We start from the raw sequence: 288,358 nt of genomic DNA on the forward strand, positions 1-288,358 counted from the left end.
ATTTTATGAATATTTCAATGTTGCTCACTATTCGTATGAATTCGCTTTTAAATGCGACTTTACGATTATTCAGAAAAGATGATGAACTTATGTTCTATTGTAATAGTATAAGGCATCCCTCTATAAATAATTAAATAGTGTTTTGACTTTTGACAGTGTCAAGAGATTCGTCTGAGTCAGAGTATATTTTTATTCTGTGGCAGCAAGATTATCATTATCTGTGGCCTAGGCATTCTGTTTAGTGCATTAGTGTGCTAGTGTGCATAAGTGTGTAGTGAAGTGGATCGTTCAATTTGGTGATTTTTGTAAATTTTTCCTAAAAGAGTTGGTACATAATGCTAGTGTAACCCAAGTTTAAAATAATTATTTTACAAGTATTGAGTGAAAATGTTATCTTCAAGCTAAAGTGAACTTCTGTAGTGGTGTGCGTCGTATCCTGTGTCTGATATTGATGTGTTTACGGTTTGTTCCATAAATTAATACGGTCACGTCTTCTCGTTAATATTTTAAACCCGTGTAATATTTTCTCTAGGTTGTCCACTCTACACACTCTAGGCTTACGGTAAAAGAAAAGAATATTTGAATTAAGTACTAATCCGGCCACAATTGACTATACTTCCAATAGTTTGGTTACAACAACACATTCAACAAGTTACTGTTATAATTTATAACACTAGAACGTTCGCGTGAAGTTCTATGCGTAATTAAACACTGTTTCAATTATTATTAAGTACTTATCTATTTTGCACATTCATATATTATATTATATCAAGTTAGGATTGCATAGGTTTACCAAATAGCTAGATTTTTGCAATTTTTGACATTGACTGGTTAATTTATGACTAAACTAATGTCTAAAGGCTAAGGCATTCCATTCAATCTAATATTAAATAATAACTAAGTACCTACCATTATACTTGCTCATCGTAATGAACTAAGTACTTATAATGAATTATCAAAACCATGTATGAGTATATAGGTACTTACTATAAAATATAGATGTAAAACAGCCTGTATGTTAATTTCTTCTCAGCCTAACAACTGAACTGATAGAGTTTAAATTCAGGATAATAGAAGATGTACCTATGTACCATTTTTTTTAATCTATATATTTAAACCCCAAATGGATCATAAAATAATGCTGTTTTTCATTAATTAGTGCGATTGAATCCCTTGCAGGGTAAGAATAATAGCCATTGTGCCTTGCCTATGCCCTGCCCTGTGTAAGAAATAATTAGTGTTATGTGGGTTATGCCCCTTTATTTTATTCCATGCTAATTGAAAAATTTGAAAATAATTTGTTTAGAAACAGTATTATTAATCTATTAATGCAATTAATTTCACAATAAAGTTGCTGATGCTGAACAAGCCATTATCAGGTTTCTCTTTCAATTAAAAAAATAATGTGTACAGTATGCGGTAGAAAGTAATGTACATCAGCCTTTAGAAGGAGATCGCAGGTTTGTAGAGCATTATCTCTGTCGTTGAGAGAGAAACATCATATATGTATGAGTGACAGAGACAACGCTCTACAAAGCTGAAATGTCACTCTAAAGGCAGATGTACTATCTGTACCTCAAAAAGACAAATGGAACCCTTATAGGATCACTTTGTTGTCTGTCGGTCTGTCAAGAAAGCTACAGGGTACTTCCCGTTGACTTACTTACTTACAATCAAACTTACTTCATATATAACTTATGATGAGGCTAATTCTGCTGTACACAATCTTTAAACAAAATTACAGTGATTCTCTTAACAAAATTACAGTGATTCTCTAAACAAAATTAAAGTGATAGAGCCTAAAACCTATCTCACCAAATTAATATTTTACGCTATTATTAACTAGTAATTACCTATTACGTTTTTACTATCTCGTTTTCTTGTCAGCCTGTTTGTTTGTTTGTCTGTTAGGAATAAATCTTGTAATTGTTTGTAAACTTACTTTGCGGTGAGCTAGAAACTAACTAAGAAAAACTTAAACTTTTATACATTCATTGACACTGGATGACAATTAACATTAACTTACCTTCTTGTCTGTTTGTTAATTTTTCTTGTAGGTCTATTTGTCGAAAAAAAGTATGCAATCGATTTTAAACTAATTTACCTATGAGCTAGAGCCTTGAAATTAGTAGAAGTTACTATTAATTTGCTTTCTTGGCTCTGTGTATGTTTGTTTGTTCATCTTTTCAGTACAAATTTTGTAATTGATTTTAAACTACTTAATTTTTCAAGGAGCTAGAGGCTTGAAAATGGTTTGAACATTTTTATATGGAACCTGGCATACCTACAAGTCCACCAATTACAAAAACCTTGTTGTGTCAGTGACAGAGTCACAGCAATCACACACTCATCTGATCCGAAAAAAAATTGAAAGAAACAAGGTGTAAGTTCTAATGAAGGTCGTCGTTTGTTATTTACTTCAAAAACTAGCTTATGCCAGCGACTTCGTCCGCGTGGACTACACAAATTTTAAACCACTATATATACATATAGATAATATATATAGATTAGTGTTAATTGCAAAATTTCGCGATTCTAACTTCAAAACTGACAGACTTTCATACAAACTTCAAACCCCTATTTTACCCCTTTAGGGGTTGAATTTTGCAAAATCTTTTCTTAGCGGACGCCTACGTCAAATACAAATACAAATTTCTTTATTGCGAATCTGGGTAAACGTCATAATAGCTATCTGCATGCGGAATTTCAGCACGATCCGTCCAATAGTTTGAGCTCTGCGTTGATAGATCAGTCAGTCAGTCAGTCAGTCAGTCAGTCACCTTTTCCTTTTATATATATATAGATAGATACATGACAAATACGCAAGAGTGAATGTATATGTATACATAGCAAAATCTTAGTAACAATAATTAAAAACTCAGCACTTGATATAGCTCTACACTGAATTCTTATCATTAGTCAGCTGATTAGAGTTACAACATTTTAGATGATAAGCTATGTTTGTTTTTCGCGCCAGTTAACTGTAGTCCAGTTGGAAGAAAACTGTGAACCATTTAGAAGTACAAACTGGATTTTCATTTTTCAAAATCTCTCTCGATCTCGATCGAACTCTTTGATTTTCCGGGATAAAAAGTAGCCTATGTGTTAATCCAGGGTATAATCTATCTCCATTCCAAATTTCATCCAAATCCGTTCAGCCGTTTTTGTGTGATTGAGTAACAAATATCCAAACATGCACACTTTCACATTTGTAATATTAGTAGGATAAGATACCTACTCGACTTTTATTTCGCTACGGTTTTCAGCCGCTGGCTTCGCTCGCCACCTCCACTATTCACTCCACACGGCCTCATAGGTTCGCTTCGTGAGCAATTCTGGCTTTGCTCTTTAGTCTTAACAAAAACAATTAAGAGCCTAGGGGAAAGATAGACAAGACTGATAGATTTCGTTCTATGCTACATTTGCTAATATATTTGCATCCTTATTAAGTAATGATGAATCATCATCATCATGACCGCCGGCTCACTACAGAGCTCTCTGAGTGAGAATGGTTTTGGCCATAGTCTACCACGCTGGCGAAGTGTGGATTGGCAGACTTCACACACCTTTGAGAACCTGTGCTCTGTAGTGAGCTGGCAATGGGTTGATCATGATGATGATGATGATGAGATTATATAATTATTTAGTCACACATGTTCACTCTAACTGGTTATATTAGCAAAAAATTAATATGTTTACTGGTATCAGGCTGGGAAATCCAATATCTCTTAACGTTTTTACAGCAATTCTATAACATGTAAGAACAAACTCATCGAGTAGAATAGAATAGAATTTATAATACCTATGTTAATCAAGTAAACTTTTACAAGTGCTTTTGAATCGCCAACTAGTTTAATTTTTTGAATGAAGGCATAATATTTGTATCCGATAAATAACTAGGTTATCTGAGTCACCTAAAGTTTGCATAATAATATGACATCGGTCGCACTCTTTTACTGAACAGTTGTATCTAACTAACTGCAAAACATCGATTAAGTATGCTATAAAATCACTTCTTCGAATTTTTTCCAAAAGGTACCTTATAGTATTAGTATTTTCAATTTTCGAAGTAAGATAATTATATCAAGTGGGGTATCATATGAAAAGTCTTCACCTGTACATTCTAAAACAGATTTTAATTTATTTTTATGCATCATAGTTTTTGAATTATCGTGGAAAATGTCGAAAAATACGACTGTATTACGGAACCCTCGTTGCGCGAGCCTGACTCGCACTTGGCCGGTTTTTTTTAAATACTTTAAAATTTTCTCTCCGTAAGAACCATCCTCGTACTTCAAGGAATATTATAAAAAAATAATTAGCGAAATCGATTCAGCTGTTCTCGAGATATGCGATCAGCAACACATTCAGCGATTTATTTTTATATATAGAGATAATACAATCACTTCATCACTGCCAATAACTTCTTATTAACAGATCGTAAGAAGTGCTGTAGAGAAGCAATCCGCATGTGATCATTATTGAATTGATAGTTATGTCGGCGTATTGGGCTCTCTTAAATCTATTTACGAACAGCGCAACTATTTATGGAGAGTGCTGATGTCATCGATGTTTTGGCAGTATGTTTCTATATGCCAGTACATAATGCTGCATGTTTCCTACTGATTTGCGTGAATTTTTTGGGCCGTTTTTATTCAGCGCCGCCGCCGCCTCGTATTTTACATTTCTTTATCATTTACGATTATGGACACCGCCGTTATCTATTTGTATAATTAAGTAGTATATATATAACTTATAATACTTATATATTACTAGCTGATGCCCGCGACTTCGTCCGCGTGGAATTAGGTTTTTTAAAAATCCCGTGGGAACTCTTTAATTTTCCGGAATAAAACGTAGCCTATGTCACTCTCCAGGTCTTTATCTATACCCATGCAAGAAATCACGTCAATCCGTTATACCGTTGCAACGTGATTGAAGGACAAACCAACAAACCAATAAACCAACAAACAAACACACTTTCACATTTATAATAAGGGTACTGATATCTCAATATATTTTAGTCTTGGACAAAGTAAATGTTTATACCTACCTAACTTTATCGTTTGCAAATACTACAGTTTAATTGACCATTATTATTCTAACCTAGATTTTTACAATAAGTAACTAAGCACTTAAATGAGGTCAGATTAATTATGGAAAAATGATAACTTCCATTTTGTTTAGTAAGAAAAAATCGCCCGAGTCTAGTCAGATTGACACAGAAATAAGGAGGGAAAAATTGAACTACATTAATTCTTGTAAGCTGTGGTAGCCTCGTGGTTAGGACGTCCGCCTTCTAATCGGAGGTCGGGGGTTCAATCCCGGGCACGCACCGCTAACTTTTTGGAGTTATGTGCGTTTTAAGTAATTAAATATCACTTGCCTTAACGGTGAAGGAAAACATCGCGAGGAAATCTGCATTTTTGAGAGTTCTCCTTAATGTTCTCAAAAGGTGTGTGAAGTCTACCAATCCGCACATGGCCAGCGTGGTAGACTATGGCTAAACCCTTCTCACTCTGAGAGGAGACCCGTGCTCTGTAGTGAGCCGGCGATGGGTTGATCATGATGATGATGATGATGAAATTCTTATACTTTGGTTCATAATTACTTTCGTTCGTTCATATCTAAGTAAATAAGTAATTAGGTAATTAGATTTACTTACTTAAATACTTGTAGTGTTTCATGTGTAGATTTGCGTTGCTTACAGATTTTCATCCGTAATCATTTGCGTAGGTCAGAAGTCACATTACGATGTACATAGGTAGATATATTATAATGTATTTGCGTGATAATACTTGAAATTGTTAAAACAAGATAGAGTTCCAGTGTTCTGCACATTAGATGCTTTTTATCGTATGTAAACGTGAGTATACTGGTCCTACAAATAGTTGAGTGCGTACACTGATTACGTTTTTCGAAAAGGCACTGTCCCCGTGATATCGCCGTGAAGTTCTGAAGTTCGTTGAAGACTAAGGTTTAATATTTTCAAGATAATTTTCTTTTATCCCACCTTGATCCCACAACCATTTGTGTCCGTAAACTAAGTTAATCAGTCACAGACGCGACGCCGCAAATATTATTGCAGCGCAACTTTTGGACCTTAAAGAGTGTCTCAAAAATCAAGTGATTGTTTTTTGGCATTTTGTAAGGGACAAAATATAAAAAATCTGATCAGATATTTTATAGTTATTCTAGAGTCTAGACTATTACTAAGTACTCTAGGGCTCATGGATTAAATAATATTTCTGTATCCAATCTTTAATTATTTCAAGCTTAATGTTGAACAGTGCTAGTGTGGAAAATTTGAAAAATAACTATTTATTTTGTCAGGGAACCTTAAAGAGATTGCAAGTAACACCTGCCGTAAACAACTTGACCTACACTTAGCCCACACTGCTCAAATGCTGTGCGCTCTACAGAATATGTTTATTAGTTACAGTCGCTAGTGATGTCATGAACTTTTTTTTTAATCTGATATTTTGTAAGGGGCTTTTACAGATAGTCTGTAAGCCCCATCGTTACAAACCAAATTAAAATCAAACTACGTAAATAAATCTAAAACTATATCAATCTTACATCTTGATTTTGAGCCTCAATAGCTCAACGGGTAAAGGAGTGGACTGAAAACTGAAAGGTCGACGGTTCAAACCCCGCCCGTTGCACTATTGTCGTACCTACTCCTAGCACAAGCTTGACGCTTAGTTGGAGAGGAAAGGGGAATATTAGTCACTTAACATGGCTAATATTCTTTTTTTTTAAAAAAATCTTTACTCTGTACTCTGTATATTACTAAATCGTTATTTGCCACATAATAAGCTGTGGATCGGTGGACTGCGTTTCTATTTTGTGCATCGATAATGCTGTCCTTGAGCATTTAGCAGTACGTGTACATTCATTAATCTTGAGTGCACTTGGTACGCCAGAATTAATCGTTCATCATCATCATGATCAACCCATCACCGGCTCACTACAGAGCACAGGTCTCCTCTCAGAGTGAGAAGGGTTTTGGCCATAGTCTACTACGCTGGCCAAGCGCGGATTGGCAGACTTCACACACCTTTGATAACATTATGGAGAACTGTCAGGCATGCAGGTTTCCTCACGATGTTTTCCTTCACCGTTAAAGCAAATGATATTTTAATTACTTAAAAAACGCACATAACTCCGAAAAGATAGAGGTGCGTGCCCGGAATCGAACCCCCGACCTCCGATTGGAAGGCGGACGTCCTAACCACTAGGCTGCCACAGCTTTCTCGTTAATCGTTATTAGAAACGTATTAACTCAGATGTTTGAAGAAGCAGTAAGTAAGTATATTTTTACTTAATTATACGTCAAATGACGTCAAAATGAAGTCATTCCGATGTTAATGAGACATGGTTCCAGCGCAATAGCAATGTGCGGGACTTAGTTCATAGAGCTATGTGCCCTGCTCATTGACACTTTAGCTTTGCGACTCGTTGAAAGGTTTCGATGACTCTGGATCTTATACAGATTTCCTCATTTCTGATCGAATGACGTATCTTGAGATAGCCATGCATTGTTTTCGTTAACTTTGCCTCAATCGTAATTTTAGGCCTACCCGTGTGAAAAAAGTACTGATTGACTATTGTAAGGTCTTTCGGAATTCACAGAAAAAATATTTTTTACGACCGTAGCGCTAGAAGACTCATCGGTGACGAAGCGCTAGTCAAGTTTGGAATATCGGCGCAAAGTTGCCTGTCTATCAGTACCTATTCTACAGGATATATTTCGGAGAGTGTGCCGAAGAACTAGACATCCTAAAATCGCCAAGCGCGCCTTGACTTCAACAATTTGACTTCTCAGTAAACCTGTAGCTCGATTTTATAAAACCTGCATCAATCATTATTACAATCGCAATTGTTGTGATTGGCTGAATATATGCTTTGCTTGTTGCAACAATGCAATATAGCCAATAGTGAGAGAGCGTCAACGAATCAGAGGTGATTGCGATCGTGACATTGTAGCTGTCATTCTACCGCAATCGAGCGAATGACACAACTCGTTTACTATTGCTATTTTAAACAGGTACGCTCTTTTCAATGCTAACTGCTAGGTACCTGGGTAATGTCAGCATTGCCCATTCTTCTGGTTTGACCCGTAGCATTTTGGCATTACACGTGACCTGATTTCATTTATTGAGCTATGCAACGTTTGGCTTGTCGAGTATTTAAACAGGACTTTATAATAATGGTGGACTATCATTAGTTCCGTCGGCTTTATCTCATGAATGCAGTCAATATATAATCTATATTCGTACTTTGCAAGTAATGTTGATTGTGATCAGGGTTGGCACTTAAAAACTTTACAAGTATAAAGTATAATTAACATGCGGTACTTTGGGAAGTGATAGGTAAATTTTGAAATGGGTATTTATTTAACTATCTATTTACGTAAGTGAAATATTTTCATTTTTACATAATACTTAATGATCTCAACCGTTTCTCACTCATCCTTCATCGCCTTTTTAACTTGTAAATTATACGAGTACATACTTAACTTACTACTTTAATTTAAGAAAAAATGACTTTGTTTATTTTCAATAAATTCGATTGATTTAAGTTTATCGCTAGTTCTGTTTTGTCCGGTTTTTTTTTTTGATTGCGCCAACCCTAGCATTTAAAATGTGTCATGAGGTCATGTTCTGTTATGTGATGTCATTTCCAAGTAAGATATAAAATAAATTTCAACTCCTACTATGTCAAAATTATTAATAACTAGCTGATGCCCTAGTGAATTTAAATTTATGAAAATCCCGTTAGAAATTTTGATTTTCCAAGACAAAAAAATAGCCTATCCGTAGTAGCTCGTCCCCGGGATGCAGTAGGTACTTACCAAATTACGTAAAAACGTTTAAACGCATGATTCTTTTAAAATCCCATTGGATCACCACGATTTAGGATTGCAAAGCATCAGGATGAAGTTGCGGGAATCATTTACTTACAGAAATAGTTGGCATCCTTTTTGCCCACGGGTATGGGTTACTTCATCCCGGAAAATCAAAGAAATCCCACGGGATTTTAAAAAAACATTTGCAGGCGACCGTAGTTCCGGGTATCATCTAGTAATAAATATAATCTATGAATAATAATATAATATGTATATTGATAAAAACATATTAGATTGTTATTAAGCAATCATATATTCTCGTAAGTTCTCCATAATTGATTAAGTGCAACAAAATAAGCGGGAGTATATAAGTTGTAAGTAAATAATCTAGGCGCGTTGATGCTATTCGTTACAAAACGATTATAATTACACGGGCTACCTAGTATAGAGATTCGTGACCGAAAAATTTATTATGGTATGTGATTTTTAGCATTGTGAAATGTATTGTGAAAAATATTCGTGGTTCAATTACATTATCATGTCATATATCCGGTGACGGAACTTGTTACGAAATCACTTAAACTGTTCGTTAATTGAAGATTTACCATGTGACTGTATGTGATATAGACAAACGTGTAAAAGTAGTGTGTCGTTATTAAGTTCGCTTCTGTTCAATGGATTCCAAAAGAAAAGGGAAGAAAGCCAACCGTAAAAATGAGAAGGAGAAAAAAGTGGAAATCGATAAACTTGAGATCACTGACGTAATATCTAGCAAAGAGAGTCAAACTGTAGAAGAAAATGCAGATAATATAGGTGACTCCGCGAGTTCCACAGATAGTGAAGAATTAGTTAATGCATTAAATTACAACACTATTACTTCTTTAGCCGCCTTAAAAGATATAATTCAAGGAGAAAATAATGATACACCCGAAACTGATAGTTTTTTTCAACATTATTTTATGAATCATTGCAATAATTTGTCAAGTCGTAATTCTGCATCACCGTTTCCATTTACTGAAAGACGTAGGTTATCACAATGTCGAGAGGAAGATGAAGACGATGAAAAGAGAGACGGTCATCGTCGGCATTCTCCGGGTTCTTATAAGGCCGATTCTGAAAACGTAAATTCAGATTTAGACGATGACTTGAAAAAAACCAAAGATCAGAACTTGAAAATTGATAGCGAGGAACGTAATAAAGAATCAAATACAGATGTTAAAGAAGCGAATGCTACTGAATCAAACGACATTTCAGAACGCACAGTGATGGGAGCAAAGCACAAATTCTTAGTTACAAAAACTGCACAAATGACAGCTCCAGTTGCACGTGCTTTAAGAAATCAATTTTATAATGCTCATACAGTACATTTTGGAACCAAAGGAGCAGAAGAACAGAGACCCAATGTAAGAACTATTTTCACGGGGCAGAATCTCCATCACGATAAAAATTATTTTGATAGTAGTTTAATAGAAATCAGATCTACTGTGGACGGAGTTCCAACTAGCGAGGAAGACATTTGGATTAAAAGAACTGATGAAAAACAGGTAAGAAGAAATTATAAATCTTTACTAATATTATAAATGCGAAAGTGTGTCTGTCTGTCTGTCTGCTAGCTTTTCACGGCCCATCCGTTCAAGCGATTTTGATGAAATTTGGTACAGAGATAGCTTGCATCCCGGGGAAGGATATAGGCTACTTGTTATCTCAGAAAATCAAAGAGTTCCTACGGATTCTTAAAAACCTAAGTCCACGCGGATGAAGTTGCAAGTATAATCTAGTAAGTAAGTAACTTTTAAATTTACTTAATTTTGCAAAAGTTACCTGTTAGTTTAAATACAATACTAAAGTAATTTTCATGATAAAATGAATTTTTGATTTGATTCACTTCAATAATAAGACGAGGTTCTTGATAAGACGCATTTTTAACCGAATTCCAAGAAAGAGGTGGTTCTCAATTCGGCTGTTTTTTATATAGTATATTACATATTTATTTGGCAGTGTGACCCCATAGCTCCGTCATATCCGAACGGCATCAAGTCTTTTTTTCATTTGGAAAAACGTACCGTCATGTTGATCGCATTAGATTACGTATAGATGAAGATATGATCAATATCTTCGGAGATGGAGGACGGACATCATCAACGGATAAAAGTAAATTGCTCGCGATCAGTGTAGTAGTTTAGTGACCAATAGACGGTTTAGACGGCATGCAGTACATAACAAAAATACAATACTAGCTTGTTATTTTTTTAAATCGGATTTTCGGATTTTTTAAAATACTTTTTACACGTATCTAACTTTAAAATATGACATTTCTTTCTTACAGGTGTCTAAGCAAGATAATACCAAGAAAAGTAACGATAAAAATGTAAAAAAGGTAGCAAAGGAAACTTTAGAAGATAAGAAGGTTGTGGCAAAACGTGAGCGTTCAGGGACTTGGGGTTCATTACCCGCACGGAAAGAAAAAGAAACTCTAAAAAAGACCGTTAAAGAAAAAGAAGTTCGCAGAAGCAGCGATGGTAGACGACAAAAGAGAGGTACGTATCATGCCAGGACTTTTTTATTTTCTGATCTACATCAATGAGCGTTGACGGCTGAAATATAAACTGCGTTCACTGCGTACATATTGAATACCAATACATTTTAAATATTAATATTACAGTAATAATTGTGATAGTTATTTATTTGAACGTTGGCAAAAATATGTACACACCATTCACACGTATATCTTTAATAAAAAAAATATAGCCTATGTCACTCTGAAATAATTTAGCTTTCTAATAGTCAAAGAATTTTTGAAATCGGTCCAGTAGATTTTGAGTTTATTTGTTACAAACATACAAAAATACAAATGTTACCTCTTTATAACATTTGTGTAGATGTAATTTAGTGTAGATATGTTAATTCGGACTCTGATTGGTTTTGGCGAGTAGGTAGTTTAAAACATTGTTTACGTTTCGCTCTATGGTAACAACTGAGCAGTGGACAGTAACGCTTTTTTCTTTATAATGGATGTCTAGGGCGACGTGATATCGGTCTCGCTAGAAAACTGATGATGCATTATGTACGTAGTTACTATAATATTTTTAACTCTCTAGATACAATTTATTTGACGTAGACACGAGAAAGAATAATAATAATAAATAATATATTAAGAGATTTATTTTCTGAATATAATTTGTTAGGTATGTATCTGTTTCCTTGGTTGACCTAATGAGGTGAGGAGTCGCTTCTTGTAGAAACGCGTAAGTAGTCCGCAATGCACGGCACTTATTAGGTACTTTCGTACTCCGAAAAAACAATGAGACGGTGTAATACTAGTGACAGACCTAATATTAAAACATCCAAAGCGCCGGGCATAGCGTTAGCTTACGCGTTTTAGGGTTCCGTAGTAAACAAGGAACCCTTATAGTTTCGGCATTTTTTGTGCTACATTCAGTGCCACAAAATCCATAGTCGGTTTTACTGGGCCCTGCGTTATTAATACTAACTAATTCTTTTTTCCCTAGAACAACGCCTGGATGCAGCTATCACTCGCAGCTGGCAGTCAGTCGGGGAGCGTAAGCGACGTGGCTCGGCCGACGATGGCCAAGGACACCCTATGTACCAACAAACCATACACGGTAACATTTTTTTAAAATCACAATCACTTGACGACGATAATGCAAAAATATAGTTTAAGTTTTAGCGCGCTTGCCTAGTAGAAGCCTATTCACCCTTGCTTTGAAACTACTATACGCGACAGGTGGGAGTGAAAAGTGTGTCTGTCTATCTGTCTGTCTGTCTGTCTGTCTGTTTGTCTGTCTGTCTGTCTGTCTGTCTGTCTGTCTGTCTGTCTGTCTGCTAGCTTTTCACGGCCCAACAGTTTAACCGATTTTGATGAAATTTCGTACAGAGCTTACATCCCCGGGAAGGACATAGGCTAATATTTAAAATATGATGCAGATGTAGCTTACATCCCGGAAATTGGCATAGGGAACTTTTTATCCCGGAAAATCAAAGAGTTTCCACGGGGTTTTTAAAAACCTAAATCCACGCTGACGGAGTCGCGGGCATCATCTAGTAGCTTTATATTTAACTAGCTTATGCTCGCGACTTCGTCCGCGTGGACTACACTCATTTCAAACCCCTTTTTTACCCCCTTAGGGTTTGAATTTTAAGAAATCCTTAGCGGATGCCTACGGTATAATAGCTATCTGCATGCCAAATTTTAGCCCGATCCGTGCAGTAGTTTGAGCTGTGCGTTGATAGATCAGTCAGTCAGTCACCTTTTCCTTTTATATATTTAAGGTAAACCGAGAAACCTTGACTTAGGCAGAATAACTTTGATATATATCATCGGTATACTTGCCAGGTACATCCGGGGTGAGTCGCAGACCGGCACTGTTCGATATCTTCAAGTCACGTTCTCGTGGAGAAGGCAAAAAGCAGCCTTCTATTATGCAACAAGTCAAAGCTGCTGTTCAGGTAATTTTATATCTATATCATAATATGCTACAAATTTTAAATGTCCTTAAAAAGTCTAAATCAGAACTCGATACTTATATGTTTATGGAGCTCAAAAAATCCAATTCAGGTTCCTAAAATATTGATATTCCTGTGTCGTTTTAACTAAACTTAAGTAACGATTAAGCGACTCTGAGTACGGCGGTTAATCTGCCGGAAGAACGTGTTATTATTGTAACAGCTAAATTCAGTTTACTTGGTGCAATTGGAAAACATTTCGCTCGCCAATAAACCTGCGTACGTAGCTATAGCAGTAACGCCATACCACGAATTGGAGCCAAGAAAACACCGTCAAACAATAACAAACGAATGTAACGAATTAAAGTTTTACTAAATTTTATGTATCAGTACCCTTATTATCAATGCGAAAGTGTGTTTGTTTGTTGGTTTATTGGTTTGTTGGTTTGTCCTTCAATCACGTCGCAACGGAGCAACGGATTGACTTGATTTTTTGCATGGGTATAGATAAAGACCTGGAGAGTGACATAGGCTACTTTTTATCCCGGAAAATCGAAAGAGTTTCCACGGGATTTTTATAAACCTAATTCCACACGGACGAAGTCGTGGGCATCAGCTAGTTTATTATAAAGACCAGGACAAACTAATTCTTTGACCAAGGCAGCTGCCAGCTCTCGGGTCCCCGGTTAAATAAATAAATAAATAAAAATCTTTTTTATTCGTATAAACTTTTACAAGTACTTACGAATAGTCGGATGCATCTACCACTGGTTCGGAATGCCTTTCCTACCGAGAAGAACCAGCAAGAAACTCGGCGGTTGCTCTTTTCAAATATTTGATATAGGTACAAGATTATGCCATGTATAAAATAGTATTTGCAGTCTTGTGCGTTACCGGAACGAGTTGACTCGATAACCCTTTTCGAAATTTCTTGAAAAAGAGCTCGAGCCCCCGGCCCAAGGTCTCCACACCAAAAAGCACTAATAAGACGCTCCCATCGAGTTTTTCATATTTGCATCTTTAAATAAATGATAAATAACATAAAATTTAAATGTACCCGCCATTGATACATCAAAATTTTGTTTCAAATGATAAAGGGTAGGTAGGTACATATATTTTTTCTATGAAAGTACAGTATAATTTATCGTCGTGGTGTCATTAACTGCATAGATAAGTTACAAAAATTTCTTAACAAGGTCATGATGTCTAAATTTTGTTTCTCGTTTTTGAAAAAAGGCCCGGTATGTGCCCAAAAATGTAATTGTGTTTTTGTGTGGTTGTGTCTAGTTTAGGTACAGGTTATATTAATTTGATCGTTTGTTTCTATTACGAAAGTTTAGTTTATTGCGGATTCATTTCATAATTTATCTATAAAAGAAGCATTAAATGTTTAGGAAGTGTAAGCAAAATTGTTCATTATATTGAGTTCTTATCTATCTTAATCACTAAGCAAAACTTTTGAATCACCTTCTTTTTGTCAGTTGTTGTATGAGCGTATTTCCCTTAACCGTGGACTTTCTCTGCCATTATTTGTAGAACGTTTGGAAGATTTGCAGTCTCCGTGTGTGACTGTAATTTCATCGGTTTCCTTAAACTAAGTTCTTATTTAGATATGTCGATATAAGAAGTGTCGGGCTCCGTCTTTACGTCAGAGTGTTGTAAAGTGATCAGAAAAAAAGCCGCCATGGATCGTGCAAAATCGCAAAGATTTTTTTTATAAATGTTGAACTAAAAGATGCCCTTGACTTCGTCCGCGTAGATTTAGGTTTTGAATATCAAGGGGGAATTCTTTGATTTTGTTAGATAAAAAGTAGCCTGCATCTCCGGGATGCAACCTATTTCTGAACCAAATAGATGATGCCCGCCGCTTTGACATGTGGATTTAATAATCCCGAGAGAACTCTTTAATTTTCCGGGCCAAAAAGTAGCCTATGTCTATCCCCCGAATGACGACTCGTCTTGAAAAGCTAGTAGACAGATACACTTTCGCATTATTAGTATGAAAATATGGATGTTATTGAACCTAGTCTTACTTAAAATGAAGTAAGTAGTGAATATATCGATAGCTATCATGATTATGGTTATTTTTCCACAGAATATAACGAAATCGAGCCCACCAATCAGAGAATCGACTAAATCTGAATCGGATAACGGCGATGTAGGCGCCAGTTCGAGCGTTGGGTCACTGACCAACACGAAGGATGGTTCAGCTCACGTTGTTACCGATGCTGTATACCAGGTAAAAAATTTAACTGTCCCTTTTACCCTTTATAGGAAGATCAACTAAAACAAATAGCACCAAAACGGATCGGACATTACCCAGACATAGTAAAACAAATTAAGACAATTCTGTCACGACCTTTACTTAAGAGTGCTATCCATGGTCGCTCCAAGTCGAGCGTGAGAACATGCTATTGCAGTCACGGACTTCACATACTCAAGAACGTTTTGCTTTGAAGAGCTTTTCGACCTCATCCCACCCTCCTTTGTCTACAACCGCACCTTGCGCCACCGTAAGCAATTTCATCCTCACCACCTGGGTGTCTGGCACACTTCGACCGTCCGTTGCGCCAAATCCTTCTTTCCTTGCACATGCAAACTGTGGAACCAACTCCCATCGGCGGTGTTCCCGCTAGACTACAGCATGGGGTTATTCAAGGGGCGAACCAAGAATTTCCTGAAAGACCGGCAACGCATCGGCAGTTCCTCTGGTGCTGCAAATGTTCATGGGCAGCGGTAATCACTTAACATCAGATGACCCGCTTTCTCGTTTGCTCGCTATCTCTATTTAAAAAAAACGAGATACGTTATGTGAGAACGACGCGAATCAACGTTTCGTATTATGTTATTTCAATGGAGCAACAGATCAACGTGATTTTTTGCATGGATATAGTTAAAGAGATTAGCTACATTTTATCATGGAAAATCAAAGAATTCCTATGGGATTTAAAACCTAATTCCTTGTGGACAGAGTCGCAGGCACAGCTTGAATTGGTATTCGTATTAAATATTAATATTGACGTGATGCTGCAACCAAGCCAATCTGAGGACTTTACAACTCTTCAGACTTCAGCAAGTATAGTACTATGTTTGGGCACATTGATTTGGTCACGATGGGTTGGCTTATAGATCTAGGTCTGATGAAGCAGGAAGGTGGTCACTGGTCACTCAACCCAATTAAAAGCCCAGTAAGCTTGTTCCCGTTGGATTGGTCTCAACAAGTAGTGAATTATGACAAATTCTTTAATACCTGATGGATAAAAGGTATCAGCTATATCAAAAGTTCCATAAATCAGGGATGATTTAAATTTTTTGGACCCCATAATATTACAAATTTAAGTATGTAGTTAACAAAGATAATATGTGATCTTCTAAAACTGACTGTTATTTTTCACCAGGGTAAATTGCAAACATCAGTCGGAGAATCCGATAAGGAGGATGCACCAGCTCACTATAGGGTATGTATGATGTATAGTACGCGACAGGTTGAAATGGCAATCGGAGAGGGAACGTCCCGCACACCCGTACAGTCCCCGCGCAAGCGCGATGCGGGCAAGCGCGGGTGACGTGGGTGTGCTGGCGTCCCCTCGCCTCATACCCCGATTACTATGTCAACCTGTCGCGGCTTGCTAGGTGATATCCGCGTAACGTGTTACGTGTGGATTTAGATTTTTAAAAATACCTTGCGAACTCTTTGATTTTTCCCGGATAAAAGTGGGCTTTGTCCGTTCCCAGGATGCAAGAAGCTCTGTACGAATTATATGATGCGTGCAAATTCGTCCACGTGAATATAAGTCTTATATAAATTCCGCTGGAACTCTTTGATTTCAGAGATCAAAAGTAGCCTATACCCTTCCCCGGGATGCAATCTCTGCATCTCTGACTGTTACACTCTTGCAACCCAGACCTTTATTGACGAGATGTCTAAGTCAAGCTGATATAACGCGAAAAATTAACTCCTCACGCGCCTTTTTAATTTTTTGTCAAAAGTACGATTTTAGTTGTTATTTTAAAGGAGAACCGTAATTTTGACATGACAGTTGACCCATAGAGTTAAAATGGCGCGTAAGGAGTTACTTTGTACGGACTATAGGTACCTATAATTATTATTATTTTGTTTATTATTTTGTCATCATCATCATCATCATGATCAACCCATCACCGGCTCACTACAGAGAACGGGTCTCCTCTCAGAGTGAGAAGGGTTTTGGCCATAGTCTACCACGCTGGCCATGTGCGGATTGGTAGACTTCACACACCTTTGAGAACATTATGGAGAACTCTCAGGCATGCAGGTTTCCTCACGATGTTTTCTTTCACCGTTAAAGCAAGTGATATTTAATTAATTAAAACGCACATACCTCCGAAAAGTTAGAGGTTCGTGCCTGGGTCGAACCTCCGATTAGAAGGCGGACGTCCTAACCACTAGGCTATCACAGCTTTTGCTGCTGTGAAAAGCTGTGATACCTATAATACGTGTATCTTTTCTCGTGCAGTACTACCACACGGTGTCAGCGACAACATCACGTCGCCCTAGTGCAATGGCCAAAGTTATGGACATTTTCCGCGGTCGTTCGTCCATCCCGGGACACACGGCGTCAGCTGAAACTCCCGAAAGGCGACACACGGTGAGTCATTATTTTCCATCATTACGATGCTTTTCTACTGAAGCGGAGCGGAGACGTGTTCGATATAAAATATAAGGTTATAGTAAGATGTCATATATTATACTAGCTTATGCTCGCGACTTCGTCCGCGTGGACGACACAAATTTCAAACCCCTATTTCACCCCTTTAGGGATTGAATTTTCAAAAATCCTTTCTTCGCGGATGCCTACGTCATAATAGCTATCAGTCAGTCAGTCAGTCACCTTTTCCTTTTATATATAATTAGTCGAGAAAACTTTTGTCCCCCTTCCGCTCCGCTCCACTTTTAATTATTCAGATACAAGATGGCCCTTGACTGCAATCTCACCTGGTGGTAAGTGATGATGCAGTCTAAGATGGAAGCGGGCGAGCGGTTGGACTTCAGTAGAAATGCACCCTTAATGTAAAAAGTGTAGGATGGTTTAGTCAATCTTTCGTTTTAGGTGAGAGTAGTACGATTATACTCGAACACATCCTCTCTTCTATCAACCAGCAGTCTTTTGCGTGAGACGAACTGTACAAGACTATTATAATTTGTAACTCTTATGATATTGTAATCAAAAAGTGTACGTGAAAAATTAATGCCCTCCCAGGATTTTCGATAGTTCGTGAAACGTTAAAAATAATATTTTTCCCTATCGTTAGGTGACTGATCGGGATATAGATAGTGAGAAGCGGCAGGATCATGTTAAATTTACCCGACAAATCAAACCATTTAAATATCTACCTACATCAAAACAAAAAAATTATGTTATGTTAATATTATTATTAACTAGCTGATGCCCGCGACTTCGTCCGCGTGGAATTAGGTTTTTAAAAATCCCGTGGGAACTCTTTGATTTTCCGGGATAAAAAGTAGCCTATGTCACTCCCCAGGTCTTTATCTATACCCATGCAAAAAATCACGTCAATCCGTTGCACCGTTGTGACGTGATTGAAGGACAAACCAACAAACAAACACACTTTCGCATTTATAATAAGGGTACCTACTGATGTTTTGGTATGCATAGCAATTACCTCTATGTACTACGCATTCAATCAAAATTTTATTCGCTAAAATATATAGAAGGCACGCGACAGGTTGAGATGGTGGCAATCGGGGTAGGGACGCCCCGCACATCCGCACAACTCCCGCACTAACCCGGCGCGGAATAGCGCGGATGACGTGCGGGTGTGCTGGGTGTCCTCCCGCCTCATACCCCGAGTGGCACCTTGACCTGACGCGAACTATAGCATATATTATATGAGTTTGTATGGTGGTGGTTGGTGAGATGTTATATCTGTTGGGTTGGGGCGGTTTTTATTCGGAATGACCCACCTAGTGCGTAGTAATAGTACAGAGAGGGTGTTGATGCAATAACTGTCTAGCAATGAGTTTTATTAGGAAGTCTTACTAGAGACTTTATCAGGTTTTTAAAGCCTTGACTAGGTGGCGTTAGTTTTATAATGTTTGATCGGGTATGTAGATGGCGTTGCTGGGTATTTTTTTGGATAACGTATAAAACTATAGTACGCGACAGGTCGAGGTGGCAATCGGGGTATGAGGCGGGGGGACGCCTCGCACACCCGCACGTCACTCGCGCTGCCCCTAACAAACAATTTTTGTTACACCTAATCCAAACTACAGAAACTTTTGCAACTCTGATAACAATGACACGGAACCCTCTAGTCGGTATGATAATGGAGGTAGGTGGAGGCCTCAATGGTTGTCAGTCGATTGAACTTGGGCTCGTTTTACTAGAGGTTTTTGGTAACTTAGTGCTCTACTCATAAAAGCTACTCAAATTTTTTTAATTTTTAAAAGGAGTCTATAACATTCATTTATTACTTATCTCATGTGTTCCAAGAGCTGTAAAGATATTTTGATCTTTGATAAATTATTTATCCAAGATTTTGATCTATCCTTTTTTGACATTGTTACTTGACGATATGGGTTTCGCGATAGGCACTTTTAATTATATTCAGTTAGGATTTTCAAAAGTACGGTTCTTATTTACAATAAGGACTAAATCGTACACGAAAAGTAATAATGGCGCGTGAGTAGTTAAATTTTAGGCCTTATATAATAAAGTATAAGACTTAGCTTCTTGGGAAGATTATGAATTACAATTATTATTATACCTAAGCACGTTATGCAATAAGACTTCTATTAATAAATTACTCTTAGTAAATGAAGGTTAATTTATACGGAAAATAACATGATATTCTTAACAGTGTATTGTGAGACGAAATAAACTGAACAATAACACTTCAATGCCTGCGCAGTATTGTAACTTGTTTCGTAAATGCACTACGTCTGAGGGATTTCGGTTCTTATAATTGAGCGTCAAAGTGAGATTTTGCTCTGGCCGAAGAGAGCCCTTGAGCAATTTTGAGGAGGTGCTTGATAAAAACTGAAGATTTGTAAGACGGTGCTTCAGTATGCTAAATAAGACCTGTGTATGCTAAATAAGACCTGCCAAACTAAAGTGGTGGGTTCGTAAAGTAATGCGATTTTTAAAATTTCAAATGATTTGTTATTAACAATGATAATACCATAAAGTATATTCTTACAGTGGAAAAGAATTCAGTAAGCTTAAAGATAAAGTTGTATAGGTACCGAAAAGTTCTTGAAATTGTGTTTTTAGGGTTCCGTACCTCATAAGGAAAAAAAGGAACCCATGTAGAATCACTTCGTTGTCTGTCTGTCTGTCTTGTGTGTCTGTCCGTCTGTCGTGTTAACAGATTTTTATTTATTTTTATGGACAATAGTTTTTGATTTATTGTGCAAAATGTCGAAAAAAATACCCGAGTACGGAACCGTCGGCGCGCGAGTCTGGGTCGCACTTGGCCCTTTAAAAAAAAATCATTGGGCCTGTTTCGTGCTATGAACGAGGTTTTTAGATAAAATACCAGGAGACGCGAAATAGCAGGCAATTCCACCAAAAATTATAAAATTGTTTGTCCCCCATGGACTAGCTGACAGGCCCAGTTTGCGATGTCGTATCAACTTGGTACGTAATAATAACACCGAAAACGTTGTAATAAACTTCTAGTTAAAAGATTTTCTTTTCTTTAACCCGGATGTTTTCGAACATTAAATACAAACTAGAACTCACTTCCAAGCAAAACATCCTAAAGCTGTGCTAAAATTGTGTTCGAATTTCCTGATTTGATTGATTGTTTTGATCGATATAATTACAGTAAAATTTCAACAGCTTTTATTCAGTCTTTTACTCCGTCTGTAATTTTTATTTTCTGCAACTACACCGTTTTATTCGCCAGCTCCTCAAATGTTGTCAAAGACAGCCCCAAAATTTCTTAGGGCCCTCAGACTCTTAGGTTCCGCATCGGAACGAAACCTCGGATAGCGTGTGCGCTCCCGCATTGCATAACAAACGATCGTCTCGTGACAACGACGTTATCTCTCAGTACTGAAAGAGATGTCTTCGCGTTTCAACCGCATCACTTGTATGAAAATGTGCGAAATACGTCGACATTCGTAGTAGAGTTGTACGCTGATCTTAAAGAGTGCGAATGGGGCGCGATGGCAAATTACTTCAGATGGAAGAAGGGGAAACGGGATGAGGATGTGTTTTACTCAGAAAAGCCTCGTAGCCGCTCTCTGGACCCGCGCTCTTTGGAACTAAGTGGCGTCAAACTTGTTGCCCAATATCATCAACAACAGCAGGTAGGTACTCTAATTCATTTCACAAAAATCGACAAAATGAATTTATTCGTGTCTTTTAGTTAAAAGATTTTAGTTTACAGTTTAGTTTTACAAAAAGTAACCTTTAAACGTTTTAACGCTAAAAAGTAACCTGTTCTTTGTGTTCAAAAGTTAAAGTTTTTATCGCGCTTATGTATTCGTGGCTAATTCAAATTTTAGATGTGTTTATCATAATTATTTCTAATTTATTCATAAAATATACTAAAACGCTTTATAAAATATATTAAAGGTACTAATTAATCAGTGTAACATCATTGCATTTTTATGTGTAACGCACCAATAAAATACTCAGGTTTCTATTTTTTGAAATACAATAATTCGTAGTCGTAGTAATAGTATAATATACAAATACATAGTACAGAATTAATATCCATTTGTCTCTTTATTAGCTTATAACTTCTTTATGCTTCAATGCGGTTAATATTTTTTTATTAAATCGTAATTAAATTACATAATTAGTTTCTTCATGCTCATAAGCGCTGGACGGCAATGCTGTTTAGGTATATGTTGAACTGTGCCCTTTTTGTGATGATATGATTGAATATTTTGAAATCAGTTCTATTAAAGTTAAATATTAAAATACTTATAGAAGAAAATACAATATATTTTAAAAGTATAACCAAGTTGTGAAGATTTGTGCCATCAATATTAACGAATCTAAACAAATAAAAATTTCCGAAAGTCCTAATTTCCGAATTTCATTTTTCCGAAATATCAAAGTTTAAACTGTGGGTAGACTTTGTTTCGTAAGAGAAAATTTAGTTATGTACCTACTCAATGGGTTAACAAAACCATTTGTTTTTTCACTAATAAATCCTTTCAATAAATACTTCGATGAAGAATAAATTTATAATGGATGAATAATTACTATAATAAATTTATATTTGTTTTATTCATAGGGGAAAGATGAAATATATTAAGCCAAAAACGAATCAGTAAAGATGGTTAGGCTTCATTAATTACCCTTTTGTTTCAAAAACAATATTTTTATTTTGTTGTCAAGCGTGAATTTTCTGTGCAAAATTTTAAAGCATAACTATTGTGCAAGTGGATATGTAAGTATATCTACCTATGCACAATATTATTTATAGCAAACAAAATACCATTATACTAACCTAGGAAATTTTCTACCGATTTTATAATACAATTATATCTTTATTTACATTATATCGCTCTAACATAGCTTTAAAATAATATTATATTCAACGATTTTTTATTATTAATAAAGTAACATTAATCCAGCTAAACTTATAATGTGTTAACATAGATGTGTAGATTTGTTTAATGTTTTGTCTAGGGTTCCCAGTTTTAAATTATTGTTTTAATTGGAGTAGGTATTTTGTATATCAATTATCAAGCTGCACATTGACTCAGTTGTCAAATTCAAAATTGATAGTAAGTAGTTAAACCATAAAAAGCTTATTAACTAGCTCATTCGCCGCAGCTTCGCTCAAGTAATTTTTTTTAAAGTCGGTGAGTGGGTGGAATTTACGAAAATCCTGAAACACCTGCTTCTTCTAATTTTCATAGATATATCTTGAAAAATTACGGACTTAGGTACATATACAAACTTTCGTCCCCTATTTAATCCCCTTTGAGGTGGATTTTTCAAAAATCCTTTCTTAATAAGTGCCTACCTAAAAGAAACCTACTGTCATAATTTCAAGTTTTTAACCCCAACGGTTTAGTTTGTGCGTTGGCCATCGGTCAGTCAGTTAGAACAAATCTTTTTATTTATAAAGTTTTAGTTTTATACCATAGATCTGGGACTGTAGTAATAAAATGACGTGATTTTTTTGTAGAGGTAGTTTATGGGGCTAGAGTTCATTATTAAAGAGAATAATTTTAAAAAATCATGTTTTTTATTTATTTTAAAATAATTAATTATTAGCGTCACGCTGCACGGAAAGCGATTAATGACGTCACATGGCGTACACGTCAATTTTTTTTTAAACATGATTCAAGATTTATAAATCTAAAGAAACACTTCGATTTAGAAATTATTTCACGCGAACGGCAACCCTAATTATATCTGAATAGGTAAATAATCTAAGATTGACGGTAACCGCTTATCTATTTTATCAATGATCGTGATGGATGAGTACATTTACGCTAAACATTATTGTCGATATCTTATCATCATGACGAAATAGGGATACGTATAATATTATATTATCTCCTCGTTACTTAGAAGCTAAACAAGTCTAGTAGACTTGTTCTAGCAATAATCGTGATACAAGTAAAAAAATGAAACCAGGCTGAGCTCATTTGGTGACCGCATTACGTGATCTGAGGGAAAGAAAGAGAGAGATAAGAGTTTACGCAATAGAAAAAGAAGCGTTTGTAAAATTATTTAATGCCGCAGAAATACAAATATCGTCTTTGTGAAGGGAGATTTCTTTACCTGAAAGTACTATCAGATTCGGCTCATTTGGTCACGTGATCCAAGAAATATACCGATATACCAAGACGAGTAAAACTAAAGGACGGGGCACTACGTACCTTTTCTCGATTACATTATTTATTAAACTACTACTTAACAACTATCTTAATGTTACATATAACAAACAACCCACATTGCTATTTTTGTGAACTCACTCAGAGAGTAATAAAAATATCTATTTTGACATGAACATACATGATGGCTAAATTGATGTTGTTGACGGTACCTACCATAGGGGTGATTATGGATTTTCTTTACTTCAGAAAGTCTGAACTGCATATTGTTTCAGTTTTACGTTTTGTTTTCGTTTGCGTTACTCGTTTTCGTTATTCAACAACTTTTTTGTAGCCGAGGTTAAGGGGCTACCGCGAAATTGGCTATGGTTAGGAGTTGAGGGTTTGTGAATGACTACTCTCGACTCTTCGTAGAATAAGACTGCTTTATAATAATAAAGTAAGTTATAATAATAATGTCAGTATACTACCAGTTTAGCTACTGCTCCGCTACTCAAACCGCTACGGCTAGAAACTTGCGATTTTGTATATACGAATACGTAGTAGGTTTTTTTTAATCTAAAAGAATTTTCGGAAATCAAAACTGAAGCAAGCCGGCGGGTCAGCTAGATAACAATAAAACTAACAAAATCCATAATTGTTTTTCATTCACAAACAAACATCTTTATTGACATAATAATACTATGATGATAACAGGAATTGTAGCTACGTGCTATGAAAACTGTTGTTACATTTAAAGCCAAAACGAGTTTGTATTTAGTACTCACTAGGGCTACCACCGCATTCACTAAATTTTTGGACAGGTATAACTTTCACTATAGTTTTTATTTCAAATAAGATCATCCGCAATAACCTTAGTTCGACCAACCTCTAAAATTTTCGTGAAAATTGTTCAAAAATAATATTAAAATACTTATACCGCTAGTCTATGTTATGTTATAAGCCTCCATTTTTCTGGTAAATGCAATGTTATCGGCCTTACTTGCAATAGAGTGATAATTTATTAAAAATATTGAATTGCTTCATAGATGTAACTCTTAAAATTCCTCGTCAGTTTAAACTATATATCCAATTTTTTTCATTACAATCACTGGCTCATATTTTATACGCGAAAGGGTATTAAATTGTTACATTCACGCCGCAACGGAGCAACGGAATGATGTGATATTTTACATTTGTATAGTTAAAGACCTGAAGAGTGTCGTATGCTAGTTTTTATCCCGAAAAATAAAACAGTTCCCACAGATTTTTTTAAACCTAAATTGAAAAAAAGTCGCGAGCATTAGTACAAGTTGATTAGTAGAGTAGTAGATTACACAAAGTTGTACTTTATTTACATGAAAATTCAGTATTTGTTGCTATTACCTCAATGATCTAATTTTTCTGGTGAAGTGACAACCCTACCTGCGTAGTTAAGACTTCAGTCCTCTTGTTTTCCAAGTGCAACATTGCAATGTGCAGCCATTGTAAGACAATGGTAGCCATAGTGCTTATTTGTCGTAAGTCTATACACATATTAATAGGTTAAGTATACTTGAAGCGAGGCCTTCGTCGAAGATTAGCATACTCTCACGTTTGTTTTTAGTTCAATATCTTGATCAGATAAAACTTCACATCCTTGTATGAGACCAAAAAATAATTTCTTTAAAAATCATTACAATTACCTACATTACGAGTTTTATAACAATGTGGGTCCTACTTGGCCTGCAGTAAATGAAAATTTATTTATTTATTTAAATCCATAGTCATACTTCCTTACTAATATTTTAAAAGCGAAAGCGTGTCAGTCTGTCATTCTGTTACGTTTTAATGGCTCAATCGCTGAACCGATCTTTACAAATTGTGGCACAGAGATATCTTGGAGATGAACATGGGATTTTTTCTTTAAAAAAATTAAGTTCTCACGGGATTTTTAAAAACCTAAATCCATGCGGATAAAGTTCCGGGCATTAGTTTTATAAAATAATAAAATCTCTAAATATATAAAACTTGATGATGACCCCGACTTCGTCCGCGTGAATTTAGATTTTTTTTAACCGTGGTAACTCTTTGATTTTTTGAGATAAGAAATGTCTATGTCGTTATCCGGGATGTAAGTCTGTACCAATTTTTTTTAAATAGATATAGCGAGAAAACGCGCAGGCGGGTCACCTGATGTTAAGTGATTACCGCCGCCCATGAACATTTGCAGCACCAGAGGAACCGCCGATTCGTTGCCGGGCTTTTAGGAATTTGTTGTTGAAAATTTCATCAAAATCGATTAAACTGGCCGTCAAAGCTAACAGACAGACAGACAGACATACTTTCGCAAATAACAGTTAAATACTAATTATTGGCTTAATTTAATTTAATTTAAAATAACTTTATTGTTAATAGATTTACAGAGTGTAAGAATACAGGATACACTTAAAAAACAAAGGCTTAGTAGGGAAACAAAGTGTAGAGCCAATAAGAAGTAATGTTTGCAAGACCGCACTACTTCACCGTCAAATTGTGAGGATCAACAAGACTACCAATATTGATTTTGACTACGTACTTCAAATAATTATTGTCTAGCTAGATATTGGTTTCTCGTTCATCGTCGGCGGTCGGACCACTGCCAGGTTCCTTTTTAACTCCCGACCCAAAAAGAGGGGTGTTATAAGTTTGACGTGTGTATCTGTCTGTGGCATCGTAGCTCCTTAACGAATGAACCGATTTTGATTTAATTTTTTTGTTTGGTTCAGCCGTCTAAAAATTATCAGCTCTTTTTTACCCGACTACGGGGTAAGTGTTTGGTTTTACGGTTGGTAAACCTGTCACATCCGTCCCACCACCTTCCTGCTCCTATATCAGAACTTCATCACGATTTGCATATCAACGACTCGTCGAATGTCGTTTTCTACGCGTATTTCAATTGTATGACGTATTTTCACCAGCTGAGAAAAGAGCTGGTAATCCTCAAACGGCTGAACAGATTTTCAGCAAGCATAGCTAAGAACCATCTCGATTAAATAGGCTTTCAAAAACCGTATTCATATCGACCTATCCGTTGGAGTGCTGCGATGCCACAGACAAACAAAGCAGTCAAACTTTTAACTACCCCTCTGTAATTGGCGTTGGGGGACAAATATATATTCACGAATTTTGTTGAAGATTTAATAGACGAGTACGAAAATATATGTTTCAAGTATAGAGTAGACGAAGTACTTGCGGGATTATTTTCCGAGGGTTCTTCGTTTGTTATTTTTTTATTAAAAGTTTCATAAGGCGATTAGCGTGATAGATTTTTATGAATATTTGATAAGTTACTTTTTTTATGGATGGATCTGGGAACCCACTGCATTATTTTCCCAAGACAAGTCTTGGCCTTATGTGATTAATATGAAAAAGAGTCACGACCCTCAGCAACGAGAAATCAGTACCCTTATTATAAATGTAAAAGTGTGTTTGTTTGTTGACTTGTTGGTTTTTTGGTTTGTCCTTCAATCACGTCGCAACGGTGCAACGGATTGACGTGATTTTTTACACAGGTATTGATAAAGACCTGAAAAGTGACATAGGTCACTTTTTATCCCGGAAAATCAAAGAGTTCCCACGTGATTTTAAAAACCTGATTCCGCGCGGACGAAGTCGCGGGCATCAGCTAGTACGACTATAAAGAAGACTTATTTTGTAGCAAGCAAATATTTAAATTACTAACGTAGTATGTAGGTGTATGTTTCGTCTACTTTATATTTCAGATTTCTAATACTACACAATTAGGTATGTGCTGCTATATCTCTAAGTACATAATACCATCCATCTGTTTACAGTCATTGTAAAATAAAAGGTACTGACTTTGTAATGTGTGTGTAATGCTTTATTGGCGATACCATCTCTGAAGATGTGAACTGAACGTGCCTATTGGGGGCATCTTTTGTCATTGTTTATCTTTGCTGTCTTTTGTTCGAAATATTGTGGCGTATAAAAACCGGCAAATGTATTATATACACCCAGGGTGCCCAGGGTTCCGTACTTTATTATAATAATAATTTAGTTCGTTAAACTATTTGACCTCATCAAAACACCTTTATTACCTGTTATCGCCCAAAGCCACCATGATCCAAACAAACGTTCCTCACAGTGTTGGGTACAATACGCAGTTAAACTTTCAGCTTTTATAAAATGACGAAGGTCTGGCGTGTGCTGGCACTTAGTCCATAATAGTTGAATACGTAAAAAAATAACAACTTTGACAGCTCCCCATTTCATTATTTTTGAAGATAAAAAAGAATGAAAATGTACCTACTTGAACTCTATCTATGGGATTGAATATTTGATATTGAGTCAACAAACACTTTGCTACACCAAATATCCAAATTTCAAGTCTGTAACTCATTCCGTCTACGAGCTAGATACGTAGGGATTTACAGACCGACAGACAGACACATAAAAGAGTAATATTAATAGGTTATCTTTTTGCCCTTACTGGGACTGGTTTACAAATTATAGATTTTTCACGTAGGTACTATAACAAAGACCCACTAAAAAGTATTTGGAAAAACACTAGCGGGATTTAAAAAAAAACCTAAATCCAGGCACAATTCGCGGAAATCAGCTATTATTCCCATAGACATTTTCATTTTCATCCTCACATAAAAGTCTGTTAACTGTGCTAAAATTGTTTGACAAAAGAGCACCAGCTGGTGCGATTTCATTTCCCTTTGGATTAAACTTCATCGTTTATCGTAAGGCTCTTCACACAGCATGAAATTCCGATCCCAATTTGAAAAAAATCAGATCTAGCAAACACGTATCGAATCATGTCGTCGATTTTACACTGAGCGGCGTATGTTTCGATCAGAGACTATTCGGTTTCTACTCGGTGGTTTCGATGCTTTGCTTTCGTATTCTTTAGCCACCATAGTCACAGATTTGTATCGAACACAGTGCGCAAGCGCACTCCGAAAACAATGTGTCCGAACTGGAGTGATTCTTGGTTTAGGAAATTAATATTAACGAAATCTTAGATTCGGGTTGGTTACAGTGCGTAAAGAGCCTTAAGCTATTGAGCTCGTATGTATTTGGGTCATTGTGATATATATTGTTGCCAACTGTATTAAGGTTCTTATCAATGTTTAAGCCTCTTTAGTGGACGATACCATCTACGCGTTATATTAAGTACACTATGCATTATGATAAGTTCGAAAGTTAATGAATATAATCATTAATTAATGTGCCTAAATGAGAGTAGACAATACATGTTATGACTTAAAAAATGAAAATATACTATAATATCTTACACAAAATATTCAAATATATAATAAAGGAAATAAGTGGGAGCAAAAATTACAATAGATGACTCATTAGGCGGTCTTATAGAATCGGTCTTTTCCAAGCAAGCTAGAAATGGAAATTGAAAATAGAAATATCGATGCAGATTGTATTCTATAAATAAATAATAGAATAAAGGAATGAATAAGATATGAAAGTGACAATATATATAGGTAAAAGGAAAAGGTGACTGACTGACTGACTGACTGATCTTTCAATGCACAGCTCAAACAACTGGACTGGATAGGACTGAAAGACATGCAGATTGCTATTATGTCGTAGGCATCCGCTAAGAAAGTATTTTTGAAAATTCAATCCCTTAGGGGTTGAATTTTGAACTATGAATGAACTAGGGGGGGGGAGATGAAATGAATGGGCGGACGAAGTAGCGAGCATAAGGCTAGTATACTATTAATAAAAAGACTGATAGACAACTGTAACGTATGTACCTACATCTTAAACATCGAGACGTAGAGATTTGAAGAGTAGTTTATAGAGGAGTGAAAATGCACACTAAGAAAGAATTGAGAAATTTCGCACCTTAAATTGTTCCGAATCCGACAAATGTTCTAAAAAAGGCGAGGGAGGAGCCGGGAGTGAAAGTTTCAACAAAAAGGTTGATTTTGGCTAAGTTGTCGTATCCCCCCATGTACCTTTTATAAAAACATCATCATTATCAACCCATCGCTGGCTCACTACAGAGCACGGGTCTCCTCTCAGAGTGAGAAGGGTTTTGGCCATAGTCTACCACGCTGGCCAAGTGCGGATTGGCAGACCGCAGATAAAAATGGCAGATAAAAACATAGTGCAAGATAGCATGTGATTCGGAATATACTATTTCGACATGACGTCATTCTTAATAACATTTTTTATATTATTTATTAACACCTTAGCCGTATACTAACTACCAATGACGTAATATTACACTGTTATTCATAAAATTAACCTTCGTTGCTGATATTTACGTTTTGTTATAAAACATCGAAATAACGTCTAGTTATTCCAATGCTCAAGTACATACTCCAAAAGTATTTTACTGTGTATTGTTATTGTTATTCATTTAGTATGTCTTGAATAAATTGAATTCTCAGCCTAACTAATTGATATAGCCAACAGAATTTTCTTAGTGTAGGGAGGTGCTCATAAAATAATGAAGAATTCGGATCGGAGCCGAAAAATACGGATATAAAAATATCTACGTCATATCCTAATATAAATGAGAAAGTGTGTTTGTTTGTTGGTTTGATGGTTTGTTTGTTTGTTGGTTGTGGTTGGTCCTTCAATCACGGCGCAACGGAGCAACGAATTGACGTGATTTTGTGCATGGGTATAGTTGAATTTTTATCTCGGAAAATTACAGAGTTCCCACTGGATTTTTAAAACCTAATTCCACGCGAACGTAGTCGCTGGCATCAGCTAGTGGCATAATAAATATAAATAGATGATAATTTAACCTATAATTATCAAATTTGTCATTTTTGGAATATCATACTTCTTTTTAAGAAGTAATGATATTATTAAAAAAAAAAAACGAATCATTCTCGAAGTTATCCGTGGACTCCTCAGCTCGGATTTTGCGTGGATGTCCCTATGGATGTTTTCTTATTACATCGATAAGAAAACAATGCAAATACATACTTTAAAATTTAGATCAGAATCAGTACCAATATCACATGAATTCCGCAGAATGCATGATACACTATTCTATGCTGAAACATGATTACAACAACAATATACGTTGCGATGTAAATTCAAGAATAATATTAATTATTTTTGTCAATACTGTTTGTAAAATTGATACACAATAATTGCTTGAGGTGTAATAAACATTTCACGAACAATTATCACGACACGTAGTACCTAGGTGTTAATGGATCTTTGTTGTTTTACTTTAAATGTGGTGTTTTTCACACTAGGTCTAAAATTGTTCTATTCGGAATACTTCAAAGTATCACCTATTTCGCTAGCGTTGTGGTACCTTGTAGTAGGGGAGCCCAAGAGGCTAAATAGAGATTTACTCGAGCGTCGTGGTGACCTATTGGGTTGTGAAGATTAGGTGCTAAAAAGAAAAAAAGGTTATATGATGTAACCCCTTTCACTAGTGGGAAAAGCGCGTACAGGTTTTTAAAAATGTAAAAAAATATATACTCGCAAAGAAATACTCAAGCGCTTTAGATATTGATAGTATCTATACGCCCCATATTTATCTGCCGGTTTGCACGGTGGGGGTGGTCGTACGAAGGTGTAGAAGGAGGCGCTCCAACTTAGGCTGCATTATCACTTCCCACCGTCTAATTGCAACCAAGCGCGAGTCTATAAATTAAAAAAAAGAAAAGTAAAAGAAAATAGACTCAAAATATTTATCGAGTTCATCAAATATTGAGAAGGGATGTTAAGTGAATCCTCAAGTAGCTCCTATTCAAAAAACTGACGATTTGGACGCAACAAAGTCATAGCTGATTTTTGAAACTTTGTCACGCTCAAATTGTCAGATCAATAAAATGCACACTTTTCTGCATCTAATTAACTTACCTTGTCTAAATCTGACGCGCTCGAGTAAAACCCAAAATCCCCTCTTGGACTTCCCTACCATTGCATACTACAACAATATTAATAATGTATATTGTATACATCTAAATAGCTGTCGATTATAATCTACATATATTTTTTTACAATAACCTTGACTGGCCGTTTACAGTTTCCATACGTTAATTTTTACGTTTTGATTTATTTGCTGTACATCTGCCATCACATCCACATTAAATTTCATAAGATTTTTATAGGTATAGTGGGCGATATTAATTATTGTAGGCTATGTAACAAGCTTTTCTAATTTTCTAGCTATTCGTATCATCATCATCACCATGATCAACCCATCACCGGCTCACTACAGAGCACGGGTCTCCTCGCATAGTGGGAAGGGTTTTGGCCATAGTCTACCACGCTGGCCATGTGCGGTTTGGTAGACTTCACACACCTTTGAGAACATTATGGAGAACTCTCAGGCATGCAGGTTTCCTCACGATGTTTTCCTTCACCGTTGAAGCAAGTGACATTTAATTATTAAAAACGCACATAGCTCCGAAAAGTTAGAGGTGCGTGCCCGGGATCGAACCCCCGACCACCGATCAGAAGGCGGACGTTCTACCGACTAGGCTATCACAGCTGTTCGTATAGGTACATTGTATTGTACTGCACCTGTGTTTCAATTGACTCTTGACTTCTAAGAAGAAGAGAAAGACAAGTCAATACCAATTTTTCGTTCTATGCGAATTATTGTAAACTTGAATGTCTATTTTGACCGGACTATATTTTAATTTATATCTCGTCGTGTGTAGTGAGCTTTATATTAAGCAGTGTCAGATATATTTTATTCAATTACTTTTGTTTCAATCAGTAGTTTCACAATCACATTTTATCTCATGATCGTGCACTTTCATCTGCTTTTTGTTTTCTTTTTGTTATTTATTTTTTGTTTATTTTATTGCAGAAAGCGCAAGCCCAGCATCATCACCATACTTCCGGTAAGTCCAAATTAGTTTTTAAACTTATATAAATAAATAGGTTATGTCAACTGTTTCATAATCATAACTAAAATTTCCAAATATTCTATTATTTTGAAAACATACATATTATAGGTTAATTATAATCTTGTACATACCTCCTCATTAACACACAATTTACTTTTCCATAACCGCTGAAAAGCTATAAAGCTATCACTATAATATTCTGTTCTGTATCTAGGACAATAGGTATTTTTAGGATAATTGCCGTTTTCAAAGTTCCGTACCCGGAGATGCCAATGGGCCGCAATCCCTATTACTAAGCCTCCGCTGTCCGTCCGCCCGTCCATCTTTGTGTCAAGGGACTGTATCTCGTGAACCGAATAGGTACAATATTACGCGGCAGAAAGAAATTTACATCGACATTTAGAAGGAGATAGCAGATTTGTTAAGCGTTGTCATTGAGACCGACAAAACGTCATATAGGTATGAGTGACAGAGACAACGCTCTACAAAGCCGAAATGTCATTCTAAAAGCTGGTGTACAATACTTTCTGCCGCGTATTGTAAAGAGTTGAAGTTTTCACAGAATGTGTACTTCTATTGCCGCTATAACAACAATTATAAAATTTTCAATTTAATAAAATTTAAAAAAAAATTAAAATGTTTTAATTCTTGTACAATGGTATGGAAACATACCTTTCCCAAGCTTTCTTATCGTTTAAATAATTCTTTACATTGTTATAGAATTATTCAATAAGTTTATGTTTTACGAGAGCTTTGAATTGAGCATCTCTAATATTATGCAGAGGCGGATTAAATGTCGAGAGCGCCCTAGGCAAGCACCTCGTAGGCGCCCCTCTAACAGCCATATTAAAAATTTTACTTACTACATAATTTCAAAAGAATGAGGAATCGTATCGTTGCATAACTGGTTGTTGGTGATTATACTATTTATATGAACGAGTGAAGTCACGTAATGACACTTCGCTATATTAAAAAAGAGGTAGTTTCGGTCACTCCAAGATAATATTACTTAGTAGGGATAATTAGGTAGGCCAGGTAATGGAACTCTACAGGATCGCGCGTGCCCCTAGGCACGCGCCTAGTTTGCATTAGGGATAATCCGCCTCTGCTAATATGTCTTCTGGGAGAGTGAAATTTATTGCTATAAGAAATAGCATCAATAATAGGAAAATAGTAAGGATAACATCCTTGTTATTACTTAGTGATTTTTGCACGCCGTATCAGAGTCACTAAGTAAGCTTGTCTATAAATTTATCGCTAACATGATTAATGTGTGTTTTCTTTAAAATACCTAAGTACCTGTTTACTGTTTTTAAACTGACTGGCTAATAGGGTACGAAGTTCAAGCAACAATGACATAATGTTCCTGTTGAGTTCTTATGCGCACTTTCCATCTCCCTCATCTATGTCTTCACTATCTTGTCACTATGTACCTATGTTGAAACTTATTTATTAAAACCATAGATATATATGTAAAGCTGTGATAGCCTAGTGGATAGGACGACTCCCTTCTAATCGGAGGTCGGGGGTTCGATCCCGGGCACGCACCTCCAACTTTTCGGAGTTATGTGCATTTTAATTAATCAAATATCCCTTGCTTTAACGGTGAAGGAAAACATCGTGAGGAAACCTGCATGCCTGAGAGTTCTCCATAATGTTCTCAAAGGTATGTGAAGTCTACAAATCTGCACATGGCCAGCGTGGTAGACTATGGCCAAAACCCTTCTCACTCTGAGAAGAGAGCCGGCGATGGGTTGATCAGGATGATGATGATATACCTACAGATATGCAACTAGCGTGGCCCCCTCAGTCCCTCTCGCTCAAGCAGAGTTACTTGTGAAATTTCTAAATAATTTATAATACACATCAAAAATTGCGAACCGTCCGAAATTGAGGACTGTCAAACCTCGTCCCTTGGTGCCAGTCTGAGCCTATTGTTTTAAACGAGTCACTACAATTATTTTGAGTCTTCCGTCCTTTTAAAGCAATATTAAAAAGGAAAAGACGCAAATACTCTTAATCTAGTTTGAAGAGAAACAAGAGAATCGACGCCAATGACTTTCACATATAATTAAGTACTTTTTGTTTAAAATTAAATGAATAAAATTCTCACATTATTGCTAAAAATCAGTTTCACTTAAGTCCCCTTATACTTACATGTTACCTATGATTTGAAAATCAAAACCATGTATAACGCCAACTTTGTATTGCAGCTTAGACTGTATTATCACATTCCATGTTCTGAAAGGAATAGTAATCTCCTTTTGTCCTATAGTGATGTATTGTTTTGTTGTATATACAGATAGCTGGCCAATGTTGGTTACAGCAGTTTCTATCGGAACTCTTTGTTTCTCGAATGCATTGACGTATTATAGTCGAATGCCACAAACTCGCTTCATAATATCTCCTAATATTACAAAATCCTTACGCGACTTCTCTACGCGACTGAAAGTTGCCTCGCACCTCTCGGCGTGCCCCTCGTTCCCACCTCTTTGCTTATTTATTTTACTCTAAGTTAGTATACCCACGGTCGCCGTGAGAGCGTGTCGTGTGGCGCATAGTAACGTAACAACACGTGAATAATAACGATAAAAATGATGTATAAGTGTTTATCAACAATGCAGCTGTGTACTGTGTTAAGTTTAATCTTAAGTTCCCTTTTGGATTATCATTCAGTGATGCGCTGTTCAATCGAATCTCGATCTCCTGTGGTGTGTTTACGTTTTGGCAGAGCACATGTGCGTTTAGTGATATTTGGCGCAATGCCGCAGTAAATAAATGACGCCGTGCACACCTTTAATGATAATTAAATATAATTCATAAGGAAATTATTACAGAAATAAATAATAATAATACGTTTAGGTGCACTCTAACACAAACAGCTTATTTTGTTGCTAATTAATCAGTGATAATAACAGCTATTAAGAACCTATGAAACCAGTTGTTATTAATTTTAATATATTTTATTCTCATATAAAGTTTTTTGAACCATTAAATTAATGGATGACTAGTATCATTTTGGCACTTATCGTGGTAGAAATCAAAAAATATATGTATTTATCAACAAAAATCCAAATAGGTTACAGATAGGTACTATTTTTTCCCACTTATATAAGGCACGGCACAGCCACAATAAAATATATGAAGCTTAATTTAAAATGACAAATGGTTACTAATAATTAAAAGAAATCAGTAATACAATATACCTAATGATACATAATAATATAAAATAATAAATCATTTACTTAAATGTCACTGATAAGTAATTATTGCAATAATAATAATATGTACAATAATTACGAAAAAATACAACTTATTGGTGATAGATTTCTATTAAGTAGGTAGGTAGGTAGGTACGCCGTCGAAAAAGGCTTTAAAAGTCATTATCTTTCTGCTTTAATTTAAATATCAATTAATTACTAGTTAAGTAACTATTTACCGGTAATATACACAATGATTGCTTTTAAATTTATTCATATTAATTACGTACAATACTTATAGACTGTGCTTCAAGCATTTTTTTTGGTATTTGACACCGACGCGATGTCAAAACGTTGAAGCATTTGGCAGTATTAAAGGTATCAAAATGTATTACAAATACCTACTTATACATATAATTTCAAAGTTAAGTCCGTTAACAATAATTACACCAAAAGAGAGCCCCACTGTAAGATTTTTTTTAAAATTTCTATGTGGAATGATGCGTTAACCTTACTATTTTATTTAACACTTTGATTGTAATTGTACGCTGACCTCTGTTCGCATCGGCTGTCGTCGATTAGTCCGAGAAGCTTTAATATAATCCACCGTTAAAACCTGTTTGTTACCTAATGCTTATCAGTCAATCATTCATTTAACAATTTTGTTCTGAACGCCCTTGATGCAAATCAATTGGCCTCGTAGATGATCAGCCTGAAGGGAACGGAACTTTCGATAAAGTTGTTGTCATATTATCTATTTAATAGGTTCAGTGTATTATCATAGATCCATAGTAATATTATTCTAACGACGGAAAATGGACGTAGCTAGTTATTTTAGAACTATTTTACGTACTCGGAAGAATTTGATTTTAAACGGGACAGTCACCTTGCAGATACTAGCTTTTTACACACACATAATTTTTATTTAACCAATTAATATTTAAAACTTGCGTCACCGTCTTCCATTTCCTAAACCTTTCTTAGAACTGTATCAAATGTGTATGAGATCTCCCTCACCTATCAAATTAATGATACTTTAAATTAATAAAATCATCACATAGTGAAAAGTTAATTTGTGTACTTCGATGAAACATACCTACATAAAACCTACATATTATCATACCTAATTATGCACAGGGGTTGTATTATTGAAAATCTCCTCTGCACAGTAGTTGGGTGAGATCGCTTCAAGGCGATAAGGCTGCCATTTGCACTTTATTTGAAGTAGCTCTATATTTTAATTAAAAAGTAGCCTACGTTACTCCCCGGTTAATCCTCTACTTGTTTGTGAAAATTCCGTCAAAATAGGTTCAGCCGTTCCGTAGATTAGCCCGCTCAAACAGATAGACAGACAGACAGACAGACAACATTTTTAAAAACGTTTGATTCAGTTATGGTACAGTTCAAATAACCATATGAGCTTAATATGAGGTAGTTATTTCGAAATTACAGACAGACACTTCAATTTTATTTATTAGTATAGATAATAGATATAGATAGGTATGGACGTGAATTTTTTTATGTTTATCCGTAATTTTGTTCCTTGGTGTACCAACTGTACTGTAATAGTACATTATAGTACATTTCTGTCTAGGCCGGATATAAAGCAATTGCTGGCAGAGTAATATTGGAATAACGACGCGAAGCCGAGGACTTCACAAGGAAATTTATAAGGACGAGGCGCCAACCGACTTTTTTTTCGCGCTAATTCGACTTCGAACAGACTTATTCTATTTTTAAAGTTTTGAAGACCTCATTGCTTTGTGAAGATTTTCTGGCGTGCGGACAGTAAAGAGCTGATTACGGTTTAATTTTTTCAGTAATGAAGCTATATCCGAGCAAGTGGGAATTGTTTCTCTTTATTCTCCTTTTATGAAGTCCATTCATCAAACGCTATCGTGTCGTGTCGTAGCCGCTAAACATAGTTTTGATCGTAAAACTTTACAGGTAGAACTTACTTCCAGTAAGAGAATAGAATAGAATGTTTTTTTATTCATGTAAACTTTTTACAAGTGTTTATGAATAGTCAGGTAGTTTTAATTTACCACTGGTTCGGAACGCCGTTCCCACCGAGAAGAACCAGCAAGAAACTCGGCGGTTGCTCTTTTTAATTTTTCAATTTACAATGTTATTATACCGTACTATACAAGCCATTGCAGCCCCGTGCATTGCTGGAGCGAGTCAAATTCAAGCTTTTTTATCGTTTACATAGTCTGCGACTGTATAATATGCTTTTTTTAGGAGCATACTTTTAACACATTTTTTAAACTTGTGTAAAGGCAAGTCTAAAATTTGAGGCCTTTTGTGCATAATAATGACACACGTCCTTTATGTCGCGATTGTATTTTACCTGCGAAAGTCATTTTACTTGTCGAGTCTCGACATAATCCTGTAAAGTAGCCCTACTTAGGTACTTATACAAAACTAGCTTATGCTCGCGACTATGTCCGCGTGAACTACACAATTTTTCAACCCTTATTTTACCCCTTACGGATTGATTTATCTAAAATCCTTTCTTAGCGGATGTCTACTGTCATAATAGCTATCTGCATACCAAACAGCATGATCCGTCGAGTAGTTTGAGCTGTTCAGCCAGCAAGTCAGCTTTTCCTGTCATATAGATAGATAAAATACAACCAAAATTTTTTTTTTGCATTTTTCTTATTTAGACATTAGTTAACTTGCATTTGTTAATTTCGCGGTCCGGGATAGATAAACTATCCAAAGATACTTATGCTTTGTTCAAATAGTTCGAGTAGGTATCGTAAAGAGTAACTAACATAACATAAAAATACACTTTTCTGAATTATTATAGGTGTCTAATTTAAATTCGAATTTTTAGGCCTTGTAACTATAAAAATATTACTTAAATGTCTTTAACTAATTCTTCAAGAAAAAATATAGAACGTTGTAAAAGATTTCCAACTATAGAGATTTTTACACTTCTTCTGCCAGTGTGATATTGTATTAAGACTATACATATATAATACTAGATAATACGACCGCGACTTGGTGCGCGTGGATTGAGGTTTTATAAAATCCCGTGGGAACTTTTTGATTTCCGGGATAAAAAGTAGCTTATGTCCTTCCTTCCCCGGGATGTAAGCTAACTCTGTGCCAAATTTCATCAAAATTGGTGAAAAGCTAGCAGGCAGACAGACAGACATACTGTCGCGTTTATAATATTAGTATGGATAGTATGGATGTAATTAAGGCCGTTTGCCTATTTAGGACTAGATAACCATAAAGACTGCTATTGCAATGTCAGACTACTTAAAGACTGAAGGACGACATGTCCATTTCCTACTTTTGATTTATTTATATTATGTTCACACATCTAACTTAAATTTATAGTATTTAGAAATTATACAAACATGCCAATGAATATTAATGTAAAAAAAATACAGGTACAGGTGCTTAAGAGTGCCGGCACTGGTATATTTTTTGTCCCATTTAGGTAAAAATGCATGCGACTTTTGGATTGTTTACCTGTCGGAATTTGAAATATTACCTACCACAGGATTAAATATATACCAACCTATATTCTCTGTTTTGTGATTTGGATATCAAAATTGAAATATCAGTAAATAATATTTTCTTGACACGAGCTAAGATGCTAAAGAGTTTGCGGAGAATTTAGAAAGAGATAAACATTGTTTTTGTTAACACAAGCAAACGATTTAACAGCGAGAATTCACTTTCCGTGAGAAAATGATTGTAAGGGCAAAGAATAACCTTCCATCAAACCCTGTTAAATATCAGCGCTATTGATCTTGATTGTAAGTCCTAGTTAAATTAAAACAAACGATTGTAAGTGCGAAAATTTAAAAATCTCTTTTAGTGAAAAATCACTGTGAAAAATAAAAGTAATTTCATCTCATGAAAATTATTTAAAAGTAGCAATAGTGCCCATCTGTAATGAAAATACTAAGCGGCGGCTTTTGTTTGTTGAAAGTAAATGTAACTTAATGATGAATAGGTACAAAGTACGAACTGATGAGATGAACGTTTAAATAATAGTATGACCCTAATTCAACGTACTAACGTGTCAAAAATTATATCATTTTGCCACTGAGCTTTATTTTGGTTCATCTGTTTTGAAGGTGACCCCTTACGCGCATGCGTGTTATCTAATAAAATAATGTACCCGCATTCATCTCAAGGTCGACCATCTTTTCCCTCTTTGTCGCGTGAATGCATTCCGTAAATAGGATACGCTGACCTTCAAGACCAAAGATTTCAGAAAAGGAACTGGTTTTGATTTAACGACGAGCCTATACCCTTATAAGGAAATGGCGAGCGTGGACTCGGCATAACGGTTACATAATAATCATCTTAGTTTTTTCTATTTTATTGCGCCAGAACGACTTCCAAAACGTTTATAATGCCAATGTTGTGACCCTGAAATGCTGTTTACCTCGTAGAGGCGTTACGTTAAACTATTGGTCATTGCACTTGAACAATTTAAAATTAAGTATTTTAAATTATTATCACAAACATAGATATTTTATAACAGAAACGAGATACGTTTTTGAACAGCGCAATATGTAAAGAGACGATTATGTCAACGAAACTGAAAGTGCTGTGTTGAGTGCGGAAGTGTTCAATCAAAATGCATGGGATAACGAATTTTTTTCATAAGCACCACTCGCGTGAATCTACTCCTAGTTTAGATAAGGACGATGGTTCGGAGAGCTGGAGTTCCGCCCTTAGTTCATCTGACTCCCGTTCATCTCAGAATGACAATCCTCCGTCAAGGGCAATTCCTATCAATCGACGCTCCTCATGCACGCATCGTAGTAGTCTTCGAGCGAGTCCTATGGAATTTGCGTCTAGTCCTAGAGATAAATATCCTAATTTTTCTAGTTATTTTCGGGACGTTATGGAAGGACATAGACCTCAATCGCCCCACAGTTACCATTCCCAAAACGTCGATAGTAGAACAATGCGTTTGGAGGAAGAGAGATATCAAAGTTGTGTTAATGCTTATCGGACACCCAATCCGGATTACCGTCACTTCGTATCACCTCTTTACAATGAAGTCATGGATGACATACAAGAGAACGAGTACAGTAAATGTGAAAAATATGGGGAAATAAGTAGCTCAAAGTTGTCGCATACACCGATCAAAAGTCGGTTTGATAACAAAAGTTTTGCGCAGAAATTAACGGAAAACATTGGTCATAAAGAACATAGCCATTCGACTGAGAGGAGGAGTTCTGGGTCGAGTGTGAGCGGTCAACGACACAAACATTCTATACAGGACTTAATACGGACGTTTAGTAAAAAAGTGGGACACTGGCGGCACGAATCGGGTGAAGGTCGCCGGGGGTCGTGCGCTGCAGCTCCTGTCAGTAGCCCCGCGCAGAAGGAAGAGTTCCGCTCACGGTCAAAGTCGCTAGACGCTGGTAAAGCACACAAATTATCCAAAAGAGCGATCTTGGAAGATTGCGGAGCAACATATCAAATTTTTGAATCGATTCTTCAAGAAGGTAACTCATTATATATTTATTTGTTATTATTCATTAACTTTGTGATGTGGCAATTCTCTATGGTCAGTTTAAACCTAAGATTATAGTCCGTACAAAATGACTTCTCACGCTCTATTTTAACTCTATGGGTTAACTGTCATGTCAAAAGTACGGTTCACCTGAAATAATGACTAAAATCGTACTTTTGACATGAAATTTGACGCCTAAAGTTAAATGGCGCGTTAGACATCATTTTTTACGAATTATAACTCAATTTGGATAGTAACATACAATTTATGAAGTAGCACTCAGATTTACAGTACTGACAGCCGCACTCATAGTCGCTTAATCTTTACTTAAGGCATTCCTTATCCATACTAATTAATGCCTTAAGTAACGATTAAGCGACTCTGAGTGCGGCAGTAAGGCATGGATGGAACTGAAAGTTAAATTAGACATACTTTGAATTACGAAGTATATTTTTAAATATTTTTTATTACCATATCAATAGGTACCTACTTATAATATAACACACAATTTTTTCAAATGGTTTCTATAGCTATCTATTTGGTCTTCAGATTTATTATTAAAGTGGGAAGGGAAACGATATCGCTACAAAGAGTCGCTGCCCCAAAGTTAAATAGAATAAGCGGTGTTCCTCAACACCATTTCCTATTTTATCCTCTAGGTCATATTTGTTTACGCATAAGTACTCACTAGGCAAGCGAGAAGTTGGCTAACAAGAGCAGAAATAGAAGTTTATTATTTTACTAACCAATGATATGCCTGCTAGTTACTAAATATATAAAACATTTTATTAAAATTTGCCTTTCAAAAAAAAAACAAACAAAAAATAGGACTGACTTGCACTTGACTGGTTTTTTCTTATCAATGTAATAAGAAAGTACATACAGACAAACTTAAAATTTTCAACCCTCGTGACTTTTGGTACCAGTCTTGAACGATTACTGATCGTTCAAGACTGGTAGAGTAAATTTGCAGTGTAGCACTAGAATTTAGACTCTTTAATTTAGAATTCATTTTTCGTCCTCTTACTGCAATATTGAAAAAAAAGGTGCAGATGTTCTATATTTTGTTTTGAAAAAGACATCATGACTCGACCACTTGTCGACATTTAATTTGAATTTAGAATTAACAGTCAGCCATATATTGAAGACTGATATACTAGCTTAAATATAAGCATTAAACTAAATGAATATCACTACCCATACTATATATTTCTTTGTTTGAAAGGTGTCTTGATCGGGAATGTCCTCTGGTCCTTACCTATGATCCAAGAAAGTGTGTTCAGCCGTTTGAAGATTATCAGCTCTTTCTAGTTTTCTTATTAAATCGGTTATTACTATTCCACCAATACATACCTATTGGTATCCAGTCAAATTCTAATAACGACAAATTCTTGGAAGGTGACGCACTGGCATGGTAGTGCGTAATGTCTATATATTACACAAACCACCATTTCAAGATAAAAAGTTATTTTATAAGTAAGTATGTATTGGCCCTTTTTAGTTTAATAAAGTCTTTATCCAAGCGCTCGTTGCGTCGGGAGACCGCTAAAGATAACATAAACTATTATTTCTACAACAGATGACTTTCATAGCTGTTTCTGTTACCTTTAGCAGTCCCCTGACGCGACGAGCGCTTGGATAAAAAGTACCATTTATATTAGACGTTCATAGCTGTTTCTGTTACCTTTAGCCACAGATTAGAGAAGTAATTCTTTTATCTATGCCTTTAGCGATCCCTGGACGCGACGAGCGCTTGGATAAAAAGTACTATTTATATTGGACTTTCATAGCTGTTACCTTATTCCCCTGACGTGACGAGCGCTTGGATAAAAGGTACTAAGTAGGAATATTAAACTAAAAGGGCCAAGACCTACTTATTATTATTTTACTTTTAAGATGTTTTTATGTCGGGGGGTTTTTTAAATTTTTAATTTAATTTTTGCATTAAGTATTTTAATTTAAGTCGGCGAGTAAACTGATTGATTGTTTTTTTAATCTATTGTACGATGACGATAGAGTTTGTTCCATTTCCACGGCATTTTCCCCTTTCTGACTGCCTCGACAATTTGATTTCCTATACGGTGACTGATTACGGAAATCAATCTGCAACTATTATTTTTTTACCCGACTACGGAAAAGCCAAAAGGAATTATGATTTTGGCAGTCTATGTATATATGGATGTATGTATGTATGTAGGTTTGTATTTATGTGTGTTCCACTGTAGCGGCTAAACTACTGAGCCGATTTTCATGAATGAGGTTCGTTGTTATGGTCCGGGTGACATCCAAAGAAGTGGGGGTCTTTACATTTTTTTTGCGATTGTATCGAGTGGGATGTCAAATGAGAGAGGAGAAAATACTAAGTTCATAAATAAAAGTATAGTTTACTATTAAAATATACCAAGTAACAGAAACCCTATTTTACTATAATATTTCAGCGTTTATTAAGACGATCGTAGTCGGGTTTTAGTTTTAGTTCAACTATAAGCTGGTACTATTTTTTATCAGAAACGTTAAAGTTTTAATGAATTCTGTGAAACAATCAACTAGTCAGCGTGGTGATGACAAACGGGTACGAAAGACGAACGTCACTATATTATAATACACTTTATTGAATTTGTAATTAAGACAGCTCGGAGGAAGAATAGCCGTAGAATTTGTAACTACCTCATCATCATCATCATCAACCGATGGACGTCCACTGCTGGACATAGGTCTCTTGTAGGGACTTCCACACGCCACGGTCTTGCGCCGTCTGAATCCAGCGGCTCCCTGCGACTCGTCTGATGTCGTCCGTCCACCTAGTGGGGGGTCTTCCAACGCTGCGTTTTCCGGTGCGAGGTCGCCATTCCAAGACCTTGAGACCCCAACGTCTATCGGTTTTACGAACTATGTGCCGTGCTCATTGCCACTTCAGCTTCGCAACCCGTTGAGCTATGTCGGTTACTCTAGTTCTCCTACGGATCTCCTCATTTCTTTTTAATCACGTAGAGAAACTCCAAGCATAGCTGTAACTACCTATCCCGATAAAAATAAATTACGAGTAAGTTGTAAAAAATCTAGTAGTCTAAAAAAAATATACCTACCAAAAAAAGAGCCGGTAGTTTTATTTACAAAGTAAAATTGAAATTATAGACCACCTGTGTCTACTTAATAAGTATTCCGAATTGCGTATATGATAAACTTTTCTAATATTTTTAGTAAATAAATGATTTGATTTTTCCACGAAATCCCACGGATACGTACGAAGCGATTTGCCTCCTCATTTCTAATTCGAACCGCTAAGATTTGGAACACCCTTTCAACATCAGTTTTCCCCTCCAATTATAATACGGGTACCTACAAGACAAGAGTGAATAAGCATCTTCTAGGCAAGCGCGCTCCATCTTAGGCTGCATCATCACTTGCCACCAGGTCTTATTGCAGCTAAGCGCTAGTCTATAAATTTAAAAAAAAAAAAAAAAAAGTAAATTGTTTGATGATAGTATAAACGAAACATTTGGTTTTAACAATATTCATTAAATCCATTAATATGCGGGGTCAATTTACACGTTTGACGGAGAAGGTCAAATAAACGCATAGGTACAGATCGGTTTGGCTTCGTAAAGATTTTATTATTTTATGTATGGATCTATTTTATTTGATTGTACTTAAATTAAATATATAAAAGGCTTAACCAATTAATTAAAGCTTTATATTATACTAGCTGATCCCCGCGGCTTCGCCTGCGTGTATATAATATAGCCTATGTCACTCAGGAATAATGTAGCTTTCGATTAGTGAAAGAATTTTCAAAGTCGGTTCAGTAGTTCCAGAAATTACCCCCTACAAACAAACTTAACGACATTACCTCTTTATAATATTAGTATAGACTAACAACTACTAACTTCTCCCCGCGACTTCTGCCGCGTGGACTATACGAATTTCAAACCCCTATTCAGGGTACCAGCTGAAAATCAGCGCTGTATATTCTTGTGCAACAAGGCATACAGCATAATGCTGAGCTGGGACCCTTTTTCGGGTTGTGCCACACATGACATTTTGTTCCGGCGGTTCTTTTGCTTGAAGCGCGTTGGGCTAATGCCCAGGTGGAAGAAGTGCCGGAATAACCAGTTTTAAGATGTGATGTGTGGCACAGTTTGCGACTTTTCTTTTTTTTTTCTTTCTATTTACCCCTAAGGGGTTGTATTTTCAAAAACCCTTTCTATTCGGATGTCTACGTCATAATAGCTTATGTCCATGCCGAATTTCAGCTCGATCGGTCAGTCAGTCGGTCAGCTTTTCCTTTTATAATATATTATGTAGATAACAGAGTCTACATAATATTATACTCTATAGTTACTCGTAGTCTATAGTGTAATTTCCATAGCCTAGATAGCTCAACGGTTATAGGAGCGGACTGAAAACCGAAAGGTATTCGGTTCAAACCCCACCCATTGCACTATTGTCGTAACTACTCCTAGCACAAGCTTTACGCTTAATTGGAGGGGGAAAGGGGAATATTAGTCAGCAATTTGGCTAATATTCTTTTTTTAAAACGCAAAAAAAATGGTTTTACAAATTGAATATCCATCTCACGTCCCTCACAACGAATTGATTGGTCTTGCAGTTTCAAATCAATGCCGTATCAATGTACGGCCATTGCATGAATGTAATCATGGAATTGCTGCTGAATAGTGAAAACGCTGGCGGTTGCATTCAGTAACTTCGCTGTCGTCGTTTAATGTTTGGAAGTCTACCAAATTCATATTAACGTACCTTTATATTAACGTACATTTATGTGTAGGTATTAGTTGTAGAGCCATATTAGCCTTCTTAAGAGGTCGCCCGGGCGTTCGGTTTCGGTTCAGTTGTGTGCGTTTTAAGCAATCAAATATCACTTACTTTAACGGTGAAAAAAAACATCGTTAAACATGCATGCCTGAGAGTTCTCCATTATGTTCTCAAAGGAGTGTGAAGTCTGCCAAACCGCGCTTGGTCATCGTGGCGGACTGTGGCATAAACCTTTCTCATTATGAGAGGTAACCCGTGCTCAGTAGTGGGCTGACGATGGGTTAATCATGATGATGGCGTACTTGTGTATTTGCGAATTATATCTCGATTAAAGTCTTGAATTTAACTTACATGATCAATTTACCTAAAATACGGTATTTTACAACAAGTGAGAAAAAATCTAAAAATGTATAAACAAGATGCTTGATGAACAGAATGCTTATTGCTAATAGGTACTAACCTATTAGCAATAAGCAATCGAAAAATGTTAATTTCTGTTTATAAAATTATACAATAAATTTTATAATTCATTTTATAGATTACATTTTTTATCTGTTCTACAAAATATTCTAAATGCACGAAGCTGATGACGCTATGATGAATTCCGACTGTGACGTCACATGGATTAAAATTGTGATGTATTTCACTAAGAAAACACAGTTGCTTACCGTGTGATTTCATAACAGCTCATGAACCTAAAAAAATGGCGGGTAGCGTTTTCGCAGCGAAATTTGTAATGAAAAATTTAAATGCATTTTTATTGCACTTATCGATTGAATACAATTTTTGTAATTTTTTGGTAGTTTATTATCACTTTAGGATCAAAAACGTCATTTTTCAAAAAAGGGTAAAATACGCGATTGTACATATTTCTTTCTAATCTTATCTTATCTTATAATAACTATGTCTGTGTTGGTCGCGAAGCCAGAACACAGACATAATACCTTAATATGTCGAAAAGTTGATTAGTTAAAAGACACTAACCCAATTAAGACTTAATTGAATTATCCATGTGAACTGTACAGCTGACACCATAGAAAATAATCTAAGGTCTAATTTCTCATGTGCGAGTGAGTTATTAACATAGTGAAATTTAAATTAAAAGTTAACTCTCTCCACTCTCCGGTTTAATCTTGACTTTCTATGAGTACCCATTTTGTACACGTAGTTAATGACTATCAACCCCTCCTTGTTACGCCAACAGCGACGAGCAACTCTTTTAGAATGAGCTCTTTTGTGGCTTGCCATGCTAAAAACTAAACTAAAGTATAAACAGGCCGAGATCGCAATCGGGGTATGAGCCGGGGGACGCCCCGTACCCCGCACACTCGCACGTCACCCGCGCTCGCCCGCACAGGGTTAGCGCGGGGGGCCGTGCGGATGTGCGGGGCGTTCGCTACCCGATTGCCATCTCGACCTATTGTGCAATATAGTATGCACTATAGGTATGAGTGTGTTGTTGTACATTTGAGATATATAAAGCTATATTTGAGATAGAGCCCGGAAAAAATAGGGTCTAACAGCTAATTTTAATTTCATTTTTGGTTTATGGTCATTGATGGATATGTAATTTGTGAAATTAAAGGAACTATATTTATTTTTCGATGATGCCTGCAATCGATAAAAATTTCGAAAAACAAGAAAAATCTTAGAACCATAACTTGGTTACCAGGGATTTTCAGAGATTATCTAGTTGACTTAACGCAGTTTGTTCCAAACACTTCCAAATGACCCCTAGGTATAGATAATGCTACAAATTACAAGTCACTCTGCAACATTGTGTACAAGAATCATTCGCTTTATATGTCTTAGGTGATAAAACGCTTGAACCGGCATCACTTTAAGTTTCAACTTGTTTTATCCATAATAGTATATACCTTTACATTTTATGATCCTTATATCGATGTTTGTGGCATGGTGTTTACTGTCTAGCATAATGGAGAGCTGCACCTTGCTTTATTCTACTACTACTAATATTATAAAGGCGAAAGTCTGTCTACCATTTCCCGACCCACCATTTCAACTGATATTGATAAAATTAGATAGGTACAGTTACTTTGCATCCCGAAGACCAACACTGATGGTTTCCTCTTTGTCTCACAAAATTAACGTTCCTACGGGATTAAAAAAATATATAAATCCACGTGGATCACGTTGCATGCATTATCTATTTGGCATAGAGATAGCATGGGTTCTGGTGACAGACTCCTTGTAATATCAAAGAGTTCGCATGGGATAAACCTACAGTACTTATATTAAACTTAGTTTATGGGCTTATTCCACCTTCCTGAATCCTACGTCCTAAATGGTCCTAGTTACCGTCAAACTAGCCAACTTTGCTATTCAATGACACTTTGCCCAAAAAACAATTAAGGTAGCTCAGTTCGGTGCTTTCTCCATACAAACGTAGGAGGGAAAATACAACAATATTCGATATTGTACGCACAAAACTAAGAATTATATCGATTTATCTCGTCATTATCTAGGTTTATTGATATATAAAATATTGAAAAAAATATTGATTTAAAAGTTACGAGGCTCAAAAGATTCCTATTTTAACACTAAATTATTGACAACTTTGGGCGTAAATAAATAAGATTAGGGATATGAAAATTCTAAAAGAATTTATCATTAGACGTTGTTTATTTATTCATTAGTTGAAATAACTTTACGTTGCCAACATAAATTCGGCAGTTTTTTCTCAAAAATACTTTTCCTAAACCCTTTTCGCGCGCTTGATTTCAGTGAGAATCATCGTGCCTCTCAACTTTCTCATACAATGTCAAGTGAAAAGCAAACATGTTACCCACGTGCGCTGCCAATTTCGGTCGAGCGTCCTGCGTCACCTTAATAAGCAAATTCGCTCTGTATTTTTTTTTTGTATCAATGAATGGCAAAGTTGGCTAGTTTGACGCTAACTATACCATTTAGGTCGTTGGATTTAGGAAGGTGAAATAAACCCTTTAGGGAATATTGGAAACAGTATTACCAATTTTTTTGACCATGAGTACAGGTTATTATTGTCTTTGTCAACAGGTGCACATTTGCGCCGTGCAGCATCGCAAGAGGCCGAGAAACGTCGCTCTTCGCTCGGCAACGTGCCCACCGCGCGCCATCGCGCATCCGACGCCTTTCTCGATCCCCATCATGCGGCCATGTTGTTTCGAGACTCGAGAGGGGTGAGTAGTTGACTGCGTAACCTTGAATTATTGCAGTGACATCCTGTTCCCTACGTGTCGCCCACAGAAATATAAATAAGGGAATAGAAATTGTGTTGGGGGCAGCGTGTCACCTATTTTTTATTAGCAACATTACTGAACGGATTTTGAAATTGAGAATTAAGGTAAGTTATACCCTATGCTTTTATGCAGGAAAATCAAAGAGTTCCCGTGGGATTAAAAAAACCTATAGGTATCCACGCTGACAAAATCGCGTGTCATCTAGTAATTTATATCTAATAGCTACTGGGTTTGACAATCTATCTTATTGTATGGCACAGTTTTTTTTTTTTTTAAATTACCAACATAAAGAATGTTTAACAAGTTAAAAGTTAAGTATTAAATAATGTAGGTATTATCTAAAATGGGGAAGCTGGTTTCATTTGCGCTGGCATCGTTTTGTATAAATCGAAGCTATTTTTTTAATTTGTCTGTAGTCTGTACAGATAAAGACAAACAAGGTGCTTAGATAAATTGACCAGAAACCGCAATGCAAATGACGTAATATTATATAGTAGTAGTAGTAGTAGTAGTAGGTAGTATTATCTCTCAAAGGTGTGTGAAGTCTACCAATCCGCACATGACCAGTGTGGTAGACTATGGCCAAAACCCTTCACACTCTGAGAGGAGACCTGTGTTCTGTAGTGAGCCGGCGATGGGTTGATCATGATAATGATGAGTAGTATTATAGTTAGTCCATACAGTGTATAGTACGCGATAGGTTGAGATGGCAATCGGGGTGGAGACGCTCCGCACACCCGCACAGCTTCCGTGCTAACCCGGCGCGAGTGTGCGGCGTGTCCCCCCACCTCATTCCCCGATTGCGATCTCGCCCTGTCGTGAACTATACCTATACAATGTACATTGTACTAACATTCATATATTATAATAAATTCAATATGTAGTGCATTGAACGCGTCTACAATTTACCTTGTATGTAGTTAGCGGTAAGTCATAAAATTCAAGAACGGTCAGTTATGCGATCTTATCTTATGATTAAGTTCACTTGTAAGATTATCGTCTATTTTAATGACTTTGACCTTGGAACCTCATAGAACCTTAAACACGGTGTCTTATTGTTTGTTGCAGTTGCCGGTGGCTGATCCGTTTTTGGAAAAAGTCAGCCTATCTGACTTGGGTAAGTTTCTTCTGCCTGTTTATTTTGTTTGTTTTGTGTGGAACTTTTTAGTGTTATATAGATTTATCTCTCTTAAGGGTGGTAAAATAGGGCATGTAAGTTTATATGGGTAGATTTTAAAGAAAATAAAATAAGAAACGATCTTTCAAAAATACACTTCTTAGGGGGTGAAATGGGGGTTGGAAGATTGTATGAAAATCGTAGTTAGGTACATACCTAAAAAGGTGTAGGTATGGATTTTGGCCATATTGCTATTCTGGTTTTTATCTTTTTTTATAGTGATATATTTCAAAGGTTCGTGTTTTTTCAAGTTATTCCAAACTAGTGGGAGTCTACGCTATAGAGGAAACCCCAATAAAATTAATGAATAAACTCAACTTTAATAAGGAACGCTATGAAACCGCTTTTGAAATTCAGTCAAACAGAAAATAGGTGGTATTAATATTAAATGCACCTGAGTAAAATTAACTAAAGTTTAAAAGTTTAAGTTTTCTAGACACACGTGACGGACAGACGGACAGACAGAGAGACAGACAGACATACAGATAGACAACGAAGTGATTGTATGAGGGTTCCTTTTTCCTTTTGAGGTACCGAACCCGAAAAAAAGAATTAACGAATTTGGTGCAGTCATTCGGAAGTTTTGCGCGTACTGTAATACATTTCGCGGATTCATTTTTATTATGTTGATACTATCGCAATAAATATTCATTTTCAACGTTCAATGCAGGCGTCGACGATTTTAATGCAAAACGTTCGCTTTTCATCTAGTGTCAATTGTCTCTTTGCGCTGATTTATATACCAGCCATCTGGCCTCGTTTCGGTTAAATAGACGGTACGTCTTTTGAATTCGCAGTCGCATTGCATACGATACATACTTATTATAAATTAATATCTCCCGCCGCGCTGAGTTCGTGTTTGTTCGGGATAATTTCAGAAACAATTTTCATACGCTTTTCACCAGTAGAAGGGAGATATATCTAAGAAAATTTTAGGCTGACCAAAAATTTTGCAAAAATAAGCTACTGCTTTGATGATCGGATAAAATGGTCCTACCTGAGAGCTTCCGTTGCGTCCGCGTAAGTAATGTACAGTGGAATAGTTCCTCTCAAGCTACCCGTGCGTAGCCGGGGCGGGTTGCTTGTTAATAATATAAATTCTAACGGCGCGCCGTCTATGATGTGCAGGATACCACTGCTTAATATACTTATAATTACAATGATAATATACTTATAATTACTTTGTTGTATTCAGTATAATATTTTATGTAAAAAATCGGATTGTGTCTATACATCCCGAGTTATGTTCTCAAGCAGAGACCTTGATCTCTTGAACTAGTTTCTGAAGTGGGTTCGAATCTAACATAGGCACCTATCTACCGAGTACCGACCTACTCGTTTTCATTTTCTATTGTTTAATATTTTTTACGTTAAAAATATTCTTAAGTAGTATAGGTGTTTGTGAGACATTATATTTTATACACAACTCATGTATAATCTTCAATTCTTATTAGGAACGCATTTTTTACCCGACTACGGCAAAGCCAAAAGGAAGGATCTATGTATGTAGGTATGTAAGTTTGTAAAAAAAAAAATTTGCCAACGAATCGAGTGGGGTGTCAAATGAAAGAGGAGTAAATTTTGCGTTCATAAAAATAAAATTTGTATACAAACTTTTAAAAAAAAACTTATTTTTTTAAATACATTAAAATATACCATGCGACGGAAAAACAATTTTACTATAATATTTTTATTTTATTTATATATAGGGTTTATTAAGACGATCGTAGTCTGGTTTTAGTTTTCAACTTTATCCTGTCTGTCGTTGAGGTTATGTAATTAATACAGTAAACGACATAATAATAATTATGTATATTGTAGGCACATTTAAATCAATTGCTCGCTACAAACATGACTATTGATAACTTTGTTTTTGTTTGTTGTTATGGTTAACATTGCAATAACCTTCTTGTTTTTATGTTAATAAGATGTATTAGGTCATTGAAAAAACTAGGTATTAGCGTAGGGCGTTCAATGAAAATCAATAAATAGAATATACCTGTGTAAGAGTAATCTCTGTCTGTGTTTCGCACTTATACAAAACTAGCTTATTGCCGCGACTTAGTCTGCTTGCCTATAGTTTTTTCGAGAAATCCTGTATGATACGTTTGTTTCTTCGGGATGAAAAGTATCAATATTCCATAATCTAAATATATAAAAGGAAAAGGTGACTGATTAATCTATCAACGCACAGCTTAAACTACTGGACGGATCGAATTAGCTCGTTAATCGATAGCTATTACGACCGCTAAAAAAGGATTGTTGAAAATTCAACCCCTAGGGGGATGATTTTGGGGTTAGAAATTTGAAAATTTTGTTCACGCGGAAGAAGTCGCGAGCATAAGCTAGCAATAATAATAATCTGTGCCAAATATCAAAGTCGATTCAACAGTTGAGCCTACAAAAGGTATATGTAATAGACAGAAAATCTAGACTAAAAACTCGTGCTCGTAAGAATTTCAAAAAGAAAATGAAAGTATATTAAAATAAACAAAATACTACGATCGGGCAATAGTTATCATTATCAGTATTAAACAAATATCATATTATGTTAAACTAATTCTCCTATACGTTTTCCACTTTCCTAAAACAAACCTCTACTATCAAATTGATAACAGACCTACTTTAGTAAAGGTCGTGCCAAATCCAATCATGAATACGTTTCACGTTAAATATATATTAATATGTAACTAGATAATTCCCGCGACTACCACGCCGCGATTTACATTTTTCTAAATCCCGCGGGATATTTTTGATTTTCCGAGATAAAAAGTAGCCTATGTGTTAATCTAGGGTATAATCTATCTCCGTTCCAAATTTCATCCAAATCCGTTCAGCCGTTTTTGCGTGATTGAGTAACAAACATCCAAACATCCACACTTACAGATTTATAACATTAGTAGGATGTAATTTCAATTGTTTCAATTTTTTCAATGTAAAAATTAGGATGTAAGAAACACGAGATAATGCGTAGACAAAATTTTCTCGCGGGGCGCAGGCCCTCAGGTCTTTAACTATATCCATGTAAAAAATTGGATCGATCCGTTACACCAACGAACACACTTTCGCATTTATAATATTTGGAAGAAAAAATACAAACTAATCGCGAATATAAATTCCCATAAGTTCTTATTTATACTGCTGAACTGAGCAATACACTTTTCACATTATTTACGAGTATCAAAAGAACACAAAAACAACAAACAAATTCTTGGTCTTTTTTAGAAAGTTGTCCTTCTACAAAAAAAAAATATTTTATTGATGTTTTATTATTTCTGGTTTTTCTAGTCATTTTATATCGAAGTATTATCAACAGGTTATAATTTCAAGAAAACGAGAAATAACACTACTTCATGTTTGCCAATATTAAAATAGTTGATTCATACCATGCTGCATTCAGCACGTTAAAAATGGCTTTTTGAAATGTTTTTGCAATAAAACTAGCTTTACTTTTAAATAACCCATATTTCGCTAGTTGTTTTCGAAATAAACACATATATGCGTTGTTGTGAACGGGACGGCCTTTTTATTATCTGTTGTAAAATGTTTTGTTGACAGTTTGATTGTGTCTAATGTTTACGACGACTGCGATACGAGGATACGATAAACTCGATTTATCATTCATTCCGCTAGTGATGTGTTTGATAATATTTATACAGCGAACTATCGTTAAGCACCAGTAAATCGTTCATCTTGATTGACAAATATATTTTTGAGATATAAACTTCTGCAATTTTGCTAGTTTTTCACCGATCATGCGCTTATAATCTATACTTCCATACTAATATTATAAATAAGAAAATGTGTTCGTCTGTCTGTCTGCTAGTTTTCACCTCCCATCCGTTTGACCGAGTTTGTCAAAATTTGTTACACAGAATCAAAACAGTTTTCAGACAAATCTATAGATATCCATGTAGACACTGATATAGGCTACCTTGTTTTCGGAAAATCAAACAGTTTCCTTGGGATTTTTAAAAAACCTAAATCCACGCGGACGAAGTGTAGGACATCATCTAGTATTTTATATTTGAATTAAAGATTTGACAATATATCCGTTGTGAATGTTAAGATGTTTTTTTAATATACGTATTACAGTGAGCTTCATAAAACATGTAATCAGTGCAATAGGTATGTTCCAATAAGGTAATAAAATCCTCTGCTGATTAAAAACAATTTTGCAAATCGGTCCAGAAACCTGGAAAAAATCGATGTACATACATAAAAAAAAGTCGAAAAAAATAAAACGGGCCGAATTGAAAATCACCTCCTTTTTGGAAGTCTGTTAAAATTGAATGATAATGTAATAAAAATTGATTGTTAAAAGTTAGACATTTCACAATTCTTTTGGGAACCCTGAAGTAAGTTTGAAAGACTTGTATTGTAAAAACTGCCATACCCCTTTCAGGCCCGCTTCCATCTTAGACTGCATCGTCACTTACCACCAGGTGAGATTGCAGGGAAGGGCTAACTTGTATCTGAATTTAAAAAAATCTCAGGGTCCCCGCTCTTCCTCCTCCGTCTCAAATATAAATATTATTAACAAACAATGGTACTGATTCTGAGCGCACCTAAATTTTAGAGTATTCGCATCCTCTTCTTACTAATGTGCTATGAAAATGATAGACACAGTTTGACAGTTTTAAATTCCATTTAGAGCTGTCAAACCTCGTGAATTTAGCTGCCAGTCGCGAGCCTATTGTTTAAATTTATAGCGTTAACTTAAGTTAAGGTGTCTTTAAATGTAAAATTCATGTTCTATCCTTTTTTAGCAATATTAAAAAGAAAAAGATGCAGATACTCTAAATTTAATTTAGAGTAAGACAATAGAATCGGCGCCATTATCTGCTTAACGAACAAATCAACTCTCGAAGCAGGTTTTAATAAGAATCGCTGACGGCATTCACATCACTAAATAAATTCGCCCATTGTTGGTCACGTTAGTGGCCATAGTCTGTTGTACGCGATGGATTGTTTAATAAGTGCAGCGTGATTTTTCTAAAATGCTACATCCACTAGAAAAACAGCTAACATATCCCAAAGGTGCGATGTTAATTTAATTTTCAATTTACAGTGGTTCTAAAGTGATTCTGACATTGAGTTTGTTTGTGTTTGTGGTGTGCAGATTAATTGAATGACATTGAATTAGTTGTTTCGATATGCAGGCGTCAGACGTTCAGTTGTTACATAACAAAATCGTTTTATCGTTTAAACTATCGTGAGTGATATCACTGCCCATATTATATGTGTTTGTTTATTGGATTGTCCTTCAATCACGTCGCAACTGAGCAACGGATCGACGTGATTTTTTGCGTGGGTATAGTTAAAGACCTGGAGACTGGAGAGTGACATAGGCTTAGATAGACATACTTTATGTCCCGGAAAATTAAAGAGTTCCCGCAGGATTTTGAAAACCTAAATACACGCAGACAAAATCGCGGGCATCAGCTAGTTCATTATAAATATGTGTCGGCTAAACTCACATGTTTATCATACTAGGTATGCCCGACTAATTTTGAACCTGTCTGTGGTCCTTATATTCATTGAGCCTTTGCTCGCGACGCCTACCTGGGCGTCGCGTCACGAACAGAGGCCCATTGGAAAGAACCCCCGGATGAGTTCGAAACTAGTCGGGCATACTCTGATAAACACGGAAGTTTAGCAGATATTTATAATAGTAGGTACCATTGATGTTATTCTAGGGTAGGTACATTACAGACTACTGTCTAGGCCGGATATAAAGCAATTTACGGTCAATTGACTGTCTAGGCCGGAGGTAAAGCAATATAATAATAGAAGAAGACAAGGCGAAGCCGAGGACTGTCGAAGTGATTTTAATTTAAATTGACTCGGAAAACTAAATAATGCTGTTAATTCCTATTTCTCTCTCTAAGTACCTAGGTAGTTTTCTCCTATTTGCGAGGAAACAAACAAAATCATTAAAAAAAACACTTATATTGCAGTTTGTACAATTCGATAACAATAACGATTGGACACTTTTACCTAGTAAAATTATTAAGTATCAAACAACTTAAATTTTTTTTTAAATAATTTTTTAGTGTTTTACCTACACTTCAAGGAAATTACAAAATAATTTTAAATACATATCAAAATATTGAATATAAATAATATATCAAATTATAAAAGATATATATATATATATATATATATATATATATATATATATATATATATCTTATTATTTTTGATATGTATTTAAAAATATTTAGTAACTTAAAAATTGTATTAAACTTTTAACTAATTTTCACTTGCGCTAATTCGACCGCGGGCAGTCTTGTTCTATTTTTAAACTTTTGAAAATAAAGCTCATTTAGCCTTTGTAACCTCTTTGCTTCTAATAATAAATATCACGTGTACATAAAAACACCTAATTTATGTAAAAAGCCTCGTTACCCGTATGAAACTGTCCAGCAATTTCTAATCATCCTGTTGGAACTGCTGGCGTGCGGACACAAAGGAGTCGATTGACGTTTGCAATTTCCGAGCAAGTGGGAGAAAAAATATTTTTCAGAAAGTGTTCATGCACCCAAGCCAACAAGGGGCCGGAGAACCGTAATAGGGTGTTGGATTTTTAGTTACTCGTAGTCGGTAAAAGCCAGCTGTAATTTGTGTAAACTGACATGGCGTGATAGCCTATTGGTTAAGACGTCCGCTTCCTATTTGGGAGGTCAAGGGTTCTATCCCGGGAACGCACTTTTTGGACTTATGTGCGTTTTAAGCAATTAAATATTACTTGTAACGGTAAAGGAAAACATCTTGAGGAAACCTGCATGCCTGAGAGTTCTCCATAATGTTCTCAAAGGTGTGTGAAGTCTGCCAATCCCCACTTGGCCTTCTCACACTGAAGCCTTCTCATTCCGTAGAGAGGCCAGTGCTCAGTAGTGGGCCGGCGATGGGTTGATCATGATGATGATGAATTGTGTAAAATGCTGTTAAATTATCTTCTGTATTAATAAAGCAATTAAGCTTTTGTACGTATACACATACGTTCTGGAAAAGTTTACAATTTGAAAATTAGAAGTAGATGATGTTTAAGTTTAGGATAAAAAACAAAGTTATGACTGTCTTGATTTTTTACATAACTGGACTGTTTGCAGCGGTTGTTTGAAGCTGTATTCTATATTCTATCTAGTCTGTTTACATACATATGTCGTCAGATTTCAAAATATAAACTATTAGAAGATATAAATTATACGGTCCACCTATTGCTTCGCGAAAGCGGAACCAACAGATCATTACGCTTACTTCGTAAAATTAGTTCAATTAGCTGTAAGGGATGATAATAATAATTTATTAGCATATATGCATATACTTTCATCACTATTATAGATAAGTTACTGACACAGTTCGTGATATAATTGGATCAGGTGCAGACTAAATTTAGCGTTCTGAAATATACGCATAAGAGTAGAGGAGTATCTGGTACGAATTACGATGTAGTCGCGTCTCCCCGGTACGGTGGGGTGGGCGTGGGCCGGCCGACGCGGATCGCCACACGGTAGCAGTGCGCGCGCGCCGATGCGGGCACGGCGAGCGGCCATCGCGCCCAGGTCGAGTCAGTGGCGACTGTCCACGAAGTGGAACGAGCTCACACGCGGTTGTGTATAATTAGCAGTGAGCCGAGGGAGGCGCGGCGGGCCGCACCGAGTGGCGGCGGCGGGCGATGCGCCGCCCGTGCCCTGCGCATGCTGCGCCTACACTACTTCTCCGACAATCCTGCTCTCGTCGTCGAGGACGACGAAGAAGAGTCCGTCTACTCTATCGAACTCATCAAAGAGTTCGAGGCAGTCGGCCGAGCGTGGAAAGCTTTCCTCGCCGATTGGTTAATAAAAGGTGTCGGCTTGTTTACATCTCCCACGCTGCCTCTACGTTCCGTTTTATCGCACGGTTCGACGCTTTTCCCCCAGCTGCGTTGTTTTAAACTTTTCTAATGTTAATTGTTGTGTTACAGAATAATGTATTCAGTGTGAAGTTACTAGAGTGGAGCCAATTTTTAGTCCTATTTTGACATTTCATGTCATAACTCATAACAAGCGGATTGTACGGAAAACCACAACATTATTGAATTCAACACTTCTTTGTCAAAGGAATCTTTAATATTTTATAGAAAGTTATAAGATACGTAGAGAACCTACAGGTTAAGGATTGATTTAACCGACAATTCTCACCCACAAATCTCTTTCTAAAGGTCGATACAAAATATTTTCTGCCGCGTTATTGTACATATTACAATAATATAATTATTATTACTATAAGCTAGAGGACAAATTTTAATATTTATCTAAATTCATTCGTTCAAGTAGGTACAATTTACTAATTGCCTGGCAACATAAGCGATGTCTACAGTTGGAATCAAATAAAGATGTGAACTCACCTTAATTTGGTATTTTATGATGATACAAACGTGTTTGTTGTTTGCATTTCCTTGTCTGCAAGTTCGTCTATTAGTAGCCAACTATAATTTTAGACTTCAAGTGTGTAACACCTACATATTTTGATCTTACGCTCTACGAGGCTCTCTGTGACGTCATGTCCTTACATTCAATGCGAGTAGTATTGAACATAAATAAATAAACAACAGACGCTTGCGCATCAATTAGCATCGGCATAGGATAACTAATTTGAATCATTTACGTAATCAAGGTAGTTCAGTGCTGTTCTTTTCAAATAATAATTATTATTATTATTGATAGCCCGTTTTAACTTTAAAGTAGGAAAAGACAGAAGTATGTCTACATAAATCCGTCTCGTTTTAATTTTAAGTCTAAGCAAAATATTAATTCATGGCATTAAGCAGTCTCGCGTAGGGACCTTATTGGAATGTAAGGGTGCTTGCTAATAAAGAAACAGATTTTCGGTACCGACCGGTGGAAAAATTTAAGATGTCTGCCTGTTCATACTATAAGACATCAACGGTAATACAATGCCATAGCAATGTCACGTATGTTTCTAGTTCACATCGGCTTGCGAAGTTACACCAGGCTTCAAAGTATTCAAATTCTGTGGGCGCAGTTTTTCACAGATTGTTAATAAACGAAACGTGCTTTTAAGAACACTTAGGAAAACAGGATAAAGGGAAGCTTGAATACATTTTCCAATTACCTCTTTCAGTATAATAATTATATTGAAAAGATTGCATTCCGACGATATTTTGACAAAGACTTTTTGACGTCCGTCAGCTTATTAGTGTAATCATTTATCGAAGGTTACTCAAAACTACGCAGTAAGTAGAGAATTAGTACTTACAAATACTAATACAAGGACACCCTTTCATACCATGTTCATTAACAAGCCAATACCTTATTTTTAAAGGAACAGTTGCATAAGATATTGGTGGCTCTGTTGAACCGCTAGATCTGAATCCGCCTATGCTACAGAGGTACTTTTCCAAAGACCAGTAACCCTGCAGTCTGCACCACCAGAATTAAGGCGTTGAAATACAGACTTCAATGACAAAGTCAATACTTGGTAGTCAGAAGCCAAAATATCAACTCACAATCGACAGATTCTTAGTCCGATCTAGATCCTTAGACATACGAGTCCAGGACATAGTTGCTAAATATGGGTTTCATAAGAAAGCAGAGTCACTTAGTGGGCGACGTAGAGAGCTTCGCACACAGAGAGAGGAGTTTCAACTACGTGATCAAATCAGAACAGTAGCCGACATAGTTCAAGAGATTGCGAAACTGAAGTGCAATGGTCAGGATGCATAGTTCAAAGAACCGATAATCGGGATCGAGTGAAAGACGACAACGACGAGATCGAGACGATAGTACTTGCAGGTTAGGGTGGGCAGGACAACATTGGAATTAATGACATCATCCCAAAGTTTATATTATTTTATATTATCATGGGATTAAAATTTGTGTGCATTCGCGTTTCTTAAGAATCGGGTTCAGTAAAAGAAATAAAATTCATTCACAAGATTTGAGACACGTAAAGGCTATTTAGTATAATATTAAATGTCTTTTGGTGGCAAATAGGGTTGACTGGCTACTTAACACCTGCCGAATAAATTAATTTACGATTTACGCAGATCACCTAGCCTGTTTCCGGTTTCAAAGTTGGCAGAATGCAAAGGAAACACTTGTGTAGGTAAACACCTGAGGCCGGAGTGTAACGTTTTAACCTAATAGACGACACGTGCCGTAATTATCTCATTTAATTAATTAATCTTTAATTTAATCTTCTTCTTTTCTATTTCTTCTTCTTAAATATATAAAAGGATTGACTAACTGACAGATCTATCAACGCACAGCTCAAACTACTGGACGGATCGGGCTGAAATCTGGCATGCAGATAGCTATTATGATGTAGGCATCCGCTAAGACAGGATATTCAAAGTTCAACCCCTGAGGTGGTGAAATAGGGGTTTGAAATTTGTGTAGTCCACGCGGATGAAGTCGCGAAAGCTAGTTTATACATATAGAAACACTTGTTCTGACTTTCTGATCCATCAAATCCATCAACGCGCAGTCTAAAGTCTAAACTACTAGGTTGAGATGAGAGACTTGAAGTTTTGACAATAGGTTCCTTTTATGACGCAGGCGCTCACTCAGAAGGATTTTGGGAAATTCCACCCTTAAGGGGTTATATCCATGAAATTTTGTATTTGGTTTTTCAGTTATAAAAAAAGAAATGGTATTATTCAGGATTTTTCTAAATTTCACATAGAAAAATTCCACCCGAGCGAAGCCGGGGTGGGTCAGTTAGTTTAATATGGACAAGCTGACACATGGCTAATATCTTGATTTGATGAATGACAAATTAACATAACGAGGGTGTCACGTTTTATCATGAAAACTTCAGCCATGACTAACTTAGGTTTATATATGCTTTGCTTTTGTTATATGCTTTAAACGAGCAATCCTTGCATAATAAATAGGTATATATTGTAATCGGTTTGTTGAAAACGGCTCTAATACTCTCTGAAATATTGTATATAGATATTGTTTTACTTTCTACGTTTATCTAAATGGGTTATCCCTGGGTCATCCATGAATTCAGGGATAACACCAATCACGTCGAATGATGCCCCTGCCCCTGGTATTTTTCTTTAATAAAGGGAATAGGTATTGACTATTGAGGTAATATACCTAAACTAAAACTTGTATCATATTAATAGTTGACAATGAAATTGCGCATTGCTTTGGTTTGTAGCTTTGGAATTCTTAATACCCAAGCGGCATCGTGCATTGTTGGTATCGGGTGAAATTTGCTTCCTACAAAAGCGGTTTATCGTGAATAGTGAATAGGTACTGTTCTATCCACCTATATCTTGAATCTTATCGTAGTTTTGCATTAGTCAAATGGAATCCTCGTTAAAACTCCTAATTTCAACAGCATCGTTTAATCATCGAAGATTATAATTATTGAATATATTAATACATTTTTGTTATTGTTCTATTAGTTTTTATGTATTGGTCTCTTTTCCTCCAAGATTAGCTGAATTAATACACTTTATTACTGAACAAAAATGTGTTTACTATATGATACCAGTTATCATTTATCAGCAAACTGAGGAGAAATATCTACGCATCGATATATATGTATATTGAGAACGATAATGATAAGAAAATGACAGGCTCTGCATGGGGTCTGACAACTTTTTTATGTAGAGGTTGCGACTTTCAATATTTTTTGATGGGCTTATATTTCTTTTCTGTTTGAAATATTGTAAGAGTAGTATATTTTAGAGTATATTAGGTATTATCATTCGAATTACTAAAGGAATGGTCATTCCGCCATTGTCAGTTTGACTCACTCTCAGAGGTCAGAGGTTAATAACATTCAAGCGATTACTCACATCACATTAAGGTGCATAATATGTCGCAGCGTAATCGTCAAAGCAGTAATATTGTAATCACAGGATTGCTGTATAAAGTACACAGGGTATGTAATACGCATAGTCGAGTCGGTTTGCTCGGATCGGCATTTATTTTTATCGAACAACAAAACCGACCCGGTATATTGTCCGTTCAAAATGACTTTTCACTCGCCATTTTAACTCTATGGGTCAACTGTCATGTTTAAAGTAGGTACGGTTCACCCATTGATGTTGGAATCCTAGGGGTTCACCTTTAAAATAAGGACTAAAATCGTACTATTGACATGGAATTTGACACATAAAGTAAAATGGCGCGTAAAAAGTCACTTTTTAGGGTTCCGTACCTCAAAAGAAAAAACGGAACCCTTATAGGATCACTTTGTTGTCTGTCTGTCTGTCAAGAAACCTACAGGGTACTTCCCGTTGACCTAGAATAATGAAATTTGGCAGGTAGGTAGATCTTATAGCTGACATTTGGGGAAAAATCTGAAAACCGTGAATTTAGGGTTAGATCACACAAAAAAAATTAAATTGTGGTCATGAACTAATAATTAGTATTTTCAATATTTGAAGTAAGATAACTAGGTATATCAAGTAGGGCATCATATGAAAGGGCTTTACCTGTGCATTCTAAAACAGATTTTTTTTTATTTTTATGTATCATAGTTTTTGTATTATCGTGCAAAATGTCGAAAAAATACGACTGTAGTACGGAGCCCTCAATGCGCGAGCCTGACTCGCACTTGGCCGGTTTTTACCATTATACGTATGTTCTTTAACTTTCTTTCGGCTCGCCCGGTCGGCATATCCACCTGAGTTTATTGAAAGCCGAACCAAGTCTTTACAGGTATATGCGGGCAGGCGAAAACGGTTTTTTTTTTTTAATTTTGTTTATTTTACAGTAATCAACAGCGTAAATACATAATTATTATTTAAATTTAAATCTAGGTATAACAGTACAGTTAGTATAAGATTTCATAGTTTTAAAAATACCAAAGTCGAAATCGACTGTTTCCATACATCTACAGGCAGCGACACAGCGGAAATATTGCGAACTAAAGATGATCGAGTGTTTGCGAGTATAGCTTTCAACTTTACGATACCAATTACCACATAACTACGTCACCATCGAGAATGGTTTGCGTTTACCTACACCAATACCAATATCGAGTAATTTGGCAGTACGAGTCCTAAGTTTGACGTCCTAAAACTAGTAAATGACGTCATTTTCGCTTATGGATACGAGTCGATAGTCGAATTGTAACTCACCAAAAAATACTCGGTGAGAGAAGCGTGAAAGCTTATTGATAATTAAACAAAATGATGAAATTTAATAAGTGAAGTGCCTTAATTTGCCCACGGAGGCAAGGAGAATGTTTGGGAAGGTAGTCAAAGCTAACCGTCGTGATTGTGTAACTTAAATTTGGTTCAGCGGCGTAATTTGTGATGTGCGCAGTGTATCGGTCAAAGAAACAGGTTCTCACATAGCCCAAACCCTCCAGCAAGTTGAAGTGACAGTGAACAATCCATGCATGTCGTACTGGGTTGAGCATCCGTCAAAGAAACAGGTTCTCACATAGCCCAAACCCCCCCGTAAGTTGAAGTGGCAGTGAACAATCCTTGCCTGTCGTACTGGGTTGAGCATCCGTCAAAGAAACAGGTTCTCACATAGTCGAAACCCCCCAGCAAGTTGAAGTGGCAGTGAACAATCCATGCCTGTCGTACTGGGTTGAGCATCCGTCAAAGAAACAGGTTCTCACATAGTCGAAACCCCCCAACAAGTTGAAGTGGCAGTGAACAATCCATGCCTGTCGTACTGGGTTGAGCATCCGTCAAAGAAACAGGTTCTCAAATAGTCGAAACCCCCCAACAAGTTGAAGTGGCAGTGAACAATCCATGCCTGTCGTACTGGGTTGAGCATCCGTCAAAGAAACAGGTTCTCAAATAGTCGAAACCCCCCAACAAGTTGAAGTGGCAGTGAACAATCCATGCCTGTCGTACTGGGTTGAGCATCCGTCAAAGAAACAGGTTCTCACATAGTCGAAACCCCCCAACAAGTTGAAGTGGCAGTGAACAATCCATGCCTGTCGTACTTGGTTGAGCATCCGTCAAAGAAACAGGTTCTCACATAGTCGAAACCCCCCAGCAAGTTGAAGTGGCAGTGAACAATCCATGCCTGTCGTACTTGGTTGAGCATCCGTCAAAGAAACAGGTTCTCACATAGTCGAAACCACCCAGCAAGTTGAAGTGGCAGTGAACAATCCATGCCTGCGTTCCTACTGAGTTGAGATTTGGTACCACAGCATACCTACAAGTACCTAGTGGGGTACCGACCGATGGACCGTTCATATTATAGAGTAGGTACCTAACGTGAAGTGGCTGAATGAGGATGCCTCAAGACTGGATGTAGAAGACAGACATCCACAGGCTAAAATGATAGATAATGATAATAGTGCATCTCGGATGAATCATTTTGTGCAGCGATGACTGGATGTAGAAGACAGACATCCACAGGCTAAAATGATAGATAATGATAATAGTGCATCTCGGATGAATCATTTTGTGCAGCGATGACTGGATGTAGAAGACAGACATCCACAGGCTAAAATGATAGATAATGATAATAGTGCATCTCGGATGAATCATTTTGTGCAGCGATGACTGGATGTAGAAGACAGACATCCACAGGCTAAAATGATAGATAATGATAATAGTGCATCTCGGATGAATCATTTTGTGCAGCGATGATTGGATGTAGAAGACAGACATCCACAGGCTAAAATGATAGATAATGATAATAGTGCATCTCGGATGAATCATTTTGTGCAGCGATAGCCATCCATACATATAGCTCGCAGAATGCATTTACTTGTAGCGTTGTAAGATCGATCACAAAGAGTATGTCACACCTTGATCATTGAGGCAAAGGTAAGATATGCACAATTTATTACCTACCTATACCTAGGTACCTAATACCTACATAATATTATTCTAAGCCCTATGGGTAGGTACATCAAACGTGTGGCTCAAATTTCCTACTAAGTAGGTGCCTACTTACATTAATTTATGATTCAATTATACATATAAGTTGGTACCTACATCTGATAAAATCAACCCATTTTTTCACCAGAATAGAAACCTAGGTAGGTACCTACCTACCAGGTATATTAAGAAACATACATACAATAACAGAAAATACCTACCTACTACCTACCATTACTTGCATCCATTCACAAACAAGAAAGTAGGTACTTAATTTATCTATATATAAAAAAGGAAAAGCTGACTGACTGATCTATCTAATTGAAATTTGTGTAGTCCTCGCGGACAAAATCGCGGGCACAATCTAGTATAGAAGGGTATAAGTTAGTAAAATTTTGTATGAAATGGACCTACCTACCAAATTTAGCTAGCTTATTATATTAAGTATTTTTCTAAAATAAATTATTATTTTCAGGTTGCAGATCATCTATGGTACCTAACCTATACTTACCAGATTATGTTGCCTATCTTCCAGCTACCTAAGCTAGGGCCACTAGAACCTAACTTAATTCAAGAGTCAAGACTGCAACTAACCTGGGGGTCATCAGACTTGTAGAATACCTATATAATTTGAACTGTTTATGATGTACCTACTTAAATACACCTTATGAATTTTACAGCTGATGTAAAATACTTATACGCATACCTACCTACTTATAGTATCTAATTTAAATTTAAACAAAAGAATTTAATTTGTTTTATTTCATCCTAAAAAAAGTAAGTTTTCAGATGATACTAATAATAGTTAAAAAGTATTCTGGAATTTGCCTGCCTGGATATTTCCGGGAATCTATGATCAAAACTAAATTAAAATGACAGGTTTATGTGTATTGCTGTTCCTTTCATAAGCTCCCTGCACTGCAGAAAAGGATAGCAATACATTTAGACCTCGTCTAACAGAATTAGCCACACTGTCCCCAACTGTTTGTGCACCAAGTCTCATCAAAATCGGTTCAACACTTCAAAGATTAGCTCACAATTTTTTTAATTATGAGCTTATTGAGAACGTAACAGGCAATTTTCAATTTTGTTTATTTGTATGAACATTTTGAAACGTGCAGCCTTGATGGGGGTAGCTGAGGTAAAAGGGAGGGGAGGGAAATCATTCCCTTGGAAGGAGTGATTTTCCGCCGGGGATGTATACTTTTTTAAATGATTTTTAATTTTGATAAAATTGTCATTGACTTAAAACAGCCTCGGTAGGGGGCGGCGGGGTAAGTCAACCCCTTCACTCCTTCAGCCAGAGACTCACTCACGTTTTGTATGGATGAATCCAGAGACTCCGGAACGTCCCTATCTCCTCTTCTTTTCTCCATCAAGGCGGCAAGTCTCAAAAGCTAGCCCGTTGTATGTAGGTATGAATTAAAATGCCTATAAAAGAATCTTATGGCATGACTAGCTATAAAAACACTATGTTCATAATAGAAAAGCAGAGACAAAAAACATTTTATTTACTATTAAATTTTTATATTGTTATAAAACTGTAGTTTGTTGCGCAGTGTTACTGCACTTAGATGACTTATGAGGATTCTGTAGAGTGTAGTCTTGATGCAGCAAAATCAACTTGCATTCTTCTAACAAAGTGGATTAGGCAGGTGGTGTGGTCATTCACAGGCTGTTAACATAACGTAACTAACTGGTCCACAGTTATCACTGAAAAAATAGAAATTGTTGATCTTTAATTTTTTAAATTGCTAATTAGACAAGAACTATTCTTCTTATTTTACTATCTATCTTAATGAGGTCTAAGTTTTATTTATAATATTAATTAATAAGTAGATGATGCCCGTGACTTTATCCGCGCTGATTTAAAGGGTAAAAGTAGCCTATCTCCTTCTCCAGCATGTAACAAAGCTCCACACTAAATAATTTATACTCGCAACTTCATTTATCTTGTGGGAACTGTTCGATTTTCAGAGCCTAGTTTATTTAAAAATAGGCTATATCCATCCCCAGGATGAAAGATCTTTGTACCTTTTGTCAAAATTGGTTGAACGGATGAGCTGTAAAAAGCCAGCAGATAGATAGACAGATAACCTTTATACATACACTAAAATACAGCTCAAACTCAAGGTCCCGAACTTAATTACATGTCTTAAACAAAGAAAACTGAATTGATTATTAAAGAGTTGCCTTTCTGTAATAGATTACCTAGATGTTTTATTGCAACTTTAACTTCAGTGTACCACAAGATTATGTCTAAAATGTGTTGTCATTTATCAAGCGGTCAGTAGTCAAAACTGTTCTAACAAATATAATTATTAATGATGGCTCAGCCCTTTTTGAACTCATTTAATGCTAGGTACCTAGTAGACAGTAATTATTTAAGTAGGTAGGTACATATGAAGTTATGTTATGATTTAACTATACTCTTCAAACCTGGCCACTTGTCTATGTGTCCAAATTCAGATCAAGAGATTTGTATTACCTAGTAATTAGTACATTATGTGAGCGTGATCCGAAGAGAGAGAGTAAACTTACTTAAGGTCGTCAGTCCAGCGGGTTGGAGGTCGTCCCACACTGCGCTTGCTGATACGCGGTCTCCACTTCAGAACACGTCTGCCCCATCGGTTCTGCGGCAGACGTGGCCTGCCCACTGCCAGTACAGATTTCTAATTCGTTGGGCTATGTCAGTCACTCTGGTCATCCAACGGATTTCGTTGTTACGGATTTTGTCCCTCAGAGTTACCCAACATAGCCCGCTAAGCGACTTTGAACTTGTGGACAAGGCCAACTGTCAGTGTCCACGTTTCAGCACCATACGTCATCACAGGTAGGACACATTCATTAAAGACTTTCGTCTTTAGGCTTTGGGGTATCGACGAATTGAAGACTTGACGCAATTTTCCAAATGCTGCCCAGCCCAGCTTATTTTTCTGTCAGCTTCCTTGTCGAAGTTGTTTCTACAAAGTTGTATTACGTACAATAATATATACCTAATAATCAGTAAAACTTCAGTTTTCTAGTTAAAACTAAAGCGATTGTTCCGTTTGTTTCAGTCTCAACTCTCAGTTTCAGTTATGATAAAAGGTTATGTTGGTTTCGTTGGTTTGTTTTGATTTATTTTTTTACTGACAATGACAGAGTAACAGACTAGAAAGCGGTAACTTTTTTTTTAATCTGATGAAAATTTGGCTCTGGACACAAGTTTCTTGAGGTTTTTAGTGATCTTAGACAAATTACCATAGACACACACACCATAGACTAAGTGGTGGACTGTCACTTGTTTGTCATTGTCACGCTGTCAATCTGTCATTGTCAATCTGTCAAAAACGTCAATAAACGAAATAATAAATGCCAAACTCAACAAAATGGCAGCGTATATCTGTCCCCCTTTTTTTGCGAACGTGTAAGAGAGACAAATTGTGGCGAGAGTTGGACCATCACGTTTACTATTTCTTTTACTCGATGAGTCCAATACTGACTGTTATGGCCAACTCATACTGCCGGACAATACGTAAACATTGACCGTGAGGAGTAAACGAAACGATAAACGATAAATGCATTGTTCAATCTTGTACTAACTGTACAGAAGGCCAAAAGAGATTACTTAAAATTATAATTAAAACTATTTTAACAGAATAGATTAAGAATAAATGTAGGTATATACAATAATAATATTACAACAGTGTGTGTATGCTTGTGTGTGTGTATATTTTTGTCGAACATTCATCTACATAACATATCCGATTCTATTGCCTGGCTGCGCCGAGCTAACGTGTATGGCAACATTCACTATTGACACTATAGTTGTCCAGCGTTGCTATCATCGTCCTTGTATATGTTACGGACTAAACTCGATTTTATAGAAGAAACTAGCCTATGCTCGCGACTTCGTCCGCGTGGACTACAAAATTTCAAAACCCTATTTCACCCCCTTAGGAGTTGAATTTTCAAAAATCCTTTCTTAGCGGATGCCTACGTCATAATAGCTATCTGCATGCCAAATTTCAGCCCGATCCGTCCAGTAGTTTGAGCTGTGTGTTGATAGATCAGTCAGTCAGTCAGTCAGTCAGTCATTCAGTCAGTCAGTCAGTCAGTCAGTCATTCAGTCAGTCAGTCAGTCAGTCAGTCACCTTTTCCTTATATATATATAAGAAGATCAATCTTGGCTAGGCCACAGTATTTGGTCCTAACATCAGCGCAATGCACACCAGTAGAGCCGTGGTCCGTGACCCAGCGTTTTTCTCAATAACAACTCAAACTTAACATTATTTACTTTAGTGAAATGGCGGTGGTGCGCAGCAAACCCAGTGGCAACTAAGAGCCTCTCGCTGCTTCCGATTTTTTATTCAGCATACCAATTTCAACAGTATTTCGACGTAGATAAAACTGAGTATGTAGTTAGCAAAAAGGCTCAACTCTGCTTCACTCGTCTCGGTTGAAGCGGGCCCATGTCGGAAAACCATTAAGTTTAAATTACGCTACAATTCATTTCTGACTAAATTTTAACAAAAACTAGCTGATGGACGTGACTTCGTCCGCGTGGATTAGTTATTGAAATTCCCGGGGGAACTCTTCGATTTTCCGGAATAAAAAGTAGCCTATGTCACTCAGGAAAATAAATTGAAAGGCAAACTAACCAACAAACACATTTTTGCATTTATGATATGGGTAGTTTTGTTAAATGATGCGTAAGATTAATTTAGTCCAGGACGGTCGTTAAAATTCTAAATTAATTTGGTCAATCACTAACACGCGACAGGTGACAGGCTTAGTCTATAACACTATCTTCTATCGGATATTATATTTGGGAGTGTGTTCAGGCACTCCACAATCTTGTTCCGCCTTCACCGTTCTACCACACAACAGCAAGAAAACGTTGACATCTTTACGAATACCTACAATAGAAATATTTTTATTCAACTAACTTTTACAAGTACTTTTGAATCGTTAGATGCATCTACCACCGCTGCACCGGCCCGGAATGCCTTTGTGCTCGACATACAATCTACTCGCAATAAACGTTTCTGCTACGAACCGCTACGGTTTGAAACGCCCGCCCTTCCGGCGTCCGAGCTTTCTCCCACACAAGACAAGAGTGAATAGATATCTTCTAGGCAAGCGCGCTCCAACTTCTACCTCATCATTGCTTTCCTTAACACATGATTATCTTTAAGCGCAAGTCTGTCCTGTAATAAAAAACCGGTCAATTGCGAGTCAAACTCGCATACGAAGGGGAACCTTACAAGAAATAAAACTTTGTTTGTGATGTAACATCAAATTCAGGGTTTTCTGATTTTTCCCTTTATGCTACCTGCCAAATTTCGTGATTGAAGGAACGTACTATATAAGTTTTGATTCTCTTGATGGATCTTGAAATACAGACAGGTAGACAGACATACAGGATAGGGTCAGATTTTTTCTCAGGAGATACAGAACCCTAACAAACGATGATGTCTAAATCGGAAATAATGTGAAAATAATAATATTGTAGGTGTAAGTATCTACCTACGTAGTAGCATCCAGTGGCGAAATTTCAATCGGGCTTTTATGTCCCTCTACAATTGTACATTCAACTTAAATAGAGCAGCAAAGCAATCAGTTCCTCTCAAAGGATTATGAGAAGTTTAAAATATCTAAAGTCAACATGTAGGTTCAGAATTCTGATAGGCGAATTGCGTTTACTCTTATAGTTTTGCATTTCACGAGGACGAATGACTCATGCTTGTGTTTAAGTCGTATCAGTTTAAGTAAGGTACACTAAATGTGTGCATTTGCGAACGCTTGCTCGCGACTGATTGGTCCGACATGCACGCACATTTACGCAATGCCCGTGTAAACGACGTTACCACAAGTAAAGTTCACTCGCCTTCGTGAATTTCACTTACTATCTTAGTTGCATATATACATCACGTTTCGCCTTCACAAGATGATTTAATATCATGACAAACCGTTTCACGTCTTTCGATTATTTCGTCCGTAAATCAAACATGCTCGCGGCGTTGTGGGTATATTGGGAATAGATTAGCTGCTCTATATCTAAGGTGTTTTTAAGGAACATTTATTTAGATTCAATAGGTAAGTCCCATGCCCGGCATGCATTGTAATGTGACCCTTCTTTTACTGAGAGGAAACCGGCGGGATGATTACGTATCTCGCGACAGGCGTAAATCTCGTGATCACTATGCTGTCAAACGTGCGGCTAGAGAGAGACAGCAATAGCCGCCACAAAGCAAAATAAGATGAAGAAGAAGAGAGACAGCAAATGAACTGTCGCATTGCTACTGCTGTCGCGTTGCTGTTGGTACTGCAACGTTTCACGTAATCACCCCGCCGTACTCTAAGTGAGCCGGCAATGGGTTGATTATAAAATGATATGATGATGATGAAATGTCCTCAAGCCGTGTATTAACTTAGTTGCAATTGAACTACATGCGGTAAATGCAAGTTACTATTAAATAAGTACTAGGTCACGGTTACGACCACGGAGTTAGGAATTACTGTCAATAAAAGCAAATTGAGTTTGAGACCATTTTATCTTTGACTTGATTCTTACGCGCTTCTCCATACAAATATATTGCGCATATTGTTCTATATTATTCTAGATCTAAAACTAAGCCTGATATCGATTTATGTTTTCATTATCTATGCTTTTAAATAATAAACTTAGTAAAATCATAATTGTTTTGATAGTTGTGACCCTTGAAATGTGTTTATTTTAAGCCAAATTTTTTGCGGCAACTTCGTGCGTAAATAAACCATGCTAGTGTCAAAATAAATAAAATAAAAAATAAAGTAACTACTAAATTGGCAAAACTATTGATTTTGAAGGAAACTTTACTTAACAATTTCAAATGTCTTTCGTTTATTATAAAAATATCGTAATACCAATCGTTGATTCTCGTTGTTCACACATCACGCATGCTCTTGTCTAGGTACGTTCCGTAAATGTTGATTGCAATAACATTTTTTTAAAGAATTTTAGCCTTGTTAATTATGAATAATATTCCCCTTTCCCCTCCAACTAAGCGAAAAGCTTGTGCTAGGAGTAGGTACTAGATAGTGCAACGGGCGGGGTTTGAACCGGCAACCTTTCGAAATTCAGTCCGCTTCTTAACCGTTGAGCTATTGAAGCTCAAATGACATGCTCTCACACTCAACTTGGAGTGACATGAAGAGCTCTCTTAATCTGCCTTGCAGATTCTGCTGACCGAACTCATGATCAATCATTTCAAGCCTACGCGATGTAAGTTTTTTATTGATAACTAGATGATGCTCGCAACTTCGTCCGCGTGGATTCAGGTTTTCGAAAATCCCGTGGGAACTCTTTGATTTTCCGGGATAGCCTATATCCTTCCCCGGGATGTAAGCTAACACTGTACCAATTTCATCAAAATTGGTTAAACTGTTGGGCCGTGAAAAGTTAGCAGACAGACATACTGACATACTTTCGTATTTATAATATTAGTATGGATTTTAAATAAAAAATTCGTATTTCCGTTTTTCCAGAGGAAGATGAGTCGCAGATATTCGTGAAGTTTTTCAAATTTCACAAATGCTACGATCTGATCCCAACGTCTGCCAAGCTGGTGGTGTTCGACACGCAGCTACTGGTGAAGAAGGCCTTCTTCGCCCTCGTTTACAATGGTAAGTCTATATTGAGCCTATCGTCCATAGAGTCTTCAAATCGAATCACAGTATTTCGTCTCTCATGTTCTCCTAAACGCGAGTAGATCAGCTTCTTTGCTAATTCTACTCGCTTTCATAGACACAGTTTTACTCTATTGGCCTGCGCAGACGAAGGACTATTGTCCACTGAGGACAAAAGTCTTTCATCTTTTACTATGGTGCTACGCCGTATCGTGTGCGTTACCTATGCGATGCAGTTCATAATGATCCATTTTTGTCCTCTGCGGATAATAGTCCCTCGTCTGCGTAGGCCGTAAATGGACGTCGAGAAACGAATTACTTGCGATTTAATTTGAGTTTTCATTAGATTTATAGATAGATCTATCATTAGTAGTTTATATATTATGCTACCTTATAACTTTTTGGTGTTTTTAAGTAGGTAGTGCATATTCTATGTTCATGTTTTTTAAAAAACGATACAAAAAGCTATTCCGGCTTCGTTGATAACAGCTTGTTCGGCATCCCGTCCCAACCTAGTCCGGCATCACACCTCCACCTACTCACCCTTTTGCCGCTTACCTACACTCCATTAATTACTTCAACCCGTGGCATTGCATTACTTACTAGAAATTTGTTTTATTCCTGCTAAAGTATCTTATATTAATTTATGTTTTACTATGTTGCAAAGCTTGTTATTGTGAATGTTACTATTTTGGTAGAAAGGCACATTTCTCGCTAGCTCTCTCCATTTGCGTAGTTGTGTTTGTTCATTGTACAACCTTATAAGGGTTCGAGATATAATCCAACAGATCGAACCAGTATAAGACGTGTTCAGATTTTATTTCGGTACAAATTTTGTCGTGAACACCTCACCACCGCACCTCTAACTTTTCAAAGTGATGTGGTTTAAGTATCACTTGATTTAATAATGAACGAAAAGATCGCGAGGAAACCTGCATGCCTGAGAGTTCTCCATAATGTTTTCAAAGGTGTGTGAAATCTGCCAAACCGCACTTGGCCAGCGTGGGATACTATGGCCATACCCTTCTCATTCTGAAAGGAGACTCGTGCTCAGTAGTATGTTGGCGATGGGTCCATAATGGTGATGATGTTGTCGTGAAACGCAAATGGACAAATAAATGAGTATTGTGACGTTGTAAATTTTGAACTACTAATTAGCGTTTCGCTTTTAATTAAAATCTATTTTGTTCAAAGTATGTTGGTACCACCTAGCATCAAGGTGCAGAACTACGCGTGGGTCGATGTTCAGAGTTCATTCGAGCCACAATAGATGGCGTTTGCTTCGTTGTCAATTGTCGTAAAAATAAAACAAAATAATTAAATAAAACCATAATATCATTTGTTTATTGTTAAGTCATTAACAAAACGGTTCTTATAATATATCCTTAGGTTCCGCAAATATTCAAAAATGAATTGGCTTCATGATCAAACTAAATGAGAGCGGCCACACTCGGGTTGCGTCTGGCAACACCGATTGCTGAGATTTAGAATTTTCCTGGAGTCAACATGTGAAGACGAATTTTTTTCGTTCCAGGAAAATCTCACTTCTTTTCGCCCATGGCTTCGCCTGGAAAAATACAATAGTCATAAATTTTAGTCATCCTAACGTATTTTCAATGTTTCATCAGTTATGGTGAGTGAAAAATCAAGTAATGTGGATTCGACAAAATGGCGGTTTGGTTAGAGAAAATCCTAATCTCATGATTTCTTTCAGTTCCAGTTATTTTAACTTCCCAAATAAATGAGGATAATGGGTTGTGGGTGGACTTCTGAAAACCATTGGTGGCCAGGAGTTCAATAGGTGAGTTGTGTTTGATCGGGAAAATTCCACGTGTCGAAATTTTCACACAGCACAAATTATAATCTTGTTTTTCTTTGTTACAGGGTTTACGTTTACGTTTACGTTTACGTTTACGTTTACGTTTTACGTTTAGCTTCAGTTTTCCGTTTTAGTTTTCCGTTTGCGTTTTCGGTTTTCGTATTTATTTCTTTTGCACATTCACGTTGACAACTTAATTGCTATGGATAAGACTTGGTGAAAATCTTTGTAATGAAACATTTCGGTTGTGAAGAATCAAATAAATTGAGTTTTGGATCTTGGCCGATGCCGTCCAGCTACCTTGCAGTCTTCGCACCTACAAGTAAGCAAATGTTTGTATCCTGCAACAGTTTAGTGAACCTTCTTAGTGTATGTGTACAGTAAGAACCCTGTCTTTACTACTGAGCTTTTATTTTGAAACAATTTTATGAATTTTACTGTGTCATTGTCTATTCCATGCCAATGGCATCTTAAATTTAAAACATAGATTTTATGTACTATCTACCTAAGGCATTCTAATGTATCTAAATTAAGTCTTGGCATTAAGCTAGAATAACTAAGCATTATTAGCCATCACTATGTATTAAGCGACCCCGGTAAAAGTTACATTAAAAACAATTTTGCCTAACATCTAGCAAATTTCATTTATAACACCTCATATACATTACAAGGGAGTCGACGGCTAGCTTCTATTCTTTACTAGGTAGATAGATCAAGTAAAGTAAATTATTATTTTCCTCTAATCTTTGTAAGGTGGTAGATTATTCCGTATCCGGGTATATTTCTATTCCGCCCGATTTACCACCCTTACAGTATGAAACCTCGGATTACAGTTTTAAAAGTATTTACAGTTTTTTACATCGTGATTTCAATCAAAATACTGTACAGTAGCGTCCTTAAATAGATATAACGCTTTGGCAAAAAAGATTGAAATGGGTCAAGTTTGACGTCATTACATGTCTGATGAAGAAAGAAACTTATTTAGGCATTGTGTCAGCGCTTATTATACGACTGCAGATGACGGGGTCCTGGGTTTGATTCCCGGGTTGAGCCTAAAATAATTAGGTATTTGAATTGCCTATCAGAAAACTGCCCAGTACAGTACTAGCCCGGATTAAGGAAGTTGGCGGTGTATCACCTCTCTGCCTCGGAGAGTACGTAAAGCCGTCAATCCTGCATTTGATATTTCTCCGGTTGTGTTTAATTTCTACCCTATCAAGCTATGAAGGTGAGGGAATAGAGATTACACCTGGTGTTTAAGAACGCAGTTGTGCACTATAGTATCTCCCGCGCAGTTGGCCTATCTAACTAATCTATAGTGATTGGCCGCCGTGGCCAAATTTCAGTCGAGGGGACATTATTATATTATGATGACTAGCTGATGCTCGCGACTTCGTCCGCGTGGAATTAGGTTTTTTAAAAATCCCTTGGAAACTCTTTGATTTTCCGGGATGACCCCTATGTAACTCTCCAGGTCTTTATCTATACTCATGCAAAAAATCACATCAATCCGTTGCACCGTTGCGACGTGATTGAAGGACAAACCAACAAACAAACACTTTCGCATTTATAATAAGGGTACTGATTCTGCTATAAGACTTAAGAGTATTCCATATCATATTGAACCATGGCATAATAATAAAAATATACCTACTTCTCTAGATAGGACTGTATTGAATCATCATCGCCGACCCGAAGTCTCACAGATTGTGAAATTAGGTCAGTAGCCGTGACCTTTTGTGTCGTTAACAAAGGGATTTTTATGGTTTCGCTCAATCTTTTTATTCGAGACGACTATCAACTTGTTTCGGTACTTGTTGACTAACACAGCGTAAAACATCATTTACGGACGGAAGTGCAGTGCGTAATCGCCGTAAGAATCATCATTATCAAATAGAATACGTAACGAACCTTTCTATAGCGGATATTGAGTGGTTAACAAAAACTGTAGGTTTGAGAGGAGTAGGCTGCCGAAACACAAATAACCTGTATGTCCTAAATACAGGGAATTGGATGAAATGATCATAATATAGAACTGATCACCCTGGCATGGCTGGCGTTCGCTTTATAACTACGCACAGTGAATTAGTAATTCAGTATGCATAGTTCGCGACAGGTCGAAATGGCGATCGGGGAATGAGGTGGGGGGACGCCCCGCATACCCGCACCCGCACTATGACGCACCGGGTTAGCGCGAGGGCTGTACGGGTGTGCGGGGCGTACCGACTCCAATTGTCATCTCGACCTGTCGCGTAATATAGAAGTGGATCGTAAAATCTGGCGTAAAGTCTCACTGTATGTATTTATACTATGAAAGTAGGTAGCCGTAACTTATCCAATGGTCGTCGTCCATGAAGTTTTGATTGATTCAATTTCCGCTTCTTCTATTCACTGGATGAATGAACGGGCAGTGGCATTTAAGTGAAGAAGATACGATGAAATCCTTTGTATTATAGTTAACGGTTCCCAATGACATTGTACCATAGATATGTTACGTTCTTATCACATGACGTATAAAATTCGTGCTCGGCGATGACTAAGACAGAAGGTAAAGTAAAGGCACGAGTAGAACAGTACTACAAATGTGATCTAAGTTCGTAATTTTAAGGCTTTAGGTATCTGTTTCATTTTACATATACATACATAACATTTAATATCTCTGCCGATAGGTACCCAATTTCATTTTGTATCTACATAGTAAAATAGTTTATGCTCTGCGAATTTTTCATACAATAATGGTCTTGTATGTGCTTTACCCTATCTGCAATAAATACATTGGCTGTGGCGAAATCTATTCGACATAAATGTAAAGCTTTGATGGCTCAGCGAAGTACATAATATATTTGCAAGTAACATCAAAGACTAGTGATACTTTATGGTTTATGTCACAGCTCTCAATTGCCACCATGGTATGCAGCCTCCGTAAGAAACAATACACCCGTTGCCGTGGAATTGAAGGTGTTTGTCATTCCATAATATGTATGATCCACAATAATATTTAAATGCGAAAGTGTGTCTGCCTGTATGTCTGCTACCTTTCACGGCCCATTCGTTTGATCAAATCTGACGAAATTTGATACAGAGATATTTAAGTATAGCTTACATCAGAACACAATATAGGCTACTTTTTATCTCGGAAAATTCAAGAGTGCCCACGGGATTTATATTAACCTAAATCCACGTAGACAAAATCGTGAGCTTTCGTCTATTTGATACAGAAATAGCTTGCTTCCCGGAAACGGATATAGACTATAGAAAAATCTAAGAGTTATCAAGGGTTCTTTAAAAAACCTCAATCTACGTGCATGAAATCACGGGCATCATCTAGTTATCTTTAAACAGGTTTTGGTTACCATTATTCTTTTAAAGATAAATTTAGAAATATAAAAGCTCTCTTGCTTATTAAGATTATTAATGACGGAACTCTATATCTACAGCGTTAGATAAATTCCAGTAAGATTGGTGTTACGTACGTCACTACAAAGTTTTCTTCAAAAATCTAATAGGTTCTTGTATTTTTTTCAATGCTATTTACTGACACTTTTATTAAATTTAAACGTTAATTGTTTCCCAAATTGCATTCTCCACTGCTGTGTTTTGTGGTATATTGTTTCTCATGGATGTGCTCATTTTGTATTGTAGCGATTACATTTTAATTATTAATTATTTTGTTTTTGCACTGTTGCCCTTAAGAGGATCGTTTAGTTGTAAATTTTCAAACAAAAAGCGATAACGTTTTTCTCCCCGTAAATGTAGTCCAATTTTCATAATTATTAGAAATGTTGTAGATATAATGAAGAACTATGCTTGTACGTTTTTATTTTAAAGAAATATCACTTATGTTAATAGTTACTAGCGTCTGAATATCCATATTTTTGACCTAAAAACTTTCTTGAGTATTTTAACTTTTTTAATTTAAATAAACTAAAATACTAAAAAAGAAAACGTGCCCAAATTGTCTAATTTTGTAAACGTTTGGGGGGTAAAAACGTTATCACCCGAAACAATATTTCAAGAATAAAATGTAGTTAAATGCCTACTGGACTTGCAACGGTAGCGAAGTGGCGTGAAACAGATACAATTTTTGAAAATACCTACTCGTGTCGCGCTTTGTCACTAGACGATAGTCGCTTGCGGTTAGTCATGTACGATATTGATTCATTTTCACAATGTACCACATTCAATATGATGCGAGCTGGATATTTTTCATAATTTTAAAATAAACTCGATATTGTTGAGCCTGTTCCCTATTTACTCATTCGTTATATTTGGCTTAAGTCTTGTATGTGTGTGTATTTTTTCACAGTCGAGATTGTCAATAGATCGTGTGGATAACCGTTCCTATGTTTTTAATATGTTCGTGTAGGTGTATTTGCGTTAAATGATTTCAGAATTTGTTTGCAATCTGTTTTTTATCTCTTTATCAGTTTTAAGATATCTTGTGAAATGTGTAGAAACTGCGTTTCAAAAAATACATGGCGACGTGGAAATCGTTAATAAGATAAACTCGACATTTGGATTAGGCCTGGCATATCATATTATGACGAGTAAAGGCGGAAACAAATTATAGGACGCGGCTGACGGACGCGGCTGACAGTCTTGAATTATAGGTATCTGGATAATACATGGTACACTTAATTGCACACACACAAATTGTTGGACGTAAGTCGCAGACGTAACCTTGAGCGCTCGGATATCTCGCAAGCCGTATTTCAAATGACTACACAAATGTCAATCGCGGCTGCTAGTCGCGGCTTATGGACGCGTCCCATAGTTTGTTTCATGCTTAATTTTCTTGGTTACACAATTTGCCATATTTCTGTCTAATCAACATTATGTATTTCTTTGTTTGCCCCTTATGCGTTCCTATGTCATTTATCCGATTGCGAAGAAACTTTGTTATAAAAAGTATCAAATTAAAACATTAAAATAATAATAATAAATAATATGTCAGAGGCGCTTGGTATTGAGGTAAAGACAATGATACAGGCAGTGGAGGCACGTTTCTTCGGTCGCCTTAAAAAAGTTCTTAATAGTCTTTTATCTGGTGGCAACAAGGTGCGTGCCTTTAATGGTTGGGTCATGCCTTTGCTCATATACACCTTTGGTATTCTAAAATGGACTCAAACTGAACTGGATGCCTTGGATCGAAAGATTCGAAAATTGCTGACTGCATACCGTATGCATCATCCACGTTCATCTATTATGAGGTTATATATCTCACGCAAGTGTGGAGGACGTGGTTTTTTAAATGCCAAGAACCTTCATAATCGTGAAATATGCAATCTCAGAGATTATTTTCTCAAAGTAAACGTGGGAATACATAGGGATGTAGTCGCAGTTGATAAGGGTCTTACTCCGCTTTCCTTAGGCAAAAATAACTGGCGTAAGCCCATAGTACTTAGTACTTCGGATCGCATGGCGGTATGGGGGAGTAAGGAGTTGCATGGAAGATTCTACAAGGCCTTAACTAGACCGGATGTAGATTCCACAGCCTCAGTATCCTGGTTGCAGTTCGGTGACCTATTTGGGGAAACCGAAGGTTTTATCTGTGCAATTATGGACGAAGTTATCAAGACTAATAACTACCGGAAACATATAATGAAGGATGGTACTGTTGACATTTGTCGAGCGTGCCATCTTCCTGGGGAATCCCTCAGACATATTATATCCGGTTGTTCTTATCTTGCTAACGGCGAATACTTGCACAGGCATAATCAAGTAGCCAGGATAGTCCATCAACAACTTGCTCTTCAGTATGGCCTTGTAGATACTGAGGTGCCGTACTATAGGTATGACCCAATGTCAGTTCTTGAAAATAGCAGTGCCCTGCTCTACTGGGATCGGTCGGTTATCACAGACAGGTATATTGTAGCCAATAGACCTGATATAGTGCTAGTTGACCGTTCAGCGCGTCGAGCAATAATTGTTGATGTTACTATTCCTCATGATGATAACCTAGTGAAAGCAGAAAAGGAAAAGTATCAAAATACTTGGACCTGGCTCACGAGATTACCGCCATGTGGAGTGTTGACTCAACGATTATTGTACCGATAGTTGTATCAGTCCATGGTCTTATTGCGAATAGTTTCGACCAACATCTTAAGAAACTATCGCTTAATTATTGGATCAAGGGTAAGATACAGAAGGCAGTGGTTCTTGAGACGGCACGCATTGTGAGGAGGTTCCTCACTCTGGAGCCCTGACCATTGGCAGCTTGGATCCTAGCCCGCTGCTAATGGGATCCATTTTATCATATTTTTAATTATTGTTTTTTTTGTTGTTCCAGTTACTTTAATTTTTGTTGTTCTTGTTATTTTAATTTCTGTTGTTTCTGTTATTCTATCGTTTGTTGTTTCTGTTACTTTATATTCTGTTGTTTATTTTATTTTATTTAATTTTTTATTGTTCCTGTTATTTGATTTTCTGTTACTTTACTTTAATTTTTTTTGTTGCTGCTGTTATTTTATTGATTGTTTTTTTTTTTTAAATATGATAAAAATGAATAAAATAAATAAATGAGAGAAAAAAAAAAAAAAAAAAAATTCAAACCGATGGACGATACACACGGGGGTTCGATCCCGGGCACGCGCTTCTAACTTTTTGGAGCTATGTGCGTTTTAAGTAATTAACGTGAGGAAACCTACATACTTGAGAGTTCTCCATAATGTTCTTGGAGGTGTGTTAAGTCTGCCAATCCACACTTGGCCAGCTGCAGCGTGGTAGACTATGGCCAAAATCCTTCTCACTCTAAGAGGAGACCCGTGCTCTGTAGTGAGCCGGCAATGGGTTGATCTTGGTGATGATGAACGATACATTATCGAGGTCAATCTCGTTCTACTGTGCGTCTAAAACGTTTTTGCATATTACATAATAAAAATATTAAAGGTAAACAAATACATTAGGTTTGTTGCAAACAAAACAATAGCATAACAAATAGCACACGGTACTTTTAATGTATGCCTAAAGTTACCGTATCAAATTACGAATGTAAGTCAATTTTGCTAACCCGGTGATAAATTTTCGCAAAAACCTACTCATAGTGTCAAATAGCTCTTTAATGAGAATAATATGCAACAAAGTTACAGTTTATATGCAAGTAGTTGTTTAAATTTTGTTAGTAACATAAATGACAAGTAAATTCCAATAACCTCTCTGGTTCATTTAACTATATTACAGTAATACACATTGCATATCTCGGATGGATTTATTGTTTATAACTTTGGAGCAGAATTTAAGTCTATACTTTTGTATAGAATAGAATAGAATAATGTTTATTCGAGGTACATATATAGGTGGTACATGGTGTAGGCAATAGCGTTTTATCGCAGCTGATCGAGTCTTAGATTAGTTAGACTCTGAGTGTTAGCTAGTAGACTAGACTAGACTGTTAGTTAGTTAAAATCTGACAGAAAAGGGGTCGCTTTGACTTTACTAAGTTTACAGCATAACTAAATATTCTTTAGAAAAAGATAAGAAGAGGCGGTTTTGTAGAGCATTGTCTCTGTCGTTGAGACCGACAAAACGTCACATAGGTATGAGTGTAAGAGACTCTACAACAAAATCTCATTGTAAAGGTATTTGACATGTACATTATAAGGCTTTAATGTACATTATTTTCTGCCGCGTACTGTAATCTATAGTACACGGCAGAGATGACAATCGGGGTATGAGGCGGGGGGACGCCCAACACACCCGCACGTCACCCGCGCTACCCCACATTGGGTTAGCGCGGGGGCTGTGCGGGTGTGCGGGGCGTCCTCGTCCCAATTGCCATCTCGACCTGTCGCATACTATAGTCATTCATTAGTTATTGAAGACATTGTCCAACTGTTACAATACAATTTTATAATAGTTGAACTGAAACTGAACCAGTGTTATTCCATTCTCCCCAGGAGTACGTGCTGCGCCGTTGTGGGACTCGCAGAGGCAGATGTTTGTTGGCATGCTCACTATCACGGATTTCATCAAGATCCTGCAGATGTACTACACCAGTGCCAACGTCACAATGGACGAGCTAGAAGAACACCGCCTGGAGACATGGCGACGTGAGTTTCAACATATCTTCTAAATGATTATTATTTACTGTCTGGTGGGAGACTTTGGAAGGCTCTGACTTACAATACTGATAAAGCCGACTGCCAAGCGATTTAAGGTAAAGGTTCTTTGGTGAGAATGTACGCAATGCATACACGCAAGAGACGTGACGCAGTGCAGATCAAAGATATCGGCACATTATATTCAAAATAATCCAACTTTTGCGATTGTTCGTTGCGTGTATTTGATGCGTCCTACGCACCAAGAAATTTTTTAACGATCCGATATAATAAACGTTAAAACCGTTTTGAGCTGTGGTTTTTTAAATGCAAGATAGGCTTGCGCTTGACGACAATCATAGCTGATGGCAATTTATGACGAGCCTTACACTGTAGAGCGAATATTTAGAAGATGTTGCGACAAAAACGTTTCATGCGTCAACCACATAAGGATGTCAAAATTGTCAACATTCACCCGAGTTATCTATTAATGTTTGCTTCTATTAAATAAAAATTTTCCTTGTTATGCTATAAATTTAGAGGATAATATTGGTCACAACAAAGTTTGTAATTGAACGGGCATGGACCGTAACACACTTTTAACTATGATATATCTAATGATCAAACATAAACGTGGTTTTGAAGAATGTTTGAAGAATGAAGTGTCATTTTTATATAACATCAGCAACTGATGGCCAACATTTGCACTAGTGTTCTTTTTTGTCGCAGTTATCGTAAAACAACACTTTTAGCACAGAGCGCCACAAATCAGAAGTGCAGTTTAGGCCATAGTTTGCCACGCTGGCCCGATGCGAATTGGCAGGCTTCGCACACCTTTGATAACATGGAGAACTCTCAGGCATGCAGGTTTCCTCTCGATGTGTTCCTTCACCGTTAAAGTGATATTTAATTGTTAACGCACATAACTCCAAAATAATATAGTTGCGTGTCCGGGATCGAACCCCTGACCTCCCGAAAAGAAGGCGGGCGTCTTAACCACTAGGCTATCACCGCTTTTTGAATTTTAGTACCGCATGCATACTCCAATCATCTCCATACTAGTATTATCATTTTCACTGACTCTGTAAACCTGACTGAAAAATATTGCGCTGGGACAGCTTTTATGGACAATTACTTCGAGACGATCATAAGCCGCAAATACCGCGTTTTACGGAAGTTTCTTAAGCGTCTTAGCTGCAGCAGAAGACGTCTAAAAGTTGAGACGATCATTTAGATTAAAAATGAAGAAAATATAAGAAAGTAATTTTGTCTTTACCTCTCTTGCCTCTTTGCCTAGTGATTAAGACATCGGGATTCGGGAGGTGGGGGGTTCGAACCCGGCCACCTCTAACACTTAGGAGTTCTGTGCGATTTAAGCAATTAAACATCGGTGGCGAAGGAAAATATCGTGAGGAAACCTGCACGCCTGAGAGTTCTCCATAATGTTTTCAAAGTTGTGTGAAGTCTGTATGGCTTAAACCCTTCTCAGAAGAAGAGACCCGTGCTCAGTAGTGGGCAGGTGATGGTTTGATTAGCGGTAGTTTATGGGGCTAGAATTCATAATCATTATTAAAGAGAATAATTTAAAAAAAAAAAGATTTTTATTTATTTTTAACATGAACGTCACGCTGTACGAAAGAATAATGACGTCACAATCTGTAAACTACAATACTTTTTATTTTTTCGACATAAAAATAGAGTAATTTATGCGGGATTTTTTATGTTAAAAATAAAATAAAAATTGTCGTTTACGCCATGTGACGTCATTAATCGCTGTCTGTACAGCGTGACGTGAATAATCAATTATTTTAAAAATGAATGAAAACTTTAAATTATTCTCTTTAATAATGAATTCTATCCCCATAAACTACCGCTATTCAAAAAACCACAACATTTTATTCCTACAGTCCAAGACCCTATTGTACACTAAAAATATCACATCTATTCCCCTGTCACATTATCATGGTTAAATCTGATCAGATACACGCGTGAAACCTGGGTGGTCTAAGTGATATACTCGAGATTTCACACACTAAAGCAGATGTAGAGAATTCCTGTGATTGTGAAATGATATTCCAAACAATCGGATCTAATATCTAGCGGATTCGTTTGAGCAATTGGATTATGGTGTAAAATTGCATTGAAACCAACTGAGAAGTTAGTTTTAAATGAATGCACAATAAACTCAGTATGAGTCATTGACTTATATATTACTTCGTATAGACAGGGCCATTGAACAAACAAAATGGCACCGACTTAGTGGTGCTTTAGCACCAATGCAACTTCAGTGACGTTTGGATTTTAAACGGGTCATTCATTAGTATCTAAGAGATGATTTATTTGGTTCCAAAACCGTGAAAAATTTTGTTCGCTTGACCATATCTTGTAATTTAGATCGATGGTATTAGTGTTTTTTTTTGCATTTTACTCTTGAGGAACTATACATATCTGTATTACGCGAAAAGTTTAACTCCTCACGCGCCATTTTAACTTTTTGTGTCAAATTTCATGTCGAAAGTACGGTTTTAGTCATTATTTTAAAGGTGAACCGTACTTTTGACATGACAGTTTACCCATAGAGTTAAAATGACGCGTGAGAAGTCATTTTTAGGGACCATATATAATTGTAACCAAAGCGTGTCTGTTTGTTTATAACCTCTTTATGTCTTTAGTACTGAAAATATTTCAATGAAACTTGGTACAAAACTCGAACACTACCTGGAAAAGAAGACATGATAATATCGAATTGAATTGACTATGGTATGTGAACTACTGTTGCAGTAACATTAGATGTATTAGTGGTTCACATAATAATTTATGAGTAACTAGCTGATGCCCGCGACTTCGTACGCGTGGATTTAGGTTTTTAAAAATCCTGTGGGAACTCTTAAATTTTCCGGGATAAAAAGTAGCCTATGTCCTTCCCCGGGTTGCAAGCTACCTCTTCGGTTGAGCCGTGAAAAGCTAGTAGACAGACAGACAGACACACTTTCACATTTATAATATTAGTATGGATTTATAAGCAGTGATAGTCTAGAGGTTAAGACGTTGGCCTCCCATGCGGGGGTACTGGGTTCGATCCCGGACACACGCCCCTAACATTTCGGAGCTATGCACGTCTTAAGCAATTAAATATTACTAGCTGCTTTAACACTGAAGAATCTTGCATGCCTGATAATGTTGTCAAATGTGTGTGAAGTCTGCTAATCCGCACTTAGCCAGTGTGGTGGACTATGGCCAACTCCTTCTCATTCTGAGAGAAGATTCGTTCTCAGTAGTAAGCAGGCAATGGGGCAATGATGATGATAATGAATTTATTACCTGTCGTTTCTTTTAGATCATCATTATCACCATTGCTGGCTCACTACAAAGCACGGGTCTCCTCTCAGAGTGAGAACGGTTTTGGCCATAGTCTACCACGCTGGCCATGTGCGGATTGGTAGACTTCACGCACCTTTGAGAACATTATGGAGAACTCTCAGGCATGCAGGTTTTCTCATGATGTTTTTCTTCACCGTAAAGCAAGTGATTACTTAAAACGCACATAACAAAGTTAGAGGTGCGTGCCCGGGATCGAACTGCCGACCTCAGATTAGAAGGCGGACGTTCTAACCACTAGGCTACCACAGCTTATTTTAGCTTCGTTTAGGCGGATTTCTGAAAATCCTTTCTTAGTGGAACTTATACAGATAACTTGTATTTAAAATTTCAAGTTTCAAGACCCAGCGGTTTGAGCTGAACTTTGATGTGAGTCAGTCAGTTTCTCTTTTTACTTATACTAAGTATACTTCTTTACAGAGGTGTTGAAAGGCTCAGTAATGCCGCTCGTGTCGATAGGCCCCGATGCATCGCTCTTCGACGCCATAAAGATGCTCATAACAAACCGCATCCATAGGCTGCCTGTCATCGACCATGAGACCGGCAATGTGCTGTATATACTCACGCACAAAAGGATACTACGCTTCCTGTTCCTTTACGTAAGTTTATCACTACGGACTACCCTTCTGTTTCCTTTAACTAAAAAACCGTTCGTGAAAAAAAGTAAGAATACGATATTTGACAACTAGTCAAATCAGTGACTTTTTATCAAACGTCAAAACGCGCGCTTAGTATGTGAGATTCTATGAAGTACCGGTGTGTGACGTCACAATCATTTGACGTGCTTTTTTAGTTTAATCGATAATTTTTAAATGGTTATTACACTTAAAACCAACAAAGGACGTGGATTTTACGTATTTTGGAAGACCCTCTATTTAATAATCACTGAGAAATAATTTATTTTTAGATAGAATATATTTTTAGATATAATAGAAATAGAAATTTTGATGTAGTCAAATACCCAATTTTCAAGAAATAATGTTTCTAGAAAAAGGTGTACGAAGCACCAATGCATTGTTGGACCAAACTAAAAACCTTGGTCCCACAATGCATTATTTTTTTAGAAACATTCGTTTTTGAAAATCCGCACGTTTTTCCCCCCGGGCTTTATATTCTCCAATGAAATAATGTCTATTTTGTTCAAAACCTGTACCTACATGTTTTTAATGTTTTTCACAGATAAACGAATTGCCAAAGCCGTCGTACTTGCAAAAGAAGCTGCGTGATTTACGCATTGGCACTCTGAATGACATAGAAACGGCTACTGAAGACACGTCAATCATTGAAGCCCTGCGGAAGTTTGTTAACAGACGCGTTTCAGCCCTTCCGCTCATTGACACTGAAGGCCGCCTGAAGGATATATACGCCAAATTTGATGTTATCGTAAGTATTCTTCCACATGCCTAATTGCCTCACACTTATGCCTTATTGCCTCACACTTAAGGTATGATTCCGAACCACGCTGCACACAGCAGCGCTGCCGCAACAGTGCTGTCACCAGCTGTCACAGCGCTGTCGCGGCACTACGCGTGCAGCGTGGTTCGGAATCATACCTTTATAAGACCACAGCGCTTACCACTGCGCCAGGGATGTCGTCAAATCCTATCATATTTGTTTCATTTCATATTACAGAATTTGGCAGCTGAAAAGACTTATAACAACCTTGATGTGTCATTGAAGAAAGCGAATGAGCACCGCAACGAGTGGTTCGAGGGCGTGCAAAAGTGCAAACTCGACGAGACGCTCTACGAAGTCATGGAAAGAATCGTGCGCGCTGAGGTACATAAATTCTTATGCTATTCCTTTAAAGACAGGCTAAAATATGGCAGGTGACTATGTTTTCAATTTACAATAAAGAAAGATTTAGTTTTTGTACAATACTATTATTGTAAATTAAAACCACTAATATTAGTTTAGTTTTTACATCTATCGGCACTTCGAGCACTTTATTAACATTGGCAAATCGGTAACACGACTTAGAAGTTTTAAGCCATCCCAAAATCGCCCATTGCGAGTCACTTTAACAAAAACCGGCTAAGTGCGAATCAGACTCGCGCACTGAGTATTTTATCGATATTTTTTACCATAAATCAAAAACTACTCACTAGATCTCGTTCAAACCAATTTTCGGTGGATGTTTGCATGGTGTACATCATATATTTTTTTTAGTTTTATCATTCTCTTATTTTAGAAATAACAGGGGGGGGGGGGGACGCACATTTTACCACTTTGGAAGTGTCTCTCGCGCAAACTATTTGTTTAGAAAAAAATGATATTAGAAACCTCAATATCATTTTTGAAGACCTATCCATATATGCCCAAGTAATGTTAGATAAAAGAGTATGGGTTTGATGAAAAAAAAAATTTGAGTTTCAGTTCTAAGTATGGGGAACCCCAAAATTTATTGTTTTTTTCTATTTTTGTATAAAAATCTTAATGCGGTTCACAGAATACATCTACTTACTAAGTTTCAACAGTATAGCTCTTATAGTTTCGGAAAAAAGTGGCTGTAACATACGGACGGACAGACAGACAGACATGACGAATCTATAAGAGTTCCATTTTTAGCCATTTGGATACGGAACCCTAAAAACTAGGCATGCTTCTTTTCAATATCGAAGGCTTATTAAATGCTTTTGTATTTTAGGTGCATCGTCTGGTAGTAGTGGACGAGGAGGACAAAGTGATAGGCATAATATCGCTGTCAGATTTGTTGATGTACCTTGTGTTGCGCCCCACTGGTGACTGCGAGGGCGCCAGTCTGCGCAACGAGCATGGACCTATAGAGGAAAAAGACGAAACCCCATCTCGAGACGACTCAGAGGACACAGGATCAAAGGCGGACCTCAATGTACACGGCGCAGAATCAAAAGACGAAATTGAGTGCCAAGAACTGAGTGTGGTTGAGTGAACTTAGAATCTAGTGTTAGTTTTAATTATTCTTTGTGCGAGCGTGGCTCTTTTCACAGATGGTTGTGATTATATAACTGTAGCGCGATAGATTTTGCTCGCGTTTGTTTTTGAAGTTTCATATTGGGGCGGGATCGCTATTAGGATCTAAAAGACTGTCTGTATCTCGACTGACAGCCAATTATGAAATAGGGATGTTGCCAACTAATACCATCAGCAAATGTATTAGTATTTGTATGAAATAATTTAATGCGACGGGTTGAAATGGCAATCGAGGTATAAGGCGGGGGGACGCTCCGCATACCCGCACGTCACTTGCGCTACCCCGCAGCGGGTTAGCGCGGGGGCTGTGTGGGTATGTGGGGCGTTCCCTCCCCGATTGCAATCTCGACCTGTCGCGAACTATAACTTCATTAACATTTAAATTCCTTATCTGTTTAATTAATAATTTAAAATGTAACACTTTTTTAAATTATTATCTTAATTTTTTTGGGACTTCTAACGACGTAGCCTAAATATTTACAATCTTAATAACTTACGGTATTAATTTAAATTAGTCAGTCAGTAATTCAGATGGTAAATAATTAGGCTGTTGATCCTATCTATAATCTGTCGATAACCGAGCAACGTTGTTACTTGTCCAAAATTGTGGTCTTTTAATTAACAACCTTGATAGATTAGGATAGATTATCTATCGATGGATTACGGATATATTGATTACTTATTAATTTCCGCCTTTAATGGATAGAAAATGAACAGGGAACGTGGGAATTACGTTTTACGTAATTTTGAAGACCCTCTATATAATCCCTAAAAAAAATTTTTTTTTCACATAATTTTTTTTTTCATCTCTATTGCAGATTGCATGTGGTTCATTTTCTGCTAAGCTGTCCGCTCTAAAACTGCATTCTGATTGCATACTAACTCGCAGTCGATTGGCAGTTGCGATACAGTTATGTGAGCTGCAATAAAAATTGTGAATTGAAGTCCGAATACAGACCGTCTGTGACCTTACTCTATTTACACCCCGAGTCTTTGAAAAGGGTTCTTTGTAAAAAACACTTTTTAGTATAATTTCCATAATTTCCGAACATCATTTTTAAGTAGGAAAAACTGACGCGTTTCGCGCAAGAGCGATAGTAAGCGGGTAATCCGTAAATAAAAGTGATTTTATACATAGGGTGTTTTATTTGTATGGTACAGAATGGGGAACTGTCAGACCAAAAATATCTTTTTTCTATTGACAACTACATAGGTATAGTTCAGTTTGGTCAAGCGTGAACATTCCATAAAAAACACATTTTTTTATAATATAAATCAACTTGTTTCATGTAAGGATTAACACTGGAATTCATATAGTCAAGATAGGGGCTACTACTCGACTATTCAAACGAGGTGTCATATTCTACTTTTTTACTTTTTACTTCGAGTCTGACTATGAATGCTGATGTTAATTATTATATCGTCACAAAAATCTGAACCGAGAAGTTTTTTCTCATACCTACATGTTTTCCTTAGATTTCCCCATACTGTCTTAAAAATAAAACACTGTATTTTTGTAATTCTGTTTCGACCCGCTTCGGCGATCGCGGCATTTTAACACTATCTCCATTTAATATTGTACTATTTATTTGCGTACTTTGGTCCGTATAATTGTTATTATTGTTAATTATTTTCTTAAAGCTTGTTTTTGTTAAGGTTGGTCTTATTAATGAAGACTCAAAGATGTCAACAGGCCTTAACATACATAATTAACACATGACACATAATCCAAAGCACTTGTAGTAATTAACACAGGTCCCGGAAAAAAATATTCCAGGAAAAATGGTTAGAGTGGGTTTATTTCATACCGGACCCGGTTTCAAAGAATTGTTGTATGATAATATTGTTTGAACTCGGCACGGCCCGGTCATGGTATAAAATAAATCAGGCCTTACTCGACCTTATATATATATAGGCTTTGTTGAGATCAGAGGTTTTAGATAACTTGTATATTTCGAGAAGTATGTCTCCATGTTTTAACTTTTTATATAGACTGTGTTTAGTTTAAGTCTGTTTTCTTTATATCATTTAATATTACGTAATACATAAAATTCGAATACGATTGATGTACCTATATTTTAATGATGCCTTTTTAGAGTAGTATCATTCAAGTAGGTACAGTAGGGGTAGGTACACACGATCTATCGTGACTTTAAAATCTTCAATTTTTTTTTAATTATCTTAAAACTGAATTTTAAGATGTAATACGGCTTCCTTATGTCTGAAATAGCAAAAATATTGGTCTTGGATTTATCGAAGTCATCAAGTTTTAAAAAAAATGTCAGTAAAACTTTTAGTTAACTTTTTAATGTTTATATTAAATTTTATTAATGACCAAAATTCGGATTCATTATTAGATATTTTACTAAAACACGACTTATATTCATTTGTGATTATAATTTTTATAGGTTGAATTTTTTAACTCTTTTTTGGATGTAGTTTTAAACGTATTATTTTAATTTTTGTTGATTATTCTTTTTATAAGCTTTTTAAACGGTAATATGGAAATGCCGATATATGTTTGATAATAATAAAATTACTATGAGCATAATATACCTACATCATATTACATTAGGATGTCATTTATATGATTTATGAATATATTTGTACCTATTGAGCAACATCTTGAAGTGTATGTCTGTAATTTCGAAATAACTATCTCATATTAAGCTCATATGGTTATTTGAACTATACCATAACTGAATCACTCGTTTTTAACATTTTTGTCTGTCTGTCTGCCTGTTTGAACGGGCTAATCTTCGGAACGGCTGACTACCAATACTGATAGGATTTTGAACCTGCCTGTTATATATTGACGTTGAAGGTACCTACGAAGTAAAGACTTTAGAAGCCGATACAGAATCTTACCAGTAGGCACAAGAAATATCACTCTCCAGATATATAACCAGAGGTAGTTATTTTGAAATGACAGACAGGCGCTTCAATTTTATTTATTTTTATATCGTTTTGTACGATGTCATCTAGAAGAAACTCCATTTTGTTATAAAATATATTTTTACCTATTTACGTGACGCCTTCATTTGTTTTGTCGGAAATAAGAACTTTATTCAAAGCTAAAAAATTAAGTTCCGACTAAAATCGACTTTAAATATCATTAAAAAGTTTGAAAAAAAGTTATATTTTTAGACATTTTTTGAAATCAAGCGGGCATAACACCTATGTTACGATGACATCGATACAATACAAACGATGGGATTAAAGAGCGCCCGAAGTCGGTTTTTCAAATAATACTGGTATTTTCAATTTTTTATATAACGAATCACTATGCGTTTCATCTGAGAGCACTGACATAATATTTGAAATTAATGTCGCACTAGATGTTAAATTCGAGATTTGTTTATGTAATTCTTAAATAATTTGATGGACAATAGTTTGTTGAAAATTAAAAAAAAAAACATTTAAATTTAAATCAAGCGAAAATTCAGTTGCTGATGGTACTAATTTTATAGGATTACACGTTGAGAACTACCTCGCCAGTGTTTTTCTCTATTGGAATGCATAGACAATATGTAATATGTGTTATATTTGTTTACATATTTCTATATTCCGTACCCTAATCTACTCCTCACTGTAAAGCTTATTTCACACTACGGGATGTAAATTACATTATAGTCCGGTCAAAATAGTCATTCAAGGTTACAATAATACACATGAGGCTTAAAATTGGTACGAATGATGGGAACACGGAATATAAATGAATGGTGGAAAAGTCCCAATCGATTTAATTGATGTTCTCAACATTCGTACCAATTTTTAGCCCTCTGCGAACTATTGTAACTTTGAATGTCTATTTAGACCAGACTATAATATAATTTATATCTCGTGTGTAATAACCTCAAGTTGAAACTTCGCAGATCGCAAGTACTATAACATGCGCTAAAGTATTATAAAATGTGTTATTAATTTATATATAGTTTAGCGATTAGCAATAACTTGTCTATTATATTAATTGTATTAATAAAGTAACATCTTAGTGTTAAAGTAGTAATTCGCTCGTAATAGCATCTATAATGTTCAAGTCACTTTTTTATGTTATTTTAAAATTACTTTGGAAACATTTGGTGTTTTTTGCTACGAAAAAACTATAAAACGCACATCTTTCATTGATCGTAAAGAATTACAAAAATAAAACTTGATTCCGTAAATGTTTGTTTCCTTGAATTTTCCCCTACCCGGTTGTCGCTTGCCGGCCCAGCGGGTTGATTCGCTAGCTCAGTGACCAACTGCACTGAATGATCTTCTTAATTTGCTTTATAGATTTTAGAAGCGAACACTGGATGATAGCTACCGAGCTCATTTGACGTTTATTTTCAATCCATTGCAGGTTTCCTACGAAAAATTATTTTAATAACACTCTGTGAAGCAGTAATGTAGCACCTAACTATGTCAAATCGATTGATGGGTATTATTCAATGTTGATCACTGAGTTAGCTAATCACTCCGCTGCCGCTGGTCTTCTAAATATATTAAAGGATAAAGGGCTGGATAAGGTATAAAGAGTGACTGACTGACTGATCTGTCAACGCACAGCTCAAACTTATGGACGGATGGGGCTGAAATTTGGCATGCGGCTAGTAGACAACCGCTAAGAAAGGATTTTTTGTAAAAACCCCTAAGGGCGGGTAAAATAGGGATTTGAAATTTGTGTAGTCCACGCGTACTAAGTCGCGGGTATAAGCTACTTATAATAATAGCACAGTTTAACGAAATACTACCAGTTGTTCGACGCCTTTGAAGTCGAGCGATGCCGCCGCTCGTGTAGGTATATACGTGTTCCTACGCAAATATGCAAGGGTTGTCACAAAATTGGGATTAAAATCGCGGGGAAATCGGTGAAATTTTTGACCCTTGTTCTGTTTAGAATTCGCATAGCATCCGTAGACAGAACAGTAATGCACCATTTTATGATAGAACTTACTAAACGACACTTAAAATATTTAAAACCACGCTCACGTAAACCCTCGTCCATCAAACGCGCATACTACGCGAATCTGCGCGCAGCGGGCCGCGCCGCCCGTGCTACGCAACCCACCCCACCGTTGCTCTGTACAAGTACATTCGTGATTGGACTGTATATTTCAAGGCTGTGATAATATGTAGGTAGATAGCTATCAGTATAGGTACACTGTGTTTGAAAAATATTAAAATTCGGTTTATTACTCTAAGGCCGCGATTACCTGTAAGTTTTATTTTACTCATTAGGTACTAATTAACAACTTTACTAAGGTAAAGGTATTTCCTTGTTAATGTTATTTACATTAGTAAAGTCGTAAGTTAATGATGTAAGGTACTTACGTGATTAAATTAACAGGTATATTCGCTGCCACTAGGATCATTTTGGCCTTATATGGAATTTGACTAAAACAATAGGTATAGGACGGATTCCTACTATCAAAAAAAGACTTCTGAATATTAGAGTTTTGGTGGCGTTTTTAGACCCAAACTGACCTTTCTGCATCGCCCTTAAGGTGCGTTTCCACTGAAGCGGAGCGGAGTAGAGACATGTTCAATCGAATAGGTATCATGTTATATATAAATGTGATGACGTGATAGTTTTAGCAATACTTAATCTTATTGATCCGAAACATGTGTTTTTTCAGCTTCACTAAGTTTCAGTGGAAACGCACCCTTCGAGTCTGCCACTGCATCGATAAGGCGTATTATTCCGATTTACGCAGCGCTCCGCGCGATGCTTGTAGACGTAATAAACTTATACTTGTGTACTTACGTAGTAGGTAGGTACAATTAATTTGGCCACATAAAATTTATTTTTGAGAGGTTAAAATAAAACTCCGTATCATTTATTAAACATTCTATTACAGTTTATTAAACTTACAGTATAGATATATATATCACAAAAAATAGTTCCGAATCATAGCAGCTATATACCTATATTATTTTCCACAAACGAATATTTCTCTTTGGTCCAAAATCTTTGTGGCGCTATAGCCACATTATTTTTAACATCAGGTCCAAATATATTATTATAATACGATACTGAAACTTTTTTTAAATAGGTATTTAGATTAGGTACTTATATACATAAAACTTAGGTATAGTCCGTACAAAATGACTCCTCACGCGCCATTTTAACTCTATGGGTCAACTGTCATGTCAAAAGTACGGTTCACCTTCAAAATAAGGCTACAATCGTACTTTTAACATGAAATTTGTAACAAAAAGTTAAAAAGGTGCGTGAGGAGATAAATTTTACACATTATAAACAGCTGTTTAAATGAAGTGACAAGTACCTAGTCATCATTTCATTCGGTCAAGTTATTATTTTTTAAATTTCATTATTAAATTTTAAATTAAATCTGTTTATTCCTCCTCCCTGCCTGGCATCTGTTAGTTATAAGAACAAAAATTGATATTTCTAAAAACCTATTAAAAAGATAGAATTGTTTTATAACTAAACAACCATTTGCGTCCATCAACCATCTTTAGAATTTTTTTATTTCTATACTTAATACCTAGGAGTCAAAAAGTAAAAATGTTCAATTTATTAGATACGCATCGCAGTAACAACGCTGCATTCTGGTGACGAGACTAGATAAAATTAATAAAGTCCACTTGTGGAAAAATTGCCAGACGCGAGCAAATTATTACAAAAAATATTTTACGCACATGATTAATGTTTTTATGAAAATGATCTTTATAATCGCATTCATTTAATTTCTATAAATTTTATTTTCTAATACATACCTACAAAAATCTTACAAACATCCTATCGTTAATACGAAACCACACTCCTATAATAAAGAATTGGCAAGAAGGCAAGAATTCGAGTCATTTGAGATATATTTACTAAGTACTAAGTAGGCATATTTAAGCCTGCAGACTCCGGTGTACTGGAGTACCTATCTACTCGTAAGTAATGCATGGTAATTGTGTATATAGAAATGAAGGTCGGTACATGTTGTTACCGCCTTTTGAGGTTCGTTCTATTTATCCAAAGTTTAAAAAAGTTCGGTAGTAATTTTTGCCAACTCTTTATATTTTAAGATCAGCTGCAGTGATTCGGAACATAAGAACAGTGACAGCGTAACGAGACAGCTGGATGGCTGCTTTGGGAACAATAGGATAGCATGCACAGTTAGTTAATTATGCTAACACGAAGGATTATATTTATCTAACGCTAAAGAAGAGACTTTCCTGTAACATTTAGGTATCGATACTATCTGATGATAAATGACGTTGAGCCGTTGAATCGAGATATTATAACTTAGAAAGTAAACGTAGTCGTTAGAATTAATATACGTAACTACGCGGTGTTGTATAGAAACTTGATACGGCAGAGCTGTAAGATGGGCTGTCGAAATATCGTACCAGACTAGACCTGAGTCAACTTAGAAATTATGAATTTTCAAATTGACCCTACCAGTAATCGGTCCCGTAAATGGTGAAAAAAATCCTTAAGTATCGGGTAAGTAGGTATATTAGTTCGGTCCTGAACCAATATATTATTTTAATTCCAATTTTATTAATTCCGATAATATAACCCGAGCAGTCTCAGTTAAGCTAAAGCTAGTTATTAACAGTATAATAAGTAAAGCCTTCGTCTCCTTTTTGCGGTTTATTTGAACAGATCAGAACGGAATAGATAGACGAAAATAGATTGCTCAAGACAGGGTTTATTATTTTCTCCTTAATCGTGGTGAAATATTGAATAATGTCACCCACTTTGCTTTTTATTGGCCTACGCACCACTTTAACCGCCTGTCATCCTACTGGGCTCATAATGGGGATCATACTAAGCTAGTTAAACAATTGCTTGAACAATTACCTTTCTTTAAATGTTACAGAATAGCCTCTTTTCTTACAACCTTTATAGAATACATGGAGGCCACGGAAAATAATTTTATTGCACTGAATTGGACACATTATACTATTACGCTGGAAAAGTTATGCCATTGAGAATTACAGATACTATTCGAAGCGCCCCACTGTGCGTACCGGGAATTAAAATTGACACTGTGTTAAATGGTTTTCGTGTTGACGATATGTTGACAGGTGTCTCATCACTAACATTTAGTTCCGAGTACGCTCACATGACGCTCACTGTTGCTATCAGCACCATAATGACGAAAATCAATATGATACAAAAACGGCAACCACAAGTCCAGCGTGCTTGTGTTAGTAGACGTCAGTGTTTTGTTGTAATATCGAAACGGAACTGAAGTCGCAATAAATCGGGATATCCGCTATCTAGAAACCAGAAAAAAAATTGGCATGATTTATTAAATTAATTTTTAAAGAAACAAATGTGCCTTTTTCTGAAAAATATTTGTTTTTTTATCATTTTGACGATTAAGTCAACAAAACTTCTCCGAAAGATTTGTAACTAATTTGATAGCATTTTTGACCTCTTCTACAATAGGGATCGTGATAATTTTTCGACCACCCTGAACATAATTATACTGTGTGCGCTGCGATAAAAAATGTTATTAAGTAGGTAGGTATATGCTATAATTATAAATTATATTATAAATCTACAATACACATACATAAAATATATATATTGTCAATAAGTGTTTATAAAACTATCCGTGGCCATAGCGTAGAATCGTAGCGTAGAAATAGTACCTACCTATTTTATCTCTTACACATCGATTTCAATAACATACCCTTATAATAGGTAATACATAGATAACAAACAGGATTAAAATAATATCTTCATGATACCTTAATGCGAAATAACAATAAATAATAATTGTGACTTTGTTTCTTATGACACTAAATGCATATTGGTTTGACAAAATAAGTAAACGATTGAGCATGTTGAACTCTTAACTACAGACTACAATAAAATAATATCACGGGCAGAGATCAAGTAGTAATGAGTAATATGTTTATTATAGACATGTAGGTAATTTGGAATTTTAATTTGGCACGTTTAAGCAAGGCAAAATGGAGTCTGTTACATGAAATAGGCTTCATTAGGTACCTTCTTAATGTTAATAACTAGTTGGTAGTATGTTATGTCAATAAAATTACTTTGATAAATGTTCTGATATGTTTATTTCAGAAATATTCTTGCTTTTCTTTATGTAGGCCTTTAGATACGGTACATATCGTAAATAGTGTCAAAGGTGAATGCTTTGCAATGTAGTCAGGTTGACCTTAATTGCATGCATTCTCGTTAATTTAGGTAAGTGCGGATAGGTATATAGTATATTCCACTATTATGTTGTGACTAGGTACTGTGTGATCCTTACCCGGTACTTATATCCACTATGGACGAATACACTGGTTTTTTGTGAAATATAAAACCCAAAAAGTTAGCTTAAGCTTAAGTTAGCTTTAGCTTAAATTAGCTTAAGTTTGTTACTATATAGTGAAATTTGTATACCTATCTGATTTCTTTTGAGAATAAATTGTTTAACCACAAAAAGTGGTTCTACCTATGTCCATTATATACTTTGAAACCAGCCTACCGATGTGCCCCAAAACTATTTCATTAGAAAGGCAATAATGAGAAGAAGTATGTTTTTAGCACTCGCCGGGTATTCGTACAAATTAAAAAGAGACGCGATTGCACTCGAAGACCATGTTGTGCCCATGTTAATAAGAATTATTTTTACTTCCTAAATCCATACCTAAAAAGAGTCATGACGGTCTTCAGTAATTTTATAAGAAATTAGAGAGATGTTTTTTTGACTCCTTTCTGCATTACTGAAACGTGTCTAGATGGTTACAGATTATTAATGTATTAATATTATAATGGTCAAGGGTCATTCATATTTCCTATGATTAATTTCATAATAGCTTCACTTATGATTAGGTATACGTATGTAATTCGTATGCTGTTATTTTCTTTACCAGGGCATGTTGCAAAGGCATAGGTAATAACAGGGGTGAATCATCCTAATAATCTATTAATAATCTGCACCTTTCTGTACTGTGGAAATGCACAACATCTAACATCAATTATAACATTATTACGTGGTTACGTGAATGCAACATTTAGTTATACATATCTATTACGATTATATGCTTCGATCTATCGTCTAACAAAATAAAATGCGATAAATATGAATCGCAATCAGTGCAGTGACTGTCGCCATGCACCTAATACAGACCGCTGGGTGTTATATTTTATAAATTCGAGATTCCATTTTCTTCGAATACGTTACATTGTTTCATAAGTCCCAACTACAATCTCGCAGAACTTAAAAAGGTATCATACCTAGACAGTTTTATTACTTCATATCAATTTAAAAATTTACGCACGTCACAAGTTATAACCAATCCCATATATCTAATAAACATTCCTCCTGTATACCTATTCCTAATTTTAAGGCCTTTACCCAATTCATTGTTTCCAATTTTTTTTCCAAATTGAAGGAATTTCTATTCCTTATTAATTTTGTAACGAAACATTTCTACCGATTAGTTATTACAATTGTATTTCATTAACCATCATTATTTTAGCTCTTTTCGAAAAGCCATTAGATGCCCTACAAGATATATATTCAAAATAACAACAACGTTTGTGAATAAGTTCTAGGTAGGTAATTATGATCAAACATATTTTTGTAGAATAATGTCTGGTATATTTTTAGTAAGTAAATTTTGTAAAGTGTTCAAAGTAAGTATATTTTCATTCATATTCTAATTTCTAACTAACAAACAAATGGCTCTTTATCATGATTATAAAGATTATAGGATATTTTTAATTTTTTTTTTCTAATTTAATATTATCATTGAGCCTTTAACCTGCAAATGCATGATTACTTAGATTTCGTAGCGCCTAGAGCTGCGTACATACCTAATTATAGTGGCGGATTATGATTTTCACAGGCCCGAGGCATAATCTGTTCCTTTCCAGCCCATAATCTGAGCTGATCATAATCTGTTACAATTGGAAATTGCAGATTTTTTTGATTGCTAGTGATTTAATTATAAGAAAAGTACTGTAAAGAAATAAAACAATATTCTCAGATACAAAAAATAGTTGTTTCCATTTAATCACATTCTTTGATTAAGAAAGTTAAGTAGTTTTTTTGCAAAAACTGTGCTGGTACTCGTAGTACTCGAACAGGAAATCATCAATCAGATACTCAATACACTTACTAGATTCCAAAATGAAAAGAAAATAATAATATAATTATGAAATAAAAGCGTGAGTGAAGCCAGTGCAAAAATTTTCCTTTAATTTACTTAAAACAATCTTCAAGTACTCAATTTTTTTACGGGCCTTCAACTTGAATTAAAGGCCTCTCGATTCAAACTATTAGCTCTTAGGGACGTACCTAACAAACATTTCAGCCTAAATTGGGGATTTCACGATAAACAGGATAATACTTTATTATGATTTGGAATCCATGGTGGCATGGACTTGCGGCGACATCATGTACATTGATACGTCAACTACCATATAAATTACTATAAATTACAGATTCTAACGGTCGCTGTCGACTAAGTCGCTGGGCGACTAGTCGACCGTGCGTAATAGCTCTTCGAATAATAGCCCTGAAGCTAGTGCCTCTTGCGCCTAAGAATTAATCCGCCACTGCCTAAGAAACATTAAAAAATATATATAACCCTTTGCATGCAACAACATTTCAGCTGACAAAATACCTACTACTTACGTAGTAATATCGACAGAGTGAAACAAAGCGATTTAAAAAAATCGGTATTATTGGGTGCCTATATCAAATGTCACTAACTAATAATAACTTTCGCTTCGTGACAAGTAAGTATGAAGTAACGTCGTCTCGTCAGTAAAAGCATTACATTATAAGGTTAAGAATAGTTTAAGTATTACATAAAATATCACATTTCAGAGAAAGTCTCCTAAACGAATTAAAATAATCGTTTTTAGGTATAATAAAGATTTGAACTATCAACGTTTAAATATTGTATGAAAAGAAATAGGTAAAAAAAACATTTACCGTGCTTAAAATTCTCAAAATTAAAAATTCATATGATATGTTTCTGGCTTAAAATTTTGAATTGTTTTAACTACTCAACCCCTATTTTATTTTTAATAGATATTTTATTTGTAAATAAAGTATTCTATTTAATTCTTTTGTTGATATAGGATAACAATCATCAAAGTAGAACAAGCATCAAGTAAAGTTAATAAATTCGGGACATTACATTACTGTGAAAGATGTACTCCACGTCACTACAGTAAATACAATCTATTTTTTCTTTAGTAATTTCTAAATACTTCAATGTATAAATAAAGCTTGAATGTGTATATGTATAAATAAAAATATTAGTAATTTCTTTTATTTAAAGAGTAGTCTTAAATATCATAGATAACAAACAATACTGTCAATCCTAAAATAAAGTAGTTTTCAGATGATTTGGCAGGTAGAAACCGAATTATATTTCTCATTAAGTTGAGACGCTTACCTACTCAAATCCAATATTATGATATTATGTACCAGTCTTGAGATCAGATTTTAAAATAGTCAGTATAAGTAGTAATAAATCTTTTATGGAAGTAATTAAATTTTTAATAATATTTAATTAATTTTTTATCAGTAGCAAATTTCGATACCAAATATTTTAGAGAAATTTTAACGTTCAGACCTTTATCACACCTTTTAGAAAAGATCAGTTCGCCGATTGCCGTATCGCTTTAAACCAACTTTAAACCATTTGGCTTTAAATTAATAGATTAACACAATGAGATGGAATAAGATAGACGGAACGTGTCGTCGAAAGGTGGTTGAGAAACCTTGTTTATTTTTGTGCGTGTAATCTAGAACTCCTAGGTATACTTATTTCTTTGCGATAAAGAACTAAACACGAGAATTTGCAAGTGACGTATTTAAAATTACCGTTCATGGACGCACGCTGGAAGAGCTGTGCGATACAAAATGCGTTATTAACCGACTTCAAAAAAAGGAGGAGGTTCTCAATTCGTCGGAATCTTTCTTATTGTAGCGATTCGAAGCGCCCCACCGAGCGTGTTTACTAGAAATAAAAATTTACACTTTGTGTCAAATGGTCTTCGTGTGGGTACTATGTTGACAGACCTCTCATCAGTCATTACTAACATTTAATTATTCCGAGTACGCTTACATGACGCTCACTTAAGTTGCTCCAAAAACAGGTCAGTAATTGCAGATCCAGCTTGCTTGACTTATTAGAAGTCAGTATTGCCTTGGTACTCTTACTTAAATTTGTATTTTTTCCATTACCTCTCACATGTTCCGTCGATCTTTTTCTACATAATAAGACATTTTTATTCATAAAATATGTATGGGTATCTAATATTAAACGTATGTTTAATGAATAATTATGAAAAAAATACCTAATAATAAATGGGTACGATACGAAATTAAATATATGTTAATAAAATTAATACCTACTGCTACTAAATGCTTTTGGCCTTAAAATCATACAATATTTTAATGTGCGCTTATTTTCGCAAGTAAATAATTAATATCTACCCGTAAATAAATAATTGTAAGTTTAAGAGTGGCCGGTTTGATTTAGTCCCAGTTGTCGTATGTAGCGTCCGGATATGCCCATGGCGGTCGGCTTGAGGTGTGGGAGGTCGTCATGTTAGTACGCTCGTTGTATCTATAAATATTTATATATAAATTTTGTATTGAGCACCTATAAGCTAGCTACGCTTCCTCTACGTCCGCGCACCAACCGTGCTTGCACGCTAATCTTGAACGTTTTTATCAATACGAACATAAGGGATGATTTATGCTAGATCGAGCTGGGCCCGACGACGATCCACGGATTGCAATTTTGCATGAAGAAACGTAATACGGACGAGGCTCGGATGACTCGGACACAGCGCGGTCTAATGTGACCTCATACAAATTCCTAATCTGGTGCCACGGAAGCGGCATGGCTCGGGCCCGGCACGGTCTAGCATAAATCAATCATCGTTATTGCGTTCGAAATGAGACTCTGCATGTCAATTGTCAAACCCTTCTCACGCTGAGAGGAGACCCGTGCTCTGTAGTGAGCCGGTGATGGGTTGATCATGATGATGATGTCAATTGTAATTTGAAAATAATTCTAGTTTGCAGGGAAAATATTTAGCAAATTAAAATTTATTTAACTAAAGTCTTAGGTCCCAACTCTAATGTTGCACAAAATCTATTGAAAATAGATAAAAAATATACTAAAGTCATTCCTATTCTTAGTTTAAACGTATTATAATATCCACTATTGGAGCAGCTGACGCGAAGTCTCTTGGCATTCTAAAAAAGAAGTGGATACGCAGCTTAAAAGCATCAAATAAAACTTCCATTAAATTTATTTAGACGATGAAAATAGCAATTATTGATAAGTGGTACAACATACCGGGTTTCCACCTGCTTATAACCTGAGATGTGGCTGGTTGACTGCACTGGTTCCAAGTCAGCTACATGCCATGCGAGAAGAGGGTCCGAGAATCTGTAAGAACAATGCAGAAATCCAAAGTTACTTATTTACATATTTTATGTCTAAAAATCAGTGCTTGGCTCATAAACATTAAAAAAGTTTTTTAAATACAGTTGCTCAAAAAGTGGCGTATTGCAGGGACGTATAGCGTTCGGGGTGTGGGCTATTACATACTCGTGCTTTTTTTTTTTACCTTTCCGAACTCGTGCGTTCTCTTTCCCAACTGTCAAAATAATGTCTATTAAAAAGAAAAACCAACCATGAAGTTTTTACTAAAAAAAATCATAGAAGTTTTTATGATTCATGCAAATACGTAGATATATTTCTTAAAAGAAGCTACTAATTTGTTTTAATATCAGATTTAATGATTTGATTGAATGAGTTTGGTTAGGTTTCATTTCATTTCATCTCATTAAATTTCATTTTCATTTCATATCAATAAAAAACTTCTACTGAAGACTTGGCTGTATGGGCATATAGTTCCCTTTGCCTACCAGAATGGGCGAAGAAAAAAAAACTCTGCTTATATTCTACGGTTGGCGCCATTTTTCAGAAATTTTCTTTGCGAGTTTAGTTGTTTGTTGCACAAAATGAGTAATTTCGACCTAGTTTTTTTGAATTAACACCACAGGAACCGAGTATAAGTACACAAAATGCTTCGGAGAACATTTTGCCGGAAAAGTCAAAAAGTCGCTACATATCTACATACGACGAATTTATTGCGTGGAGAGAAGAGAAAAAAGCAAATAGTTTTTCAGAAAATGTTAAGTTAGTTGAGTTTATTATGTTTTTATTATTTTATTAAATTGCTTCATTTTTCGCAACTGTATTAATAATAGTCGTTCAGTACACGTGCGGAACCGTAATTGCAACTTGTTCCGACTGTCAACCCTCGCCTTCGGCTGCGCTTCGGGCTCGGGTAGACATTTGTCGGAACTCTTTGCAATGACAGCCTTTCCAAACTTGTAATGAAATATACTATTATTATGCGTATAATATGACTTTTCATGCGCCATTTTAACTTTATGTGTCAATTGTCATGTCAAAAGTAGGTACGATTTTAGTTTTACCCTTGAGTGGAACCCTCGTAGCTTTAGTTTTAAGTTTGCGTAATAATTATCACCACTATATCTTACAAATCCAACAACTGACCATCGAAAAGAGTAATTTATTACCTATTTTGGATAAATCATTTGACTTTGACTTTGACTAGTTTAAAGGTTAACCGTACTTTTGACATGGCTGTTAATCCATAGCATTAAAGCTGCACATAAAATGTCGTTTTCTACGGACTATATTTCACTTCAATAGCCTCAATCAAAAAAAACCGGCCAAGTGCGACTCGCGCACGTATTACAGTCATATGTATTTGCCATTTTTTACGATAAATCAAAAAATATTATGCATAAAAATAAATAAAAAATGTTCCCACTTGGTATATTAATCTTAAAACGCCACACTATTTCATACAAGCTTTTATACAGAATAGGTATGTTTGAACAACAACAACAAGCTTTAAGTTGCTTTAAAGCAACTAGCTAGCTTAAGCTAGCTTTAAGTTTTATTGTGTAACATTTGTAATAAAATAAAAAGTTGCTGATTTGATTAGTTAACAATATCACTACCTATTGGCATCGCGGTTTGAGTTTGGGCCCTTCGGACTTACGTATCATGGTTGCCATACAGTCCAGTGCCATCGCCTTCGAAGATGTTGCGGTCTCCAGTAGTCAGGGGCTTGTTGGACGCAGGTGGGATGGTGGTGCGGTCCAAGGGGTTTGGTGGTGGTGGAGTAGGAGCCCGAGGCATCGGCGGGTTCGTTTCCAAAGTCGAATTCTTAATTCCGTACTTGAAGTACATTATCAGACCTAAAACGCAATGACGACTCCTTTTATTTATTTTTCTAAAAACGTACCCTGGGCGAAAACCTAGTCAAAACCAGTAGGTAATTATATAAATAAATACTAAACTTTTAGTATAATTATTATTCGTTATTAATACATTAAAATATTTGTCATTATTATTAAAAATTAATTGTTTCACGGTTACAAAAAAGTTTAGTAATTCCTGGTGGTGTCTTTTTCCTCAGCAGTTATCTTATGTGTGTATTCATAAAAAAACATTTCAAGCGGGCTTAAAAATTTACGAAAACATTTTGTACTCGTATTTATGACTAAAACTAACTTAAAAATATTGTAAATAACACGCAATTTATGCTAACAACAAGTTACATACTCTTTATAATAATTTAAGCTATTGTAGATAAATAACATAAGGTGAAATTGTAAGAAAATTTTTCGCACCCCTGGAAGAAACACCCTTTGCAATACAGATTTTCCTAGTGCAGAGGGTAGGGACTCATAATTATTAACGTGTCCCTAACGAAATTAAATATATCTACTATAAATTATTATTATTATAAATAAAATATTAATTCGCCAAAACATTACGTAAGTACACAGACGATTAAAAACAGTTATTACCAACAATCATCCAGACGGTGAATCGAACAAGAGTCAGAATAGATAGATTAAGAATGAGGTAAATGTTGACTAGAATAGCGATGGCTGGAACAAAGGGCAGACCGGGCGCCGCGTATACCAGGTGGGCGCTGAAATTGAAAAGATAACGTTCTGGCAATGGATATTGCTATGCTGCGTTTCCACTATTTTCGCGCAGCAACTATGTGACATCTGAATCGGAGAACATCAATGTGTTGAAATTTAGGTTCGATCCCGGGCACGCATCTCTAACTTTTCGGAGTTATGTGCGTTTTAAGTAATTAAATATCACTTGCTTTAACGGTGAAGGAAAACATCGTGAGGAAACCTGCATGCCTGAGAGTTCTCCATAATGTTCTCAAAGGTGTGTGAAGCCTACCAATCCGCACATGGCCAGCGTGCGAGCGAGGAGACCAGGACTCTGTAGTGAGCCGGTGATGGGTTGATCATGATGATGATGACGACATAAATAAATAACTTATGTAAAGTGTATTGGGTACTTAACCTATTTTAAAATAGTTTTGTACCAAAATGATAAAAGGGAATCCTTATGTTGCGACATCATCTGTCTTCCCGTAAGTTACAGCTGCGCATTTTAAATCGCAGCATTATTTTATTTATAACATCATCTCATCTTGAGACCTTTAACGCTTATTTTTGTACCTTATTCATTTATTTCATTGCTGAAAACAAGATTGGATTTCAATTTCAGTGTTCTCTTTGATAAAAAAATATAATTTATGTTATTTAAAAGTAACATCTTCGAGCATTGCTATTATTTTGCTGAGATAATTTTCCTTATTTATCAAAAGGTAAGTAAATATTTTTCCGATCTGGTACAGTATCATAATCATTGCGGGGGACTGGGGAATAATACTTTACGGTCTCGTAATTACATAAAGTAAAATGGACTAAGGGCCAGTGCGTGCCACACCTTCGTTATTTTATAAACGCTGAATTTCTCCTTTTGAAATGCGAAACCCTAAAAACGGATCTTTAAAAACCTAAATACGCAAAGTACGCAAACGTAAGAAAACGCAGGAAAAACCTTGTATACCTATAAAATTATGATTCATCATCATCATCATCATCATCAACTAATAGACGTCCACTGCTGGACATAGGTCTCTTGTAGGGACTTCCACACGCCACGGTCTTGCGCCGCCTGAATCCAGCGGCTCCCTGCGACTCGTCTGATGTCGTCCGTCCACCTAGTGGGGGGTCCAACGCTGCGTCTTCCAGTGCGAGGTCGCCATTCCAGCACCTTGGGACCCCAACGTCTATGGGTTGTACGAATTAAATATAATAATATTATGATTACGATCAGGTAATTGGCTATTTTACTACTTTTGATAAGATAAAAATAATGACGTATGCTGAAAAAATATTAAAATCCAACAAAGATTTACAAAGTTACAGGCATTTTAATTTTGGAGTGGGAGGGTCTTCTATTCCTGTCTCGCAAAACGAAAATTTGTATGAAACCGCACGAAGCTCCTATGGCATTAGTCACAACGACGTCATAATTCTATATCGCTATCTCTGTCTAATTAGAAATATTTAAATGCTTATAACTTTTTTGTTATTATTTGATCGATTTAATTAGTTTTTTTCAGTTTTCGTCATTATTTTTATCCTAGTTTATAATAAAGTAATTAAAAAAAATGAGTCAAATGCCCAATTTAGTAAAATAATTACCGATTTTGTGGTTTTCGGGAGATGGCAAGTAGAATGATGAATATGGCCAGGATCAGAAGTATCATGAGGACAGCAGTGAAAGTAGACTCGCTTGGACTTCCATAGGCAGCCAACATGTCGAAAATGATCACCAAAACGTACATCAGACCAACGGCTTTGATGACGTAAAAACCTGAAAATACCACTAATGGTTCATATACCTATACCTACTTATTCTACCGCAATATGCAGAAGACAGTAAGATTACAGATTATGCAGAATATCTGAGTCCGATAATTTGTAAATAAAAAAAACGGGCTGAATTGAGAACCACCTCCTTTTTAGTCGGTTAAATTTTTTTTAAGAATATTAGCCACGTTAAATGACTAGTAATCCCCTTTCCTCTCCAACTAAGCGTCAGGCTTGTGCTAGGAGCAGGTACGACAATAGTGTAACGGGCGGGGTTTGAACCGTCGACCTTTCGGTTTTCAGTCCACTCCTTTACCGGTTGAGCTATTGAGGCTCTAAAATGTAACCTATGTCACCCGGACCATAAGAACACCTCATTCATTAAAATCGGCCCTGTAGTTTAGCCGTTACAGTGGAACACACATAGATACAAACATACATACATACACACATCTAATTAAATAATAAATAAATAATAATAATAAATAATAGACAGCCAAAATCATAACCCTTCCTTTTGGCTTTACCGTAGTCGGGTAAAAACCGGTCAAGGGCGAGTGGTACTCAAACACGAAAGATTCCATTCCATTGTACAAAATATAAGACTATGTACTTTTTTTTTTTTTTTAATTCATCATCTTGGTTTATTTTTTATTATTTGTTGTTATAGCGGCAATAGAAATACACAGTCTGTAAACATTTCATCTCTATCTATTAAGTACTGTTCACGAGATACAACCCACTTACAGACAGACGGATGGACAAGCGGACGGACAGCGGAGGCTTAGTAATATGGTCCAGTGGCACCTTTCTATACGGAACCCTAAAAAAACGCGTGGTGCGTTGCGTCGCACGTTGTCCTACTACGCCATATACCTAACAAGCAAACACTTCTGCATAAACGCTCTCATACTTGACCATATTATGTTTGAGCAACGCGACGCACCACCCGACGCGCAACGCGCCGCGACGCCAGAAAAGAGCTCTTCGAGATGGTACAGGATACATTAATGTATTGAATAACTAGACATAGAACAGTACGCTTAGTATAAAATTTTACGTCTCGCCAACGTTGATAGTATTTGAGAGTCGAAACACAATAACGACTAAGTAAAATGGATCGTAAGATCCTTGAATTGAAGTCAAAAATTCAGTACCACTGATTTTAATTTCGCAACTTTTCAGCTTGGAGCGCTGAAGACCTTTAAAACAAGGCAGTTTAAGATGCAGTTTACTATAACGCTAAAGTATTTTGACACTCGAACACTATCAATGTTTGTGACACATAAAGTCTCGTACTAATCATATAGATAACATTGATTGAAACGTACCAGAATCTTCAGTAGCCGGCCCGCAGTCTACCCACGGCAGCAGACCAGGGCAAAGATACGACATCGCGTGCAGTTGACGGTAGATAGAGTTGAAGAGCCGGGCGCATCGGGAGGGGTTCACTGAACAACCTCCTGGTACTGCTCCTTTACCGGATACAAGTTTTAGAATTCTACTTACACAATAGGGCCTTGGACAGTAGTAATAAAATGGCGTAACTTTTTGTATAGCGGTAGTTTATGGGGTTAGAATTCATGATTAATAAAGAAAATAATTTTAAAAAATCTTAGGTTTTTTCATTTTTAAAATAATTAATTTATTAACGTCACGCCGCGCTGTACGGAAAGCGATTAATGATGTCACATGGCGTAATCGACAAATATTTTTTAATTTTTTCAACACAAAAAATATTTTCCCGCAGAAATTACTCTATTTTTATTTAAAAAAATTGGAAAATATTGTCGTTTACGGATTGTGACGTCATTATTTACCTTCCATACAGCGTGAAGTTCATGTTAAAAACAAATAAAATTCATGATTTTTTGAAAATATTCCTTTTAATAATGAATTCTAGCTAGCCCCAAAACTACCACTATACAAAAAATCACTCCATTTTATTACTACATTTCAAGATCCTATTGCTACTTACCCTAAGTTTCTGAACAAAACAGTGTGATTGTATGAAATAAAATTTTACAGGAGGGGCAAAAAACTAAATGGGGCTGACGAAAATTTACTGTAGATAATTAATTGTACCGTTTTGATTGAAATCACGAACTTAATTTTACAATAGTTTTAAGTCGTTTTGTTTGAAAATGAGTTTATGTTTGAGTACAAAATATGGTGGAAATCATGAACATCGGACTCATATTCAGTACAGTTTAAGACCAATTTGTTTGAAAATGAATTCAGATAGGTATGCATTTTTGTTATGAGAGCAAAGAACAGCGGATTAGAAAAAAAAAGTGTTTTGATCAATATTTTCCTTTTTTAAAGGTTAATTTGGTATTTGGGACTCTGACAAGTATGCTTTCAGTATTTTACTGCTAACATGTGATACCTATGACTTAACACTGAAAGTTTGTTTCCCTTGTTTGTTGTTGTTTGTTTCTGTTTCGGAGTTGAAACCTTCAACTAGAGAGAGTTTATAATTACACTCGAGTGTCTGAAATACTAGAAACACATGAGACTATGTCGTTGCCATGTATGCAACGAGTGCAGCTATATCCAATATCTCAAGATTAGTTCTATGAACAACTTGCATCAATTCCCAAGAACAGAGTTCTTGCATCCGTGTTTCTATTTAGAGAGAGAGCCAACTCGTACCAGACCTTCGTTATTTTATAAAAGCTGAAATTTTTTCTGCGTATTATATACTTAATACTTACATAACACAGAAAGGAACGATTATGAAGTTTAGATCATAGTGACTTTTGGAGATAACAGGAGGTGCAAAAAATCATACGTCAAAGTATAAAGTCTGATATGAAGTCTGTTGAGGACAATAGAGAAACTTTCAGCTTTTATTAAATAACGAAGGTCTGGCTCGCGCTGGTTTTTAAAGTTAAGTTTTTGGTAAGTTTTAAACAAAACAATCATCACAACAATTATTTTCTTTTATTACAATTATCTTGCACAAATGACTTACCGTAAAACTCGTTCTCGGTGTTAGAGTTAACCAAAAAGGCGTCGTCTCGTCCGTAGTCCTCGCTATCATCACCGGGGAGAGTGTCATCAGAGTCAGGGGAACTGTGAACATACTTATTCGCTTAGCAATACGCAAGCATCAAGGGTCAGAGCAACTTTGAAATGGTCGGCCGGCCTTTCGCCAAAGCAAAATTCGCAATTCGCAACGCCGCCGTTCAATTACCTGCGGGTGACACGGCGTATCATAACCCGCTGTTGACTAGATGTCATCATGTGGGTTTGCCCGACCCCCTGAAACAATACAGAGACATTTCTTTTAGATTTTGACAGGTCAATATCGTTTACATACATTATTATGCCTCTATTAGGTAGTGGCCAGAGACCTAAATACCTTTATGGCAAGAATGAAATATGAATATAGGCAAGACAATATTCTTGCCTATATTCATATTTCATTAAACGCCTAATAGCCATTGAACCTCCATCACGTATGATTAAGTAAAACCTATCTTCCAACCAAAACTGAGGTGGTTTTTAAAATCAAAGCATCCCCAAGCAAACAATCGCGAGGTAATTTTAACAAAAACTACTATAGGTACTTACTACTGATTGAATGAGAAGCTTTCGTATTTTGTAGAAGTCTATTCAATCTTTAAAAGGAGCAAACGTAGAAGGTATTTTAAAACGTTAAATACTTACCTACCTACATTGAATTGAGAAGAAAATCCCAATTTCTAGGAACGTTTACGAGTACCTATTTGAAAATGGAGGTACCAATTAGCTGCAGGTCTTTTCAATAGCATTCTATTTAATTCCTCTTTGGTGTCAATTTATCGGAGAGGGTATTTGCGTTTTCGCATTTGGAGAAAAGGTAAAACCACACCTCTACATATAATACCTGTGTATTCGTTACACGGATGCAACGTTACCTAGCTCACTCTGACGTTACAGTGCAATCAGAGTGAACTAGAGTGACGGAACATTCGGTTTGAAACTGAATCGACGATATGACAAATATTAGGCTATGGGCACAGTTCACGACAGTTAGGGAACTTCTAACAAAACGATGAGGCTTTGACGTCATGGCAGGCGTCAAATGCTAGTAGGTACATTTGACGCAGGTAGCCCTATTTTTCTTTGATTTTACGACATCATTAATATTTGACACTAGCTGCCCCGGCGAACTTCGTACCGCCTAACAGTCGATTCAAATTTTTTAATTTTTTCTCTCCATAAGAACCATCCCCGTACCTCAAGGAATACTATAAAAAAAGAATAAGCAAAATCGGTTCAGCTGTTTTCGAGATTTGCGATGAGCAACACATTTAGTGATTCATTTTTATATTATAGAGATATTATAGAGATATCATCGATTCAAAATCAAGCTCAGAGTTCCTTTATTCTAGTTTCACTCTACTATGGGTGACGTGAGTCTGACGAAATGAAAATTGTATGCCTGCCAGTGACATCAAGGCCTCGGCGTTTAGTTCAAAGTTCCCTGTCGTTGTTAAACTGTCGTGAACTGCGGTGGAAATCAATTTTAGAAGTTTTTTATTAGGCTTGAGACAAGTTAGCTACTTACATAATTATTATTTGACTCTCATTTATTTATTTTTCTCATTTTTATCATATTTTTAAAAAAACAACAAACAATAAAATAACAGAAGCAACAAAAAAAAAATTAAAGTAAAGTAACAGAAAATCAAATAACAGGAACAACAAAAAATTAAATAAAATAAAATAAACAACAGAATATAAAGTAACAGAAACAACAAACGATAGAATAACAGAAACAACAGAAATTAAAATAACAAGAACAACAAAAATTAAAGTAACTGGAACAACAAAAAAAAAAACAATCATTAAAAATATGATAAAATATTATTATGTTACAACATCTCTGTTACAATAATATGTTACCTACTCATGCAATAATGAATTTTATACCTCTAGGTATTTTTTAACTTTTTATGGGTTTTGATACGAGTTTTTTTGTAACTTTGGGTCTTTTTATAGCGAATCGGTGCTGCATTAGTAGTACGACGGTAGGGCAAGGAAGGTGACCGGTCAGTGGTAAGTAGCAGTTCAATAAAATAGTGTGTCTTATGGTAGCCATAAGATCACGGTGTCCCACACTCAGCGAAACCTCACATTGTAGGAGAACGCAGGTAGTTCAGATACATAGCTCCGTTCATTTAACCGAATTGAACTTAAATTGGGAGGTCAACTTTAAAAGCAACAAATAAAAAAAATTAAACAGTTTTTGTAATTTATTTTTCTACTTTTATAATCATAAACCAGATAAAAAGTGTAGTTAGAAGGGAAAACTTATTATATTGAACCAGACTTAATTAAACTTGTCATCTACTCGAAGATCTGTCCCCGTCACTTGTCGTTAATTGGAACGGCTACGGAACTCAAGGATACACTATTTCTTCGAAAAGCAGGACAACCAGCCTTCATATTATAAACTAGCTTATGCCCGCGACTTCATCCGCGTGCACTACCCAAACTTCGAACGCCTATTTTACCCCCTTAGGGTTTGTATTTTCAAAAACCCTTTCTTAACGGATGTCTACGTCATAATAGCTATCTGCATGCCAAATTTCAGCCCGATCCGTCCAGTAGTCTGAGCGGTGCGTTGATAGATCAGTCAGTCAGCCAATCACCTTTTCGTTTTATATATTTAGATATAAAGGCTGGTTGTCCTGCTTTTATGTTGTTTTCTTTTGTTAGTTCGTAAATCTGGTACTTGAAAATAACAAAATAATTTTATTTTAAGTTGACCTCTTCAGTTAACGAACGGAACGGAACGGTACAATGTTGTTCTTCTCGTAGCCATATGCTTGGCTCTGTAGTAGTTCTGGAGACGGAAACTAGTTGTGGAAACTTGTTGCATAAACTTGTTGTGAAACTTGCTGCCGAAGATTTTTGCACTGGGATCTTGGACGGTTTTGCTTCGCGTATCGGTTTATTTTTTTCGTTTTCTTGTCCACCCTTATCGACATGTTGCAACCACTCGAAAGTCGTAGTAAGAGCATTTGTATATAGAATAATATAGTCGTAGCCATGCTTGGCTCTATACTGGTTCTGGAGGCGTAACTTGTTGCAAAAACTTGCTGGCGAAACTTTTTGACGAAACTTGTTGCGAAATTATGAATTATGAATTATGAATTATGAAACTTGTTGCAGAAACTTGTTACGGAAACTTGGTGACAAAATTTGCTGACGAAACTTGTTACGGAAACTTTTTGCAAAAGCTAGTTGCGTAAACTTGTTGACGTTGAAACACGTGTGGAAACAAAAATTTTTTTTTACTTTGTAGTGGTTTTGGAAATCGTATTTTAATTTTTTTTTTTTATTGAAGCATGATTATTGTTCCTGTCTTTAGCAATGCAACTACAATTTTGTGACTAAGTTAAAAGTTTACCTAGTGTTCCGAAGACTGAAAAAAATATTCTGGTGTCCGAACAAATATGTCACGCGTGGTCACGAGACGATAACGTGACAAAAGAAATTTGAAAATTGGATTTCTCTATGGCTAGCAAACATGCGGGCTACTTCATGGATTTTTATAAACGTTACAAAAACTAGGTAAGCTTAACCAAACAGTGGGGCCGATTCTCTTGTACACAATCTCTAAACTAAACTAAATTAAAGGGTCTAAATCTAGTGCTATACTTTTTCGCAAGCAGCATTATGAAAGGGATAGCTGTAGATTTAGACGTGCCATTTTAGTTTAGAGATTGTGTACAACGAAATTAGCCACAGTCATTGATTAATAACGCAAACAATTGTTTCTTTGTATATAATTTTATTTAGCTTATCAGCTTTCGTCTTAAACTATTAAATTTTTGCGACTGTCGACTGTATTTTTTTCGCAGAACTGATTCCATGACTGATTTTTAATTTCAGGTTGTAACCATAAATTAGACACTTTACTAGGTATATAACTAGCTGATGCTCGCAACTTCGTTCGCGTGAATTTAGTTTTTAAAATACCTTGGGAACACATTCATTTTCCGGGATAAAAAGTAACCTATATCACTCTCCAGGTCTCTGACTATACCTATGCCAAAAATCACGTTAACCGTTGCTCCGTTACGACGTGATTGAAGGACAAACCAACAAACCAATAAACCAACAAACAAACATACTTTCGCATTTATAATAAGAGTAATGATATGTACTTTGTGTATAAATTGGAAGATTGAAATTCCGGAAGAAACTGTTCTTATATTCTTCACAAAAATACAAGAATGATTACAAAGCTTAGTTGCCAGGATATTGTTGAAACCTTGAAATAGCAGGTTGGTATTTACAAACTTAATCCATTAATTCTATTTCCTTTCAAACGAAGTTAAACTATTCTGCCTGGGGAATGGATAGAACTATCAACTCCTAAATACTGTTTGTTTGTACTTGCAACTTGTGATTTCTACCTTTTATTTTGATACTAGAGCTGATGCCCGCAACTTCGTCCGCATGGATTTAGGATTTTGAAAATCCCGTGGGAACTCTTTAATTTTCCGGGATAAAAAGTAGCCTATGTCACTTTCCAGGTCTTTAACTATCCCCATGCAAAAAATAAGGTCGATCCATTGCTCCGTTGCGACGTGATTGAAGTACAAACCAACAAACAAACACACTTTCGCATTTATAATAGGGGTAGTGATTGCTACGTTCATTGAGATAGTAGAGATGAGTCTGATGCTGGTTCCCTGGGAACGGGGATGGACAGTACTTAATGTGGGACACCATGTTCATTGACACATTTGATTGTTACCTTGTCACGTCGGTTCCGTTCACGTTAGAAACCAATCTTTTGTAACCAGCTTCGAAATAAGATTTATATTTCGTCTTTTCGTAACTGATTATTAATGTCGGACTCCTACCGACTAAAAACCTCACGAAGTTCCATCCCACCGCTAACGACGGAGCACAAGGGACCAACAACGCCTCGTTACTCCGCCAGCGGATGTCCGCCACAGCAGACCCCACACTGGGGCAGTACGTGTCCCCAAACACCATCAGAGGCATGCCGGAACCACAGCACGCTAACCAACCCGAGGACCACACTGTAAGTGACGGACCGCCCCGTGTCCATCATCCACAGATCCTCACGAGCGCTAGGGCTAGCGGAAAGGGCCATTCCCTCTCCACGTTCCCCATCCATACCATCTCCCTCGCCCGTCCCCAAACTGGACGTGCGAGAGACCGGTGGTGCAGCCAGTGTTTGGATGGGCGATGAAACACTCATCACCAACCACCCACCACAGCCACACCCTCCGCTCCAAGCCACCCTGTGGTATTTGGATTGCCTATTTCATATTTTGAGCTTTATGTGGTTTTTGGACATTCCACACTAGTTTTTGCTCTATAAAAAAATGTGATATAGTTTTCAGCTTAGGCTGAAAAATCAAAACCTCTTTTAAAATATACAAAAAGTTTTATGAAACATACCTACCAAACCGTTTAACCGTGCAGAAGGTGCATCCCTGTTTACCTATAACCCGAATATGTAAAATAGAAAGATAGATAGTTAGAAATACTTTATTGTACACGAAATATTAGATAAACATGACAAAAACAAATAAATTAAAAACTAAAAGAAGTAAAATTATATTTCGTATAATTTAGGTATTCCAAGTATACACATAAATAATTAGAATTTTACAGCTTTATTTACGTAATAAAATTCATATTTATGTACAAGTACTTTGAAATTGTACTTGCCTAAATTATGTTAGTAAAAATCTTAAAGCAACATTATGAAATATAAACATAACAGACTGAAATATAAACAGAACTGATTTGCTTTTATTAACTTTCAATGTTCAACAAATTCCACTCGTACAGTCGCTGCCGGGTAAATGATGTCAATTTTTCACTTAAGAAGTCCATAACTTCTGAACGTGAAGCAAGTAACTTCAGGAAGCTACTGAGAATGTTCAGAAATTAGCGAGAAAAAAGTTACGATGTGTTTTAACGCCTCCGTGGTTAGTATATAAGCGGTTGCGCCTCCTGCCGGGTTAATTTAATTAATTAGGTATGTTGTGAGTTGCTTTTACTAAAATTAAGCTGTCTATACAGAGCTGCTTTTCAGATAAATTTCAAATGAAGCCCATTAAAGAATTTCTAATTCACACAGCTCGTACCTTGGGGTTCAATAGTATGCAATAGATACCTTTATGGAAAAACGACACGTAAATAAACCAATTTACATTAATAGTATTTGGGGGTGGAACAACGACGATAATATAAAGAGGATATTATAACCGAATATGGTGACGCTTGTTGGAAAGAGAATCTGGCCTATATGCAGCAATGGAAGCCCACAGTCTGAAATGACGATGATGATAGTTAAAAAGCCAATAGCTGATAGGTACCCTCCGTCCAGCCTAGGAAACAGTGCTACCTAACCAGATTCGTGCAAAGAATATTTTACGTATGAATACGTTTTATTCTTTGTAAGTACGATACCAAATAATTGGTGCGACGTAACCAGTCTAGGTACCAGTATACATTTATATTTTAGTAATAAACAGGTATTATATTTGTATATTTGAGTGATATTTAATAATTTATTTAATTCTATTAAATAAACTTAAAAATAAAACATACAAACTTAAATAAACCTTACCAACTTAAAATTAAACGTCGTCAAAAAGTCCGCCCCTGGTTGCCCCTGGGCCAAAGGTGCCCATTAAGCTGGCACTATTGCCACGCTGAATGGCGATGGACAACCTTTGGACCAGGTAGGCCCCAGAGCGCGGATCGCAACCTCTTTCCCTTAGACGACGGCCGATGTCACGCACGAAACCCTTCGCTTCCTCACCCCAGCAACCCAACGTTTCCACCGCCAGTGGAACAAAGAGGTGTTTCCCCAGAAGAGGGGCATATTTAGCCCCTTTATATTTTAGTTGTAGTTTACTATACCTAGTGAAACAGGCGGCCGGTCAAAGAAAAGATTTTGCCTCTATTGGATTTTTCTAGGGCACGAATGAATCCTATCCATAACCCGGTTTTTACATTCTAAAAATCTGGCGCTCCGTAATGGATTGAGTAGAAAACAATACATCAAATGGTTGTTGGTACCTGTTGGATGGAAAATATTGTCGAAGCTAACCAAATTATAAGTGACAGGAAACACGAAAAGTGCATTTTTAACGGTATCTAGTAGCTTGCAGGCGTTTTGTCATCGCATCATTCAAAGGAAGCTGACGTAATGTTCCCACTATAATCCATACTTCCATACTAATATTATAAATGCGAAAGTGCCTGTCTGTCTGTCTGCTAGCTTTTCCGAAAGGGCAACCGCCGAGTTTCTTGCTGGTTCTTCTCGGTAGGAATGGCATTCCGAACCAGTGGTAGATGCATCCGACGATTCGAAAGCGCTTTTGAAAGTTTACTTGAATAAAAAATATTTATTACTATTATTATTATTTCACGGCCCATCCGTTCAACCGATTTTAAACTCTGTAAAATTTTCAATTTTGTACCATTGACTTATAACGTACCTATAACGTTTCATGAGATTTAGCTCACTGACTGACGGACAGACAGACAGACAGCGAAGGCTTAGTTTAATAGGGTCCCGTTGGCACCCTTCGGGTACGAAGCTCTAAAAATACAACCATCCTTCAAAATGAAAGGACACCTTTGATAAATTACTCTATTCTTGGTTCGATGTAGGAGAATGGAAAAATAATCCAGTATTTGGACAGTCATCCGTCACAGGTTCTTTTCAGTGTTTGTGAACGGTGACTTGAGTTTTTTTTTTTAAAGAATATTAGACATGTTAAATAACTAAAATTCCCCTTTCCTCTCCAACTAAGCGTCAGTTCATCATCATCATCATGATCAACCCATCACCGGCTCACTACAGAGCACGGGTCTTCTCTCAGAGTGAGAAGGGTTTTTGGGCATAGTCTACCACGCTGGCCATGTGCGGATTGGTAGACTTCACTCACCTTTGAGAACATTATGGAGAACTCTCAGGCATGCAGGTTTCCTCACGATGTTTGCCTTCACCGTTAAAGCAAGTGATATTTCATTAATTAAAACGCACATAATTCCGAAAAGTTAGAGGTGCGTGCCCGGAATCGAACCTTCGACCTCCGATTAGAAGGCGGACGTCCTAACCTAAGCGTCAGTTATTTTTGCTTAATTGCTATTTTATCTTTATTACACACAGCGATTAAATATCAAGTTGAAATTTTATTAATCTGTAGGTAAAGATTAAACCAGTGACCGCCCGTGCCGCCCGCAGCTTTGCTTGGCGGAAATATTAAACCTCTTTTTTCTTTATTCCCGGGGAGTTCAGAATAATCCGACCTTATTCGGTTTCTACATAAAAGGGAACCTCTGTGCTTTTCAACTTTCTAGGTCCAAGGATTAGGGCTACGTGGGGATGTTAGATTGAGTCAGGATTTTTTAATACGTAAATAATTAAAATTAACGAATAATTATTTATTTATTGAGGGCAATATATAGAAGACTAGCTTATGCTCGCGACTTCGTCCGCGTGGACTATACAAATTTCAAACCTCTATTTTACTCCCTTAGGGGTTGAATTTTTAAAAATCCTTTCTTAGCGGATGCCTACGTCATAATAGCCTGCATGCCAAATTTTAACCCGATCTCTCCAATAGATGAGCGGTGCATTGATAGAACAGTCAGTCAGGCAATCAGTCAGTCAGTCAGTCAGTCAGTCAGTCAGTCAGTCAGTCACCTTTTCCGTTTATACACATATAGACAATAAGGTGCTATTAAAAAAAACACCGGCCAAGTGCGAGTCGGACTCGCGCATTGAGGGTTCCGTACTACAGTCGTATTTTTTCGACATTTTGCACGATAATTCAAAAACTATGTGTATATTATTGTTATACTATCTAAACACAATCCAATACCTAATTAGCCTAAGTTTGTAGTTTTAGTGGTTTAGTTTTTTCAAACTCGCAATGTATAGTGTGCATAACTGGGGTGAATGCCCCACCGACGACACGGCATTGACTCCGAGTGGCCTACTTACGCAACGTTCGTTGACCTTTAGCATCATTCAGATGTTTTATTAGCAATATATGGTGAACTTTTACATAGGATATTTTTCATTTTTTTACGCATTTTCTGTGGTATCATATCAGTAGGCAATCATCAATACTATCGCCTGTCTTCGTTTTTGCTAGCGTTCTGGTTACACCCTGTATAAGTTGGTGAAATATGTCTGGTAATCGTATGGTGTAGGGTGAATGAAAATAGGAAATTAACAAATGAAAATGTCTCGTTTAGACCGCAGCTTGAAATCTCTGGAGCTGTATGTGTACGTACGCCTCATGGCCTTTGTTGTCTGTCTGTCTGTCTGTCTGTCAAGAAACCTACAGGGTACTTCCCGTTGACCTAGAATCATGAAATTTGGCAGGTAGGTAGGTCTTATATCAGACATTAGGGGAAAAATCTGAAAACCGTTAATTTGTGGTCACATCACAAGAAAAAAAATTAAAATGTGTTTCGAACAAATAATTGCTATTTTCGACATTCAAAGTAAGATTGCTATATCAAGTGGAGTATAATGAAAGGGCTTTACCTGTACATTCTAAAACAGATTTTTATTTATTTTTATACATAATAGTTTTTGATTTATCGTACAAAATGTCGATAAAATACGATTGTTGTACGGAACCGGGCAGCGATCAGGAGCGGTCAGCGGGCGAGTCTGACTCGCACTTGGCCGGTTTTTTTGTAGGCTGTAAGTACTCGAGAGAATTTCCAACTTCGTTAAAGAAATTAGATGTCTGGCAGCCATCGCGTCACCGCTAAGTGTTCTAGTTTTGAAGTGATGTAGAAGCGCGGTAATAACCTAGTGGTTAAGACCTCGATCTCCTCCCAGGGGTCCAAGGCTCAATCTCGCGCACGCACCTCTAACTTTTCGGAACTAATCGGAGCTTTTCGGAGCGGAGATGACGATTTTCGGAGCTCAATGCGTTTTAAGAATTTTAATTTGCCTTAACGTGAAAGAAAACATCGTGAGAAAACCTGCCTGCTTAAAAGTTCTCCATAATGTTTTCAAAGTGTGGCGGTTGGCCACAATAGAAACTAGATGGCGCTGTTCAATCGATGACATAGTCCCGAACAAATGTACCGCCGACAGTACTCGCACTAACAGAGTGTTCCGCAATCTGGACTATATATAGAAGTTTCAAGATACAACCGTTGACCGAGCACAACCAACCGCTCGGTGGGAGATCTCCCCTTTGGTACGGTCGAGCCTGCACACCGGTCCCGTACAAATGGTTTGTGAAGTCTGCCAATCCACACTTGGCGAGTGTGGTGGATTACGCCAAACTCTTCTCATTCTAAGAGAAGACCCGTGCTCAGTAGTGAGCCATCGAGGAGTTGATGATGATGATGATGATGCCCTAGTTGTTTGTTGAATATTTTTTTATGCATTGTTGTGCTCTACAAAACACTAGATACCAAGTAATATTTTATCAAAAAATGTCTGAATAGACGCTAGGCTACTAATATAGAATACTAATCTCTAGTTATTGAGTGGAAGCCGCGCTCGGTAAACAGAGGATAGAGCGCTTCCTTGGCTGGCATCGATTTGTTGATGTTGTTGGTGCTTTGCAAAAGAAGCGCATGTTCAGTGCTTGCATATTGGCTGATGATGATGATGGTGAATGATTGTACTTCTGTAAGGGTCATGAAAAAAACACCGGAACCAGAACCAGTTTTGTCGAAAACTTCCCTAACAATATAAGTGCATGGTTTGGAATTGGAACCAGCTTTCTACAAAAAATTTGGGAGGAAAAGCGACCCCAGCGATATTCAGTTTTATGCAGGTCATAGAGGCATAAATGCACTGCTTACCCCAGTTGTAAAAACTCAATGCATATTTTTTCATAATGACAGTAAACAGGTTCCTACCTAACTAATGCCTACCCTGGCTTCAAACCTTGTGCACGCCACTGGTAAAAGTTTACGATATGTCCTACTAATATTATAACCAACGGAGGATCTAGCTAGCGTGCACTGCTTTTCCTTACGTTTTTCCCCTGTGAACTATAATAGAAGTAATTAATTAAGTTTAAATTTAAAAATTTAAAGCATAGATCATATAGATATAGGTATTATTTTTCATCTTTAGTGGTGAAAGTATTCAGCGCCATCTATGAAAATTATCTCGAACGTTGCCTGGAAACCTCATTTCCGTTGCGTCTTTTATTTCCTACCTACTCTCGCTTCCAATAAATATTTGTGCTATTGTGCACATAATATTGGGATCGAAATATATAATGGTTGTGCATCGTTTTATTTTCATTACTCGCATCCAATTGTTGGAGCGTAATGGGTATCGGTACGAAAAATCTTGTTCATTTTAAATGTTTGCCTTAGACAACTTGTAGGTACCTATAATTATTATTTTTTAATTAAGAGGTACACTCTTGAGTTTTATAAACTTCTTTATAATAAGAATAAGTATCGTAATATTATGAAAAAATAAAAATAACAATATTGTATTTCATAAACCTTTGAGGCAATATGGCATATTATTAAACTTAGTTTTGAAAATATTTTTCTAGCAAAGGGTTTTTCTTTACTAATAGTCCATACAAATGATGATAATTATTTTAGCGACTCTGAGTACGGCGGTAAGATGGACTTTATCAGGGTACCTCCCAAACATATAGTTAGTAGGAGGGAGTCAAGTCAAGGGAGGAGAGGGACTTCGTTGAATAGGTATTTAAAATTCTAAAGCAGCGCCAATGTTGCTGTTTTACGTGAGTTGAATGTCCTTTATTTTTGAACTACTGTTGAAATTTTTAAAAATTCTAAAGCTATAGCACATATCACGAAATCACAATGTATCAGTACGCTTCGTATAAGATTTTTTACGTCTCACCAATGTTGCTAGAATTCGAGAGTCGAAACACAATAACGTTAAAGTAAAATGGACATAAAGAGCCTTGAATTGAAGTTAAAAATTCAATGCCACTGATTTTAATTTCGCGGCATTTCCGCTTATATAGACAAACTTGAGCATTAAAACAAGGCAGTTAAGATCCGGTTTACTAAAAAGCGCAAGTGTTTCGACACTCGAATACTATCAACGTTGGTGTGACATAAAATCTCGAACTATTGTACTGGATCTGGCGATAATCGACCTTTTAAATACCTAGTAGCGCTATCGGAGTGATCCAGCCACCAAACCTTGTAATGTAAACATAATCCAGACCGAAGCTATGACTGCTCGAAAATACGACGAAACGCTTCGAGAAAAGGTACGTAGTGCCCCGTCCTTTAGTTTAGCTCGTCTTGGCGGGGGCACTGCCGTGCCCCCTGATATTATTATCTCCAGTTTCCTTACTGGTATATTTCGTTTGGTAAAACGGTCAATCTAAACTGACCCCAGCCTGGATTATTAGGAAGACCAATAACACGGCAAGCGTAATTTAATATTCAATATTCCTGCCATTTTGACTAACACTAAGGGCCGGAGTAAATCGACGAAGTGGAATGGAGTCCAGTCTTTTTTGTAGTCTAGTCGAGCCTTTATGTACTTTAATATACCATTAAAATATATTTTTATATCTCTATTTGTAATACTTATTTTTATTTGATTACAAGTAAACTTTTGATTATAATGTTACTGATAGACACGATGTAGTTTAATGAGGAAATGCGGCTATATGGAAAAGATATGGCAACCTCTAAAATATGACTCCCGTAGGAACTATGCCGTACTCCTAAACATACTTTAGAGGTTACCACATAAGTATGTCATTGTATTGTCATTGCTGCTAGCTGTAGGTACGTACATCTTTGCTCACAGAGGCCCACCAGATAAAATGCATACTAAATATTATAAATGCGAAAGTGTGTCTGTTTGTCTGCTTGTCTGTCTGTTTGTTTCCAGCTTTTCACGGCCCATCCATTTAACCGATTTTGGTCCAAATTCGAGGACTGGTGAAATGCAGTCAATAAAAGAGAGGTTGAAATTAATGACTCACTGCGAAAGTCGTCCCCCGTTGTCCAGATGCAGTTCCCTCAGGGTCTACTGGCGTCCGAATGCTCTGGGGCAACAGCTCAACGAGATTGGTGGAATGCGGCTGGTAGCGAAGTATCAGCACACAGGTTGACACCAAGGTGTATGCCAGAAGAGTACCTGTGTGAAAACATGAAAACATGTATGCAGATGTTTGAAATGTAAAGACTCTCAGCAAGGTACTTCGTAAGTCTCGTAAAACTTTTGTCACTAGCATAATTTTTTTCGCTTGATTTGTATTTCTAGTTTTATTGTTAAAGAAATCCTACCAAAATACAAAAATTTTTTTACAAAAAAAATAAAAACCGACTTCGTTACATAAACACTAAAAATTGAAAAATAATTTAATTTATTACCGAATATATTATGTATACAAGAGTTAATATAGTTCCATAATAATACTTTTTGGTGCCGGTGCCAATTAGCTTTAGTAGCTGCGCGAATCGTCTAGACTTCATATTTTTATGGGACTCCACAATGGCACCTCATTGGCACCGACCCCAAAATTTATTATTATGGAACTATATTAACTCTTGTATACATAATATATTCGGTAATAAATTAAATTATTTTTCAATTTTTAGTGTTTATGTAACGAAGTCGGTTTTTATTTTTTTTGTAAAAAAATTTTATTTCACAATTTTTAGTGGCCCCATGGAATTATGCTATGACTGGTTAAAAATCTACTGTTTACTAAGCTATTACACTGATCGCGAGCAATTTACTCTTATCCGTTGAGGAGTTCCAGTATCTATCTTCGAAGATGTTCATCAGATCTTGACCAAATTGAAATGGGACCAACTTTGAAGTATACCCTTTCAAACAAAAAAAGAATTTTCAAAATCGGTCCAGGCGTTTATGAGTAATCGGGGAACATACATAAAAAAAAAAAATAAAAAAAAAAAAAAAGATTCCGACGAATTGAGAACCTCCTCCTTTTTTTGAAGTCGGTTAAAAATACGTAATTTATGAGCGGAATAATGAAGAAATCTCATAACAACTAGTTTGACATTTCTAATATGGCGACCTCCTGGCGAATCCTTACTCTAGGACGAGTTGATTGCAATCGCACCCGATTGTAAACGACGATGCAAACTGAGATGAAAGCGGTTATCTAGTACTATAACCATATTATCCATTACCCACCACAGATCAGTTTCAAAGCGAAATCAAATGCATAATCTGTTGACGATGCATCAAGGTGATAACTTATCGCAATCGAAACTATACCCTTCAGACTAGTATCTAGCCTATTTAGAAATTGCTTATCGGGTATCAAACTCATGACCATTATTACCTTTAAGGCTACATAGTACACCATTACGCCCAGTTCACATAATGTTGAATGTATTATCACGGCAAAAAAAAATCGCTCGGAAGAAACCTGTGGGAAGGTCTAAACACTAAATAATTGAACCAAATATACAAAAGTGAATATGAAATAAAACTGTCATAAAATGAGCCATTATTTGTTTCATCGCTGCTATGAGACTTTTCTCGATATTTCTGATTTAAACGACGAGATATTTTTCTTCGTCTCTTATTCAGTCCAGCTAATTTTAGACCTGTCTAGACCCTGCATACAAATTGATGTTTAATTAAAGAGAAGTCAATGTAATTTAACGTTATGCTTTTAAATTGAATTCATTGTGCCTTGGCATATTACGATATTTTCACGCGTATTCAACGCGCGTTTTACAAACGCACATTGACAGCGCATCAAACGCCTTAATAATGCAGTTACAGATCGCGTGACCTTACTTGGATAGGCCGAAGTTACTTTAGGCTCTCTGAGACGATTGCACATATAATCCGTACAAAATGACTTCTCACTCGCCATTTTAACTCTATGTACGGGTTCACCTTTACAATAAGGACTAAAACCGTACTTTTGACATGAAATTTGACACAAAGTTAAAATGGCGTGTGAGGATTTAAATTTTACGTGTTATATGTGACCGTTTAATTGTATAGGTATAATATCCTGCGGCAATCTCGTGTTTGCAGTGCGTTTTAAGTTGAATCTGACGCGGTTCATTTGTAGGATGGTTACAGATTAGCGTTTTTTTTGCGTGTATTACCGGCGTTTTGACATACGCGCTTAAACGCGCGCTACATTTCGTGCTTCAATAAACCGAACGTCACATGCACCCATTCTTTGCTTGAGCCAGTGAGTCAGCCAGTAGCAATATAGAATGTGACAAAGAAATGGCTTGCACGTATACGGGAGTATAAACGCGTCTCCCACTATAGGAGATGTGCTTTCCGCGTGTGACAATAAGCACGCACGCGTACCTATACCCGCAACAAAAACGAATTTATACGCTTAAAAAACGCTTATCTGATACCAAGCTAAGTGAAAATATCGCCGTGTGTATAATATATGTTGGCAGTGTCGTCTTTTAATTGTAAACACATTGATCATTGACTATCGTCAATCATCATCATCTTCATAAACGCGGGCAGTTTTGCCGTCATATACGATAATGATACTTTATTTTTACATGTACTTAATTGCTCTTAGTGGATACACAGTTAGCTATTTGTACATGGTACATTTTGAATGTAACAGCGTGGGTAGTCGATGAAAAACAACGGATCTAATCCATGAATAAACCTTTACACCATATTTACGGATCACTGGTTCCATTGTCGTGCTAAAAAAGGAGAAGACATTTGCCACATTCGACACCTCACTGGTACACTCTAACTATTCTATTGTTAAACAATCTGCTTTGCATTGAGCTGCACACGAGATCGAATAACGATTTTTTAACAATGATGTAAAATTTTCTTCTTGAAAAAATTGATGGTAGAATCACTACAATTAGACAGACTTGACCATTCATAAGCCCATGTAATGTAAGTTTTCATGAAATAAATGATTAAGTTGAGTTTAGATGATTACGAATTCAAGCAATGTCTATGGTGAAAAACGCTCGTGAAAACTAACTTTACATTACAGATGTGCCAATAAAGTGATAAATAAAAGTAAAAAGTATACAATTCACCGCGTTCCCTGCAAAAAAGGAAAAAATGTGAAACATTAAACAATCACATCTCCGCTAGCCCACGCAAATAAAAAATACAGCAGGTAAACTACAAGATGTACCTACTGGTGAACAATAATACAGTTTACATAAACTAGTATTGGATTTGACTCGCTCCAGCAATGCACGGGGCTGCAATGGCTTGTATATAGTACGGTATAATAACACTGTAAATTGAAAAATTAAAAAGAGTAACCGCCGAGTTTCTTGCTGGTTCTTCTCGGTAGGAACGGCATTCCGAACCAGTGGTAAATTAAAACTACCTGACTATTCATAAGTACTTGTAAAAAGTTTTCATGAATAAAAAACATTCTATTCTATTATATTCTAGTAGCAAGTAAGTTTATGTAAACTGTATTGTAAAGTATTCCTGTATATTTCCACAGAATATCTGTGAATGAATACTAGTTATTTCCACAGAGTAAGGAAATGATACAGAGGTTCGACGAAACCGTCTAGACAGGGTAATCGTGAGGCCGGCAGGCTGACCTGAACTGGCCAAAGTATTTAGTGCCATATGTTGAAGGACTACCCGTGATCGTCATTTACCACGAGGTTAAACACGTCGGACTACTGTGCCTCTCTTTATACTGCGTTATTTGTTTACCCGTGCGAAGAATAGACGGATCGCCTATTTAAGACTTGCAAGAAATTTTCATCATAATGTCCTTGGCCTGGGGGGCTTGGTATGAATCATAAATACCTTTTTTGCGATAACACCCCTTTTTTGTACCTACTTTTAAGATGTATTTTTTGTAACCTATCATTTGTGTTGTTGTGATGCAATAAAGAATATAAACATAAATACATAAATACCTTTCTTCATATCGAACTAAGTAGTTAAGACTGGATGAAAATGACTTGAAGATTCAATTTTAGCATCGATTGTCATAAAATATGTTGTTTGTTGTTCACAGTTTGTTGTTGTTGTTGTTGTTGACGCAAAAGTGTAGTGTTTCTAGCAACTCAGTTTAGAATATATTTAGGTAGGTACGAGGAACTACTTCTGCTTTGTTTCGTCGCCCGGAGCTCTATGTAATAAAATACTACAATCTAAACTAACTGAACCTTATCAGTTCTGTCGCTGGCTGTTTTCACAGCTCGCGCGTTGTCATATACTTGTCGAGGTCCTTTGGGAATGAGGCTTTTATGTTTTACATTATTGCTTTAGTCAAATTTGGTGAGCTGAACTTTGTAGCCAGTATATCCGTAGATAACAAATTGTGCGATATTATCCATTTTGTCTCCTACTAGGTGAACAGTGATAACAAACTACCCGCAGGGAGCCCGCTGGTTGCAGGCATGTAGGGTGTGCAAATCCCTAAAAAAATCTACGTCCGACAATGGCCGTCTATCGGTTGATGGTGATTAGATGATAATGCTTTCTTCATTCAGATACAATTTCTTGACTGCGACCTCAATTCATGGCAAGGGAAGATGCAGTCAGAGCACACAACCACAGGCACTTGAGCAGTCGTTGTCAATTGCTCAAACAGCCACTTTCAACTGCTCAAGCGGTATTACGATGAAAGGGATTTTAAAGTGGCAATTTTTTTAAATTGAACCACCAAAATCATACAAAAAAATTGGAACTTAGTAAAATCCTTCCTCCTAAATTTATTATTAGAAATTATAAAAAGGCCTACATAATATCTTTGAAGTTGATAACCTCCCTTTCTCCCCTCCCCATTTACCGATTCTAAAACCGTTTTTTAGCTGACACACACGTCCTGGAATGGAAGGTGACTGACTGATCTATCAACGCACAGCTGAAACTACTGGACGAATCGGTCTGAAATTTGACATGCAGCTAGCTATGATGACGTAGGCATCCGCTAAGATTTCTGAAAGAGGATTTCTGAAAATTCAACCCCGGAGGGGGTGAAATAGGAATTTGAAATTTGTGCAGTCCTCGCGGACGAAGTCGCGAGCATAAGCTAGTTACATATAATAGCGTCGACTTAAAAAGTGTATTTTTGGTCAAATCTAAGAGTTCTCTCGAAACCATATTATTAAAAACAGCAAACATCCTTACTTAGTTATTCAACGGATCGTGGTGTACAAATAGTAGGTAAGTATCTATAAATAATTTTATTTAAAAAGCGTATTTTTCATTCAAAAGGTTTATGCTTTTTTTATGCTTAAGCAATAAATTCTCCCTTTACATTATCCACGCCCGTTAATTAAGTAATGCAAGAGTGCTCCAACGCGGGATATTCTTTATTGCGTTTTTCTGCGATATTAATAAAATCCAATTCTGAGCAATTAAGTAGGTACTCGTATTATACTTTCTATAATATAAATCATCATCTCATCATCAATATAAGTCATCGCAAATCTCAAGAACCGCTGAACCGATTTCGCTAAATTTTTTTTTATAATATTCCTTGAAGTACGAGTATGGTTCTCACGAAAAATTTAATTCAACCTCCCACTTAATTTTCTAAACTCCACCCGAGCGAAGCCGGGGCGGTTCAGCTAGTACCTATATAATTCTAAATGCATTCTCGATTACAAAGCTTAGAAAATTATGACGCTCAGAAAATATTACACCTTAAATAAGAATCATACGAAAATGAATTACTTATTTGTCATGTAAGGCTCCAATTCCGAGCCAACGAAGGATTTTAAGGTTAAAAATAGAATCCTAAGAATTAGTGAGGAATTTAAAGGCATCTTAGTCAGGATGTCCTATCCTGACTAAAGAACCTACTCCAGTAATTAAATAAAAACACTCCAACATTATTTAGAGCTGCAGTGTTAAAAGTTTAATCTACAAATAGACCAACAACCTTTGACAGGATAGGCAGCAAAAGAAGAAGAAGATCTAACAATAGCCTTTAAAGTTTGAACACGAATCCGCTCAGCTTTGCTTTAGTGAAAACTTACTCCATTTCAAATAAATGGCAGTGCTCCTTAGGAATTCGACTTTTGAGCGAGCGTACGTTGAATGCCACGACGCAACGTAGGTACTTAATGCCAACTCGATAAAATTTAATGGAAGTGTAAGGATTTTTGATAATGAATTAATTTTTAGGGTTCTGTACCTCAAAAGGAGAAACGGAACCCTTATGGGAAACCCGTTGTCTGTCTATCACTTTTTTTTAAATTAGAATATTAGCCATGTTAAATGGCTAATATTCCCTTTTCCTCTCCAACTAAGCGTCAACCTTGTGCTAGGAGTAGGTACGACAATAGTGCAACGGGCGGAGTTTGAACCGTCGACCTTTCGGTTTTCGGTCCACTCCTTTACCCGTTGAGCTATTGAGGCTCTAACCATCAGGGTAACCCCCTGCCAGACACCCTTAAAGTTGTAAAGTTTAAGCGTGTGTCGCGGGGTTACCACAATACTAAGTAACTGGCAATGCATAATGACCTGATTCCTAATACTATTCCGAGAATATATAAAAAAAATGGGCTTTATATTTTGACGAAAGTTTTTTACATCTTTATTACCTACCTGTTATCTCCCAAAGCCACCATGATTCAATCAAACACCCAAACAAACGTTCCCCCCAGTGTTGCGGACATTACGCAAAGAAACTTTCAGCTTTTATAAAATAACGAAGATCTGGCACGCGCTGGCTCTCTCTTTAACGTTTCTTGATCGATAGCTAATCGCTCCCTTGTCGGTGGCGGGAGAAGGCGAAGTTAGATAGAATAATTACCAATACTTGACTGAACTTGAAGATTGAACTTCGCAAGACGAGAGCTACGATCGGTATTCATTGAGCTCGTGATAAATCTGCGAAGCATAAAGGATGCAATTACTAACGATGCTCTAATGCAGGTGTATTAAACTATCACGTTTCTGAATTAAATTGGGATGGCGCCTACTAGTCATATCAGCAACTTTTTTTCAAACGACAAATCGCTCGCTCGGTATGGGAGCTTGTATAAAATACATACATTTTGCCGTACTTTTTTAGTTCAATCGATTTAACGAACTTTAGAAAACCCTGTAATTATCTTTAAAAATATATTTTTTAATTATACTATCCCAATTTAACGGTGCAGCCTAAACACCGTTTGGGTCCGTTATGACCACTTCCCGATTTGACCACTTTCCGATTTGTCCACTTCTCGATAGGTTCACTTCCCGATACGACCACTTCCCGTTACCACCAGTTCCCGTTACGACCACTTCGCTATATACCTAGCTATGAAAATGAAAAGTAATGAATGTTTACTATCACGAACATGATAGGCCGTAAAATCACGAGCTCTCCCCGGAGCACTGAAATGTAGAAATAGTGACGCTAACAAAAACAAATAAAAACGATTTCATGGCTATTGTGAGTTTTCAGCCTTTTTAGAGCGAAACTCGCAACAAAAAGTCTCTGCCATTGCCATCGTAAATCATGAGTCATGATTCATGTCAGAGGACAATTTAGTGTGAAACATTAAAAAAACTACCTAAACTCAGTACTTCCATATACCGTTTAAATTTTACTAGACGATGCCCGCGACTTCGTCTGCGTGGGTTTAGATTCATAGAAATCCCGTGAAAACTCTTTAATTTTCTGGGATAAAAAGTTCCCTTGCTTATGATAAAAACGAATAAATTAACTATTATGGCATCGAGTGGAGTGGAGTGGAGGGGAGTTTTATTGGTGACAATATAAACTTATCTTCATTCACTTTGACATACGGTTGGAATTATTATATTAGTTGTAAAAAATATATAAGGAAACACAAGGAACCGCGGTGGCTCAGGCGCACCTGGGCGGGGTTTTTAGTGTATGTTTCGCTGGCAATCCTCCGACATGGTTATCGGAGACTTTGTATAGCTTCCCACGGCATTTGTTTTTCATCTGGGTGGGTTGTTCGTCTTTATACTTAAGTAAATAAAGCCTAGTTTCAGTTATATATAAAGGAACATGCCGCACTTCGGCTACACTCTACCCTGCCGGTGTGTGCTGCACCCATTGTTCTCTGACAATCTCTATGTATGTATTAATTTATTTCGTTGGTTTTATCTATGAAATTTAAACTGTATTTCACTATTTACTGCTATAACGCTCTTATTATACTCAATTAGACAACTCTTGTGAATATACCATTTAAATTTAGCCATGTTAGCTTTTGAATAGGGTTGAATCAAAGGATATTTGTCTAATTTGACGTCACAAAATGAAATTCCATGTGTAGTGCGATATATTTTCAGCTTCTAATTAAAACCGTGGGTGTGGTTTCTATTTCGGTTTTTACTTCTCTCGGTATTGCACTGGTTTATTTATTATAAATGATTTTATCACATACTAGATGATGCCTGCGGCTTCGCCCGCGTGGATTTAAGCTTTTAAAAATCCCGTGGGAACTTTTGATTTTCGAGGACAAAAAGTAGCCTATCTATAGTAGCCCGTCTTCGGCATGATATCTCCAAATTTCGTAAAAAAAATTAAACGGATGATTCTTCAAAAATCCCGTAGGATCACCACAACTTAGGAATGCAATTCCTTACAGCATCAGGGTTGAGGAGTTGGTTCCTCGAGTTCAACAATAAAGCCTTTACTATTGGTATTAACTATTACCTCCAATGTCAATTTGACTGACTGACTGCAGACTGATGATCAAACTACTGGATAAATCGGGCTAAAATTTGGCATGCAGATAGCGACTATGATATGGACGTCCGCTAAGAAAGGATTTTTGCAAATTCGACATCTAAGGCCATGAAATAGGGGTTTGAAATTTGTGTAGACCACGTGGACGAAATCGCGAGCATAAGCTAGTTTAATATAGGATAGGTTTGAACCATTTTGAACATTGTTAGTAAAAATGACAGTTTTCCGAAATAACACGTTGCTGTCGCAAACAGGTGAAATAGTTTACACACCTCATGTATATGCACGTAAATCGCATAGCGTTTAAATCCGTTGTGGAGTGCTATTTTTTTCTGTCAGGTTTTATTCGCATGTTTACCTACTACTGACTGAGTGCTGGCATTGTCTATCCGATTGTTATTTATCAGCCTGGATGCCTCTAGGCCTACTAAGTACTAGCTATATAGCGATATCGGGTTCGAAAAATGGTTGAGCTGGTGTAGAAAAATAATACTTTTTAGGGTTCTGTACGTCCGAATGAAAATCCTTACAGGGTCACTCGTGTGTCTGTCTGTCTATCCATTTACATAAACACACGACTGCCAATTTGCACCAAATCTACTGGACCAATTCAGTAAAAATTTGGAACATAGTGAAAGAATCTCTATAACTCAAAGTGTAACGTAAAGAAGCGAATTTTGACTATGTATGTAGAATATTTGATTACAGATTTTGAATTATGGGAATCATCAGTAACTCACGAAATTGACGTTTTTCAGATATCAATAAATCTGAAACCATAAAGCTAAATAATTGGTATTTAGTATGGTTAATAAATTTGCTAAGGACATAAGTACAGTAAATAAAGCCGTTTTTTGGTCAACCTCGCACTAAATTTCCGATCCAATTTCTTTGTTTTTAGGTGACCCTTAGTCACTTACCTACTGACCATAAAATTACAAAATGCTGACAGATCCAGGTGGAGCTCGACCGCAATCTTAAAGGAAAGTTTTTGGCCGATATCTTGAAAACTATCCACTTTAGGGCAAAAATTATGTTGACCATTATTGTAGAAAGTAAAATTTTGTATCTTTTTTTTCCTGTAAACTTTTTTGTAAAACTTACCGTTTACGATTTATGACCGATTTTCTAGGGCGGGTCGTCAGTCAATCAAAATTATTTACCAACATATTTTAGCCCTTAGCCTTACAGAGAACGAGTAAAAAAATTACACACTCCCGATTATATTCCTATTTATATTATATTTATTATATTCCTTTTAAAAAGCAACATGATACAATTTTACTACTACTATTACTATCAATTTATACCTATCAATCTCTTAATGGAATGCAAAGCCGATTATTTCGATTCGGATTTTTTATCACACATTGCATTGTATAAAATCTGATTTAAAAAAAATATTTTTGCTTGCTATTTATTGTAAAATTACTTATTGTAAAATTCTTAGTCTCCTACATATCGAAAAGAAAAACAAAGGGGTTTGAATAGCTCTTAGTTTTAAGATGTGATGTGTGGCACAGTTATATAAATAAACATCTTTTCTTTTCTTTCTTTCTTTCTTTCTGAATATTTTGGTATGGAGCCTGGCCTGCTTATATATCTACCATTTCCTTTTTTCTCAAATTAGTGGCCACGCACAAAACCTGCATATATCAATAGCTGGCTGACATCAATACAAATAAGTATTGTGAAATATCACATGATCTTCCAAAGTATCACGTTTCCGAGATTATAAACTATCAAAGTTAATAACAAAGTAAACCAGTACTACTTTGATAGCTTATATCTCGGAAAGCTTTGGAAGATTTTGTCTCATATAATACATTTTACGTATTGATGCCAGCTGTTGATACAGGTTTTATACGTGGCCGCTATTTTGGGAAAAAAGTTAAATGGTGGACTACTAAGTAAGCCAAAATCTTCAAAACCCTGTACCATTCATTATTTTGTGTTTTTTATGGTTTCCATAAATACGTAACTCCAAGGTTTACAAGTGGGTCCAGAAATCTTGAATAGCCTTTATACCTACTTTTATTTTTTTATTTTTTTGAAATATAATGATTTATTTGTTCTACAAAGGTCTTTTTAAAAAATTGTGCCAGGGACCGCCTGAAGTAAGTTTGCAAAACCTGTATCTCAGGGTCCCCGCTCTCCCTCCTCCGTCATTAACAAATAAACACTTACTTAATACAAAAACTAAATTTAGAATATGAAACTTAAAAATACGTGTTTGTGTGTGTTTGTGTGTTAGTGTATGCGTGTGTGAGTGTGTACATGACGTGTGTATTTTTAATAACAAATAACAAATTTTACCTATCTTCTTATATTCCTACAAGTAATTCTGTTTGACACTTACCGATGCTCATCATTTCCACCAAGACCTCAAGCTGGATGAGAAGGGAGACGATGGCAGCAGTGACGCCTCCACAGATGGTCGCAAGCGCCGGGGTGCCAGACGTCTCCGATACTCTGGCCAGTTGTCTAAACACATTAAAAACAAGAGCATATAAGTCTCGCAAATTGCTAATGCGCGTGGCCGCCATTTTAGTGACGTCAGCACTAGACTGAAGTTTTGAGCTGATGGCATCTATATTTTTATTTCGGCTGACGTCAAAATGGCGTCATTTCGATGTTAATGAGACATGGTTCCAAATTTAAAGGAGGTTGGCGCAGTTGGAACCAGACTATTTTAAAAACCATTCAGATTCACAAATCATTTAATTTTTATTAATATTTTTCAAAGTATTTTTCTGAGTAAACACCATATTTTACGAAGTTGGAAATCAAAAATGTAATTATATTTTACCATGCATAAAAACAGTTTTAAATGACAATACAATAATCAGTACCCTTATTATAAATGCGAAAGTGTGTTTGTTTGTTGGTTTGTTGGTTTTTTGGTTTGATGGTTTGTTGGTTTGTTGGTTTGTTAGTTTGTTGGTTTGCCTTTAATCACGTCGCAATGGTGCAATGGATTGACGTGAACGCATGGGTTTAGCTAAAGACCTGGAGAGTGACATAGGCTACTTTTTATCCAGAAAATCAGAGTTCCCACGGGATTTAAAAACAAATGGCATGGTGGCAAGAATACTGGCTGCATTTCCGCGCTGTTCATTATTTACATTACTTTTCAAATGTCCAATTAAAGGTTTGATTTTGATTAAACCACCATGTAAATAATTTGTATTCAACCGCTCGTTCATGCGATAACAAACCACACAAATAAATTTTAGCATAACCAATATGTTAATATTTAACTAGTGTCACAAACATCAAAACCAATATTTCTACAAATAAATAACAACTACACGCCGATTTAAATTTCATGGGTTTGATTGAAATTGTTAAATAAACACGGCATAATATATTTTGGTAAAATTAAAATTAAAATTTTTTCGTGCGTGACATCGGCCGTCGTCTAAGGGAAAGAGGTTGCGATCCGCGCTCTGAACCGAGGGTTCCGTGCTACAGTCGTATTTTTCGACATTTTGCACGATAATTTAAATCTATAATGCATAAAAATAAAAATAAATCTGTTTTAGAATGCACAGGTAAAGCCCTATCATAGTATGATTCCCCACTTCATATAGATATAGACCACAATATTTTTTTTGTGTGATATAACCCTAAATTCACGGTTTTTAGATTTTTCTCCTTATGTCGGCTATAATAATTACCTACCTGCCAAATTTCATGATTATAAGTCAACGGGAAGTACCCTGTACGTTTCTTGACAGACCGACAAACAGACAGACTGACAGACAACAAAGTGATCCTATAAGGGTTCCGTTTTTCCTTTTGAGGTACGGAACCTAAAAAAATCAGAATTATCCAATATTATATGATTCAAGATTGAAACGATTAAAGCTTTTATAAAAAAAGGCGATGGGCATAGGCTCGTGCCCACTCTTTGGGTGTGCATTGCATCTAAGTTACTTAATTGAAAGCTGAGTTGAAAGTTGAATGCAAGCTCTATTTTGACCTAATTTTGGTATTTTCTCAATAGTTATGAGTGGATGATTCCGTTATTTTCATTCCTTGTGGTTGAAATTGGCTGAACAACTTTGGTAAACTTTCAGCACCTTTCAGTGAGCTTGAAAGGTTGCCAGCTTTAAATGATTGAGAGTGACTAAAAGTTTGCCATCGCTCTCGCCGTTGCTTAAGCCATTTATTTTATTCCCTTTGAAAGGCTATCGAGGGCGAACTGGTTGTGAAACACCTAAGTAGGATTTACCTTTCATTTGTATTAAGTGCGTATACCTCTTACAAAGGTTCTTGAACTTTAATTTGTAACAGTTTGTTGAATGTTTTAGATACAAATTTCATCAGGTAAAGAGAGCTCTGGACTTGATAGTGAAGATTGACTGATTTATTTTATACTTGAGGATGCCCGCGTGGATTTAGGTTTTTCAAATCCCTTGGGAACCATTTGGTTTTCCGGGATAAAAAGTAGCCTATGTTTTTCCCCCGTGTGCATTATCTCTGTACCAAATTTCGTCAAAATTGGTTGAACGGATGAATCGTGAAAGGCTAGCAGACATGCAGACACACTTTTGCATTTATAATGTTAGTATAGTATAGTAGTATAAATTTTTTATGAACAATAACTTTGAACAAGCATCATGTAGAAATACTTACACAATAAAATGTATTAAATGTATAAAATGTATGTATTAAATGTTTTAAAGTTGCGCCTAAGTATTAAAGCTTGCAAAAAAAACAAGAATTATGTTACATTTTTATTCGTAAGTTGATTGGAAAAGAACTCAATAATATGTCTTGCGAAATACTTATAGAATTTTATATAGAAAAACATATAAATAGTAGATAGTGGAGATGTGTCTGGTAGGTATATGGTTGGTGGTCGTACGAAAAATTTCTTAAGTGCAAGAAGTAAAAGGTTGATTACGCGGAGGAACACACGCTCACACAGTCACACCTTACTTTGTACTACTCAATGCATCGATAAATAACCTACTGCGCAGGTACAAGATCACATTTTTTATTTGATGAGAAATATACTTACGTAAATATCAGTCCGTCTAACGCCATGGCGTAGACTACCCGTGGCATAGGAAACATGGAACCAAACATGGATACTGTCAAGCCGGCGAGCGCACCAACAGCGACGATGTATTTGCACGCAGGTGCATGCACGTATGCAAACATTTGCATGAGGGCCGAGTCCATGTCCACTTCATTGAACGGTACTGGCAAAGAAAGCGATATTTTTAAATAGGCACTTACTTAAGTACTTTTTTAACGACCTGCGTGGTGCAGTGATTAACGCTGTGGTCTTTTATGCGGGAGGCTGGCAGGGCCTAGTATCCTAAATTGTCTCTGGTGTGGTCTGGTTGCAATATTCGGCCGTGGCTAGTTACTATCGAGCGTTCCGGTGCGATGCCTCGTAGATACCGATCAGAAATTGTCATACCACTTCCAAGTTAGCTCGCTTTCTTCTTAGACTGCATTATCACTTACTACCAGGTCCTGGTGAGATCGTAATTATAATTAAGAAAAGTAGAGTACTTTTGTTAATTATAATTATTAATTACGCAACTTTATTATTGCACACGCAATGCACTTCATAATAGAGAGAAAGCCAGCGCGTGCCAGACTTTCGTTATTTTATAAAGGCTGAAAGTTTCACTGCGTATTGCCCCCAACACTGGGAGGAACGTTTGTTTGGATCATAGTGGCTTTGGGAGAAAACAGGTAATAAACGTGTAAACAAACTTACGTCAAATTTTAAAGTCTAAAACGAAAGTTGTCATGCGCTAGCTCTTAGTCCATAACTATGTATAGTTTGTTAGCTATTAAAATATAAGTGGTAATACCTAGTTTGTTGGTAAAAAATATAAAATGTAGATATGTGGCGGCATTGCTGTACGGAAAAACTTAAACGAATTGTTTATACTGAAAATGTGTTAACACTTTTTTGTAACTAAAAAAACACCAACGTGCAATGGTTTGAACTAGCTCTGCATTGCAAGCATCGGCACCAAACTATAGAACTAGGACGCATAAATCTGTTAGTTTTTCGGTTGTTTGTTTTTCTAATAGCTTTGTAGTTTTCTGTAACTATTTCAAAAGTGTGTTTATCCATCTAAGAAATTAGTATGCTTTTTTTGAAATACATAACTTAAGCATCCGCACCCGCAATGCGGATCATTCCCATTTATTTATTTTGAGTTTGAGCTAAGTAGCGCGTGCCTCGCGCGTGTTTGATAGTTGATATCTTCGTTCGCTAATAATTGACCAACGAAAAAGTGTACAATGGTACGCAACAGGGGTGTTACTGATATTCGCATCCGCTTCCGCAAATGCGGAACATTCGCGTTAACTCAGACATTCGCATCCGCGTCCGCGGATGTGAACTTCTAATGATCCGCATCCGCATTCGCATCCGCGGATGTCAAAATATTGGCATCCGTAACAACCCTGCTTCGCATAGTGAATACGTGGCTTATAGCTAATTAGTAACGTGTTCGTCTTTGTATTCGATTACATAACTTTTAAGCTTGTTAGTGAATTTCAGTATGGTTTTCACTAACATTCAGAACATTTCCCGCAGAAGTTATACAATTTAACACATTAACATTTAGGCTATAGCTGGGAGCTAGTTTGATATAATAATAATCTGAAAAGTTAAAATAGTAGATTGTACAACAAGGGGATAAAACAAGCCATTTATCCTAGACGTTTATCTACCCGAGAACAGATATTTAAGTCGAGGATAAAATGGGTTTCATCTTCATGACATGGTGCCAGCGCAATAGCAATTTGATGGACTTATACCTAAAAACCTCATCATGAGTCCAAAATGTTACTGGCACTATAGAAATTACATACTTACATTTTTTTTGTCATCCATATGTCATCAGATAGATATTTTGTACCAATAAACACTTTATGCACAAGAGCATGAAAAGCTGTTTTAGTTCGTTTACAGCAGGTTTTACAGCCTTTACGAAGAAGCCCAGAAGAACTTTACGAGCATGACAAGTGAAACATTCTCTTCTAACCTTTGCGTTTGGTGAGTTTGTTTGTAATGTTGTACTTTGTCGTAATGTTTATGAAAGACAAAATATGCGGGACAAGAAAACAGAGGATGGAACGTATCGTCCCGTATGTTTTGTCAATATATTATTTTTATGTGCAACGATGTCAAAAAATAGTTCCGTTATATCCGACAAGATAAAATACGGTAAGTAGGACCTTTAAACAACGTAGCGTGTAGAACTTACGCTACAAAATAGCAGAAAAGTTAATTGAACTGAAAATCCCAGCAAATGAGAGACTACAACTTCACTCTTTGTTCATTGATTTTACACACGCCCTTGACCCTGTAAGTAAAAAAACCTGACTCATTCGCGATCCTTTGGTGAATATTTGTTTGAAATTTTGTCATATTTTAGCCGCAAGAACCACAAGGGTAAGATAAATTGCGGTAAATGGGTGCATAGTTAACGAGTTTTAAAATTTTTGAAAGGCTGCTGAATATCTAGGGCAGATTTCTGTAATCTGTAGGTTTAGTATAAGTTTTACAACTCAATAAACATTGATAGAGTTCGAGTGTATAATAAAAGGACCTTAACGATTTTGTTTTAAGACTCAAGTTTTCCCGTTCATTTACATCTGATCTCCAGTCAATACTCGTCCAGCATCACAGCGAGTCAATAGGTTTTGTCTAATCACGGGTGTATAGCACACTTATATTGTATAAGCTCGCGAGTCATTTGTTAGGAGTGTTTATTTTCAGCATTATTCCTATATGTCCATGACATCGCTGTCAAACAACGTGTGAACAAAGCAATACAACTTGTAACTGTGAAAATGGAGTTTTAATTTGTAGTCAGACCACGCAGCCTGAATTTTTTACTTTAGATCAAGAAACTTTTAGATTTAAATACATTTTATTCTGACGTTATTGTGTTTCAACATTCGAATTCTATCAACGTTAGTAAGATGTAAGATCTCATACTAACCACACTGCAGTTATTCAAAGAATAAGCTCTGCAAAGGCGAATTGAAATGAAAAATGATAAATCTTTCAGCGAATATCGTGATACATCAGTTAGCGGACGTAGCGAATTGTTTTTGGCAAGTAATAAGTTGGTACATTTCAATTCATTTCATTTTTAAACTTTCTTCAAAGGTGTCTGGTAGAAAGTTGCCATGATACTAAGGGGCAATGCGTGACGTGATTTCTAATACTATTCTGAAGTAAATATAAAAAAATTAGATTTTTTACAGCTTTATTACCTGTTATCATCCAAAGCCACCATGACCCAAACAAACATCCACACAAACGTTCCTCCTAGTGTTGGGGTCATTACGAATATTCGCAATAAATAAATTTGATTTTGAAAGAATTTCTGTTTCAAAAAATTACTTACCTATAAGAGTGAGTATCATGGAACTGCTGACGTAAGCAATGAGGATGATGGCCAAGCTAAGGACAATGGCCAATGGGATGGAACGCTTGGGGTTGGTTGCCTCTTCTCCAGTAGTCGCTATTATATCGAATCCAATGAAAGCGTAGAAGCAAGTAGCAGCACCGTTGAACACCTAGGACAAAACTGCATTTCAGATACAGAAAATAAAAGTGAAATAAATAGGAATTTGTATGTGATTCCGGAAGGAATTTTACCCGTTATTTCAGATTTTGTCCGCCACGTATATGTAAATTGTGTTCCTATCTATTGTAGTCTATCAGCTTTCACTTGCTGTATTCACTCAATACAAAATTATAATGCTAGTATTATTCTAGAGGTGGACGAGAGTTGACAAGGAAATGGCGTAGAATTTCTGGCACTGCAAAGTGCAAATGTTCCATTGAACATCCACACTAGTATTATACATGCGAAAGTGTGCCTGTCTGTCTGTCAGTCTGTCTGTCTGCTAGCTTTTCACGACAGTTTAACCGATTATGATGAAATTTGGCACAAAGTTAGCTTACATCCCGGGGACTTTTTATCCCAGAAAAACAAAGCGTTCACACAGGATTTTTAAAAATTCCAAATCCATGTGGACTAAGTCACGGGCGTCATTTAATCTTTTTAATATATAAAAGGATTGACTGACTGACTGATCTATCACCGCACAGCTCAAACTACTGGACGGATCTGACTGAAAGGAATGCTGATAGCTATTATGACGTAGGCATCCGCTAAGAAAGGATTTTTGAAAATTCAATTTTGAAATAGGGGTTTGAAATTTGTGTAGTCCACGCGGACGAAGTCGCGAGCATAAGCTAGTATTTTATAAGATAACAATTTATTGCGATAGATTACCTAACAATTTCATAAATCTAAAGAAATAGAAATATGTTCATGGGAGCCCACTAAGTGCAAAGGGCAATAAAAAGAAAACATGTGTGCATTTCACACGCGGTAAAAGGGAAACCTTCAGAAAACTAAACTTCGATAAAATGAGACGAATGCAGTGTATCGGAAATAGCATAATTGTACGGTTTCTTTAATAAATGTTACAAAGTTTTGAAATTCTTTTTCATTTTATTCTACTTACATTTTATATTAGACTAGCTTATATGCTCGCGACTTCATCCGCGTGAACTAAGTACACAAATTTCAAATCCCTATTTCACCCCCTTAGAGGCAGTGTTGGAAGACCCCCCACTAGGTGGACGGACAACATCAGACGAGTCGCAGAGAGCCGCTGGATTCAGGCGGCGTAAGACCGTGGCGTGTGAAAGTCCCTACAAGAGACCTATGTCCAGCAGTGGACGTCTATCGGTTGATAATGATGATGATGATGATGATTGTTATCTAAGCTTTTTGCGTAGCTTTTCATAAACAGTGGTTACATTCAGTGGGAAGTCTTTCAGCTTCAAATACAAATGTCGAGAGCTCCTAATCTGATTGATTGTTTTCCTCGATAGGATCGTCGCCAACCTCGTTCGAGGCGACCGAAGTATGGAAAAGCGATAAGATAGTATATATTTATCTGCTGTTGTAATTTTTATAGATCTTTGCTGTGGTTACTACTTACCACCCTATTGTCTATTGCCTAATTATTTAGCTTTCGTGTACGACGCATTAAAATCGATAAGAGTAGGTCTTAATAAAATCTACCATACCCCTTCAAGGCTAGTCTGCTATCATCTTAATCACTGCTGTACTAGCTTACGCTAGTATGCTTTTCCTTTTATATATTTAGATTGACGCATGCAATCAAGTGAGACCATAGTCAAAAGCCAAATCATTTATTGGGTAGGTAGGACCTACTATAGATATACCTACTTTCTGATGGTCACTGGCTGAATTACTAAACCCAAAATTACAAAACGGTTCCCAAGCGCGTCCAGATCTAAGGTCAATCCTTAGCAAAGGTAAGGTAGTGAAATTCTTACCTACTTGAAACATTTCACACGTCATACAAGCGAACTGATTTAATCAACTACTTATGATCACCTACTTACTATCACACAGTCTCAATCGCTATCAATTTTCAAAACGAAATTGAAGCTCTTTCATTTATCCTCCATTTGATGTGTTTATTTATTTACTTTTTATTCCACTTATCTGTCGTCTATTCCTCTCTTATTTACTGTTGTATTTTTATTTATATACATATATATATATATACATACGTATATTATGTATATTTACTTTACGAGTCGCAGGGAGCCGCTGAATTCAGGCGGCGCAAGACAGTGGCGTGTGGAAGTCCCTACAAGAGACCTATGTCCAGCAGTGGACGTCTGTTTGGTTGATGATGATGATGATGACGTAGTCATAGACATTTTAGAGTCATTTATATTGTCAGTGGAAAAAACATTTTTGTAGTTTCTGAGGGCCAGCAAACATTTGTTCGGTAAACAAAAAAATTAAAGACATAGCTGTTTGCAATTGGTCTCAGAGGGCGTATTAGAATCGTGTGCCCAAATATTTTGGTAGGGCGTTATTTAACGACAGTGATGGACGGAAAGGAATATTGTACCTACTTGTCAAGATTTCTTACATAATGTGCACCTGTTTTTGTTGTGTGTAAACTTTAAAATAATATAGGTATAAATCCCGCAAATTGCTATTGCGCTAGAACCATGTGTAATTAACATCGAAATGACGTCATTTTGACGTCAGCCGAAATAAAAATATACCATAAGCTCGAAATTTCAGTCTAGTGCTGACGTCACTATAATAGCGGCTACGCGCATTAGCAATTTGCGGGACTTATTAACGAATCTTTATTATTGGTTAAACTAAGTTCTACTTAATTAGTTAACGTGAACAAACTGTTTAATTAAAATTAAATGTGATAATGAAAAACGTTTGAGTAAATATCTCATATTAAAGTTGATGTTGAAAATATGACCATTGTCTTTTGATTTCATAAATTTTTTTAATATTCCTACTATAGCTAACGCTCGACGCTTTACTCGACGGATATATAAATCCACTTACCACTACATTATAAATAAATAAATAAATAAAAATCTTTTTTATTCGAATAAACTTTTACAAGTACTTACGAATAGTCGGATGCATCTACCACTGGTTCGGAATGCCTTTCCTACCGAGAAGAACCAGCAAGAAATAAAGGTAACCTCTGTGCAAAATTTCAGCTTTCAAGTGTCAGTCAATTTTTAATTTTTTCTCTCCGTAAGAACCATCATCGTACTTCAAGGAATATTATAAAAAAGAATTAGCGAAATCGGTTCAGCTGTTCTCGAGATTTGCGATCAGCAACAAATTTAGCGATTCATTTTTATATATAGAGATAGAGATTTTGAATAAATTATTTGATTTTGATTTTGAATATATACCTACCTATCCAGATACTAAGTATTTTAAATTATAATATCAATCACTTACTCCGCTCCATCCATACGGCAAGAACCCCTTTTGCTTTGTCCAGTTACTTGTATCCACATAAAAGAGGCCCGCTCCCATAATGAACACCCATACAGTCAGGTTTATAGCGTTGAGGACGTTGTTGAAGAATAAAGACTTCTTCACGCCAGCCACTAGCACCATGGTCATCAACAGGGCGATTCCGAAAGCAAGGAAATCCGGAGGCTTGCCTGTAAATAAATATCATAGTTAATTATTTGAAATTCTCTTCTCATAATTATAATAGTAGATGATAGTATAAAACAAGGTTGTAATTCGTGTTTCGTATTTGTATTCGCTTATAACACGTAAATTACTAAGTGGATTTGTATTTTCACCTTCTTTTGGCACACGATGTAACATCTGTATCCATACCAATATTATAAGTACTAGCTTATGCCCGCCATTTCGTCCGCGTGGACTATACTTTCAAACCTCTATTTTAACCCCTTTGGAAAGGAAGGAAAGGTTAGACCGCTAAGAAAGGATTTTTGATAATTCAACCCATCATCATCACCATCATCATGATCAACCCATCGCCGGCTCACTACAGAGCACGGGTCTCCTCTCAGAGTGAGAAGGGTTTTGGCCATAGTCTACCACGCTGGCCAAGTGCGGATTGGCAGACTTCACACACCTTTGAGAACATTATGGAGAACTCTCAGGCATGCAGGTTTCCTCACGATGTTTTCCTTCACCGTTAAAGCAAGTGATATTTTAATTACTTAAAAACGCATATAACTCCGAAAAGTTAGAGGTGCGTGCCCGGGATCGAACCCCCGACCTCCGATTAGAAGGCGGACGTCCTAACCACTAGGCTACCACAGCTTCATTCATTCCATACATTCAAGAAATATGTGTACCTACTTAGTCCACGCGGTCGAAGTCGCAAGCATAAGTTAGTCTAATGTAAAATAAAATAAAACTAAAATATTTTTTTAAATTTATTTAAATTTTTATTCTATTCAATTTTCAGAAGTATTTTTGAATCGTCAAATGCGCCATGCCACTGGTTCGAAATGCCTTTCCTACCGAGAAGAACCACCAAGAAACTCGGCGGTTGCTCTTTTCAAAGATTTCATATACAATATTATGCCATGTATAAAAAAGTATTTACAGTCCCGCGCATTGCTAAAACGAGCTGCATGTCAAATCCACGCTCTTTTATCATTTACATATTCGTCGATTATGTAATATGCTTTTTTCAGGAGCATACTTTTAATAGATTTTAGAACTTGTGTAAAACAATCTATTTTGGGAAAGTGCAAAATAGATTGCGGAATTTTGTTATGAAAGTTTTACCCATAAATGACTTTAGAACTTTCCTGAGGTGGAGCGTAGGAGTCGTACGGTTTCTAGTTAGCCTTTTATGTAACTGTAAATATAGTATAAAATATATACATATCGAAACACAATATTTAAGCAATACTTATAAATAGATCCTTTGAGATTTGCTATAATGTTTTCCAACATTATTTCCAGCCTAGTAATAAATGTTAAGTGAACCATTAGGTATCTCCATAGGCAAAGGAACTTTAACCAAAATAACCTCACGAGGAAAATGTGTGGATACCTACAGTGCGACAAGGCTATCTTGTCGCGTGGTGAAAATCGGAACTAACGTTGCCGACAAGTGTCCCCTTTGTTCTTGTTTGAATATTCTAAGCCTTTGTTCTCCAACAGCGCCCCCCTGTCAATGTCATTGAAGTGGGGGATTTTTTTTTTCGCTAACAGTATTATTTTATGAGTTTACATAAAGCCATAGAGATTACCTAAAGATTAAAGAAAAATATTTAAATGGAAAAAATAGGATATATTATTATTACGTTTTTTAAATGTATCAGAATCTTGTGAATTTTTGGAAAATTATTTCGTTTGTATTTCCAGAACACAGTTTGGCATCTCGTACACTCCGATTATACCAATATTTAACAGCGAGCGAAAAAATATTTTCAATATCAAAAGTTTCGTATTATCTTTACATCTTCTATCTTTTATTAAATTTCACAAAGACGGTTTTTATTGCCAAAAGGTAATAAAAGCTTATTTGCCGTCAATGAAATATCTTTGAACACCTTTAAATGTAGGCTATAGGTTAACGAACGCCGACCCAACATAGGCCCAGTTGCACGATTAAAGTTACGGCTAGCGTTAAACTTCAAAAAAGCGATGTGTGTTGTACAAGTTTGTTTGTTGGTTGCATGATACACCAAAATTTGACAATTAACTTTTATTATGGAGGTAAGTATAATCTTTGGTAACCCACTTTACAACTTGACCTTAAATCCTGTTCTTGACAGGCGGTTAAAGTTACGTTACGGTTCTCTTTAAACTTTGAAAAGGTGTAAAAAGCAAAAGGATCACAAAAGTCTGTATTAATACTTCCATAATTAAATTAAAGATCAAATCTAGGTTCAAAGTTCAGAAACCATAACAGGTTCGAAACTATAGTCGGACGTACTCCAACCAACAAGTGCGTTAAGCCGCCATAATAATATATACTATGTACAATATATATTTGTAACTAACGATAGTTTAAACGCTTAATCCCTGACTTGTACAACCTGTTTTACTTGTATTAATCGTCAAAGTTTAACGATAACCTGCACAATTTAACTTTAACCACTTGTTATACCACCGAATCTTAGCAGTAAAAATAAAATGGGGTTTGAAGTGGTTATTACAAACAACGAAAGAAAGACCCTCGTTACTCGAGACTCTCTCGAGTTATCCCGGAATAAAGCTTGACAGTGATTATGATTGCGTACTAAAGCATTATTTAGTTAATTTTATTTATAGAAATAGGGAATTTTTCATTCTCAAACTCGGAGGAAAGCCAAAATCGAATCTGACCTCGGTATTCGGTATTCTTTCAGTTTTAATTTTACTTTTTAGGGTTCCGTACCTCAAAAGGAAAAACGGAACTCTTATAGAATCACTTTGTTGTCTGTCTGTCTGTCTGTCTAATAACCTATAGGGTACTTCCCGTTGACCTAGAATCATGAAATTTGGCAGATAGGTAGGTGTTATATTTATATATAGAATTTGTGGTCACATCCCAAAAAAAGTTTTTTGAACAAATAATTAGTATTTTCACGTTATAAAGTAAGATTACTTTACCAAGTGGAGCATCATATATGAAAGGACTTTACCTGTACATTCTAAAACAGATTTTAATTATTTTTATGCATAATGGTTTTTGATTTATCGTGCAAATGACGATAAAATACGACTGTAATACGGAACCCTCAGCGCGCGAGCCTGACTCGCACTTGGCCGGTTTTTTTGCATCCCTATCCATCGGTGGATACATTCTAACCTATCTAAAGAGCAACCGCCGAGTTTCTTGCTGGTTCTTCTCAGTAGGAAAGGCATTCCGAACCAGTGGTAGATGCATCCGACTATTCGAAAGTACTTGTAAAAGTTTATTCGAATAAAAAAGATTTTATTTTATTAATTTTATTTTATCGTATGATACTTCAGCCTTCTTTTCAAAGGGTCGCTCTATCGTTCCCAAAGTAGGTATTTAAGTTTTAAGTAATTAAAATATAACTTACTTCAACAGTGCAGGACTACAACGTGAGCAAATCTGGTCCTCTGAGTGTTTTTCATACTGTTTTCAAAAGTGTCTTATACTTATAAAGTAAATATAGGTTCTATTGGGTACAAATATTAAGTAGGTATTTTAATATCCAACGTTCAATACTTTAGATTTTGTTTGAAATAACTTTTTTCACGCTTCTTATCTCGGCTAAGGAAAAATATTCTAACAAACTGCGTAATGAAGGTGAAACATATTTTATTACTTACTTCAAAGTTTTTCTAATTTCTTTGAGAATTCCCATGAAAAGTGCAGTCATTAGCCCGCCTGGCGGGAAGTTATCTTTTACAACAAAGAAGGATGGGGGCAAAACGTTAGACTAGGATAGGTCATAAAAGGCACTAATGGTGCTAAGATAGAATTTTTATTAGTAAGGGCATTTTATAAAAGATTTTCTCTACTAAACTGGATTAAATAGCTGACATTATGAATTTCATTACATCTCTTTTGATTGATTTTTATCAAAAGTATTACTAACCAATATCTGTACGTTTTAGATTGCTAGAATGGCGATTTTGCAGCAGAAAGGGAAGTGTTGAATTGAAACACCCACTTTAGAGGTTGACAGACGAAATCAATTGAGTTGCAGGGAGTCACAGGATTGAGGCGGAGACCGTGGCGTGTAGAAGTCTCTACAAGAGACCTATACCCAGCCGTGGACGTCTATTGATTGATAATGATGATGTCATAACTACTTTTGACTGTAGCCTAGTGAAGCTGTGATAGCCTAGTGGTTAGGACGTCCGCCTTCTAATCGAAGGTCGGGGGTTCGATCGCGGGCACGTACCTCTAACATCTCGGAGTTATGTGCGCTTTACCTAAGTAATTAAATACCACTTGCTTTAAGGGTGAAGCAAAACATCGTTAGGAAACCTGCATGCTTGAAAGTTCTCCATAATGTTCTCAAAGGTGTGTGAAGTCTACCAATCCACATATGGCCAGCGTGGTAGACTATGGCCAAACGCTTCTCACTCTGAGAGGAGACCCGTGCTCTGTAGTGAGCTGACGATGGGTTGATCATGATGAATTTTGACTAAGTCTTTATTCAAAAGTAGTTAAGACGGGTTTTTTCAGTTAAAAGTAGTTTTGATTAGAAAAGAGTTTGACTTAAATAAAATTTCTGTACTAAGACCAAATTATTACTTTCCACATCCATGAGAAGAGGTCATACCATATTAATACGGTATACAATATTGAACGTTGACTTGACAAAGGTTTGAGTGAGCCGTGTTGCATAATATTGTTATCGCAAAAGCTTTAGCAAAGCTTTTGATGTAACTAACTGACACTAGCCTTTTTGTGAAACTACCTACAGTAAAAGCTTTGATGTGTGGCCTACGTGGAACCGGGATCTAAATGCGTAAAAGTCCCCCAGCAGCATGGAGACCAATATACCTACATACTGTATTTTTTTTACTAAAATTTAATTGCAATACGTTGCGATACGTTGCGTTGCGGTTCGACGCAATGCGTTACATTGCGATGCGTTTTATTATCTATATATATAAAATTCAAAGTTCTGACTGACTGACTGACTGACATATATATCAACGCACAGCCTAAACCGCTGGGTCCTAGAGAGATGAAATTTGGAGGGTCTATTCTTTGTAAAGAGTAAGTATCCACTAAGAAAGGATTTTTCGAAATTCCACCCCTAAGTGAGTTAAATGGGGGATGGAAGTTTGTATAAAAGTCCGTCATTTTTCAAGTTATTTGCACGAAAATTGGTATTTGGGTTTTCGGTCACAAATGTAGAAATATGTGTTTCAGGATTTTTTGGAAAATTTGCCCATAAGGGTGGTAAAATAGGGAATGAAAGTTTGTATGGGAAAGTTTTAATTATTGATATAATTAACTTGAAATTTGGAAAGCAGGTTTTTTATTGAGGTGAAGCTAAGCTAAGCTAACAGCAAAAGCAGCTAAGAAACGATTATGAGAAAATCCCCCCCCAAAGGGATAAAATGGGGGTTGGAAGGTTCTATGAAAGTCCTAGGTTTTTGAAGTTACGGACGTGAAAATCGAGATTTAGGTTATTAGTTTTAAATAATAAAACCTATTGAAGTTATTCTGGAAAATCTCCCATTAAGGGTGATTGAGGGATGGAAGTTTGTATGGGAAAGTTTTATTATTGTTAATTAACTTGAAATTTGGAAAGAAGGTTCTTTATAAGACGTAGGGGTCAGCTAAGAAACGGTTTTCAGAAAATCCTTCCCTAAGCGGGTGGAATGGGGGTGGGAGGTTATATGAAAGTTTTTAAAGTTACAGACGTGAAATTATCATATTTTAGGTCGTCAGCTTTAAATTATGAAAATCTGTATGAGTTGTTTTGGAAAATCCCCCTTAAATGTGGTAAAAAAGGGGATTATTGTTATTGTTAACTTGAAGTTTGGAAGGTAGGTTCTATCTAGAAGTAGGTGTCAGCAAAGATTTTTTACGAAAATCTTACGGGTCTAAAGGGGTAAAATGAGGGTTGAAAGGTTATAAGAAAGTCCTATGTATTTGCCAAAAAAATGCCATTTGTTTCCTGTAGGCCACGCGGGCGAAGCCGCGGGCTGAAGCTAGTAATAATATATATATATCACTTACTTTAACGGTGAAGGAAAACATCGTGAGAAAACCTGCATGCCTGCGAGTTGTCCATAATGTTCTCAAAGGTGTGTGAAGTAAGCCAATCCGCAATTGGACAGCGTGGTACACTATGGCCAAAACCCTGAGAGGAGACCCGGGCTCTGTAGTGAGCCGGCGATATGTTGATGATGATAATGATGATCCTTAAAATTAGCTTTCAGCTTCGATGATGACTTACCATAAATAGTGCCAACGTTGGAAGCTAGGTAGTTGCTTATAGCACCATCGCATAAGGAGTCGAAGCAGGCGCTCAGTGCGCGAGCGCACGCACTCGTTCCAATCTACAAGAAAACGATCTTGTAAATTATAGAAGTTCAATATGAATAGTGCTTTGGAATATAGTCCGTACAAAATGAGAAATCACTCGCCATTTTAACTGTAAGTGATGTGTCAACTGTTATCTCAAAAAAACGACTTCAGTCTTTATTTTAAAGAACCGTACTTTTGACATGGCAGTTGACACCTAGAGTAATAATGGCGAGTGAGATCTCATTTTGTACGCATTATAAATCAGGATTCCACGTGTCGTACCTATGGTTTTATCAGAATCCAAGTCCTACAGTCAATCATGGATGGGGCTATGAATCAGTTTTAGCTTCGCCAATGAAATTATATTAAACTAGCTTATGCCCGCGACTTCATCCGCGTGGACTACACAAACAAACCTCTATTCCCCCTATTTCATCAAATCTACATGCCTGAGCGATCTCCATAATGTTCTCAACTTCTCAAAGGTGTTTGAAGCCTGCCAATCCACATTTGGCTAACGTAGTGAACTATGGCCAAACCGATCTCATTATGAGAGGAAACCCGTGCTCAGTAGAGAGCCGGCGATGGGCTGAACAAGATAATGACGAGACCTTCCTACTGATATAGTAAAATAACCATTTGATTACGAACCTGTAATAATTCTCGTAGCAGGTTCGAAATTATAATCTATTAAATAGAATCGTTAATTACTATTCATTCATACTGTAGTAGTGTGTAATTAGGAAATTGGTACCTGATGGATATTACGCTAATGCAATATCTAATGGAAGTGAAATGCTCTTGAATATGTAAGCTTGAGTGTATCGTAGTTGTAACACATCCTCGACATTCCACACAAGTGAATTGATTTTATTACCTACTACTACCGGCACTCTGGCCTGTCCGCACACGATGCCAGTGAGGATAAATTAGCGGGGGGAGTCATAGTCGCTATTTTGCGAAGTAATAAGTAGTTAGTATTTTGTGAGTGTATTAGTTCATTGCCAAATTCCCAGACTAAAAATTAAGAAAACCAGCTGAATAATTTACATTGCAATTACTAATATTAAAATTAATTTCAAAGTTTGTGACCTGTGAGGATTTTATAATTGAGTATTTGACTAAATTAAAAATAAATTACTTCTCAGGATCTTCCAAAATACGTAAAATCCACGTCCTTTTTTTGTATAAGTAATAGCAATTTTAAATTATCGATTTGAATAAGAAACTACGTTATTGTGATGTGACGTCACATACTAGTATTTCATAGAATCTCGCATACTAAACGCGCGTTTTGACATTTGATAAAGAAGTAGTGATTTGAGTAGTATCAAATACCGTATTCGTATACGAGTTAGCCCTTGACTGCGAGTGATGCTGCAGTCAAGATAGAAGCGAACGAATCTGAAAGGGGTATGGCAGTTTTAATTGTTTTTTATGCGGCCGTAAAATGACGCTGTATCGCTTGGCGGCAAGTCGTTGTCCATGTCAATAGAATCCTAGATTAACACTTATCTATATTCATGGGATCGTAGTTTGAAATGAAATTTATTCATTTGGTAAAGTTACCAAATGAATAAATTTCATTTCAAACAAATAATTCCAAATGAACAATTTTCATTTCAAACTACGAGGTTGTTCTATTACAACCGATATGAGTGTATCGGTAAAAAAAAAACTACATTAGAAAAAAAGTTATGTGTGTAATTGTCTTGTTGTGAAATAGGATATCTTACTAGGTATTAGGCCTGATATCCATAAAAGACAAGATGGTTAGAGAGGCGAGGAGATGTTTCTTAGGACATTGCTGTTCTCACATCCCTCCGCTTAGGTTCAGTGGACACATGCCTACTTCTACTCTCTTCTCCGCTTATCTTTGCTTTGGTAGATACGTGATTTTTTGCTGGGTAAGCAACGCGGACTCAAGACAGTTACTTGAGCCGTATAAGTACCCATCCCACTTATACTATTATCCCAAGAAAACCTGACATATAAATGTAGGATAGCTCAAACAGCTGGAACTAAAATCTTCTGATTTTGCTCACTTATTCGTTCTGTAACCCCCAAGACAAGATATTGAGAAATTCCAAAGAGTTTATAAAAAATCTTTTGCCCATACTTCAGCTAGGATAAAATAATGATTGAGCTCGTAACCCTCAACAATAACAATGGTCACACAGAGAGACAAAGAAGGAAAATCTTACCACATATTCTAGGACCATATTCCATCCGATGATGAAAGCAATGAATTCGCCGACTGTAACGTAGGAGTACGTATAAGCCGATCCAGTCGTGTTGGGAACCCTGACGCCGAACTCCGCATAGCATGCCCCTAGAAAAATACATGAGTTAACCAACATGCAAAAACTAGCAGTTGAATCCATGGCTTTAAAGCATGGTCACAATATGAAGACACAGTAGTCTGATGCTTTGATCTCGTGGTAAAGGTCTTTTATGTACCGTCTTGTATGTAATGTCTCGTGCTAAATTACTGTGGGGACCCAGTCGCTTGTTACTATGTAGTTACCGCACGATTGTTCTATCTAGGCGGGTTCATAGAACGTCTGGTAGATAATAGGACAGGTACCGTCCTTACTCTGTGGTAAAGTTAAGGCGATATGCGTCCCAAAAGCGGCGTTGAGACACATTTCGGATGTTCAAACTTCAAAGCATTAAGTTTTGGCCTCAAATACCTACTACTTTGTTTATTTATTTTTAATATTATAAAAATTAAAGATATTCTTTAGTGAATTACGAGAGCCAGAGAACGATTGGCATAATTTGGCTCAAAACAAAATGGCCACCATGGTGAACTTTGGTCTAAATCTCTTGTCATTTTATTTTAGTAAGTATCTATATTTCTTAAAAAATCGATGAAACCCAAATAACTTTACTAAAGCATTTTAGTTCGCATTTGGGGGAAAATTATAAAAGAAGTTTCTTACACTTACTCGTAACTTTTCATTACCAGTTTTCTAATTAGAAAGCCAGAGGCTTTGCTGTACAGTATGAGCACTTTAATTAATTAAAATAAGTGCAATTTTATTATTAATTTACCTTCACTCTTTAGAACTTATTACTTAGTCGACCCAGAGTTTGGTTAAGATCTTCAACTAGGTTGGTTACAAGTTTTACCACTTAAATAAAAGTGTCTCGACGCTTGAACAATTCTAGTCGTATCAATATTGGCTAGATGTAAAATCTCATCCAACTCTACCGTACCTACTCTATACGGTACAACTTAAGTTGTTAAGAGTCGCCCATCGCAAGCGGCAATGGGCGACGCATTCAAGTATTTTTTATTCATCTTTGCCTTGCTGATAGCATCTAGCTGGTAAAGTAACAATCAATGGTAAGGCACCCAACACATAAAATATGAGTAAGTAGTTGGCACTGGCGGGAAGTGGCTGGATGAGGAAGGCTGAGGACCGGGTGTGGTGGCGCTCTTTAGGGAAGGCCTATGTCCAACAGTGGAAGTCCACAGGCTGATGATGATGATGAAGTAGTTGGCAAAACAATATGTTCGCGAGTTGGATGTTCAGGCGTTACTTTGTGCAATTCCATGTTATACAAGGAACTATAATCTTTTTAGGATTTAGGATTAAATATAAAGGACTAGCTGATGCCCACGACTTCGTACGCGTGGATTTAGGTTTTTGAAAATCCTGTGGGAACTCTTTGATTTTCTAGGATAAAAGTAGCCTATGTCACTCTCCAGGTCTTAAATTATTCCTATGCATAAAATCACGTCATTCCGTTGCTCCGTTACGACGTGATTGAAGAACAAACCAACAAACAAACACACTTTCGCATTTGATTGATTTAGTGATGCCGGGAGCTAAAGTTTCGTGATTTTTTATCCTCGTGGCCACTCTGAGATAAAAATAAAATAAGTGAGGATTAAGACTCAAGCATGCATTTGAGACGCGTCTAAGACTTTATTTGGCTTATTTTGAGAACAGGGTGGTTGGTAAGTAGGACAGAGATCTTTTCGATTCGATTCGAGAGTAAAGGTGGCTACAAGCGTGACAAAGCTGCATTTAGCAGCTTGAGAAAAAGTTTATTCTGTACTATTATTATTATTATTATTATTAAGCCTTTATTTGTTTCCTTATTTTTAAACACAATAGGTTTTCTTATAACTATCTAGTAATTTATTCTACATTTTTTCTTACATTAGGGAGGCCTTATTCTGTACTAAGTATATCAAAATCTGAAATAAACGTTTATTTATTTATTTATTATTTATTAATATTCCACCTTCCCAAATCCTATATCCTAAATGGTATAGTTACCTAACTATGTATACCATTAAGGACGTCCTAAATGGTATAGTTGCCTAACTATACCATTTAGGACGAAGGATTTAGGAAGTTTTTTAAATAAATTGATATCGAAAAAGACACCTCGACTGTTCTGCACTGCCTTGGACGCGGACTTTTCTCTTACCTGAGAAGATACTCGCCAGTGCTGCTATCATAAAGCTCAACGCCACTCCAGGGCCGGCGAACTTGCGGGCGACCATGCCCGCCACCAAGTACATTCCAGTGCCAACACACGATCCGACTCCCAGCGATACCAAATCCAGCGTCGAAAGGCACCGCTGTGGAGTAAAGCTTCAGGTTTTTATTGTATCACTAATAAATAAATTAAAATAAATATAAATTATAAATTAGTAATAATAATAACTTATCATAAATTTTTTAATGATAAGTTTTTCTGTATGTTTTATAGACTAGAGATAGACTTTATAACACTACCTTTAATAAATCCTTGTATCACTTACACATACTTTTTTTTAATTTATTTATTTAAGAAAAATATATACAGTGTCAACAACATTGACTTATATAATACTTCGTAAGGACAGGGCCATTGAACAAGCAAAATGGCACCAATTCATTGGTACTAAAATGTTTATTTAGCACCAATGCAACCTCAGTGACGTCTGGATTTCAAACGGGTCGTTCATTAGTATCTAAGAGGTGGCGCTGATTTATTTGGTTCCAAAACCGTGAAAAATTTTGTTCGCTTCGGCGTCTCTTGTCATTTATATCGATGGTTTACAATAATTTTTTCATCATACCTATTCGCAAAACGAACAGAGGCATTTAGAACAAGAAGAAACAAATAGTAGATTGTACAACAAGGGCATTTACGACAAGAGTTTTATGACCGAGTTATCCACTCTGCTATTCAATTCAATTGCGAGGAAATGAAAAATAAATTACGATGATAATTACAATAATGATTTAATTTAATTTGTTTTAGTTTTAATTTAATGTTGTTTTTTTAATTTTAATTTAGTCTAATTAGTTTAAGTTTAATTTAGTGTAGTAGTAGAAACTAGTCGGGCTAACGTCGACTACACACGTGATTAAAGTAAAAATCACTCACGGTACCTAGTTTAAACGCTAAAATTTTAATTTAGATTTAAAAATATTTCTCAGTATTAATCATTAGGTACAATTATTATTTATATTATGATGATAATTACAATAGTGAATGATGATGATGGACCTAAGTTGTATACAATATGTATATGTATTGTATATAATATGTACTTGTAAAGGAAAAACTCATCATACAAAATATGCTGTTAGAAAATTATTAGGAAACCATATTTTCTCGATAAGTATGAGTTTCAACGACAGATGCATGATCGTAACGTAACGTGCGGCTGACGTGACTCAAGAAGGCTCTTCGGTCAAAGAAGCTATTACTCGTACGTAAGAAAACCTCAACGTTTTCTCATATTCCATTTATATTCCCACTAATTTACTGTAAAATATCTACCGACCGTTATTTTTTTCTTCCTGAATTTTCCCCGTAGGTATATAGTCATCATAATCATCGCGTGCTTTCTTCGAAACGAAATTTCACAACCAGGGTGGACCAGACCTGACATCTCAACTCAAGCTGTAATTTTGCTCTGCATAATATATAGGCATACTATCTTATGCTCGCGACTTCGTCCGCGTGGACTACACAAATTTCTAACCCCTATTTCAATTCAATTCCTCTTAGGGGTTAAATTTTCATAAATCCTTTCTTAGCGGATGTCTACGTCATAACAGCTACCTGCGTGCCAAATTTCAGCCTGATCTGTCCAGTAGTTTGAGCTCGATCGAGCTGAAATTTAGCATGGAGACAGCATTTGTAACGTAGATAACCGCTAACAAAAGATTTTTGAAAATTAGATCCCTAACTGCGTAAAATAGGTGTTTGAAATTTGTTTAGGTCTACGTGAATGAAGTCACTGGCATAAGCAATTTTTTTAAATCTTATCGGTTTCATAATACCTATTATAGTGCTAAAATTTAAAGATTTAATTTTATATGTATTTAAACAATACGTACCTATGTAAAGAATATGTGTAGGTTGGAAAATTATAACTAAGATAGCTTAAATTTTCACCTGAAATAATGTTTAAATGTCAGTATTATATACGAGAGCTAAGATGAAATAATATTATTTAGAATCCTTTTAGAATTGCCGTTTAATTAGCTCCGGACCAAAAGCACAAATTCTTCAGTAAAATTATACTTCGCTTCACATTTAGTTCGAAATTGCAAAGTTCTATAAAGCAGCTCTGGAATGTCCTATTCTAAGTTCATTTCGAAGCTCGCATTATCACAAAGCATTGTATTTTTATGTACCTATGTAATATAATTAAAAGTTTAAAGCTCAACTGAACGACTGCTTTAACTGCAGCAGTAAGAATGCGAGCCAAAGGAATACCTTTTATGTTTTTTACTCCAACATTACACCTATTGATGTAGTAGGCCACAGTTTGAGATGGCAATCGAGGTGGGGACGCCCCGCACAGCCTCTGCGCTAATCCGGTGCGATATAGCGCGGGCGTTATATTGAATTCCAGCAACGCGCGGGACTGCAAATACTTTTTTATACATGGCATAATACTGTACTTATATCAAATCTTTGAAAAGAGCAACCGCCGGCACTTCTGTCCTTCTGGTACTTCTCGGTTTGCAAAAGCATTTTGAACCAGTGATTCAAAACGAATTCAAAAGTTTTTTATTTATTTATTTATCGGCTCTTATTTCTTCGAAGATGTGCAAGAAGCCTCGCTCAGTGTCAATGGCGACCGATATCTGACGATGATAAAAAAAAAATTGTGGCCTTGGATAGATGGTATGATCTAACACGTGATTCCAACAGGCAACAGGACAACGCCACTTGCGATACTGCACGGAAAACATTGAATTTATTTGATGATAAGTTCGAGGGCTTTGTTATCTCAAGTGGTGGCGACATCAACTGTCAACCGAGACTGTGTTCTTTCTGTACACGAACCACACCACAGGCAATTGCTGCCCTAAAGGATAGCATAACTCGCATTCTTCGTAAAATTGAGCCACATTTATGCGAAAATGTCCAAAATTGGTCTAAGTACCAAGATACACCACCTGCAGCGGAGTCGCGGTGCCCGTATTTCGCTGAAATGATATTTCATACATCCTTTAAAATAAAATAAAAATTGTAGCAATATCAGTTACAGGTTGTTTTATTTCATTTCAAACTTCAAACGCTCGAAACGAAAAACCCTTAATAAAGTTAAGGACCTCGTCCGATTTTTATATCGAATTTATATTGATTTTTTAGAGTGCATTTAATAAATTTATCGGAAAGTTTTGTGTTGTGTGTTGAAAGTTATAATATAATAGAATAAATAAAAAATAAAAATAAAATAAAATATGTTATGTTTTAGCATTTAAACTATCGTGAGTGATTTTCATTATATAGACGTAGAAGCAACCGGCTTAAATCACGTATTTAGTCGACGAATAGGTACGTAAAGCCGGTTTCTTCTAAATTTATGTTATGTTTGTTATTTCTTCGTTGCATTAATAGAACTGATTCCATTTCATGTGCTTTTTTATTTGCCTATATTGGTCTTTATTTGATTTTCATCGCAAGCACAAATGCAGGATATTGCCTGTTTTGCGCGCCGTCGTTCACAAATTGCTCTAGTCGGAGACAAGTTACGTTCCTTTATTTCCTGCACATTTCAAACGGATATTTAACTCCCAATGCTAAAAGTTTGTTGGTTACGCTGTAAGGGTATTAAAAAAAATTATTTGAATTGTTAGAAATGATACAAACGAGTAGATGCGATTTTTTGAAGGTAGTTTAATAAAATCGATATTTGACTCATTCGATGTCATACGATCTGATGCGAGGAGGCCAACTTAAGTGAATTTGTATAAATATGGGTACAGTACGCGGCAGGAAATATTGTACATCGACCTTTAGAAAGAGATACTGGTTTTGTAGAGCGTTATTTCTGTCGTTGAGACCGACAAAAAGGCACATAGGTATGAGTGATAGAAACAACGAAATACGAATCCAAAATCTCTTTTATTATTATTTAAGGGAAACGACAAGAATGTCTGAATAGAAAAAGAGAGAAAGAAATTTATTACGTCTAGCTTAAAAATTACGATAATATCATCAATATTGTTTATATTTTGTGAAGTCTAATATATATTCCCAGACCTCCATTACCTAATTGAAAGAGAAGCCTGGGACCATCCTTGATTAGTTTTGGACAGTTAAGATAATTTTTACAAAAGTATCCAAATTTTCCAATTATATTAAGTATTAAATTACCAAAATGGAAAACATCTTAAACAATTGAATTTTCATTTTATGTTTTTTAGTTTTTTTTAATTTTTTCTGTATGTATATACTATATATAAAAATACCTTAAACAATTAATAAGTAAATTTTGGAACAAATAAATAAAACCGCAATATTGTAAGAGCCAGATGTGGATTAATCTCAAACAGACGGAGGGACTTATTACTAAATTTTGAAGTAGTGTTTTCAACAAACTGATGCTGCATATCTGCACGGAACAGCCAGGCTGATCCTTCGCGCAAAGAATGAGCCAGGCACCACCACCATTGTGTCACTAGGTACTCATTAACTGCGGTGAAATGTCTCGTATTTTTTAGGGTTGCGTACCTCAAAAGGAAAAACGGAACCCTTATAGGATCACTTTGTTGTCTGTCTGTCTGTCTGTCAAGAAACCTACAGGGTACTTCCCGTTGACCTAAATTCATAAAATTTGGCAGGAAGGTGGGTCTTATAGCTGGCATTAGGGGAAAAATCTGAAAATCGTGAATTTGTGGTTACATCACACAAAAAAAAATTGTGGTCATAAACTAATAAAATTAGTATTTTCAATTTTCGAAGTAAGATAACTATATCACGTGGGGTATCATAATATGAAAGGTCTTCACCTGTGCATTCTAAAACTGATTTTTATTTATTTTTATGCATCATAGTTTTTGAGTTATCATGCAAAATGTCGAAAAAATACGACTGAATTGCGGAACCCTCGTTGCGCGAGCCTGACTCGCACTTGGCCGGTTTTTTTTTTCAAACGTTACAGAAATGTACCTGAATATTTAATTATAATATAATAGCCTAATCTTCATTCTCGTTTTCAGAACTTTGTCGTCCGTGTCAGGTTTTAGTATCTTTGTTATTAAAGTAACAAGATGCTAGGTACAAACTGAATTATGATTGATGAAGATACGCTTGTGTCATGCCTGAACTTTGAACTGAAATGTTGACAAAGCTTAATAATGGCAGAGTGAACTTTAGTAATGGTCTGTGACTAATTAGATTCCCTTCCTCCTCGTTGTACCACCTACTCGTTCTGCCAGTGGCACGGGAAGGAATGTCATTTCTCGTCGTTTGTTTCCCTTTAAAATCCCTCTATTATTATACCAAGTAAATGACTTTTGTCTCTAACACAATTTTCCTGTGACTGCAACTAGTAGGTAGTATGTAACTACTCGTAATTTTTAGGGTTCCGTACCTCAAAAGGAAAAACGGAACCCTAAGAGTCCCCGCAAACCACAAACTTTTTATCGGCCGATACTTTGGTCGGTTTCTTAATCAGTATGAAGATGTAATCGTTATAATTTGCGCACTTATATAGGTACATCTTCATACTGATTATCTGTCTGGTCTGCGGGGACTCTTATAGGATCACTTTGTTGTATGTCTGTCTGTCTGTCTGTCGGTCGGTCTGTCAGGAAACCTACAGGGTACCTACTTCCCGTTGACCTAAGTAGTTATGTTATTCAAACGTTATGGTGCCTGAAATTAATTTTGAATTAAACAGGCGATGTCCTACATAGCCTTATTCACAATTTACTTAGTCCTCTATCTTGAATGAATAATTCAAGTCCTCTGCGAAAGTACCCTCAAAATCAGTTCAGCCGTTTTCCCGTTTCTGCAAAATAGTTGAGCATTTGCAGATTTCTGTCCGGTTCTTCACGGGTAGAGCGTTAAAAACATATAGGTGGTCGTGTGAAGACTTTAATCTCTATATATAAAAATTAATCGCTGAATGTGTTGCTGATCGCAAATCTCGAGAACAGCTGAACCGATTTAGCTAATTCTTTATTTATAATATTTCTTGAGAGAAAAGTTTAAGATATTGCCTGGAAAAGAATCGACTGTTGGGCGGTACGAAGTTCGCCGGGGCAGCTAGTTGAAATATAAATGTTTATTTTACTTCAACGGGAACACAATTTTTATTGGATGGTGGAATCCAGTGTGAGAAAACCAAAAAAAATTACCGGAATCTGCTGGATCCTGCAAAAAGGAAAAGCTCGTATGAACGCTACGTTTTGAAACGTATCCACCCCTAAACGGGATGTTATGAAAAACCGTTCTTACAAAGATCGTATCGTGGGAACGCGCCGTAATAGTTGTGTCGTTTGTGGTTTTAATTATCGATTACAAGCTAGCCCTTGACTGTGATCTCACCTGATACTAAGTGATGAGTAGGTAAGTATTTAGTCTAAGATGAAAAAAGCTAATTTGGTAGGGATATAGAAGTTTTTATTAAACCCATACCTACTTTCCCCTTATTGGTTTCCACAACGCAACGTACCGGAACGGTAAATTGCATGGTGACACCAAAATGTAACTCTCGATAAGAGAGGCATACTTTCGCTACTTGTTGTTTTCAGTCATTTCAGCTGCGGCTCCCGGTCTTGATATGTAATTATGATGTGTGAATTATAATAAGTAAATAAAATACTCACGGAGAGTCGTGTTCGAGTTGGTACAGTAATGTCCGGGCCTTCAATATCGCGGGGGTCGCGAGTTCTTATCAGTTTGGTGAAGACGTTGTGGCTGTCGCGACGCACTGCCGCCCAGTCTATAGAGCGAAGACGCTGCATCGTCCTGTTGACAATAGAAAATTTCTCAAATATGACTAAAATAAAAATGATACTTTTAGTACTGACACAGAATTTTTACTGGCTCCATGGTATTAAAATATGCTATGCCTGGTTAAAAATGTACTGTTTACTTAGCTATTACACTGATCGCGAGCAATTTACTCCTATCCGAATGAGGAGTTCCATCATCTATCTTCGAAGATGTTCATCAGATCTTCACCAAAGTTATTGGAAGTACACCCTTTCAAACAACAAAAAAGAATTTTCAAAATCGGTCCAGGCATCTTCGAGTAATCGGGGAACATACATAAAAAAAAAAAGATTCCGACGAATTGAGACCCTCCTTCTTTTTTTGAAGTCGGTTAATAATAAAGAAGGTCTGGCGACAGCGGGATCTTGCTCTATATAGCGTGTCCACACATTCCTTACCATTGCTAAAGTCAAGTAAAAAATATATAATATGTTGCACGTGTAAATCTTTTCCTGTATTCACCCTTAATTTTTTAATGGTAATTAAAAAGTGTTATATATCATACCAAACACAAAAAAAAGATACGAGAGAAATCTTATTCGCGGTAAATCTTGTTGGGGTCTCGCGAGACCTAATACGACATCCTACGCAGTTTATCGCACTCTCCGCCAAAAAGAACTACAGTAGCTACTTAACAAATTTGTCACGTGACCTGCCAGAGCCCAAGGAAATGTGAGCCGATTGTATAGTTACTACAAAACCTACTTCAGAGTGCCCATTAAGTATTGTATATTATTTATATATTCCGCTTAATTTTTTGGTCCTAGTCAAAACCTAACAGTTAGCGGATCGTTATAATGTTATAACGGCACTTTAACTGGCGGGAAATGTAGTTATGATGCATTTGCATCTTACCAAGTAATAAACTTTATCTAACAATTTACCTCCTTAGAATTTTCAAAAAGTTGTTTTTACCGGATGTCTACGTCATAAGAGCTATATCTATCTCAAATTACAACCCAACCCGTCGAAGTTTGATCTGTGCGTTAATAGATCAGTCAATCAGTCAGTCAAATTTTCCTTTTATATATGTTTGGATGGATAGAGAGATGAAAGGGATTCAAAATTTCTTCTTTATGTTTGATGTTGTTTCGACCGATTAAATGATAATTTCAAACGAATTTAATCAAACTTCAATAAAAAAAAATTAAAACAATACCTACAGCTAATAAAATATTGCTTATAAAATAAAATGCTAAAGTATACGGAGTTTCTGGACGAATCATAATTGACACGGAAATTAAAAATAATGTAAGAATAAAATGTAGAATGTAAAAGCGAATGAATAATTTTATGAATATATTTTTTTCAACTGAGTTTTCACTGGTTTTATGTGGTTGGTGAGATAAAAAGATTTTCACATTACGTACAATGCATTAATTATACTTATTATAAACTAGATGATGTCCGCGACTTTGTGGGCGTGGTGGATTTAGGTATTTTTGTAAACCCCGTGGGAACTCTTTAATTTTCCTGGATAAAAAGTAGCCTTTGTCTTTCTCCGGGATGTAAGTTAACTCTTTACCAATTTCATTAAATTCGGTTGAACTGTTGGGCTGTGAAAAGCTAGCAGACAGACAGACAGACAGACACACTTTTGCATTTATAATATTAGTATGGAGGATATTGTAGCAGACTTTCCTCTATAATGCGAAGAGAAAGCTCGAACAATTTATTGTTTGTATATCCACTTTTTAATTAACTAACACTTGGAATATTTTTTAGTTTAATTATGCAGTTTTGTTTACTAAGTGAACGATGAGTTCTACGTAATACTAGTGTAAGTGCAAAAGCTAACTTTGCAGGAAAGTTATTTAAAGAACCTAACTTTTAATGTTTGTGAGTAAAAATTAGTAAACACCAATGTTTATTATTTTTAGGGTTCCGTACCTCAAAAGGAAAAACGGAACCCTTATAGAATCACTTTGTTGTCTGTCTGTCTGTCTGTCAAGAAACCTACAGGGCACTTCCCGTTGACCTAGAATCATGAAATTTGGTAGGTAGGTGGGCCTTTAGCCAGTATTAGGGGAAAAATCTGAAAACCGTGAATTTGTGGTAACAATACACAAAAAAAATTAAATTGTGGTTATAAACAAATAATTAGTATTTTTAATTTTCGAAGTTAGATAACTATATCAAGTGGGGTATCATATGAAAGGGCTTTACCTGTGCATTCGAAAACAGATTTTTATTTATTTTTATCATATCGTATCATAGTTTTTGAATTATTCTGCAAAATGTCTAAAAAATACGACTGTAGTACGGAACCCTCATTGCGCGAGTCTGACTCGCACTTGGCCGGTTTTTTTTAGTACTAAGTAGTAAGTTTAGTAAAAAGAAACGGATACTAACAAAAACTATACAAGTTTCAAGTGATCATGTCGACCCATATAGTTAGGACCATAGGCTACTTGAATATTAAAATATGCTAAACTAATAAAATAACGTAACATAAGTACTAACTTATTTATGCAATGCAAGTTGCAACGATAAGGTAACTTATCGTGCAATGTTGAATATAGGTCATATATAGGTATTTTGGAATTAATTTAGCTTATAGAGAGAGAGCTAGCGCGTGCCAGACCTTCATTATTTTATAAAAGGTGAAAGTTTCTCTGCGTATTATCCCCAACACCGGGAGGAACGTTTGCTTGGATCATGGTGGCTTTGACAGATAACCGATAATATATAGAAGATAAAATAATAATATTTTTTTAAACTTTGAAGGTGTCTGGGAGTTGCCAACATACTAAGTGTCTGGCAATGCATGACGTGATTTCTAATACTACTACGAAGACAATATAAAAAAAATAAGACTTTATGTTTTGACGTAAGATTTTTTACACCTTCATTACAATGTACGCTTAGTACGAGTTTTTATGTCTCACCAACGTTGATAGTATTCGACTGTTGAAACTCTCGCGTTTTATTAACTGGATCTTAACTGCCTTGTTATAAAGCTCAAGTTTATGTACACATCTATATCCAGCGCTTCAAGCGGAAACGTTGCGAAATTAAAATCAGTGGCATTAAATTTTTGACTTCGACACAGTTTCGATTCTCGAATTCTAGTAACGTTGGTGAGACGTAAAATCTTATACTGTTATCTCCCAAAGCCACCATGATCGAAACAAACATCCGAAAAAATGTTCCTCCCGGTGTTGGGGACAATACGCAGAGAAACTATCAGCTTTTATAACATAAAGGAAGGTCTGGCACGCGCTGGCTCTTAGGCTATAAAATTTCCATGAAGACACAGAGCTACGACATCGTGCATAATCATCTCGAGTCTCGACAATTACTTGATAGAATTTAATATAGTAACCCTATATTAAATTCTCTTTCGGTTGATAGCTTTTATTTTCTATAATAATAACAGTATGTTGACAGCTTCTCTCTAGAAATATCAAGCTTGAATAGCTATTTAACCTAAGCGAGACCTAAGCAGACTATACAATATACTTACAGTGAATTCAAAGCTAGGGTAGGCTATAGTATTAGGAATCACGTCATGCTTTGCTAGATATTTATTTTAGTATCGTGGCAACCCCCAGCCAGACACCTTTAAAGTTTAACAATTTATTAAAGTTTTTCTATTCGTAAAGTTTGTCAATTATCTGTTATATGGTTTGCGATATGCGCGGCCCACCCTCCCACTGCTACACATGTAGGAAAAGCCAGCCACCGAGAAAGGAATTTGCACCAATACCACACAACCAAACACCAAAACACACTTGACGCATTTTGCTCCAACCCCGGAGCATCAAACATACAAAGTTTAGTTCCTTTTATTTCATGTTCCCCAAAGTAACGCCTGCTTCTATAAAACATAGTAGCTATAAGTCTGAAGCTATGGAAGAAAACGGCCCGTTGCTCGTTAATATTATACGTGCGTATCAGCGCTGCCAGGCGCGTAGTATATTATCATAACCAACGAGTTGCCATAAATTAGAGTCAGCTGTTCCGCACATTGACCTCAAACTTGCTAGTGTGTACAAGGGCGGCCTATCATGCTGTTTCATCATGATCAACCCATCGCTGGCTCAATACAGAGCACAGGTTGCTCAGAGTGAGAACGGTTTTGGCCATAATCTACCACGCTGCCCATGTGCGAATTGGTAGACTTCACACACATTTGAAATCATTATGGAGAACTCTCAGGCAGGCAGGTTTCCTCATGATGACGTTTTCCTTCATCGTTAAAGCTAGTGATATTAAATTACTTAAAACGCACGTAACTCCGAAAAGTTAGAGGTGCGTGCCCGAGATCGAACCCCTGACCTCTGAATAGAAGGCGGACGTCCTAACCTGATATGCAGTAAATTGCAGTTGTTCAAGAGGTCGAGGGTTTGATCACCTCTAACTTTTCGGGGTACCTATATGCAATTTAAGCATAAAAGAACTGCTTCACTTTTTAATACAAAAAACCGGCCAAGTGAGAGTCAGGCTCGCGCAACGAGGGTCCCATACTTCAGTCGTAATTTTTCGACATTTTGCACGATAATTCAAAAACTATGATGCATATAAATAAATAAAAATCTGTTTTAGAATACACAGGTAAAGACCTTTCATATGATACTCCACTTGATATAGTATCTTAATTCGAAAATTGAAAATACTACTTACTTATTAGTTTATGACCACAATTTTTTTTTTGTATGATGTAACAACAAATTCGCGGTTGTCAGATTTTTCGTACCTGCCAAATTTCATGATTCTCTGTCAACGGGAAGTACCCTGTAGGTTTCTTAACAGACCGACAGACAGACAGACAGACAACAAAGTGATCCTATAAGGGTTCCGTTTTTCCTTTTGAGGTACGGAACCCTAAAAATAGTATTTAATGTTGTAATCACGAGGTTGAGGCGATTTTTGACGCCTTATGCATACATAATAAGAATTGGGCCTGACTGTAAAAGCTTGCTCCATCTAATCTAAATCAACTCTGTGATCATGAACGTTGTAGGAAGGGGTGTGTTCAGAGCTTGTCAGTGTTGAATGCAAACCAAGCAACAGTTTTATATTAAGTATGCTATACATCATATTATTATAAACATAATATTATTATACTCTTTGTCATGGAATGAATTATTTGTGACGAGTTGCGAAACTTATGTGGCAATCTGTACGTAATAAGTGTAGTTTGGAAAACCTAAAGACCTGGTATGGAACCTCCACCAAAAAGTCATGTTTCAATCAAAGTTGCAGATACATTCACTTAACGACTGTGAATGGGGTTTTCTCTCGTAGGGATTATCGTAGTAGGGATTTTCTTAAGGTAATAACGTGGTGGGTTCTGGGACCCTACTACCACCGCTAAAAAGTTATAATGTTTCAATATTGCTTTGACATTTTCATCCAAATCTATAAAAATGTCAGAATAATAAAACATTATAAGTGGCGCAAATTGCTATTGCGCTGGAACCATGTCTCATTAACACCGTAATAACGTCATTTGACGTATATTTAAGTAAAAATATACCATCAGCTCGAAACTTCAGTCCAGTGCTGACGTCACTAAAATGGTGACCACGCGCATTAGCAATTTGCGGGACTTATACTACTTACTTTAAACGGTGGTAGTAAGACACCTGATCCTTAAAAACTGACATTTAGGTTTTGACTACGAATTCCACTGTATACGCTACTAGCTGATGCCCACGAATTCGTACGCGTGAATTTAGGTTTTTATATATCCCGTGGGAAGTCTTGTCTACTACTATTTGAATTATGTCTTCAGGTCCTAAACTATACCCATGCTAAAAATCACGTCAATCCGTTGCTCCGTTGCGACGTGATTAAAGGACAAACCAACAAACCAATAAACCAATAAACCAACAAACAAACACACTTTCGCATTTATAAAATGGGTGTTGATGACGCCTGCGAGTGAGGTCGAAGCCTCGAAGTTTTGTTAGAAGCTAGTTAGATTTAGAGCTAGAGTAAAAGTTCACTAACTATGATGAACACTATTGTCAAATAGGTACTCGGTACTAATCACACCTTTAGAAATGGAAAATAATTGGCAGCTTCAGCTTTGTCTAGCGTTGATTCTGTCTTCTTTTATCAAGACGACGCTCTGCAAAACCGAAGCTTCAGAGATTTCTAAAGCTCAATGTGACATTTACTACCGGATACCTACTGTAATTGGTAATAACCGAGACCTGCTTTACGAGACAAGAAGGAAACAAAAAGAATAAATACGCACTAAAATACGGTATTTTACACCAAGCGAGCAAAATCTAAAAATCTATAAACAAGATACGTAGTATTAGCAATACTTACCTAAGTAATCGAAAAATGTTAATTGCAGTTTATAAAATAATATAATAAATTTTTTTAAATCTACAAATAACCAAAACGCATGATTCTGTAGCCGCCATGTTGATTCCGACTGTGACGTCACATGGATTGAAATTGTAATACATGTATTTCACTAGAAAACTCCGTTGCTTACCAATCCGTGTGACGTCATGACAGCCCATGAACCTAAAAAGATGACGGGTAGCGTTTTCGCGGTGATATATTTTACATGCAAAATTTAAATGCATGTTTATTGCACATATCGATAAAATAAAATTTTTGTTACTTTTTGGTACTTTATTATCCCTTTAGGATCAAATTAAGACACTTCAAAAAAAGGGTAAGATACCCTATTCTCAGTCTCCGATACTTGGTGTGTGTCCAGTATATATGCAGCAGACTGATAATATTGTCTGGCCTACAGGTCATAAAGGTATAAAAGTACTTACTGCTTATCTTAGTGCTACCCTGCTCAATTCTTATTTTTGATGTAGGTACCTATCTCGTAAGTAGGTATTTACCTAAAAATGCCTACGTAACTACCTATGCACCAAATCCTGTGCACGCTACTGATTGATATAGGATGTCTTACCGCAGTTACCGCTAGACATCTCTCCAAAGCAACAGATTAAAGGGCGCTGCATACATAAGACTGGGGGCACACGAGATGCGTTGCACCGCAAAGATTTCACCGTATCAGCGGGCACACGAGCGGTGCGGCGCCGCTCAGTTGTTTTTTTGTTGGCGCCGCAACGCATCGTGTGCCCCCAGTCTCACGTGGTTTTTTTTTCACGATTTCTTGACATCGTTGCATAAAAAAATATAGCAATAAAATTTACGGGACGGTACCTACACCCTGACCCGTTTTCTAGTTAACCAAATAGTAGTCCAAAAAATCCTCCCGTCCAGTCGTGCACGAGACAAAACACGTTACGTATGGTGTGAGTGTCACCTTAATATGGGACATCAATTACCTACAGTAATAAGATTTGCGTCCACAAAACAGTAATTCAACCATTGATTGATTCAAACACCCAGTAAATTGACACCCACGAACCAGAATGGTGATAAGTAATGAGAGACCATAATATACTGGCTAGAATGAACACTTGTTAGGGCTGTTCGTTGTAAGTTCATATCTATACTAATATCCAAACTTTTTATAATTTCTTGGTTCAAGGGACTGTTATCTTTTACTTACGTAACTAACCGTACGTTTACATAATTGCCCTGGCGTCAGAGTTTTGCGGTGACAAACGCAAAACGATTGCGTGCCGTTTGGCGTCGTGGCACGCTGCCCATGTGCGAATTGTGTGTGAACGCACAATTAATAGTGTGGCTCTAACGTGCGCGTGAAATGCATTATAGGATTAGCACGAGTCTCGCTGTTACTCAGCCTTTTAAATGCTGCATAGAGCATTATGACACATACACTTCATAAAATTGAATTCATGAGCACGTATAGATGTTACACAGTGTGCTGCTAAAATTGAAGTATTAGGTATAAAGGGATTATTCTATCCCATTTCCGAATTGAAGTAAAAAGAAATTACATTTAACACCTTGGTACTGAACTCCTACGTTCTCACTGTTTCTTAAAAGAAGTGTTAAGGTGTGAAATGCCCGTTTCGTGCCACATTTAACTTAAAAACCTTCAAAGCAAGAGTGAATCAGCATTTTCTAGGTAAGCGACAAATTGTGTGGTCTAGGTTGGAGCCCGCTTTTATAATATTGTCGTACCTACTCCTAGCACAAGCCTGACGCATAATTAGAGAGGAAAGGGGAATATTAGTCATATAACATGGCTAATATTCTTTTTAAAATATAAAACTAATTTCTTTAGGAACTAGGCACTGAAACATAAACAATGTCCCAGTAAATTTTTGTACGAGCTTTTATAACGATTTAGAATGTCAAATGTTTCTTGCTAAATAAAATATGCCGATATATTTTCATTAATCCCCTCTATGTTGTATTTTATACGAGAATTTAAAAAAGAATATCTGGTGCGTATTTGTGTCTTCTCTTAAAATTACTGTTCATTACTGACTAATTCCTAAAATAATTCCCGTATATAATAATTATTATCAGAGTAAATACTATGTTTGTCCGACAAGTTAACAAAACACATTTCATCCTGGCGCGCTATATTATAGAAACTCGTATCTCAGTCCAGAGATTCATTCAAATAAACGGAAACTCTCTCTGTGAATGCCTGAAGGGTAAAGTAAAACTTACAGGCTGGTATTTATATACGTACGACCACTTGTTGAGTATACTAATGACATGTGATATGAATTTGTTTTTTTTGCTGAGTTGTTCGAAAATAAATTCAAAAATTTAAGAGGGCGCAGTTCTGTGCTTTAATACACAACAAAATACAATTTTATTGGCAGGATTAGACTTTAATACTTGTAAATACATACAACACATTGATGGGTAATTGGTGATTCATGGATCTTTCATATTTAATTAGGTAAAAGCTTAAAAATCTGGCGAGAAGAAAGTGCTTCTTCTTCTTCTTTTCGAGTCGACACGGTCACCTCAAATACGGGCAGCCCAAAAAGTCGTAACCGCGATAGCTCGGTCGGTAGCGTCGTGTAGCTCCTCGTTCGTGCAGGTTGTCGGGCACGCAGGGCACGCAGTCATGTGCGCAATGGTCTGTCTCGGATGACCGCAGATGCACTCCGTATCATGTCCAGAAATGAAGCCCCACCTCGCTAAGTTTAACCTAGACTTCCCCACCCCTGCTCTGAGGCGGTTGCTGAAAGTGCGTTAATAATGTTTATACTTCTGGAATCCTTTGTTCTTTTAAGATATTTTCTACTAAATACTACAATAAAAAATGCATTAAGTATAAGTCAACCATTTTCCAGCAGCTTGTAAGTAGGTCATAGTATCTTTAATACCGAGATAGCGTGTCGCCGATGTTTCGCAAAAGTGAAATAAAACTAACTAAACAAAAACAGTTCTAAGAGACATTATAGCTTTAGCTTTAGCATCCATAGCAATATAAGTTAATGTAAATCAAAGATTGACCTTATTAATATGATTGAGCTTAGGGACCGGTAAAAAGGAGTTAAAAAAGTAACCATACTTGATACTTGTAGGGTAACTAAAAAATGCTTTTAAACAAAACGTAAAACACAAAACTATTTTAAACAGTTTGTTGTTTACAATTCCAATCAAAACCCACTTCGATAAAAAACACCTCGACAATCATTGTTTTAAATTTTTCTCAATAAACTCCCTCGAGCGCTCCCCAGAAAAAGTTTGATTTTTATTTAAATACTAGATGATGCCCGCGACTTCGTCCATGTGGATATAGGTTTTTGTAAGTCCCGTGGGAACTCTTTGATTTTCCGGGACAAAAACTAGCCTATCTGCATCCCCGGATTGCCAGCTATCTCTGTACAAGTTTCGTCAGTTAAACGTAACGAATGAGCCGTGAAAAGCTAGCATACGGACAATCAGACATATTTTCGCTATTATTTTAAGGATTATTTTATAGTAGCTCATGCTCGCGACTTAGTCCGCGTGGACTACACAAATTTCAAACTCCTATTTCACCACAGGGATTGCGTTTTCAAAAATCCTTTCTGAGCGGATGCCTACGTCATAATAGCTATCTGCATGCCAAATTTCAGCCCGATCCGTCCAGTAGTTTGAGCTGTGCGTTGATAGATCAGTCAGTCAATCAGTCACCTTTTCCTTTTATATATTAAGATTTATTAATCAATCAACTTAATAACATTTTCATACACGTTCTAAAGAAATTAATATCTGTGTCTGCAGTTTGCCATATTTCACTACAAATATGTACTTAGTTTCAAAGTTACACCAATTTAATTATTTAATAATTTTGTTTGTAAAGTTTGAGCACGAGTTCGTTTCGAATTACTGTACACAATTTCGCGATGAAAAATAAACTAATGAACGACTATTACAACTTTTTTATGCTGTTTGTTCTAGCAGCTGCAGCTAGTCCTTCGGGACGCTCTGGACCGTTATCGGATCTGTGGACACAGTTTAAAATATACAAAAAAAAAATACTTTATTATTAGTTTAGTTTAATAAAAGTTAGTTTAGTAAAAATAACGGTTACCTACTAGTTGATGTGCGCGACTTTGTTAGCATGGGTTTAGTTTTTAAAAATTCCCTGGTAACTTTTTGGTCTTCCGGGATAAAAGTAGGTTGTCACTTTTCAGAACTTTAACTATAATCATCCTAAATATCATTTCAATCAGTTTCTTTGCTGCTGATTGAAGGACAAACAGATACACTTTTACAGGCGTAGTCATGGCAGGCAGATGGCATGGCAGGTCGTTTGGCTAATAAGACCTATATATATTATAAATGCATCATTTGGATGTCGAATACTGTATGTAAAATTAAATTAGAAGCTGTCCATTTAGGACAAGTTGTATGTAATACAACGGAGGAGGAGAATTTTTTCGTGGGCTAAATATGGTCAAGGCTTTTTTTATCGCTGGGAAATGCGTTTACGCATCCCCCTGCTGGAAGCCAACCAGCTACCCAACCGGCCAGCCAACTGGAAAGAAGGTATGTGGGAATCGCTGGCCGAGAGGCGACCGGAATACCCACTAAAGCCCAGCGGCGCTCCTGCGTGCCGCCTGGCGACTTAGTCACGGGAACACCGAAGCAATCGACCGTGACCCAGCCAGCGACGTCCGTCAAGGCGCACCCTACACTGGGGTCACACTCACGAGGTCCCCCACCACACGTCCGAGGTGCACCAACGAAGTGCTTACCTACCAGTGTAAGTAAAATGTATCGTCGTAACTGGTAACCTACAATATGGAGTGATTATCCCACCAATACCCACTCCCATATTATCCTAAGTACCTATATGAAATACACAAAATGAGTATTTTATGTACAATCAATTTGTGACCCGCTGTTAGGTTAGTTGTGTTTCCCCATAATAAATGTGTTTAATAACATAAATAATAACTTCCGTGACAATCGATACAACACCAATTCTACAATAGGACTTATAATTAAAATATGTTCTGTATAATAACATGGTTTTGCTATTTCAACGCACAAATATTAGTTTTCGATTTGTAAAATAATATTTTCATGCATAATATAAATGGAACTATTGATTAATATTAATGAAGTTAAATTTTCAAAAATCCCTTCTTAGAGGATGCCTCCGTCATAATAGCTATCTGCATGCCAAATTTCAGCCCGATCCGTGCAGTAGTTTGAGCTGTGCGTTGATAGATCAGTCAGTCAGTCATCATTCAGTCAATCAGTCAGTCACCTTTTCCTTTCATAGATTTTTTTTAATTTTTTTTAACATCATTGGCACGTGATTTAACTAGGCAACCTATGTGCTACCTATGTATAAGTCCCGCAAATTGCTAATACGCGTGGCCGCCATTTTAGTGACGTCAGCACTAAAATGACGTTATTTCGATGATAATGAGACATGGTTCCAGCGCAATAGCAATTTGCGGGACTATATCTAACATATTATATTCTCTATGACAATTAAATAACAGATGAGGGTAGATATTCCGAATACCGGCTCTCTTACCTATAGAATGTGTCTACAAAATCACATCGAGTTTGGTTAATGTTCAAATGAAAATCAACCTACGTTTACATGGAGCAGATATTTTCAGGCAGCAAGCACTGATCTAATTTAGAAGAATTTCCCACAAAGCTTTTTCGCCTTACTGATATTATTTTGTAATTCTTGGCACACTCGCCGATAAAATAAAACAGCGTATATGAAATCTTTCATATTACAAGAAAAGTTATAATATTATGTGGCATGTATAACGTCGTAAAGTAAATGTCGAACAGTGTGGTTTGTGTAAATTTCGCTTTTGCATTTATACGATAACAGTACAATAGTAGTTGATAGGAAAGCTGTTCTCTATATAACCATCACTGAACCAGATAGATCTGTGATAAGCTTGATTGTAGTCTCAACAATAGAGCAGCAATTATTATTATAATGTTTAGAATATGTTAGAACAATAGGAGTGGCACTTAAATCTTCTTCTTTTATATATAATATACATAAAAGGAAAGGCTGACTGACTGACTGATCTATCAACGCACAACTCAATTTAGCATCACAGAGTAGGTACATTGAATCGGGTATCTGTCGAGCTAAGCCTGAGTCAATGTACCCTGTGCGATTTTGTACTGGAGCTAAAATGTACTGAGTGAAAAGACACTGTTTGTCATTCAAACAGCTACAAGTCCCGCAAATTGCTATTGCGCTGGAACCATGTCTCATTAACATCGAAATGACGTCATTTTGACGTAAGCCGAAATAAAAATATATCATCGCTCGAAACTTCAGTCTAGTGCTGACATCACTAAAATGGCGGCCACGCGCATTAGCAATTTACGACGAATGACTTATATTACGATGACATCGGCTAAGAAAGGGTTTTTTAAAAATTCTATCCCTAAGTGGGTAAAACAGAGGTTTGAAATTTGTGTAGTCCACGCGGATTGAGTCGTGCGGGCATAAGCTAATCCAACAATAAACAAGCTCAGCAAGTCAGCAAGCTCTTTCTACATTTGCTCCACAGTCTACACATACTAACCAAATCAATCGTCGAACTGGCCGACACGACCGACGCCACTGGGTTATTTTATTTTATTTTTATTTTTCATGTACCGAAATTGTAGTTACATATTATAGATGCCTTCAAAAATTGTAATAAGCTACCCGTGCGAAGTCGTGGTGGGTCGCTAATCACGTTATAAAAAAAACTGCTCGTTTTCGCAGCGGATATATTAGCTCCGTGTGACTTTTTCTTGGGAAACTGGGCAATAAAATAAAACTTCAAGATAAAACTTCTCTAACTCAAATGCTTTTAACCTTAGTAAACATCGTGGAAAATCCATTTAATATGTTCTTTCTTCTTATAAATATATAAAAGGCAAAGGTGACTGACTGACTGACTGACTGATCTATCAACGCACAGCTCAAAGTACTGAACGGATCAGGCTGAATTTTGGCATGCAGATAGCTATTATGACGTAAGCATCCGCTAAGAAAGGATTTTTGAAAATTCAACCCCTAAGGGGGTGAAATAGGGGTTTGAAATTTGTGAAGTCCACGCGGATGAAATCGCGAGCATGAGCTAGTTAAAGTATAAAACTGTTATACAAACAAATCGAGTCCAAGGGTAAGGCGCTTTATTTTTCAATCTGTTCAAGGAGGATTATAGACTGTACCTATTGAACTTCGCTTACATTTTATGGTGCAACTTAAGCTTGAAACATAATTATAAAATGAGTGAACCGTTGCTACACCGTGAAGCTATGAAAATAAATCAAAGTTGTTCCAGTAGTACAATGAATTGTATATTATACTCGTATTCGTCCGAAGAGATTAGCAGTTATGCAGTAGACGTTCGCAAAGCTCCGTATGGATCCTAGTCCCTACCCCTAGTATTGGCACCCTCAGCACTTTTATGGACAGCCTGACTGACTGACTGATCTATTAACGCACAGCTTAAGTAACAGGATGAATCGGGCTGAAATTTATCATGCAGATAGCTTTTACGACGTAGACATTTATGATAAAAAATGTTTTTGAAAAATCAACCCCTAAGGGGGTAAAATAGGTATTTGAAATTTGTCTAGTCCACGCGGATGAAGTCACGACTATAAGCTAATTAGATATGATGTGCTAAGTGTAAAGTATACTTAAATAAAATAATTCACGACGAAATAACTTTAATATAAATTAGTTTCAAGAATAATTGTTCGCCCAAATCGATTTCAGTCAACTTAATTAAACTTCAGTGCTAAAGAGTACCTTTTTCAGTCGTACAAAGCACATGAAGAGTAAAAACACAACACAAGTCGCAACAATATGTCCTCATATTATAGGTAACATTCTTTGAAAGTGAAACAGTGTGGCTAATTCCGTTGTACACAATCTCTAAACTAAACTAAAATGGCACGTCTAAATCTATTGCTATCCCGTTCATAATGTTGCTTGCGACGAAATTTTATGTCTCACCAACGTTGATAGTATTCGAGTATCGAAACAATTCCGCGTTACAGTAAACTGGATCTTAACTATTTTGTTTTAACGGTCAAGTTTGTCTACACATCTACAGCCAGCGCTCTAAGCGGAAACGTTTCAAACTTAAAACCAGTGGCATTGAATTTTTGACTTTGATTCAAGGCTTTTTAGGTCTATTTTACTTTGACGTTATTTGTCTTTCGACTCTCGAATTCGAGCAACGTGAGACATATACTCTTATACTAAGCGTACAGAACTACGAATGTAATCTAAAACTGCAACACAAATATTACTTTCCAATTCTCAATGTAATATCGCACCTAATAAATATTGTGATATTTTCAGAATTCACACGGAGTTCCAATGTCCGGTTCGCGGAAGCACTCTCCATGGCTAGGTATTATTACTTTCATAACAGCCAATATACAATCAGGTCAAATAGGAATTTAAAATATATACGTACTTCGAACATCCAGCAACTGTAATAGAAAAGATGATTGGAACCAATAACTGTAAGCATTCACCATGTTGACAGTATGCGAGAGCTTAGTTCTGAGTAGGTCGGGAACTGACTATAATTACTTAGTAATCATCATCATCATCATGATCAACCCATCACCGGCTCACTAAAGAGCACGGGTCTCCTCTCAGAGTGAGAAGGGTTTTGGCCATAGTCTACCACGCTGGCCATGTGGGGATTGGTAGACTTCACACACCTTTGAGAACACTATGGAGAACTCTCGGGAATGCATGTTTCCTCACGATATTTTCCTTCACTGTTAAAGCAAGTGATATTTAATTAATTAAAACGCACATAACTCCGAAAAGTTAGAGGTGCGTACCTAGGATTGAACCCCCAACATCCGATTAGAAGGCGGACGTCCTAACCACTAGGCTATCACAGCTTCTTACTTAATAATAGCCGTTAGTATTATTAGATATTCCGTGGTAATGGTGAGTATTCTGTGCTATAACTATGAAATAAGAAGAGAAGTTAACTATAAGTACGTCATACGTGACAGGTCAAGTTAGCAATTACGGACAGTCGCACGCACAGATGCACACACGCACACGCATGTGACGTGCGGGTGTAAGGGGCATCCCCCGTCTCACACCCCGATTGCCATCTCGACCTGTCGCGGAGCCCCTGTATCTTTGAAACTGCACATTTTTACTGGAATCTAGCAAACCGTAGACGCAGATATTTGTATTTAGAACGTATGTACAAAATTTGGTTTGATTGGTTGATATTCAAATGGGAACCAAACTACGTATGTAGGTATAGAGGGCGCTGGCGCGTGCTTCTATTAAGTTAAGTGTGCACAAAATTATCATTCTTCCTTAGTTAGAAACCATGGCAATCACGGTAACCCCGAGAATTTCCTTCTAAAAATCTGTCTCAAAGCACCCCGGAGAATAATGTTGGTCGACTATGCCCGGAAGGCCGCAGGAATTCCGAGTGGACAATGCGGTAATGATCAAAGAAACAGTCAACATGACTGATTTAGTGTCTCGACGAGTGTGTTTTGGATTTATTCCGCAAAAATACGTATATAATTGTTACCCCTATCATTCTAGACGTACGAAGGTACCTACTACTTTCAATTATATATATAAATAGCCTCAATAGCTCAATCGGTATAGGAGTGGACTGAAAACCGAAAGGTCGACGGTTCAAACCCCGCCCGTTTCACTATTGTCGTACCTACTCCTAGCACAAGCCTGACGCTTAATTGGAGAGGAAAGGGGAATATTAGTCATTTAACATGGCTAATGTTCTTTAAAAAAAAAAAAAAGAGAAAAGACTCGCCATATTGGATCTATGCATCAACAGTGGCATGCATGTCTAAAGTTAAGGACGCAATTAATTCGCAAACAATACACAGGAATTGTTGGTATATTTTCAATAAAAAGTTTTGAAATAGAAATAGAAACGTTTTATGTTTGTCTTTACTTTAAATTTACAAAGTGCTTTTGAAAGGTTAAGCGAGTTGTACCCTGTAACACTGAAAGTTCTTAGAATCAAATACTACTCTGTCTGTCCGTTTAACTAGATTAGATATCCGTTCAACTGATTTTGATATTTGGTATATCTAGAGCTTGCATCCTGGGGAAGGAAATAGGCTACTTTTATTCCCGGAAAATCAAAGAGTTTCCACGGAATGTTTCAAAAACCTAAATCCACATAGTCTTAACACAGAAGTCTTGGGCATCATCTAGTTTATTATAGGTATTTAGTTAAGTTTACGAGTTAGTTTTGTACATTTTTGCAATCCCAAACTGTTATAAGTCCCGCAAATTGCTAATGCGCGTGTCCGCCATTTTAGTGACGTCAGAACTAGACTGAAGTTTCGAGCTAATGGTATATTTTTATTTCGGCTGACGTCAGAATGACGTCATTTCGATGTTAATCAGACATGGTTCCAGCGCAATAGCAATTTACGGGACTTATATTATATTAAGCTTTGTGAATGGAACAGTTTAAAAATTGAAGAAAAATTAACTTTTTTAAATTATCGGTTTAAGTGATCGAACATACGAGAAAATGAACTTATTCGTAGCGGGACTTGAACGTCTTGATTTAAATGTTTTTTTTAAAGTGGTGTATGTAGCTTTTGAATATTCAGCAATGCCTCGCTGATGATTAATAGCGTAGTCACAGGCAGTTTCCGACTTCAAGTCATCCAAGAATAGGAATTGTTGCTCTTTTATTTCTTTATTTCCAGTAAAATTAGATTTTCTATTCTCTTGTCTGCCGTCTACTTGCGGAAATTAAAGAAAAGGTCGTAAGATATTCCCCGTATTAATGTGTTTAAGCAACAGTAGGAATTATTAGAGACATAAAACATATCTATGTAATAGTTGTTTGTTATGTAAGGCTGCAAAGTTGTTACTTTGTCACAAGAGTTTGTATAGAAATCTGAGACTCTAAGGTTGCATATATATAAATAATGATTCGATTCTGAAAATTCTTTTACAGATAGATAGCTACATTAATTTTCCCGAGTGATTCCCGATTCGTGGGCAAAAGCTAGTATGTTTATAAAGATCAAAAAACGAATCATAAAGATAAAGATAATGCAGCACATCATACGCGTATACACGACGTAATATATTAGGTATATTAAGTAGACCTACGTACACAACGTACTGTGTGGTTCGTAAGTATTGTACCCACTGTAAAATAAACTAATGTCAAGAAACTTTACCTTCAATAAGTAATAATTAATAACAAATAACCCTTTAAATTACTGATAAAAAAACAGCTTATATTTTGTGGTTCCAAAGATAATTAAGTTGTTAACCAAACACGTTGTTACTCATGTTTGATGATGTTTTAGATAGAGAATATATTATCTATTATAATACATTCGAAATGCAATTCATGCTCTAACATTAATAGCACTCAAATAAGTAGATTATCTATCCTGTATACTTATTCCACTTTCAATATTGCGCTTTAAACACAAATAGTAAACATTTCACAAAGCTGCTTGAATATGTAGGTATAGGTTAGTTTTTAAGCCAAAAATAATAATAATTATCGCCACGACCGGCCTCACCTAATTTTTAGGGTTCCGTACCTCATAAGAAAAAAAGAACCCTTATAGGATCACTCTGTTATCTGTCAGTGTGTCTGTCCGTATGTCCGTCGTATCTGTCAAGTAAACCTATAGGGTATTTCCCCTAGAATCATGAAATTTGGTAGGTAGGTATCTTATAGCACAAGTAAAGGAATAAATCCGAAAACCGTGAGTTTGTGGATACATCACAGAAAAAAATTTAAAATGTCTTCATGAACAAATAATTTGTATTTTCAATTTTCAAAGTAAGTACCTATTTTTCTATGATTTTACGTCAAAATAGCCTAACATTTGTAATATCGTCGACTCAGGATCAAACAAGATTCCCTCACTCTAGTTCACTCTGGTAAAATGTTGAATGTTCACAGAATTTCGGACAAATCCGCGACATCGGAAATGGGCAATTAATTAATGATAGTGTCAGACACAAGCGCTTAACCGCAGAATGGACGAGTGATGAATATTGGTGTTACGTACTTACATGCTTGGGAACATCGAAATGGTATAATTCAATGCTTGGGAACAAAGCTATACTGCAATTCCAAAATGTAACAAGTCGAAAATTCAGTGAGTTTGATATTATAGCTTTAGAAAAATTGACAATCAAGCTCATTTCTCACTACGGGATATAAATTATATTATAGTCCGGTCAATATTGGTGTTCCCAACAATCGTACCAATTATTAGCTCTATGTTAATCATTGTTACCTTGAATGTCTATTGGACCGGACTATAATATATTGTAACGTGCTAGGGGTTTGGATTAAAATGCCAGTCTCCGAAACAAGAACGTTTATTCACACATTGTACTAAAAGTCTACAAAAACTAACACTTGACTAATTAGCACTAATTAGCTTATGCTCGCGACTTCGTCCGCGTGGACTACACAAATTTCAAACCTTTGTTTCACCCCCTCAGGGGTAAAATTTTCAAAAATCCCTTCTTAACGGATGCCTACGTCGTAATAGCTATCTGCATACCAACTTTCAGCCCGATCTGTCTAGTAGTTTCAGCTGTGCGTTGATAGATCACTCAGTCACCATTTCCTTTAATATATTTAAACTAGCTTATACTCGCGACTTCATCCGCGTGGACTACAAAAATTTCAAACCCCTATTTCACTCTCTTAGGGGTTGCATTTTCAAAAATCCTTTCTTAGCGGATGCCTACGTCATAATAGCTATCTGCATGCCAAATTTCAGACCGATCCGTCCAGTAGTTTGAGCTGTGCGTTGATAGATCAGTCAGTCAGTCAGTCAGTCTGTCACCTTTTCCTTTTATATATTTAGAATAATACATTGGCGTGTAGAGAATGTATGTTTTACTACAGACCCTGGTGGACCTTGGTCTAAGCGGGGTGTAAGGATCATTAGTGTAAAAATAGCCATACAAAACATTTTTAGAACAGTATTTTTTATTTATACATATAAAATGCAACGTTAATGGTACGAGGTTTTATAATCAAATCCTTCCTACTTTCAGCTGTTATCACGCAGCACGATGGTTTAAAAAATACATGCCACCATTCTCCCTAGTTAGCGTGCCTTATCTAAACGTGTAGTAATGAAAATTTCATTTCAAATATATTTAATATAATGCGTGCTCGCTATCGATCTGCAGCATCTAAGGTAGGGGTTAGTTGGTGCGTAAACACATTGCATACACGCAACGTACAAACGCTGAATACTTGGAATATATTGGTATTCTGTTTGTCAGGTTCTGTTTATGGTAAACTAACGCTACGTTTAAAGCCACCAATATGTTCGTAACTTCTAAGTAAGACAGTGCTGACGTGTAGCCGGAAGCTATGTTTGCTTACATAGCATAAAATATAATATCCATTGGCTTTATAGATAAACCATGGAATAGGGAAGTATTTAGTTACTAGTACTTACCTAATATTTATTATAGGAAAAACTTCATACTAATATTATAAATGCGAAAGTGTGTCTGTCTGTCTGTCTGTCTGCTAGCCTTTCACGGCCCATCCGTTGAACCGATTTTGACGAAATTTGGTACAGCTATAGCTTGCATCCCGGGGAAGGACATAGGCTACTTTTTATCCCGGAAAATCAAAAAGTTCCCACGGGATTTTGAAAAATGTAAATCCACGCGGACGAAGTCGCAGGCATCAGCTAGTTTCAAATAATATAATCTATCACTGTTTTGCCTAGAAATGCGTTGTAGGCATTTCATAAGCATAAGATTATTATTTTTCCGGATTTTTCAAGAGCATTCGAAACGTTAACGCTAGATTTCTTTCATTTTCCGGAAGACTGGATTAGTAAAGGAATTGTTTCATACCCTTGCATTTTAATATAATTCCTTTCTAGTGAATAAGCGTGAAGCACGCAAATTCAAGTGGAAGAAGGGAGCTGCGTTCTTTGTAATATTAATTACTAGCTGATGCCCGCGACTTCGTCCGCGTGGAATTAGGTTTTGTAAAAATCCCGTGGGAACTCTTTGATTTTCCGGGATAAAAAGTAGCCTATGTCACTCTCCAGGTCTTTATCTATATCCATGCAAAATATCACGTCGATCTGTTGCACCGCTGTGACGTGATTGGAGGACAAACCAACAAACAAACACATTTATAATAAGGGTACTGAAATAATGGTACTGATCAACGGCATTAAAGTCAAAGTCAAATAATTTTTCAAAGTGCTTCGGTACTATTGTACACTTTTTGATTGTCGATTGTTTGATTAGTAAGATGATGTATGGCGATAATTAATTAAATAAACTTAAAACAACAAGCTAAGTACATTTCACAGGCTGATACCGTACGACTAAAGAACTGGAAATTAAGTTCACAACGCGATATTTTGATTGTTATTTTCCGGCAGCGAAATTATTTTATCTTGATAGGCACATATTGATATAATCTTTTATTTGGGACCATAGCGCACAGTTTACAATTATACAAAACACAACAACACCAAACAAACGTTTAGAAAAAAATACCAAAAAAACACAACAAAGAACAAAACATGAAGATAATAATATAATATCAATCGGATAACCACTAAGACGCAATAAAAATAGTATTATTATTTTTGATGAACTCTCATTTTCTCACGTTTTTAAGATTTTCCGCCATAGAAGATGCTGGAGTAGTAAAAAAACTTTTTCGATAGCATATCGCTTATTGTAATTGTTTTCTAGGCGTCCATACATTTCTGCTCTTCCTCCTTTAACTCTTAAGTTTCTTTAGTAGTACTGAGGCCAAACCGTTCTGCTGCGAGAAAATTTCGTGCTGTATATCACAGATGGGCTATGCTTTTCCCTCATTTCCCTCGTCAAGTAATTGTCTTACCTTCCTAGGAGAGGAAATGGGTTTTACTCAAAGTGGCTTCACTTGGCGTCAAACTTCACACTTCCGCGTTAGTCATAAAGTCTAGAATTTATGGCTCTAATAGTAAATTACTTGCCTATTAAAACAAAAACTTAAGCGGTTTACGCCTATGAAATATGAATACACATAATATATTCTATATATATGAAAATGCAAAAGTGTGTCTATCTATCTATCTATCTGCTAGCTTTTCACAGCCCATTCGTTTTTTTTTAATTCATTATAGGCGCAAGCTTGACCACGATCACACCAGATGGGAAGTGATGATGTGTCCTAAGATAGGATGCATTTGCCTAGAAGGTGCCTATTCACTCTTGTTTTAAAGAGATTGACTGATTCCGCTGAAATTTGGTACAGAAAAAGCTTGACACCTGAGGGCCTGCATGCGCCCCACGAGAAAAAAATGTGTCGACGCATTTTCTCGTGTTATTCATAGAGATAACACGAGTAAATGCAAAGATACAATTTTCTCGTTAGCGCATATTAGGCGTGCTGGCGATGGACACGGCCACTTATTATCGCGAAAAATTAAGGAGTTTAGACGGGGTTTTTAAAACACCTAAACCCACGCGGGTGAAGTTGCGGGTATCATCTAGTAATTATAAAAGATAACTCGCAACAACTTGTACAATAATGGGGATAATCACTTTAATCACTTTTATTAGTATCTATCACAAAATATAAGCAGATGTGCGAGTATGAGATTGTACATCTCACCAACGCTGAAAGAACTCGAGCGTCGAAACTGTAAAATCGTTGTCGTCTTCGAATTAGAAATCACGTCATGCATTGCCAGACACTTATCATCGTGGTAACCTCCTGCCAGACACCCTTAAACCCTGTCTGGCAGGGGATTAGTAGGTATCTGCCAATGCAATCAACAACAATTTTATTTTATTTAAATGCTATTCCCACGCTATTCCGATGAAGATATAAAAAAATTACTCTTTATAATTTGACTTAAGATTTTTTTACACGTTTGTTACATGTTATTCGCCAAAGCCACCATGATCCAAATTTCATAGTCACTAATCGATCCTCTATGTGTTGGGGACAATACGCATATAAACTTTCAGCTTTTATATGGCTTTTATAAAATAACGAAAATCTGACATTCGTAGGCTCTCTCTCACTCTCTCTATTTACTTCCCAAATCTATGCTCATGTAACACACAAAGTCATTTCATTCATAGCCAATAGCCTACATTTTGATAGGTGAAGCCTCGCAATTTTATTACGAGTTTCATAACAGTCGTGAACTGTTTCATAAGTTGTCACGATGCCTCTTGCCTACATGAAATAAATTCATTTAATTGAAATTAAATGAATGTTTTTATTTTCACACTTCTCATGCTGAGAGGAGACCTGTGCTCTGTAGTGAACCGGCTATGGGTTAATCATAATGATTATAAAAGTTAATGGTTAAAGAAAATGAAGACTTTAAATGAAGGCCTCAGTACGTGATACTGACACTTGAATTCTATCAACATTGATGAGATGTAAAATCCTAACTAACCCTACTGTGGTGGTTAGATTATGCGCCAAACGTATATAAATCTATGTATGACCCATATCTCAAGAGCCTGTCCAGTGTCTACTGTCCGTGCAATTCTATTTAAATCGTAGGCAATAGAGCGTGTAGCGCCAGGCTACGAGATAACACGTCCGGCTATAACTTTCCTTTTGCCCTGCCTTGTTTCAAATATATTGAAGTTTTCTAAAGACAATATGCAATATTATTTTATATAGGCACCATTAATATATAAACCACAAAAAAAAAGTTTCTATGTCGGTTATAAAATACTTGGAAACCATCCGACCGATGTGCCCCAAACCAGTCTCATTAGAAAGGCAATAATGACATAATGGTTATAGACAAAATAAATGGGAGCTTTTTTTAGCTTATTTTTTAGCGCCAGGTAACCTTATAAGTATTATCCATACTAATATTATAAATGCGAAAGTGTGTCTGTCTGTCTGCTAGCTTTTCACGGCTCAACCATTGAACCAATTAATGAAATTTGGTACAGAGATAGTTTGCATCCCGGGGAAGGACATAGGCTATTTTTTTTCCCGGAAATTTGAAGATTTCCTACAGGATTTTCAAAAACCTAAATCCACGCGGACGAAGTCGCGGGTATCAGCCAGTACTCAATATGTATAATATGAAGGTACCTTATTATTTATTCGACAGCCCGTTGAAAAATTTTTTATTTCAAGATAACCTGTTAATAAATTAGGGAAGAAATGAAAATGTATTATAAATTATAATTGTTATTATTGTTATTATTGTTGTAAAAGCATGTAAAAGTCTACTTTTTCCTGACCTTCTGATCGCGTCATTATTGGCACTTAGATGAAAGTTTTTGTCAAAGTCAACAGCAACGTACGGCATCCGTATTTTTCCAAGGTATTTTTATTTTCAGGGGCGATATCTATAAATAGATAAACTTAGAAAGTAAACCATTATCTAAATTTAAAAAATCATCCAAATGTTTGGCCCCTTTTCCAAGAAACCAATTACATATTTATTTAAAGTACATATAGGTTATTTTTATTTGACATTGCCCTAGAGCCAACAAAGCCCTGGCCCTGAAGCATCCAAGGGCATCGACTTTCGAGGTTAATGACGGCTGTTGGATCAAGTTACGAATTACTAAGTCAAATACAGACCTGTTGAAGATACAAAGGCCAGTCGTCACTATGACATATCTATCCACAAAACTGAATCTTAAATTATTGTAAAGATAAAAACTAAATCGGCTTTCAATTTTTTTTTCAATCCAAACAACGCTGAGAGTTGTTAAAAGAACGGTGAAATTCCATTTAATAAATTGTTTATAGACTAAACAGAACAGAATCAAGTAGAAGTACATCAAAGTATACAGACTTTGATCTATGTAATTTAGTTACATATGCTACACCGATGAACTTCAACTACTCGAGTCTTGACCTACGTTACGTTACGCGTATTAGAAGCTCGCGGCTTCCCTTCCCCTTCACCGTTTCCACTTCATAGACTTGCTCCATGATGATGCCCTTCAGGACATCTTACATCAATATATACACTTCTGGGACAGGCAAGACTGCATGGACCCGTAGAACTGGGTTGTGATATGGGGATTAAAGTTAACATTTTATAACTAGCTGCCCCGGCGAACCTCGTACCGCCTAACAGTCGATTCAATTTTTTTTTTTAAATTCTCCGTAAGAACCATCCCCGTACTTCAAGGAATATTATGAAAAAAGATTTAGCGTAATCGGTTTAGCTGATCTCGAGATTTGCGATCAGCAACACATTTAGCGATTCATTTTTATATATAGAAAAGATTTTTTGATGTTGCACATGTCCTAATATAATAATCGGCCCTAATGTCCGATAATAATAAATCACTTAACATCAGGAGACCCCGCTATATATTACATGAAAAAACCCTGAGGCCGACATTCTTGTAACTACTTCGTAGTAGACTTAACCTTTAATTATGTTTTGTATCTATTTATTGAAAAATAATGGATATCCAAATGATATGTCGTTTGAATATCAAGCTAGGAAACTATTAATATTTAATTTAACACACTAACTAGAAATCGTGTATTGATTGTCCAACGATATACTTAATATTATGTATAATATTATGAGGGTACCTTATTATTTATTCAACGGCCCGTTGAAAAAAAAAAAATTTCAAGATAAGGTTGACATATTGGTCCATCTGCAAAGCCTGTTAATGCACTAGACCTGCATGCTGGTTTACGCTGCGGACACTAAAATTTGATGTAGGTGTGACTACAATCACCTTATGTACAGTGCGACATGGCTCTCTTGGCACTTGAATGACATTAACAGGGGGGTGCTGTTGGAGAACGAAGGCTTAGAATAGTCAAACAAGACCAAAGAGGACATTTGATGGCAACGTTAGTTCCGATTTTCGCCACGCGCCAAGATAGCCTTGTCGCACTGTATTTGTGTCTGAGCATTAACGCTGGCATAATATGAAAGGTAGAGGAGGTATGTTACAAACTTTCAGATTTCATCAGGAATCTCCTCAATATAATAAGTATATTAGTCATGGTAAGCATAAGCATTATACACACCAATAGACAGTTTGAACTGCTGTTTTGACGTAGACTCCCACTAAGAAAGGATTTCCGGAAATTACACCTAAGCTAATAATAGCATAAACACAGTATAAATACGGAAAGAAATAAAGATTTAATATATACTTAAAAGTAGGGTTCGTATTATGCGAAATCAAAAATTAAATTTCTTAAAAGCATTCCTTTGTTCTATGGCCTTCGGGCTTTCACAAGTGACACGTACGAATTTCGTATTAGGTGGTACTAGCAATAGCATCTACCGTTTTTATACATTAGTAGCATATTCACGCATTGTTTTACCCGATCACGGGAGGGTATGTAAATTTAACAGTTATCTACATATATATAAAAGCAAAATACCACTCACTCACTGACTAATCACGAAATCTCATGAACTATAAAGCCTACTAACTTGGGATTTGGAAGGTAGGTTCCTTCTAGGACGTAGGTGTCAGCTAAAAAACGGTTTTGAAACGGGGGGGTGGAAGGTTAAATGAAAGTCCTATGTTTTTGAAGTTAGATATATGAGTAGGTAAGTGAGACCTTTTGCAGCGGGACAATTTCTAATCTCATGAGAAACCAGAAATTTTACGCGGACGAAGTCGCGGGCAACTGCTAGTAGAGGTACCTATAGAGATAACCTAAATAAATCAAAAGTATCGAATTGAATTCCGTTAAACAAACGTAGCAGTATAGACTGTAGGTCTTGTATCACTCCGCCGAGACCTGCTTGCGGTGAACCGTGATCGGTCACGTTATATCCGGGTCACAAGTTGGCAAGGTTTATTTCAGAAAATATATAAAACTAGCTGACCCGCCGAACTTCGTACCACCTAACAGTCGATTCTTTAATTTTTTATTTTTTTTAATACTTACAATTTTTTAAATTTATCACTACCACCTAACAGTCGATTCTTTAATTTTTTTTAATACTTACAATTTTTTAAATTTATCACTCCGTAAGAACCATCCTCGTACTTCAAGGAATATTATAAAAAAAAGAATTAGCGACATCGGTTCAGCTGTTCTCGAGATTTGCGAATCATAAAACTACTTATATGTATAACTACTTATATATTAAATATAGTCTATTTAAAGCAATTTTTAAAATGGGTCGGATAAGGAGATTTTCCTTTGCTTAGGTATGGTACAGTCTGAGGCTTGGAACTACTGGACGGATCAGGCTGAAATTTAGCAAACAGATAGCTAATATGACGTGACGTATACATCTACTAAAAAAGGATTTTAGAAATTTCAATCCCTAAAGGGGTAAAACAAGGGTTTGTAATTTGTGTAGTCCACGTCGATGAAGTCGCGGACATAAGTTAGTGTAATATAATAAACGTTTCTCGTGAAACGTTTCTTTTGACTCTTACTGAAAACCACATTGAAAATCCAATAAGAAAAAATCATACGCGAATAAAGAGATAAACACGTATTTAAAAATTTTATACTAGGTTATATATAGAATATGACAGTTTGCTATAGCGAACTAACCTCAAGTGAAAGAGCGTCATCGAAGAAAGCAAACGAGTTATGATTACGTAAATTAATTCGCAAAGAAATGAATACGTTTTTCCTACACCAAAAGACATTTAAAATAAATTGATAATGAGGAAGATTTCACGAAAAATCTTTTCAAAAAACATAATTCAAACGACACTACAAAATATATAATAGAAGTTTATGAAACGGTGACATAATAGTGATTATTAAAACTTAAGTGCGAGTTTAAAAACCAAGCCGCAGGCGAGTCGCTGCCGCAGGTGAATCACATGAGTGTTTAATACCTAATTAGATATGTATAGTACGCGTCAGGCGGGGCCGATTGCCATCTTGACCTGTCGCGTAGTTTCATACACCCACTTGGACACCACTGTGTTGGTGGTCAAGTCAAATATAATTATTGTTGTGTACCTGTTATACTTCAATGGTATAAGTCCCTCAAATTGCTAATGCTCGTGGCCGCCATTTTAGTGACGTCAGCACTAGACTGAAGTTTCGAGCTGATGGTATATTTTTATTTTGGCTGACGTCAAAATGACGTCATTTCGATGTTAATGAGACATTGTTCCAGCGCAATAGCAATTTGCGGGACTTATATGTATACCTACATAACTGCAGTTTAATCAGAAAGTGTTCTTGACAATTTGTGAAAACTGGCACGTAATTTCCTACGTTTCACTGCTGTCAAAATTTATTTAACGAAGGCACCCTGCTGCTGGTGTATTTAATTTGCAAACGTCGAATCATTTAAGAGGAACATGTTGTACATAACAATTGGAAACGCTATGAGAGAGCACATATACTGGACTAAGAGTAAGCGCGTGCCAGACCTCCGTTATTTTATAAGAGCTTAAAGTTTTTCTGCGTACTGTCCACAACACAGGGAAGAACGATTAGGGACTAAAAAGTATGGGTCATGGTAGCTTCAGGAGATAACAGGCAATAAAGGTGTAAAAAATGTTACGCCAAACTATAAATTATTTTATATTTTCGTCAGAATAGCAGTAGAAATTACTTCATGCATTGCCAGACACTTAGTACTTATCGTGCCAACCCCCTGAAGAAAATATAAAAAGTGAGACTTAATACTTTGATGTAAGATTTTTTACATCTTTGTTGCCAGTTATCTCCCAAAGCCACCATGATCCAAACTTCATAGTCAATGATCGTTCCTCCCTGTGTTGGGGAGACACTTTCAGCTTTTATAAAATAAGAAAGGTCTGGCACGCGCTGGCTCTTTTTCTCTATACGAGTCCAATAGCGCCATATAATGTTTCAGACAGAATAGGAATAATAATTTATCTACGTGGTTTTTTATACCACGACTAGCTTATGCCCCTGACGTCATCCGCGTGGACTACACAAATTTCAAACCCGTTTTACCCCTTTAGGAGTTGAATTTTCAAAAATCTTTAGCGGATGTCTACGTCGTAATAACTATCTGCATGCTGAATTTCAGCCTGATCCGTCCAGTAGTTCCAAGCCTCACACTGTACCATATCTAAGCAAAAGAAAATCTCCTTATCTAATCCATTTTAAAAATAATTGCTTTAAATATCATCATGCCACTTGGAACACACGTTTGAAAAGTTTCTGATCTTTGTTTGAGGAAAATCTGTTCAGCCGTTAACATTTTTTTCCTAATTATTAGTTTGGAGATCTTAGGAATAGGTTTTATATTATTGTTACAAATACCTTGTCCTTTAAGACAAATATGCCTCATTGTTTTAATTGTTTCGTAATTTTCGAGAACATTCATTTGTTTACATCACTTTAGCTTATACCTTTTTTATTGCCTTGTTTTGACTACTTGAAAAGTTCGAGGGTGTTACATATCCTAACGATAACCTAGTTCAAATCACTTACGCAGCAAACCATCTTTGAAGGCTAACTCACTAGGTCATGAGTCCAGCGCGCCGTCAGCAAGAAACTACCTCATTGCCATACGTGACTCCGCAACTAATTGGGATTTAACTATATTTTAACATTAAGGTATTTAAACCAAGTGAGAGATGTGAAGGGGGGCAGTCTGTCGTCACACCTCGACGCAGTCTCTTAGCTAGGTTAGATTAGATTAGATTTAGGTTGTCACAATGTAAAACTCTGCATCTAACCTCGGTGCAGAGTGCAGACGTTAGGTTAAGTTAAAATGTAAAGATTTAAGAATAAATTTAGTAAAAGCCTATCTTCGTTTCCTTCAAAAATCCTTCTGGTTGCCGCTTACGTAACTAGGGTCGTTTTTTTGTTTGTTTACCTTCCATTGAATTCAAAAGAAGGTTCGACAGGTGGTGGGGAATCTGTATATAAACGAAGCCGATATGGTGGGCGTGACGCTGTAGCGGCCTGTAGGGCCTACGTAGCAAAGTCAATTCGAAACAACACAAAAAACCGACCCCGGGCGCCCCGGGCAGTTAAATTCTTACAGTGATCGAAGTTAGTGATAAGTGAAAGCGAATCTAAGAGTGTTATTGTGTTCAGTGCAAGTTTTCATTAGTGGTAATTAATGCAAGTGTTAGTTTTTGTGGACTTTTAGTACAGTGTGTGAATAAACGTTCTTGTTTTGGAAACTGGAATTTTAATCCGAACCCGTAGCACGTAACATTATTTGGGATTTGGCTAACAGGGGATTTGCAAAAGCAAGGAAGGATTTTCAGAAGATCATGGTCTTTAGTCCGCCACTGATTGACACCCATAGGTATATATTCCACATATCGAGTCGGAAGTGATTTAAATTTTTAATTAAATACTTGTCTTTGTATCCTGGCTATGTTATCAAACACAGAACGAGTGAATAGTAATTAGCTAATTCTCAATTCAGTGTGATCAAAATTGTTCAAGATCTCAATCAGTACCCTTATTATAAATGCGAAAGTGTTGGTTTGTTGGATTGTTGGTTTGTCCTTCAATCACGTCGCAACGGTGCAACGGATTGACGTGATTTTTTGCATGGGTATATATTATAAAGACACGGAGAGTGGCACAGGCTACTTTTTATCCCGGAAAATCAAAGAGTTCGCACGGGATTTTTAAAAACCTAATTCCACGCGGACGAAGTCGCGGGCATTAGCTAGTTTGGAAATAAATTAGATGTAACACTTATAGGACGCTTCAGCGTACAAACTAATTAATCTATTATCTAAATTTAATTCAGACATCGATTTATCTCTTTATTATCTATGCTCAACACTCGATAGTGTAAAACATAGTCCAAATAAATTTGATTTGAAAGTTACTAAGGGCGTGGGTAACAAACAATATGGCGTAGATTGCGAAAAAATAGAATTCATATTTATTAAAAATTTATAAACCATCTCTCTCACGCCCCCCAATTGTGTAAGAATAACCATATCATGGCTATCGCAATCGTCAAGAATTCTGCCCTTTGATTGGCTGTGAAAAAATGTAAACAGCGAATCAACCAATCAAAGGGCAGAATTTCTTGACGATTGCGATAGCCATGAAATGGTTATTCTTACACAATTGGGGGCACGGTAATGTAACGAATGAAGCAAATAGATGTAGGTATAATACGTAAAAAATTACTTCACACGCGCCATTTTAACTTTTTGTGTCAAAAATCATGTCAAAAGTATGATTTTAGTCCTTATTTTAAAGGTGAACCGTACTTTTGACATGACTGTTGACTCGTAGAGTTAAAATGGCGCCTGAGAAGTCATTTCGTACGGATTATGTTTATGTTCTTGAGTTCCAAGCTTAGCAAGAACTAGCAAGTCTTTGTAATCATTACAAAGGGATGCCTTTAAGCGTTCCGCACCCGAATGGTACCAATGGGACCTTACTGCCTCCGCTAGATGGATGGACAGACGGATGCATGGATCATCCATCGAATTATTTGTCTGTCTGTCAGTGGATTTTACCTCATAAACCATAATAGCTAGATAGTGGAAATTTTAGTTTGTATTTTTATTGTCGCAAAAAATTATACAAAACTAGATGATGCCCTCGACTTCGTCCGCGTGGATTTGGGTTTTTAAAAATCCTGTGGGAACTCTTCATTTTTCCGGGATAAAAAGTAGCTTATGTCCTTCCCCGGGATGCAAGCTATATTTGTACCAAATTTCGTCAAAATCGGTTGAACGGTTGAGTCGTGAAAAGCTAGCAGACAGACAGACAGACAGACAGACACACTTTCGCATTTATAATATTAGTATGGATATGGATTATATTTATAAGTGGCCGTCATGTTAATTAAAAAGTACATAGATAATCTTGAACGATGTATGCGAGTCCAACTCGCACTTGACCGATTATATTTAAAGCCTCGTGCATAAAGCTTGTTCATTATTTTACTCGATGGTTCTTTTCGTAAAAAATTATAATTCAACTTCTTTATATACGTTTATTAAATTGTATCCATTTTAAATGGACATTTTTGTCTTACGTTTTATATCTTTGCTTTGTTTTAAGGCTCGATCCAGATTGTTTATTAATGTGATATTTTTACACTACAATGATTATGATTGTACTCTATGAGGTAGGTGTTTATTGCCTGTTGCTTGTTCCACATTAGATAGTTGAAACCCTAATATATTCTTCTCAAGATAATGAAAATAAATTAAAGCTGACCATTTATATTTTGTCTTAAAATGTGCTTGGAATAAATAAACTTTGTCATAATAAAATAGCATTCATACCTCATTTATTCAATTATCTGAAATTGCGGCTTTAGATAACACGAAAGGATATATATTATGTAAGTACTGCAAATCCTGTATAAGTGTAAGAGCAAAGTAAAATTTTCACCATCTCCACGCAATTTACCCCATAGTTTCAGTAAAAATGCGGTCGCCGCGCCGTGCTACGAAAAGGAGTACGAATAAATTTCCCAGATAGAGATAATGGCTTAACCTCATAAAGCCAACACTGTCCATTTGGTAACCTATTTAAAACCAAGTGCGGCCTGCAATTCAATTTTAAACGCAACGCAATTCATTTATAAAAATTGAATAAAACAGTTCACAAACTTTTAAATTTCAATCTTCAAAAAAGTTTACATACTCTTTAACCCTTCAATAGTTTTGCACGCTTCAAAAGTTTGTAATAAAGTGTTTTGAATTATTTTACTCTTACTTGAAAGTTGATCAGTGGCCTTCGCAGAGATGAAAGGTGTCCGCAGAAGTGACTCGAGTGTTTGGTATACTCGCGGCAGGCGACTGAACCGCGTCGCGAAGTTCAACTCCGGGGCTAGAGGACGACTCTATACCACGAAGGAACGCACAACACTGCTTATCGACCCCTCGCTCCGCAACAACTCTGCCGCTAACCCCTGTTCGGATGTGGCTCCGCGCCTGCCTACGGCGCGTTATTGCCAAAATGCGAGGAACCTTTAAACAATTCATCTGTCATTAAGCCCGTCTTAGCGATCGATGACCACGTGACTCCGATTCACAAGACCGAATCCAGTCACGAACGCCCGTGCTTAGAAAAACTCAATGGTTGTAAGTCTACGCATCGATTTTATTTTTGGAGCCTATTTAAGAACGTCTGGCGCAAATGCTTATAATTGAACGCACGACTAAGTGTTTTGCTAAGAATTTGGTCTTGTATAAGTAATTTACTAAATATCATATTTTTAATTTAAAAAATGCTATAGGTACCTACAAACGGTTTTAGAGACTGAAGTTACATAGTTGAGTGACAAATAAATAGTGTTGGGTGGCTGAGGGTTGACACGAAAGACTCAAGCAATAATATTATTATTAAACCTATCACAAAAATAATTCGATCGTTCCCATAAGTCTATGACCGTTCCTAATGAGCATTAATCAGTTGGTTGAAGGGCTACGCTAAGACAAAGAAAATGAAAACTGTTGAAATTCCTGCTCTTTCTAAAATTAATTTCTGCTTTCAAAAGTATCCCCACAAAATAGCCGCTACGTCAAGCGTAGCGTTTTTAAAGGTAAGCAAATTAAAGTTTTGGATCACGTTTTCCCCTGTAGGTACTTCTGCTTATATAAATACTTGCGCAGTCTAAAACCAAACAAGGTATAACAACAAAGGCAATCAAAACTCGAATTCGCGACAAACGTTAAAACTTAGCTTTTTAGGTAAGTATGTTTATTTTCAGCAGTGATAGCCTAGTGGTTAGGACGTCCGCCTTCTAATCGGAGGTCGGGGGTTCGATCCCGGGCACGCACCTCTAACTTTTCAGAATTATGTGCGTTTTAATTAAATATCACTTGCTTTAACGGTGAAGGAAAACATCGTGAGGAAACCTGCATGCCTGAGAGTTCTCAATAATGTTCTCAAAGGTGTGTGAAGTCTACCAATCTGCACATGACCAGCGTGGTAGACTATGGCCAAAACCCTTCTCACTGTGAGAGGAGACCCACGCTCTGTAGTGAGCCGGTGATGGGTTGATCATGATGATGATGTTTATTTTCTAGTTACCTTGCTAGTTACTGATTCGTCGAGACTTCGCACGAGTAAGCAGTAAGCTTTTCTAATGCATATTATACTTCAATAACTTCAGTATGAAAATATTGCAGTAAAACATAAAGCTAGCCTTGAATGGTGCCAAGAATACTGGCTGCATTTCTGCGCTGGACAGCCAGGCTGATCCGTTGCACAAAAAATGAGCCAGCACTGCTATCACCAGATGAGCACATACTTGCCTACCTAATAGCAGTTCATAAACGAAATGGTAATCATAGGTAGACCGTGTTCCCGTGTTGTAATTCACACAAATATTATCCATACCTACTAATATTTCCATACTAATATTAGTTAATGTGAAAGTGTGTTTGTCTGTTTATCTGTCTGTCTATCTGTCTATCTATCTGTCTGTCTATCTGTCTGTCTATTTGTCTATTTATCTGTCTGTCTATCTGTCTGTCTATCTGTCTGTCTATCTGTCTGTCTATCTGTCTGTCTATCTGTCTGTCTATCTGTCTGTCTATCTGTCTGTCTATCTGTCTGTCTATCTGTCTGTCTATCTGTCTGTCTATCTGTCTGTCTATCGCTCTGTCTGTCTGCTAGCTTTTCACGACCCATCTGTTCAACCGATTTTAATGAAACTTTGTACAGATATAGCTTACATCCCGGTGAAGGACATAGGCTACTTTTTATCCTGGAAAATCAAGGAGTTCCCACGGCATTTTTAAAAACCTGAATCCACGTGGTAGAAGTCGCGGGCATCATCTAGTAATATTATAAAGACGAAAGTTTGTTTGTAGGTGTGTATGTTTTTTACTCAAAAACTTATTCTTTCACGCAAACTACTGGACGGATTTCGCTGAAATTTAGAATGGAGACAGGTTATACTCTGACTTAACACGTAAGCTACTATCCTGGAAAATTAAAGAGTTCCCGCAGGATTAAAAAACCGATATCCACGCGGATGAAGTCGCTGGTATTATCTAGTGGGTATATAATATAACCTTTCCCGGTGAAATTTTCTAAACGATGTTGAAAAATATGTGAAAAGCAGAAAACTGTATTTATTCAAATCTATCAAAAAATTTGGGAGCTCTCCGCGAGAGAATTTACACACAAACGTGGATTGCGATTTATTGTCGTTTAAGATCTCGTAGACATTCGTAGACCCCCTCGTAGACTATTATATCGCCAGAATATTTTGAATTTTAATCCTCATGGAACTTCAAATAAAAGAGTGAATATAGAGAGTTGTAATGTAAGTTATCGATCAATAAAACTTCGACTTTGATCGATAGCATTTTGTTGAATGTTTTATATAGAGAAGTTACAGTACGGTTTACTGTACAATAATACTTGATCATACTAAGTTTAAAGAAGTAAAAGTTTCACTTGTAGTTTGGCCAACGATAGGGGTTTGTAAGCTTGCCGAAGTCTTGGTAACACAGTTTGTAAAGATAACGCCCTGGTTATCGTTTTCAGTAGTATCTATATATACTTGGAGCAAAATCCCCGTAGCGCCCGATCTGCCTTATTTTGTAAGTAACAAAATGTATGGGATAGAGTAGTCTTTGTATGTATCTTTAACATTCCCATATTTGCTAGCTTGGACCAAGGGCCAATTTAAAGATATCAGCTGCTAAAGGTACGAAAAAATATTACTGATTTTTAACCGACTTCAAAAAAGGAGGAGGTTCTCAATTCGTCGGAATCTTTTTTTTAAATTATTTTATTTTTTATGTATGTTCCCCGATTACTCAAAGACGACTGCACCGATTTTGAAAATTCGTGTTTTGTTTAAAAGGGTGGTCCCATATAAATTTGGTGAAGATCTGATGAACACCTTCGAAGACAGATAATGGAACTCCTCAACGGATCAGAGTAGGTACATTGCTCGCGATCAGTGTAATAGCTTAGTAAACAGTAGATTTTTAACCAGGCATAGCATATTTTAATGCCACGGGGCCACTATAATTTGTTAAATAAAAGTTTTTACAAAAAATAAAAACCGACTTCAATACACAAACACTAAAAATTAAAAATAATTTAATTTATTACCGAATATATTATGTATACAAGAGTTAATATAGTTCCATAATAATATTTTTTGTCTCATAAAAATATGAAGTCGAGACGATTCGCGCAGCTAAAGCTAATTGGCACCGGCACCAAAAATTCAAAAATTCAATGCCACTGATTTTAATTTCGCAACGTTTCCGCTTAGAGCGCTGGCTGTAGATGTGTAGACAAACTTGAGCTTTAAAACAAGGCAGTTAAGATCCAGTTTACTATAACGTAGAAGTGTTTCGACACTCGAATACTATCAACGTTGGTGAGATATAAAATCTCGTACTAAGCGTACAGAAACAAACTTCAGCCAGACACAATAGGCTACTTGACTCATATCTAATTTCGTCCAATAAATGATTATTTATTATAGTATTTTGCTTAAGACAACGAAATATATCAATAACAATTTTTAAAAACGCAGGATGGATATATAAAACCAATTTTAAAAAATACAGTTTTTATTTTTATTTGAAACGCTGTCAGCCATGATGTGATGTCATTAAATATGTAAACAAAGAAATGTCATCCCTATGTCACGCGGGGACTAACGTAGTATCGATATAATATATAAAATTTAAAGTCCTGACTAACTTATATATCAACGCACAGCCTAAACATCTAAACAGCTGGTCCTAGATACATGAAATTTGGTGGGTGTGTTTTTTGTAGGTAAAGAGAAGGTATCCACTAGGAAAGGATTTTTTGAAATTCCACCCCTGAGTGGGTTAAATGGGGGTTTGAAATTTATGAAGTCCACGCGGGCGAAGTCACGAGCATAAGCTAGTTTTTATATATTTCTAAAAACTCATAGTAAACGTAAAAAAATATCGTTTTCTCTTTATAAATTGAATAAGTTATTAAGTAAGACTTACAACAAACGGATCTTTGCAAAAATAAATTTGGGTTGAAGTCTTTGTCATATAGGATCCCTTTAAGCAAGTCTTCGCGTGTTACGTATATTTATTTCACTGGGCACTCTAATCCACAACTTTCCTGTGGTCTTTATCGATGCGTTTTTTACATTCTCGGATGATACAATAACGATAATTACTATATTATTTTTCATGTAAACTAGTATAGAAGTCATGTTTATTAAACTTTGGGAGGTTATGCTGTTGTTTACAAATGCATGACGGCAGAGCACAGATAATCTATGGGCCAAACATGGCCGACAGTGTTTTCACCTGTCTAAGAAAAAAATATTTTTAAATTAAAGTTTTACGGTTTTTAGGGCGCAAAAAAATATAGTGTTAATTTTTTTGATCTAATAGGACAAATATTAACCATTTTAGACCAACTTAAAAAAAGTGTCAACTAGCCTATTCAAATGTCGCTGTGAATATGAACACGAGCGTGATAATTAGATGGTTTTATAACACAGTAACAGCGGTGATAGCCTAGTGGTTAGTACGTCCGCCTTCTACGGGAGGTCGGGGGTTCGATTCCGGGCACGCAGCACTAATTTTTCAGTGTTATGTGCGTTTTTAAAACAATTAAATATCACTTGCTTTGACGGTGAAGGAAAACATCGTGAGGAAACCTGTATGCCTGAGAGTTCTCAAAAGTGTGTAAAAAATTATGCAACATGTTTCATAAGACAGCTATTAGCATTCAGCACGTTAATACTCTCTTTATCCCTAGAAAATACCCCTTTTTGCATTAAAAGGGGGTGAGTTTATACCATTAACTTTAGCTTTAAGCAGGGGCGGATTTACATAAGGACTTATTGGACTATTGCTTAGGGCCCCGTGGATACAAAGAGCCTCCAGTCCCCATTGAAGACAAAACTGACAATATTGGCACAGATTCTGATGGGAACTAAATTTTAGAGTATTTGCATATTTTTCTTACTAATGTAGTAACAAAAAGACAGACAAGCTTAATTTAATTTACAAAATATGTCTAACTTCGTGACTGTTTTGACCATTAGTGTTTTTCGTATAGTAGCAAGCTGTAGTGTCTTTAATTTATAATTCATTTAGCAATATTAAAAAGAACGAGATGCGGTTTATAGTCTAATTGTAGTTTAGAGAAAGACGTCAGAGCCAACACCAAAGTGAATTTTTAAAAAAATCTAAGATTTTAGAAATTACTATCATAAGTTTGATATTTAAATGCAGAAAGGTTACTTTATATTATTTCCTATACCATGTAGGTACGTAGTACCTACCTACATCATTATCGAAAACAGTTTTTTGACAAAATATTACAGACATATTGATGTCACAGGCCCCCAATTAGTATTAGACGCCTCACAAACTCACTCCGTCCCTGGCTTCAAGGATTACTGTCTAGGTACTCATCGGTACCATTTTAGTTTGAATGCACTGTACGTTACAAGATGTTACGAGTATAAAGTCCCTAACGTTATTACTAACAACTTAATCTCCTTGATACGTTTCCGCAAAGACACCAGATACTTCCGTAAAGAGAAGTTAATCCGTTAGTTTCCGTTGATTAATCTCTTTGTGACGAAATTCGCATAGAAGTTAGAAGCAATCGGTATTGCAGATCGAAGTCGTGGTTTACATTCGTCATCGTTATCGTCAACCGATAGGGAAGTTGTAGGGAATTCGACATGTCTGCGTTCTGTGCCGTCTGTATCCAGCGGCTTTGTGCGATTTTCTTGGTATCTATCTATCTAGGAAAGATCTGCCAACGCTACGCTTTCCGGTGTGAGATCTATTTCTTGCACCTTGAGACACCAATGTCTATACACATACGGGTATACATACACATAAACACTAAGTGGTCAAGGGGGTATATGAATTAAGTTAATGTAAATTAATTGATTGGGCAGGTCGCTTGTTTGGGATGCAAGGTGTGTAGACACTATAGCTGCATCCCACATTCAGGCGACCTCCTCTATGGCGGGTGCAGCGACCATCAGCGCCGAACAGGCCAAGAGGCGCAAATATGAAAACCTCGATGGGAGCTTCATATTCGTGCCTTTTGGTGTGGAGACCTTGGGGCCGTGGGGCCCGGGGCTTGAGCTCTTTTTGAGGAAATTTCGAAAAGGGTTATCGAGTCAACCGGGGACCCGAGAGCTGGCAGCTACCTTGGTCAAAGAATTAGTTTGGCCATCTAAAGAGGGAATGCTGCCAGCATCTTGGGTACAATGCCTCGCTGCGGTGGTCTCGATGAGGTTTTAGATTTAATTTAATTTATTTTGTTTTTATTTTAATGTTTTTTTTAGATTTAAGTTTATGCCATAGAAAATGTATTTCCTGCTTTGAATAAATTAGTGTATTTTGTAATAATAGAATTCAATAATTAATTGATAATAACAGAAATCTAATCTAGTTACTAACATAGTTATAAGGTCTACTGTTACTAACACTTTATGGATGAAATTTGGATTACTCTGGTTCTTTTGCGAACCTCCTCATTCGAATTTTTTTATTTTTATTTTGATTCCTCATATTTCTGTACTCAATTTTGTACAATTTGATCTACCTACAATGTACTTTGCCAAAATCACACGCCAACGCCAAATTGAGAACTTCCTCCATTTTGGAAGTGGTTGAAATTAAAATCGATAGTCACAACAGGAATCCACCGCTTTACATTAAATGTAATTGTAATAATATCAGGGATCATTTTAATTGCAGATTCTAGAATCAATATCAGAAACTGTGTCAATATTATGATAAGAATCCAAGTACTATTTTAATATAATTTGTATAATAGCTATACTATGGTTCTTATTGCAGGACCAGTATTACTTTGTAGTTAGTTACATATTATTTGATTTATTCATACCTACTTATTTGTTTTCGGCAGCGACGATTTGACCCTGCCCTTCCAAGAGGGAAATAATGCTTTAATAATGAAACAAACAGGAGCGAAGTATGTGCGCAAGCTTTTTTTAATTTAGACTAGCTTTTTCCCGCGACTTCATCTGCGTGGACTACACAAATTTTAAACCCCTATCTTACCCCCTCAGGGGTTGAATTTTCAAAAATCTGCGTGCCTTCAGCCCGATCCGTCTAGTAGTTTGAGCTGTGTGTTGACAGATCAGTCAGTCAGTAACCTTTTTCTTTTATATATAGGTATATTATGAGATGATATTATGAGATTATAAGATGCTATTTAAAGTGAACAAGAAATCAGAATCTAGCTAGCGACGCGAAGTTTTTCTTCAATTTCATCAAGTCGCTTCTCGTTTCTTCCCAGTGTTGGGGGTCAATACGCAGAGAAACTTTCAGCTTTTATAAAATGACGGCTGGTACGCGCTGGCTATTAGTCCAATAGCATCGTAGCAAAATAAATAAGTAGGTAGACATGTAGGTAGGTAGGTAGTAGGTACCTACCTACTAGCATTTTTTTTACAAAGATTTTTTTTTTTTTTTTTTTTAAAGAATACTTATTAGGCATTTTAATTGACTAATATTCCCCTTTCCTCTCCAATTAAGCGTCAGGCTTGTGCTAGGAGTAGGTACGACAATAGTGCAACGGGCGGGGTTTGAACCGTCGACCTTTCGGTTTTCACTCCACTCCTATACCGGTTGAGCTATTGAGGCTCTGAAGGTTCTTGAGGTACAAAGCTAAGCTGATTGACAAAGGTAGCTCAAACTTAATCACATCAAAGACATTCTCAACCACCTTACTCGTAGCTGTGCGAGTATAGGGTTGCCTGGTCGCCAAACCTAATAGCCGGACAGACCAGCCAGTTTGGCCGGACATTTGGGTAGAAAGGCCGGACACCAGTGGCGTGCACAGGGTTTGAAGCCAGGGTATGCATTAGTTAAGTAGGAACCTGTTTACTGGCAGGTCATAATGAAAAATATGCATTGAGCTAAACAACTGGGGTAAGCAGTGCATTTATGCTTCTATGACCTGCACGCCACTGCCGGACACCCTACATTATTGCGGATTTTGTGTCTTAGTATTAGTAGGTACGACAAAAAATTGTATGTAAAATCAAGCTTTTTTATTATTGTCATAAACCTTGTTGTCAGGCGGCACTGCCGCCTGCGGGGGCGACCGACAGTCGACTCGCCTGCGCTCGGCCACGCTCGTTTGCGAAATGTAAAAAACCTAACAAAAGCCGGACAAGCCGGACACCGTTTATTTTGGCCGGACACGCAATCAAAAAGCCTACCTTTGTCCGGCATTATCCGGACGCCTGGCAACCCTGTACGAGTAATATCTCTTTGTAGATGTTGAATTCTCGTCCTAATTTGAACAGCGCGTCAGCACAGTCAGCCACATTTTCAAATGCACTAATGAATATGGTTTGTTTCTTCCTTTGAGGCTACGAATAACTATTGTCATACGTACCTTTGAGGTAATTAAATACAATTTCTATACAAATTAACAGTACTTAGCTGTGATAGATTCTTGCAACAGAGGCGTGGGTTTATATAAAACTAGATGATGCCCGCGACTTCATCCGCCTGGATTTAGGTTCTCAAAAATCCCGTGGGAACTCTTTGATTTTCCGGGATAAAAAGTAGCCTATGTCACTCCCTAGGTCTTTAACTATAACCATGCAAAATATCACGTCAATCGGTTGCTCTGTTGCGACGTGATTGAAGGACAAACCAACAAACCAATAAACCAACAAACAAACACTTTCGCATTTATACTATGGGTAGGTACTGATGGCAATCGCGGAGTCACGGAGTGTATAGTCCGCGACAGGTCGAGATGGCAATCAGGCCCCGCGCAGATTTTGTAATTACGAACTGTTCAATGGGTATGTTTGTTTGCGTGTCTGTTTGGCGTAATCATCCTAACGGCTGAAATAATTTTGTTTGTCACTCCCACTCCCACTCCTAATGGGGTAAAATGAGGGTTAAAATGTTATATAAAAGTATGTTTATGAAGTTAAAGATATGAAAATTGGCGTTCAGATATTCTTGGTTCCGTGTCATAAGGTGAGACTGAATGCGAAGATAAGTGAGGCCTTTTACAGCGGGAAAATTTCTGATCTCATGAGAGACCAGAAAATTTACGCGGACGAAGTCGCAGACAACTGCTAGTATTATATAAATTTAAGAGCTGATTGGCTGATCTATCAAGGCAAGTTCAAACTACTGGATGGATCGCTGACGTCTCTGATTGTGACGTCGACCTCCGCTAAAAAAGGATTTTTGAAAATAGGCTACTTGACAATTTTTTTAAGTTGGTCTTAAATGGTTAATATTTGTCCTATTATATCAAAAAAATTAACACTATATTTTTTTGCGCCCTAAAAACCGTAAAACTTTAATTTAAAAAAATATTTTTCTTAGACAGGTGAAAACACTGTCGGCCATGTTTGGCCGATAGATTATCTGTGCTCTGACGTCATGCATTTGTAAACAACAGTATAACCACAGTGTGGTTATACTGTTGTGGTCTTTATCGATGCGTTTTTTACATTCTCGGATGATACAATAACGATAATTACTATATTATTTTTCATGTAAACTAGTATAGAAGTCATGTTTATTAAACTTTGGGAGGTTATGCTGTTGTTTACAAATGCATGACGGCAGAGCACAGATAATCTATGGGCCAAACATGGCCGACAGTGTTTTCACCTGTCTAAGAAAAATATTTTTTTAAATTAAAGTTTTACGGTTTTTAGGGCGCAAAAAAATATAGTGTTAATTTTTTTGATATAATAGGACAAATATTAACCATTTAAGACCAACTTAAAAAAATTGTCAAGTAGCCTATTAAATAGGGGGTGAAATAGGGGTTTGAAATTGGTGTAGTCCATATCGCGGGAATAAGCTGGTAAATAAAAATAATTAGATAGGGGCGAAACCGTGAATATCGGACACGGGGTGAAAATCAATGTCATGCTGAAATATAGCTACATACGCCATCTACCGTAAGATCTTTAAATCATGTTCCAAACAGACAGCAAGGAAGCCTTTCCTGCGTTAGCTTGTATGTAATGTAGCGGTGTAGCGTACTTTCCACAGATGGCTCTGTGGTTCGAAATTTGGAAACACCTTGGAAATTATTAAATTTTTAAAAAAAGTTTTTAAAACCTAAATCCACGCGGATGAAATTGCGGTCATCAATAAATACAAAAAAGTGCGAGCAAAGCGATCACGAAACCGTTTCATGGTCCATCCTCTGAACTAAAATTGGGTACGTTTCAGAGATAGCTTACATCTCGGAAACAGATATTTTTATGCTGGAAAATAAAAACTACCAGCTAACGTCAAGTAAGCGAGGGAAGCGAGCGAGTTTTGATATTTATTTACAATTTTTTTTATAGAACGGCTTAACCGATTTTGATGCAATTTGGTACAGAGTCAGCTTACATTCTGGGGAAGGACGTATTCTTTGAAGGAACTCTTTGATTTTCCAGGATAAAAAGTAGCCTATGTCACTCTCCAGGTCTTAAACTATACCTACCCATGCAAAAAATCACTTCGATCCGTTGCTTCGTTGCGACGATTGAAGGACAAACCAACAAACACACTTTCACATTTATAATTGGGGTAGTGATTGACATTTAATGAAATTACTAGCTACCCGCCCCGGCTTCGCATGGCGGCAATGTAGATACTAATGTGGTGCCATTGAGGTGTCATTGCCTCGGAAACTCTCAAATGAGAGATTTTTTGTCCGACCTAATTCACATTATTTCGATTTCTCTAGGGATCTCTAATTTTTTAAGAATTAAACTATAGCTATAAACCTTCCTCTTGAATCACTCTATCTATTGGTGAAAACCGCATTAAAATCCGTTGCATAGTTTAAAAGATCTACGCGTTCATACACACAGACAGCGGGAAGCGACTTTATTTTATACTATGTAGAGATAACAAATATACTGCAATAAGTTAAAGACTGTAAAATGATGAATATTGATGTATTCAATAATTTGTAACTATGACAATAAGATAGTATAAATGGCTATTTTATTTATTTTATTTATTTTTAATCTCAGATCTCATAATTTCGCTGGAAAAAAAATATAATTCATTTCATTTCATTTATAAATAATTTATTGTTCCAAAGCGTTGGTACCAGGATAAGAATATTTTTCATGTTTTTAAGAATATGAATATAATTCGTTCAAATCGCAGCAGTGTTCAAGTTTAGTTCATGTTACACCGTGCTTCGTGCGGAAACAAAACTTTTGTAACTTTCCAGGTTGCGGCAGAGGTCACGGCATCGTGTAGTTAGGAATCATCCCTTTCCCTAACGGATTATGAAATTCCGAAAACTTCCCCCTGTTATACATATAATACACTGCACCAAACAACAAAATTTATCCATACTAGTCATCATATCTAAATATTATAAAAAAACCTGCCAAGTACGAGTCAGACTCGCGCACGAAGGGTTCCGTACCATCTTCTATAAATAAAAACCGCGCCCGCGGCTTCGTCCGAAATTTTCCCGCTGCAAAAGGCCTCACTTACCCACGGAACCCAGAATATCTAAACTCCAATTTTCATATCTTTAACTTCAACCCCCATTTCATTAATTAGGTTAGAATTTAGTTAGGTCCTTACTTATCTGTTACCTACCCCCCAAAAAGAACCTACGTTTCAAATTTCAAGTGAAAATAACAATAGTTAAAACTTTCCTATAAAAACTTTTCCCCGTATTTTACCACCCTTTGGGGGGGAATTTCTTATGGGGACTTATACAGTTAATACAGACGATGGACCTAAGTTCTATACAATATGTATATGTATCTTCTTTCCATATATAAAAATGAATCGCTAAATGTGTTGCTGATCGCAAATCTCGAGAACATCTGAACCGATTTCGCAATTTTTTTTATAATATTCCTTGAAGTACGAGGACAGTTCTTACGGAGAGAAAAATTTAAAATATTGCCTGAAAAAGAATCGACTGTCAGGCGGTACGAAGTTCGCCGGGTCAGCTATAGTTAGGTACCTATCTATAAAAATAGGAGCCCTCTTTTATCTTCTTTTTTATAGTATTCGCTGTTATAGCGGCAACAGAAATACATCATCTGAGAAATTTTAAATATCTAACTTACACGGTTCTTGAGATACAGCCTGGTGACAAACGGACAGACAGATAGACGGACAGCGGAGTCTTAGTAATAGGGCCCCGTTTTAGACTTTGGGTACGGAAACCTAAAAATGTGTATTTTTGTCAGCCCATCCGATTAAAGGATTTGAAGTTTGGCACAGAGATAGCTTGCATCCCGGGTATGGACATAGGCTATTTTTTGTCCCGGAAAATCAAAGACTTTCCAATGGATTCTTAAAAACATAACCTAACCTAACCTCACCTAACCTTAACGTGAATAAAATTACGGGCATCATTTAAGTAGTTGTTAATAAAATAAAAGTTACGTAGGTACTTTAATAAAACATCTTGATTGAAAAATTCCTTCTTGTCCGATTATATTTTATTATTATTGAAACGGTTCAATATAAGTTTCAATCTTCAGTTTTAAACAAGACTTTGCTTTTCATGTACAATTTCTCTTTTGGAATACTTAATGTAGATCTACCCCTTTTCAACACTTTCGAAAGTTTCGGGCTCGGTTAGGGATGGCTAAGTCCAGTAGGGATTTAGGAGAAAACGTAGCGGCGTCTGTATGAGATTGATAATTTACTTAACAGTTGATCCACCTGGCTTCACTAGGAGGAAATTTGACAAACATAATATATAACTTACTTGTTACTTCAGGATTTAATGGTGAAAGAATTATTAAAATTGGTTGAGTAGCTTCAGAGTTTATCGATTATAAACAAACAAATACATTTTTCCTCTTTATAACATTAGTAGGTATAGATTGATAGATTGATTGATGAGAAAAAACCAAAGGAACATTATCAGGGAAACGGCTGCTAGAAAGAAACGCATTTTGTACTATTAGGTAGGTAGGTAGTACCATTTCTAGATATATTATTTTATTAATTTTTCTCTAAGTTGTGGGAAAAATTCTAAAAATCTTTTCACCATATGAAAAATGTTTTCATACTTTCTTTGTTTTATAAATTATCACTTCTTGGTCAACGCTTTTGTTTGCGAGTGCAAATAAAACGTAAGCTACTTCTACGCAATATTTAATGATCTAGCGTAGCCGGAACGTAATCGAAGGAGGACACTCTAAAGCCAAGTTTAATCACCAAGTGAGGGTCAGTTAAAAAAGAGGCTCCCTAATCAGGTCCGCGAGCACGCGTTACGCACTTACATAATGAAAGGGGGAAGCGAGGGCGCCGGGGCCGGGGGCCGTCATCTGCGTACACCCTCAAACTCAAAGTCCGGCCGCCCGGATCGATACCTATACGTGTGGACTTTATGTAAAAAGCCTCCTGCACACCCAGAGGACGCCGACCATAAGTGTCGAGAAACGAGTCGCCCCCAGGGAGGAAGGCACGAAATATCTTCAATTTTGGAGAGAAATTTTCCAATGCGGGGGCGAGCGCCCGCGGCGGAAGGGCTGGCTCGCTCGTCCCGGACGCCTATGTCCGAAAAATGCGCTCCCCTTAATTGAATTTACAGATTTGCCTTTTGGAACGCACGCTCCTGCTATATTTATTGCGGACGCCTTGTGATTACCCTTTATGGCGGGAACTGATATGATTTTATCTTTCTTAGCTGCACTCAAACAAGGTCCATTGAACAAAGTCAGATTTTAATAGCTGGTACATCGTTACCCCCAAAATGAGAAAAAAGGGTCAAGTGTGAGTTGGGCTCGCACACGAAGGGTTCCTTACCACGGACTACCTATTTCTCTCCTCCGTGTTCCGTACCATCGTACAAGATAGGTATAAAACTATGTACTTTTTATTTTATTTGTAACTAGCTGATGCCCACGGCTTCGCCCGCGTGGATTTAGCTTTTTAAAAATCCCGTGGGAACTTTTGATTTTCCAGGTCCAAAAATAGCCTACTTCTGTGTCGGGGATGCAAGCTATAGCCATCTCTAGGTAGGTATACAAAATAGAAGATGCGCGCGACTTTGTGTAGGGTACATAAGGTTTAGGTTATTGTCAAAAAGTCCACAGCGTCTTTATAGCTCAACTCCGTTCCTTAAGATGCGCTTATACGGGCAATTTTTAAGCAATTGTTGCTCGGCAACATGTATAGATTTATCTGAAGCAATAAGTGAACCAATCAGGAGCAATTGTTTCGCATAACATTGCTGAAATTTTCAGATATTGCTGGGTATTACAGTAAATTGCTTCATGTGATTGTGACGTCATAATTGACTTTATTGCCTGGAATTGAGGAATTTTGATTGCCCGTGTATGTAAATATGTAAATAATAAATATACTTTCATTCAATTTGAAACTGCTAATTTTGTATGACATGAACAACCGCACATTCATCCGTAGATAGAATAATAGGTAGATTTAAGTACTGTGTAACCGCATATGAGATAGCGATAGCACGACGTAACGATGAATAACACGACAATTATTACCATTGTTTAGTAGTCAATATTTGTATTAACCGATCAACAATATTTGTATTAAACGTTTTTTATGTGAAAACAAGTAAATAACTCATGAGAAATACAATTACGCCACGAATTCTCAAAGTTTGTTTTGCAACTTCTTGTATATATTCTCGAAAAAAATCAGTTACACGATAAGGGACAAAAAATAGGCTAGCTGCGTCTCTGTTTATCACATTAGTAACTTTATCTGTGCTCTCTTTTTAGTGCGAATGAGAAAGCAAACGTTCCTGCATCTACCTTTATTACTCTATCTACGCATTCATCTCAATGCACAACACTAATCTACCTGGGGCCTTTACTCTCGCTAAAGAGACTGCATATATCATATCCCATTAAATTCTGTTCGAGTGGCGTAGGAGGTCTACGTCACTACGCCGTCGCGCGCCGCTCTGTTCCAAGAGTTTGAGGGGTTGTACGCTTGAAGTAACACACATTTTTTTTTAATTACCCTCTTCTTAGTCAAAGTTTGATAATTAATACGTTTACGCAGTTTAAAAAATAAAAACGGGTGTCGTAAAACATCCATAACAATTATTTGAAGTAATTGTTATTAATAATCATTCCTGAGCGTAGCGAGGAATTCAAAGGCTCAAACGCAAATAAATTTGCAGCCGTGCGAAACTCACAACTTTTCATCTCAGTACAGCTTAGTAGGTACGGAAAGCAGTGCGGCCGCAGCGCTACAGCCGCGCTACCTCCGCGCGGCATTTTGAGGCATGTTTGAATGCGCCCTAATAATGCGAAAGTATTGTAGGCATGTCTAGAAAGTATGGCTAAGTATGTGTGATAGTTTTCTCAGCATTCCGTTTAACGGAACGATTTTAACGTTTGGTAGGTACTGATACATACTTGCATCCTGGCTACTTTTTATTCCGAAAAGACGAAAAATTCCCACGGGATTTTCGGAAAACCTAAATCCACGCCGGAGCCACTGGCATTATATAGAGGAAATATAATTTAAAGTCCTTGAGAGCCAAGTTCGATAATAAAGCTTTGAATTCGACTTTTCATTGAGAACAATAATGTAGAATCTAATTAAGTTTCAGCTATACTCAAGTACGTTTTTACTCAGACTGGAGCGAGTTCCATCAGTGATCAGATTAGAAAGAAAGAAAGAAAGAAAGAAAGAAAAACGTTTATTTTTTAAGGCTGTACCACACATTACCATTATTAGGTTAGGTTATCCCGGCGCCTCTTATACTTGAGTAGTAAAGTCAAAAGACCTCAAGATTAGGGTTGATTTAGTTTACACTGCGCACGGGTCTTATAGTGTCGTGGCGATGCAATGGTCATTCGGTGATCCGGGACGTGGCACGGTCCAGCTTCAATTTGTTCATATTATGTATAATCATATGAAAATTCTTTCGACTGGTCCCCGTTCGTGCACAAATATGACCAAATATAAATCAATCCTAAGGTAACTTAGGCTATATTATATACTAGCTGATACCCGCGACTTCATCCGTATGGAATTAGGTTTTTAAAAATCGGGTGGGAACTCTTTGATTTTCCGAGATAAAATACTTTTTATCTCGGAAAATCAAAGAGTTAAGTAAGGTCTTTAGCTATACCCATGAAAAAATGACGTATCCGTTGCACCGTTGTGACGTGACTGAAGGACAAACCAACAAACCAATTAACAAACACACTTTCGCATTTATAGTAAGGGTACTGATACAGTCAATATATAGTTACATTATACTTATGTCTTAAAAATATACTGATCTCGAACCAAAATTGTAACAAAGATAATATTATTCCGTCAAAAGATTTTATAAAAGCTGTTGCAGAAGAAATTCTTTCTCAAATTATAGAATTTCATCCCTGACAGGGTGAATTTGAAAAGAAACTAATATAAAGTTATAGAGCATTACATATAATACATAGCCGATAGTATATCTTGAAAAATCGAACAAGCTCGCAGCCTCGCCAGAGAAACGAAAGTGTTCCTATTTCGAGGCTACGCAAAAGCCTCACAAATATATTCAGTTTCGTTATACCTACTCTGGAACCCTACCAATACGTAGGGCGGGCAGCAAAGTCCGTGCACATGTAAAATAGCTCTGCTCCGTCGGAAGTATGCTCCACTTTTACATTTAATTGTTAACTGTTTTTTAACTGTCCGATCAAATTCTATAACATGCTAGCTGCCCCGGCGAAGTTCGTACCGCCTAACAGTCGATTCTTTTTCAGGTTTTTTTGAAATTTTTCCCTCCGTAAGAACCATCCCCGTACTTCAAAGAATATTATAAAAAAGAGTTCGGTTCAGCTGCTCTCGAGAATTGCGATCAGCAACACATTCAGCGATTAATTTTTATATATAGAGACTAGCGATAGGTACCCGGCGTGTGCTACTACGCTAAAAAACCATTCTAAACCCGTCTTCTCATTATTGCTTTTTTAAAGAAACCAGTTTAGGCCACACCGGTAGGATGGTATATCAAAGTCGATAACAAACACAAGTGGGAACATTTTTTGTCTACACTAATATTATAAAGAGGAAAACTTTGTTTGTTTGTTTGTACTGAATAGGCTCAAAAACTACTGGACAGATTTTAAAAATTCTTTCACCATTCGAAAGCTACATTATCCACGAGTAACATAGGCTATATTTTATTTTGGAAAAAAATAGGGTTCCGTAAGATATTTGGGTTTTTCGGACACAAGATGTAAAAAATCAACCAGAAAAGTTACTTATTTTGCGTACGCTGCCTAAACTATAAAAGATAGAACCATAAAATGTTCTAATTAATTGTAGATCTTATAAATATCTACAAAAAAGTCCGCGACACACTATACCCATCTATGTCGAGTGAGGCACAGCAACCATTTTTTTATTTAAAAATCTTGAATTTTTTTTGGACTACATTTAAACGCGTTTATTTTACTCATGCTATTAATCCTTATCAAAATAAATGATTTCATCACTAAGAACAGTTTATGGAGATAATATTTGGTCTTTGAATGATTAAAATTGGACGTTTGGTTTTGAAGTTATGGCGAAATTAAAATATTACGATTTCTGCTGCACGGCCCGTTGTCTACACTAATATTATAAAGAGGAAAACTTTGTTTGTTTGTTTGTTTGTTTGTTTGTTTGTTTTATTATATAAAGAGGTAATGTCGTTAAGTTTGTTTGTAGGGGGTAATCTTTAGAACTACTGAACCGATTTTAAAAATTCTTTCACCAGTAGAAAGCTACATTATTCCTGAGTGACATAGGCTATACGGGATCTTTAAAAACCTAAATCTACGCGGGGGAAGCCGCGGGGATCAGCTAGTGTTTTATATATTAAGATTTTACACTAAAGAATAATAGTAGTGTTTTTACTACGAGTCAACATACACGTCGCTACTAAACGAAACGTAACATCGCAACATATCTGGCAACCCATCGCATGCCGATACAATGGATTAAAAACGTCGTGGCATGATAGTCTGGCGATAGAGATAGTATAAAATCAAATTCTAATAGCAAAAATATTGCCAGGCATAGCAACTTCTAGGGACCCGAGTCCCGACGCGTCTTTTTCAATTGAAATTACACACATTAGAAATTAGAATCCACCCCATTATCGCCTAATCATTATTCTGGCTTGTGAACTGGGCATGCCAATGAGTGCCATCACACCCAGTCTTTAGCTTTTTAGTTCAAAAACTTCCAAGTACCATTTTTTTCGACATTTCAACTTGTTTAAGGGCGCCACGCACTATGCTTATTCATGCTTACTAATTTGGCGATTTCCATTAGGACTATCCTACTCCAACTATCGCTCTTACGCCAAGCATGGCCTGACCTGTACCACTTAAACTTATCTACTGATGGTTTCGACTTTGCCAGTGACCATGGTTCGCTGTGGATATTTTCATTTTAAATCATATACTATCGATCAAGCTTATAGTGTCTGTATTATATTGTCTGTGTTAGTGTTGCGCAAAATCAGTCATGGTCTTGCATTTTTATAAGACCAGAACCAAGACTGACCGTGCAAGATTTGAGCAAGAACAAGACTAAGCCTGCAAAACTGCAGTTAGGCCTGAGTGTCGTTTCAGGGCGTGGACAGGCATAATTTATAATACAAGAAATTGACACAAAGAAAACAAACGAAGCAAAACAAAAGAAAGTAATATAGAATTTTGAAGAAGAAAATAGGAAGATGTAAAGTACAAATATCATATATACTATCAGTGCATTTCCGTAGAAGGGGAAATTTGCGCAGTCTGAATAAGTAAATATCAATAATAAAATATCAATCTCTTTCTAGACAGAAAATGTTCTTTAAAATACAGTCTAAAAAAGACTGCCTGCGTTGGACCCTCGAGTACTTCAGTCACATCACAAAAAAGGACGCCAGCAATGTTGAAAAACTCATAGCAGTGACCATGATCGAAGAAAATAGACCCCGTGGACGTAGCCCAAGACGTCAGTCAGATCGAATAAAAGAAGCGGTCGAAACACCTATCTGTGATGCAATCTGCGTGGCAAGAAACAGAGGGAAATAGAAAAACATCGTAGCAAAAATTGTATCTAAGGGCAGCCACGATCCTCAAAACTGAGGGAGCGACGCAGGAAGAAGATAAAAATAAAGAACAATAGTGTGTAAAGCTACATAGTTTGATTTATAACAGTGTCCACTGTCCATGTTTCAGCGCCATAACACGGTGATTTGATTTTTTAAAATTCTAAACCTAAAGTAGAGCATTCAGTAACTCGTGAGCCTAAAAGCAGGGTCCTGGGGGCTACTTCTCTGTTATATCTGCCCGTCCAAGATACATGCCTCGCATAGACGCACTCGTGTTACCGGCCGCGTTCGGCCAGCGGGGGAACCCCCCGGCGCCTCCACAGCCACCCGGTCCCCCTCTCGCCTGCGTCATCTAGTGCGGCGACTAGCGCTAGGGTTAATTCAAACTATAACAATTTAAATAATTTAAAAAATTTATCAAAATTTTAGCAAGCATAGTTATTTTTTGAGGATGCTTTTTAACGGACGATGTGAATGGGGAAAAGTGAAACTAACGTGGTTTTACATATCTATCTATTGGCTGGGCAGCTCGTATTATTTCCTCTATTAGTAAGCGAATAGGAGTGTAAGATTATACTTATATTCTAAGTATAAAAAGCTTCGCTTCTATCAGCTTTATTGTGTACTATATTATCCATACTTAATATTATAAATGTGAAAGTGTTTCTGTCTGTCTGTCTGTCTGCTAGTCTTTCACGGCCCATCCGTTCAACCGATTTTGACGAAATTTGGTACAGAGATAGCTTGCATCCCGGGGAAGGACACATGCTACTTTTTATCCCAGAAAATCAAAGAGGTTCCACGGGATCCTTAAAAACCTAAATCCACGCGTACGAAGTCGCGGGCATCAGCTAGTAGGTACATAATATTTATGTACGTTAGTTGTCATGGAGTGTAGAAATCTCGTCAAGTGACCTATGTCCAGCGGTGGACGTCCATCGGTTGAGACGATAATGAAGATGGCTGATGGGGAGACTACAATGTTTTAAGTCGGCGGTCTTTTTAACCTACTTGAAAAAAGGCGTATTCTAATACTCTGTATTCGACCCGTAGGTATTGTTCAATAAACCAATAATTTAGATGATTTTTTGCTAAGTTACCTAATCCACATACTTTCACAAATGTTTAGTATAGCCTGACCAGAAACATAAAAACTTGCTCTGAGGGCGCCATTATGGTAGTTATGTGGTCTATGGTCACTTATATTATCTGCTCTATTATAAATTAGTTCTTTATTTTTCTGATCAGGGTTTATATCATACATCTTGCTATCATCATCCTTATATAATACGAAGTAATGTTGACAGTATGGTCAAGGCAATTTGTTTTAGGTACGACAATAGAGCAACGGGCGGGGTTTGAACCGTCGACCTTTTGGTTTTTCAGTCCACTTCTTTACCTGTTGAGCTATTATTGAACGCATAGCCTTGGAGATGCGGATTCAAGATTTGAGTCCAAGTTTTGATATGTGACAGTGTAGGTTAACACTATAGGTAAAGAAATATATTGTATATAGTTTAGTATGAACGGCAGCCCTGCGTGTCCAAGTCGCAGCCCTGAATCTGTAGAACGTAGAACAGAGCGGCGTGCGTGCCCGGTCCGCTGTAAACAGCCTACCCTCGTACGTATGTAGGGCGGATGGACGTCTCCCCCCTCTCGCCCCCAGAGAAAGGGGTGCCCCCGCTTCTTCCTTGTTCCTCCTTGTGCAAATTCCCCTGGCGATGGAAATGTGCTCCGCCACATTTTATACAATTTCTAGTTCGTGCGTTCCAAAATTCGTTTGTCCAGCTACGCAATATTAAAGTGAAGACGCGAACGCGGTCGCTCGATCAAGACGCTCTATGAATGGCTTGGCCAAGTTATTAAGGTTGTTTGTTGCAAACAATTTCCCCGGCCATTGACTTTTCCTTTCATTCAGTAGGTCGCTCGTCTATTCTTAAGGGAGCTATTATTAGGGCAACAAAACATTAATTACGATGTTTTGTGTAATAAAAACTACTTCTGGTTTTTGAGTGGATGCGCGTAAAATTTTATATTAATGTAAACTCAAAGACTATCCAATAGGTAAAAAAAATAAGTATCATATGATTACTATTTACATTAACTCAAAGAATAAAGATCTTCAAGAATGAGCATTTTAAAGTTAATACTGTAAATACATATCTCTCCAGAGATATGTCATATTAATAGAGCGTACAATGTTCCTGTAAATGGTTTCAACTGGTACCTACAAGGAGACCAATCGTTCATTTTAAGCTAAATTTACGCTGGTAACTTTATCATATTCTTCTGATACAATTCTTGCAGTTATTTAATGAGTGAAAGAGTTGTATTATCATCACCACCATCTGAACCCACCGTTGGCACACTACTGAGAACAGGTCTCTTTCAGAAGTCCAAAATCTATGTGAGGATTTGGCAGACTTCACACCCCTTTAAGAACTTTATGGAGAACTCTCAAACATGCATGTTTCCTTACGATGTTTTTCTTTACCATTAAAGCAAGTGATATTTAATTGCTTAAAATTGCACACAACCGACATGCTAGAGGTGCGTACCCGAGATTGCAGATATTATATTATTTATTTATTTCAATAAAATTATTGCAATAAAACTTAAAGCTAGCCTTATCTAATTACTATATAAATCATGCCCGTGTGGAATGGTGCCAACAATACTGGCTACGTTTCCATGCTGGACAGCTAGGCTGATCCGTTGTGGACATATTACTTATTATGATCAGTTAAAAACGATATCACTTTGAACTTTCAAACTTACGTCCATTAATCATTGGGGCGCTTTATTGACGCCTGTTGTATATTAATTGCTCCTCTATTAATATGAAATCTCTACGATAAAGAGTCATCTATCTATCACGAACTGTGAGACGTAAAACCATGCAAGGTTATATGTTTGGTTGTTAGCAATTTGGGTACACCTGTTACAAAGATAATCTCATTTGATCATAAATCGTACCCGAGGAACTCACTGCTATTAAAAAAGTTTACACCACTGTCAGAGTCACTCAGCGGGCGACGGAGAGAGCTATGCTTGGAGTTTCTCTAGTGATCAAATCAGAAATGTGGCGATCTGCAGGAGAACTAGAGTAACCGACATAGCTCAACGGGTTGCGAAGCTGAAGTGGCAATGGGCAGGGCACATAGTTCGTAAAACCGATAGACGTTGGGGTTTCAAGGTGCTGGAATGGCGACCCCGCACCGGAAGACGCAGCGTTGGAAGACCCCCCTAGGTGGACACACGACATCAGACTAGTCGCACGGAGCCGCTGGATTACGGCAGCGCAAGACCGTGGCGTGTGGAAGTCCCTACAAGAGACCAATGTCCAGCGTCTATCTGTTGATGATGATGATGATGATGATGAGTCACTATAAATAAATACGTACGTCTGTACGATAAAAATCTCTCCGTAAATTGTTTTTATCGAATTATTAATAGTAGTTGTAAAATGATAGAAAATCACTGCACATAAGAAACAGTTATCATAATAGTTCATAAACGAGATTTATTATCGAAGTGAACATACCGCTATCGTCGATTCCATCTTTATAGGTCAGAAAACGATTCAACCTCCCCTATTTTAACGTGAAGTCGTCATCCACCATAATGTCAAACGTCTTCGCCATTTCCAACTATGAAAAAAAAAACCGGCCAAGTGCGACTTCTAGAGTCAGACACGCGCACAGAGGGTTCCGTACTACAGTCGAATTTTGCACGATAAATCAAAAACTATTACGCATAAAAATAAATAAAAATCTGTTTCAGAATGTACAGGTAAAGTCCTGTCATATTATGATACCCCTTTTGATATAGTAATCTTACTTTGAAAGTTGATGATACTGATATTTATTCAGGAACACATTTTAATATTTTTTTCATGATGTACCTAACCCCAAATTTACTTTTTCGGATTTTTCCCTTATGTCTGCTATAAGACAAATTTCATAATAGTTCAACGGGAAGTACCCTCTAGGTTTCTTGACAGACAGACAGACAACAAAGTGATCCTAAAAGGGTTCCATTTTTCCTTTTGAGGTACGGAACCCTAAAAATCTCTACAACAGATGTCTCTTTACTTTGCACTGGTAATGAAAATTAAGTATAGATAGATAATATGTACTTACTTACAAATAATTTTTATTTTTTATTCAAGTGAAATTTCGTACTATAAATAATAATTAGTGAATAAGTTAAGAAAAAAAACAAGTTTTAGTTCACGTTGAGTTTCAAACACTTCACTTTTTACTTGTTGGTACATAGAGAATGTCTGAGGATAGAGGTACCTCGAGCAGCAGATACTAAGTTCGTGGTCCTATGACCGTCTATACGAATTAATTAATATCCAAGACAATAATAACATAATACAAGTGGAAAGGGATGATCGATGAACTGCAAATATGATCGTCATCCTTTGATAGAAAAGGCTCCAAAAGAATAATAGAGAATATTCTACTTACCCTACCATACAGAACCGATCAACCCACTAATAACACAAAAACATTTAAATATTTGCGTTATTGACCGGAAATATCAATACCTATTTTCTGAGGCTCGGTAAATAACTTACAGGCAATTAATATAATCCTAATAATGTTATAAAATGTGAATGTTTGCATGTTTGTTAGGTACTCTTGCACGCCACAATGACTGAAGCGATTTAGCTGAAATTTGGAATGGACATAGCTTATATCCTGAAATAATAATTAAATAAAAAATTAATTAATGTATAGTCTATGCACTTTTTATGCTGGAGATCCAAAATCTGGCTGGTCTTTCAAAAAACCTATATCTACGTTCTAATTTCAAAATTTCACCTGTTTTCAAATAACTTACAACAACAAAAACGGCATTTAAAAAGTTTATTGAAAATTAAAAAGATTCTCAAGGCCTTAATTAAAAACTATTAACTAAAACTAGAGCATTAGAGCGAAATTCAGTTAGCACTCATCAGAGGTCGTAGCGGCTGTTGGTGGAATACTTGTCATGTACAGAATTTCTGGGCTTTTAATTAAAGCCCGAGTAATTTAGAGAGGGCCAGGGCGTTACCACCACGCATGGGCATGTATTAGGTACAGTCTTCTGCATACTCATTTGGAAATGTTTAAACAGAGGTGCCTTGTAGGGAGGTGGGTGGTGATGGTTAGTTCTCCTCTACAGATAAATTAATAATACCGCTTGGCTATACGTAATAGCACGCATGTCCGTAAGTTGGTTCACAGGGTGTTTGGAAACATTCCATTCATTTTATGACTTCAACTTTAAAACATCAAAATATCGTGTGTATCATTTCTGTTATTGTCCAAAGCTGATTGCGATTGGTCAAGGCCCTAGGCAATGCCCAGAAATGCCCAGTGCTCTTAGCACAAAGCCAAAAATTCGGCTTCTATTTAACGAGTTTCAGGTTAATATAGAAGTGTCATGCGGGTGTATGGGGCGTCCCCCGCCTCATATCCTGATTGCCATCTCGACCTGTCGCGGACTATATTTAGGGCCTCTGGTGGGAAACTAAATGGTGGTGGGAAATGGGGGAACAAAAAAGGTGACTAAAATTGATCGCATTTTTGCGTAGCTTGTTTTATATTTTTAAAATTAGATACCTGTATGTGATGAGTATTAGAGATGAGCTTCAGTATGGTATTCAAATACTAATCATCATCGTCAACTGATAGACGACCACTGCTGGACATAGGTCTGTTGTAGGAACTTCCACACGCTATAGTCTTGCCCCCCACCATCTGAATCCAGCGGCTCCCTGTGACTCGTTTGATGTCTTCTGTCCACCTAGTGGGCGGTCTTCCAACGCTGAGCTCTTTCTTCGATGTGGAGTCGCTATTCTTCTGGGGACCCCAATTTTAAAACTATGTGCCCTGCCTATTGCCACTTAAGGTTCGCAACCCACTGAACTATGTCAGCTACTCTGGTTTTCCTACGGATTTCTTCAAGTAGTTGTATAATTTTAAAAACTTTGGCAAACACTTGTAAGATCAGCCTGTATAGCTGAGATGCGAGATGTAAAATTTGAGCGGAGCACAACGTACACCTATTATGAAATTTGTGCACACATAGAGCGTCCACAGTACGCACACAGAGACAACGTACTCGGACTTGGCTACTGGGGTGGGTATAGAATCCTTGCGACTTCGACCCGGCTTAAATTCTCATATTAATATGTATCTCCTTTAAGCTTAGATTTCTGGAAGCCGATGTTCGTCGTAATTGTGTCGCCATTATAGACTTTGTTATAGATACCTTATCCTTCCAAATAGGTTGATAAAAATGTTATTATTCCGTTGATATACCTACTTAGTAAGGATACATAAGAAAATTCGAAAGTTCCTCAGAGCTTGAAGACCAATCTTCGAACAGTGCGTGTTGCCAATGACGATTCGATGACATAGATTCGAGACATAGAACTCTTAAGAAAGCGTAGATTCGCTCGGCGAACGATGGGGAGAGTTATATCTACCTATTTGGAGTTTCAATCAAATCAGAAACAAAGAGATCCGTTGGAGAACAAGAAGCTAAGCGACTTGCTAAGCTGAAGTGGGAATGGGCAGGCACATAGTTAAAAAACTGCTAGAATGGTGACCTCGCACCGGAAAGCGCAGCGTTGGAAGAACCCCTACTAGGTGGACAGGCGACATCAAACGAGGGATCGTAGGGAGTCGCTGGATTTAGGCAGCGCATGCAGTTTTCATAACTCCTAAAAGTTAGAGGTGCGTGCCCGGAATCGAACACCTGCCCTTCCGAATCTTAACCACCTCAGTAAGTCATAACCGCTATAGGCTGGCTCCACTCTATATAATAAAATAGTTTTTCTTGAAGATTTAAACATTTCAGCCGTTTTTATACAAACCTCCGCCTCCACTAACGCTTAAAATAATTCTTCAGCCACCTTCTCCCCTAATGGAGCACGTCACTATCATTTTTTTTCTTTCCCGACAGAAATAATTGCAGGCTCCCGTTTTCCTAAAAAGAAAAGCAATTTTCTCACCTTCTGCGAATCCATTTAATTTATCTACTTGTAGCTATTCTGTCGATTACAATATGTATCGAAGATCTCTTTATATATTGGTTGTTTTTCTACTATTTTATGATAATGAAACTCATACTTGTTGGTGTAATATAAGTCCCGCAAATTGCTGTTGCGCTGGAACCATGTCTCATTAACATAGAAATGACGTCATTTTGACGTTAGCTGAAATAAAAATATACCATCAGCTCGAAACTTCAATCTAGTGCTGACGTCATTAAAATGGCGGCCACCCGCATTAGCAATTTGCGAGACTTATACCACAGTTCACTCTGGTAATACAATTTTTATTTTCTATGTTAGTCAATAGACAAGTACGAAAGGACAGTAACTTTGTTTTACATCATCGTGATCCGCGTATTTATCACTTTTCTCGTCAACTCAAACTAAAGCTACATAATATAGACAATCGGGAGCGTATTACCTACCTGCTTATTTGTATACCTAATGCTATGGATGCTAATGCTAAGGATGTTAAATGGTATTGTTTCTTTTTATTGAATAGCAATTATTATGGTAACTAGGTAGGTACATTTGAAGTGTAGGTAAAAACGCTATCATAAAAATTACAAATTGTAACTGTAAGGTTTCTGTAAATTAGGAGCCTCAATAGCTCAACCGGTATAGGAGTGGACTGAAAACCGAAAGGTCGACGGTTCAAATCCCGCCCGTATGCACTATTGTCGTACCTACTCCTAGCACAAGCCTGACGCTTAATTGGAGAGGAAAGGGGAATATTAGTCATTTATTATGGCTAATATTCTTTAAAAAAAAAAAAAAAAATGAAAAAAAATTAAGGGAGGAAACTTTATTATATTATAAAAATATTAAAGCCCACAACTTTTTATTTTTATTTTTTGTAACTTTTCTTTCTATCTGTCTTTCGACCGTTCACGCATCACGCTGAAAGTAGCTAGGTATTTACAGTAAGAAATTGAACGTAATTTGGCTGCCTATACATAATATCTAAAAGTTCTAAAACTCAAGATTAGCATTTAGAATGAATAATACGGCCATCTTTGCTTACAATTGTATTAGTTTTTGGTTTTTGTGTTTTTTCTAGTTTTGTGTGCAATAAAAACTTTCTATCTATATATCTAAGGTTCATTCGGGATAGGTGATGAAATTTTTTGTAAACGTTACTCCATTAGGTAAGTACTCCATCTTAAAGGATGTACGTACCATTAGGTTGGTTTTATGCAGAAAGGCCGGAATTCCTCAACAGATAAAAGCATAGAGGAAAGTATTTTCAGAAGATCCATCCGAGTGACGCCGGGGCGGGTCAGTTAGTTAATTATATAAGCAAAAATGTGATCTGCCTGAAATATCGCAGACACTGTGGTCTACACGTGACGAAGTTTAGTTTTCTCCTGAATTTTTAAACAGCATTCTACCCTTTTCAATTACCCGTTGAAAGAGGGTTTGTTTCGCTGTCCAAGCCTGGTTGACAATCCTTTTTGGGTCGTTTAATTATTAACGGAAATTTCTTAATTTAGACGCAACTGAAAAATCTAAGCGTTGACAGTGTTTTGCGCTTTAATTGTCTAATATTCCTACCAGCTCTATCAGCTCTATCAGCTCTACCAGCTCTATCAGCTCTATCAACTCTTCCAGCTCTATAAGCTCTACCAGCTCTATTAGCTCTACCAGCTCTATCAGCTCTTCCAGCTCTATCAGATCTAACAGCTCTATCAGCTCTACCAGTTCTATCAGCTCTATCAGCTCTCCCAGCTCTATCAGCTCTACCAGCTCTATCAGCTCTCACAGCCCTATCAGCTCTAGCAGCTCTATCAGCTCTGCTAGCTCTATCAGCTCTGCCATTTCTATCAGCTCTGCCTACGCTATCAGCTCTGCCAACGCTATCAGCTCTGCCAACGCTATCAGCTCTGCCAATGCTATCAGCTCTGCTAATTCTATAACTCTTAAATATATATGTATATCTATTTCAAGCCAATCAATAATGTTGTTCCCCAGAAACAAAAGTTGCTGAAATGAACTGTCACTGTTATGTCAAGGTTTATTATGTCTAAGTAACAAAAACATGCAAAAATTGACTTGCTGTGAGTGCTTATGCAGTGCAAGTAATTTGACGTGCAAGTAACTTGCCAGAGCTAAAGTCTGTAAGTTTTATTGCTCGTAGACACTAATTGTTACTTGGCCTTAGATACCTATCATCATCTAAGCATCATATTCTTAACAAAATATTTTGTAATTGTAAAAACGATGAAAATATTTCCTGTGGAGTCACTTTTATCAATAACTAGCTGATGCCCGCGACTGCGTCCGCGTGGAATTAGGTTTTTCAAAAATCCCGTGGTAACTCTGTTATTTTCCGTGATAAAAAGTAGCCTATGTCACTCTCCAGGTCTTTATCTATAACCATGCAAAAAATCACGTGAATCCGTTGCACCGTTGCGACGTGATTGAAGGACAAACCAACAAACCAACAAACAAACACACTTTCGCATTTATAATAAGGGTACTGATTAAAATACATTAGAGGTTAAACAAAATGAAAATGAAATAAAGGACTTGCCCAGGATTTCAAAGCACTATCATTATCTTAAGTTTACTTCACTTGCTTACTATTTGTTTTGTAGCCATTAGAAGAAAATTAAATCCGAATAGAATCCCTTTATTGTTGAGTGCTAATAAAAACTCACCTTTATCTATCGTAAACACATTGTTTAGTACACATCACGTGAATTATACGAGCAGTCAAGGTCTTTCCAAGATTTGATGTCTGATTAGACATCTATCTCTTATCTTTTGTCTAATTTTTGCTGTACTTTGTTTTCTGAATAGTTTTGGTAACTCCCTAGCCTAGATTCCAATATATTTCTATTTTAGTGACTATTTTGGACTCGACTCTAGTGAGATCTTACCTTATAGACGATGTTTCCTTAAACTTGTGCATCAAGACTAATTTCAAGTTATGCACAATGACACTAAATAGCATCTGTTATTTGGTGTAATTATCTATCGCAAATCTATAATATATGTAGTTACAAATATCAGCCAAGTGCGAGTCAGACATCGTACAAGAAATACTCACTTAGCACTTCAATTAGGTATAATTATTTAATATTTGTTATCATTTGTGACTATAGCGGCAATTAGAAATACAAACTCTGTGAAAATTCTGTTCCTAGTACGGTTTACGAGATACAGCCCGCTGACCTACAGACGGACGGACGCGTGGACAGAGGGGGCTTAGTAATATGGCCCCGTTGGAACTATTTGGGTACTGAACCCTAAAAATGTCATAACTAAGCCGAAGCTTTAAATAAAAATAATTTCAGAAGTTCGCAGATGGTTTGTAACATCAATCTTTAGTTCTTATAAACTCAACGAATAAATACAATTACGTCTAAAAAATATTACTAAGGATATTAAAATTATTTCTTGATATAAAACTTCAACTTTCTGTGAATTTAAAATAAATTAAGGTTGATTGTCAGTTTACAGAATGTTTACAGTCGACTGCTACTTACTATATATTTTGTACCCTAAAAACTGAATGTAATTTAAACTAAATCAGATATTAATGTTTCCAAGGTAGGCTTGCTGTATGGAGAGTGTTCGAATCCATTTACTGTTCTAAATTATGCGTAAAACGTCCATTTGACGCTCACCCCTCTTCCCTCTTATCGCTTGGACAGGGAGCCTCGGGCGGGGGTGCCGGACTAGGGCAAATTGGGGGGTTTTGCAGCCCCCCAAGTGAGGGGGGTCCGAAGTCCTCACCCTTTAGCTACCCTGAAGTTCCATCTCTCACACCTATAAATTCGGCACACACACCCCATCGGGCGGGGTGGTCATGGCGTACCAATCCTTTCGCCGCGGCCGTGTCACATTCGCCAGGGCTCCGGTGACCTCCACTACAAATTAATATTCAGAAACGTTTCCGTTTCGATCGTTAATCATTGCTTTCTCCCGGTCTCCTCAGGCCTCTGCCCGTGTACGCGACACGTCACGCCTTTACCTGATTACGGCAGCAAACATTCAGCCATTCCTACTACATACATACTGAATATCGTACAACATACATACGTGTTTTCTGATCAGTGTACAGCTAACTTAACACAGAGCTAACTCAATAGAAACAAAAATAATGTATTTCAAAACTTTACCTGACGGCTTTGGCTTCTTGTGAGCAATCAACTTCAAAAGAATGTTTTCATCAACCCCAAATTTCAAGCAAAATAAATATTACTATTATGTAGGTACTGAGTTGGACGGATGGTTATATTTGTGTTATGTATATGCCAAAATATACAATATATGTACCTAATCGAGCCGTGTTGGTGAGAGTACGAGCACGAAGAAACCAATATTGTGTTTTTTCTGTTTGTGTGGAAAATAAAAAAATAAAAAAAAAAAAGTTCGTGACTGAGAAATGACGTCCACGGCTTTGAACACTGGCGAGAGCCGTGATAGCCTAGTGGTTAGGACGTCGGCCTCCTATTCGGGAGGTCAGGGGTTTCCGGGCACGCTCTTGTAACTTTTCGGAGATCGCTTTAACAGTGAAGGGAAACATCATGAAACCTGCATGCTTGAGAGCTCTCCATAATGTTCTCAAAGGTGTGTGGTCTACCGATCCGCACTTGGCCAGAACTTCTCATACTGAGAGGAGATCTGTGCTCTGTAGTGAGCCAGCAATGGGTTGATCATGATGATGATTATGATACTAAAATATTTGATTTAAAAAGTTCTAGGGAATCCTCATATCGTACCTAAAACTTAGAAATTTTACCTACTTCATAAACAACTTTTTAACTTGTGCGAATTGTTTTGTAGTAGCTTGCTTTGAACTAAGTATGTACCTAGAATAGCTCCGAAACTTCTCCACAGTCACAAATTGTGTTTATAGAAATGCTTCACGGAATTCAGTAACTAATAAGTTACAATAATTAATTTCCTTGGTTATAGTCACGCAAAGAAGTTGTTTCAAAATATGCAGCGCACCCTATAACTTCGGTTTGGTTTTGATTAGTACTTACCATGTCATCATCATCATGATCAACCCATCGCCGGCTCACTACAGAGCACGGGTCTCCTCTCAGAGAGAAGGGTTTTGGCCATAGTCTACCACGTTGGCCATGTGCGGATTGGTAGACTTCACAGTTCACACATCTTTGAGAACATTATAAAGAACTCTCAGGCATGCAGATTTCCTCACGATGTTTACCTTCACCGTTAAAGCAAGTGATATTTAATTACTTAAAACGCACATAACTCTGAAAAGTTAAAGGTCCGTGCGCGGGATCGAACCCCCGACCTCCGATTAGAAGACGGAAGTCCTAACCACTAGGCTTTCACCGCTAGTGACTACCACTATATAACTTACCATGTATAAATTTGCAATTTATTAAAATTCCATGTTAAGTGGTGATGCAGTGTTTCTACACGGCATGATACCGGAACGCTAAATCGCTTGGCGACACACCGGCAGAGGCAATTCAGAAATTATAATATCCCAAATTGGCCCTGCCGAGAATCGAACCAGGGATTTCCCACATACAAGACCACAGCGCTCTGCACTGCGACAAGGACGTCGTCAAGTTAAATTATTATTTTTAATTAGCCTTTAATCTCAACTTATTTATACTTTAAAAATCCTGTAGAATCTTTTGATATCTTCTACAGACTGTGAAAGCCGAGTCAAAATCGATTCAGTCGTTTTGAAATCTAGCTTGGACAAACAGAACGACAAAATATTTCGGTATAAATATATTTTTGGGTTTAGGGAATTCAAATAAGCATAAAAAATAAAAAATAAACAGTTCTTTAGAAATCACACACAGACACTTCAATTTTTATTTTATTCGTGCATAATAATATAGTATACTTAAATTATTATTAAAGATAGGGTATATCCAGATTTCGTTCGTCATTATTTCAAAATTAAAAAACCGGCCAAGTGCAAGTCAGACTCGCGCACCAAGGGTTCCGTAGGTACTTGAGTATTTTTTCCGACATTTTGCACGATATATTAAAAACTATTTTATGCATAAAAATGTTTTGGAATGTACAAGTAAAGGCATTTCATAATGATAGCCCACTTGGTATAGTTATCTTACTTTAAAATTTGAAAATAATTAATTGTTTCTTGACAACTAATTATAATTGAAATAATAATAATTAATTAACTTTAATGTCATTGGAAGTACCCTACAGACAGACAAAGAAGTTATACTACAAGGGTTCCTTTTTTAATTTTTAGGTACGGAACCCTAAAAATCGTAAATATATAATTATTATAGATGGGTAATTGTGCAAGTTTCATTTACCATTATTCTCAAATTTATTGCAAATCTGAGGTATATTTCTAAAGAATCTTAAAGTAAGTTCATAACTTCAGAAATTAGAAAAACTTGTTGACACCTAGGGGATGCGTTTAGCTGATACGGTTTATTTTATTAGCTTACGTAAAGTACATGGAATCTTCCTATTCTAGATTCGTATTAAAGGGATAATTTTACTGACTGACTGAAGTACAAAAAACGGGATATCCATTAGGCATTTTTAGGCAGGCAAATTTTATAGGTAGGTTTTCTCGATAAGTACATAGACCTCCACTAAGAATGAATTTTCATAAATTACACCCAAGAGAACCGCGGCGAGTTAGCTTGTTATAAGTATACTTATATAAATTTCATAATAATATGTATTTATATCAATTTAACTATTTTAAGCTTTAGATTTGCTCTCTGTTACAATTCTCGATCGATTAGTTAATTTAAATGTTTTACACATCAATGTTACTTTTCCACCTGAAACATTTTGGTCTAACGTTTTAACCGTGTTAGTCAACATATATTTATTGACAAAGCGAGACTTTTTATGGTTAGTTTGAATGTTCTGATCCTCTTGTTCCGTGTCAATCGCGTGCTGTGGTTTTTTATTATCTTCATAATCAGACATAGTGGAACTTGAACTGTAGTTACATACTACATCCACTCTTATCACTTGAAGTGTTGCGGGGCTCTCCGTCCTCGATATAGTTAGACTTTTTCTTTTTCCGATTTTGTGAAATGCAACTCTGGTATCTTCAATGTTATCGTCTTGAAGTTTTTTTGTATCGTCTTCAATATTTATCTTGGAATTTTTTCTGTTGGATTTTTTCGTTTTGTTAAGGTCAAACTTATGTTTTCTTCTAGGGTCTGCGGTTCTTAAGTCTACTTGGGTAGCTTTATTTTCTTTAGTTTTATTATTTAAACAAAACAGAACGATGCTTGATTTTCCAGAAGAGGGCCGAGAGTTTTCATTATTTGAAAAGTATTTGGAGTAATCATCGAAATAATCACTGAGTTCTGAAGAACGGCTTTCCAATAGTGGATCAAAATCATCTACTACTTGCTTAACAAACATGCGGTGTTTTTGGTTGTTGGGTAAGGTTTTGTATTTAAAGCTGGTCCGCGGTCTACGCCGTTGATCGACGCTTCCTTGAAACTGTATATTTTGCACAGAAAGGAATAAGTCCTCGCGAAATTGGTGAGGCAGTCCACTTTCATTAATTGTCTCTGTTAATATATCATCATTCTCGGTATCGTTGCAATAGAACCTTAAAACCACAAAAACTAAATATAATTTAAAACTTAAACTACTTATATAAATAGTAATCAAAATAGTATCTTGTTAAATGATTTCCGAACCTATCGAAAATGTCAGTCCACTGTGTATCTTCCTCATGGTCTGGATTAACCATGCGTTTTTGACAAAACCTTCTAGGCTTTTCGTTAGTTAATTTGGTTCTGGATTTAGATCTGTCTTGGAGCTGCAGTTTTGCGCATTGCATTGTGTATAAGTCACTCTGGAATAGAATAATATATTTTGTTAAGATCACTAGTGAATCAAATATTGCGGCTGACAACAAAATAATATTCCGGACACGCACTTTTAACTTTTTTCAAGTAAATAAATATCACTTGCTTTAAGAAGGGACATGGCGATGAAATCTGCATGCCTGAGAGTTCTACATAATGTTTTCAAAGGTACGCGAAGTCGAAATGAGTCGATGGTGAAAAGATCGGAGGGATGCCTTTGCCCAGACTTGGGACAGTACAGGCTGCTTTAGATTAGATTAGATGTAGGTAGGTACCTAACTCCATTATGAAAGTGAACGAACGTGGTTTTAAAATCTACAAAAATACCTACCCACGTACTTACCTGTAAAATTCACGTTCTATTTTTAAAAACACCTACACAAAAAAGCAAACAGTAAATAAATTAGCAATTACTGCAAACGAAGACAAGCAAGCTTCTTCCTATTCTTTTTCAAAACATTGTTTAGTTCTATTCATTTTGGAAGTAATTATGTCGGTCGTCGCTTAGCACCTTCTCCTTCCTTCTTACTTAATTTACTCGGTATAAGAGAGAGATAGAAGTGCGCAAGGATTTTCTAAAGTATTGATAAAGCTACAATGCCGGCAGGATGGTGTATTTGATCTAGCATCGTAGCGGTCCACATGTTCTTGGGAATGGCTTCGCCAACGATGCAAAAAATGTTTCTCTGTATAATTGTACACAGCTTGAACGATTTTGATAGTTTACAAAATATTCACCAAAGAATATAATTTTTGGGTTTATTGGTAGATTTAAAAAGGGATAAACAATTATTCTATTTATTAAATTTTATTTTTGGGTTCATAATACTGAAGTTATTATGTAACGCAACTTTGTATGCGTGGATTTAGGTTTGTATAAATCCCGTGGGAACTCTTTGATTTTCCAGGATATAAAGTAGCTTATGTCACTTTTCATGCGCGATTGCGGGAGAATGACAGCTACAATGTCACGATCGCAATCATCTCTGATTGGTTAAGCCTTGCTCACTATTGGCTACAATGCATTGTTGCAACAAGAATCTCACAAATTCAGCCAATCATAACAATTGAGATTGTAATAATGATTGATGCAGGTTTTAGACAATCGCCCTAGTCTTAAACTATACCCATGCAAAAGATCTCGTCGATCAGTTGCCCCGTTGCGACGTGATTGAAGGAAAAACCAACAAACAAACAAACACACTTTTGCGTTTATTATATGGGTATTGATTATAAAGCCATTTGTTTTAAAAAACTATCCGTCATAATATTTTAAAAGTTGTTTCAGAAAGCGTATATAGTCCATTACATTCCAAACCTTAGTAATAGGTATGTCTGCAAGTAACAAGTTAACCCATAATTTTGATGGCTTAATTGAAATCGATTTATTTTTATTGTTTGCGAAAAATCGTAAAAATTACTTAATCGTGACTTGGTGATATCGCGTCACAGGTTTACTTTGCATAATTACTGAAACAGAATAAAAACATTTTCGCTACGTCTTTCGAGCCGCCGTCGACTGTATTTTTAGCAAGCTCAAATTTCTACGCGGCACGCAACCCTGTGAATTATACGACAAGTAGGACTAATTTTGTAAGGCAACATCTATCTATCATCATCATCATCATCATCAACCGATAGACGTCCACTGCTGGACATAGGTCTCTTGTAGGGACTTCCACACGCCACGGTCTTGCACCGCCTGAATCGTCGTATTAAAGTTAAAATACGCTCGGTTTTAAAGTTTCGCAAGTCGCGTGTTTGTGCGATAGAGATCTGTCTAATTAATCTGCCGGTAGGCAGATGCGTCTGCTGAAGACTTTCTTTAAGACCTATTGTCCGAATAGAACCAAAAAGTTATCTGCCCATTCCTACTCTCAAGCTCATGGAGGAGAGACAAGAGATGAAGCAATATCCAAATGGTTAAAAATAGTTATTGTTACATCGAATAGTTACCTGAATCCTCATTTTAATGATTGTTGTAACGTGATTTATTTATCTAAGCCTATTGGAATAACTTCTACCCTTATTCAACGATTTTATTGATCAAATAACAATTAAGCACAATTTAAGGCCCTGTTCTGTAATGATTGCTATAGAACATTGTCCAGAAATGGACATCTATCGGTTGAAACTATGAAGACGAATGACGAAATTCAGTTTTAAAAACATAGTCAGTCTCTCATAAAATATAATTAAAATTACAGATGAATGTAAAAAATCGAATGTCACATGTAATCTTTCTATTATATAAAAATGAATCACTAAATGTGTTGGTCATCGCAAATCTCGAGAACAGCTGAACCGATTTCGCTAATTCTTTTTTTATAATATTCCTTGAAGTACGTGAATGGTTTTTAGGGAGAGAAAAATTTAAAAAAAATTTAATCGACTGTTAGGCGGTACGAAGTTCGCCAGGGCAGTTAGTCTCTATAATTAAAAATGAATCGCTGAATATGTTGCTGATCTCAAATCTTGAGAATAGCTAAACCGATTTCGCTAATCCTTTTTTTATAATATTCCTTGAAATACGAGGATGGTTCTTACGGAGAATTTTTTTTTTTTTAAATCCTGAAAAAGAATCGACTGTTAGGCGGTACGAAGTTCGCCGGGGCAGCTAGTTACAAAATAAAAATAAATCACATGCCAAAACAACTAAAAGTAAGAATCAAGCTTGTTTATTCCCTCTATAATATAATACCCGCACACAGCTTCAAAATAATAGGCACAGCTGCTACACGACTAGACAAGCACACAAACGCATTTCCTCGGTGCATCCATCGCACACGGACATCTTGGATAAGAAAAAATGCATTATTATTATCCTGGAACCAGGACATCGATACCGGGTACTCAAATTTAACCTTTATTTCGGAAGCAATAAAGAATAAATCAGACAATTTTAATCCTGAAAGCGATTAACTTAGATTTTATCCTTAACGGAAGGAAAGCGTGCGATTGTAGAGCTTTTTGTTGCTGAAAGAAGATTCAAGATCGTTTGAGTTTGGGTAAGGAATTTAAGTTTAATAATGCTTGAAAAAAACGCTATGTATCTTAGTAGGCGCCAAATGCACGTTGCACAGCTCCTACGATTCTATAGAATTTTGTTAGACGTGATTTTTATTGCACGTGGAATATTATTGGTGTGCTATGTATTTTGCCTTCGGACAGTGCAACTCCCGTAGTTACTTTTTGTACATCGTAAAATAACATAGCAGATACTAGATACCTACCTACCTAAATACCTACCACTCTCATATGGAAGTTTTATAACTAGGTAGGTACTTAGACTTACACTATTAGGTAGTTTGGACAGTGCAATTCCCGTAGTTACTTTTTGTACATCGTAAAGTAAAAATACAATAGTAGATACTAGGTACCTACCACTCCCATATGGAAGTTTTATAACTAGGTAGGTACTTACATGTATTAGGTAGTACCTATTTAAAAACAACCTAAGTAGGTACTAGGTACCTACCTCGAGTAAACTTTATATAAGCTCGCTTGTTTAAGTGGAGCTACTGATTACTTTACAAAAACAATTCATTTTTTTTTTACTTTTCTCAAATTTCTAAGACTTCTTATTTCTACTTGAACGAGAAATAATAAGTAGGTAACAAAGGGCGCAGCTCAGTAACCATCTGAGACAATTGAGTAAATTAGAAAAGGCTTGAGCTTTCCTTGAAAGTTTATTTTGAAACGGTTTAAATTTCAACTTATTACTAGGTAGATAGATACACCTACTTTATTACCTACCTTTCCTAAATTTTAAATCATTTTTCGTAAGCTTATTAGTTTTATATTTAATATAATATTTAAATGATAAGAAAGCTTGGGAATGCGTCGCTTAACAGCTTTGTGATAGTTGTAATAGGTTTAAGTGATTTTGCAAAGTGGTGATAATAAAAAAATACCCGGCTGATTTTGTTCTGGGCTCTTCTCGGACTTGGCGCGTATCTTTAGTTATAAGTACGTAATAATTATCACCAATATACTATCATCTTACAAATTAACAATTTTGACCATCAGTAAGCGTAACACGTTACCTATTCTGAAAAAATAATTTGACTTGACTTGACTCGATTGAATTATAAGTAGACTATGTAATATTAATCTCTAATACAACATTTTTGTAATAACTATTATTATCAGCTCTTACTTTGGCTTTGTCACATCTATCACGTTATATTTTGTAACATATTAGCTATAGATAGCAAACTAAAGTAATATACTTATTAAGTAAGTAGGTACCTACTTAACTTGTAATTTCTGGAACACCGATGAAATATAGGTACCTATGTAGAATGGAAAGTGACTTGAATTATTTCCTTGAACGAACCTACTCATTTGTGGTAACTTGCTATCGATTATTTAAAAAAATGCTAACACCAACTTCGAAACAAGTTAGAATTATAAAGTTAAGGTAACAATAGAAATACCTGCGCGCGTCCCGAATCCCAACTGAAACGGGATATCCTTGACCTCCTTAAAAAATTAAAACCGTATATTCACTTGCAACCCTACTATGGTGAAACAGGCATGACCAGTATAATACAACCTGTCGCTGGGTCAAATATTACTATATAGGGGTCACAAATAACATCCCGTATTGATTTCACTACCGCATCTTTAGTCCTTTCGATATTATCATGACAAAGGCTGACCCCCTGCGTTTCTTTCAGAAATATAATAGCATCTCTGACCACGCCCGTTGCCAAAAGGTATCTTTTGTGTTATAAATTTAAAAAATAGGCTGATTTATGTTTTTTTTTCAGTACATTAATTTTGCTGTCTGAAATGCTTGAACTCCTCCTAATGGCGTTGAAAAGTGGATACTGATGACTGACAAGCACAAAATTGCGCATCGAAATATTCGCTTATGTTACGAGTCACCTGAAGGATAAAACAAGAAATAAAGAGATCTGAAAGAGGACAAAGATTACTTAATCTAAGCATTAGCAAGCTAAAGTGGCAGATAGCTAACCATGCTTGGCGTAGAAGCCGCTATGTGGATCCTACCTATCGTTGATTTAAGCACAGTCACATTGCAACTGGGTCTGGTAGTACTCATTAGGAAAGGGTGGTCAGCTAGCCCATAAGGCTAACGTGATAAAATGCTTTAAATTCTTTTTACTAGGAAAGTATGAAAAATATTTCCGTAAATGAAGCGTCGATACCCGGTCGTTGCACAATGTCTGTTATACTTATCATCAGTAAGTTCTATAGAAATTGCCCATATTCACGACCCCTTTGCTCTAAAATCTATCGCAGGCCAAACAAAGCCGTGTGCGCGAATATGTATCAGTGAGTAAATAAAGGGATGATAATAATAATACATTGTAAAGACTGATGTGATTAAAAAAAACTATTTCCCTTAGTGCTGTCAAGGTGCATTCTTATAAGTGATGCGTTTAGCGTCTCGTCGGATATCGATAAAATTTTAACTTGTCTTAGGTATGCAACGAAATAAATTAGTTATTCTTCAAAATTATTAAAGTTACTAAACAATTATTTATGAAAGTAAAGTTACTAGTAAGTTTCATTAGTATGCACATACGTTAAAAAACCACAAAAATGGTTCTTAATAACTAAACCAGAAAACATTTAATGTTATAATTTGGGCATTTGGGCGGGTGGTGGATCTGACTCATAACTAATTTACCTGTCTAGGATGTCATTTCCATTCCCGATGCAGTTTGCGGCAATACAAGTTTACCAGTTCACAGTTGACACTACTTTGTAGGTACTTCTAAATAAATCAGTTTTTTACCAACCTTTTGTACCAACTTTTTAAGATCTATTTTTTGGAACTTGTCATATGCGTTTTGTGATGCAATAAAGAATATACTGTACATAATATATACAGTTATATCCTGTCTATTACATACTATTTATTATATCCAGAATACCTACGACCTACGTCCTACATACTAATTGGGTAAAAAGGAAAACTTTGCTCTATCTCTTAGAGATTTATACCTTGGGCCCATTTAATTTTTTCAATTCATTCAATTCTTCATTTACCATCAAATTCAACAACAACTGTTAACAAGTTAAGCACTGTCAATAGCCACTATTGACACAACAATGTAGCTAATTCTGTTGTACACAATCTATCATCGTCATTGTCATCATCAACCGATAGACATCCAGTGTTGGACATAGGTCTCTTATAGGGACTTCCACACGCAACGGTCTTGCGCCGAGAGAATCCAGCGGATATGATTGGAGTTTCTCTACGTGATCAAATGAGGTAACCGACATAGCTCAACAGGTTTTTTTTTAAATTCATTATAGGCAAACGCTTGACCACAATCACACCTAATGGAAAGTGATGATGTGACCTAAGATGGGACGCGCTTACTTAGAAGATGCTTATTCATTCTTGTTTTAAAGATACCCGGGTTGTTATTTTTGCGCAGGTAAACTGGCAATGCTCAGGGTATATATTATTTTGAAAAACCGAATAGACATTGGGGTCTCAAGGTACTGGAATGGTGACCTCGCGCCGGAATGCGCACCGTTGAAAGACCTCCCTCTAGGCGGACAGACGGCATCAAACACAAACATACATAAAACTACAACGAATAATCTAAATACACTTTCTGTCTCCCTGCGGGAAATCTAGCACTACATTTAGACCTAATAATTGTTTATTTTAATCTAATCTAAGTGGTTTTTTATTTTTTTATTTTTATTGGGTACCTACCCTTTTCAAAGATGATTGTGTAGGTACCTACTACATTTTTTTTGTGTGTTGTTTCGGATTGACTATGCTGCGTAGGCCCTACTGGCTGCTACAGCGTCACCGGGGGGGTTGGCGAGCGCGAAGCTCCGCCTGGGGGTGAGCCCTAGGGCTCGAAGGAATTATTCGAGGGGTCGGGGGGCAACGTCCTCCTAAGGGCGCCTCCTGTGAGGCTCGGACCACGGCTTAGGATGACGTTGGGATGGGTGGAGTTGTTGGACTACTGGTTAGTCCGTACGCCCCCGAGGCCGTGGCGTGAGTCCACGTCCGGGTGACGTTAGAAATCGGGGATACCTACTACAAAAATAGCCAAAGTTATCTAGGTAGCTAAAATATTATATCGATATCGATAAAATTGTGCATCGTACCTATCTACCGATCCTCAGGTGAACGTAATCGTTGTGGGAACTATTTCTGCCGTCTCTTTTGAAAAATGTTTCCGTCCTTCTCTAAAATTGTTAGCGAGACAATCTTACACAAAGCGCATTCAATACGATAGATGATTGAATGAAGCTTCAGCGCTTGCATTATATCGTGTCAACGAAAATATAATAGTGCAAAATTTTGAATATTATTTATTACATAGGTACTTAGTTGTTAGGAGGTACTTGCTGCCTCGTTTGTCTAGTGGTTAGCGTTTTTAAGCGTTAGATGACGAGGTCCTGGGTTCAAATAGTTAGGTATTACATTTTTCCGTTAAGAAGAGTCAGGAAATTGACGGTGCTTCACCCCCGTGCCTCGGAGAGCACGTAAAGCCTTCGGTCCTGTCCCTGATCTCTCTCCGGTCGTGTCGAATCTCCGCCCCATCGGGCTTTGAGAGTGTGGGAATAACGAGTGCATCTGTGTTTGCGCACACACTTGTGCACTATCTCCCGCGCAGTTGGCTAATCTCTATGGAGATTGGCCACCGTGGCCGAAATTTAGTCGGGAGGACATTATTATTATTAGGTTTTTACAAGTGTTCCCTGATCCCGTTCCACACGTTTGGTGAACAGTGTTGGGGTCAGCGTTGGGGCCAACATGTGGAGTCGGCTTTAATAATCCTAATTTAAGTGACCCCAAAATCACTACCCATATTATAAATGCGAAAGTGTGTTTGTTTGTTGGTTTGTTGGTATGTCCCTCAATTACGTCGCAGCAACGGGTCGCCGTGATTTTTTGCATGGTTAAAGACATGGTTAAAGTTAAAGACCTGGAAAGTGGCATAGGCTACTTTTTATCCCGGAAAATCAAAGAGTTCCCACAGGATTTTTAAAAACCAAAATCCACGCCAACGATGTCGCGGGCATTAGCTAGTAAATTTAATAAAAGTAGGTGGGTATGAACATAACATGCCATGGTTAAAAGTCATTGATCCTATAACTTGACATACCTAATTAAAAATTTTCTTTAGGTTCTGTGTTCCATTTTGGCTCTTTTCGTCATAGAAAACTAAACAACGGCCAATCAATTGTGTACCTAGCTGTCTTTTGTTTTCACTAATTAAGAATCGCGTAAAAGCAATAGGTACAGGTTTTAAATAATAATTAGGTATAATAGAAAACGCGGCAGAAAATAATGTACCTTTTAGGTTAGGTAGGTAGGTACCTATTGGCGTTTTATATGGATTGGGACTTTTTCTTTTGAGGCCTTCCCTAAGCCAAGACGCCTGCCAAGTAACAAAATATCATTTACTGTATGTAGGTAAAATACCTAGTAGGTAGGTACCTAGATCATCTATTAAAAGTATTATTAACCATCTAACCTATTCTCATTACGCTATATAGGTAGGTACAATGCTTAAGCTATAAACAAGTACCTACCTAAAACAACAATATTATCGTGTAAAAAGCCTAATTTTTCATTATATTCAGCTGTAGTATACAATTTAGCTGAACAATATACTAGTGAAGCAAATAACAATGAGTTGTATTTCGGTGCTTTTGTCGGATGTCTTTGTAATAGTCAAAGGCGCCGCTCAATAGATGTCTACAAAATTTTACCTCGGGACCATTAAAAATCGCTTTCTAGGTGAAAATATTACTTGCAAATTGACTTACTAATGGCACATTTTACAAGCACGATGCTGTCAATGGGGTTTTGTTTATTCGATACGATTTTAGGCTAGGTAAGTAATAGACGTAAGCTATCTATAGATGGCTACATCAAAATTTTTAGCTCATTTACAAATTGCTGTACCTATGTTGAAAAAAAACGACTAACCTGCCATATTTTTTTTTTTTCAAAAAGTTATAGCCTATACCTATCACTCGGGATGATATTGTAAGGATTCTAAGGATAGTCCATACATCCAAATCTGTTCAGATTTAGAAGTTATGGAAGAAAACTACCTTTATCCATATTATCTACATGAACCCTAAAAATATTATACCTACCTACTCATTTATTTGTACAGACATGTAATTACCCGTAGTAGTAGGTACATACAATTTCTTTGAGGTATACCTACCTACCTGAATAAAATTGGTCTAACCATGTCTAACTGTGATTTTAACATAGACAGGAACTGTCAAAGTCAAATGATTTATTCAAAATAGGTAATATGTAAATTACTCTTTTCGATTGTCAGTTGTTGGATTTGTAGGATATAGTGGTGATAATTATTTGAGGGTTCCAAACGCGCCCAGGTCTGTTTTTCATATAAGTTTCTAATTTCATTATTTTGGTGTTATCTAAAGTTAAACAACAATTTTTATTCGTTCATTTTTCCAAGTTAATCTCCGAAATAGCTGAACCGTTTTTTCACGGGTTTACACAGGTGCATGGTATAATTAAGGCTACTTTTTATCCCGGTAAAACAGAGGGTTTGTAGGTACAAGATTAATCCACTCGAATGAAGTAGCGGAGAGGAACTAGTATGGTGCCTACTATAAAATTTACAGAAATAAGATACAGCTGGTAGGTTCCTACTTCCTACATTGTGCGTGCTGTAGCCTATGCCGGAAGTATTCGATGGACCCGAGTTATAAACGATAGTTGACCTTGATTTTACGAATTGAAAAGCCCTTTAACCCAATAACTATACCTAGCTTGCTTTGAATTATAAAAGCGGTGATAGCCTATTGATTAATACCTATACCTCTTTTCGGAGCTATGTGTTTTTTTAAACAATTACATACCTACCACTTGGAAACTTGCATGTCTGAAAGTTCTCAAAGATGTGCGAAGTATGCGAAGTTTACCACCACCCTCGGCCAACATGGTAGACCCCTTCTCATTCTGAGAGAACAACGGGTTGAAATGACAAAGTAGATTTTTTTGTAGTTACTAAGAAAAGAACAATTAAAGATGCATCTGTAACATTCATCGAACAATATTGCAGTCAGAAAGCACATATATAACTACTAGGTATATAATAGAAATAGATACTACATACGTAATTTTTAATTACAAAGCAGTTTTTCAACTATGCAGACCTACTAGCTATGCAGACTATGAATAAGACAAAGAGCCATCCCTTGACCGAAGCAACGTTGCAATGGTGCACCGTGCATCCTCCCCAATCACCTACCTCGTGAGTCAGCATTTAGTGAGGAATCTGCTGATATACTTAGTATAACTATGCAAAAAATTAAAGTAAATTTCCATGGAATAGAACATTTAAGCGTAATAGCGTAGCGAAGGTAAACTCTACTATTTTGTAGGTAGGTAGGTATTCTATAATATCCGGACAGCTATTTTCAATATGAAATAACTTTATATTAGGTATTATAATACTGCTACCTTCTAGACAACTACAATCGTAACTTTGTCAAGTAATCGTGGCGTAACATGTAGTGACGTGGTTTTTAAGGTCGATATCGTATAGCGCAAAAACAAATGACTTACATACTTTAGGAACCTAGGTATAATACAGGGTGGAACAATCAGGTCTGTAGGGGATTTTTAATTTCCCTAAGCTTAAGACTGCAGATGCACTTATAAAAACTTGAAACTACATCGCAATAATTAACATTGAGCAGTCGCTCATAATTTATGGTTTTGTCATATTTCAGTGTCATACTTGTAGTGCCTATCCAAATAATGACAGTCAAATCCAAATACATCAGTATTGGTAATACTGATGTATACTTGAGAAAAAAAGGCTATTCATTTCATAGGCTACCTAGCGTCAAATTAAAGTTTTCTTAGAAGAAAATATTAAAACCAGTTTAAGTTTATAAGTATCATTATATCTTATACACTAAGAGAATAAATGCCTGCGGACACTTTCGATTACACCATGTATAAAATCGAGCTTTGTTTAAGCGCGTATGAACGTTTTTATTTCAGATCCAAATCACCCATCATGAAAAGTACCTATTTATAGTTCCTTTACTGTTCCTACCAGTTAGCCAAAAGCCGTGTCCACACCGGAGGCAAGAGCTCAGCTGTTGGTGTGGACATGCCTCTAGACTTACTAACACGTTGCGGGCGAGCGTGGGTGACGTGCGTCACGCGCTATAGGTATAATATGTCTAAATAATAAATAAACATGAGCCCAAAAATAAATCTACACGTGACAAATCTAACAAAGAGAGTGATAAACAGTACCTACAAATAAACTGTAAACTGCGTGAGGGATTTTTGTACTTTCCTGAGATCATGACTGTCATAATAATTGGTACGTGTAAATATATTAGTGAAAAGTTAGATCTACACGTGACAAGGTAAACAAAGGGGATGTTACCGGGTGCGGGCGCCGCGAGCGTGGGGCGCCGAGCCCGACCGATGTCTGCGCAACGACTACGCGAATGTCGTATAATCATAACCTTTGATTGCTAAGCCGCGCTCTCATTGACACGATAATATACCAGTAGGGCGATTGCCTAAAACCTGCATCAATCGTTATTACAATCTCAATTGTTGTTATTGGCTGAATTTGTGCGATTCTTTTTGCAACAAGAATTGCACAAATTCAGCCAATCACAACAATTGAGATTGTAATAATGATTGATGCAGGTTTCCCGCAATTGAGGTGCTGAATAAAACAGAATAGGAATTTTTATTTAAATAAAATTTTACAAGCACTTTTGAATCATCAAATGCATCTGCCACAGCAAATGGTTCGGAATGCCTTTCCTAACGAGTAGAACCGGCAAGAAACTAGGTGGTTGCTCTTTTCAAAGATTCGCTTTCAAAGTTTTTATACCATGTAGCTATAAAAGTGATTGCAGTGCCGTGCTTTGCTGGAACTGCATGCCAAATCTACGCGATTTTATCATTTACACTAGCTAATGCCCGCGACTTCTTCCACTTGGATTTAGGTTTTTGAAAATCCCATGGGAGCTCTTTAATTTTCCGGGATAAAAAGTAGCCTATGTCACTCTCCAGGTCTTTGACTATACCCATGCAAATCACGTCTATCTATTGCTCCGTTGCGATGTGATTGCCCTCAATCACATCGCAACGGAGAACAAACCAAGTAACCATCAAACAAACACTTTCGCATTTATAATAGGGGTAGTGATTTAACATGAAAACATTTAAAAAATTTCATTGTGCACAAACCCTAACTTCGTGCTCGCACTTTCTGTTAAAGGTGTCCCACTTCTACAGTTAGGTGCTTCTATTTTATGTTAGGCTAGATTTGAAAATTATGTAAATTTTGAAGGTCATATTTACATGAAATACCTATTTTGTGGATAAAGCATGAATGTATAAAAATACTGTTGTTCGAATGGCTATATTTTACGCCGTAAAGCAAGAAATACTTTGAAACGTATAATACTTATCTTTCTTCGTTGACAAATAATTTTCAACAATCATTATCACATCACCCCTAGACTTTTCATCTTCAACTCTGCTACAGTATCCAGATTTTTTCATTGTAATGAAAAAAATGTGACTGAGTACAGTGTTTTCTGGCCAGACTCTCTCTAAGGTCTTCCACTGATGCCTTCTCTGCTTCTAACCTAAAGTTCTACTCTTCTCAAATTAACCCTGCAATTGGTCTGGTTCTAGTTCGTATTCCCACATTCTAGTTTTGATTTTTTATTTGAATTATTATCCTAATCTTAATACTAATTATTATTATTATTATTATTATATTATAAATGTGAAAGTGTGGATGTTTGGATGTTTGTTACTCAATCATGCAAAAACTACTGAACTGATTTGGCTGAAATTTAGAATGGAGATAGATTATACCCTGGATTAACACTTTATCCCGGAAAATCAAAGAGTTCATATGCATGAGCCCTGTTCGTTGCCACTTCAACTTCGCAACCCGTTGAGCTATGTCGGTTACTCTAGTTCTCCTATGGATTTCCTCAATTCTGATTTGATCTCGTAGAGAAACTCCGAGCATAGCCCTCTCCATCGCCCACTGAGTAACCCTGAGCGTTCTTATGAGGCCCATAGTTTGCGACCATGTCTCGGATAAGCTATCATTTACTTTAGTTTATTAATAAAACGATACTTTTAAATAAATACGGGCATTAAAACGGATTTTCCCAAACTGCTATAAACATAAATTGCAAATAAAAAACACGTTCGACCACCCATAATGCTGTAGCAACTATTTTTCCATCCCTCTCTAACACGGAACATGAAGCATACTTTGTTTGTCTGTTGTTATCATTGCTGTTTAGGGGTGGTCGTTTTGGTTTTTTCAACCTGCGTGTCACTTTTAGTTGGCCCTATAAGGTTATAACTTTTGAGTATAGGAAGCTACAAGCTATTACATTTTTATCGTATTGATTTGACTTTACAATCAAATGTTCTTGATTTGTAAGTAACTTATTAACTACTAGATGATGCCCGCGACTTCGTACGCGTGGATTGAAGTTTTTGAAAATCCCGTGAGAACTCTTTGATTTTCCATGCCTACAAAGTAGCCTATGTCCTTCCCCGGTATGCAAGGTATCTCTGCACTAAATTGCATCGAAATTGGTTGAACGGTTGAGCCGTGAAAGGCTAGCAGACAGACACACTTTCGCATTTATAATATTAGTACGGAAGTATGGATTAGCTAATCTATACCTACTTAAAATAAAACTATAAAATAAGAATTTTGAAAATTTTAATTGGAAGAGACGTTAATTAACAATCAATTGACATATTTGCGCTTACTGCTGGACACAGACCTTGCCGAGAGCACGCCACCATACACGCTCCTCCACCTTTCTTATGTATGTCTGTCTGTCCGCCTGTCTGTCTGTCTGCTAGCTTTTCACGGCTCATCCATTTAACTGAGTTTTATAGGATAGGATAAGATATAGGTAGATAGGCAATAAGACCTACCTGCCAAATTACATGATTCGCAAGTACCCTGTAGGTTTCTTGACAGGCATCGACAGACAGACAGACGGACAACGAAGTGATCCTATAAAGGTTCCTTTTTCCTTTTGAGGTACGGAACCCTAAAAATATATTGTATAGGTAAGCACCTAATATAAAATTTCCAGCAAAGATAGGTACAGCAAAGACAGCTCCTATTATCTTTCAAAATGGAGGGTTGCGGCTTTTATAATAACACTGCAAACACGGTCTTAGCTAAGGGCGAGTACACCTCTTTTGTCTGAAAATTTGCTTAGCGTTGCTTTTAATTTGGTTTATTTATTTAAGGCCCTTGTTTAAAAACCATTCATTGTGACTTTACATCATATCTAATAATAACAAGTATTTTTATTTTAGAGGCTGCGTACCTATAAGCAAGCGTTAGTTTGGGGCGCCCTCCAGCCCTCCGACGATAATAGAGGCTGGCGGGAAGTGGCTGGATGAGGGAAGCTGAGGACTGGATGTGGTGGCGCTCAATAGCCTAGGTAAGGCCTATGTCCAACAGTGGGAAGGGTACTGTACATAATATTAAATATTATTGATAGCGAATGTGTTATTGTGTTGTTGTGTATACTTTATTCGTTGTTTTCTCCACGCAGCAGCGAATCGAATATGATAGACAGGTGTTTTTATCTCTAAAACAAAAATGGTTAAGTGCGAGTCAGTCTCGCGCACCGAGGGTCATATTTTTCGACATTTTGCAAGAAAAATCAAACCTACTTATTTTAGAATGTAGGCAAGTAAAGCCCTTTCATATTATTATGATACTCCACTTGGTATACCTAGTAATCTTATGGAAAATACTAATTATTTGTTCATGAACACATTTTCATTTTATAGGGTTCCGTACCTCAAAAGGAAAAACGGAACCTTTATAGGATCACTTTGTTGTCTGTCTGTCTGCCTGTCTGTCTGTCTGTCGGTCTGTCAAGAAACCTACAGGGTACTTCCCGTTGATCTAGAATCATGAAATTTGGCAGGTAGGTAGGTCTTGTAGCAGACATTAGCTATATAGCAGAGGGGAAAAATCTGAAAACAGTGCATTTGTGGTTACATCACCCAAAAAAAAAATATGGTCATGAACTAATAATTTAGTATTTTCAATTTTCGAAGCAAGATCAAGTGGGGTATTATTTGAAAGGTCTTCACCTGTGCATTCCAAAACAGATTTTTAATTATTTTTGTGCATCATAGTTTTTGAATTATCGTGCAAAATGTCAAAAAAATGTGACCAGTTCGGAATCCTCGTTGCGTGAGCCTGACTCGCACTTGGCCGGTTTTTTGTAATGTAACCACAAACGGTTTTCGGATTTTTCCCCTTACGTGTGCTATAAGACTTTTCTGTGTTGGAGGTACTGAATCCTAAAAAAAGGTTTTTGAATGGAATGAAGTCACGGGCAGGTCGAAAACTTTTTAGTAAGTATAATAATTATTAATTATTATAGCTCAAGATTCGATTGTCATGATTTTAGTAAGACTGATCTTTAAGTTACGTAATAGAATGTAAATAGGTATGTAAGAAACGTAACTTCCAAAACTGTTCTCACCTGGTAGATATAGGTACCTCCTAAGGACATCCAGCATTAGTAACTTGAAGTACAAAGTTGAGGATGGGGCTGATGGCATAAGATACTTGATTACTACCCAGGGTAAGGAGCATACGGGACCATAGCCACCTACTCATCTATTACAAATAATATACCTATAAATAAAAATTGTACTATATTTTTGTTACCTTAACACATGTGTTTCTGGGTTTAGGCTGCGGTTGGCACGGACTAGCTACAAAGTGCTCGATATACACCTAGTTGTAACTTATAGTACTTATGCTAAAAGTAGATTTAAGGCGCCGCACATATTTTGCATTCGCGTGTATTTCACATTTTCATGTTACACCGTTGATATCAATTCCTGTAAATTCTTTCAAAAAGAGACGAAACTTCCCTGTTAGGTTTTTAAGGTTCCGTACCTCAAAAGGAAAAGTGGAACCCTTATAGGATCACTTTGTTGTCTGTCTGTCGGTCTATCAAGAACCCTACAGGGTACTTCCCGTTGACTTAGAATCATGAAATTTTGCAGGTATAAGGGGGAAAATCTGAAAACCGTGAATTTAGGGTTACATCACACAAAAAAAATGAAATTGTAGCCATGAACTAATAATTAGTAATTTCAATTTTCGAAGTAAGATATCTAAAGGAGTATCATATAAAAAGACTTCACCTGTGCATTCTAAAATAGATTTTTATTTATTTTTATGCAACAAAGCTTTTGAATTATCGTCCAAAATGTCGAAAAAAATACGACTGTAGTACGGAACCCTCATTGTGCGAGCCTGACTCGCACTTGGCCGGTTTTTTAAAATAATAGTCCCTTTACTATCTTAATATGAATAAGAAGCCTTTAATCGGGACCAACTTTTTATACAGCCTTGTTCAAACACCTACTAATTTACATGATGTGTGCAAGTCTTTATTGGATCTAATTGTCTCGTATAAATGCGCAGTAGGCAACTCTAGCTTTATTATACTTTCTGTTTGTACTTAACTACGTTCTATTTCAGTTATAAATTATTAAGCTTTGCACAAAAGCTTTAACAGAAATAACTTATTGTGGATTTTTACATGACTACGTTACACGTGCACTGGTACTAGTATTTTCGTGATAGGTGATTAGCCGTAATAGTATTATTATACTTGGTAGATAACATGTCTGAATTCTAAAGATGCAAACACATTACTGTGGTGTGGTGAGTCGTGATTACAGAACTCTAACAGCCTGGCCACGGGACATTCGCCGTAGCGTAAATTCGCGCGTCTAGCGACTAAAATAAGTGTATGGAAGTGTACTGATTAAGCCACGAATCAGTAAGTAATTTGGAGATTTGTAAGAAACGTAAATATAACCGTTTCCGTAAACCTCAAACACAAGTTGTTATCGTAATTCTGCAAGGCCCCATACCATACCTATAAATTTTGAGCATTTTGAGTCTCGTAATAAAGTAGACTCTGCTTCTGAGAATAAAAAGTCTCTAAATAATTTAAACCTTGCACCGGAAAATGCAACGTTGGAAAACCCCCTGATAGATGGATAAACGACATCAAACGAGTTGCAGGGAGACGCTGGATTCAGTCGGCGTAAGACCGTGGCGTGCGAAAGTCCCAACAAGAGATGTACGCCCAGCAATGGACGCCTATCGGTTGATGGTGATGGTTAGGGGGATATTACACTAACTTGACTACGATTTAAAAAGTTTACAGACAATGTATGCCGGGCCTTATTTAGCTAATTAATCATAGCTGTTATTAAAGTGAGGCAATCCGCAGGCAACAATCAGTGCTTTGATGCACTGATGCTCTGCGCCACGCAATATCGCGTTTTGCCCGTAGCATGATCACGAAATGTGGTGTTGAATTTTAAAAAAATATAAGGATTATTATACCTCTCTTCTGCGTCGTATTCTTCATTGCTGAGGGTCGTGACACCATGCATTAATCTTTGATCTAAATATATAAAAGGAAAAGGTGACTGACTGACTGTCTGACTGATCTATCAACGCACAGCTCTAACAACTGGACAGATCGGGCTGAAATTTGGCATGCAGATAGCTATTATGACGTAGGCATCCGCTAAGAAAAGATTTTTGAAAATTCAACCCGTTAAGGGGTGAAATATGGGTTTGAAATTTGTGTAGTCCACGCGGACGAATTCGCGAGCATAAGCTAGTCACTTATATAGGACTAATAGCGCAGTGATAGCGTGTCCGCCTCCTAATAATTCGGAGTTAGTATTTTCAGCAATTAAATATCACTTGCTTTAACGGTGAAGGAAAACATCATTAGGAAACCTGCATACCTGATAGTTCTCCATGATGTTCTCAAAAATGTGGGCAACCATCCTCACAGCAAAAAACCTTTATGTAATGCAATTTGGTTGAATATGACAATGTAGTCTGAATGGTCCCCTAAATAAGCACATATCTTGACTATGAATTCCAGTGATAGTCTCTCAAAAACAACCAATGAGCTGTAGTCACCGATGGCTGTAATACCAATAATTTGTCACTACGAATAGTCTATGCGTAATATTAATAATCCAAATAAAGTAAATGCAAAATTAACCAGAGCCTCAATAGCTCAACCGGTATAGGAGTGGACTAAAAACCGAAAGGTCGACGGTTTAAATCCCGCCCGTTGCACTATTGTCGTACCTACTCCTAGCACAAGCCTGACGCTTAATTGGAGAGGAAAGGGGAATATTAGTCATTTAATATGGCTAATATTCTTTTATAAAAAAAGAAAAAAAAAGAAGAGGAAAGAAAGTAGGCAAGGTATATTACAATGCCAATGATATATTTTGAAGTTGGTTGCCTGCTTGTGTGGTCTTAAATAATGCATGCAAATAAAATAAAACTATACGTCAGATATTCAAATTAAATCTCCATGGGAAAAAAACGCTTTGAAATACCTAACCAGCATTGGCTATTGCAAACTTTGATGTGATGGAATTCATATCTTAATTCTTAATACTCGCATATTAAAATGTGCATTAATTGAGTTACCTTTTTAGCGTTCCTTACGCGTAAGTAAGCTAGGTAAGTAAGTAAAAGCGGTGATAGCCTAGTGGTTAGGACGTCCACCTTCTAATCGAAGGTCGGGCGTTCGATCCCGGGCACGTATCTCTTACTGAAATAATTGTAAATATACTTAGAAACTTTTTACCTACGTAGGTAGGTATATGAAGATTTAAAACTTATATGGATTTTTTACTTATTTTTGTTTTTGTAATATAATAAAAGCACAAAAATGAGGATACAAGGAGCATGGATTTTATTTCGCCCATGACAAGAAGCTCAGGAACATATTATTACAGAAAGATTAAATATCTATTAATACTCAATCCATTTATAATGTAAATAATTTAAATATTCAATATAAAGATATAAAATTGATAAAAGGTATCTGATTCTCACTTAATAAAAACGTATAATAATTTATGATTGCGATAAATTAAATAAACAAAAAGCGTAAAATATTGCCGATACGGCAAACTATAGGCGAGAAGCAAAATACCTAACGAATTGTGCATTATAAGGGTCATTGAGAAGATGTATTTTTTAATATTACGAGTTAAATTGTCTGTCAGAAACCAACAACGCATTCGGCGTGGGCACCAATGACCTATGAGTAACCGAGTTTTTATTACTTAAGGTAGGTACTGACACTGAAATAAAAATAATATGCAAGTACGCTGGAAGAGGTGTGCCATCAATACCCTTATTATAAATGCGAAAGTTTGTTTGTTTGTCGGTTTGTTGGTTTTTTGGTTTGTTGGTTTTTACATCAGCTAGTAAAAAGTAACAAATAAACAGCGCCCCCACGGAGCGTACCGGGCATTAAAGACATCTTGAGACAAATGGTCTTCGTGCTGATAATAATATGCTGAAAGATCTGTAGGGCGATTGTCTAAAACCTGCATCAATAATTATTACAATCTCAATTGTTCTGATTGGCTGAATTTGTGCGATTCTTGTTGCAACAATGCATTGTGGCCAATAGTGAGCGAGCATTAACCAATCAGAGATAATTGCGATCGTGACATTGTAGCTGTCAAACAACCGCGGTAGAGCCACGAAGCTCGCTCACAATATGACGCTCACTGCTGCTATCAGTGCCAAAATGGCAAAAATCAAGTTGCTTCAAAAAAAAGGTCGGCAATCGGAGGTCCAGCGTAGATACCTGTAGAGGTCAGTAATTACAAACTACTTTGTTTAATAAAACCACACGGCTTAAAAAAATCTGGGATTAATTTATACAATTATGGGTTTATATTAGACAATAATACCTTAGAATAGATACAATACATACATACAATATTCTAAAGGTCCTGGACTTTGCAGAATAAGACAAAGTCTAAGAAATAATTTATTTTTGACCTAGTCATCATCCCAATTATAACTACAGTAGCTTATGCCCGCGACTTCATCCGCGTGGACCACAAATTTCAAGCCCCTATTTTACCCTCGTAGGGTTTGAATTATCAAAAATCTCTTCTTAGTGGATGTCTATACGTTATAACAGCTACCTGCATGCCAAATTCCCGATCCATTCAATAGTTTTGAGCTGTGTGTTGATAGATCAGTCAGTCAGTCACTCAGTCAGCCAGTCACCTTTTTCCTTTTATATATTTAGATTAATTAGCAGCTTTATTTCTTTCTTCTTAATTAGAGATCGTAGAATCGTTTCTTTGGTTTAAAAATATTTTACTCAATAATATTATATATCAAAAGGTGAACGACACCAAGTGATTTAATATTATTCGCATCTTAATTGTTACAACAAAAGATCCGAAGTAGTTGGTTGAGTTATGAAAAAAATACAAAAAAAAATCACGGTCACCCTGCCTTAAACTCGTATTCTGCATATTATACCTACCTATACCTACTTTCGTAATTCGACCATGCCGTCGGAAACGATTAAATATCTTAAACCAGCTGCCATCGATACTTAAAGGCTCGTACATATCTGTCCAAAATGCGACTACAACGATGCATGACTGTAACTGAAAAAGGAAAAAAGGAACCTCTATAGGATCACTTCCTTGTCTGTGTCTGTCTGTCGTGTCTGTCGGGTCTGTAAAACCTATAGGGTACTTCCCGTTAACCTAGAATCATCCATATCCAGGTCTTCTAGCACACGTTTAAAGTGAAAAATCCGGAAACCGTGAATTTGTGGTTATACATCACAAAAAATAATTAAAATGTGTTCATGAAAAATTGTTTATTTTATTTTTTAGTTTTCATTAGTATGTAAGATTACTATACCAAGTGGGGAACCATATGAAAGGGCTTTACCTGCACATTCTAAAACAGGTTTTATTTATTTTTGTGCATAATAGATTTAGAAAAATCCCTTTTATTTTCCAGGATCAAGAGTACCCTATGGCCTTCCCCGGAATGCAAGCTATCTCTCTACCAAATTTCATCAAAATTGGTTTAACGGATAGGCCGTGAAAAGCTGGCAGACAGACAGGCAGGCGGACAGACAGACACACTTTCGCATTTATAATATTAGTATGGAAGTATGGATTGCGTGACAAATAAAAGATATTTGAAATCATTATTTAGTAGGCAATAGATTTGCAATATTATAGTTTCTTACATGGTCTATCTGCCAATCCGCACTTGGCTAGCGTGGTAGACTATGGCTAAATCCCTTCTCATTCTGAGAGGAGACCCGTGCTCTGTAGTGAGCCGGCGAAGGGTTGATCATGATGATGATCTTGACATGGTTTATTGACGCACAAGTTGCGTTAAAAGGCTGATAATGAAGATTTTTCAAGGGACACAAGTCATAACTTTCAAAATAAGTATATCTATATATTAATTATCGTTTTAAGGCAAAGATAATGAACCGATAAATCCATGTCTGATATAGTTTTAGATCTAACGACAAATTTTTAAAATACTATAGTATTTTTATTTTTATAACTATTTTACGCCGAGATAATGTCGTGCTGTAAACTGAATATTGCAGTAGATGACAGTCTACCGACGCGGACACTCTGCACCACACAAGCAAATAACCTTTTCAGGGTTCCGTACCTCAAAAAGAAAAATGAAACCGTTATAGGAACAATAGAAGATATTTCTGGTACGTAGATACGGGAGCCAGTATATCAGCCAATAATATTATGTAACAAAAATACACCTCTATGCGAAAGCCGCACCTATTCTAATCAACGGCGTGGGAGGTCAGATCCAAGCAAAAGGATCTGTTTATTTATCACTATCTGCTCGCAGCGGTGTACAATTACTACATATGTACTATGTATTCCATTCTTTACCACGTACGGCTAATGGAGATTTAGGTCTAGATTTTCTTTCTTTGTACGGAGCTCATATTGATTTAGAAAATTGCATTTTAACATCGAACTATTATGGAATAAAACATATATTACCATCCATACTATCCATACTAATATTATAAATGCGAAAGTGTGTCTGTCTGTCTGTCTGTCTGTCTGTTTGTCTGTCTGTCTGCTAGCTTTTCACGGCCCAACCGTTCAACCGATTTGGATGAAATTTGGTACAGAGTTAGCTTATATCCCGGGGAAGGACATAGGACTTTTTATCCCGGAAAATTGAAGAGTTCCCACGGGATTTAAAAAACCTAAATCCACACGGACGAAGTCGCGGGCATCATCTAGTTGTTAAATAATATTAAAGTTGAGAAACCCTACTTTTTGACTATACCTGCTAGGTCTGAATCTACTCACTACATTAGTACCTACTAATATGACTGAAGAATGCGTAGTCTGCGCATCCGAATTACAAGACGGAATTGTTACCGTTAAAGCAAGTGGTATTTGATTACTTAAAACGCACATAACTCCGAAAAGTTAGAGGTGCGTGCCCGGGACCCTAAAACAAACAAAGCAAAGCCTAAAATAAACATAGTAGATAGGCACCTATCGAGATGGCAATCGGGGTGGGGACGCCCCGCACACCCGCACGGACCCCGCGCTAATGGTCATCGTGGGTGACGTGCGGGTATGCGAGGCGTCCCTCCTCCTCATACCCCGATTGCCATCTCGACAAGTCGCGTACTATGACCTATAATACCTAATGCATCTAATGTAAAAAAGTCTATTGTATCGAAATCTTACTACCTATTAAGCATATCTCTACATAGTATAATATGAAGTCGCTTCCCGCTGTCTGTATGTATGTATGTATTTAATGCGGTTTTCACCAATAGATAGAGTGATTCAAGAGGAAGGTATAGTTAAATATTGTTTTGTGCTAATTTGTTGAAAAATGACGATAATAATTTTTCAAGATTTCGGAAGAAATCAGCTGACTAACAGCTTTTATCGAAAATGCCATTGACATGCCTAATGACAGTGACAACATTAGTATCTACATTGCACCTCGTGCAAAGCCGGGGCGGGTCGCTAGTTGAGATAATTAATGCAGTGGGCCCGATAATTTTTCACTTCAGTATTTCACTGTACAATGTACATTGTACCTCCATGTAACATACATATGTAGGTCCCTACCTATAGTCCGCGACCGGTTGAGATGACAATCGGGGTATGAGGCGGGGGGACGCCCCGCACACCCGCATGTTACCCGCGCTCGCCTGCACTGGGTTACCACGGGGGCTGTGCGAGGCGTTCCCTCCGCGATTGCCGTTTCAACCTGTCGCGTACTATACCTACCTATAGATGTGAAAAAATAATGAAATAGGTACCTACCTGCCCTATTAACATCTCTGTCCTTGAATCTCAGACGACCTTAGGGCAAGTTATGCATAAGGAATCAAACGCTTAACTGGGGCTCGGGCAAAAACTGGTTGGTCCACTTTTGCGCCATGACGTCACCCGGCCGCACCGCGCTCGCTTCCGACGATCTTCATAGAAATACGTATAGAAAACGACAGTATTTCAGCTAACTGTTTTAGAATAAATCTTGGAGAACAAAACAACCGCAATAATATGGTTCTAATTGTGCCAAAATGTTGACTGACTGACTAACTGACTGACTGACTGATATATCAACGCACAGCTCAAACTACTGGATGGATCGGGCTGAAAACATACAGATAGCTATTATGACGTTAGACGTAGGCATCCGCTAAGAAAGGATTTTTGAAAATTCAACTCCTAAGATTTTTAGATCAATTAATCGAATGGTCCGGAGTCTGTTCGACAGCTTGCTCTTACACCGGAAAGAGATTGGAAGCCTAAGTAATATTTCGACACCTCCCACGTAAGTTGTTGTATCCCCAAAACCGCAACTTTTCAGTAGAGCGTTTTAAAGATACAAATTGAAATTAAAGCTTCATTTTTCAATATTTTTTTGTGAAATTCGGTATATGGTTATAATTTACAGTACTTTTAACTATTCTGAAAAATACTTTATAAAAATACTTCAAATTTCTGAGATTTTGTTCATACAACATTTTACGTGGTGTTTTATCTTTGGAAAATGTTGTATGTGATACTTACAACAACTTACAGGGGAAAACAAGGACTGTGTGTCATTGTATGTGTTAATTACAACGGTGTACGTTGCTTAAATTATAAAAATAGTATTGTATGTGTGATACTATTCATCATTTTCAACCAATAGAAGTCTTCTGCTGGACATAGGTCTCTTGTAGGGACTTTCAGTCGCCACGCTCTTGCGTCTCCTGAATCCAGCGGCTCCCTGAGACTCATTCGATGTCATTTGTATACATAGTGTGGGTCTGCCAACGCTGCGCTTTCTGGTGTGAGGTTCAAGTACTTTAGGACCCCAACGTCTATGAGTCCTTTGAATTATGTGCCCCGGCCATTGCCACTTCAGCTTCCCAAACCGTTCATGTCAGGTACTCTGGCTTTTGGACAAATATCCTCATTCCAGATTTGATCACGTAGAGAAACTTCAAGTATAGCTGTCTCCATCACCCACTTAGTGACTCTGAACTTTCTTATGTGTCTCAAATCCATAATATTATGTCATCACTGGTAACATGCGCTGTTCGAAGACTTTAGTTTCCGTACGCTGCCTAGCTGAATCGGACTCGGTGGCTGATCTGTTTCTCGAAATTGGACTTACCTAACTTGGTTGTGTGTCCCAGTTTTACACACTCTTCTATAATTTTGAGCAAAGAGCTCTCAAAGACTACTGGGTGGGCCGAAACATAGGTATTAGACATGCTTTTCGCCTTAGTCATGTTCATTGTCAGGCCCACCTGTTATGAAACTTTAATAAGGTCACTGTGCAGTACATCCGGTTTCCCAGTCTCTGCGATAACAACTATGTCATCGAAAAATCGAAGGTGAGTAGCTATTGATGTTAATGTCAAGTTCATTCCAATCAAGAAGCTTAAAGACGTGTTCTAAAGTAGCAGTAAAGAGCTTCGGAGAGTTGCGTCTCCCGTTAAGTGTTACTCTCTGTCACTGCAATTGGATTGGCCTCCTCGTCTGGCCCTGTATGTGGACTGACATGGTGGTGTTTTCGTACAGGTACCTACTTCAGCATTTGTATGTACCGGTAGTCAATCCGGAATCTCAATAGCGAACTTAATACAGCAAAAATTTCCACTGAATCGAAAGCTTTCTCAAAGTTCACAAACGCTTAGCAAAGTGGCCGATTATAGTCTTCAGTTATATGTATGTATAAAATGTTGCAGCTTCTGAATGTGATCTATGGTGCTTAAGCTATTTGAGAATCAAGCTTGTTCAGGATGCTGAAAGTCGTCGAACCTATAAGACTGACTTACGATAACAACAGCTTGTAGACATGTCTCTAAAGCGAAATGAGTCTATGTTTCTTCTTGAGTAATGTTTAACTTTGTAATTACAGTATGCAATAAACCAAATTAACTTGAATATAAGATTCACTATTAATTTGCACACCAGAAGGTACCTAGTAGAATGTGTAAGGTGACTCAATTAATACAAAAACTGCTTCTGTATGCAAATTCCAGTGAATAAACTATTATTTATTAAGGTGTTATCGCCTTTTTTGAAGAACAGGACCGTTACACTACAAACAAATCATCTTTTAAAATTTTGAAAATAAAATAATAAGAACCACTACGCTCCTGTGCCATGCTCTTATATTTTGCCAATATTTTTAAGCTCCTGCTCCACTCTATGATATCTTTCTTCTTCTGAGTCGTTCACTCTTGACAGAGTGGTCGTGGCTATGAATTTTTCACTGATGCTCGTGCGATCTCCCTCCAGCGACTTCTGTTGGTGGCATTATGTGCACACGTGGAGACAGGCGTGATGGTTGCGGAGTGGATTAAGTCTGTCCACCTAGTTGGGGAACGCCCACGTGGCCGTGTGCCCTCCACCTGACCTTATACCACGAGGTGTTCGATGGTACCACTCTTCCTCGTAATGTGCCCAAAGAACTTGGTATGGTATCTTTAATCCGGCGTTAAAGTTCCGAAGTTGCGTGTTTGTGTATCAGAGATCTACCGGTAGGCAAATGCATCTGCTCTAGATTGTAGTCACATTTGTTGTCTTTTTTCCATGAGCTTGAGAGTATGGTCATAGAAATTATTTATTATTTTCGCAAATGCAATTTGTAGGCAAATGCATCTGCTCCAGATTGTAGTCACATTTGTTGTCTTTTTTCCATGAGCTTGAGAGTATGGTCATAGAAATTATTTATTATTTTCGGACGATAGGTCGTAAAGAAAGTCTCAACCACCTGGACAGTCCCTACCAACATATTATTGGTAAGGTAGGCTCTGAAATAATACAATATTGTGTTGATTTTTGGTTACTTACATGATATCCTAGTGGTATTATAAGTGAGTACTTATTTCACTATCTATCATAGGTTTACATCGTCATCAATCGAAACTTTAGCTTTGTTTTATTGGCGTACAATGTTGTATGTAAGAAAAAAAAAATGTCATAGCAACGTAAAATATAGCATGTGATCATACAATAAAATTTTGAGTAACAAATGCCGATGTAAAATGTTGTATGTATTACTTAACACAAAAATCAATATAATTCTGCAACGTAAACGGTTGTATGTCATTATACAACACAGTTTTTTGTATCCTCAACGACGTAAATTGTTGTAAGTAATCTATACAATAGTTTAGCTTGGCATCACTATTAACTTAGTAAAATATGATAATAGAATAAAAAATGCGTAGACAACCGAGATATATCGGAGACTTGACTCACAAACCTGGTGTTTGAAGTCCGGCGTGATCTGTTGTATGTGTTACATACAAGGCGCAAATGCATGACCTCGTCCTACGTAAAACGTTGTAAAGGTCGATGTGATGTTTTACGTCGTCGTCGTTTGTTAAATACAACATTATACGTCTCATAAGTACCTTAAAAAATAGCATTTTTAGCATTTTTTAAATTTGAATGTGTAAAATAGATAAAAATAGGCATTGTTATGTAAAAAACGCAAAATGGCAATTTTGTGGCTTACAACAACTTACGTGGGAGGTGTCGATTTATTCTGTTCTGTTAGTTATCCAGCAAGCAGAGCAACCGCCGAGTTTCTTGCTGGTTCTTCTCGGTAGGAACGGCATTCCGAACCAGTGGTAAATTAAAACTACCTGACTATTCATAGGTACTTGTAAAAAGTTTACATGAATAAAAAAAACCGGCCAAGTGCGAGTCAGGCTCGCGCAATGAGGGTTCCGTACTACAGTCGTATTTTTTCGACATTTTGCACGATAATTCAAAAACTATGATGCATAAAAATAAATAAAAATCTGTTTTAGAATGTACAGGTGAAGACCTTTCATATGATATCCCACTTGATATAGTTATCTCACTTCGAAAGTTGAAAATATTAATTATTAGTTCATGACCACAATTTAATTTTTTTTTGTGTGATCTAACCCTAAATTCACGCTTTTCAGATTTTTCCCTAAATGTCAGCTATAAGATCTACCTAGCTGCCAAATTTCAAGATTCTAGGTCAACGGGAAGTACCCTGTAGGTTTCTTGACAGACAGACGGATAGACAGACAGACAGACAGACAGACAACAAAGTGATCCTATAAGGGTTCCGTTTTTTCTTTTGAGGTACGGAACCCTAAAAACATTCTATTCTATTCTATTCCAGAAAAAATCCGATCTGTTAGACTGCTCGGGCTGTATCAAAATTGACTAGAACTGTCTAGATTCTAATTCAAATCGTAATGTTCTAGACTCTAGAACATTACGATTTGAATTGATCAAGAGATTAGGATTACTTTTTCCAGATTTTTCGACAACTGAACGAAAAGAGGGGAACATTTTTTTAACCGACTTACAGGAGGTGGACTGAACTCCTAAGCCGTGTGGATTTGGAAAGTTTTGCTGGTGAATTGATATTTTAGGTACCAAGCAACGACTACTTACACTAAAAAGCTTAAAATAAAAATAATATAAAAAACCGACTTCCAAAACCACTACAAAGTAAAAAATAACTTTTGTTTCTAAACGTGTAGGTACCTATGTATGTTGAAGTCGGGCGAGTATAAAATAAATTAGAAATCAAAGCGTGAAGCTCGCCCGACTTCAACATACATAGGTACCTACACGTTTAGAAACAAAAGTTATTTTTTAAATCATGACTGATATTCCCCTTTCCCCTCCAACTAAGCGTACAGCTTGTACTAGGTTTAATTAGGTACGACAGTCGACAATAGTGCAACCACCGACCTTTCGGAATACTTATACCTATTGAGGCTCTCAATGTTACGATTCTGATCTGCTAGACCGTGCAGTTGATAAGACCGGTTTTTTCCGGATTGTTGAATCAGTCGAACAAAATCTTTAGGCGATCGAATTTTGGCTACTGCGGCCTACCTCAATGCAGAATGGCAGGAGATAGATACACAAATGTGTATGGAAACACTATACACAATGTCTTCTCTAGTCCCTTACTCTTGTTAATATGGCAATCAGTAGACAGTAAGTACCCTTATTATAAATGCGAAAGTGTGTTTGTTTGTTGGTTTATTCATTTGTTGGCTTGTTGGTTTATAGGTTTTTTGGTTTGTTGGTTTGTCCTTCAATCACGTCGCAACGGTGCAACGGATTAACGTGATTTTTTGCATGGGTACAGATAAAAACCTGGACAGTGACTTAGGCTACTTTTTATCCCGGAAAATCAAAGAGTTTCCACGGGGTTTTTAAAACAACCGCAATACCTTATTCTACACGGACGAAGTCGCAGGCATCAGCTTGTACATACACAATATTTAAAAAGTCCAAATGCTAGCCATATTCACGCACTGAGGGTTCCGTATTACAGTCGTATGTTTTCGTCATTTTTCACGATAAATCTAAAACTATATTGAAAGTTGAAAATGCTAATTATTTGTTCATGAACACATTTTTTTGTGATTGGTGTAACCACAAATTCACGGTTTTCAGATTGTCTTACCTACCAAATTTCATGATTCTGGGTCAACGGAAAGTACCTATCCTAGGTTTTTTGTCAGACACGACAGACAGACAGACAACGAAGTGTTCCTATAAGGGTTCCTTTTTACCTTTTTTCTCCTTACATATAAATAATAACAAACTATAGATAAATAATAAAAGTGTGTGTAAAAAAGAGTGTAAAAATGGCTGTTAGTGACCAATATTAAGGAACTAAAAGACTATAATAATAATAAGAATATACCTAATACATTTCTCTATTTAATTAATAAACAAACTTCAGTATTGCGTTATAATGTTAAGCGCTTAGTGGTTGGCTTTGTCGGCAGGCTGATTAAATTAATACAAGAAGACATACTTACTACCAACATCTCCATAACACGAGCAAAAAGAAACTCAAAAAACCAGCCAAGTGCGAGCTAGACTCGCGACCCGACGGTTCTGCATAATTAGCCAGATACGTGTAATTATTTTTAATAAATACTTTCATACTAATATTATGAATTCAAAATTGTGTCTGTCTGTCTGCTAGCTTATCACGGTTCATCAGGATGACGAAATTCCCACGAGATTTTAAAAACCTAAATCCACAGTTTCAAAACAGGTTTTTATAAAAAAGTTTCTGAAGAAAACAAAAGATAAGATGAGCTTACGGGCGGGTTTTCCGTCCGTGAAAACATAGTGATCGTGAAAATATTATCAGCTCAACCACGATTTTGCGTATATTTGTAATTTCGGCCATTTATGCTTTAATCATCAGGATAAATTAAGTCATAAGTTTTACAGTGCATGTTAGCATTACGTACCTATTATATATTTTTCTGCTTTAAAGAAAATGAAGTCGAAGCGACACTTTTCTGTCCGTTTTTTATGTATAGTTCTTGCATTTCACGAAGGCCACTCATGCTTGTGTTTAAGTCGTATCGGTATACGTAAGGTACACTAAATGCGTTTGTCAGCGCTTGCTCGCGACTGATTGGTCCGACATGCACGCACACTTACGCAACGACCATGTAAACGACGTCACCACAAGTAAAGTTCACCAGCCTTCGTGAATTGCAAGAATTGTAACTACGTATCTTTTCACAAAAGTAGCATACTTTAACCAAGGTGTTTCATATTTTACATTTAAGTACGGAACACTAAAAACACCATCACAGTGATAAATTGAGTACAAATCTAATGCATATGATGCGTCTTGCTTCAATATGGGTCAAGGAACGAGTCCCCTTGCAACCTCCTTGGGATGGCAAGGCCAATCACCATTAGTTGTAATTCTTGTTTTTTCTTCCGAATCAAATCATTTTTATTTACGTATCGCTTGACCAGCCGACTTGCCGGGGTTATCTGGTCATCAACAAGGACAAATTCAGTATTAGCAACCAGAATAAATGATAAAGCTAAGAATTGTTACTTTAATTATTTAAATTACAATAACCCAGATAATTATAAGTAGATACCCAGAAATTTGAGAGGATATAATTAGCACGAGTTATCGAATAGGGTAAAAAGAGAAGCACCTGGAACGAAGTTACTATAAACAATCACACTATATTATAATACTTATTAATTATTATAAAGGCGAAAGTTATATTATAATACCTATTATAAAGTTTGCATGTGTGTGCGTGTGTGTTTTTGTTACTATTTCACACAAAAATTACTGAACGGATTTCGCTGATATCTGGAATGGAGATAGACTATATAACTTTTTATCCCAGAAAATCAAAGAGGTCCGTTGGGATTTAAAAAACCTAAATCCATCCGAACGAAGTCGCGAACATCAGCTAGTAATTATAATTATGAAGACATAGAGATAATAGTTATGCATATTTTTAATTCAGAGGTGTGAAAAGTGTATTGATAATAATAATAATAATAATGGTGTCATTTCGTTTCCTTTACTAATTCAAGGCTAGGTCATTATGGGACCACCCACATAATACGGTATTTGACTGTCAAAAATAAATTATTTCTCATTCACAGTAATTTTGAAATAGAGAGTCTTACAAATTATTTAAGTTCCACCTTCTTTATTAGTTTTATGTGTGATAACCATTTTAAATTATCGATTAAAGTATAAAAAGGACGTCAAATGATTGTGACGGTACCGGTATTCCATAGAATCTATAAAAAGTTACTGTTTTGACTAGTTTCAAACAAATACCGGATTCGTTATTTGACGAAGACATAATTTTGATAAGTAAACGTAATGTAGTTATTTTTAAAACTTAAATAGGTATACAGGACTGATTCATCAACTCATAAGCAAAAAATCTAAATGTAAAAACATTAAATTCTAATTTACATTAAAGTTAGATTTAACTTCAACACAACTACGGCAAATAGGATATAATCTTTCATCATCATCATCATGATCAACCCATCGCCGGCTCACTACAGATCATGGGTCTCCTCTCAGAGTAAGAAGGGTTTGGCCATAATCTACCACGCTGGCCATGTGCGGATTAGTAGACTTCACACACCTATGAGAACATTATGGAGAACTCTCAGGTATGAAGGTTTCCTCGCGATGTTTTCCTTCATCGTTAAAGCAAGTGATATTTAATTAATTAAAACGCACATAATTCCGAAAAATTTGAAGTGCGTGCCCGGGATCGAACCCTGAAATTCGATTAGAAGGCGGACGTCCTGACCACTAGGCTATCACAGCTTTAATAATAAATAATCTTTAGGTACCTATTCAGAAAAAAAACCCCAAAATTACAGTCAATGTCCGGCGTTTACACGTAATGCAAACTAACGGTTATTGCACCAAAACCTTCTCAAACAGAGTTGTAAGAATCAGTAGTGTTTGCTGATCATATTTCCGTTAACTGTTAAAAAACGTAAAATGCAAAATGTAAATATTTTTACATCAAAGTATGAAATCTATTTTTGTAGGTATATCTTCAGAATAGTATTAGAAATCACGTCGTGCATTTTGACGTAAGATTTTTTACATCTTTATAACCAACCTGTTTTCTCCCAAACATCCAAATAAATCCCAGTGTTGGGGACAATACGCAGAGAAAATTTCAGCTTTTATAAAATAACGAAGGTCTGGCACGCACTGGCTCTCTCTCTATAGGGGTAGTTCCGACATCAATGGGCACTTTTTGGAAACTTTTGCTGATGAATGATTAACAGGTCAGTCTTCAGAGCCACACCATCCCATCCGAGCCGCCATCGGAACACTGGCTGTGACGAAAGCCCTGTTAATCGTTCATCTGTAGTGCCTGTCTTAACAACGGGGGCTGCTGAATTTTTCATGAATTTTTCATTATTATTGTAACAGTCAAGGTGAAGCGGAAATTTACAAAACATATGAAAGAATTATTCGAGCGAAATCGGTTGCTACCGCAATTTGGTACAATGCCTACGAACTATGTACGAGTAGCTACTGACGACAATGTAAAACAAATCCGTTTTAAATTCACTGACAAAGGTACTTTACATGTAAAGTTATAAAATAAATTCTAACGATGTTTAAATTAGGATTTCTTACAGTACGTGATCAAATCAGAAATGAGGAGATCCGTAGGAGAACTAGAGTAACCGACATAGCTCAACGAGTAGCAATGGACAGGGCACATAGTTCGTAAAACCGATAGACGTTGGGGTCCCAAGGTGCCGGAATGGCGACCTCGCACCGGAAGACGCAGTTTTGGAAGACCCTCCACTGTGGACGGACGACATCAGACGAGTCGTAGGAAGCCGCTGGATTCAAGCGGCGCAAGACCGTGGCGTGTGAAAGTCCCTACAAGAGACCTATGTCCACGTGGACGTTTATCGGTTGATGATAATGATGATCCTGTTTGTAATAGGACAAAATGACGCCAGCCCTTGCGCTTGACCACGTTCCAGTCTCGCCTAAGTTATAATTGCAAAACGTAATGGCGTCAGCGGCACTGACCTCCGCCGCCTCAAGTACGAGGGGTCGTTACCTTTGCAGCGCTGCACAAGGTATGCGCAAACTAGTAAAGGCTCGGGCAGACACATCGTGCGACGAGAACTACGCGATACGGTAACGGCAGAAGGCACTGAGTAGAGCTAACATTTTTTTTAAATCAGATACAAGTTAGCCCTTGACTGCGATCTCATCTGGTGGTAAGTGATAATGCAGTCTAAGATGGAAGTGGGCTAACCTGCAAGGGGTATGGCAGTTTTTATTAAATCCATACCCCTTTGGTTTCTACACGGCATCGTACCGGAACGCTAAATCGCTTGGCGGCACGGCTTTGCCGGTAAGGTGGTAACTAGCCACGGCCTAAGCCTCCCACAAGACCAGACCAGAAATTTAGAAATTATAAAATTCCAAACCCCTGCCGGGAATCGAACCCGGGACCTCCCACTAATAAGACCACAGCGCTTACCAATGCGCTAGGGAGCGCTGTGTGGACAATTATTGACAAAGTTATTATTTACTAGCTGCCCTGGCGAACTTCGTTCCGCCTAACAGTCGATTCAAATTTTTTAAATTTTTCTCCATAAGAACCATCCTCGTACTTCAAGGAGTATTATAAAAAAAGAATTAGGGAAATCGGTTCAGCTGTTCTCGAGATTTGCGATGAGCAACACATTTAGTGATCCATTTTTGTATTATAGACTAGCATTTTTTAACATTTTTTTAAATTTGAAATTAGATTTATTGAATCGTGAGGCGCATAACATCTGCCCCCAGAGACTGTTACGACAAAGATCATTGAATCAATTTTTTTAACCCCCTTTATTTTATCATGATATTTTTATCTACAACAAAGTAGTTTAAGATTTAAGGAAGCTTTAAGGTGAAACTGCCATATCCATTCCAAATTAGCCTGCTTTCATCTTTGAATGCATCATCAGTCATCACTTATAATACCACCACATACGAAATCACTCTGAAGGGCTGACTTGTAGGTATTGCAGAATAAAAATAAAAAGTACAAGTTTCTTTCCAGGAGTATTGAAATAATTAACTTTCATGTCCATAGAAATCGGTTTACTGTTGTGAAGCAAAATAAAATAAAAATAAATAAATGAATTTAACATAACAAACTTAAATTAAATGAGGAACAAGAAAGCAAAGAAGTAACAAACAAAGGTACACACTTTTAGATGTAGAAAAAATTAATAACCTACATAATATTAGTTTTATAAGTACCTACCTAAAATTGACGTCATCATGAATTTTACAAAATTCGATGACCCTTCATTTTGTTCGATTTGGAATTCACCTTGAACAAAATATCAACGACCATTTAACAAGGTCACCACCCTCGTTCCTAAAATACCTACCGTGTTGATTTTGAGTGTCTTAAATAAAATTGAAATTATCTAAACCAGTCTAAAAATTATTTTAAATTTTAATTCTGCGAGACAAAGGACTGCGTTATTTGATCGTATTACGTAGGTACCGAGGTCAAGAAATTAATTTGAGTACAGTGATGTGGTTACCTAGTATAATAAGTAATCTTTGAGTAGGTAATCGTAGAATTTAGAAAGCTGATAGCTGTGTACTCTTAATAAAGTTTTCCAGTAGGGCCACTGATTTTCGATTATAGATACAGCTATCAATTTCAACATTCTTCATAGTATCATCAAAACAGTAATTTAAGTAAAATCAGCCATCGTGTCTGTTATAAAAAAAAACCGGCCAAGTGCGAGTCTCTCGAGTTGACAGACCGACAGACAGGCAGACAGACAGCAAAGTGATCCTATAAGGGTTCCGTTTTTCCTTTTGAGGTACGTAACCCTAAAAATGCTTTTCTGAAAAAGTTAAATCTGCAAAATGGATTTATATTAATATTTTTATTTTATATAACATTTATATGACGTCTTTTTAGGGTTCCGTACCTCAAAAGGAAAAACGGAACCCTTATAGGATCACTTTATTGTCTGTCTATCTGTCTGTCAGTTATAGGATCACTTTGTTGTCTGTCTGTTTGTCTGTCCATCTTTCTGTCTGTGTGTCCGTCTGTCTATCTGTCAAGAAACCTACAGGGTACCTACTTCCCTTTGATCTAGAATCATGAAATTTGGCAGGTAGGTAGGTCTTATAGCAGACATTAGGGGAAAAATCTGAAAACCGTGATTTTGTGGTTACATCACACAAAAAAACCTTAATTGTGGTCAAGAACTAATAATTAGTATTTTCAATTATCAAAGTAAGATAACTATATCAAGTGGGGTATCATATGAAAGGGATTCACCTGTGGATTCTAACACAGATATTTATGTATTTTTATGAATCATAGTTTTTGATTTATCGTGCAAAATGTCGAAAAAATACGACTAGTACGGAACCCTCGTTGTGCGAGCCTGACTCGCACTTGGCCAGTTTTTTTATTTCTAGATAAGGCCACCTTGTGTGAATCCGAGGTGTTTCGTTAAGTTTATGATAATTTTGAATCTGCGAATCACTTCAATATACGCCACCGGAAAGTGATTAACATTTTATTGCCTACAACATTGAACGATTAAATTATAGCCAGCATTGAGATATTGATGGCAAGATTGGTTGTTTCTGCGAAATCCCACCGCATCAAAGCTCAGCCGCTCTGAGCACCCACACTATCAAACTTTGGATTTCGACTTATTCACTCATTAAAATGTAAATAAGTGTTTATCATCACCATCATCATGATCAACCCATCACCGGTTCACAACAGAGCACAGGTCTCCTCTCAGAGTGAGAAGGGTTTTGGCCATAGTCTACCACGCTGGCCAAGTACGGATTGGCAGACTTCACACACCTTTGAGAACATTATGGAGAACTCTCAGGCATGCAGGTTTCCTCACGATGTTTTCCTTCACCGTTAAAGCAAGTAATATTTTAATTACTTAAAAACGCACATAACTCCGAACTTTTCGTGCACGCAACAGTGCGTGCCCGGGATCGAACCCCCGACCTCCGATTGGAAGGCGGACGTCCTAACCACTAGGCTACCACAGCTTAAGTGTTTATATGTCGATGTATTTACTAAATTATAAAAAAAAACTAGCTTATGCTTGCGACTTCGTCCGCGTGGACAATACTTTCAAACCCCTATCTCACCCCCTTACGGGTTCAATTTACGAAAATCCTTTCTTAGCAGATGTTTAACGTCATACCTAATATCTGCATACCAAATTTCAGACCAACCCGTCCAGTGTTTTGAGCTGTTCGTTGATAGATCAGTCAGTTATTCAGTCAGCTTTTTTATATAATTATGTAGATTGAAGATTGATTGTCTTAATTAAATTAAAATACTTTTATATAGTTTACACTTAGTTTACACATTCACAGAACATCTCACCTTAAACCAACAAGTTAAACCAACCGGAAATTAACTGAATACCATATGAAAATGAAATAAAACAAATTGAAATCAGCGCGAACAGTACGCTTAGTATAAGATTTTACGTGTCGCAAACGTTTATAGTATTTGAGAGTCGAAACACATTATAACGTCAAAGTAAAATGGATCGTAAGATCCTTGAATTGAAGTCAAAAATTCAATATAAGTCCTGCAAATTGCTATTGCTCGAAACTTCAGTCTAGTGCTGACGTCACTAAAATGACAGCCACACGCATTAGCAATTTGCGGGACTTATACCACTGATTTTAATGTCGCAACGTTTCCGGTAGGAGCGCTGGCTGTAGATGTGTAGACGAACTTGAGCTTTAAAACAAGGCAGTTTAGGATCCAGTTTACTATAACGCTGAAGTGTTTCAATACTCGAATACTATCAACGTTAGTGATACATAAAATCTAGTACTAAGCATACAGGAAGAGTAGGCATTTTTGAGGTGTGTAATCACTTGCTAACTTTTACTAGCAGCTTTGCCTATACAATATGATTAATATCAATAGCAGACTAGCTGGACGTTGAACACAAAATGAGAAGAGTTTGGCCATAGTTCACCACACTGGCCATTTAAGCAGACTTTGAGAATATTTTTAGTTAGTAGTGTAGTTTAGTTAATTAGAACTTACAAACATGCAGGTTTCCTCACGATATTTGTTTTTCTTCACCGTTATAGCAGTTCACAACAGTTATGAAACTTCTAACAAACCCTCGAGGCTTTAACTTACTGAGCTGCAACTACACTGGAAGACATCAAAATGTAGGCTATGAAACTTTCATTGTGAGCGTGACATGGGACGTCTACTACGTAGAAATCCGGTATTAGGAATATCTACCCACATCTGTTATTTAATTGTCATAGAGAAAATATTATGGTAGATAATGGTACTGATTCTGAGCACAACCTATGTAATTTTAAAGTATTCGCATACTCTTCTTACTAATGTAATATGAAAAGGACAGACGCAGTTTGACGGTTTTAAATTTAATTTTTAGATGATGATTTTAGCGCACAGTCGCGTGCCTACTGTTAAAATGTGTAGCGTGCACTAAAATTTAGAGTCTTTAAATGTAAAGTTCATGTTCTGTCCCTTTTTAGCATTGTTAAAAAGAAAAGGATGCAGATACTCTAAATTTAATTTAGAGAAAGACAACGGAATCGGTGCCAATGTGTAGATCGATACATCGTACATAGATTGCTTAGCTAAAAATAAAATTAAAAAATATTTTTTGATCAACTTCCCTTATTAGTTATTTATGAAAGTCGAGCATTAGCTGAAAGATTATATCCTGAAGAATTGAAAAACAAAGGTTGCCTAGTTTTTCATCCGTGTAACTTTGGTGTTGCCAGGTATAAACAGATAAGCAAGCGTTATTATCATACCTACCCTCATAATATTAGTATAGATATAGAAGTATAGACTAGTATAGATTCTATTATAATATTTACTGTCGGGTATTATCCATACTAATATTATCAACGTGAAAGTGTGTCTGTCTGTCTGTCTGCTAGCTTTTCACGGCCCAACCATTCAACCGATTTTGATGAAATTTGATACTTTTGAGTTAGCTTATATCCCGAGGAAGGACATAGGCTACTTTTATCCCGGAAAATCAAAGAGTTCCCACGGGATTTTAAAAAAACCTAATTCCACGCGGACGAAGTCGCGGGCATCAGCTAGTACCTACCTAATATTTGACAGATTCAGCACCAAACTGAGACTCACACCCATATTCTTAATCGTAACCTCGAAAGCTCCTTGACTCCAACTTACTTGAGGGAACCTCAAGGAGTGCCTCGAACCCTCCTCAAAATTGGTATAGTTGTATGAGTAAGGAAATAATGAGGTTCCTCGAATGAGTATGAGTCGAGTGGAGTCGAGGCTGAGTCGAGGTAAAACTCAACAATTACGTCATTATTTAGAGGAATTTTTCATTTGTTATGCTGGCTAACCTTATTTTTAAACAAAGTTTTATCTGTAGCCAGGTAACTTTCAATGTCAAGGGTCACATACTTGTGCCAGGATGCTTATAATTCAAAATACAAATGAAAGCGAACACAAAAACAAACCTAAAATTTTAATAGGTAACCACTTGAAACAAAAAGAAACGTTTGTTGAAAAATGTGTGATACTTGAGAAGCTTTGAGAGAGCTTTTTTTTGAGAAGCTTAAGAAGAATTGCTTGGGACCAAAAATATTTCGTACCTACGTAGTGCTTCACTGTGTTGCGTTGCGTTGTCCTGTTACCCAAGTATTACCTATTTTTTGAAATGGCTGTAACTGGAAGACAGTTTTTCAATGAAAATGAAAAGATTTGTCTACAAGAGCTGGTTTTAAAATATAAATTAAACGCCATGGCAACTACTATAGGAAGTGCAGCAATTAAAAAAATTGTTCTCTCACTCTAGTTCACTTGAATCTATAATCTAGCCGATAGCGTATTGCTCGATATCCGATATCGGCTAACCGACGGGTTAGCTGACCAGCACGTGTGAGCTCTGATTCAGCCGTGACCTTCGAACGAAAGCGAAACCGGTGTGGGTCAACCTCCACTGTGCGATGTCCGCCCCCGCGACCCCGCCGCCGCGCTGCCCCGTCGACGCATTCGCTTTCTACATACAATACGCGACAGTTCCAGATGGCAATCGGGGAGGGAATATCCCGCACACCCCCGCGATATTACGATGCGGGCGGGCACAGGTGACGTGCGGGTGTGCGGGGCGTCCCCCAGCCTCATACCCCGTTTGCCTCAACATGTCGCGGATTACAGCTTGCACACCTTTGTTTACTAACTACTAACCGTACATACATGATCCCTCGCCTAATAAATAGTTTAGATAATTTTAGAACAGAACTTACTAGGATTACTAATTGACAATTATTTTATTAACAAACTGTAACGATCCCCATTTTTGATTTAAATGTAATTCGATATCGTAATAAGTGTTTCTATAAACAACTACACTTCATCTAAACCTTCGTGGTTCTTTTTTGCTGTGTCCAAAGCGGACTTGTTAAACATTCTGTATGTTGATAATAAAAAAAAACTAAAATATTCCTCGTTGGTCAAGTGGTTAGCATGTTCGACTGCAGATGTCGAGGTCCTAGGTTTGATTCCCGAGGCGGGCCAAAAAAATTCTCAATACCGAGCATGTAAAGCCGTCGGGTTTGCGCCTGATCTCTCTCCGGTCGTGTCGCATTTCCGTCTTATCAGGCTATGAGAGTGAGGGAATAGAGAGTGGAACTGTGTTCGCGCACACACTTGTGCACTATACCTAATATCTCCCGCGCAGTTGGCTTATCTCTATAGAGATTGGCCGTCGTGGCAGAAATTTGGTTGGGAGGACATTTTATTTTGAGTAACGAATTTTCCTAAAGATTTTCTTGCCATCTAATATAGTAGATATCATTTTGAAAGTGTGTCTGTCAGTCATTTTATTGCTCCTAAATAAAGAAACTGTACTCTTATGAGTTTTTGAAAACCTAAATCCACGCAAGAGGTCGCTGGCAAAAGCTACAAGTAGGTTTATATAAATGACTAGCTTATGCTCGCGACTTCTTCCGCGTGGACTACATAAATTTCAAACCCCTATTTCACCCCCTTAGAGGTTGAGTTTTCAAAAATCCTTTCTTAGCGGATGCTTACGTCGTAACAGCTATTAGCATGCTAAATTTCATCCCGATCCGTCCAGAAGTTTGAGCTGTGCGTTGATTAACTTACAATGTAACATATTATTTTAATGAATTGTGTATTGAAATAAGAGTTCCATTGAACAGCGGAAATAAAAGCTGACATTACAGTGAACAAATGAATGAACAATACACTAGTTGTTGTAATCTGTATATATAAAAATTACGAATGATTTTTTATTATTTTTTTTCTTTTTTTACACTTTATTGCACACAACACAAAGTAAACATTGAAAAAACACAATACAGGATCTTATTCTAATAGATGTAGCATGCAAAGGCGGCCTTATCGCTAAAGCGATCTCTTCCAGGCAACCTTTGACGAAAGGAATCACGAAAGCACGGGTTGGTGCGGCAGCCGAAAATGGCCCTAGTTATTATTATAAATTAGACTACATACACAGTACATTCAAATAATACACAAATAAATATAATTATATATACCCATATACATATCTCTATAATATACTACATAATTCTGTTTACATAGATAAATAATAGTTCTTCAAACGATTTTTGAAGGTGTTTAAGGATTTCGCCTGACGTATTTCAGCTGGGAGAGAATTCCAGAGCTTGACACTGTTAGTGGTGAAAGAGTTACCATAGTATACCGTGCGGCTGTGTGGAGTCATAAGCTTATTGTCGGTGCTGGAGCGGAGGGAGAACTGATGGTTCTCACCAAGATAGGAAAACCGTTCTTTTAAGTATGATGGTGTTTGAGGGTAGTACAGAATACGATATAGGAGCGACAAAGCGTGCATCTCCCTCCGCCGAGACACTGGCAGCCACTTTAGTTTAGCACGGAACTCTGATACATGATCATATTTTCGTAGGCCGAAGATGAAGCGAATACACATGTTTTGTAGTCTTTCCAGCTTGTTTAAAAGTTCTTGTGTCAGGTCCGGATAACAAGAGTCACCGTAGTCTAATATTGGCAACAAAAGTGTGTTAGCTAACGTAATCTTAGTTTTTATTGGCAGAAGATTTTTCAACCGTCTTAGGTATCCAATAGTGGCGAAGATTCTCCGCCCCACCTCCCCCACTTGTGGACCCCAAGAGAGAGAATTGTCCAAGATTAGGCCAAGGTTCTTGACTTTATTGCTGTATGGCAATGCTATACCATCGAAGCGGACTGCAGGTAGATTATGTAGCTTAGAGAGCATTCTGGGATTACCAATAATGATTACTTGCGATTTGATCGGATTTACCGCAAGTCCATAGCACTTACACCACTCGCAAACCTTGGCCAAATCTGAATTTAGTGTGTTAATTGCAGCTGGAATGCGCTCAACGGTTTCTGAAGTGTAAATTTGTAAATCATCAGCGTAAAAATGAAAGGAAGATGAAATAACCGAGGAGATTGTATTAATAAAAATAGAGAAGAGAAGAGGAGACAGGACCCCACCCTGTGGGACACCTGCAGAGAGCGGTGAGAGCGTGGAACACTTGCCATCGATTTTGATACATTGTTGACGTCCGCTTAGGTACGATCTGAACCAATTAATAACGTCAGAGGATACATTCAGGGAACTTAATATCGCAAGAAGTAGGTCGAAGTCGACATTATTAAAAGCGTTGCTGAAATCGAGGAGAATGAGAACAGTGACTAACTTGTTATCCATACCTTTCCGTATATCATCGCAGACTTTAATTAGCGCAGTGACTGTGCTATGGCCGGGTCTAAAGCCAGATTGAAATGAAGATAGGATGTTATTTTTAGTAAGGAAGAGACTCAGTTGTTTGTTAACAATGCGCTCAAGGACTTTGGACAGAAAAGGATTGCTTTGATTGATTGCTACATGTATGAAAAATCATCATGGACTAAGAGCCAGCGAGGGCCAGACCTTCATTATTTTATAAAAGCTTTAAGTGTCTCTCTCTGCGTACTGTCCCCAACACAGAGAGGAACGATCAACGACTATGAATTTTGGATCATGGTTGCTTTGGGATATAACAGCTGGTAATGAAAGTGTAAAAAGACGACAAAAGTGTAAAATCTAATTTTTATCTTTTCTTCGGAATAGTATTAGAAATCACGTCATGAATTAACAGACACTTAGAATGGTTGCAACCCACTTCTAAACACCTTTGAACTTTAACAATTTATTAATGTCACATTCGCAGATCGTTCTTCCTAGTGTTGGGGACAATACGCAGATAAATTTTCAGTTTTTGTAAAATAACGAAGATCTGACTTTTGCTGGCCCTCTCTCTATCACTTGAGAATGGCTCGACCAATTTGGCTCATTTTTTGGTCGTGTTTGTAAAGAACTTTTTCGGACGGGAATCGGAAAGGATGGCATTTTTGTATTTAAATCTCATTATCTTCATTATGTACTAAATTGCACCCATTCGAAACCAGAGCTAGTCGCTAGTTTGTGTATATATGTATACAAAATATTCTAGAAAGCTACTGAAATATTTTTACTAAGCTCTTGAAATCCACATTCAAATTCCATAAATACCTATGTATATTAAAATGATGACAAACTTTTTAAAGTTTGATTTTTAAATAGAAAGTACAATATACGTAATATAAAATAATAATTATTAAATAGTCTAGTGATAAAATAAAATTTTGCATAACTTTTCATAATATTAAGTAACAGTATTTTTACGAGAGTATAATAAATAGTTCGACCCCGTTGATGTCTTTTGTTAGGGCAATGAAATTATATGAAAATGTTAACGTTTGGAGGATACTAAACTAATCGAAGGGTACGGATTTCAGTTTCACTATAACTTGACCCCCTGACGTTATGTAGGCACCATTGCAAATCACACGATAATAAACGCTAATTTTCTACGCAATAAAGCAAACAAAGCAATAGTGCCAACTGCCAACATGACAGCAGGGGACAAGTTATAGTGAACGGTCGTTTCGAAATAAAGTCTTAACTCCTACAAAAAATAATGCGTAAAAAATGACTTCTCACGCGCCATTTTAACTTTTTGTGTCAAATTTCATGTCAAAAGTGCGATTTTAATCCTTATTTTAAAAGTGAACCGTAGATTGACATGACATGACACTCAGTCCATAGAGTTAAAATGGCACCTGATAAGTCATTTTGCACAGACTATACTTTACTTTTTTTAATAACTAGCTTGTAGGAACTTCCAGATGCCACGCTCTTCCGCCGCCTAAATCCAGCGGCTCCCTGCGACTCGTCTGATGACGTCCCTCCAACTATAGGGGAGTCTTCCAATGCTGCGCCTTCTGGTGCGTGGTTGACATTCCAGCTCTTAAGGACCCCAACATCTATCGGTTTTCCGAACTATGTGCCCTGCCACGCCACTTCAACTTCGCAACCCATTGAGCTGTCGGTTACTAGCTACGTATCTCCTCATTTCTGGTCACCAACATTATTTTGATAGAATTCGAGCACACGAACACAATAATTTCAGATTAAAATGGGTCTAGTCTAGTTTCAAGTTCTATCAACTAAGTCAGTACCTACCTACTACCGAATTTAATATCACAAAGTTTCCGCTTAGGCCTTAGAGCGTTGGTTGTATGATTGTTATGGATGAATTTGAGCTTTAAAGCAGCGAAAGTTAAGGTCCATTTTATTTTAAAGCGGCATTATTTCGACACTCGAATTCTATCAACGTTGGTGAGTGCTTCGAGCGAGTACAAACAATTCTCGCAAGCGATATACCTACTTAATCTATTATTCCTTAAAACGGAAATTAGCTTTTAGCTGAAATGTGCAAGAGGGAGGCGCACTATAATATGCGGCCCATAGACCTTGTTACCGCAAACTGACAGTGGAATCATGATATAAAACAACCTGCAATACCCTAAGTAACTCTAAAGGCAAACGCCGGGCAAATCGCGTCACGCGCGCGTTTCTCCGAGGTTTCAGTCAGAACTAAAATGGGTAAAACTTTAAAGTGGGAACTTTCAGTCACTGTTAATTATTATTACCTAGAATTCATCATCATCATCATCATCATCATAATAACCCATAGCCGGCTCACTACAGAGCACGGGTCTCCTTTCAGACTGAGAAGGGTTTTGACCATTTTCTACCACGCTGGCCATGTGCGGGTTGGTAGACTTCACACACCTTTGAGAACATTATGCAGAACTTTCAGGCGTGCAGGTTTCCTCACCATGTTTTCCTTCACCGTTAAAGCAAGTGATATTTAATTAATTAAAATGCACATAAACGCTGAAAAGTTAGAGGTGCGTGAGGGGGATCAAACCCCCAACCTCCGATTAGAAGGCGGACGTTCTAACCACTAGGCTATCACAGTTTTTTTCACAGCTCGCACACAGTACAGTTTATTATCACAGCTTTTTTGGCTAGAATTAGAGCTAATAAATTGTCAAAACTCTTCAGGTTAGCAAGCGAGCTAACACACAGTACAGTTTATTATCACAGCTTTTTTGGCTAGAATTAGAGCTAATAAATTGTCAAACCTCTTCAGGTTAGCAAGCGAGCTAACCTGAAGAGGTTTGACAATTTATTAGCTCTAATTCTAGCCAAAAAAGCTGTGATAATAAACTGTACTGTGTGCGAGCTGTGAAAAAAACTGTGATAGCCTAGTGGTTAGAACGTCCGCCTTCTAATCGGAGGTTGGGGGTTTGATCCCCCTCACGCACCTCTAACTTTTCAGCGTTTATGTGCATTTTAATTAATTAAATATCACTTGCTTTTCTTACATCTTAATACATTGCCCCTAACTTATCAGATGAGATGATCCAAATCCCAAAATGCCTTGTCCAGGTAGAGATATGTAAGTACTAATTTTATTTCATACTTACTCATTTCATACTTACGCAGCGAAGCACGGACCTCCACTGCGGTGTCTCCCGATGCACCTTGATATTTCCTATTCACCTTTTCCTTCATTCTATAAAATATTTACCAGCGTGGAAATGATAAATGCCTGCATGCACTTATATTTTTAGTAATTTATCGTTTAAACTTGATACTGGTATGGACACTACGTAGTCTAATTTTTCTGTAATCGATTTAGTCTGATAAATTAAAGATCGCTTATGTTTTTGGTGTGAAATAAAATATTATTATACTTTTAGTTTGAAATTAAAAAAAAAATATTATTGTTACCATTGATCTAATCTTATACTTAATCAATGCGGTTAATTCATTAAAATTCTTACTAGATATTTTTCCTCCGAGGTTAATTACTCAACCTGGTGACAATGAAATGGTTAAAATTTTTGAGCAAACGATCGATACGAACGATTCATAAAAAACTGAATAAATATGCACATTTAAAAAATTAACAGATCTCATAATATGAATTCAAGAAAAAAATTATAATCGTAGTTTTACAGAAAATTTATGTGAAAAATTCACCAAACGACGTAGTTCTGTATATAGGTACCAATCTCAAGTTTCGAAATACATTTAAATCATAATATTACTATCTCGTAAATTGATAAAAGACCTACCTACAGACATTTTTACTTTCCACCCTGTAAATTGTAAATATACTTATATAATATATCTATTAATTCCTTTCCAGTAACAATTTTTTATTCTCAACTCGTAAAAATATTTTGTAGTTTCAAACTTACAAAAATATTTCTTTAATTGAAATAATATGCTATTTTAATGAGACAATATGAACAAAAATGGAATAACCTGACTGTTTAGTTTGTTAATAAGTTAACTTGATATTTTTTTAATTATTCAATAAATTGTAATGTTTTCAGTTAATATTACTACTAATAATTTATTCTGATTTATTTCTTTGTATACCGTTGGCTTCCTATTAAATTGATTTAATTTAAATTTTGTTTTATTTTATTTTTTACTTTAAGAAGACTTTACTTTACTTACTTTACAGAAGTCGATATAGAAATTAGTCAACAATTTGTATTTTACTGATATTTTTATGAAACGAACAGGCTAATTTGAGTCATTCAAACTTAGGATAAGGAGTAAAATATTGAAGACACTTTTCAAGTATGAGGTTTTGGTCTAGATAATTATTATATAAAGCTGTGTAAGCTCATGTAACGCTGTCTGTAGAAAGGTAGACTTGTGAGGAACCACATGGAATCCGGCGAATCTGCTGTAAATGCTTTGCACGGTGGTTGACGGCTCATGAATATTGCCTTTACAAATATGTCATTGGAAACTATAAAGACACGTACTGGACAAGGGGAGCAGCGCAGCGGGATGATTCGCTAACTCAGTAATCAACACTGAATGAAAGCCACCAAGCTCATTTGACACTAAGTTTTGATCCATTGAAGGTTTTCTACGAAAAAATATTTTTACACCGCTCAGTGCAGCAGCAATGTAGAACCAACCAATGTCAAATGAGTTTGATGGCGTGATGATCACTTTAGCGATTCACCCCGCTGGACTGAAAAACAAAAGTAAAGTTTGTATCTACTTATAATCTGAAATCACAAATATTTGTACGAGTTGTATCAATAACATTATTAAATACCATAAAATTGTCACCGAAAACATTGTCATTTCATCTGAAAAGTTTAAACTTAGATGCATTAATTTCTTAATTAACATATCTAAGTTTCAAATCAACTAAATAAATTATATGCACAGCAAGAAATTCGCAGTTGGCAGCAGGGGTGTGGAAATAAAACAACATTTCTTTCACATTAAACTTATATATTTTACTGACAGACCTGAGACAGGAGAACTGCTATTGCAGTGGTATGTGTAAACAAATAAGTACATTATTAAAGTTAAGTCTTGACTAAAATGTGTCCATTTTAAAGAAAGGATCATTAATTTGATTTGCGTGTTATACATATTCGAGCCAAAATTTTGCCAACTAAATAATGAATTAAACAACGTTTAAATTGAAATCGAACGTATTTTGGCAAAATTTTAATATTAAATTAAACATCGCACAGCTGTGGTTTGGAGTTAGCGATACGTTCATATGAGTAAATAGCAAAATAAGTCAATTTATTCAGTAGTTCTTACTGCATCAGTCATCACCCATATGATCATATCAACGCATAGCAGGAGAAAATGTTTTTCGCAGTGGCGGTGTGACAGATCTGCCACTTATTACTAGAGTAATCTATTATCGAGACTTAATCTAGAATGATCCTAGGCAACACCAGAGTGACTTGAACAACAAATAGTGTTGCTCGTCGCAGTTCATGCTAAACATACCCATTTAGTATTATTTGAGAGCGTTTTATGTCAGGTAAAATTAATTTCTTTTGAACTCAATGGCGTCATTTCGGCATCACCTAGAAACAGTTTCAATTTCGCACTACGCTTAATAGTAAACAAATATAATTAAAAACCCATTAAAACGCACCTGTCGGCGTTTCCACTACAAACGTATCCAACCTACGAGGAGGGGATAATATTAAAAAAAACAACATGTTATGGTATTTATCCTCTCCAATTTTACTCAACTGAATGTAACAGAAATTATCTGGTAACTGATAATAATTAAATTAATAATATACACAACATAATCACGGAACCTTACTTTATCGTCCTTATAAACTATTTTATAAACTTGAAATCACTACGAAATTATTTCAAAATAAGTGTATCGATGAATACTATAATAGAATATGATAAATAACAAATTTACCGTTTAATATTTACATTAGTTTATTCCTAAGCGTTACTACTAGTGCTCATTTTAAACAGTACAAGAGAGACAAATAAGTCTGCTAAAATACATCAGATGTCGGGCGCTAGGTTGCGAGTGTACGGGGCATCGTAGCGCCTGCAGGAAACAAAGGGTCCGCTAGTTACATTGAAGGCAAGATGAGGTATTCGGTTCGGCACAGTCCGACGCCACGCCGCCCGCTACCTTCGCCCTCACAACACGTTCTAACCCTATTACTCGTTAAATGAGGTAGTTAAGTTCCATATTGTGTCACTATTATTGCTACGTGAAAATATTTCTGTCTTACAAAAAATTTCCCAACACTATAGTAAAATTATGTATTATACTTTGCATTCTGATGATATTAATTTTACATACTTTGCTATAAACTATATTGTTTTCATACGCATGTATCCGTATCCAATTATTTACAAACACATAATGTAGAAATTACAAAATAAATTATGAGAAAAAGATCGTAGGACAAAAATATGGATAAATTAATGATTTAAGGAATTTAATGGTGAGTTTGATATACAAAACTATTTTGTATACGAATACATGCTTTCAGTTAACAGGTGTATACAACTTGCTAACAAAGAGGTTCAAGTTTCCAAATATGATTGTTAATATCTATTAAAATTGTGTAAATATTTATATAATAAATGCGTTACATATATAAATTTTCCATTCTATTTAATTCAGAATTTCATGAGTTCGTTTGATAATAATTCATTAAATATTTATAGTCACTGATGAGGTAGATAGGCATTGTAAGTGTAATTCTATTTGTATAAAAATACTTCTGCAATATAATCAACAGTCAAATACAAACATTATCAAAATTAATTAGATACAATGTTCATATATTGCACATATTATATTTCCAATGAATATTCTGTTCTAAGGCTAGGTTGTTCACTAGCAATACAACTTGCAGAGATTATCTCTGGCAAGTTCCTTGCCCAGTGTACAACCCTCGCATCAAATCAACTTCTGCAAGTTTGTGTGCTCTACGCAGAAATTGACGTAGATATGATAATGACAGCTGATTTCTGCAAGTGTTTTGCTAGTGGACACTTAGCGTAAGGAATAGACTACAGATATGGTTGCGAGCTTGAGGCGCAGTAAAATATTTAGCTGGTTATTTAGAGCTAGTGAGCAATGAGTTATATGTAAATAAAGGCTGGAACGCGATATCCACGGTAGAGTGTAGACAGTTGACAAGTTCACTGTCTACAAGACTTCACGATGACACAGGAGCCTAACATTCATATCACGGTCAACCAAAAATAATAATAACGAGATGAACATTTTAAAGCGCCTGCAAAGTAAGTTCTTCATTTTACATGTTCATAAAGCGAGTTCATCTATACCTCCATATAAATATGTACAAAGTCAATAATGTCTCCCTTTGTTTACGTTCAGTACCTAAGTGATTTTTTAATAAACATGATTTTTTAATAAACATGATATTTTATTACTATACAAAAACATTTACATTATTAAAATTATTGCTAGAGAATTTCATTATTAGGCTAAAAATCATTAAAGTTAAATTGTTTCGCAACAGACAGTTGGCGGAGTTAATTTGGCAACGTTCAGGAAGACTACTTTCCTACCACTAACGAAACAGGAATGTTTAAACTAAATTCGTTCAAATACAATATTGGTAACTTAAGTTGGACATAAATTAGTTTTAAATTTTAAGAAAAAATCCGAATTTCGTCAACTATCTTATCATTAAAACAAATGTCAACAGACAAAATAATAATATAGGAAGCACCGGCAAAATATTTATAATAAGAAATAACTAATAGCAGAATTTAAAACAAAAACGACATTTAAAACGACACTTATAAATACTACACGCGTTGAGTGATGACGCACTTTCTATATCAAACGAAACGCAATGGCACATTATCATGAGGGCTTTTCACGTAACACAAAAACAGTTACTATAGTTTTGCTATCAACTTCCATCCTATTATAATAAATTATGTTCAACATCTACCTACTGATTTAGTTAAGTATTTTGCCATAAATTGATTAACACACCTGAACATCGTTATGATCATTTACTAATTTATTTCTCTAACTTCGGTCTTTTTGCATCCAAAATTATAACATTCATCCTATTTGAAAATAAACAAATTATAAACTTCTTAGTTGATCTGGCATCAAGTCCCAAATTAATTTATATACGAAAAAATATACTACAACACTCACATCTTTTACAGATATAAAGTCAACAATAGTAATAACTAATAATAATTAAAACATAGCTTTTAACTAAAGTATTTTCGGTCCGTAATCTATTATAAAAAGATATGTACTGGTTAATGTCGAAAAAGACAACCATTTCAATCACCTACACATTGTAATAAATCACCTGATATTTTTTATCTAACTAATACTATAATATAATAGTAATTATTTCATATGTAAAAATGATATGGATCGGTCTATAAATTATTGCGGAATAACACTCCGACGTCATGTAATTACATGCTTAGCGCCCAGACACCCAGACATGTAAAGTCACCTTGCACCGAACGCAAGGTTAGATTGAATGAACAACAAAAAATTGTAGCTCGCGGACTAAATGCATGCGTCGGAGTCGCTCCGCGGCTGCGCTAAAAGGACATAACAGATCTATAACAAAACGTTGCATTTCAACGTTATTAACTATATATAAATACATACCTACTTTCAAACAAAATATGCACAAGTTTTTATCTGACAATGCTCATAATATTATTTGTGTACAAAATTCGTCTAAAATATTTCCTCACCTTATACCTCATATTTTATGTAGAAGAAGAGGGTGATGAAGAGGAAACCGAAGAAGATGACGAACGCAAGTTTTTTTTCATATGGGTATCAAAATGCTTTACCATGTGATCTTTCCTTATAAATCCTTTGCCACAGTGATCGCATGCAAATGGTTTGCATCCAGAGTGTAAGCACATGTGCCGGCGTAAATCTGTTTTGTGATTAAAAGACTTAGGGCACTCGCTACATTTAAACGGTTTATTGTCTGCATGTTTTAAATAGTGACCCTCGTACGAAACATCATCGGAAAAACGCTTACCACATCGATCACACTTAAAGGGCTTAGCACCCGAATGGAAAGTTTTGTTATGCTGAGTAAGATAACAAGCTTTGTTAAATAACTTATCACATTCGAAACATTTATGCACAGTAACTGACACGATCTTTTTAAGCTGATTTCTTTCAGTTAGCGGCGTGCTTTGAACTGTGGATGAAATAGAAGGTGACCCATGGCTCTCATTTTCAGCTTTAGCGCTTTCTGGACTCGCTGGAGACTTCATCTGAGCTCCATAGTTTTCTTTGTTCGCATAATCCATAATATCCTCTATCTTTAAAATTTGAAGCTCGCTTGAGTCAGTCCGTAATACGTCAACTTCTCGTTTTATAGTTTTACCTCCAACAGCGTACCCATATGGATAAATTTTGACATTATCCTGATTATAGTTAAGGATGTTTTCTGATTTAATGGTTTTAGGCGAATAATTGTATTCATAATCTATTGTTTGTCCACCGATATCAATACTATTATACTGGATAGGAGAATGAACAGGATCCACAATTATGTAACCGGCGGTAGATTCGTCGGCAACAATTTGACCCCCCACGTTAGGCGATGTAATATAGTTAGAAACATAAACGCTGAAGCTCTGCGTCTGGAGTTGCGAAAAGCTCGGCAAACGTCCATTAGCAGGCTGATTCGTTTCTTGTTCCATAACTTCGACTTCTTCAGGTGTGGATTCACCAAAAGTAGCCGGATTGGCTATAGGCAGATTGTTGATAGCCATATCCATAACGTGGGGGGCCATCCCGTTTGGGTAACTCGGTGCTATAGTCTGTTGAAAATTCTGACCCAAATATAATGGGGTGTGCGTGGGGTCCGGAACCGAAGGCCCCAAAGGATCCGTAGACCTCGGACTGTACGGGTTGACACCCAAATGGCTGAATGGCGGGAGCGTGTGCGCCGTAAGTGCCGGCGTACTCTGGGTTAGAGCTGGTGCTGAAATATTGCTGGTTGATACTGATAGCAGGCCCCTCATATGGTGATTTTGAGAAACAGAGGGACCTGCTTCCCCGTTTGGGGGATTCGCACCGGTTGATATTGAAGTAGATTTAGAACCTTGAGGACTGTCGTTTTGAATTCCTATACCCGGAGGTTGATTACCTATATTAATTGGATGGGAACCGACTTGATGCTGTAAAGGGTGATTAGCTAAATGATTAGTACTGAAATTATTATCTAAATTACCCTGTTGAAGATGTGTATATGACTTGGACTGCATTGCGGCAACACGATGCGAGCGCTCGAAGCTTTGCGACGCGTAGGGCGAGTGCATGACACTCTCGTCCACGCTTCGGCTGTCGTCAGACGGGATGGGGCTTTGAGTGTTCGAGTCGGTGTTTTGCTGCTGAGCACCTCTTTGCAACGGTTCACGACTTGGATGGTGGTGACTTGAAATTGGCATCGAAGCTGGATCTGGTTGTCCTGAAGATCTTACTGCGTTCTTATGTAGTGTTGTATTATAATGCCTTTTCAAATGTCCGGAACTTGTAAACCATTTGTTACATGCAGTGCAGTTGTATGTTTTTGGCCTTCTTGCTTCGTTAGACTTCCAGTTAGCTCCCTTGCCTCCAATAGATGGAAGGTTTGATGATGTTGAGTTTGCAGGCTGTGTGCTCGTTATTTGAGGTGCAGTTGGGGAATCATAAGGGCGATAAGGCGGTTTCATTTCGGCATTACTTGAAGCGACTGTCCCAGCATAATCTGTTAAGGGTGGCATCTGTACACCAGGGTATACTTTTTGTTCTACATGCATAAACAGTTTTTGTTCATGATGTACTAAGAACTTTTCTTGAGTGTATCCAAATTTTTGATCAGGATGAAACATTTTCCCCTCTGTTGGATATACTTTTTGTTCCGTGAACATTTTTTGATCTTTAAACAAAGATACATCTCCATTTATTTGAGGATTGCTATACATTTTTTGAGTTTCCCATGGCATCATTGGAACAGTTCTGGTGTTTACTTCTCGAACTTGAGATGACGTGTCTTCATAGGTGGTAGGCTGTTGTTCACCTTCATTGCCTTGGTACACTACCTTTTGCGAATCTAAGTCTAATATATCAGATGACTCTTCGTGCTCTTCTTTAATTTTTATATTATCATTTTGATAACCAGAATTGTTAAATGATTTGCCTGTATATTGTTGAAATGGCATCGATGAGGAAGCGGGTGGAGCACTGCCGCCTGCATGAGCTGAGTTACAATGCTCGTTGAGCTGGACCGCTGAATCGCATACAAAGCCACATTTGTCGCATTGGTTTGGTGAAGGTGATGGAGTCGGCTGATTTAACGGCTGGCCGTACAATGGACTCGATGATGATACTTGCGACACACGTTCTTGTATATTATATGGATGGAAGCGATTTGATTTATGATAATCCTGGCTGTATTGGGATTGCTCCCAATTAATCTGATCTTGATGTTGATTTTGTGGAAAATTAGAATGAGGAAAATTGTTACCAAACTGTGCTCCAGGAGAGAAATTGGTTTGATCTGGGTTTTGATACGGCGAAGGTGCACTGTGGTAGCTCTGAGGAGTCGCCGGGTGCGGGAACTGCACCGTGGTCTCCGGCGTCGCCCGGTGCTGGAAGTCCGGGCTGGGCTTAGTGATCATGTTGTCACTCGAATCAGCCGGAGCCGACACTGTTGTCTCGTTCTTCACTTTTGCGCTATTATTATTTTCAGAATCATTTTGCGCATTCTGCGTACCCCACTTCACGTACAGGTTCTCCTTGTGATATTGTAAATGCACTTCCAAAGAATCCACAGTGTCTAGATACAGATCGCAGACTTTACAATGATAATCTCTCGACGGCAATGTCGACGACACGGCGTTGTTGTTAGCCATTTAAATCATTAATCTAGAGGAGAGCACCGTCTCCTCCAACGAAAAAAAAATAAAAACACAACACTCCTCTTTTCCACGAACATGTAGTCGGCGCTGCATAAATCAGGCGCTACAGGTTAAAGTCATGGTCGCGATCGCGTTATCTCCCAGGCGAGATAACTTACTTACACTAGGGCAGTGTTTTCCAAGAAAGTTTTTCGCGGCATCGCAAAGCGCGGGCGGGCGGCGCGGCCACGTGCGCGGCGTAAACACTCCGGCGATGCAAATAATGCCAAAACAAACTTCCACCGAAGGTCCAACTCACAGTGATGACTTGTCGTTGCACTGATAAATGTTTATATTCAAAAGTTTTAATATTTTGTCCGTTCAACTTATTGTCACATATCTAAGAAAACAATTTTTAATAAATCAAAGTCTGATGGATTAAAATCACAGAGTCATTTGTTTCGATATCTACTTGGCACTTGTTTGTAAACGCGGAAGAATGATGCGTTATAGTTTTTAATGAGACGGCTCGGACGCGTCGCGGGTCAGCCGCCGGGTACGGACGCTGTGAACGTTTACTAGCAACTGACAGCCTTCCCGAAGTCGCCTTCGGGGGCATGACTTCAATAACAATTCGCAACGTCGTCCCCCACCGTGGCCTAAGTGCGAGCGAGAGCGTCACGCGGTGATGAAGTTATCGCTCCTTCGTCCTTTTGTATGTCCCGAGTAGGAAGGAGACGGGGCATTAGGGGGGAGGGCGCGGGCGGGAAGGGCCCGGTCCTACGCTTTCTCAAAATTGAAATGCCCGGTCGAAATGTCCGGTGATGCTGCGTCCCGCGTCCGAGTAGGACAGCGATAGCACCCACCCTTACAATGCGGGACGCCCGAGCTCTGCGACCAAATTTTCTAAATTTCAAGTATCACTTTATAATATTATAGAACGGAAGTAGAAAGAACATAATCCAACTTCAAATTATTATTTTAAATCAAAATAGTTAAGCACACGTCAAAATTATTTTCTGAGCACAACTAATGTGTATTGAGAGATACAACACATTGAATGCAATATAAAACTGGTCATAGGTGTATAACACGTTGTGTTTGTAATTTTAAAATGTTATTTCCTTGTTCTAAGTCAATGACCCAAATAGAATAAAACTGATTAATACGACAACAAAATGTTCAAGGTTTTAAGAATAGGTAGGTACCTTCCCACCTACCTACCTACTAAAAAGAAAATAAAAACAAACCTTTTTACTGGAGGTGTCATGTCATGTAATGAATAAAGTTTCTTTGAAACACCAAATAGGTTCCTATCTACTATCTACAACAATTTATACAGAACCATAGGACAAAACAAAATATTTAAGTAGATTAAGTACTTATAGAAAATAGTAGGTAGGTAGGTACCTATAGGTCTATAAAAATAATTTACTTTTTAGTTAGGCAGGTATAGAGAGAGAGAGAGCCAGCGCGTGCCAGACCTACGATATTTTATAAAAGCTGAAAGTTTCTCTGCGTATTGTCCCCAACACTGGGAGGAACTTTTGTTTGGATATTTGTTTGGATCATGATGGCTTTGGGAGATAACAGGTAATAAATGTGTAAAAAATCTAACGTCAAAGTATAAAGTCATTTTTTTTTCTTGGGATTTTATTAGAAATAATAATTATCACCACTATATCTTACAAATCCAACAACTGACAATCGAAAAGAGTAATTTATTACATATTTTGAATAAATCATTTGACTTTGACTTTGAAATCACGTCATGCGTTGCCAGACACTTAGTGTCGTGGAACCCCCTGCCAGACACACCTTTAAATTTTAAAATTTTAAGGGTGTCTGGCAAGGGGTTGTCATGATATAAAAATAAAACAACAATGGTCTGGCACGCGCTGGCTCATTGTCCAGTAGGTATATAATAAGGGAAAAGGCTCAAAACTAAATGTGCTGTTGATTAGACTGTTGACAATAGAGGTACCTTCTACCTATTTATGATGCAAATATTTTTATCTTTTAATTTTTGTATAATTCGCACAATGTTTTGAAATACTTCGCAGCTAGGCGAGTTCGTACCTACTACGTGTGGAGGGACCCTTAATTCTTCAATATTATTATAATTGATCAAGTGCTTGTAAGAATATGCATAAGGGGTTCCGTAGGTATTTATACTTATGAAAACCATTTTACCGTAAATCAAAAAAAGATTAATCAGACACAAAGTTATTTTTGTTGTGAAATATTTCTCTTACCATAATGATATACTTATATCATTAGGTCGACTATTGCTAGTTAGTTATTGGTCTCACAATAACACAATTAATAGTAATAACAGTTATGTCTATACTTTATAATTATTATGCACCTACTAGGTGCCTACATAATGTTTTAGAATTTATCACGACTGCACAAAAAAGCAGTGTAAAGTACTTAAATTTTGTCAGGGTTTTAGGGTATTTGAGTTTCTTTATTCCACCATAACTTCTAAATGCATGAACAGATTTGAAATTTATGGGGTAATTTTAGAAGCCTCACATCATTTCGAGTGGCATGAGCTATATTTTTTTGGCAAAAATATTATTATGGCGCATGTATGGCACCACTTTCAAATGATAAAAATATAACATTATAGTTCGTTATTTCGCTGGGCGTCGTTTTTTATATATTTTTTGAATAACGAGTTGTTATTTTTGACATTTGACATTCGACTTGAGTAGCTGCTACTTTGGGGCTTGTTATTTCGTTGTTTTTTCTAACTGTTAAAAACTCGTAATCAGTACCCTTATTATAAAAGCGAAAGTGTGTTTGTCTGTTGGTTTGTTGATTTGTCCTTCAATCACATTGCAACGGTGCAACGGATTGACCTGATTTTTGCATGGGTATAGATAAAGACCTGGAGAGTGACATAGGCTACTTTTTATCCCGGAAAATCAAAGAGTTCCCACGAGATTTTTAAAAACCTAATTCCACGCGGACGAAGTCGCGGGCATCAGCTAGTGGTTTTAAATATTTATCCAACGAGGTTCCACGTCTTGAGGGGGCAACGCAAATTAATTTTTCGACTCTTGCTTCATGTTGAGGAGGTAGCTACAGACAGACTTACCATATACCTACCTAACTCTCTGTAGTGGTAAAAGCATTTTACTTTCTATAACCCTACAAAATTTCAATTTTTTACAGTTCTGTATATTGGAAATGATCCGAAATTTTGAAACAGACCAACAGACAGATAGACAGACGGACCGGACGAAACTATAACTTCTTGATTTACTACGGTACCCTAAAAGTTGTGTACTTAGTGGTAGTACGAAAGATTATAACAGTTATTTTGAGGCCGTGTGGCGGCGCGTGGGTCAGTCGATTGCACTGGGTAAGCAACGTTCAGATAAATCGGTAACTGGATAAGTGACGAATTAAGGAGATGCAAATATTATTGAGAACTTTCAGACATGCAGGTTTCGTCACGATGTTTTCCTTCAGCGTTAAAGCAAGTGATATTTAATTACTAAAAACGCACATAACTTCGAAAATTTAGAGGTGCGTGCCCGGGATCGAACCGCCGACCTCCGATTAGAAGGTTAACGTCCTAACCACTAGGCTATCACAGCTTGCTACTACTATGTAAGCAACGAAATGAACCAGGACACGACCATCAGCAATGATTTTTATAAATATAAGATGATACCTACTGACTGACTGACATATCAACTAGAACACCAACCGCTGGGTCAAGGAGCTTGAGATTTTGCATATTATTGTGTAGGTACGCCGTACGAGTATGTTTTCTATAACCAAGACAGTAGACACCCACAAAGAAAGGATTTTGATTTTTGTGCAATGAAATCTTTAAAAACTTAAATCCACGATAATATAGCCTTAGTAATAAGCTAGTATTTTATAAGAACGGTAAAAAATTTCGGTATGGGGGCACTGGTCAGGCTCATGCAAACTATGAGGGGTGTCGACATCGATTTTCTCGGACGGTGCCGATCGCTTCACATCCTCCTGGTCCTCCCCACCGCTCTACACTCGGCTCGGACCACTCTTACCCTCCTATACATATTATAGATACTAACCTCTTTACACAATTTAAATAGTTTATAGGTAAGGTTTTCTCTTCATTCCAGCATTTTTGTCAAAGTCATAGCAATTTTTTCAAAATTGGTTCCTACCTTCCATTAAACACATTTTGATTTTATTGATGAAATAGCTTATCCCCAGGACTCGACGTCCGCGTGGACTAGACAAATTTCATACGCCTATTTTACATACCTACTTAGGGGGTAAATTTTCAAAAATCCTTTCTTAGGGGACGTCTACATCATAAAAGCTATCTACATGCCAAAATTCAGCCCGATCCGGCCAGTACTTAGTAAAAGTTGTGCGTTGATAGATCAGTCAGTCAATCAGCTTTTCCTTTTATATACTTAATACAATAGGTAGATAGATTTAAAAGATAAATGATGCAGTGGTGATAATTAATTAAACTTATTAATAAAGCTACGACGTTACTTAAAACTAAAGCTTACAAGGGTTTCAATTCAAACGCGCCCTGGTCTAAGAAGACCACAGCAAGGTAGGTAAAGGGAAAACATTTCTTTATCGACAACGAACTCTCGGGCGCCATATAACCTTAAAACCTATTTACCTATCCGGCTCTATAAGATAATATCTGTGCAATGCCAAAAGCTGCATCATAATCAGCCCATTAGTTTTTTGAAACTTTTGAAAATACTATTACAGTGCCTTCTTGTAACCCATAGCCGGAAAACATACCAAAGAACTGCTACAAAGTGATCTACGTACCTACTTAATGCAAAAACCCACATTAAAATCAGCTCAGTAGATTTGTAGGACAGTGCAATAAGCACACAATAATATGACAAAACAAAGTTGAGGTTGAGAAGTTAATCCCAACTCCCCTATCAGTGTCGTAAATAATAATACTTTCGACTACCTACTTTCGACCGAGTTATTCTAGCTGTTTCGACGTCAAAATATGGAGTCTCCAACACAAGAATACCTACTAAAAAAAGTTATTACAAAGATCCAATGTCATCACTCATCATCATCTTAGCCCATCGATGGTCAACTACTGAGTACGGATCTCCTCTTAATGAGAAGTTTAGAGTTTTAGACCAAAGGCTACGAAACTGGCAAAATGGTTAGTAACAAAAAACCTGAACTGGGAAATGCCCAGTCGACACTTTTGACCAATGTACCTAGTATATAATACCTGAGATAATATATTATTATCTCTGATAATACGTCTATCAATGAAAAAAATGGTAAAAAAAAACACTAATTTGTTTATGAAACTCGGACGAACTTTTGTAAATTATGTATAAAAAAAATCAGGTTGCCATAAAACAAAAATATAATATAATAGAAATGGTTAAAGAAATATCAAGTAAAAGGACTCGCACACGAAGGGTTCCGTACCTTTGTACAAGAAATAACACTTTTTTTTTTCTTGGCAATCATTTTGATTTTTTTATTATTTGTTGTTATAGCGGCAAAAGAATTATACACATTCTGCGAAGGTTTTAATTCTCTACCTATTACGGTTCACGAGATATAGTACAGACAGACAGACGGACAGCGGAATCTTAGTCTAATCCTTCGGGTACGGAACCCTAATAAACAACGTACCTAGATTTTCTCTTTTAGTCAGGCTTTTAATTCCGGTAGGTCCAAAAAGATACCAGCAATATATTAGTTAAGAGTTAAGACCCACATACTAAATTGATACATTTAGCCAATATGTATTCATGATCCACCCATCGCCGGCTCACTGAGTGTGAAGGGTTTTGGCCATAGTCTACCACGCTGGCCATGTGCGGATTATAGCCAATATGTTTTATTATCTTTAAATTGCCAACGCAATAATATCTTGCATCCAGGAGACAGCGATCATTTATTTTTATACCGGAAAATCGAACACTTCTCCTAGAATTTGATAAATTTGGACGAAGTTGTAGCTATTAGCTAGTCATCATCATGATCAACCCATCACCGGCTCACTACAGAGCACTGGTCTCCTCTCAGAGTGAGAAGGGTTTGGCCATAGTCTGCCACGCTGGCCAAGTGCGGATTGGCAGACTTCACACACCTTTGAGAACATTATGGAGAACTCTCAGGCATGCAGGTTTCCTCACGATGTTTTCCTTCACCGTTAAAGCAAGTGATATTTTTTAATTACTTAAAAACGCATATAACT

At 36.7% G+C, this 288,358-nt stretch overlaps 4 protein-coding genes across 4 annotated transcripts; 1 reads left to right on the forward strand and 3 right to left on the reverse strand.

The window, feature by feature from the left end:
* Positions 1-259: 259 nt before the first annotated feature.
* Positions 260-93,673, forward strand: LOC117995838 (uncharacterized). The gene is made up of 17 exons (XM_034983856.2): positions 260-462; positions 9,342-10,395; positions 11,178-11,388; positions 12,361-12,474; positions 13,206-13,318; positions 15,411-15,554; positions 16,714-16,773; positions 17,812-17,943; positions 32,914-32,947; positions 49,463-49,605; positions 50,734-50,782; positions 73,182-73,319; positions 83,037-83,189; positions 86,976-87,154; positions 87,735-87,938; positions 88,188-88,334; positions 89,203-93,673. The coding sequence occupies exons 2-17, from the start codon at positions 9,526-9,528 to the stop codon at positions 89,464-89,466; spliced, it is 2,955 nt and encodes a 984-aa protein (XP_034839747.1). The 5' UTR covers positions 260-462; positions 9,342-9,525; the 3' UTR covers positions 89,467-93,673.
* Positions 93,674-95,352: 1,679 nt separating this feature from the next.
* On the reverse strand, positions 95,353-194,612 carry LOC117995690 (solute carrier family 7 member 14). Its single transcript, XM_069509055.1, has 18 exons — positions 194,475-194,612; positions 162,333-162,474; positions 155,689-155,842; positions 153,444-153,571; positions 151,169-151,271; positions 144,744-144,952; positions 141,303-141,474; positions 137,930-138,113; positions 135,260-135,384; positions 124,249-124,403; positions 111,459-111,526; positions 111,237-111,337; positions 109,591-109,734; positions 108,092-108,263; positions 106,376-106,503; positions 105,562-105,760; positions 103,815-103,907; positions 95,353-103,073 (listed from the first exon to the last, which is right to left on the reverse strand). The coding sequence occupies exons 2-18, from the start codon at positions 162,468-162,470 to the stop codon at positions 102,983-102,985; spliced, it is 2,364 nt and encodes a 787-aa protein (XP_069365156.1). The 5' UTR covers positions 162,471-162,474; positions 194,475-194,612; the 3' UTR covers positions 95,353-102,982.
* Positions 194,613-226,715: 32,103 nt separating this feature from the next.
* Positions 226,716-240,128, reverse strand: LOC117995691 (uncharacterized). Its single transcript, XM_034983681.2, has 3 exons — positions 240,074-240,128; positions 228,489-228,646; positions 226,716-228,397 (listed from the first exon to the last, which is right to left on the reverse strand). Exons 2-3 carry the CDS (start codon positions 228,629-228,631, stop codon positions 227,524-227,526), a joined length of 1,017 nt encoding a protein of 338 aa, XP_034839572.1. The 5' UTR covers positions 228,632-228,646; positions 240,074-240,128; the 3' UTR covers positions 226,716-227,523.
* Positions 240,129-275,204: 35,076 nt separating this feature from the next.
* On the reverse strand, positions 275,205-282,762 carry zld (zelda). The gene has a single exon (XM_034983554.2). The coding sequence runs from the start codon at positions 282,148-282,150 to the stop codon at positions 278,998-279,000; it is 3,153 nt and encodes a 1,050-aa protein (XP_034839445.1). The 5' UTR covers positions 282,151-282,762; the 3' UTR covers positions 275,205-278,997.
* Between the last annotated feature and the right edge of the window lie 5,596 nt (positions 282,763-288,358).

This window comes from Maniola hyperantus, chromosome Z (genome assembly GCF_902806685.2).
Source record: "Maniola hyperantus chromosome Z, iAphHyp1.2, whole genome shotgun sequence".
In the NCBI taxonomy this organism is placed as follows: Eukaryota; Metazoa; Arthropoda; class Insecta; order Lepidoptera; family Nymphalidae; genus Maniola; species Maniola hyperantus.

Excerpts from the sequence above, each read along its gene's own strand:
- LOC117995691 (XM_034983681.2), bottom strand. The coding sequence starts at position 228,631 with ATGCAATGCGCAAAACTGCAGCTCCAAGACAGATCTAAATCCAGAACC. Across the intron at positions 228,398-228,488 it reads TGGACTGACATTTTCGATAG|GTTCTATTGCAACGATACCG; the intron begins GTTCGGAAATCA and ends TGTGGTTTTAAG.
- LOC117995690 (XM_069509055.1), bottom strand. The coding sequence starts at position 162,470 with ATGCAGCGTCTTCGCTCTATAGACTGGGCGGCAGTGCGTCGCGACAGC. Across the intron at positions 138,114-141,302 it reads CATGATACTCACTCTTATAG|TACCGTTCAATGAAGTGGAC; the intron begins GTAAGTAATTTT and ends TTTCTTTGCCAG. Across the intron at positions 109,735-111,236 it reads CACCGAGAACGAGTTTTACG|GAGCAGTACCAGGAGGTTGT; the intron begins GTAAGTCATTTG and ends TATCCGGTAAAG.
- LOC117995838 (XM_034983856.2), top strand. The coding sequence starts at position 9,526 with ATGGATTCCAAAAGAAAAGGGAAGAAAGCCAACCGTAAAAATGAGAAG. Across the intron at positions 87,939-88,187 it reads ACGCCAAATTTGATGTTATC|AATTTGGCAGCTGAAAAGAC; the intron begins GTAAGTATTCTT and ends TTCATATTACAG. Across the intron at positions 88,335-89,202 it reads AAAGAATCGTGCGCGCTGAG|GTGCATCGTCTGGTAGTAGT; the intron begins GTACATAAATTC and ends TTTGTATTTTAG.
- zld (XM_034983554.2), bottom strand. The coding sequence starts at position 282,150 with ATGGCTAACAACAACGCCGTGTCGTCGACATTGCCGTCGAGAGATTAT.